This window comes from Scleropages formosus, chromosome 11, assembly GCF_900964775.1.
Source record: "Scleropages formosus chromosome 11, fSclFor1.1, whole genome shotgun sequence".
In the NCBI taxonomy this organism is placed as follows: Eukaryota; Metazoa; Chordata; class Actinopteri; order Osteoglossiformes; family Osteoglossidae; genus Scleropages; species Scleropages formosus.
In genome coordinates, this window is record NC_041816.1 from 19,591,370 (window position 1) to 19,879,727 (window position 288,358).

At 42.1% G+C, this 288,358-nt stretch overlaps 5 protein-coding genes across 11 annotated transcripts; 1 reads left to right on the forward strand and 4 right to left on the reverse strand.

The window, feature by feature from the left end:
* Positions 1–106,374: 106,374 nt before the first annotated feature.
* tpcn2 (two pore segment channel 2) lies at positions 106,375–127,504 on the reverse strand. 2 transcript variants are annotated; one of them, XM_018763964.2, is made up of 25 exons: positions 127,071–127,504; positions 123,343–123,407; positions 123,166–123,242; positions 122,820–122,997; positions 121,797–121,913; positions 121,071–121,177; positions 120,445–120,517; positions 120,094–120,193; positions 119,227–119,292; positions 118,941–119,005; positions 118,326–118,429; positions 117,712–117,793; positions 117,435–117,521; positions 116,674–116,793; positions 116,001–116,060; positions 115,190–115,318; positions 114,906–114,952; positions 114,492–114,591; positions 113,676–113,747; positions 113,460–113,533; positions 112,808–112,898; positions 110,793–110,875; positions 110,113–110,194; positions 109,934–110,025; positions 106,375–109,777 (listed from the first exon to the last, which is right to left on the reverse strand). In XM_018763964.2, the coding sequence occupies exons 1-25, from the start codon at positions 127,198–127,200 to the stop codon at positions 109,699–109,701; spliced, it is 2,280 nt and encodes a 759-aa protein (XP_018619480.1). In that variant the 5' UTR covers positions 127,201–127,504; the 3' UTR covers positions 106,375–109,698. The 2 variants fall into 2 exon arrangements, with proteins under 2 accessions (XP_018619480.1, XP_018619481.1); XM_018763965.2 differs by lacking the exons at positions 106,375–109,777; positions 109,934–110,025; positions 110,793–110,875 and having other exon boundaries at positions 110,116–110,194.
* A 2,573-nt stretch (positions 127,505–130,077) lies between these two features.
* On the reverse strand, positions 130,078–144,142 carry nadsyn1 (NAD synthetase 1). The gene is made up of 21 exons (XM_018763931.2): positions 144,022–144,142; positions 143,750–143,810; positions 142,698–142,814; positions 142,550–142,603; positions 142,165–142,254; positions 141,514–141,565; positions 141,251–141,339; positions 141,036–141,153; positions 140,805–140,936; positions 140,442–140,513; positions 139,906–140,030; positions 139,401–139,449; positions 138,313–138,415; positions 137,552–137,720; positions 136,957–137,092; positions 135,558–135,664; positions 134,715–134,846; positions 134,384–134,453; positions 133,799–133,927; positions 133,011–133,187; positions 130,078–130,860 (listed from the first exon to the last, which is right to left on the reverse strand). Exons 1-21 carry the CDS (start codon positions 144,104–144,106, stop codon positions 130,810–130,812), a joined length of 2,118 nt encoding a protein of 705 aa, XP_018619447.1. The 5' UTR covers positions 144,107–144,142; the 3' UTR covers positions 130,078–130,809.
* A 1,616-nt stretch (positions 144,143–145,758) lies between these two features.
* Positions 145,759–155,499, forward strand: dhcr7 (7-dehydrocholesterol reductase). The gene is made up of 8 exons (XM_018763932.2): positions 145,759–145,822; positions 147,247–147,359; positions 149,880–150,102; positions 150,436–150,526; positions 151,504–151,717; positions 151,799–152,003; positions 153,564–153,695; positions 154,520–155,499. Exons 1-8 carry the CDS (start codon positions 145,775–145,777, stop codon positions 154,982–154,984), a joined length of 1,491 nt encoding a protein of 496 aa, XP_018619448.1. The 5' UTR covers positions 145,759–145,774; the 3' UTR covers positions 154,985–155,499.
* Positions 155,500–155,912: 413 nt separating this feature from the next.
* On the reverse strand, positions 155,913–157,260 carry LOC108941132 (serum amyloid P-component-like). Its single transcript, XM_018763707.2, has 2 exons — positions 157,153–157,260; positions 155,913–156,759 (listed from the first exon to the last, which is right to left on the reverse strand). Exons 1-2 carry the CDS (start codon positions 157,205–157,207, stop codon positions 156,131–156,133), a joined length of 684 nt encoding a protein of 227 aa, XP_018619223.2. The 5' UTR covers positions 157,208–157,260; the 3' UTR covers positions 155,913–156,130.
* A 2,519-nt stretch (positions 157,261–159,779) lies between these two features.
* On the reverse strand, positions 159,780–236,006 carry LOC108941134 (LARGE xylosyl- and glucuronyltransferase 2-like). 6 transcript variants are annotated; one of them, XM_029256224.1, is made up of 17 exons: positions 213,627–214,063; positions 205,511–205,555; positions 199,826–199,896; positions 173,858–174,039; positions 171,544–171,833; positions 169,092–169,174; positions 168,865–168,988; positions 166,611–166,782; positions 166,409–166,513; positions 166,106–166,218; positions 165,030–165,155; positions 163,743–163,898; positions 162,887–163,050; positions 162,291–162,569; positions 161,382–161,528; positions 160,971–161,166; positions 159,780–160,704 (listed from the first exon to the last, which is right to left on the reverse strand). In XM_029256224.1, the coding sequence occupies exons 4-17, from the start codon at positions 173,955–173,957 to the stop codon at positions 160,507–160,509; spliced, it is 2,253 nt and encodes a 750-aa protein (XP_029112057.1). In that variant the 5' UTR covers positions 173,958–174,039; positions 199,826–199,896; positions 205,511–205,555; positions 213,627–214,063; the 3' UTR covers positions 159,780–160,506. The 6 variants fall into 6 exon arrangements, with proteins under 6 accessions (XP_029112057.1, XP_029112056.1, XP_029112060.1 ...); XM_029256223.1 differs by lacking the exon at positions 205,511–205,555; XM_029256227.1 differs by lacking the exons at positions 199,826–199,896; positions 205,511–205,555; positions 213,627–214,063 and adding an exon at positions 235,853–236,006.
* Positions 236,007–288,358: the final 52,352 nt, after the last annotated feature.

The window sequence follows — 288,358 nt, forward strand, 5'->3', positions numbered from 1 at the left end:
ATGACTCCTGCCCCTTTCACAATATAAACCACCCATAAATTCCTCCGTCAAAGGTTTTAAATTATCGAGAGGAAGTTTCCCATTTCAGCATCACATGTGGGAAATATGTCCACTACTGAGAGGGCCTTTTGTTTGGGGCTTTAATGACAGCAATTTGAGTGCAAAGGTCCTATCCTGCAGCGTGTCACCAACACTAAACAGGCATGTGTGGTGCTGTTTGAAGTTCCTCCATGGCCATTGGCTGTGCTGCCATTGCAGAATGCTGTAAATCATGGCCACACAGGGTCACTTTTTTGAGCGATCACACCTGAAATACAGAGACTGCTAAAAATCCATGGTGATGCTGATCTTTACCTGAATGCAGGTGTTTTAACCTCAATGTTTGGTTGGACCAATAATGGAAAGAGGTTGCCATTGCCAGAACTCAGAAAGTCTTAAGTCTGCTTAAGTCACCTAGAAATGCAGAAACAGAGGAAATGTGGGCAGAAACGTCTGTTTTCTGTTGGGTTCCCCTCAGTCCTCTGTGACAAAGCAAAGAATAGAGAAACAACTTGCAAATTCCTTCTCTCCAAAAAAATGTGTGGTAACTGTTTCCACTTTTTCTAATCTCACAGCCAGATGTTGCAGGAATAGTGAACTTAGTAAGAGGGAGAAACTGTCACCGTGCAGACATTCATTCATTCCTTGAGTGTTTCGGATCTGGGGCAATTAGAATTTATTTTATACACAGAATATATACAGTAAGTCCTCAACATATGAGCACAGTTTGGACTGGAATTCTGCTTGTAGATTTATGAATTCAACCATTATGTCACAATCAACAAAAGCTTAAAAATACAGATCCCCTTGATTAATTCATTGGTTAGGTCACGTTAAGACTTACAAAGTTGAAATGAATTACGCATTTGCTCTGAGACTACATATTTATTCCATTTTCATCAACTACTCATCTTATATAAGGTCAGTGTGCTCACTTTCTCACTCATTCAATAACTGTATCAGTCACTCAGGCAATTGGTAACTGCTTATCCAACTAAGGTTGGTCCAGAACCTATGGTAACGTGTAATTTAGAATACACACTATGAGCATTGGTAACACACTATGGTAACGTGAAAACATCTTTGGACTGTGGTAGGAAACGGGATCACCTGATTGAAACACACATAAATGTGGGGAGAACGTGAAAACTCCATACAGATTCAGCTGGAATCAAATCTACAGAGAAACATCCCAGGTGTTGTGAGGCAGCAATGCTACCCTCTGCATCACCATTCTGACCTCTATTCCAAAGCAGCAAACATAGGATATGAGGCATGACTCATTGAAGGCAGGATTCCAGTTCATCACAGAACTTTTATTTTGTTATCGTTTGTTAACTTGCAACAACATGTGCAACACTGGTCAATCTAAATCAAAAAAAATAAAAAAAAGCTAAATCAAAAAAATATATAATATCACAGACATGCCACAGTGTATTCACTGGACAGGTTCTGTAAAAGTCTTGGTAATAGCTAAGATAAAAAAATAAAAACAAAAATTTTCTTAAAACGTTTTTACTAACTACTAGCTAAATAAAAACGAATACTAAATTAAAATGCCTGAGCATAAAAATACATATCTCCACAAATTCTTATTTAATACCAGCTGTTGACTGATTCATCCCATAATCACATGCAATGTTCCACATGAGGATTCATTTCTTTACTGATTTGTCTGACAGTTAGGAGAGGAATGTCCCTCCCACAGAGGTGCTGTAGGTCCACAACTCCCTCCCTCAATACAGAATCATACCAACATGTCACCTGATGGTCCATTAAGAGAAATTTGCATGCTCCCCAAATTCATTTCTCAAACTTCAGATCCCTGCTTTTATTTGCACATCTACATCCTTCCGCTTCTGCCTGTTTTGGCCTGCGTTTGGTGAACTCATTACACAAATTACCCACAAATATGAAATTCCCACAGTCCCACAGTGGCTTCCAATTTGTAATGACTGCTGAACTTTTACTTCTCATTCAGAAATAAACCCGTTTGTTGTCATAATATCTAACACCCATTTCAAATCCTTCTTTTGGAAGAGTAATCTTAATTAATGAGTAAGTAATTCTGGGTTTTTGAAATTGGAGCATTAAGTGAAATGGTTAGGCATTTAGATTTCAATAAATAGTCCTCTACCCCAGCCTGTTTCTTTTTCACGTGGGGGTCTGTGCTATTGATCACTGCTGGCTCATCAGTGAGAGAACAATGACCTGCTGATTCTCTTGAATGGCTGCATTCTCATGCATCCTGGGCAGTCATTCCTGCTCCCCTCATGCCCAATTCTGCCTCGTTTCAGCACAGGCGGCTTGATTAGTATCACTTTGGCACAGGCTTTGTGATGCAGACAAGGTGCTGTAGCCCCCGGCTGCCTCACCTACAGATGCTGCAGCACAGGGTGTCTCTGAGGTGTCCTTCAAAGCTCTCACTCAGGAGGAAAAGTGAGGTCGGGACCCAAGGTAGAGCACACAAAGTTCCCACAGAACTCCCTCCCTACCCTCTGAGCCTTCCACACAAGACTCCTAGGATGCCTGTAGATCCTGAAGGTCTCCTCATGCCTGCACTGTGGCTAAATGAAACATTTCCAATTAGAACAGTTTCAAAATTTCTTTTGTGTTATGCCTCATACATTTATTGCCCTTTAATGATCTTTTTGTCCCATGCTGAGGCATGCAGATTTATTTTCTATCCTGGATAGTTTATGAATTTGACCAATGGTGCTTAAACTGTCTTAGTTACACCTGAAACTTTTAGATCTTTTTTTGGGTGGTTTCATTAGCTTGGGGTTACCACCCCCCAACCCCCTCCTCAGTAGCATGTCACAGCACAGGCTCTCCAGGGCTCTATTATAATGGGAGGGGGAACCCAGTGGGAGGTATGTGGTGAATTTCCACAGCATGTGGTTGGAGCTGGACCCTTGGTGTTTCAGGTCTGAGAATGCCCCTCACCTCTCTCAGTCCCTGTGTTAGCACCCTCAGACCCGACCCTTGCCCTCCTCACACACCCTACCCCCAGAGGCAGGTTACTGCATGAGGACTGCGGTGTGCTCTCTGCCCTTTGGGTTGACACTTCCTCTCTAGTGGTGCCCTTCCGACTGCCTGAAAAAAGATAAATGTAACCAGAAATGCTATCCGGACAAGGAAAATTCATTTTTCATTGAGCATCTGCAGAGGTGCCCATATGAGTTCTCTAACTGGCTCAGCATGATTGCTGGGAGGCGTGCGTTTCCTCTGAGAGAATCCCCTAGGAGCTAGACTTGAGCAGACCTCTAACAAATGGCAAGATTCCAGGGATAAAACAGCCTCACATGTCCTGTTTCCATTGTTGTGAATCACTCAGTGACAGAGCCAAATCATACCGCTTGCGGGTTCACAAGGCAGTGGGAGCAGGTGGAGCAACTTACCAGCAGCAGCTCGCTCCATCCTAGGAGTGAGAGGAATGCGGTTCCTAAACATGCTCCACCAGGCAGTTTCCAGGGAAATACATGTCCCTCTCAGCATCATTCTCCAGACGGGCCACGTAGGTCGTTGCCCAAGTCAGTTGAGTCTTCAAATGCTTTATAGCTGATCACTGAAAGGAAACAAGCTCTGCTATGGTGTGTCCCGTGTCAAATTTGCCCCCAGTACTCACATCTAAGGAGCCATGGTTGCATGGCAACTGCAACCAAGGTTAGTCCTCCAGGAATTTCTAAGAGATCACAAGTAACACTTTCTGATCTTGCCTAGACATTCAGTGAAATAATGACTCTTCCACATAAACAGCTTTGACAAAAATGGGAACTGTACTTGTTTGTAATGTATAAAAACTTCCCAGTGACACCATAACCCTGTGACATTAAAAAAGAATGTCATGCCCTACTTTAGAGGGACTCCAGGTTGTCCTGGTGCTTGAAGGAAGGACTGAAACATTACATTCCAGCAACAGAGAGAGCGACACTGACTGACCACAGAATGTAATTGAACCAGATCCAAGGCAGCCTGCTCTCAAACTCCCAGAAGGGACTGTTGTTTATGTGCACATTTGTTTATTATGTTTCCTGCATAGTGATGGTGACCTGACTCTTCATGAAAAAAAGGCTGTGGGGGCGAGGCAAAGGGGAGCGTAACAATAGTTTGGCGTGCAGCTGAAGGAACACAATGCTTCCTCTTCCATGCTTGCAGGGACCTCAGCACCACCTAACTCTCTGACCCCCAGCTCATCCTCACTAAACAGGAGCAGCTTTGGCTTGAGTCCTACTAACCAGGTCAAGAGGAGAATCTGGGACAAAGGTGCAACCCAAAGAGGTCAATGTGTCAATTTCTGTTTAACTTACCAAGGTGGCTAGAAGCCTTACAAAGACATGATTAGACAATGGCAATGTTTTCTGCAGGGTTAAAAATAATGGCATTTCTGATTTTTGTTCCTCGCATGACCTCAGAGAACTAATTACAAATCACCACTTCCTTCTTGCATGCGCTTGGCGGAAGGTAAAGAAATATTTGCAATTAGTTTTGGGAAATGACTGCAATTATTCAGCAACATGTAAAGTTCATCTTAAGAGGTCTTCCATACCTAGAAAGAGATGAAAAATTCATTAACATTCCAATTCAGACTGCTCAATATCACTCTGAATGCAGTGTTTTGATTCTATATTATCCAGCTTTAATGTTTGAGAGGCTGGTGAAGAGTAATATTTCACGACATCCGCCATCGCCTTCATCCAGTATCACACCACCCCTGTTGGGTCTGCAATAGGGTAAAGCGGTTTTGATTCCTCAGTTATGCCCCACTCAGTCTCCCTTTGTGATCAAAAGTGCTCCTCTTCCTTGCAGCTGTTCTTTATAAATCAAGGGCCTCTCCTTCCTACTGTCAAGGGGATAGTCTAGGTAAAGAGAAGGGACAGCACAGAGGGCAGGGAATGGCAGTAAAGACTCTATTCCCAGGGAGAAGAGGAAGATGCACTGCTAGATGCCCTCAGAGGACAGATGAGTGAGGTGTGATGACCGTGAAAGGGGACAGCCAAATAGGAAGGTGCTTGCCAAAGTATGGTCAATTTTACTCAACGACAGCTGGGGAAAATTGCCGAGAGAGCGTGCATTCCAGAGTGCTGCGATCATAGAGGGTCACGGGCTGCCTCTGAGGGGCTTGGAGAGGCCCGGAGGGGCCTAGAGACTGGTTCATTCATCCCATATCGAGCCGAGCCAATTAAGCCGGTGGCCGTAGGATGGGGGGGGGGGGGGGGGGGTTGTGGAATGGGGGACTCCTGCTGTTAGACTGCTGGAGTATTCAGCAGTAATAAACTACAGCTTCTGCATTGATTGTATAGAACATTGACATTAGATGATCAGGAAAGCAATTGAAACCAAGGAGCAGAGGGACTGGATAAGGCTGCGATAGAGAAGGCAGGGATGGCATTGGTTCAGCGACCTTACATCTGACAGCTTCTAGGCCTCCCCCCAGCTCAGTCACCCTCCTACCCCAGATTTGGACGTGTTGACCACAGCGTTTTGTGAATTAACATACTTGCCAGCGACGTGGGGGGGAGAAGGGGTCTAAGGCCTCAGACGGCGCTTGCAGCGTCTCCTCTTCCTCGCTCACTCTGCGGAGCAAGGCCTCATCTTCACAACAATGCCCCCTAAAAAGTCTCAGTGGCACTCCACGGCCTCCTGTGCATGAAAAGGGGCCTTGGCTTGGGGAGGCTCTCCAAAGGAGAAACGGGGGCACACGGGCAGGGGGCCTGCTGGCCGCTATTCATGGAGAAACGGGCGACGGAGGAAAATAGACAGAGAGAGAGACAGAGTGGCAGGGAGAGAGGGCGAGAGGGAGCCAAAGAACGGTAAAGGGAGGAGAAAAAAAACCTGCCTGAAGCAAGTCACTTTGAGGGGTGGCGATGCCCCTGGAAGAAAGGGCCCATAACGCAGATGACTGCTGCTAGGCGACTCCATTGAGAGGCATGCCGCTGGCGGGCCCCCAGGCCCAGAAACATCAATGGGCTCATGCAATCCCCATTAGGGGTCTGAAATGATAAAGATATACATGAGAAAAAGCCTAGATGAGAGACGGAGAGGCCCACCACACACGCAAGAGCTGTTGCAGAACTAAGGGGCCATTAAACCTATACCAAGTTGGTCCTATTTGTACGAGGAGTAACTACAGCAATTAGATAAATCTTGAGGTGATTTCCTCTCTGCTGTGGTCATTCAGAATGTATGCACCCTGTAATTCCTTCAATGTACCTACTTGTTTAGACTTTCTAATCTTATTTACCTCATGTAAATCCAATGTCCTCTTATGACCTGTGGTTTATTTTTGCTCAGACATTATCCACTGACTTGATTTTGAATTGAACTGTTTTTCGTTTTACCATACTTGCATTAAAATAGTTTTCCTGGAAAGTTTTTCAGATGCTGACTTTTTAAAGACATATTTATTTTTCACATTTTTTCTTGCTAAGTATGTGATTTGTGCTTTTGCTTTGGTTATTGGTTCATGATGACTCTCCATGACAATATTGACTAACCATGATACTCTTTTTGGCGCTGTTGTAATAGGAATGAGAACAGGTTTATTTTTTATTCATTTTAGTATTCGTTTCTGAAATGTCTTGCCAATTCATTGTTGGCATTTTTGGTCTTATAAAACACTTGCAGAATAAAATAACGATGACTTATTTCTATAAATACTTAAAGGCCAGTGGGCCTGGGCCAGTAGAATTTCTCATGAGTGAATTTAAAGCAACAGGTCCCATCTAAGGCCTACAGGCCCAAAAGGAAAGGAATGTTGGCTATGCTTTTGGCCACATTCGTTCATCCCTTCAAAGCACTGCCTTCCTCTATTTCTGACCCCTGGTCTCACCCTCCCCCCCTTGGTCTCAGCCCCATTCTTGCGGGATTACTTACAGTTCTGCGGACGAGGGCGATGTGGGGGCAGATACCGGGAGGTCGTCTTTCGGGGTGTGGTGTGGGAGGCTCAGAGAGACCTCTCACGCCATTGTCCCACAGTCAGAAAGCTGCCGTCTCCTTACGGTGAAGGGGTCAACCCTCTGACCTCCTTCAACACAGGTTTGTTAAAAAGCTAAAGCAGCTTGACCAGGCTGCACACTAGATTTTTGCAACCACACGCTACGCAGTGGAAGCACGCCATGCTGCTTTCATAGCCTTTTGGTGTTTTCCATATGGCTGTGACTTCGTTCTTTTGGTTTATTTCTTAGCGCATTCTTCGCTCCTCTATGAATCTTGCGCGTTGACTGCAGCAATGCCGCCCAAAAACAAGAAGCACTTAGACAACTTATTTAAAGATATTGCCTTGGCAGTTATTGCCTTATCATAAAACCTTATTACAAAGGCAGACGAAAACACAAATTTTAGAACCCACAGAGTAGAAAACTAACGTTAGACAAAAGCTGTTTAAGTATGGGAAAGTGGACTCAAAGTACAACAAAGTGGTGGATGTTTTTCATTGAGAATGAGATGTATTTCCTCTGAGCCATGCTGGAAAAGAGGATGTGGTTCCTGGGGTGGGTCTGAGAGGGGTAAGAGTGTGTAATGTGCATTTGAATATATTTTCTATCAGGAGCCAGATCCTTGGCTGGAAACCCACAACCCACTGATGCGGTGGCAACATGGTTTATGTCAAATGTCTCTTTTCTTAAGCCAGATTGTTTAGAATACTAATGAAACAAAAAGTAAGAAAAAAAACAATTTAGAACAGAAATGAAAGCTAAGAAATGTGCTGCTGAAAGTAAGGAAAACAATTTTACCATTAAAGCAACCAAACTATGTTTCCAATCAACAGGCAGTCCACATATGGTTCACAAGCATGATAGCGAATAATGAAAATGATTCATTATCGTTTATCCTGACTGCTGGATAAAGACTGATCATTAAAGGCAATATCAAATTCCTTTCAAGTTCATCTGCACCAGTTTTAAAATCCGGAATGTAGTCAAATAACAGAGGAATTTGCATATTTTAAGAAACTGACTTAACACACTGACACCAGCAAAAAAGAAAAAAAAAAACCTCACTGGTTATAAAAGTCAAGCTTGTATGATTTCATACAGGGTTACTGTTCTTTTGTCACTTGCTTGCTTTAACAGCTTTCTCCTACAGAGGCCATTTTTGAACACGTTCAAGTCCTAATAGCAGCACAACAGCATGAGGGCGAGGCCCCGGCGGGCCCCTGCATCTGCGTGTTCTGCCTCCCCCTTGTCCCCCAGTCCCGGCCTGCATGCCTCCCCGCTCCTGGGCCCATTCTCTTGGGTTCTTTTTGCACAATCGCGCCTCTTCGAAGGGACTGCTCCTCCACTGAGCTCTGCGGCAAAACTTGCCACAGTCGCTTCAATAGAGATAATCCCCTAACACTGGGAGCACATTGTGCCCAGCACGGTGGCTCTGAGAGGGACGCGCCCGAGGAATGCTGAGGCCTAGGGCAACTGCAAGAAGGAGCAGGAGACAGGCAGAGATGGAGAAGAACTCAGAGAATAAGGAGGAGGTGGGTGGGGTGGTGGGAGGCAGCAGAAAGGGAAGGGAAAGGGAACTGGGGAGAGAAAGAAGTCAAACCCACCAATGGGGACGACTGAAAAAAGGGATTAGGCGACAATATCCGACTGCATTGAGGGGTCAGGGGAATTAAGACTTGGAGCAGCTTGCTCAGTGTGTGGACGGATAAAAGGGGCGCTCTGCTGAATGGGTGCAGTTCAAGTGCAGATGCTTTGGGCCGTCCGCTTTAAAAAGCCAGGCATCACTTTCATGTGTGGACGCACATTGTCCAAGCGCTTCATAGAAACGTGCATGGGCAATAGGCCACAGGCAGAATGGCCTTGTTCCATTGAGATGATTGTGGATGGAGGTAGGGGGTGGAGGGGGCTCTCTGTTCTCCAGCCGATTCCGCAGAGCACCCCCCACCCCCAACAAGGCTGCAGCATCGGGAGGTCATCGCCGGCCCACAGCTGCCGGCTCCCGTCAGAAAAAAGCATGAGTACATTAGGCCCTCATTGTCTTTATGCAGTGCGCCTCTAATGAAGGAAAGCGGATGGAGGACATGGGTGGCAGGCTAGAGCCTGCAACAGGTTGTCACAATGGTCCTCTATCTCGTCTGGTAATTAAAGCATTACTCATTAAATTACTCCCATTACTTGACTAATGGGATGTAGGACTAGACCAAATTTATCATATATCAGAATTTTCTGTGAAACTCAGTTTCATTTGGTAGTAATATGTAAGGAACGTGTTTTAATTTCACAAAACGTAGCACAGCGGGACAGTGGCTAACGTAATGGTTCGAGCTGCTGCTTTTGAACCCAAAGGTCGCAGGTTTGATCCTTGCCTACAATTGTAGTAGCCATGAGCAAGATGGCTACCCTATGTTGTTCCAGTAAAAATTACTCAGCTGTATAAATAATTCACACACACTGTCTGAAAATGCTTGTCTCAAGCAGGGTTGCGGCAAACCAGAGCCTAACCCGACAACACAGGGCATAAGGCTGGAAGGGGAGGGGACACACCCCGGACGGGACACCAGTCCATCACAAGGCGCCCCGAGAAAGATTTGACCCGGCGAAACCCGCTGTGCCACCACGCCCCCTGGGTAAGCAATTGCAAGTACCTTAACATTGTACATTATTTTGGAGAAAGGCATCAGGTAAATGAATAAACATAAAATAATACAGCAACACAAGAAAATAAAGACAGTAATGAGTGAGTAATGGAGTAATAAAATCAATATACTTGCATTTATAATGGAATAATTTGTATGTTTTTCCAGCTGAATTTAAACAAAGTGACTTTTTCTATTTCGTTTCTACTTTGCAGGTTTTGTCCCTTTTTTCAAATTCTGGAAAACATATTATAAAATAACATTGTGATGCATCTGAGAGTCCAGTCATTCTAATATCTGGTTCCCTGAACACTGTTAATGAGTTCATGAACAGTATATGCAAACCTCTGCTATACTTACATCTATGCTTGGCATTGATCTAAATGAGTAAATTCTTTACTAATACAGTATTGCTCATTTGAATTTGTGAATTTCCTGTTTTAAATAGCAAGAAGCAATCTCAAATTTAAATTCCTAGAGGGGGATGTGTCAAATATGACCAAAAGTTTGTGTTTGGGAGAGACAAGAATGCGCAAGGAAATGCCTTAAATTCTGATACCACATCCACTTTTTAACATCGTTACAATAACATAAACAGAGAATAACAGCCGTTGACATAAAAGGCAGGCCAGTAAGCATGTTTCCTTCTGTATCTTGGTTTCTGGTGTACCGGAAAGCGCTGATAAACTGCAGCCCACAGGCAGATGTGTTCGGAAGCAGTGTTCCTGTTCAAAGCGCTGTAGGCCTGCACTCTGTGCTCACTGAATGTCCTCTCTGACAGTGACAGCCCTTTATCGATGCGTGTAAGACTTGTTTAGTACTCAAGCAAAGGTCATGGATACGGGTTCTCGAGACCACCCAGCCACATGGTCATTTGCACCAGTTTTTTTTTTCAGGAAATATTTTGTTGCGAACCAGTTGTTCAGCTGAACGAGTGTTGGATTGAATCAAACTCCTCAATGTTTTTTGTCTGTGCTCCATGTATTCAACGTTGCTTCGAGGAGCCCAACCCATACCAAACAAAACAATTAAAAAAAGCGGGCAGGAAACAGGCGCATGCTTTCTCAGTGCTGCTGTCCCTGAAACACCGGGACCAGGGACAGGTGGGGCGTTTGGGAGTGTGTATCCTTTGACAGGGACTGGGAGGTGCTCTCTTGACCCCTGGATGTGCAGCTAAACACCAAGCGGACCTGTCAGCTGGGTGGGTGGAGTAGGGAGGGAATGAGAGGAGCCTCTTCCTTAGTCAAGGCAAAGTTCAGAGGCAGTGAGGGTCAGCTAAATATATCCCCCTTCCTGGCGCGCGCCGGTCCATCCTCAGAGACGCTCGCAGGAGGGAAACCCGCCATATCAGTTGCCATGGCTCCATTTCCTGATGCGACAATGTGCATCAGCCCTGGAGGCGAACGAGAACCAAACCTGCATGCACTCACCTCCATTTACTGTAATGGCTTTGAGGTGTCAAAGCTGCAGTGTGCCTCAAACCTCCAGTGTGACTTCTATTTACTCAGAAGCACCACAAAATAGAGGAAATGTAAATGCCCATTTGTAAGATGTCTGCAGTTTGTGAATGTATGTGTATGTGATGGTGTGTGTGTCTACCCTGCAGTGGACTTGCTCCCCATCCAGGGGGTGCTGTGAATAGCCTAGCATCCCACGATTCCGAGATAGGCTCTGAACCACCACAATCCAGCTTTAAGGTAAGCAGTTATTGATAGCGTGCGAGTAAATATTTTCTTTCCGACTTACTTATGAAACATTTTTCCATTTCATGTACTGATGTCCCTAGACTCAAATGCAATATGATATTATGGAGTCATCTTGCGATCTTTTTAAGGAGTTAATGCTCCTTGTCACCTTGACTGAAGATAATCTTTTCCTAAAAATGGATTTATAATTACTAATCATTTCAATGACTCAGAATGTGAACCATGCATTGAAATATAAAATCTGATTTGTAAATTCTGTTGTGAAACCTGAAGAAGACAATTTTATTTTTCAATGAAAAGAAACCGTTTCCTACAATTAACTAGGCCTGTCATCATTAAGGGGCACAAAGTCTTGGCAGAATCATTATTTCTGTTATCACATTACACACATTTTGTTTAGCGTTTTCTGGACAAGGAATGGTCATATTCATACCTCAATGCAATGAGAATGTGATTTCTTGAAACCGATAAAGTCTAATGGGCTTTTCCAGGAATGTGTGGAGACATTTGCTGCAGCATGGATATTGGCTAACATGCAACCCCCAGCACATATGTTAGAAGCTCATCACATGGGGGTCAGAGGTTAGAATTCTTTTTCCTGTTCACACAGGAAAAAAAGAACTCATCTGTTTTGAAGTATCAGCTATGCCAGTTCCAACAAAGGGATCTTTTCTTTTTGGCATCCAGTGGTTTCATATGATGACTCCAGCTCACCATTACTTCCACCCATGATTTCACAGCCATTAGCTTGTCTGTTAGTTCCACAAATTGCCTGTTTCCTTTCTTGCTATATTTAAACTGGCTGTTCAAATGGACAATAAATTTCTTTTTGATATATTTCACACCCTGACACACTGAACTATTTAACAGTAAGGGTGACGACTGAAAATTTTCAACTTCTGACTGACTCATCTCTTGAGAGTGTTAGATCTTGCGAGTTTACAAAGTATGCTCTTCTGTTACCTTACATGGGGCTGGTCTTTTCCATGCTCCTACAAAGATGTATTGTCCAGGCTGAGTTAGGTTGGGGAGATCTTCTACAAGAGAAAGTTGCCTCACAGAGCAACATGGTCTCATTCTGCAAACCCATGAATGAAACAGTTTCTACAGGGCCTGTCAGATGAGAGTAGATATAATACATCGTGCAGAAAAATCTTTCACCAATCCTCAGCACATGCGCATACTGTATATAAATGTGAAGATCTCTCTGTGCACAAACTCTCTTCTGAACTTTCTTTTAGGCTCCAGAACAATCAGGAAGCACACCTCATACATAAGTAACGTTCCTACAACTGTAAGAAGTGATCAAAACTTGGCATTTCTATTAATAGTAAGCATCCTAATTGTGTCCCACAGCAATTTTCCTCATTGGATTTGTGCAAGTCAAGATTTAATCTGAATTGTGCCGAATGTCCAAATCACTGTCTCTTCCCTTATATGTTCCCAGTTGCTTTTATTGTCACATGGGCCCAGTCACCACAGCCTGTGAGTAATGCTTAGCCAGATGGTTTCAGCATCTACTCACCCAGCATCTAACTGTACAGATCAGCCCTTTGGCAACCTCTGAAGAAGCTGAAACAGCCCATATACCACTATCTTGCTCCTAGTTTCCTGTGATGGCCTGAAAGTGCTGTTTTTCATTCATATTCTGGCAGAAAGGTCTTCATTGTAATGTGTGAGGAGACATTCATAATAGAAACTTTGGGAGAAACAAACATTTTAGAGGTTGGGTTAGGGTGGGATCTGTAAAAAGTACATTTCCATTAGGTCGTGCAATGTGATGAGGCAAGCATGCGGTTGGTAGGCAAACTATTTAACTGTATTAGTCATGTGCCATTGACCTCCTTTCTCACAATGATCATGGGAGGGGAAAATGAATGAAATGCATGTGATATCCTGCTCTGGGGACATAGCTTTACTGGAGAGATGTCAGCTGCTTCCACCCATCCTGTGAAGTAAAGCTTGCTCAAAAGCCAAAGGCTGCCGAAGTGAAAGGCTGTAGTGCCATCATTTGGAAAGTACAATGGGGCCCATTCTCAGGGCACCAGGAGAGTTTGAGTTTTGAACATGCATTTGAAAAGCCATTACATCATTCACTTGGGGGTCTTTTGGAATTAGGATGCCCTTTTAAAAATCCGTTTACTGGCACTTGAGTAAAATACCCCATCAACCACAAAACCACAAGCAGTGAACATGCATATATATACTCATTGGATTTACTTAAATTATGCCCACCTACTCTTTGATTAAGAAGCGATAGAGCAACAAGAGGGAAAAGTGAGAAAATGTCATGTTCCCCATGTAGTGTGGGAAGTGTGGACAAGGTCAAACAAGATGAAGCCCTAACTCTGGTATTGTAGATGGAACAATTAAGGACTTGTAACCAAACCCAGTTCTCGTTCCCAGTCTATATTCTGCAAATGAAATCCCATCTTGGTTTGTGACAGTCATTCAAAATCCACAAAGTAATATTTCTGGAAACAAACACAACTAGAGAAGGAAAATCTGAAAATTCTGACAAATCCTACTTGACTCAACTATTTGCTGGTGATAAGCCCCAGTGAAATGGTCTTGGCCCCAAAGTTGGTACTGAGATGGGAAGCCATTATGAGACTCAGTGCCAAACATGCAGGGACAATTACACTAACTGTCCTTTTTAAAACTTTCTTAAACAAGAGTACTCAATGGAGTAACTGATCATTAAAGCAGCGGGACAGCTGGTAGAGTGGTAGTTATGACTGGGTTCCTAGGTTGTTAGGACCTAAAGGTTACAAGTTTGAATCCCATCTCCAGCTGTCATACACTTGAGCAAGGTTTTTACCCTAAATTACTCCAGGAAAAATTAGCCAGGTAAATAAATGGGTAAATAACTGTCAATAGAGCAACACTGTAAGCAACTCTGGAGAAAGGCATCACCGAAATTAACAAATACATAGCCCGCTAAGACCATGCAGTGACAGAGGGACAATGTCGTCTTTTCCCAAAGTCTGTTTCCATGCTGGTTTCCGACTTGCGCACACCTCTGTGCCATCAGATGCCCGACATGGTCTAGTGAGGGCATTCGCTCAAGGCCAGTTCACGTGTCACATGGAAATCCCTCCGATCTGCGTTTCATTGTTCTGCTTTTCAAAGGACTCTGGCTGTGCTGCCTGTGGTTGCATGCGCGTGTTATGGGGGCTGGGGGGATGTGGGTGTGACCATGGCTACTGTGGAAATGTGGGGGGGGCTCCACAATGTGTTCCATGCTGCTCTGTGGTCTCAGCACGTGGCCCCCACCCAGGCGCACAGCTGGGAGCATCTGCCGAAACAGCTGCTCCATCTGAATTGACCCTCTTCCTTCACAGCCTTCATGTTCATTTACTCATTTATTTGTCTCTTTATATCTTATGAGACGGAATGCGTTCCTACACTAAAAGCAAAGGCTCTTTCCTGGTGGTTAAGGAACTTAGAACAAACTTCAGAACTTAAAAGTGCAGTGAAACCAACTATTGTGCCCTTGAGTAAAATACTGAACCAGGATTGTTGAAGTTGACATTGAGCTGTACTAGTATCCAGCACTAACTTTTTTATTATTAAATAACAGTAATAATAACAAATCCAAAATACTAAAAACTGTGAAACTTGTCTATAACTGTGAAAATGCATATAATACATTTCTTAAAATATGGTGAGATTACTACAATACATTGTGAAGTTATGTACACCTGGGGGTGGCCTGTTGGTGTCTCACAGCTCCTTAGCTATGGGTTTAGACATGGATTTAAGTCTTGCTCGGTTGTACTCCTCATATGTGGTAAGTTTTCGCTGGGTGCTCCAGTTTTCTGCCGGAGTCCCAAGATATGTCTCAGATGAATTGGTGACTTTAAATCGGCCATAATGTGTGTTGTGAGCGTGAATACGTATTACATTGTTCTGCTGTGAGGATGGGTAAATAATTGCAGTATCATGATAAAGCATCTAGTACCATTGTAAGCTGCCTTGGGAAAAGGCATCAGCTAAGTAAAGGTTAATAATAATAATACGGTGTTACCTGCAGAACAATGGAAATTAAGACAAAGGTGTGATTCAATTTGCTCTAAAAGGCAGTATCTAAAAGATAAGAAGGAAAGCTGTGAACCTTCTCCTCCCATGTGCTGTCATCCAGCAGCAGTGATTTGGGTTGAGCCACTTTCACAGAACTGCAGGTATATGGAACAAGTACTATTTGCAGAATTTGTTGCTTTTGACATTTAGACTGATCCATGGTCCTTGAGACTGACACATTGGTCCTAGCGCACTATAATGCAGTTCTTTCCTTTTGGAAGAAAAAAGGTTTTGCATACATCCTGCATTACCTGTTAAACTAAATCAGGGGCATGAAAACAACTGGAAGTAACCAAGAATGGCAGGGATTAGGTTAGCATTTGATATTGACTTATTGAAGGTCTGCTGGTTTAGCTTTTTCTGCCTGTATTTTTGGCATCTCAATTATCTGAAGACATGGCACCATTTCATGGGACTAACGGGACATCCCCTATACCTTGGATGGTTCACCCTTTAATTGCTAAACATTCCAGGAATCATTAAATGCATTTATGGAGTTTTAAAATGTCTTCATGCAGTGTTATGAGGGTATATAATTTAATTCCATCCATCCATTGTCACGTATTGCTTGTGCAGTGACGGGTCCTTGTAGAGCACATCCCAGAAGAATCAGGTGTGAGGCAAAGTACACCCTCGGCAGGACACCAGTCTATCACAGGGCACACAGAGACACAGGGCACACAGAGACACTAGACACATTCCAAAGGGCCATTTACAGTCACCAGTTCATCTGAAATACATCTTTGGATCTCAAGGGGAAACCAAAGCTCTTGGGAGAAAGAAGATATAGTCTCAGCACCAACTCATCCAGATTCCAGTCAGTGTCTAAAACAACAATCCAGGAGGTGTGAGGCACTAGCACTGCTTCTGGCACTAAGACTGAAAATCTAGGTTGTGTAAATTCACTGATTAGCTTCTCAGTCCTTTTAACTCAGGCTATTTGTAGTCTTTTAACAGTATGCTGTATTTTTATGGATTTAATGAGAGTTCGAGATTGCTTGATGTGATGATGATTTATTTGAGATCGCATGATGTGATCGTGATTATGCGCCCAGCCTTGTTTCTTTTAATGTTGCTTGGTGTCTGCTGTTTTAATTTTTAACAATGATTCAATGAAGGATTTGCTTTGAATAGGGAAAAACTGAAGGAAATGTAAGGTGAATATTTTAATTATAATAAATGGTGTATTTTTGCAATACATGTTTAAACCTATGAAAGCATCCCATGTATGACAACGACCTTGTTCTCATATGTTGATGTAACCCATCTCATTAGCCCTATTGACACAGGGCTTGTGATTTATGGCCCCGCAGCCCAGCATGGGCAGCCTCGGCAGGTGGTCCTGCACAACTGCGCCTGTGTGTTCCTGCACTGATCGGTGGTGCTGATCCCATGCTGCCAGTTCCGCCACATTCCTGACACAACGCAGGGCCTTTACCACACGGGCCAGAACAGCACATCCTTCCGCTGGGGGGGGTACACATGAAACCCAAACAAATGGTGCAGGTTTGGAGCCTGTCACTCAAGCTGGCTGCTGGCTTCATTCAGTTGAGTCAAAAAAGAGGAACTGGGATTTACCAGCCTCTGATTCGCTTGTTTGAATGTTTGGAGGTGAGGTCTGAGACATATCACAACTGAACTTGACTGGCCTGGACTGGTATTTCTGTAATCCCAAGATGCAGAGAACTGCCAAGTGAAGAGGATATATACAGAACGTGTCAAACAGACAATCAGAGATGTATGATTTGACTTCTGACACTTGGGGAGGAAAATATTACACTGCATTTTAACTTAAAACAAAAAAAATGCCTATTAATAATTACAAAAAAAGAAAAAAGAATAATTTATCAGTGGATTAAGACTTCTTTCTTTCCTCACAGTTTGTCTGTGTCTCCACATTTTGATGACTATATAATGCATAAATTGTACTTTTGCTGAGATGTTCGTCGCTTTGGACAAAAGCGTCTGCTAAATGAATAAATGTAAATGTAAATGATTAACTGGTGTTTCGCTGACAACACTGTCCAAGGCAACTTACAATGTCAGATTTACTACACTCAACTCCCTACAATCGTTCACATATTTGTACACCAGGGAAACATGGCACACTCCTTCACAAATGGGCAATTTATAGTCATCGATTCTCCCGAAAACACAGTTTTGGACTGTGAGAGGAAATCATGTTTCCTGGGGGAAACCCATGCAAATGGGGGGGAACATGCAAACGCCACACAAACAGAGTTGATTTCAAGCCCACATCCAGACGTTCGGTTCAGCCCAGGTGCTGTGAGGCACCAGCAATTCCTGCCAAGCCAGCATGCCACCCACACAGTATAGGAAACTTCAAAACAAACAATAAAGGGGTCTATGCACACACACGCACACACATACATTCGCACAAAGGAAAAATGGAAGTTGGCTCATGGGGCTTGTTTGGATTAGTTGTACCATTAAAACATTTACAAGGTAAAAACACTACATTAAGGAGTAAGTGGCAAACAAAGAGTGGAGGAGCCATCATGTTGCTAATAATGTAGAGAGAGCCTTCTGTTCCTTTTTCAGTTATTTCAGTCAAGTTTGTATGATGTCCTGGCGTGTACTTGCAAATTATATTAACCCTTGGGCAACAGCTTGAGCTTTTCAAAGTGTCAGGGTATTTCACCTGTGAGTGCCAGAGAGAGAGTGTTCCACTGATGTATGGATGAGTGACCCAGTGTAAGTAGTGTATCTAGCAGTGTAAGTCACCACGGTGAATAAGGTGTGTGATCTGATAACACAACATAAGAGTTCATTGGAAGTTGCTTTGGAGAAAAGCATCTACAAAGTAAATAAATGTAAATGTCAATAACTCCATCTGATGTGACAATGAAATCCTTGCAATCTCTCTGGTGTTCTGCTAAAAATCTAAGGAATGCTTATTTAAGAGGCACAATGACCGTTTTGTTCACCACGGAGCGGGAATGAAGCCGTGTTTAAATGTGCCACATTAAAGTTTACTTGCGTCACACTTGATAAAAATAACTGGGATGTAAATAGTCATCAGTGTTTACTGACTCACTGCAATTCTTCCATAGTAATGAATGAAATAGAAGCACATAGAAATGATGAAGGCTAAATATTGGCTGATGATTAAATGGTGTATATCTCAGTCGTATTGGCAGCTGAAGGGTTTCTTGTCAAGACGGTATTTTCCAAGAAATCATGTGATCCAGAGGTTTCACTTTAAGCGCGTGTTGAAAGTTAACATCAGTTTCAACTGCCGCTTTATTATATGGAAAGATTATGGCTGTTAAAGGTGAACACCCCTTGTTAACACTTGCAGGAAGGAAGGGTATTACAAAGGAAATCATAATAATGTTGCTTAACAAACATGGAATAAAAATTTTACCTGTTAACACAGCAGGATATGATATAAATTATTTTTTTTTAACTGAGGTTTATTAGCACGGTGCTTCACCTAGGAATCTGTCTTCTGAACCACCACTCTTCTTATTGTCCAATAATGGCGGTTTTGGGATTTAAGAGTGTTTTAAAGAAATTAAATCTTACTTTTTGTTTTTACCTGCCTGCACGCTAGCAGCTGAAGGGGAGCAACTCTCATGACTTTGCACGTTTACTTCTTACGTTTATAAATAAAGTTTGTTCCTCTTTCTAAAGACTGGCCTCTTTATACTCGGAATGAAGTACTGAAAGACCAGCCACAGAGCTGCACTAAATCAGCTGATCCTCCTGACCATGTACTCCACAATCCAGCCATCATGAGAGAAGTACATTTTATAATTTTCAAAGTGTGTTTATTACAAGAGCAGGTCACACTCATTGCTGTGCTAATAACGTTTTTCTGCCTGTAGTGAAGTCTCTGTACTCTACATTTATTACTGTTACTTCTAAGGGATGGCTGCAGTTCTAGTTAGCCATCAGACCGAACCTGTCCAGGGTGCAAGAGACCAGCCAAGTGTAGTCTTTCGGTGTGTTCTGGTCTGGAGACCTGTGTATGCTATGTCTGCTACCTACAAATCCTGAACACTCCCTACACCCCAGCAAGATCACTGCTCTCCTCATCCTCTGGCTGCTTGGGGGTAGCATGTGCAAGAGATCCAAAATCAAAAGTCCGTACAAATTGATTTTGAAAGCTCCCTCTCTCTTTCATAACTGCTGAATCCCTTTCAACATTCAAGAAGGGTCCTAGAATGTCTTTCTTTTGGATCCACTTCTCTCCCGATCTCCTAACTTTGTACCACCTATCATGATCAAGGTTATATTTCCTCTCAGACTCTATAGGCAGCTAGTTGTGCAATGTCTGCCAGCAAAAAAAATTGATACTGGACAAACTTTTTTCAGTCATGTGTTTGCATCTAAAATTCTTTGTCTGTTGTGAAAAACCACTTTTGTTTATTCTGTGTGGTATGTCATTTTGGAGAAAAGTGTCTGCTAAAGGACCAAATGTAAATATAAATGCACTGCAGTGATGTAATGTTAGAAAACAGATCTTTGAGTTTCTTCTCTTGAGTACAGTCTGCTGCCCGTTCAGGACAATATCCTAAACAGATCCAGCAGAGTGTGTGCTGTATTTTACTTTCACCATACTGTTATATCATTCGTCCCATTAAAGCATTCATTATTTATTTTTTGAGCAATTTGCCTGGAACTTCTTTGCGCTACCTTCTGCAGTTTTTGGCAAGATGTGGCTTTTAGTTGGAATGAGACTGGAATGGAAGTGCTGATGCTTTCTCAAAATGTGCCATTCACATTTTAGTGTGAATGTACAATGAATGGCTCAATAAGTCAAGATCTTCTAGTCTAATGTCATTCTACCCTGTTGATGCTTTCGAGGGGTAAGGGGTTCTTTCAGAAATTTCACAGCAGCAGAGATGGAAACTAACAAGTTTACAGTCTCCATAGTGCACACACACATTAGTTGAAGCTGCTTGTCCCAAGAGAGGTTGTGGTGAGCCAAAGCCTAACCCAGCAACACAGGGCATAGGGCTGGAGGGGGCGGGGACAAACGCAGGACAGAATGCCAGTATGTCATAAGGCACCCCAAGCAGGACTCGAACCCCAGACCAACCAGAGAGCAGGACCCAGCCAAACCCGCTGCGCCACCACACTCCCCCATCTTTGTAGTGTTTCTTATAAATATATTGTCACAGAATCCCCCAGTGGCAAACGGAACATCAGTAACGAGACAACCAATCAGAACGGAGCACAGGACTATGTACAGTATACGAACGAACACTTAACACCAACTATTTTAATTACTTTACATCAGCCCCCTCAGTGCCGTTACATTATGAAAACAGAACACACTTTCTCTAATGCAATGCAGTTTTCACTGTTCATCACTTTACGTTTAAGAAACCCGGTATAGTACTATGTCAAGTCAGGTACTTTGGTGGGATCAGGCTTTTACTGCTGAATCTGAATAATAAAATTCTTGGTTTGTTTCAAATTCTGAGATAACATTTAAAACAGTTTCTCATATCTTTTTCTGCCTGGTTTCCTTTGACACACTTTGCCTTGTACACCTCTATCCAACACGAAAGTGGTTTCTCTTCTTTTTGTTGCTTTTTTTTTTTTTTTTTTAAATGTTCAAAATCTGAAAATGCACAATGATTTCACATCTCTGCTTAAAAGCACGAGCCTTAGGAGTTGCACTGGGGGGCAGCTAACCCTGACCAAGTCAGATGGAAAAACTGCTATGGGACATGTGGTTTCCTTTAACCTCCTGTCACATGTCCATCCCTGAAATGAAGTCAAGATCAGGGAGCTGTTTTGCCTCCCCGGGACCAAATGCAAATAGCCGAGGGGTTGCAGGGAGATATTACATTTCCATGGGTCCGGTCGGAAGCTTTGAGTGCTTTGATGCTTTTCAGATAGTGGACTGAAACAAGCAACGTGGCCTTGACAGGGTAACCTTCAGTTCAAAATAATGTGTCAAATTTGTTTCCTGACCATTCCAGATTGAGAGTGTTGTGTTCTCCTCTATAGCCAGAAAAATTAGCCACTGTTATTTTTACTAGCTTCATTTTTAGGATTTGGTTTTTGTTTACATTTCTTTATTTAGTTAAAACTTATGCAGCACAATGGGAATGTATATTTAACCTGCAGTAGTTGACAAAGCAATATCCTCTATTTATTTATAAAAAACATTTGTAAAATAATTCCATCGCACAAATGTGTAACTATTATGGTAACAGATTTTAACATTTAAAAAAAGATCATTATGCCAGGGCTATCATCGATACTTATACAAAATGGCTAAAGATTTAACTCCGTTTCACAGAGAGCCAATAATATCTCAGTAAGAGAAGAATACTGCAATGTTCCTTCTGCAGTGAAAGAAGGAGCACTCCCTAGCAGACACAGGCAGGACCAGAGACTTAAATACTAAAATAGGACAAGAATGTGTGTAGGTGTCTTGAATGAGGGTGGCGGCTGCACGGAAAAGCACACTTGAGCTCCATTGAATAGACGCAGTTGTGCCTGTAGTGAACAGAAACAATGAGAAGACAAAATCTGCGCATTATGGGTACTAACTACACATCACTTAGACTCCTGGATCCCCAAACCTCTACATGATGACCCTCAGTATTCTCTATGTTTGTCTTTTTTTTAATCACTTAGGTAGCTAAATCAGGTGTACTGATCAGGTAGCGGAACTTAAAAAAGGCTTGGGGTCTTCAAAGAGACTTCTTGGGAGTGCTGAATTGGGTGTACGCAGCCACACAATGTCTTCCTGAGAAACAACTTCATTAAGCATTGACTTCTGACAAGATCAGTTTCAAAGAATGAGTGGGTATATTGAGAGAATGGGCACACCAAGGCAACAAATAAAGCAGAGGCAGCCTCATTTAAAATGTGTGAAACCGCATCTCCGCACCTCCAACCATAGAGAAGGAGCAGTATGCGGATCACGCAAGATTACATGTTTTCCATAGTGGATGTACGTGTTGTCTCCCCTCACCCCCTCCTTTTGCTGTTCCAGCAGCGGAACACTGACTCTTTTCTCCGGCACCTTGGCTCAGCTCATCCACACGAGTCTTGGCACAGCTGCCTCCCCCTGTGCCCCCACCCCACCTCTTCAGGCCATGCTCGTGGGAGATTTGGCAGCAGTAGCTCAATGGGAGCTCCAGGAATTTCTGTCACTTCCTCCAGGGGTACACCGGTGATAGTGGGCTATCAAGGGTTCGTAGTGGTGGTTTTGGTGACGGGGAATTGAACTTTGCTTTGAAGCTAAAGCAGGTTTTTTTATTTTGTTTTTCTCTAGTGGAACATCTCACACTGGTATTTCATAATTTTTCTTTATGTAATTCTTGAGAGATGCTGAATCAGAATTCTTGTGTAGGGCACAACATACACTTCCTTGGTCTCTGCAGATCTAAAGGGGTTCATTATCCTTACCCTCCTTGAGGTAGTTAGCTCACCACTTATGTGTTCATTAGCTGAATATGTATTAATATTATCAATTACAGTAGAACCTAAATATGAAAAAAAAAACAGCTCTCCTCCATTGTCATTCTGGGGCACTGGTCCTGTCTGATGGAGTGGACGGAGGCCCCCAGCGTCAAATGGGGTACGGTAGGGGGTGGGGGGACATGGGTGAGCACAAGTGTTCCAGGACCCACCGCTCAGCCTCTGAAAGAGCCCCCTTTTACAAGTCAGCTTGTGTTATTTGTGTTTGCGCATTGTACGGATCTGAATGCATTACGTAAGGCCGTGCTGCTCTGGCATGCGGGCGCTGAATTACAGCGGCAGATGGCAGGGCCCCATTCGGTGTCGCGCCGTGCCAACATTCCAGGTCAGATGCCCCCCGCTCTGCACAGAGGCCCCAGGAAGTGGGGATGAATGCCGCACACCCCCACCCCCTGTAGCACGATGAGCCCCCCGGCCCACAATCAGAGCTATCAATCACACGTACTTGCCGATGCTCGGCCATGCTGCCTTTGCCTGCTGCTGCCTGTTGGCTTGCCCCCTTTTTTTTCTCTGGAGCACAAATGCGTCGGCAGCCTTGTTTTTTTGTTTTGGGATTGCAGCAGAGCACAGGCCCACATCTCCTAATGAGGGAAAGGGACTTGTGAAAGCTGGTACTTTTGTTAGACGCTCCGAGCCATCCACGCATACTCTTTGGATGTACATCCTTTTTTGCAGTTAGACAGGGATTATTTTTCACAGTGAAATCTATGCGCCTAATTGTTACTGAAATCAGATCTCTCAATCTGAACACCTGTGCCTTTTAGACACAAAACAAACAGGAGCATTATTTATTTATTGTTTGTTTTGTAAACACCAGATCCCTAGTATGGACCAGCCTTCTTAGTTAGGCATGTTTATGCATGTCAGATGATTCTCCTTCATCCAGGATACAGGGCATAATTATTTGAGGATGACCGCAAGTGATGTTGAAACGATTCTGTCAAGTTTCTCAACAATTATGTGGTCTCTGTATCCAGGTTTTGATCTCTCTTAGTTTCCCCAAATCTAGTGGGTGGCTGGGATTTACCTTTGCTTTGAATTTTATCATACCGGACATACATGTACGCATGCCTGAACAGGTGAGGTATTCACCATAACTTGTGCAAACAATGCTGTCGCAAAAGGGCTTTTACTGGTAATGTTTTTAAAATGAAGTTTAAATGAAGTTCCATCTCAAAGAAGAGCACTAAGAGGAAATAAAGTTGATACTCTTTGATCTGTGATCCATTTATATTCTGTTGACACGCATCCAAGTTCCATTAAAGTAGAACAATATGCATCCTCCAACAATCAGCCCCCTTCTGTCTGATAAGAGACCACATGCCTGCTGCCCCGTGATGGAGAACCTTTCTCTGTTCTTTGTGGGACACTCCTTTTACTTTGCTGGTAAACCCTTTGGAAGAAAAGACGGCTTGATATTCAGGTTATATGACTGGTAAATAAAAACCACAGACTAAAACTGAATAAAAACTTCAGTCGTCTTGTGCCAGGGCCACAGAGAGGAGGAAAACGGGAAACAGTCTGGACACAATTAGAATTTGTATAGTGCCTTTCACTTGAAAGGACCTTCTTGAATGTGACATAATGCAATTTGCTAGAAATACTGCCTTACAAAAATTGTATTTTGTGTTATGGCTTTAATTTACATAGCCTGTGGAATGTAGTCAGCAAGAGATGCCAAATGAAGGGGGTTTAAAAGGGTTTTGATTAAAGGCCGTCAAACCTGCAACCTTGCTGATCGCTGGCCCCAATCATCTCCTCATGCTTGGGTGAGTGTCAAGGGCTAAAGGTCGCATTGCAAAGCGAACACAGGAAAGGTCCAGGTTAGCGAGTTGTAATTATTCAGCATTTTTAATGCAGCAAGATCGGTTAAATACAGGGAATGTATGACCACATGCTTACTGAGACGTGAGTAGATGTTATGGGTTTTTCTTTTGTATTGTCTTGTATTAGAAGTGATTCGGAAAGAACCAGACATTTTTATGTAACATAGCAGGGGATATGTGTAAATATGTTATGGAGAGAGAAGAGTATGGTGAGTAGTGCTGGTGTTTCACAGCTTCTTCTATGTAGATTTGGACCTTACTTTGAATCCAGCTGTATGTGTGGAGGGTGGTTCTTCACGTGAAGTGCTGCATGTGTGTGACTGTGTGTCATTGTCATGTGATGGTCTTCTAACCTCTCCAGACTGTATCCACATTATCTCTGTTGGAATGTATTTACGTCTTACTATCTTACTATTCAGTCATTTTCATATTACTGTTCATTTTTAATTATTATGATTTACTTGCAATAATTTTTTGATTATTCTTTATTATTCTTGATTATTCGCCCCAAAGTAACTTCCAAGCAACTGTTATTAGCCCACACTGTACTCATCCAAGGTGACTTACACTGTTATATACACTACTTGCAATAAGTCATTCATCCTTGCATCAGTGAAACACACTCTCTCTCCCGCACACGCTATGGATGACTTAGAGTCACCAATCCACCTGAACAGCATGTCTTTGGATTATGGGAGGAAACCAAAACACCCAGAGGAAAGCCACACAGGCACAGGGAGAACATGCAAACTCCACACAGACTGAGCAGGGACCCAACTCACGTCCTCTCGCACCACCCAGGTGCTGTGAGACAGCAGTGATACTTGCTGTGCCACTGTGCCGCCCTTTTTGTTTGAAGAACATGCTGATAAGTAATTTTCAGGCTGTATTGAAAGATCGGACAAGAGACTTGCTGGGGGCAAGGATGAGAGCAGGCACACAGGAGCATAGGTATATTAACATCAATGTCCCCATACATCCTTTACATGTGCAAGCACATCTGTAATGGGTAAGATCTGGTAATAATCTAAAGAAGCATGTTTTCAAACTCCAAAGAACCTCAATTTGAGAAAAGATCAGTTACAAGATTTTTTATTTTTACTGGGATATGCTCTGAACCACCATGGCCTTGAATTGGAAAAAATGTTCCTGCAATGGTGGGATGAATAGATGGATTTTCAGGGAAAACTCCTGACGAATCTTTCTCTATCTTCATAGCTATGCCCACTTTAAGCAAAGGGTTGTGATTTTCTCAAAAATTTTTTCCTTGTGTGAATTACAAAAAAAGAGTGTTAAATCTATTATAAACCTTGTGGTCTTCGCAGCTTCTAGCTCAACAATTCTACTGTGATGCATGTGGCTGAGATTACAGAAAAACAGGTCTTGGCAGCATGTCGTTCTTTTCAAACACTGTAAAAAAAGCTGATTGAAGGCCACGTCCAACTCAAGTTTGAAAATCAGCTCTTACATTATGCTTTACCTTCTGTTGAGAAGTGGATCATTTAAAGGCTTGAATAACAGCAGGTATCTTCAGTTATTGATCAATCAAAATGTATTTTTATTGTATTAAGGCACTGAATAGGTACAAACATCTATATTTCAACTAACAGGTATTAATATATATGAAACTTACTTGTTATATAGTTGCCGACTGATGTATAAATTAGAAAAAAAAGAACAGAGGAAGATCTCAGAATACATTTGATATCATATGTTGATAGATATCAGTTTCTTAGGCTGCACAATCCTATTGCAGCACTGCACCTGAATAAATTGATTTCATTTATGACAATGCAAGACAACTTCCAAACAAAAACATTGTAATTGAAAGATGAAGGGCAAGAGACGTGATGCATAACTATTATAACATTACGAGCATTACGAAAGAACTAACAAAGAATTACAGAACTGTAGACACACTGTTTTACAAGAAGAGCACATTACTACTACTATAATTAGTAGTATGAGAAAAACAATATAATAACACAATAAGTCATTGTAACATCAAATGGTTTCAGCTTAATGTAAAATGTCATATAGTGGATAAATTCCAAGGCACTGGCTCTGACCAGTTAGACAGCCAGAAAAACACAATGGATATACAGTTAGCTCTAAGTTTTCCACTCTCACTGTACAGCTGCATCAATCTGCACAGATTTTATTGTCATTGATCGTTATTGTCCTGTCTGAGCAAAATTAGCAATGCCAATTTGAATAAGTCACTGACACGTTAGATCAAGCAGGGCAAAGAAGTGGGACCAGGATGCAGGGAAGAAAGCAGATGGTGATAGAGGTGGTGGGAACACTCTCAGTGATGGTTGTGTAAAAGTTCATCAGGGTGAGTTGTAAGATATTGAGTTTCTTGACCTGGTGTAAGAAGCACAGTTTCAGCTGACAATTCCTGGTGATGGTGGTGATGTGGTTGTCCCAGTTCTTGTTGATAATGGTGATCACACACACACACACACACACACACACACACACACACCTCTGAACCGCTTGTCCCATACAGGGTCGCAAGGAGCCGAAGCCTAACCCGACAACACAGGGCGTAAGGCTGGAAGGGGGGGGACACACCCAGGACGGGACACCAGTCTGTTGCAAGGCACCCTAAGCAGGACTTGAACCCCAGACCCACCGGAGAGCAGGACCCAGTCCAACCCACTGTGCCACCATGCCCCCTGTAATGATGATCCCCAGGAATTTAAATGAATCAACCACAGATACAGCCTGGCCACTGATTTCCAAAATGGTGCAACAAGGGGTTTGTCTGTGGAAGGTGACCAGCATTTCTACCGTCTTCATGGTGTTGAGCTCAAGGTTAGGGAGAGCATATTACAATGCAAGACAGTTCATCTCATTACGATCCCTAGTCTCATCGTTGGAGATGATACCTATTATTGCTGTAACATCTGCAAACTTTAAAAACTTGCTAGATTTATCAGTGGAAATAGTTATTTGTTTAAAGTGAGAACAGGAGAAGTGAGAGAGGCACAGCCCTCGGGGGTGCCTTTTCCGATGGACATCGGATCAGACAGATGGGGCCCCTGTATCCCATAATGCCTTCTTCTTGTCAGGCTGGTAATCCAGGGGGTACAGTTAGCTGTAGAAGGTGGAACTGAAATCCACAAACAAGATCTTGACATAGGTGCTGGGGGAGTCCAGAAGTTGAATGATATGAAGGATCCACAAGCTAATCAATCAGCTGAGCGGTTTATCCTGTTAGCATAATGTAGAGGGTCGAGGAGAGGATCAATGATGGAAATAAGGTTTTCACATCCATCAGTGTCAGAGCGATTAAGTCCGGTGATCTTGTCCTTGGGAACTAGGATGCTGGTGGTAACTTTAAAGCAGTTCAGAACCCTGCATAATTTCAGGGAGGTATTGAATGTCCTGGTGAATACAGCTGATCCACACAACATCCGTGAGTTCCAGGTGAGACATTGTCAGGGTAAGCCACCTTCCTAATTCTACTTCCTAAACAGCCTGTGGACATCCTCTTCTTTAACAGAAAGAAGGTGAGACAAAGGTGTGGGCCTTGGGGGGAGGGTGCTAGAGTAAGTGGATGGGACAGGGGTGAAGGAGAGGTAGTCTTTTGACCACAGAAGAAAATTGGTTGGTTACTCTGGCTGTAACACAGAATGGTCCTCTGATGGCCCTCTGCTGGGGTTAGACTGTAAAGTGTCATTTAGCCCTCAAGGAGCAGCACTGTATTCACAAACTGCTTGTAAAAAATAGTTAAATCGTTTAATTTTTGTAATCAGATGGTGTAATGTCCTTAGTCTCAGTTGAATTTAGAGCAATGACTTAATCACATGAGGAGTTTGAATGGAAGTCTTTAAACTGAGGTTGCTGGAACTTAAAAAATTGCATATCAAAGTTTTTTTTAGAAACATCCTTAATTAAAGGATTGTAGATGGGCGAAATTTTTTCCCTACAAGAATTCCAAAACAGCCACTATCTTGTGGAACTTGTTTGGTTGACCTGATAATCCACACCTTTGGCATGTTCGCAACCACAGGACTTTTTCCATGATATGAGAGAGCTGGGACCTGGGGTGAGGTCAAAACGGGGTCATGGCGGTTGCGTTGGGTGAGGCGGACGTAGTGATATCTTTAAGACTCCCAGAGAGCCACGTGGCGGAACGCAGCCATCCGAGAACCATGCCAGGCTGCCGATTCTATCGCTGTGTCCATCGGACTCCAGCAGCAGCGGGTGTGCAGTTGGCCTTTCATCTCACCACTCTCTCCCCATCACTAATACGGAAAGGAAATCCCACAACAGGGGGCTCGCAGGGCCGCTGCTGACCTGACAAATCTTCCATATATACAGTCAGCCAGCTTCTCCCAGTGCAGCTGTCTGCTTGTACAAAGCTCAGCCTGTTAGTTAAGAAAGTGCCAGCTGGACCCATTGCCCACAGCCAATACCCCTCCCACCCAACCACCAACCTCTCTCTCTACACTGGAGAAGAAAACAGACCCCCCTCTGCTGTGTCCCTCGCGACCTGCTCATTACCGCATGCCAAGCTCATTACATGCCAGGCTGGCAGCTGTCAGTGTTGGTGGCAGAGAACGACCACGGAGGACTGGAGGGGAAGTGGGTGCAGAGTTTGGAGAGAGCCAAAGGGCCTGCCCTTTTGTCCTGTGTCTCTCAGTCTCTAACCCTTTTGTTTTACTAACATGCCCCCCCAGGCACCATGACTTCTAGGGAGGGTGCCCAACTTAATGGGCACATCATGATCATAATTGCAGGCTGTCGGATCACGTAGGACCCGCCACCCACCAAGGCCTCGACTCTTCCTGTTAGACCTCAGCGAGGCCCAACCTCTCAGGGCTATTATTCCACATTACGACTAATTGAGTAACATGACCAGCTTCATCAAAGGCTGCTGCAGTTTACGTTAGGAGGAGACGTCCTCCCATCTCAGTGGGCTTTGCCGCACCTTTGACAAGTTCATTATTCCTACTGAAGGCGGGCTGAGTTCTTACTACTCAGTGTGTGACTTCACAGAATACTGTCAAGACCTGCACAACTCTTTTTGATTTTTCTTTTGAATTTATGTCCTACATGAACTTATGTTAGAGGGAGCCACTAGAAATAAATCTGAACAGGGTTTCTACAGTCACAAAGTACTTCATGGTTCTCAAACACAGGGTCACTGACCATTGTTGCTTTGCCTAGAGGACAATGGTTAGAGGATATTAAACCCAAATAGACTCATGGGCCGGGGGGTCTTATCATGAAATCTGGATGTGGTACTGTCCTGGATGACTCCTGTCCACGGTGGACAGCATGTAGGCAGATCAGTGCAAGCAGACTCACTGTGTGGTCGAGCCAGGGGGAACCACGCAGATGTGGGAGAAGATAAAAGTGGTCATTCCTCTCAGGCCAGTAGTCTGCCAGACTCTCTCATTAGACAAATGTCTCTGAGACCCTCAACACATGCAATGTTGTCTGTCCGGCAGCTGAAAAAATGCTCTGTTTGTTTATCTCTTCTAAAGGCCTGTATTTTCTGTTGGAAAACCCTTTGGCAAGGTATGGTGGTGATCTCAAACCAGACAAAGTTGAAATAGACCAAAAACAGCAGTCCGTTTAAGATCGAACAGAACGTTTTTTTTTTTTTTTTTTTTAAAGGTTTCTGCAGTGTGCTTTTCAAGGGTTACTGCTTTAGTGAAACATAAAATACAAAGAATTGTAGTTTCACACTATGTTCTCCTCCAAGAGATGAACCTGCTATGAACTCTTGTCCCACCTAAACCACAGACCTATATTCCTCCATAATTATGATTTGCAGCATCAAAATCATTCAGTTGCCTTGCATTAGTTAGGAATACATAAAATAAGTCATGGGCTTATTAGAGATTACCTGCAAAATTAATGGAATGGGGCTCTAGATGCCTAAAGCCTGCTTTTGTTGCAACAAGTTTCACTCAGAAGCATTTATCCATTGTGCTCCTAGCAGTGCGAAGGCGAGACATAGTTGTACAAATCCACGACTGCAGAGATTTCATGGTCCCCAAGCATACTTCAGAATCAGAGAAACACGTGATGATGACAGGCACTGCAAACCACTGGAACCTTTAGAAAAATTTCAATAACAGCTTCTTTAAGTGGCAGCAGCAGAGCAGAGGTTGGAGGGAGTCCCACAATGACGAGCCAGCAAGCACAACCTACCCTTTAAACAGGACCGAAATGGGGGGGTTCTGGGTGGGTGAGAACAGTGCATGGGGTTTGCGTGTTGGGCTGGGCGGGGGAGTGCAAAGCAGTCACTGGCAGTGGTTGTGGGCCATGGTTGCCCCAATTAGGCTTCCATTACTTGGAAATAACATGGCCCTTTGGCCCAAGAGCTTCACCCTTTTCCACCCGCATTCCTTCACCTTTTTAGCAACTTTCTATCGCAGACGAGGCAAAGGCACAATTACAAGCCCGACTGCTGTGCTTTATTCGCAGCATGCCATAAAAACTAATTGCTTCGAGATGGCCATAATTTAAAAGTGCTCATCCATTTTAAATTCCTTGTGCATCCTGTAAACAATGATTAATAAAAATTAAAATAACATGGGAAGAAAAGGCATACATTTTGCTGAGGTTCAGCAGCTCTATTTTGCAACAGTTTTGTATTTTCGTGGACAAAAACTGCAGGGAAGCTTTCCGGTATGAAAATCTAATCTATTAATACAGAAAATACAGTATCCAGCAAACAGCACTGAAGTTCAGCTGTACCAACATCATAAAAAATAGTTTTTGAAAGATAGACATGTCGGTGTAAGATTATATTTTTATACTGTAACACATGGGCAGTCCCTTGGTGTAGTGTAGGGCGTCTCACAGGGCCTGGACTGTGAAATCGGACATAGGTTCCATCCTCCTTCGGTCTGTGTAGGGATACATGTTTTTTCTTCTGGCGTTCATGGGTATAATGCAGGTGCTCTGGTTTCCTCCCACAGTGCAAAGATATGTTTCAGGTGGACTGATGCCTAAATTTCTCATAGACTATAAATGGGTGAGTGGCTACCTGAGGTGGACTGGTGTCCTGTCTAGGGTGTACCCTGCTTAGCCAAGCACACTATAATTCCGTGATAGTCCCTGGGCCTCCATGAGCCTGCACTGGACAAGTGGTTATCCACAGTATGTTAGTGTGAACTGTAACACAACACATTTTTTCCTCACCTTTTAATAACACCACTCACTGTTTTAATGTCAGCAAAACTAAAAAAGTTTACAGCTAAAACATCATTTCCTGGTCTCAGGTTTGTTTTCACTGACAACAAACGTGCTGGAATCAGACAAGGCAATAAGACGCAATAACATGATGTCATGGGACCTGCGCATGCATTCTAACACAGAACCTCAGAACGAACCTTTTCCATGAACTATTACATAATGTAAACATTTAGGGTTATAAATGGGTGCACAAAAGGTGCTTTATAAATAAAGTTACTAAGGTAGTTTTAATACTAATGTAATTGCAATCGGGGGCTACAAAACATCTGTGCTTCTCTACCCGGAAAGTGCTAAAAACTAATGCAGTTTTTTTTCCCCCCTCCAAGAAGTACTTCGAAGACAAGCGTACAGAAGAATTTCTCAGAGCTAAAGCTCGATTTAAATACAGCCCCAGACTAGTACTACCTGCAAGAGGTCTGTAATGGAAAGTCACTGGCTGTAAACTGTGCATTGTTTAATAAGAGCAAAAACATCCCTTGCATGTTCAGATTTGTCTAACCAACAGCTTGTGTGAGAACAACGTAAACAGTTACAATTCTTGCTGCTGGCCTTGTCATGTGCAAAAAGTGATTAAACAGCTTCAGAGAATGACTCACATGCGTTTCTTTTTCTCTGCTGATACTGTACTTCAGCAAGCCAGATTTTGCATATTTTTGCATACCGTTTTAAAGATGACCCTCCTAGACAGAACTATTTGAGCAAGAGTTAAGATATTTCACACCATGAAGTTATTTTAATAAAATGTACTGTATATAGAAGAGCCTATTATGATGAAAAAGCAAACTTCTCATATTATATTTACATTTACATTTACATTTATTCATTTAGCAGGTGCTTTTCTCTTTTTAACTAGTGATCTTAACTTACTTCGAGGGAGATTTATCTGTTGGGCAAAAGTACTCAGGAAGACACTGTTCTCTTTCATTTTGCCATAACAGAAGAAAAGTTCTTGTTTTTTATTTGCTTAGCTGATGATTTTCGCCATGGACCTCAAATAATTTGGGATGGGTTTCTTTCTCATGGGAAACAGAGTATGGGATGAACCCAGGTTTGTAATGTACTGGCTTCAACTACTTCATTATTTGCTGTCCTTTTAATACACTCAGACTGTGCACATATACTGTAATGTAGCAGTCTAGGCCAGTGGGTAGCATAGTGGTAAAAGCTGTCATAGTCTGCTTAAGGCACTCCTGTCTTGCCCCTGCTATAGAACCAATGAGCAGGGTACTTATCCTGAATTGCCGCAGTGCAAATTACTCAGCTATATGAATGGAAAAATAACTGTAGATAGCTTAGTATACAAGCCTTTTATTTTAACTCACCTTGGACAAACATGCCAGGAAATAAGTATTCTGCTGGTGATTGATGGAGGAAGGGTGCTTACAGACTTCTTGAAATTTCAATGACTTGTTTTTCTAAGTTTCTGGAACAAAGCAGGTGTTTACTAAAATTGTCTAAGTAATGATTTCATGCTGGTGAGGGTTTGACATCTTTTCATAAATTTGATTTAATTGCAGAAACAATAACAAATTAAATTAGACATTATTATTTATACACTTGGCTGAACTACATGCTTTAAAATCCCCTGACTGGTCTTGGACTGCAATACAAATTTCTTGAAATCATCTCATGTTGGTACTGGTCTTTGTGATTAGAAAGCAAAAAATTCAACAGACTCTGAGATCCCTTTATTTATTTAATTACCTGATACCTTTATTCTAAAGTGACTTAAAATGTAAGGGTTCTATGTTAAGCTACTCACAATTATTTATTCTTTTTGTTTAATTGGATAATTCTGGTTAATATCTTGCTCAAGGGTATTTAGTAGAAGCAGGCATTCTAAAGCAGGCCCTTTTATTCCAGAGCGACTGCTCTAATACGAACAATATTTAAGATATAAAAAGAAAGTTACACTGAACATTTAGTCAATAATGATTTCTGTAGGGTTATCTCCAGCAAGGCTGCCTCAAAGCACTTAAGATTTAGTTTAAAAATGCCAGGTAATAATAGCATTTGACCATTAAGTGCATGTGCAGCTCAGTGGTTTGGTTGTGAACATTTTGACAGCACACAAGGTGTAATTTTCAGCGTTGTGAACATGGCACCTCATGTGGCGTTGAAACGTTTGTGACCAAACCCTTCAGCCCTATGTGCAGTTAACAAACTAATCCTCTGGGTTTACCTATGGCCCCACTATTTCTAATAAGAGAATTTGCTCTAACATTTAGAAACAAAAATCCATAACTCACAAAAAAGTATGTAGCATAGTGTTGAGTCATCTTGGCGACTATTTGCATTGGGTGTGCACGTTGCTCTCTTGTTCTTGCCTACAAGACCAATGTACTGCAGACCGCTTTGAAAGTATAGAAGCCAGATATTTAGGTCAAGAAAATGTGTGTAAACACACTGACAGAGCATTGGGTTTTGTCTTTGTCACCACTACAGCACTTGTCACCCCAAATGTAAACATGGCCTTTCGTAAGCAAATTACTTGAAAAGTGGCTTTCACATTTTGCACATTAACAAATTGCTTTTAAATGTCGGAGGGGTTCCACTGTGAGAGACCACCTGGGAAGGCAAAACATTTTTCCTTCAGGGATGTCGCTCACTGATGTAGAACAGCTCCCTGTAAAACCAAGACACAGGGTTTGGATAAACAGAGGCCTTTTACTGTCTTCGAAGTTTCCAGAGGCTGACACATTAAAGACGGGAATGTTTTGAAAATGGATGTTGCCTATCATGGACATCCTTGGTGTATCTGTCTTTGAAAATATTTAATGTCTGTGAGAGTTAAGGAACCCTAAGGAGACAATGATCATGATCAAAAATATTAAAACGTTATCAAATGTCACAAAATGCTAAATGTCCTCTTTATAGTATTAAAAAAGGATACACGGAGACTCCTCTAGAGTGTTTGTTATATGAGGTTCCTCAACAAACTCTGGTGCCAGTGGAGAGATTGAAGGGTGTCATGGAGTACCTGGTAGTGTAGCAGTTAGATCTGCTGTCTTTAGACCCCAAGACTGCACATCTGAATCCTACCTTTAGCTAAAGGACCCTTGAGTGATGTACTTACCCTGAATCACTCCAGCAAAATTTCCCAGTAGAGTGAATAGTTATAAGCAGCTGAACAGTATAAGCTGCTTTAGAGAAAAGAGTCAGGTAAATGAATAAATATAAAGGTAAAAGATCATTACTGGGTGAAAAAAAAAACAAAAAACAGATTGATCTTCAATCAAATGAGGTCCAAACTTTCATTAGAAGTGTAAATTATATAAGACTAAGATTGTCTTACTATGGACACATTATGAGAGGACTGGATTCCTTAGAAAAAGTGCAGTGCTTCAGAAAACTGAAGGAAAAAGAAGACGACCGCCAACAACCAAATGGTTGTGCTCAACCAAACTGATAATGGACACACCCTTTTATAACAAAAAAGACACAAGTGGAGGACAGAGATTTGTGGAGACACTACATGGTCACCAAGAGATGACACTGATCCAATGGCACTAAAAAACAAAAAGAGGAGAATCTCTTATCTCAAGTAATCGCTGTAGCAGTAAAGTACTTATAATGGAATGTTCACCAAGAAACCCTTGGCTTGAAATACCTTTACAGGAATACAGGAACAAAAACAACAACAACAGCACCACCAACCCTCACTCAGGCTTTTACACCTGTGCTTACCCATCACATTTCACAGAATGCATTGTAAGAAAAAAAGTAGGCAATGGGCATTTTACCAAACAAAGCTGCAAGACTCAAATTTTGGGACAAAATAAGATTTAAATATAACTGTCATGCTTTTCTGTAGAAAGAAAAGAGTGAAAACTGAGAATCACATGAGATTTCTGGCTGTGGCCCTACTGCTTGGCTGGGCATGCAGTGGAGACTCACATGGGCAGTGGCGGGGGCATTGCAGTCACTCCTCAGATTACTGTGGGGCTAATTCAGAAAGAATCTTTGAAGTGGAGGAATTTCTCCAAACAAATTTTACTTGATCTAATGAAATCTAACAGCTGCTATGACCGATTTAGCATCTCAAAACTATTGCTGGAATGTCACATTTTTGCAGCACTTGTATAACCCGCTTTAAAGCATGCCTTCTTTGCATGCAGAAGAACAAGCTGACTCCAAGAGTCACGCCATGTAGGTCAGTCTGGTGGTATTTCAGTGCCTACAGAACATAGACCACCAAGTTACGCTGACCAAAAATTCTAGGCAGATAACAACGCATAGTCTGAAGACCCAATCCCAGTCCCATCCAAATCTAAATGAAAGCATAACTTTAGAGTAACCATGAAGATGATGGTCGCCCACACCCATTTCACAGAGATGGTGGCGAAAGTTTCCTTTGAGGAAGCAGGCTGCTAAATGGGTGGAACTTGTGTAAAGAGCAGCATAACCACCAGTTTAGTGTTCGGTTTGAGATTGTTCATTTAAGAAAACCAAAATAATTAGGTCATCGGGTCTATATCTATTTATAGATGCACATTTATAGATGTCCTGAATAATGTCAGCACCCATACACTGTCTATACATTTAGTTATAATCCTTTGTGGGAAGTGTTTACCTTGCTTTAATCTGCTTTTAGGAAGAGACTGATAAAGGAGATGTCTCAGCCACAGTGTAAATAATAGTCTGCGTTCATTCAGGGTTACTTTTACCTCTGGACCCTTCCTCTTTCATCAATAAATGTAATAAATGGCTTGGTAAAGTCTGTTCTCCAGCACTGCCTGCAGTAATAATCTTTTCAACGCCATTTTTTTCAGAGTAAGCCACTTCAGTGTTCATTCATCACCCACTAGTTACTTTTGAGGAAGTGTTTAGAACACATGCCACCTACCCAGCACCACGTTCCCCCTCATCCCACCCCCGGCAGACAGAAACAAGACTTCCATGGGCTCCACTGCCTAATGCCTTTGTAGAGGTTTCTTGTGAATTGTTTTACATTTGGAACAATGATGTGTTTCATTGCACGGCACAAAAAGGGATGGATATTTTGAAACGGACTAACCACTAAATATCATAAAGCGTTCATGCTTGTGGACCGTTCAGCTTCTTCCATATGAAAAACGGCAAGGCACCCATGATTACAAACATGGTGTGTAGCCATGCTTCAGAAGTCAGCACATGGTTACTTGAAATTACAGGGTTTTGCAGGGGTTGGATTTCACTGTCATCTTCAGAAGAAAGAAAGATTTACCATCAGAAAGTTGTACTCAAGGCCTTTTGTTTCAAATTATTGTAGTTATCCGGTCTGTGACACTTTTTTACCCTTGACAGAACTGCTCAAAACATGAAAGTTCAAACTCCAACAGATAGGCAGTCCATTTCATATACATTTATATATGTTTTAAGCCGTTAATTTTCTTAAAATTACTTTTTAATATTACAGAATACCGTCTCACAATTACTATATCAAAAAATACTATCTTTTATTTGTAATGGCTTAAACGGTCATATTTCTTTCTGAAATCACTTCAGGTGAAACGTAACTTGTGTTTCTAAAACTTATGTGTTCAAAAGTAAAACTAAGTATAGAAATACTCTTTTAACAATGGGAGAAAAGGCAAACCTGTGTGCACATGTCCATCAGAGCATCAAAAATACATGCATAAATGAAATGAGAGAGTGCAACCAGCCATTCTGAAAATTTCCCTGCGCATAGGAGTGAGTACGAAGTAAAATGATCCTGCAGAGCATGAATGGGAAATGCTTTCATTCAGAAAGTTGCACTGCTCAGGCCATGTGGCAGCAGGTTTCACTTGTAGACACTCTCATCCTCCCCCCCTCATTGCACATAATCTTGCTGATGTGTCTGTCGATGGTTCCCATTAAGGGCTCCCCGCAGTTTCCTACTGGGGTGCAATGGCACAGGGTTATTTTTGTCAGCGGCAGAGCCGCCGTCTGAAAGTCTCCTAACCAACTGTCGTGGTTTGCAAGTTTCGAGAAACAGTGGAGCTGAAGGGTGCAGGTGGTCACCAGTTCATTCACAAAACTCATTTTACAGGCTGCCATTTGTGGAGCCTCTATCAGATACAGCAATGCACAGATTAACACACCTCTTTATTTTATATGTATAGCTTTACTTTACTTTATATGCACTTACATACGTATGCCTAAGTATACTAAAGTTAACTTTTGTATATATTGTACAGGTTTCTACATATGATCGGGGGAACATTCCGCTCCTGGTTCACTTGAATGATTAATGTTGAAAAACGAAGTTCACCATGAAACGATTTCTTTCAAATTTAGCATGGTTTTTCTTTATTTTTATTTTTGGGTCTTCTTTCAACACTCTGTAGAAATCACCTTGGGATGATATAGACTTTATGGTATTCTGTTGTGCTTGGCAGCTGGGAGCAGTGATGGCACATACCACTAGTTCTGCTTGTCTTTAATAAAGTATGGCTTTAAAAATCACAAAACCAAGTAAAGTTTAAATAGAATTTCCATGCAGGCTTTATGAAAGCCTTGACTCAAATTTTGAATCAGCCTTAAAACATACACAGTGACCCTTCATACTACTGTGTGCAGCATACGAACCTAAAGTAACTGCAAAATCTTGAAGCTCTTCATTTTTTTAAATAGATTTAGGGAAGAGACCAGATCACACATCCTGATGCAGCTTTCATTTCACTCTGTTAAAGTGGGTGCTCTTGCCGAAGTGTTGACTTCTGCTTTTAGGTAGTAAAGTAATAGTAATAACAAGTAATAACATAAGGTGACCAACGGTGTTTGCCTAATGTAACAATGAAATGAATGATTGAATAATCTTATCTGATCTCCTGCTCATTAGAAAATTCAGGATTCCCCATTTGACGGTGTCTTCACAAAGTCCCCTTCTACATTTATTTAGCAGATGCTTTTCTCCAAAGCAACTTACAATGAGCTCTATGTAGTGTTACTAGCCCACACACCTTATTCACCATGGTGGCTTACACTGCTAGATACACTACTTACAATGGGTCACTCATCCATACATCAGTGAAACACACTCTCTCTGTTACTCACACACTATGGGGGAACCTGAACAGCATGTCTTTGGACTGTGGGAGGAAACCCACACAGACACAGGGAGAACATAGAAACTCCACTCAGACTGAGCCAGGATTGAACCCATGTTCTCTCACACCACCCAGGTGCTATGAGACAGCAGCGGTACTCACTGTGCCATTGTACCACCCTTTATATTGTAAAATCAAGGTTACCTAGGATTTTCTTGGTTTAGCATAGTAGAAACAATAAAACAGCTATTGGAAAGTAACAGAGGCATCAGCTCCAGTTTTATGGAATTAACTGGGGTATGTGTTGTCCCAAACTTACTGCTGTTGTGAGAGAGCAATCAAAGGTCTTGAAAAATAGCCTTGGTGGTCTTGGAAAACACTCTATCTGGCTTAATAGACAAAGACACTTATTAAAGAACTACCTTTCATTCTCCTGGATGCCAGTGTGAATGAATTTCTTAATTTTCCTCTTATAAAATATGATCATGGTGAACAAGTGTAAAACAGTGCTGTAACAAGACGTTTATAAAAACAGACCGTTTGCGTAAGCAAGGCCAATAATTTTAAGATACAAAGCTGTGTCTAGGTCCCTGAAGATGGAACGGACTGCCAGAAGTATGGGATATGTCAGCCACTGGGCTCAGGCTGGCTGAAATTCACATGCTAAAAGCCACTGGGTGGCCAACCGATAGCTAAACCACTGCCAGATGTTTCCTTTGACAATTAGACTTATGACGGAGTTTTGGTTAACAACCTTCTTGTTTTTGTCCTGACGCCTGTACGGCAAGTAAATCCACGAGGAAATCTTTCAGCTTGTCTTCAGGGAACCCAGGTTAACCTAATGTTCCTTCTCATTCTTAGACTGGACCACCAAGAAAAGTACATTGGATATAGGTATTGGTGCAGCTGTACCCAAGATTAAAATCAAAAGTGCTCAATATGCACATCCCTGCTCTTGCGCTGGATGCAGTGTATCGGTGCACTCTTCCCCTCTGTCACCACAAAGCAATAAATTAATGAAATGAAAATCAAGCTCAAGTTTAGAGTATTTTTGATCCCCTTGACAAAAAATGACTCCAGCAAACAAAATCGGTTACAATAAGAGCAAGACAAATTTCAACACAGCTGCTTATGTTGAGTCTTTGGAATACTTTCAGCTGCAATAAAACACACACACACACACACACACACACACACACACACACACATTTTCAGAACCACTTGTCCCATACAGGGTCATGGGGGAACCAGAGCCTACCCGGCAACACAGGGCATAAGGCCAGAAGGGGAGGGGACACACCCAGGACGGGACGCCAATCCATCACAAGGTACCCCAAGCGGGACTCGAACCCCAGACCCACCGGAGAGCAGGACTGTGGTCCAACCCACTACGCCACCACGCCCCCTGCAATGAAACATGTAAGATAAATTTAGAAAGACAAAATAATGCACAGAACAAGGCAAATAAGTATCCAAGCTTGATGTGTCAGTCAAGCAGTGTGGCAGAGCTCATTTTACATTGACATTTATGTTTACATTCATTCACTTAGCAGACGCTTTTCTCCAAAACGACTTACAATGGATGCTATGTAGCGTTACTAGCCCACACCCCTTATTCACCAAGGTGACCAACACTGCTAGATACACTACTTACAATGGGTCACTCTTTTACCCTATAATTGTGATTATAACTAATCTGCAACTGAAAAATGTGCAACTTATGATCGTGTTTTTGAAGGGCACTTTTTTAGCCTGGAGTCTCTACAACTTTCATAGCTGGCTGCTCAGATGACATTTCCAGTGCCTTTTCGAAAAAGGGAAAGGACATCCTGTCACCAACAGGGTTTACCAAAAACGTTTGCTTGCTGTTGTTTTCAATGAGTCAGAGTACATCCGGGCGCTTGCTGTCTTAACAACAACTATCTCTGTACTCTGCTTTTCACAAGGTCTGTAAAACCCCTTCACATACTAGCATTTGTGTCAGTTTTGCATTTTCAGTACTGCTATAAAATATATTCATTTTACATCTGTACATCAGTGAGATTCTGAGTATTTAATGCCTACAGCCTGCCTACGGAAGGACTTAATGACATCACACAGATACACGATAAGGTAATACTGTTGCTACAAGCTTCCGTGATGACAATAAGAAAAAAATAGACTGGATGAAAGCTAAAAACTGTGCCACGATGGTTTCTAAAGCCAAGACAGGAGTAACATTATACCAGCCTTTTTAGTCTGGTAACTGTGTTCTTGAACTGCATTCTTGACAATCAGTGTCACAGAGCTTCTGTGGAAATCAAAACTAGTGAAACCAATGTCTTGAGAATGCAGCAGACGGGTGTTTAGATGGGTGTATGATATTCAATCAGATTTGTCACACAGAGATGAAACCCAACATTCCTCCCTTTAATGGAATGGTGAGGATCAGGAAGGCTTTTGGGCGTTGGCTTGCTCTTTCATGGATGTGTGTAAGCCATCTGGACCTCGGTAGCCCTCTTGGCCAGCAGCGCTCTGAAGGGCTGTCATCTTGTTTGCTGCTTGACTTTTGCGGCCGCAGACTAGCCCTGAATGCCACTGCTGTGACTCCCCGTGTGACTGGGAGAAACTGCATGCCGGCAGGGTTACTCACAAGGTCCTGAATGACTAGACTGTTCCTGCCATTTCCTCTCGTTCTGTCCACAGTACACATGCGACTTCACCCCAACCCCTCACCTCCACCACCACCAAAGCTCCTGCATGCTGCAGGCCTCCTGCAATTGCTGTAACTCAGATGTCCTTCCAAAGCTTTAAAACTCAATTGTGTCAAAATGGCTTTCTATTATCCTCCACAATATAACTATGAAAGCATGTGTTTTTTTGGTCTTTACCAGCTTAACATAACATGACACAATTCTGCATTAGTCAATATCACCTTTACTGTCACAGTTTACCATATGATAATATTATCATTAGTTTGCATTTCTATGGATTTAAAAACAAATTCAACATTTTGTACTCTTAATTTGACTCATTGTAGTTAACCTATAGGTATATCACCCCCTAAAAACTTTTTTCCAATGTGAAATAAAGGCAAAATCAAACTCTGTGATGCCCGTGCTGTCAATATTCAGCAAGCTGACCATGGAGGAAAAGACCCTAACCATCTCATTCACCAAAAGCAACACTGGCTAGCATTATGGGCCTCATCAACACAAGCAATTCGAGTGATTCAAACCTGGATCCCACCTTAGTGTGCAAAAAATTTTACAGATACTCCAGATGGGAGGAGAAAAATAATAGTGATTTTTTTTTTTGTGGGTTCAGTATGAGGCGTGCTCTCGGCCCAGTGAAAACATGCAACCCAGATTAAAACATGCTTCAGAACGTATGCTCCTCAGCAAGGCACTGTGGGCTTCTGGGAATGATCATACTTCCATTTTTTACAACCGGCTTTCATTTGAAATTTGTGCCACAATGACAGATAAAGCTGCTGGGTGGGCAGTGCTCTGCAGGACAGAGGACCACACATGTGTCACAACTCTGGCGGTGTTGGATTTCAGCATCAGAATGCATTACTGTATGAAATTCTCCATATAATAAGGTATGGCAGTAAATATCTCAGGATATGGTCAGGCTTGTTTCCAGTCCATATGTTGAGGATTACAAATGGCTCTGGCTGACTCAGCATGAGAACGTATGAAGAGAAATCTTCTTCAATCTGTTCTCCAAGGCCTCCTCATGATACGCACAGTGACAAAACATACAGACATAAATGTTTATGTAAAGAGTTTTACTTGATTTATTTAATTCAGTTATACAGATTTATGCTGTGGTGTGGTAAACCTTTTCCAAAAAATGAACTCTTTAGAACAGATAGGGAACATAAATGTAAACTTTCAGTATGGCAGCATCCTGTTTTTTATTACTTTCAATTAGCTCTGTTTATCTTGAGATTTTTTAAATGTTTTGTTCATAATGGTGGTTCTGATTTTAGATTGCAAAGACCCCACTGGTTGGATTCAGTGGCAATGTGAAAGAGACCACCCTGAGCAATAAGCAGGGGAGAACCAACCTTGTAGTTCCTTCCAGAGAAGAAGCAATTGTTTTCAACCCCCAAAAGAGCTGCTTCCTCCATGGACATAACTATCCATTTAAGGATGAAGCAAGTCTTTTCAATTGCTGTGCGGTGGATGCATTTTGAGGAAAGGTGCCTGAAGGTGTAGCGCTTACAGCAACTCCTGTCCTCTGTTCACTGTGACCCCAAGGTCAAAGGTGAGAAGGTCACTTCTCCGAGATGTGCTTTCTGTTATCAGAAGCCTGCTTGTACTGTTCTAGAAGTGAGTACTTATGAAATAGCAATATGGTTACAGAAAGGCTTGTGTTTAAGGTTTATCGACATAAGTAAGTAAATTGTTAGTACTCAGACTAGGTGTGATAATGATCAATTATCATGGCTACAGCCACTGACACCCCCAGTCTATAATGATCATGCTTTTAAAATCTCCACCATGATGAATACAGTTCATTATAAAAGTCTCTGTTGAGGTCTAGAGGTATGAGACCTAGCATGATGTGTCATGGTTGGTTCTGGAAGGAAGCGGCGGATCCAAATGCAGAGCTGGAATCGGGGTTTATTCAGGGAAATCCAAGAGAGGCGGTCAAAGGACAGGAAATCGGTCTTCGAGGCGCAAACGTCATTACAGGGAGAATTCAAAAGGCAAGGTCGGTACACAGGCAAGAGGTTGATGATCATAAGAAGGTACAGGAACGTAGAAGCAGGGGACGGAATTGGGGAAGGCGTAAGGGAACAGGAAGGAGTAGAGCAAGAGGCTAGGAGGTCGCTAACAACAAGGCCGAACAAGGTTCCGCATCAGCTCCTGGTCTGACGCAGCCTTTTATGCCCCAGTCTGCGCCACGTCCCAGGTGTTCAGCGTTGGCTCGAGGGTGTGGGCACGGCATGATGAACATATTCATACAGAATTCAAGTACACTTAACCCGTTATCCATTCCTAATTTAGCCCCTGAAAACTGACCAAATATCAAAAAAACTTACAATAAAACTACATAGTCCATTACTTTTTATGGTGAAAAATTCCAATTCATTCCAACTCCTTCCCAAGTTCCCCCGAAATCAACCAAAATGAACCCTAATATCATAAGGAAAATTCTTATATATACATATACACACACACACACACACACTTTCTGAACCGCTTGTCCCATACGGGGTTGCGGGGAACCGGAGCCTACCCGGTAACTCAGGGCGTAAGGCTGGAGGGGGAGGGGACACACCCAGGACGGGACGCCAGTCCGTCACAAGGCACCCCAAATGGGACTCGAACCCCAGACCCACCGGAGAGCAGGACCCGGTCCAACTGTCACATCCCACGGGGTCACTGCCCCTCCTGGTCAGAGGCGGCGCCACTCAGTGCCGCTAGCTAACGCTTACCTATCACCTCACAGTCTCGTAGGACGTGGAGGTATAAAAGGAGCCAGCGGAGCAGAACTAGTCGCGGATTCTTAATCAGCAGTTCTCTTGTGCTTCGTTGGCGATTGGTAGTCTCTTGTTCCCTCAGTTTGTTTCCTAGGTGTGCATGTTCCAGTCCCGAGTGCCCGTCCCGTCAGTTCCTGCCTCTTGTTCTTCAGTCCTGGTCCATCGTTCCTGTCCGGTATTTCGTCACGTCTCAGGGTTGCGGTCAGACTCACAGATTAGCGTTTCACTGTTCACCGTAGTTCCAACACCGTGTGTGTTTCCTGGTCTCGTGTTTCTTGTTTCACTTCCACCGAGTGTCTTACAATACTCACCGTACACGTCTAACCTCACACTGCACGTGAAGTCATTATATATTTCGTCTGTGTTTGGACGTAATAGCAACGCGCGTCCGTGTCGGACTCCCGTCCGGACGCTACAGAAGAATCCGCCACTAGTATGACTTCAGCGGAATGGCGTGAGCTGGCGGATCTGACAGAGGCGAACCAAGAACAACTCCTGGTTTGCACAAACGCCGCTAGCCGCCTCACAGATCAGTTGGAGCGGTTGACACGACTCCTCAGTCACGGTGGGCGGGGCGCCGATCCGACCAGTTCGCAAACGCATGATGATTGGCGGACATGTCTTTTTGATCGTCTTTATGCTTCCTCGGGTCCTCGCGCGGAGCCCACGAGCCCTGTGCAGACCAATGGGATCAGCGCTACTGAGCAGCTGTCCGTTCCCTTCCAGGAGGCTTTGCAAGATAGCAGAGGTGAGAACCAGAATTACACAGAATACTCAATCTCCAGTCCAGCCTCTCTGTTCCCAGGGCCCTACTCTCCTGAGTCACCCCCTAGCCCAGACAGAAAGACAGAGAGACAGTTCTTCCCCAGCACCAAGAGTTTTCAGGTGCGTTCCTGGTCTCCAGTGGAGAAGACATCCAGCCCCCGATTGTCAAGACCACTCTCTCAGGAGTTCTCGCCGGATTACCGGAGCAACTCCGGTTCCAGCCGGACCCCGACGCCGCCAGGGCAGCAGGTGCCCTACAGCCCTGTGGACAGTGAGCCGGCTCAAGCACGCAACCTTGTCAGCTGTGCAGGGCTCGAAGAACAGTGCGTCAGACAGGGAATAATACGACTCAGTAACGGGCGTGTGACAGAGGAGGAAAGGAGGCGCCGTTTTCTGCAACGCTTGTGCTTTTACTGTGGAGCTGCGGATCACGTTCAGGTTTCCTGCCCAGTGCGGCCACCCCGTGGATCCCAACGGACTGACTTACTGGTGAGTGATGTATCTCTCCATACCTCCCTGTTGACATTACCAGTTACAGTATCCTGGGGTTTCCAGCAGCAGCAGACGAAAGCTATGGTAGACAGTGGCGCTGCAGGGAATTTCATGGATCATGATATGGCCGCGTCCTGGGGCTTGCCCTGTGCCCGATGCCCAAAACCCCTGGCTGTTAAAGCTATTGATGGCGCTCCAATCGGGTCGGGGCGTGTAGAGCAGCGCACAGAGCCCGTTACTATGCAGGTAGGGCCACTCCATAAGGAACAGATATGGTTCTATCTGATTAAGTCCCCTGATAACCCCATTATTTTGGGATACCCATGGTTATGCACCCATGACCCTATTATCTCTTGGAGTGAGGGGAAACTGCTGTCTTGGGGACAGCAGTGTCCCAAACACCTGGAGACGTCTTGTAACTCCACATCCATAGAGAGCCCTAATGCAGATCTGCCCCTGCAGCTTCCAAGGGAGTATGCAGATCTAGTGGCGGTGTTTAGCAAACACAAGGCTGCAGAACTGCCTCCTCATAGACCTTGGGATTGTGCTATAGATCTTTTTTCGGGCACTACACCCCCTAGGGGGCGGGTATACCCTCTTTCTCAACCTGAACATCAGGCAATGGAGGCTTATATAACGGAGGCACTAGAAGCCGGATTCATCCGGCCGTCTACCTCTCCAGCTTCCGCTGGCTTTTTCTTTGTTGAGAAAAAGGACGGGGGTTTGCGCCCGTGTATTGATTATCGGGGGCTAAATGCCATTACTGTGAAGTACCCGCACCCCTTGCCTCTTATCACGTCGGCCCTCGAACAGGTTTCCGGTGCTACCATCTTTACGAAACTGGACCTTAGGAGCGCATATAACCTGATTCGCGTTAGGGAAGGGGATGAGTGGAAGACCGCTTTTAGCACCGCCCTCGGCCATTATGAGTACCTGGTCATGCCTTTTGGCCTGGCGAATGCACCTTCCGTATTCCAGGCTTTTGTTAATGAAGTACTCAGAGAGCTAATTAATCGCTCAGTATTAGTGTATCTGGATGATATCCTGATCTTTTCTCGGTCCCGTGAGGAGCATATTGGACATGTCAGGGAGGTGTTGCAAAAGCTGGCAGCACATAAGCTGTACGTGAAAGGGGAGAAGTGCCAGTTCCATGTGCACTCTGTGGATTTCCTGGGGTACATCCTAACACCCAACGGGGTCACGATGGATCCACAGAAGGTCTCGGCAGTTCTGTCATGGCCCCAGCCAAAGACAGTAAAGGACCTGCAACGGTTCCTAGGTTTTGCGAATTTCTATAGGCGCTTCATAAGGAACTTCAGTTCCGTTGCAGCCCCGTTGACTGCTCTGTTAAAAGGAGCCCCTAGGCGCCTGACCTGGACTCCTGAGGCGAGTCAGGCCTTTGAAGACCTAAAGAAGCGTTTTACTTCTGCCCCAATCCTGAAGCACCCTGATCCCAAACTGCCCTTTATTGTGGAAGTTGATGCTTCTGAGGCCGGGGTAGGGGCAGTGCTCTCACAGCGCCAGGGAAGTCCCCTGAAGCTCTATCCATGTGCGTATTTCTCACACAAGATGTCGCCTACTGAACAGAATTACGATGTAGGAAACAGGGAGCTCTTAGCCATAAAGATGGCCTTAGAAGAGTGGAGACATTGGTTAGAGGGGGCTACGCACCCATTCTTAGTGTTAACTGATCACCGGAACCTGGAGTATCTGCAGAAGGCAAAGAGGCTCAATTCCAGACAGGCGCGGTGGGCCATGTTCTTCACCAGGTTCCGTTTCACGGTGACCTATCGTCCTGGCTCCAAGAACGGCAAGGCCGATGCCCTGTCCCGTTTGTTCGAGGTATCGCCTCAGCTCTCCCCACCAGACACCATCTTGTCCCCGACGCAGTTTGTGGCTCCTATCCGTTGGGCTTTATTGGACGATATCCAAGCAGCCCAACGTCAAGAACCCGGTCCCAACGAGCAGCCCCAAGACAAAGAATACGTCCCGTCCACTGTTCGGTCCGAGCTCCTACACTGGGCCCATGATGGTCCAAGTACAGGACACCCAGGGGTCAACCGCACCTTGAAGCTTCTCGCTGAACGCTTCTGGTGGCCATCCATGAGACAGGACGTACGAGACTTCGTCCTTGCCTGCACCACATGTGCCCAGGCCAAGGTCCCACGGCAGCTGCCAGCAGGGCTTTTAGAGCCACTCCCGATTCCCAACCGTCCATGGTCCCATATAGCGGTGGACTTCCTTACTGATCTTCCGTGTTCTGATGGAAACACCACCATATTGGTCGTCATAGATCGCTTTTCCAAGGCCTGTCGACTGATTCCTCTGAAAGGTCTACCTACAGCCCTGGAGACCGCGGAACTGCTGTTCCAACATGTCTTCCGGCTGTATGGCCTGCCAGAGGATGTCGTCTCGGACAGGGGACCCCAGTTCACCTCAAGGGTCTGGAAGGCCTTCTTTGCCCGCTTAGGAGTCTCAGTCAGCCTCTCCTCTGGTTATCATCCACAGTCTAATGGGCAAGTGGAACGCCTCAACCAGGAGGTTGGACGTTACCTGCGGAGTTACTGTGCTCAGAATCAAGCGGATTGGAGCAGATACCTCCCCTGGGCAGAGTACGCCCAGAACTCCCTGGTCCATTCGTCCACAAACTTAACTCCTTTCCAGTGTGTGCTCGGTTACCAGCCTCCGCTGTTCCCGTGGACGATGGAGACCAGTGGGTTGCCAGCTGTGGACGACTGGTACAAGAGGAGTGAGTCGGTGTGGGAATCCGCACATGTCTGTCTCCAGGAGGTGGTATCCAACCAAAAGGAGAAGGCCGACAAAAGGCGTAGGACTGTATTGTACCAGCCAGGGCAGAGAGTATGGTTGTCCACCCAGGATCTCAAACTGCATTTGCCCTCGAGGAAGCTTGCCCCCCGTTTCATCGGCCCCTTCAAGATCCTGAAGAGGATCAACCCGGTTTCTTACCGTCTTCAGTTGCCCTCGCACTATCGTATCTGTCCCACGTTTCATGTTTCGCGCCTCAAGCCCCATTGTGTTTCCGCCCTGCAGAGCCCAGCAGTCTCTCCACCTCCACCGTTGGATGTGGATGGTTCTCCTGCCTACTCCGTCAGGGCCCTCCTGGACTCCAAACGGAGACGGGGTACGTTGTACTATCTGGTCGACTGGGAGGGCTATGGGCCGGAGGAGCAGTCTTGGGTACCAGCACGGGACATCTTGGACCCAGCTCTTATTGAGGACTTCCATGAGTGTCATCCAGATCGGCCTGCTCCGCGACGGCGGGGGCGACCGCCTACCCGCCGGCGTTCTGCGGCTGGAGCCGCCCCTGGAGGGGGGGGTACTGTCACATCCCACGGGGTCACTGCCCCTCCTGGTCAGAGGCGGCGCCACTCAGTGCCGCTAGCTAACGCTTACCTATCACCTCACAGTCTCGTAGGACGTGGAGGTATAAAAGGAGCCAGCGGAGCAGAACTAGTCGCGGATTCTTAATCAGCAGTTCTCTTGTGCTTCGTTGGCGATTGGTAGTCTCTTGTTCCCTCAGTTTGTTTCCTAGGTGTGCATGTTCCAGTCCCGAGTGCCCGTCCCGTCAGTTCCTGCCTCTTGTTCTTCAGTCCTGGTCCATCGTTCCTGTCCGGTATTTCGTCACGTCTCAGGGTTGCGGTCAGACTCACAGATTAGCGTTTCACTGTTCACCGTAGTTCCAACACCGTGTGTGTTTCCTGGTCTCGTGTTTCTTGTTTCACTTCCACCGAGTGTCTTACAATACTCACCGTACACGTCTAACCTCACACTGCACGTGAAGTCATTATATATTTCGTCTGTGTTTGGACGTAATAGCAACGCGCGTCCGTGTCGGACTCCCGTCCGGACGCTACACCAACCCACTGCGCCACTGCGCCACCGCGCCCCCCTAATTCTTATACAGTTTTACTTTTTGTAAGATCAGAAACAGCAAGCTACATAAATGACATATTAATAATTTGGGACTAGATACACAAAAAATTGGATACTGGAAGAATGAAAAATGGGATGAGTAAATTCAGATGGCTAAATTCTACAAATAAAGAGCAATGCAGGAAGGAAAACAAATCCTTAGACAAAAAAGCATGGCCAAACCTATCGTAGGAGAAGTTGTTCTGTGAATCAATAATAACTTAAGTATAAAGGAAGGTAAAATATATAACATGTCACAACTCAAAAAAATCTAGAAGACCATAAAAACGTGGCACTGATAATCCACTCGATGAACAAATCAATTTAACAGCTATAACAGTGCATGTGATGTGAGCATCAGCTTGAACTTTTTCCCCTTTGCTCTCTATCATTGCTGCTTTACAGGAGCTTTGGCAGGAAGTAGTGGACAGCAGATGTACATTTCGACATAGCCTGCGGATGTTCGTTTCTCAACCAGACCTCACTGCCTGGTGCTTGAAAAGTCCCCTCTAATGTTCCTGATCTTGCACTGTGACCGCACCCCAACACCAACCCCCCCCCCAAATGAGAACGTGTGCTTAATTCACTGAATTAGGAAGAAAGGCCGTATTTTCACTCTGAGGCACACCAGCCACAATAGTCTTAGAAGAAGTGAAAAGGTGTATGTGTTTTTAAAATATCCAAACAAGGTCAAACAGAGAGAAAGCAGTTTAACGCCAGTAAACATTAACCCATAAATCTTCAGTGCCAAACCATGACTCATTTATTTTACCTTTCTAACAAACTTCCGATGAGATATTTAGCATAGTCTTATACCACATTGGCCTTTAAACCTTAATTAATCTATCTTTGTTGTAAAATTTTATCATGAAAGAAAGTAGTTAATGTGTTTTTATGTGGAAGACCATTGATTTTCCACAACCTAAAAACACCACCAGCTCTTGTTTGACATGTTGGATGTTTAATGTTCCTCGGAAATTCATCAAGGTTGCCCAGACCTGGATGTATTGTACTTCATTACTGCAGCTGCAAGATGAAAGGTTTTGGAACCAAAAATGTGTAAACCCATCACACAAAGTAGTCATCTGTGGTTTAAGAAATAGAGGAAATCATTTGTACCCTACATTAAATTCTCTTTGGTTCATTTTAAGAAGAACTGCACCACATTTGCATCTGAATGCCCTCATACTAGTGCACCTTTAGCAAGGAACAATATATGACAAAATAATCATTAGTAATAAAAATGACTTGTTCTGCTGTACCTTTTCAGTCAGTGGGGTGCGGAAATGGACAGTGACTTGAGATATGAAAAGACATATGCTTTATATAGGACTGAAACATCTTAAATGTTGTTTAACTGTATTGTATTTTCATTAATTGCATTTATCCACCTAGCGTAACTTGCTAAAACAGAACATTTACTTGAACCCCGTGGCCAGATTTCTGAGAGCTCAACATTTTCCTGAAGAAAAAATGAATCCAGCCTCTTCTTAATGAGACTACACTACACAGCTGAGTAAAAACTGATGGCAGCTGATGACTTTTTAAAGCTTCCTTTTTAGACCCCATCCTCTCCTCTCAAGCTCAGGAGAGAGGCAAAGAACTGAAGACAGTGTGAATTTTGCATGAAACTAATATGTTACAAAAAAGTAATATTAACATTACACTTATCAGACTCCAGGGCAACTGAAGTGCCTTATATTATGTATACATACAGTTCTTTACCCTTTTTCCCAGCTGGGTAATTTTTATTGTGGCAATTCAGGGTAAGCTTCTTGCTCAAGGGTACAATGACAGCAGTAAGGATGACAGACACAAGAAAGGCATAGAGAGTGAGTGAAGCTGATGCTTTGACAAAGATGAGATACCAGCCCTCCGTGACAGTCCTTGAGCATCTCGGGGCTGTCGGGGCAGTTCGAATTGTAACAGGCAACTGGACTGGCCTGAGGAACAAGAATGTCACACCATATCCATCAGCCTCTGTCACCAGGAAGAAAGTAGAATCATAACCAGTAGGGTTCTTCTATTTGGCGTTCAACACCTTTAAAGGACTGAAGTGAAACTCTCAACATGAGACCGAATTGTGCCGATAAGAAAGTGAACCTCACTACTGTAAGTACAAAGGTGACCACTCTACAAACCCAAACTGCAAAGTTTCGCCTTGGACGATGATGCCATATGGTGCAAACTATTCTTATGTGGAAAGAATGTCCCCCCATTTTAGCCAATCAAAAGAGAGTGATCTTGCAGCCTGGACCAATCATAATTCCCCACCTCTCTCTTTCAAACATTTACAAAAAGCAACCAACCATCAAGCTCCAGATCTGCACCATTGTGGCAATTGTGCAACAGAGACATGTGAATAAGGAAATGATAGAGCAAGGCTCTGGAATTAATCTTTTTGGTTTCTACATCCCTCTTGATAAAGTTCCCTTCAGAAAACAGGCTGCCCTTCTGTAGCTCTTTACTCTTACAATTGATTGTTCTCTCAACCCACAAGAGAGTCACACATCTGCCAAAAATTCAGCATTATTTTACCATTTTTATGCTCATTCAGAAAAGACATATTAACATTTACATTTATTTAGTACATGCTTTTCTCCAAAGCAATGTCCAATGAACTCTATGTAGTGTTACCAGCCCACACACCTTATTCACCAAGGTGACTTACACTGCTAGATACACTACTTACAATGGGTCACTCATCCATACATCACCGAAACACGCTCTCTCTCTCACTCACACAATATAACTTGTCATGGGTGAATATTGATATGGCATATTCTGATTTTCAAGTATTTTCTGTTAAAAACCTTGTGTAGCAAAGGAATCCCACACACTTAAAACTCAGATGACCAGCAACAGAAATCATCAATGGATTTTGACCCTACTGATAAGCTAAGGCAATCTTGAGTTAAGTGTTTTGTCATCTACAGTTACATTTAAACTTGCCCTTCTTACCAGTAGCCAGAAAGATTAGCTGCAAAGCATTTCAAGTATTAGTACAATGTCACTGTCTAAAGTATTACAACAATACACACGTTTAGAAAAGGCGTTAGCAATGTGGCAATACGTCGGTAGAATTTTACGACAAATGTTATATATATTGCAGTGCAATTCATTGTAACACAGTACAATACAGTGCACGGAAGGCCTTTATACTATTGGGCGGCTGTTGTCACTGGCATACAGAGGGTTTATCTGGGTGGGAAAAAAGACAAAATAAAAAGCCAAGCTTTGTAGGGGAGACATGACTTGCACAAGAAGAACTCCTTTAGCAGGCTAATGCTTGACAAAATACAGATGTACAGATTACAGCTATGCTGTGTTTGGGCAAAGAAAGGAAAGGTCTGATGGCTTTAGGACAAACAGTGACTGTACCATCAAGGAGGAACTGTTTTTGCAGTGAATCATGCATAATAGGTGATAATAGAGTAGAAATCGTAGATTCACTCTGAAGAGTTTGAAAAGGGGGCCTTTGAGAGCCAGGAAAAGTAATTGTTCTGTTCCCTGTAAAGGATGACAGTCCCTGTAATATATCATGTGTTACATTATATTTCCTAGTTCAGGTAAAAATCACTCGGTTTAACCAGTCAATCATCACCATTCTGCTTGAGAGGAACAAAATAGGGTATGAGGCCTTCCAGGTTAGACTGAGAGCAGACATGACAGCTGCAGACAAACTGCACAGAAAGGCGCTGAGCAAACTTCTCATAGGGCAATGTCAAAAACATGGCAATGTGTCCAGTCACGTTTACATTAACTCGCGCTTCGGTCATGTAGCGCTGTCTCAGATGTTACAAACAGGTGTCGAAGCATTCCAGAATTCTTTGCAATTATAATACAGTTTAGATGCTTACTTTTCTGTTAGAAGAAACTGAGACACTTGAATTAACCACATATCGTAGAAAGAGCTTCCAGAGCGGACCGTAACAACAAAATACATTTCCCAGCCAGATATGTTGGAATAGTCAACTTATGTTCCATAACTTTATAAAAAAAACTAAATATGGGTTGGGGTGTAATAGGAATGCACAACAGGACAAATTAAACTTTTTGTTAAAGATTTTTTTAATGGTTGAGCGAGCACCATTCCAGTAATATAACATCCCATCACATTACCGGAATAAATGTACTGAAGTCCCGGGAATGGGCTTTATTTTAGACACTTATTTGAAAAGCATATTAAAGGTTCAAATAGAAAACAATAACAGCTGGCATTTGAAACTGTGATGGCTGGCACAGGCAAAGGCCCTGCCAATGAAGTTGACTTATTGCAGCTTTGCCATCATATCAAACATCTTAGGTGGGCACAAAAAGTTGATGTATTGCAAGAGTTCAGATTTGAGCTACATAGCTAAAGCCTGAAGTCTTCTGTGCTAAAGTGTACTGTGAAGGGGTGCTCAGTGAGCAGAATCTCCATAGCAAGACAAGCCATACACTTACGTTTACTGTGGACGTAGGTGTGGGTTTGTGGGCTGATGGGCCATGCACTCCTCCATGGTGCCGTGCCCATGGCGTGGTGCTGAAGATTAATGCACTGACTGTGAGACCGGCAGGATGGCGGCGGGAAGAACCCAGGGCGTACAGCTATGTGGGGTCGTTTGTGTGTGAATGCCGCTCTGCCTAGTGTGTGGGCCCTGGGAGCCTTTGTTGTGGATTACCATCCCATGAGAACCCACAACCAACAGTGGCTGGGGGGACACAAGGGCAAACAGAGCTGGGGGAGGCCTGCTGACCAACTGACAGCAGCTAGGCCTAACGTAAGGGCTGCATCTAAACATGGGGCACATAAATTATGTTGATGAGCTGAGGGCCTCCCTTCAGATGAAAGTGACTGGGGAAAAAGGATGAACCAGGACATTACTCAGTGCATCAAAGGTAATAGTGTACAATGTTCTCATGCAGATATTATTGCCTGCTGAATGAACAGCAGTTCAAATTTTGCCCAGCTTTGGCATGCTCAGGGACAATTGAGGAAATGTCTGCTCACATGAGGAAAGGTACTATGGGTACAGAAACATAACAAAAGCAACCATCTTAATGAATGTAATTGTAATTTGAAAAAGAATTATCATTTGTGTATAGTAATTGACCCAGTCATATTAAATTTCTTTATATTCTTAGTATATCGCTGTTACAATGTTGCAGTTGCAATTAATGTTTATTATTTTGATCTAGGCTCAAAAATGAATTTTCAATTCTCCGAACAAAAAAAAAAAAATCAGCGGCTAAAGATTCCAAGAGATGGCTGTATGTCCGGCTCATGTTTATATTTGTCTTCTGCTTGAATCCCAACAGCCCTCTGCATGTGCATCCAGAGATGACAGCCCTGTACCTTTGCAGGTGCCTCTGGAGGTCTATGCCTCTGCAGTTCAGGGAGGTCCATCCTTATCAGACAGTGAAAAGCAATCTAAAGAGGTGCTCAGTCTCTTCCCCACCCCTCACCCATCCATCCCACATACTTCTAGCAAACCTCTCTCTCTCTGGGGCTGTCCTAGTGGCATTCCTACAAAAGAAACCCTGGGGTTATTTACCACTGTTGGGAATGATGAGGTTACGTCCATTCCTCAGAAAGCCTCCCCCAGCCTTACCGGATGACCTGCCTCTCCCTTGACCCTAGAGGGCCGAGCTGGACCACGTGCGCCACCTAGAGATGCAGCCTGCAGTATGCAGGCCGCTGAGCTATGGGAAGCATGTAGGAGACCAGCCTCCTCTGGGTCTCCTCAGTCCAGTTCCTCTCGCTCCTGGAGCGTTCCTGTTTACAGAACAGCTGCTTTCACGCTTTGATTTTCGGACACCGTTGCCTGTTGGCACTGTTCGGGAACCCCTGTCTTGCTTGCTTATTCAGACATGTTCTGTCATTTCCTGTCCACTCACTGGCAGCTTGCTATTCAGATTATTTACAGCTGCAATGAGTGGATTTTATTTGCTGTAAACACCAAAACAATGGGGGGCATTAAGGGGCATACTGGTTTCTTGGTGACTCCTTGGGTGGTATGTATTGCCATGAGTGCAACTATGAATTTATGCATTTGTCTGTGTATGTTGTGTCTTTTCATATGACTGAATGATGAAGATGCCTGAGGATGGGGGTAATAAACACAGACAGTAAGTAAAAATCACAAAAATGATATAAAAGCAAAAAGGGCAACTACTAACTCCATACACATAAATATTTCAATATGCATGTACATATGACTTTTTCTGTGTCATTTATTTGAGTTTTCAGTCACAATGTTCAATTCATCTTTTATGATTTCTGAATCACATGCTGTGTGAGTCATAACTAGAGCTAAATGCTTTAGGTTTGCCATCTTCTGAGAACCTAGATAGATTATACTAGTGTATGGAAAAAAGTTAATTCGGAAATATTCACAAATAATTACATTAAGCGTTCACTCAGTCATTCACTTTTGACGTATTTTAAAAAAACGTACAAAACATTCAGTGACGATGTAGTGAAGTGTGTCTGTGCAGATTTTAGAATTTAATAAATTTAAAATTAGTCTACGAATTTTAAAGATTTTTTTTTCCAGTGTTAGGTTTAAATATCCTACAGTATTTAAATGATGGATTTTTTTAGATGCTACTTTTTACTTATCTTGCCTTGATTTAAAAAGCAGTACTAACGTTAGTTCAGTTAAGCCATCGTAGAAGACTTGAGTAGTTAAGATTCTGCCTGGTGCCCTGGGATTTTGTTTGTGTACCTATGGACGCAGCTCTTCAGGCCTGACACGTTTAGGCGTCTTTGGTTACCAGGAGTCAACTTCCTGTTGCTAACAGGAAGGCCGCTGCACTTGCAAATTTCACATCTTCTTTGTGGAACAACACATCACTGTGTCAGCGCTGAAAGAAGCCACTGTTGTGTCAGACTGTGCAAATACAGCAGGATTACTTTCAAACCTGCTGCTGAATGACGAGAGGAGGTGGACGGTCACTGCCTCACCTGGATAGTTAAAACGACACACCTAGAAGTGAAACGTCAAGCGTAAATGGTCTATTGTTCTGAGAATAGAAAGGGACCTCCCTCCAAATTTCAACTCAGATTGAAGTTGAATATTCATGACACTATTCCTGGCTATACATGGCTAATAATGGACTGCCTTAAAATAAACATATTGCTTTATAGTTTGTGCATAGACATTTAATGAAAAAATCCAGAAGTTCCACAGTGTTTCTTTTCATCACAAAATGCACCGTTTACAACAAAGGGCAGCCAATGAAGTAGTGGTTGGATCTGCTGCTTTGCAATCAAATGATCTGGGTTCGAATCATTGCTTTTCCAGCAAGGAGTAAGGATCACTGTTATCTTGAGCCAGGTAATTACCCTGAATTGCTCTAGTAAAAATCACTCAGCTGTAAAAATGGGTAAATAAGTAGCTTAGTATGGTATATTTAATACTGCGAGTTCCCTTGATTAAATATGTCTCTGAAATGAATAAATATAAAGATTGTCAGCACTATTACCACTAGTTTTACATTTATTTATGTGGCTGATGCTTTTCTCTACAGAAAATGTTGCTACTTGCTCTGATTTACTCATTTATACAGCTGGGTGATTTTTAGTGGAGCAATTTAGGATAAGTACCTTGCTCAAGGGTACTACAGGGATTCGAACCCAGGTCCTTTGAAAAGAAGGCAGCAGCTCTAACAGGCATCAAATACTGCTAATAACTGGTGTTTTCTTATATTATTATTATTATTATTATTATTATTATTATTATTAAGAAATGGTGACTTTCTACAGTAATGTTAGATTTCAAAGGTCAATATATATGTGTACCTTAATAATATAAACGCCTTCATGCAGATTTTTTTTCATTGTCAGCTTTTCAAATGAACTTTGAGTAATTTTTAGTGAAAAAACAAACTTTTAAAAATTTAACATTCAGTCTGTAGTAAACCTGTTATGCTCTGTATTGGTTATCTGCAATGAAATAGTTAAGTTTTTTATGCAGGAGGTGTAATGTTGCTAACAGGTTTAAGTGTTTATTCAGGAAAATTCAACAGAACAGGAGCCATGTGCAAATACTGATATTATTGCAGCTTTTGGGTTTGGTTTGTGTTTGTCTGCCTTGGCACCCACCTATATAGCAATGGTGGAGACCCAGCTGTGCCCTGGCCAGGTCAGGTGATGCTGGCATAAATATCTGTGAATAATGGAGGGAGATACGGAGAAGGTAGGTGCTCCGCCATTCATACATTCCAGAGTGACAGGATAAGTTGAGCACCAGGAAGGTCAAGACTTTGGATGGCCTGGTCCAATGGAGCCAACCTCAGAAAGAATCATTCTATAAAGTATTTTTAGATGACTTCTGGTACAGAACAAATATTTCTAAAAGTCTGATCTCAGGTTTTCCCATGATGGCGGGAGGTATGATATTAGGCCGAAATCTTCTGGGAGATTCACACCGCTGTCCTGTTGCCTAAAGACGCAGTAGTCCCTACATTGTACGTGTAGACCAGCCCATTCTAGGATTCCTCTCTGACCTCTCCACATTTAACCTTTGACCCGGAAGGCCAATATTAACTCTCCACCAATTGTCTGGGTCTCCAGACTTCCCCTGTGCGTTCCGTGAGAACATTCCTTGGAGGTTGCCATGTAGGACGGGGTGCTTTAGCATTGACCTCTAATATGTCCTGGGCCCCCTTGATCTCTGCTCCCCTCTCCCGCTTTGCTCCCCTAAAGCATCGGGGGGCTACTGCTTTGTCTCAGGCAACAGCCCACCCAGCCTGTCAGCTTTGTCAGCTCTGCCCCTGTCTCTGTTGCTGCTCGGTTTAACAGAAAACACCTGTGAGCATTTTCAGTTTACCGCAGATGCACACGCCGACATACATACATACATATCCTTTGCATGTCTTCAGGTTTCTACCCCAAAAATAGTAGTAACAAAACTCCACAAAAGACAATGCTGCATTTTAGGTGTTTTGCACAAGGATGCCCATTTCAGCCAACAAGCACTCAACATTTTTTCAAATGATAATTTTTTAAGAGCTTCTCAAATGTATGTTAAAGGCTTGCATGAATGTAATAAAATCATTAATAAACTTTTATTATTTCATAGATGTGTGTATACCTTTAAATGTATTTGTCTTTGTTTTATTTGGTTACAAAATCTCAGTAAATAGGCTATTGTTCCACCATTGATAGTTTTTCCCATAGCAACACACTGAATACTTTGAATAAACACCATAGCCGCAAAATCCGTCATACAAAGTTAGATAAGAAATCTGGCAGAAAAGACGAGTTATTTAATCTTTGTTCTTGGTCAGATGGTATGCAGTTTAATTGATTCACTCAAGTGTGATTTGCTTCCAGCAGATGGATGTAATTTAAAGCAGATTATGTTGGTTATATTTCTCCTAATTCAGATGTTTGGCATTGACTTTGTGTTTTCACCTCTGTCAAAATAGCCTCAAAGTACAAAGGGTGGGACCTCTCTATTGCTGTGTGGGTGGATTAAAAACCGTTGCTATAAAGTATGGGAACTTGGAGGACAATACACAGTAGGCAACAATGCCACAAGTACAGGTGAGCTTTTAATGCATTACTCATTAACAGTAGCAGGTTTCATTTCTAAGCACATGATACTACATTTACATAACAGCACTGTGATCTCTCAAGTCTCATCAAAAGGGTTTGTGAACTAAATAAAAAAAAAATGGATTTAAAAAATATTGCAAATGATACAATATACATGGCACCAAATATGATGTCTTGGAACTGAAAACTCTAGATTACTGTCTTTAAATATTATTTAACTTGCACTTTTCCCCAGTGCAATTGACTGTCAGGGATTATACTTTGCATTTATTTATATTTAGGCTTATACTTTACATTTAAATATAGAGTGATTTACCCATTTCCTCAGATGGGTATTCTTACTCTTTCAGTTCAGGTTAATTATCTTGCTCAAGGGTCCTGCAGCAGGAGATGGGTTTCAAGCCTGATTCTCGTGTTGCAGTGTGGCTCCTCTAACCACTATTCAACCAGCTGCTACCAAACGCTATTAATATACTAATTTTAATTAATAACTTAAATAACATTACCACTGAAGAAAGGCCAGAACAAATTTGGTGGACCAGATAATATATTCAAACACTCTGAACTCTGTGCGGGCATGGAACATTTTTAGACATGTGCAGCTAATAGGCACAAGAGATTATATAAATGTGATATGTCAAGTTTATAGTCTGTCTTATCAATCGACCACATTTGTAACTTAACAGTATTGTTTGTTGTATCAATGCAACCTCTAAACACATTAACATTCTTCAAAGGCTATGATAAGTTAATCTTCACAGGCGAAAGATATCAGACACAGCCTGCAGATTACCTTTCAAAATTCACCTCCTACAATCGTTGTGATTGAGTATTTGTTAGAGGAGTAATGCTGAAACTAATAGTGAGATATCATATCGCTGAGATAGCTGTCCAAATTGCTTAGAACTGGTTCATCAGTTCTATAAGGGCAAAGCACGGTCAGTTGTATGTTTGAAATAATAAAAATCATAACACAAACGGGAGGTGTGGTGACCCATGGGCTGATAAGGTCGCTCTGCACTTCCTGTTTTACTGTATTATTGTGGCTCTACTGGCAGCTTGACGTGTCAATTACTGGTCTAGGTTCTTTCACGATACCCAGCGAAGGCAGTAACAATTGTTTATGGATGCTGCCAAGTAGTGTAGTGTTCATATGGTTATGTTCTTCGGACGTGGTAGGAGGAATCACACTTGGCTGTCTGGATACTGACCCATCACACTGGGGTATGGTATACAGAGGATAGCGGTGAAGATGGGGTGGCAGTGAAATACCGTGAATAGCTACAAAGGGTACATAGAAATGAATGAACGATTAATATTTTGATTCTGCTGCGTGAGTTGGGCAGAAAAGGTCTAAAGATTTAACCACCAAATCTTCATAGAAGACTTCAAATGGTGGACAAGGTGTAATTTCATGTCTCTTAAGTGTCCCACAGCTTTAGTGTGTCAGTTCAACTCACAGCTATGAAATAACTTCTGGTTCCTCACAACTTCAATGAATTAGAAGAAGATTAACACAACTGGGAAAGGAACTTTTCAAGATGCTGGATCATGTGTTTGGGAAACACATAATTAATTCTCACATTCCAAAGAAAATTAAGCCTTACCTTGGATGTAAGTAGTTTTTTTTTTTTTGGAAAATTGTCATGATTTTTTTGAAGAAACCACTGTTAAATCTATATCTCACTGAGTGATCCATGATTCTGTAATGGCAAGAGAAAAAATAACGGATAAACGAAGGTCCATAACAACCTTGTCCAGATCCAGTCTTAACCTTCATTATCATATCCAGGACCACCTTTTCCATCTCTAACTCTAAACCTTTACTGATAAAAATTGACATACTTACTGTCTTAAATTTCACGCTTCTGTCAAGTACAGTCAGAAAAATTGATTTCTCCATCAAAACCACAATTATTTGCACAATGAGTAACATTCAGACACTTACTGGTGAGTTCAGGTTGGAAAAACATTCCATCTCCACAAATGACAATTTCATGGTGTTGGAGACCGAATGGCTGACCAACACAATATGCAAACTATTCCACTTCTTTTGCTACACCAAAATACAATACTTTGCCTTACTAACAAAGTTATGATTCAGCGTGTGCTCAAATTTGGAAAAAAAAACGAACAGGCCTAAATAAGTTTGCACAGTATCTTGGATGAATACTTTAGCTAATATTAAATTGGTTCACAAAAATGTGACATTTCAGCCGTATCACTGAGATGACAAATTCGGGGGTCAAGTCATGGCGGAGTGACTCAGTCGAAGCAATTGAAAACATATTAAATTCTGGATCATCTGGGCTCTTGAAAAACTGCATGCATCACATTCCATATTTAGTTGTGTGCCTCACTTCGTGGAAAGTTTTACTCTTAAATACCCTCGACATCGTTTGTGCACAAACTAAAAAAGGTCCGGTGCTAACACCTAACCTTGAGGGTCTATTTAGAAAGAATAAAAGGCGTGATTCATTTCTGCTATCATTAACACATTAACACTTTTCTTTTGTGTAGAAACAATGGAACACAAGGCGCTTGCTGAATAGAGGACATGTCATTTTAGCTCAAATGTCAACACAGGACATTTAAATAGCTCCTGTTTGTTCTCAGCCTGAGAAAGGCCCTCCCATTCCCAAGATGCAATGCACTGGTTCACTTGTGCTACTTTTTCAGGCAAAATGGATTTCTAGGAAAAAAAAGAAGAAATCTGCACATTCAGGGCTTTGTGTGTCACTTCCTGAGGTCAGATGTTTGCCCAGGAACGCCCGAAGCACAGGGTAGGAAAATTTTGGTGTCTCCACACACAGATATCACTCCTGATTACACCATGCAGTCAAAATGCAATGGTTGCATTTTCAGACTCGTGTGCCAGTAACCTGGTTTTTAACTCAGAAGGCAGTTCGAAATGACCCGGTGAATCAGTGGGACTGTCAGTGGCCTTGGGCTGATCTCCCTTTAGTTGTCTTGGTGGTAGTCTTCTATAAAAAGACAAGCTCAGTGACAGGGTCACGTTGGCGCGGCTCCCGGATGCAGCACGGGGTCGAAAAGAGTCGAAAGCCTTGCGCACACCAATCTATCTTCGTGGCTCCGATGCATTCACACTGTGCATAGCCGGACTGTTTACATTACTAATGTGGAACTTCAGGATGAATTAAGTAATGAGACAATGTTTACTGATGAATCAGGGAATGTGAGCATGTCCGCAAGGTTCGAACCCTGATTTTCACACATTTACAGTAAAATTTTGAGCTGCTTTTGGATCCATTCAAATTCAACTTGGGGTCTGTATTTCCCAGGCACAGTCTGCAATGAACCATGATACTTGTGCTTTGTTATGTCACAGGTATATTGCAATATCTCCCCTTTAGAATTTGACCTTAAAAGAAAGAACATTTAGCTGTATCATGGGTCACCTGATGCATTAAGCTGACACATGGCTGTGTTTCCCACAGCACTGGATAAACAGAGGGCGTATGAGTCGGTGTGCGGCGGGATGAAAAGCCTCTCCAGGCGCCAAACAGTGTTAAAAAAACACATTGTGATAAACTGAAGGTGCCACGTGGAACGTTAAAGGACTCCTCCCACAACTCAAAGTGAAAGCTCTACCCTTGTTTGTTTAGCCCGGAATGCACCGCGTAGGTGAGACAATGTGGGTGAAGCAGTGGGTGAGGAGGAGGCCCGTCTGCTGTGCCAAGGCGGCGGCCTGGGAACGACAGAAAGCATCAGCCTCCCCATGCTGCTGTGTATGTACGGACAAAGAAATAGGGGTCAAAGTAGCCTTTAAGTCCAAAATTTCCTGCTACTTTGAGTTAGAGTCTCAGTTCATTAGCCTCATTTATAAAGACAAAGCAAATAAAATCTCCCATGACTTGCTTGCATGTAATCAGTTCCCCATCATTAGGTTTAAAGTTAACATCTAGATAATATAGAGAGTGAAAAAGACTGGTGGGAAAATTCAAGTTTGTATTTATTGAGACTCGTGCCTTCAAGCAAGGACAGAAAAAACAATGAAACAAAATAAAAAAATCATTCTCACATTCAGCAGGTTTGCTCTGGGATGTGGATGTATAATCAGACTATAGGAATGGCAATTTTTTACCGTAAATCACTCCCCCTTTTCATGAATTCTAAATCTTAAACCGTCAGTTCAAAAGAACAGCAAAACAACCAACTGATTTGCCAGCAACGTGAATTGCATGTAGGCATGTAGAGAACATTCCCCACAGTACAGATACAGTGCAAGCACTAAAAAGCCACAAGAATGTGAGCAGTTCAGCATCAACGATGTGCAATAAGCCACCTCTCAGGAGCAGGTATGTGGGCCTTCTTATTTGATGATTGTCTTAAGTGACCTACGGTCACCTGCGGTAGATGTGAAAGGCCTAGCAGTGTGATTTACCCTTGGCTTGTGGTTTAAAGATAATGACCTTACCGTATCCATACTCCTAAACTGACCTTTTACAGCTAATACACATGTTAAAAAAGTAACCCAGTAAACTTGCCTTATGTCAATGGGAGAACCGCGTCATATCGGTTTTTATTCGTAAGGATGATGAAAACTACCTGTAAAATTTTTTATAAGCATTAAAACATAAAAACCAGAGTCTCAAGCTCATATTTTAACAAATGAAGGTTTCCAAGGCAGTTCAAGCACACAGTGCAGTCAAAAGTGTGTTGATTATGTTCCCCACAACAGAGGTCCAAGCCATTGTTATACCTCAGATTACGGCCCTTAGTCCTGCTTTGTCAGTGTATCTCATCACTGAGTGTCATGTCCTCATCCAACAACGCAGCAGGAACACCTGCATCCAATCAACGGGGCGCGAAATAAAAATACGACCCAGAAGCTCCAGAAGTGCGGATCCTCACCTAGAGGCACCACAGTGCTCCCTTCCCGTGTTTGTTCCCTTGCCCCTCGTCATCGCTTTCTTGGGTTTCTGATCCCCCTGCTCCATTTCACCAACCTTGGCTTTGTGTTCTCCCTTGTACAACGTTCGCCCTTCGCCTGGATCCTGACCATTCTCTTGCATGCCGTTTTCTTAAATAAAAGGACAAGCCCGCCCGCACCTGAGTCTGTTGCTCATTCCCCGTCCTTCATCATGGCACTGAGAAAATAGATGCAATTTTTGAAGAATTCTAGCTGTATCAGTCTAAGCAAAATGCTAAGTAAAGATGTCCTTCACAGTGTGAAATCCAAGTTTTATTGGCACCATGAACAAATCCTAGACAGCTAGAGAGTCAGGTGCCCAGCTCCATGTTGGTGGCTGAGGGCCAGCAGAGGCTTCTCCAGACCATTGATCCTACTGTATACTACATTATGAGGACCCCAGTCAATTTCAGCCACTGGCTTTCCCTGAAATAGCTTAGCTTCTTTTAAACTTGCAGAAAAACCCCTGGAAAGCTATTTGTGCTGAACTACTTCACCTCTAAGCTGGAGCACATTCCAGTGTGGGGCTATGCCGCATTAGCAAATGAACTTATCTCAGAGCTGGCCAAGGTGGTGAGTTGAAAGGTGCTTCAGCTGTTATCACTTGATCTTCTTTGGCAAATACTGATTATTAGTTCATTCAAAGATTAATCAACTGGCACTACTGTCCAAATCTCATGTGAAAATGATGGTGATCAGTGCTCACTATCTGAATTGTTCAACTACTTTATCTGCTTACATAGCTTAACATCCAACATAGCCACTTGATTGCAGTTCACATTCTACATAACCATGGAACATCGGATTGCTTTAATTTTATAGGAAAGATTAATATGAATGAACTCATCTTTCAAAAGGCAGGTTCAGTCGCACCCTATACATTTACATTTGTTCAGAACTATTACAGATGTGTGGAAAAGTGATTTATTTCCCAGCATGCATTACTAATGAGGTTAAGGAAATTTGCTTTGTTTAATACCTTTCTACTAGCTTCGTGTGCAGTTGTGAAACTTTAATCTACCCAGTATGGTTAATGGTTCCATGTCACCTGTTGTCTTCAGTCTGTTGGGCAGGTGGTGGGAGGTGGCAGTTTCTCCAGGGGAAGTGGTGAAAGATAAGAACAGGGAAAGATTGGGAATGAATTTTGTGTCAATATCCTGCTTTATCAGCAGCCAGTGAGCCACTCCCCTCCTCTTTCGTTATTTGTACAATAAGGTGTTCATTGACAAAGCCCAAAACTGATTGCTGAATAGTTATAAACTTCAGGCCTTGCAAAGTCCATTAAGAAAAATGGCTGGTAAACATGTGCAGTTATAAAAATTAAACTGACTATTTGCTCATGGGGGGCATGGTGGCGCAGTGGGTTGGACCGGGTCCTGCCCTCTAGTGGGTCTGGGGTTCGAGTCCCGCTTGGGGTACCTTGCGGCGGACTGGCATCCTGTCCTGGGTGTGTCCCCTCCCCCTCCGGCCTTACGCCCTGTGTTACCGGGTAGGCTCCGGTTCTTAGCAACCCCGTATGGGACTAGTGGTTCTGAAGGTGTGTGTGTGTGTGTGTGTGTGTGTGTGTGTGTGTGTGTGTGTGTGTGTGTGTGTATTTGCTCATGGCAACCAGAGATGTGGGATTCACATGCCAAACAGATGATCCGCACATAATGCACAGCTTCGCTGCACCAGTTGAAATGCTCCTCAGAGCTGGATTAAAGAAGTTCAGTAACCTGCATTACTTCCTCAACATCTATTTACATTGATTCAGTTAGCTGACGCTTTGCTTCCAAGCGACTTACAATGTTAAGCTAATTACAATTATTTACTTATTTATATAGCTGGGCGATTTTACTGGAGCTATTTAGGGAAAGTACGTTGTTCAAGGGTACTACAGTTAAAGGTGGGAACTGGACCTTTGGCCCTTAGATCAAAAGGCAGAAGCTCTAACCACTAAGCTGCCAGTTGTCCCTCAACACCCTTTTAAAAATGCTCATGACTTGGATTGCATGTAACCATGGATATTTCAGGAGTGCTTTAATTATATCACTAAAATGAGGGCAATTTGGGATAAAAATCCTTGGCAAAGAAAGGAATGTGAAATGAACAGATCCCGTACTAGACTCCAGAGGAGATGCAATGTAGCCGGAAAGGCTTTAATGTTGTGGCTTTTTCTGCTGTGTGCCAGGGAAGGGCTTCCTGTGCAATGCTTGGGTTAATGCATTTCCTGTGAATTCCACTAGGCAGTTGATGTCTTATGCCGTCACCATCTAGAGCATGACTTCTCTCTGCTCACCTGAATGCAGTGATACACGTGGAGTAAGGCTTTCTGGACGTCCACAGGTGCCGCTTTTAGGACACCGCAGTATGTCCATTAAAGGAAGTCTGAGGCTTGCCATCCTTCTGCAAGATAATATCTTTGTTGAAAACCTTCAGTATACACATTAATTCATGTATACTCACACACACATTGTCTGAAACCACTGGTCCCATGCAGGGTTGCAGGGAGCTGGAGCCTAACCCAGCAACACAGGGTGTAAGGCTGGAGGAGGAGGGGACACACCCAGGACGGGACACCAGTCCATCACAAGGCACCCCAAGGGGAACTTGAACCCCAGACCCACCAGGGAGCAGCACCCAGTCAAACCCACTGCACCACCACCCCCCCAATGTATACTCTTACTATGCAATACCAGTCAAAGGTACACTAGGGAAACCACGGTATTACTTTGATGGGATAAACTGGACAGAAGCGTGAAAGCAAAGCAACTCACAAACCCCCTAAGGGGTGGAACGGTGCCTAGGTGGTGTCAGGGGATGTGGGTTCAGTCCCTGCTCAGTTTGTGTGGAGTTTGCATGTTCTCCCCGTGTCCGTGTGGGTTTCCTTCTACAGTTCAATGAAATACTGTTCAGGTAGGTTGGTGACTCTTAGTCACCCATAGTGTGTGAGTGACAGAAAGTGTTTCCCCTGATGTATGGATGAGTAACCCATTGTAAGCAGTGTATATAGCAGTGTAAATCATCTTAGGTGAATAAGGTGTGAGCTGATAACACTACATAGTGTTCAATGGAAGCCACTTTGGAGAAGAGCATCTGCTAAATGAAATAATGCACAATGCCTTGCAATGGCAACTACTGCAGAAGAAGTGGGTTCACATGTTAGGGAATTTGCTGCTGCTCAAACTTGTATATATAAATTCCCAAATAGCATCACTAAATCATTGAGTAATTACTAAATACATTTTGAAATTGAATGGAGAATATTTATAAAGTATATGAGGTGATAACATATCTGTTGTACTGCTGGAATGTCAGTTTGTTACAGTAAATCACTCCCACCTTTTAATGAATTCTAAATCTTGAACTGTAATCTTTAACTATTCTGATTTATTCCAACATCGGATAAAAAAGAAAATGTCACAATTCATCAGAAGATATACTTTTTAACTTTCATCAATACATTTTACATTTGCTGTTCTTCTAACTGGGGAGCGCAGTGGCGCGGTGGGTTGGACCGGGTCCTGCTCTCCAGTGGGTCTGGGGTTCGAGTCCTGCTTGGAGTGCCTTGCGACGGACTGGTGTCCTGTCCTGGGTGTGTCCCCTCCCCCTCTGGCCCTACCCCCTGTGTTGCCGGGTCGGCTCCAGTTCCCTGCAACCCTGTATGGGACAAGCGGTTCTGAAAGTGTGTGTGTGTGTGTGTTCTTCTAACTGACTGATTTTAGGATGAGCTGGAGGACCATTAGGAGTGGTAAGCCGAATCTTTTCTCTGAAGTTTTTACTGTGTTCTACAGCTAACCAGTGTGGTTTTCAGCTTTCTACCAGACTCTTACCTCCCTATGACGATGCAGGGCTCATTGTTGGCTTCTGCTTGGACGTACCACTTGCTGGAAGAAGACTGCAGACCATCTCCATTAGACTGCAGGGCCAGGCCAGGGTGTAGGAGACCCACGGACAAGCATGGTTCTTAAACCTACATGGCAATCTGTGTCTTCCTCAGGGATACAGCCCAGTGTGACATCTATGGTGTTGAAGATGCTTAACAATATTTTTTAGCTTCTTCTTTGGGGTACAGGGACAGAAGGGTTCATTGCTCGGACCAGAACCATACCAGAACAGCACTGGGAAAAAACAAAAAGGCATCTGCTGAGACTCGTCAGCAGTGTGAAAGCTAAACCTTGTCTCTAGTGTCTAATGTCCTCTCCAGATGCAGGTGGACCTTGTTCTTGCTCTGGTTGAAAAGGCATGAGAAAAGAGGGCAGACTTTGACAGCGTACAGGAAATATTCGGTTTCCAGTGTTTACTCAAGGTCATGCACAAGAGGTATTCTCCTTTCAAAGCTGACCTCCCAGTTTCATACCTGTCCAACTTCAAAAGGGAGGCAACTGAGTTACACTGCACTATGTTCTTGATGCAAACCTGTGCACTTTTATCAAATACCGGAAAGGCTGCAGTTTATCAACCCTTTGCCTAAATCCTCCAGCTTCCCACACCATCCTGCAACTAATTTGTTCAAAACCTTTAACTTCCTTTCTTCACCTGCACCCAAAAGTCCCTCAAAATGTCTCAGTATGAGCAAATTCCTTTTATACACCCTGTTTGCATTGCAGTTTGGAAGATTTTTTTTTTGGATCACTTAATTAAACGTAACATCCTTACTCTCGTGTATAATCGGTGTGTAGCGATGTTTGCTAAGAGGACACCTTCAGTCGACAATGGAACCTGTCCATATTCAAAATGTTTGAGACTTGGGTATTTTCCCACTTCTATCTGTGTTTGCTTATCATCCAACCGACACCTCGCCTGTTTGAAATGAAATAAAACTACAGGTGGTTGGTGTGTCAGAGAAGGAAGTCATTAAATCATTTACCGGACCGGCTGGTTTGGCATCATGCAGAATACATATTATGGGCTCAATGAGAGGAAGTTTGTCTTGGTATCCATCAACAGAGTCATTCACAAAATGAGAACACTCTAAGGGTATATTTGCACTTGCCGTTTGTGGAAGTTATCTTTGCATAAGGAGTGGATATCCTTACATAACAGACAAGCCACAAAGTAAGAGATCCTGTCCAATTAAATGTAAAAAATAAATATATTATTTATAACTACCATGTACAAGGAGCTACAAGAAATTCTGAAGAAGGTGCAACTGAATGAAAGTTCCCATCCCAGAACAATCCAATGCAGTAATGAACACGAAGAATTGCACTTTAATGTGGAGTTCCGATCATTTTCAGGGGGAAAAAAAAAAAATCTGGCTTTTGGAGTCTGAAGAAAAATGTCCCTGTAAGTCAAATGCAATAAAATATCCTAATGGCATTAAAAACATGAAAGTGCATAAGGACCTTGGGTTTTCAGCGTGCTAGCTGTAAATCACGACACTGAAAACAGGTCGCTAGTTAATAGTGCTTCTACTATTTTACTGCAAGCGCACAAGCACACTAACTCGTGTGATTTTAAGAATGCACGTCTGAAGACTATCAAAATTAACAGCGCTGTGTTCATGGGTGGCATTTCTGGAGTAAAAGACAGTCATTTTTTAAAAAAAAAAATCATATTAAAGGCGTGCAGCCTTCCTCATGAGCATTCATTCCCACCAAACTATTGAGAAGCCCACCCTATTCTGTTCGTAGACCTATCACATCGACTGAGCCACAAGAAACTCAGATGTTTCTAACAATGCCAAACCAACAGATACTGGTGAACAATGAGCACCCATTGATGGCTGTCAAAATAATTAGAACTCCACCATTATAGTTGGGCAATTCTTTGTGTTCATTAATGCATCCGAGTGTTTTGAGGAGGGAGCTTTTATCCTGCTGCAAGTTGGTGTCTGACTATCCCGTTTTTTACCTAAGCATTACACACATTTGAAGGTCCAATTTGGAAAGACCTCCAGCTGTCAGTGATGCATTTTGTAATTTGACAAATGTACTGGTTCATGGGACAAGAGGATGCTGGCTCAGGGCTTCAGGATTCAGTCCTCTTTATTCAGAAGCTCCTAAGCTGAGCGACGTGTTAGGAAGACGCGGATGGAGACAGTTGCAGTCTTTCCATGTCTTTTGCTCCTGGTCAAGTCATTTCTTACAGTCAAGCAGGGGTTTGAATAGGGGTGTCATGGCAACTAAGTATTTGTTAGTGGTACCTAGGTCTATGTTTTAGGGTGGCATGGCTGCTAAATGGTAACCAGGTGTAGGGCTTGATGTATGTCACTATTCTCCATAAATGGATAATAGTAGTGCGTTAAAATACATTTTCTATATGTCAGAATGTTCTCCAGATTATCGTTTTTTTGTGAGGTGTCCCTTTAAAAGGGGCGACTGCTAGCGTAGTGGTTCGAGCTGCTGCCTTTGGACCCAAAAAAATCTTCTGTAGAATGGCAGTAGAAATTACCCAGCTGTGTAAATGGGTAAATAATTGTAAGTAGCGTAAAACTGTTAGTCGCCTTGGTGACAAACATCAGCTAAATGAGGTAAAGTAATGCAGTAATGTAAAAGGGATCCAAGTCTATGAGAAATTGAAGCTGGCTGTGAACTTACAATTAAGCAACGTTTTAAATAATATGAGGAGTGTTGTGATTGTTACTTATTCAAGATCTGTAAATTCTGAATTGTACATACCTGTAGAATGTGTACGTCGCGTGTATTTGGTACAGAAAATGAATGAATAGCAATGTTGTCCTCACTGCAGGTTCACCCTGGGCTGTGTCAAAGAAGAAGTTGATTTAGACTGCTGAGATCCAGTGGGGAGATCAGTCTTCGCCTGCTAACATGATCCTATGGAATGTTCCCCTGACCGGATACCTTGTAACTCTGGATCCTGGGAGAAAGCCCTGAAGACACATAGCTGAATTAGTCCATATTTAAAACTGCCATTGTTCTACAGTTACTTCCTCAAGCACTGTGGTGTACAAGTAACAATAAGGTACCTTTCATTCATCTCTTAGATCTCATGCGACGCCTGAATGTCATAGGTACTGGGGAACCTTAAACCTAAGACATAATTTAATATTCTGTATATTCAGTTCCAACGGTAATCAAATGGGCAACTGAAAGTCTGTAGTATCATGAACTTTTAGGTTCATTTCACTGGGTGCACTTGATGTGACATGCACAGACTTGACGTTGGTTTCTCAGACAGAAGGAACTCCCTTCCAACTAATTGAATGTCTTGGCAGAACTTGGTTTCTGAAGTTCTTTCAAAGCAGCACGCGTGACCCTTGTCAGTTTAACAGATGGTCATCCGAAGCACGCCTCACTTCGGTCGATATCGTTGGTCTGTCCGCTGGTCTGAATCACCCATGCCTTCTCTAAACAGGAGCACTGGGCACGTTCTTCCTCTCCCATCTGTCACCCTAAACCATCTCTCCCCACTTGCCTGACACACTTTCCCTCCCACCAACATTGCAGGAGCCCCAACGCCAATAATGAATACCACCCCTTCTGTCACTGCTAACTGTACAGTGGGCCCACATTTGTTTTTGCATAAAGAGGTCCTTGTGGCTTCACCATCAGTACAACCGAATGCTGCATACTTGCCACCACTTGACTGCAGCAGAAACCTCTTGCTCTTGACATTTAGGGGCTGTGTCTTTGTTTCACTATTGTCATGGGCTTCCACCAAAGCCACTTGCCTATAATAGGCTCATTAGAACACAGTTCAAAGGCTGCCTCTGGTGTAAACAAAGCTGTCACAGCACTTGACGGATAACTTGTAATTCTTATGTTTCTCTTTGACAATAATGGCCATTAGTGGACAAAAGGTGGAGTGAGGGGGTGGGTGGGTGCAGAGGTGGGTTAGGGTAAGCCATCTTGTTTATTTTCCACATGGCAGACTAGAGTAGCTCACGCAGCAAAACAAATAAAACCCAATTCCAAGGGCTGGGGAATCCATTTGGAGGGGGAACAAACAGGTGGTTTTCACAGATTGGAAACCCATTGTTGGTCAACGATACCATTCCCTGGTGCTTGAAGTGAAATGTCCTTAGCACATATAAATCAATAAAAATTACCGATAAATCTGAGTTAAAGCAGGTCAGTTTTAGTGGAGCAGTCCTTACCTTCATTGTGTTTCAGTCTTGATACTGAGTCTTAACAGGATTAACATATAAAAAGAGTTGACAGCTATTATATGATAAGGACTTTTTAGGTGTGGTTTGGAATAAAAGAATCAGATCTTGAGAGTATGTGCTGAAATCAACAGAATCAGTGCTTTGAGTTTTCTTCTTTTGGCTCCCATTGACACCTGACAAAACTAAACCTGAAGGTACTATTGGTGTAAAATCAAAAGTGTTCCTGCTATCCAATGCAGCAGATAAAAGTACTTTTAACCTTAATATAAAAAAAAAAAAAAAAAAGAAAAACTTGTGTGCTGTTTGCTGAAGTGCATTGACACCTTCAGCATCGGTGCATTGAGGTTCAACAGTGTAAGACCTCCCTGAAGAATCTGACTGCTTTATAGACTCAACTAGCAAGATGACCAGTTATAAGAGGAGATGTATGGATGAGTGACCCAGTGTAAGTAGTGTATCTAGCAGTGTAAGGTACCTCGGTGAATAAGGTGTGTGGGCTGGTGACACTGCATGGAGTTCATTGGAAGTCACTTTGGAGAAAAGTGTCTGCTAAATAAATGAATGTAAATGTAATGTAATGTAATAAGAGCTGCTAAAGGAGTTGAAAGCTTTAACTACTAACCTTTGAGAACATTGGGAATTTGGCCCTAAAGAGCTATTTCTGAAAGCCATCCCCAAAGCGACATTTGGCACTAAATTCAGGTGAAAATGTGCAGAGGTCAGTCAAATGTCATGATCATTGGAAATGCTGATTTCGAAATAGTGGTCACAGGGACTCTTCTTTCTTCATATTTCTGTTTAGACATTAACTCAAAAATAGCTTAAATAACAGAAGTTTACAGAGATGTTTGTTCTGTTTTTCCTGTTTTTCCAAATATATTGCGAATATCCACCTTTTTTTTTTTTTTTTTTGGCAGTTGATGTAGTAGTGATGGACAGGGAAGAAGGTGAATGACCATTCTAAGCTCTTCTGTATGTGTTTGTATGTGTTTTAAGCCATTATGGATACTTACGGCAGGTTTCAAAAATTGGAAATAAAGTTCTTAATCTCTCCACAAGCACTGTCAATACGTACCAGATACAGTTTGAAAATATAAATAAAAACAAATGAATTTTGTTGACTGATTCAGGTCACCACTGTCATCACCTTGTCAGGTTTCTGGGACATGGGTGTATCACCACCTGGTCTTTATGTAAACATTACAGAGGAGATTCTACTTGCGGCAAACCTCGCTCACCCAACCAGCCTCTGAAAAGAAATCCTCCTGGCTGCTTTCTAAATTTTCATGCTTATGCAAATAAAATAAAGGATAACGGAAATACTGAACTGGATGGGTATGACGTGCAGGGGGAAATCCTTTGTTAGCAGCTTTAACAAAGTGTTGCTGCCAAACTGTCGTAAAGTCTACTTTTGTGATTGCTGTCACGTTTTTAAAAGCTAACTTTAATCAAGAGGTTTTTTTTCTTGTCCTCAAAGAAATCATGACTTTACAGTATAGTATTAATGGAACAACTTAGTTCAATTCAATTCTCACACACACACACACACACACACACACACACACACACACACACTGTCTGAAACTGTCTTGAGTGGGGTTTTAGCGAACCAGAGCCTAACCCGGCAACACAGGGCGTAAGGCTGGAGTGCGAGGCACCGCAAGCAAGGCACCGCAAGCAGGACTCAAACCCCAGACCTGCCCAGTTCAGTTCACACACACACACACACACACGCACACACACACACACACACACATTGTCTGAAACTGCTTGTCCCATGTGGGGTCGCGGGGAGCCACAGCCTAACCCGGCAACACAGGGCGTAAGACTGGAGGGGGAGGGGACACACCCAGGATGGGAAGCCAATCCGTCACAAGGCACCCCAAGCGGGACTCGAACCCCAGACCTGCCCAGTTCAGTTAAATTCAATATAATTTTACATAACACTCTTTTCACCAGAGTGACGGAGAGCACTGAGAAAGGCTGTAATATTAAAAACACACACACACACACACACACACACACACACACACACACACACACACACACACACACACACACACACACACACACACACACACACACACATTTTCAGAACCGCTTGTCCCATACGGGGTCACGGGGAACCGGAGCCTACCTGGCAACACAGGGCGTAAGGCTGGAGAGAGAGGGAACACACCCAGGACAGGACGCCAGTCCGTCGCAAGGCACCCCAAGCGGGACTTGAACCCCAAACCCACTAGAGAGCAGGACTGTGGTCCAACCCACTGCGCCACCGCGCCCCTGCTAATATTAAACAAATTTAGCAAAAATAATAAGACAGAGGATAGGTGGGGGACATCTACAACAGACTCCACTGAGTTATTTTTCAGGTCCTGGACGAAGAGGCTAGAGATTCATGTTCCAGCAGGTTTTATGCTGTTTGACAATGTGTTAAACCTGAGCTGCTTCAGCAAATTTCCCTCAATTTCCATCTCTCTCCACGTGTCCATCTGTATTAAGTTGCATCATATAGAGTTAGCATCACAATCCTCCAGAATGTCACCCCTGAGATGACTCCCATACGCTGAGAACACACCTTCGGCAGGACTTCTGTTAAATGGCCATGTAAAAGTCCTCCAGCTGCACTTTTCAGCTAAATGTTTAACTGGAACTGCTTGTCTGGTAGGGGGGTACGGTGGTGCAGTGGGTTGGACCACAGTCCTGTTCTCCGGTGGGTCTGGGGTTCGAGTCCTGCTTGGGGTGCCTTGCAACGGACTGGCGTCCCGTCCTGGGTGTGTCCCCTCCCCTTACGCCCTGTGTTACTGGGTAGGCTCTGTGACCCTGTATGGGACAAGTGGTTCTGAAAGTGTGTGTGTGTGCTTGTCTGGTAAATCATGCCATGTGCTTTTAATATAAGTACATCACATAATCCACTGAACGTCACCTACACTTTCTGATCCACAGACCTATGGAATTAATGGGAGGTCTGTATCAAACAGTGCTTATTTCTTCTCTGGGGCTTTCAGGACTACTACAAGACAAAGCAAAATAACTACCATGGATGGTTTGTTTACCACATCACCCTAATACTCTTTTTCTAGCTCCTGTCTTACCTCCAAACCCAAGCATACTATGAGACACCACTGTGGGGGCAGGTGAGGTAAAAGCAAAATGGGCATTGATTGTATAATTTGGGAAAAGGAAAGAAGGAATAGGGGACATAGTGGCACAGTGGTGCAGTGGGGCAGTGGCACAGCAGGCTTGGCCTGGTCCCACTCTCCGGTGGGTCTGGGGTTTGAGTCCTGTTTGGGGTGCCTTGTGATGGACTGGCGTCCTGTCCTGGGTGTGCCTCCTCCCCTTCCAGCCTTGTGCCTTGTATTGCCGGGTTAGGCTCCGGTTCGCTGTGACCCGCTTAGGACAAGCGGCTTCAGTCAGTGTATGTGTGTGTGTGAAAGAGGGAATAATAGGCATTATTTGGTTCTGCAAGCTCAGATTGACCACACTCCAGTATCTGGGGGAACAGAGACAGTGAACCCTGCAGCTGTCTGTCATGTCCAGTGGTGTGCAAACGTGTCAAATATGCCCACTGGGTCAAGGAAGGGATGGTGCTTGAGGGGGCTGCAAGTGAATGCCCTCATTAGGAAAGACAGATTCTCATAATCTTGCTTTTTTCCAAACCCCAATTGTCTGAGTTGTTGTATAGAAAACTCAAGGGCCTTCTCGAGGAGAATAGAAGGAAATTATGAAGTCCTCATCTTATTTTTTCTGTCTCATTTGTCTGAATCAGACAGGTGCTCTGGAGATGGACAGCTCTGTCCTGGCTGAGCACGGGCTCCCCCATGGGAAATGACAGCCTGTCACCACAATTAATAATCCAGTTTTCCCCAAAACTGAATTACAGGACTAAGCTACATACAGTGTGCTCAAATACATAGCTGTGGGTAATAAGTTTGCCAACCCTTTGGAATCATCTGCATTTCTGTATGAATGGCTCCTAAAATTTTCTTTACTGAAGTCATAATAAGTGAAGACAGAATAAAGGCTGCCTTGTCTATCAAACAACACATGCAACATTTCACATTGCCATGTCTTTTTGGGACAAATGTTTTAAACATTTACGTGTATTCATCTAGCAGACGCTTTTCTCCAAAGCAACGTACATCTCACAGAGAATACAATTTGTGCATTGCATTAGCAGGAAGAGAACCTTAGATGCAGACGTGTGATTCTAAAGTACAGTTTGTTTCTTCCCACCATATGAACCAATGTTCATCACACGAGTTGCTACATGAAGCTTTATCAGAATATCGACGATTCCTGATCATCTTCCTAGTAATTTTTCTTTTTTTTTTGAGATACAAACAATGAAGGTCATTGACAGAAGAAAAAATATGTCAATACTGAGGGTCCTGACATCTTGAAAAGAGGGTCATCCCATTCTAATCAATGAGTCTGATGAGCCAGGAAATTCAGTTGTGGGTTTGACCTGCCTTGCTTTCTAAAACTACACAGTTTTGGTTGTATAAGTACAATTGCGTAGAATGAAGTGGAAATTGTAGTGTGTGAAATGACTAAAAACCTTCCGGTCTGACAGCTTGATCAAGTGCCCCTGCTGGACAAGTCAGCTGCTGCTCAGTTGCTGTATCTCCAGCAGAACAATGTTCATTTTAATGCCTAACAAAACCAGCAGTTTGAGAAACGGGCTGCGTGGATGAGACGTCCATAACGCCCATGACTTTTGGTCCCCTAAGGAACCACACATAGCGATTACAAAGAACAGTATGGTCAAAGTGAAGCATGGTAAAACTACATTTTGAGTCACGTCACTGTCACAGCAAATGTCTGCGCACTTCCTGTTAAAGACATTCTTAAAAGACCTCCTTATATAGAATTTCTGACAGGACCAAAAACAAAAAAAAAGAAACAACACTTCCCCAAGGGCACTGAGACAAGATGCATAATCAGCAAACTTTTTGAAAAATGAAGCAGGAAACACACACACACATTTTCTGAACCGCTTGTCCCATTCGGGGTCACGGGAGCCGGAGCCTAACCCGACAACGCAGGGCAAAAGGCTGGAGAGGGAGGGGACGCACCCAGGACGGGATGCGAGGCACGGCAAGCGGGACTCGAACCCCAGGCCCACCGGAGAGCAGGACCCGGTCCAACCCACTGCACCGCTGCGCCTCCCTCAAGCAGGAAACAAAAAGACAGAATGATTTTCTCCCGCTCAGAACACATTGTGCGACACAGGAATATTTAAAGTTTTGCACATTTGCTTAACTGCATCCTGGTTTGTGCTGTGAGGAGAGACAGTGAATAACTGTCTACCGCAAGTGCAGATAAAAAAAGGGAGAAGGAATATTCATATTCCGGGGAAAAGCACGGAGAGGCACTCGGCGAGCGCCGTCCTGTTACCCGGAGAGGTCCTAGACCCCGAAAGGAGTCTTTCTCGTGTTGTTTTTGGGCCAGCTGTTCTGTCTTTGACACGTTTGGTGGGCTCTCACCAGCCACTTTTATTAATGCTCCTGGAAGTTCTATGTGGCCCTCGGGCTCTTTCCTGACGCCTTGAAAGGATATGGAAATGAAAGAGGACTGGAGGCATGCAATGCTCAGGAAAGGACCGCCGTAGTCAAGGGAGTGTTTTTATGGTGCAAATCAGGAGGATTTTAGAAAGTGTCGTCCTAGAATTTAAAGGCCCACTGTTTTAATGTGTGTAAAAAAAAGCAATAACAGCACAAAGTAAAAACCAGTATGCTGTTAACACTACCGAAAACAAAAGGTAAATTATGGCAGCGGTCATTAGAAGTCTGAGCCGGCGTGTCTGCTGCCCAAACTGGGCCCCACTTTTCTCTGGGTCTTTGTGTGCTGCTGGAGGAAGTGGTCCTCTAGAGCAGTTTCTCCACCGAAATCTGTCCCCTGTGGATGCTGCTCCGAGGACTTCCTGGGTGATTCTCGCCATCTGAGCGTCGTGCTGACCCGCTGGGGGCTGGACGAAAGAGCCACAAGGGGTTAACCACCCCCCTCCACCACCGCCTAGCCCTGAATCTCACTGGGCCCTGTCCTGACGGCCTGGGGGTCGAGGAGGGTCAGCCCCCCTCCGACGGCTGCCAGCGAGGCCGCACTGTAACGGGGCCCTCGCAGGCATTGTCTGAGTGCGCCAGTCTCGGGACAAAAGCAACACCTGCCAGATCGCTAGCCCCCGCACTGCCCTGCCACGCGCCGGGCACAAGGCGCCCGTTGTTAGTGCCACCTCCCCATGGAGAGCGAGTCCCCCGGGGCCCTCGGCACACCCTGGTGCATGCTGGCCAGACACAGAGACGCGTGGTTTCGCATCTGTTTTCCCTCCAGTGCACAGAGACAGAGCCCACAGCCTCATGTCCCATTACTGCATCCCACAGCCGCCCCCCCCCCACCACTGACCAGTCCTTGGAAAAAAGGGGACAAAAACAAAACTGGCCCCATTGTCTTTCAATGTCACATTAGGATAGTATGCATCTGTGATGCAGTGCTTTAACCACTTTTGTGAGCACCATCTTTTGTCTGGGATATAATTGTCATTTTCAAGTTCCAGGCGACTGTGGTGACATCGCCTCGGTGGGTTGGGGGGTTGGCTACAGGTGTCATCTTCAGAAGCCAAAGCCAAGTCTGGCTACATGGAAAGAAAGCCACACGGAAGCGTCGCCCTTTAAATGATCTTATGTAAAATGCACTGAATATACAGTCACTAGACTACATATGACCTCAGTTTATTAATCTTTTACAGTGCTTCAATGTTGTGTTACTTTATTTAGCAGACACTTCTCTCCAAAGCAGCTTCCAATGAACACTATGTAGCATTATCAGCCCACACACCTTATTCACCAAGGTGACTTACACCACTTACTATGAGTCACTCATCCATACTCTAGTGAAACACACTCTCTCTGTCACTCACACACTATGGATGAATTAGTCACCAATCCACCTGAAGAGCATGTCTTTGAGACTGTGGGAGGAAACCAGAGCACCATGAGGAAACCCACGCAGACACAGGGAGAATGTGCAAACTCCACACAGACTGAGCAGGGATCGAACCCACGTCCCGTCGTACCTCCTAGGCGCTTTTAAACAGCAGCGCTGCTTGCTGTGCCACTCTGTTTCCGAATGATATTGCAAAGTCACCAAAATAGTTTTAAAGCAAGGACTTCATCCGCAGAGGCTTGCAATGTCACTTTTCACCAAGCTGCATGTCTCACACACACACATACACACATCTTCAGAGCCGCTTGTCCCATATGGGGTCACGGGGAACCGGAGCCTACCCGGCAACACAGGGCGTAAGGCTCATTTCTGCATATTTTTAATAGTGACTCTTGCAGGCCGCCTTGCAGATTTACTTCGATCATGAATGGGTGCACATCTTCGTCCACCACACCCTCTTCGCTGAACTGTAGAGCTGCCGCACAAGGTGAGAAGCTTCTAGGTTTATGACCTGCTCTTTTTATTCTCCACATCCATATTCTTAATACCTGGAATTCCGCAGCTGTTCAGTAAAGAAATGTCCCATTCCTGTTGACCACTTCATACTCATACATGTAGGACTTTCAGTCGTGATGGACTTATGACCGACATGTCTGACAGAGAAGTCAAATGGACCAAATTCTCAGCATTCATTCATTCATTCATTCATTCATTCATTCATTTTTCTTTGTTTGTTTAACTGAAGCTTTTTTCCCCAAAATGAGTTGTGGTGTTAAGGTTCTGTCAATGATTTACCCATTACATGCCTGGCTAATTTTTACTGTTTCAGTTCAGGGTAAGTACCTTGCTCAAGGGTGCAACAACAGGCAGTGGGATTTTCGCATGGACTCTGATTGCAAGGCAGAAGCTCTAGTCACTGCACCACCTGCTTCCCCAAACTATCCTTTGAACAGAACAAATCAGCATTCAGTCTGTGTGCACTTATTGTCTTATTGCTCTTAGTAATACCTCTTAATACCAAAAAAAAATCTTTCTTCATCAGAACATCCTTGGTTATGCACTCTGCCTTGAGCTGTCATGGGGATGGCCACATCAGTGGTGGAATGATGCTGGCCACATCAGGTAACACATGCAAAAGTGCTTTGTGTGAGAGCTGAGGCCTCAAGGTCTCCAAAACCATGAATTGCAATGGATGGACACGCTGCGCTGTCTTGCCCCTCTGCACAAACACGCCACGCAGAAGGAGACCGCTGTCGTGCAGAAACGCCCCGTAGAGGCAGTGTACCGCACCGGAGGACACGCTGAAGGCAATTACACCGCGGTAACTTTTATTCACTCCTCAGGTTGTGTTACAGGTTATAAAGCGCAATGATAAACTCGGGTTAGAATATCATAAAAAACACGAACACCCACCAGTCGGCAGTTTCAAAGCTGCTTGTTGCATTTTAGTGTATATCGTAAATGATAAGTGCCCTTTGGTTCAGGCTGTTCCGGTCGGGTTCAGCCGTTTCGATTTAAAGGGATATTTTGGGCTTTTGTTCAGTCCTCTTTGGCTTTTGGTTCAGCCCCGCATATATATAGGAACCCATGCTTAATCTTTGATTTCAGCAGGGTTAGTTTAACTCTGGGGGGGGGCATGGTGGGTTTGACCGATGCCTGCTGTGTGGTGGGGCTGCGGTTCGAGCCCTGCATGGGGTGCCTTGTGACGAAGCAGTATCCCATCCTGGGTGTGTTCCCTCCCCCTTTGGCCTTATTTATTTATTTAGCAGACACTTTTCTCCAAAGCAACTTCCAATGAACTCTATGTAGTGTTATCAGCCCACACACCTTATTCACCATGGTGACTTACACTGCTAGATACACTACTTACAACAGATCACTCATCCATACATCAGTGGAACACACTCTTGCTGTCACTCACGCTATGGGTGAACCTGAACAGCACGTCTTTGGACTGTGGTAGGAAACCAGAGCACCTGGAGGAAACCCATGCAGACACGAGGAGAACATGCAAACTCCACACAGACTGAGCGGGAATTAAACCCATGTCCTCTCGCACCACCCAGGTGCTGTGAGACAGCAGCGCTACTTGCTGTGCCACCGTGCCACCCGAGCGCAAAACAGCAATTCCAACCACCACCCCGCCTATACTTTTTTACTAATTCATAAAAGGTCTCTAGAGCAAATTTATACACTGTTTATTGTGGCACCTGAAGTTATTGTACAAAAAGTGTAAAAATACATTCATCAGCTGCAGACATTTTTGTCATGGTAGAAGTGAGACACACTGGGAGGCTACAAATACTGGGGCAGTTTTCATCTGTAAACGAGCACCACCAACTGGTCAAGTTGAGTATTACTTCTCTGTGCTGCAACCTGTAGCGCAGAAATGCTTAGACATGAGTGCAGTTTCGCATGAATGAAGTACACACGGAAAATAAATAAACACACAGGAAAGCAAAAGGACATTGCATTGAGATAGAATGAGATAATGGGCAAAACATACTTTTCTTTTTCTTGCTGGAAAAGGGGATAAATGTGTAGCGTTTCCATTACAAAGTTGGACTCCATGGTTAATTAAGTTTTGTTTTTATGTGTCGCTCTGTTTGGTGCCCATCTAACACCGCTTTTCAATGGCTTCACCTCAAAGGTTACACGACGTTTTAGAAATGCTATTCCAGGCATAGAGGTCAATGGATTCCGTAGCAATGTGGACAAACTTGCTTTTTTCAGAGGGAGTCTCTGAATTTGTAAACCGACCGAGTTTTCTTTGATACAGCCTGAATTCAGGATGATCCTGTAACGCCACAAAAGCATCGGAGACCCCTCCAGCAAACACAAGGCCTCACTGCACCGTCCAAAAAAAAAAAAAAAAAAAAAAAAAAAAAAAACTCAGCAAAAAGAATGTAGACTTAAGATACCCAGACAATCAAGTTACCCTAATCCAAGTGGACAGGCAATCAGAACGCTATAGCCAGCGGACACAAAGCACCGCGATTACTTATTCACAAAATGCAAGCATCTAAATGTATGTGAAAAAAGAAAACAGGCTTTAAAAACACTAAATAGGCTGTGATAGACTCAGACAGGTCTATTTGCACAAGTATGCCATTGCATCAAGCCTCCCCTGCTGGCTTCCGCAGCCATCATGAGTTCGCTCTGCTGGCGGAGATTTCGATGCAGGAGAAATGGAGTGGACGCCTCGGGGAGGGATGCTTGCGACTGGGGACCTGCAAAGGTCAGCGGCACAAAGCAAGAAGTGCTGCCAGGGTGGTCAACACACAGCGATCTGCTTTCTTGGGTGATTTTCAGGCAAAATGTGATTTGCTAGTGGAATCAGGGTGAAAGAGCTGATAGTGGAGCGTTGCTACGCTATAGGGCGGTTGGTGGCGTGGAGGTTAGAACTACTGCTTTCAGACCCATGGGTTGTAGGCTCTAGTCTCATCTCCAGCTATACCCCCCTTGAGCAAGGTACTTACCCTAAATTACTCCAGAAAAATTACTCAGGATGAATAATTGTAAGTAGATTGATGTTGTAAAGAGAGAAGCAGCCACTCTGAAGCATCACCTCCAAAGACATCCATCTCACCAGTATTTTCCTTAAATTAAGGACTGCATGTCCCCGCTGGTGCCATTTCAAGAGGCGTCATGCACTAAAATGTAGCACGTTTCCATATTTTCGTTGAAAGAACCTCCACCAGGTTACCTGGCTCTTTCTTCATCCACATACTCCTGCCCAGTTTGGCTTGCTGCACGTCTCGCTCTCAGCGGTTCAGCTTGTTTTGTCTCTGTTATGTAACCGGGTACAAGTGGTAGTTGGAGACTTGAACTCAACACTTTATTTGCACTTTACTCTCCTGAACGCCATTCACCCCATCCCCTACCTCCCACTGCCGAGCCAGCCATGTGCAATGACAATGTGCTCATTTGTCCAAAGTTCTTCTTCAGAGAGACTTTAAAGAGCATCAAGCCGGTATGTAGTACTTTAGCTGTGACGGTACTACAGGGCTGAAGTATTAAAAAAGGAGCCACACCAGTATAGAAGTATTGGAAAAAGTGAAAAGGCAATGCAATGAAGTCTGTAGTCAGATTACAAATGTCCACATGATATGAAGCTGCCGGAAAAAGAGCAAAGGACGTATATCTTACTGGTCAGAAATCTCAAACACAATCTCTTTATTCCACTCATTGCTGCAGCTTGGAACAAATGTGGAACAAATCTGAGCATCTCTGCTGTTGGTAACATTTCATAAATTTGATCAGAATGTGAAATAAACCAACTTTTAAGTTTTACACACCTACGTGTCCATATTCCATGCCATCTACCATGCGGTGCAGGTGAGTTTGAGACAAGGACATTAGGCGGTGAAGGGGTTAGAGCAGTTTCTTTCAGTGAAAGATGCAGGTTTGAATCCCACTTCCTGCTGTAGTGCCCTTAATCAAGACACTTACCTTAAACCGATATAGAAAAAAACGACTCAGTTCTACGAGTGGGTGAGTCACTATAAGTAGAGAAATATATGAACATTGTAATTCACTTTAGAAAAAACATGAGCTAAATGTTATGTGGAAAAACCTTTGTTTTAAATGGTGTCGAAAGCAAAGTCTTTGAGCTGCATCTTCCATACAGTGTGTTCCTGGAGTTTCGGAAACAGACACCATGGTCAAAATAATGCTCACAAAATTGTTCATATCAAGTGTCCATCTAGCACAACGTGGGGGGTGGGAAGAGAGTAGCAGATGTGCCCAAGATGCATTATATGTTCTATGTGAGTGTGAGTGTGTGTGCTGTTGCAAGCTGAAGAGGTAGGGCTGGAGGTTGGCTGTGATTTGGTCTTCTCCAGAAGATCCAGTTTTTTTTTCTACCCAGCTGCTGGGTAGTCCAAACCTGGTAGCCCTACCGCTGATGAGTGGTTTAAGGAGAGGAGTGAGGTTTGGGTTAAAGGTTTCCTTTACTAGTCCATGGCTCATAAAAATTATGAAATTGCTTATTATACAGTGTGTAGAGGGGGGTGCGATGGGTTCGGCCAAGTTTGGCCTGTGCCTGCTTTCTGGCGGGTCTGGGGTTCGAGCCCTGCTTGGAGTGCCTTGCGATGGACTGGCGTCCCGTCCTGGGTGTGTCCCCTCCCCCTCTGGCCTTATGCCCTGTGTTGCCAGGTTAGGCTCCGGCTCGCCGGGACCCAGCTCGGGACAAGCGGTTTCAGTCAGTGTGTGTGTGTGTGTGTGTGTGTTGGTACAGTGTGTATGTATTACAACACACAGTATAACAAGCACTGAGTGGTTGCACTAATAAAGAAAAGACAGCACCATTTCAGTGGGAAAACAGTTATGTAAACAAACAATATACATACACATACATTTTCAGAACCGCTTGTCCCATACGGGGTCGCGGGGAACTGGAGCCTACCGGTAACGCAGGGCGTAAGGCCAGAGGGGGAGAGGACACACCCAGGACGGGACGCCAGTCCGCCGCAAGGCACCCCAAGCGGGACTCGAACCCCAGACCCACCGGAGAGCAGGACCGTGGTCCAACCCACTGCGCCACCGTGCCCCCCCACAAACAATATATTATATCATTATTTGATCTCAAGCATTTTGAATGTTGATGCTTATTTAAATACATTCCATCAGAGTTCCAAAGTTACATTCCAAATTTGACAGTTTGACAGCTGGATTCCCCCCGGCCTACACCTGCACAGTAGAACTGGCTCTTACGCAGTCGTGAGACTCGCCAAAGAATATCCGGCTCTTGGTGGATCTTTTCTTTATCTATCCCGTACAAGAATGATAAAAACCAGTAGAGGCCCTTAAATTACATTACACAGGCCAACTTAATTGACAGCGATGGAAAATTGCTCCACAGCGAACATTCATCACGAGCAGGAAGTGGTGGAGATGAACTGCGCCAACACCTCCCCCAACCTGACATCAGAATGGCCTTTTGAAAGACACTTCCAATGACCGGTAGGCATCTCCTTACAGAATAAGTGCATTTCAACAGTCAAATGTGCTCAGTATCCAAAAAATAGTGACTTTTATCATTTACATTTATTTATTATTGATATAGTAGGGGGTGCGGTGGCGCAGTGGGTTGGACCGCAGTCCTGCTCTCCGGTGGGTCTGGGGTTCGAGTCCCGCTTGGGGTGCCTTGCGACGGACTGGCGTCCCGTCCTGGGTGTGTCCCCTGCCCCTCCGGCCTTACGCCCTGTGTTACCGGGTAGGCTCCGGTTCCCCCGTGACCCTGTATGGGACAAGCGGTTCTGAAAATGTGTGTGTGTGTGTGTGTGTGTGTGTATTATTGATATAAGTACATGTAAGTCATACTCACATGACCACAATAATGAGGAGGGTGGTCTGGTTAGGCAATTTCACCAGTTATTCCAATGTTTCTTATGCTGTTTTTGTCTTTTTTTTTAATTACAGGTGGTCCCCGATGTCACGCAGAGGTGTGTTTTAGGTGTATTAAATGCATTTTCGACTTATGATGGGTTTCATGGAACGTAACCCCATCGTAAGTCTGGGACCACCTTTATTCTGAAATGAGATGACATGATTGTTACGTGATGTGTTTTTTTTTAATAAAGCACTGCAAAATGTGAGAATTATTGAAATAATGTGATGTTTTAGCAATTTGTGTACTGCTTCTTTTTTCCTCGTTTTCTTCTTTCGATAGTTCTGAAAAAATATGTTCAATAAAATATTACGACGCGCCGAACTGGTCATCCCAATATCCGGTCACACGAGGTCCAGTCATGCGTGAAAGAGCTTCATATATTTTTCCACAGTACACAACTTACCAGTATGCTCTCTCTGTCCTCTCTCTCTCGTTCTCTCTGTGTCTCCCTCTCACTCACACACACACACACACACACACACACACACGCACACAAATGCCAAGCTCCCAGTTCAACCCTTCCCTGGTTCCGGCTCCTGAGCAAGAATGCTAAACTCTCCCTGCTCTGTGTCACTGATACCTGTAGGCCCAGAGGCTCATTACTGGGCTCCCAGCCCCCAACTGTGTCCCGGCAGGGTTAAAGGTTCCTTCCTCTTCCCTCATACTTCATTAGCCTTTAACACACAGGCCTGGAAGCACTTAGCCATGGTGCAGAGTTGTCCATTATCAGTGGGAGGATTGGTGTGTGTGTATTGTGTGCTGAAGCACTGAAACTGAAGCCCGAGCCATCTGATGCAAATCCGCATAACAAGCTCGATGTTAGTATACGGGTGAATAAAAGTATCCCCTACAGGTGAGACATCCTGCCACGTCAGCCACCGCAATTTAGGGTCTGGTTTTAATTTGGGGCCTTCTCTGAAACAAACGCTGAGACGAGAGCCATTTTTTACACTCTTAGTGTGATGAAGCGTATTCATTTTTAAGGTGCAGGAAGAGTGGAAAGAGCGTTATGAATGTAATACAGATGTACCAATATCATGCAGACAAGCGGTACTGCCCTTGCAAAGCTCATTCAGTACTGCTGACCGCTTATCCCAAGTCAGGGTCACGGTGGTACAGAGCCTATTCTGGGTTAGGCAAAGTACAACTAGGACAGAATGCCAGTCCATCACAGCACAGCCCCACACATACACTCGCATACACACAGTACTGGCAATTTTGGAGTCATTACTCCACCTGAAGCACATGTCCTTGGATGGTGGGAGGAAATGCACACAAATATTAGGTATTGATTCGTGATCCATTTCCCATGTTGCGAAGCATTTCTCGTCCTGCAGTTGACTGCTGGAGTGTTAAAGCAACCCGCCCCCCTGCACCCACCCCTCCCCCGGGCAAATCATGCGGAGCACGCAGACACCTTCCCCACCCTAGAGCCTCCTCATGAAAGTCATCTGCTGATAGCAAGCTCCTTGATGGATGTCGGGCCACTTGCAGGCATCGGAGTGCCTCTTTGAAGGCCCGATAGCCCAAATATTCAGTCACTCCGCAGCCTGTCGAATCATGGACCAGTCAGGTGGTCCTCTCCCGATATCTTGGCAGCGCTTAGGCTTTTTTGGTGCGTGCAGCCTGTTGCTGGGAACAGACTCTGGAGGTGTGAAATTATTTGGAGGCTTAGATGGAGCCTGATGGTCTCCTGAATACTTAGAGCATCTAATTCTTAATTCCTTTAATAGCCCTGCCGGATGTTAATGTTCATGGAGCTCGGAAAGGAAAACCCTTTTGGTCAAGGTATGTTCAAAGACACCTAACACCACACACATTTTTGCACTGATCATAAGAGTGAAATGAGATGTAACCAACTTCATTTTAAGGCTACATCACTTGTTGCCAGTTAAGAGCCCAGAACAAGCCTTAGAAGAAGTAAACAGCCCAATAATTTCAATATCAAGCAACTTGCACTTGTGTTCCTCCGTAAAACTGAGCGGCGTGCATTGAGATCCAAGCACCACTGAATATGAGACGAAGTGCTTGGATAAATCGGAATGTATGTACCTCCTTCAGTGGTGCACACTGTTATTGCAGGCTGACCAATAAAAAGGACCCAGCGGTGTTCTCTGCTCAGCCTATTTTGACAGGCGAAAGTTTAAACGTTTCAAAGGTTCCTCTCACTGGGAGGAAAAGGGAAGTGGGGCCCAGTTTATAGGTGGCTATGGCTGCAGGAGTCCCACCGCCACTGGTGGTCCCATTAGGGGTCATTAGTTTTATGGGTGTTTTTAAAGGCCTTGGCATTCTGGTTGACCCAGGGCTTAACCCATGACTGGTGACACTCATTCCTTCACAGAGAATTCCTTCAAACTGGAAGACAGACAGTCGGTCCTTCACAGAGAACTCCTTCAAATGTGGCTGAAGACACTTTGGCCACCCTGGACCACCTCCGCTCTCATGGGTGCCGACAGGCATGCCGATGGCTGCGGTGGGGCTCCCGGTGACCCGATGAAGTGGCCAATTGAGACACAAAGCTGAGGTTCAGAGGAACTGAGCGGGATGCCCTGGGGTCAACAGTCACGTCTGTCACCCCACCGAGAACTTTATTCTATTGAAACGTTTGCCAGATGACGAAAAATGAGGTGATTTACAGTGGGATTCCATCATTAACAATAATGGTTCACCGAATTTTGACTTCCCTGCAACATGTGCGTAATGAACACCTGATGCCCTGGGATTTTTTGCACATAAAAATAGCCTTTACAGTGAGTTTTGAATTTCCCCATTATTTTCTCAAAAAATAAAGCTTTAATACTGGTTAAATAGTATTAATAATAACTTTAATAGTGGTCTGCAGTGCAACCGATGAAGTATTGAACATTGTATCGTCATCACAGCGCCTTCCCTCTGCCTCAGTCTCTGTGTGACCCTGAAATTCTTCATGAAGACTGGATTACAGTTAAAGCAGCCTAGCAGGTTCTCCTGCCTGGGTCATCATCCTTATCTACATCCATTTGTAGTGGCCATTAGCATCGAAAGGCCGTGTAATATTGGCCTGTAGTGGGACTGTCTGTGAAAGAAACATGACATTCATTATGGCCCAAGAGATTCCTGCATCTCGCCACCCTGCCTGCCGGCCTGTCATAGCCACATGGAATGTGCAGATTTAGACAGGATAATCATAGACTTGTCCACAGAATATATATGTATTGGCACCACTTTATGAAGTGGGAAGGTGTATGTTTGCAGTGCTTGTCTTGGGACTTCAGTTATGCACTCAAATTAGGGATAAGTGTATTTTATTTTAAAGTAACATATTTAACTTTCAGCTTGATCCGTATATTTTGTAAGTGTTCAGAAGTAGGAGTGCTTATGAAATTTTCTTTTGTTCACAGTATGAGAATATTATGTCTCTGAGTATGTGTCATTTAAATGGCTTTCTTTAGAATATTCTTTGTTAGACATGAATGAGGTCATCTCTTTTCTATGTTATTATTGAATGAGCTTCTGACAGTGATGACAGAGCCGCGTGAAGATCTCAGACATCTCCATTCCAGAAAGGCCGTGAACCTTGCAGATGGTCCAACACCCACCTTTTGCCCTTCTACTTGTTCAAGTCCCAATGTAGAGAAGAGGTCAGCCAACCTATGCGTAAGGCTCAGACCCGACACATCTCCCTAGGCTGACCCAACAAGATTGTATGTTTTTGCCAGATCATTAGTAAATAATGAAGCATTAGTCAGTCATTTGTTAAAAATTACTCTCATATCCATGTGTTGAGTAATTTTGAATATTAACCTACCTGAATATTCAGGATCTTAGCTCAAAACTAGATCAGCAGTTCTCTTTCTGATATTTAGTTATGCTGCATCTATTATTATTATTATTATTACTATTATATTGATGTTAATATTAACATGAATTAATTATTATTAATACAACAACAACAACAGCAACAATAAGAAGAAGAAGAAGAAGAAGAAGAAGCATATTCTGCCCATGTTCATGAGGGTTCCCCCAGGCACTCCAGTCTCATACCAGTCTAAAGACATATGTTTCGGATGAATCTGCAGACCCTAAAAAGCCTTTTTTTGTGTGTGTATGTCTGACTGTGTGTTTTTGAGCATGCTGTGTTGGACTGATGTCCTGTCTAGTTTATACTGTTCTTTGTGTCCTATGCTTCTGAGATAGATGACTGTGTTATAGAAGTCTTATGTCTTATATATTATATATTATATAATACTTCACCTGTAAGTCATACCAAGCACACAGTCCAGTCTGCTGAGTGCCTGAGTAATTTTTAAAACACCCTGCTTCCTGTCCCATTCAGTGGCAAAGAATAGCTAAGAAACGAAGGGTTACGTTTCTCTCTGGGGCCGCAGACAATGATTAGGACCTTGTCTGAGCACGCATCTGTTACTTCTATCATCTGAACAGAGCAAGTCCTGCCGTGGGTAGCAGGGTTCAAGGGAGTTCTTCTGCCCTATGTTACAGAGCAAGGGAAGCAAGCTGACCCCTGTGGAGGGGAGGAGAAGGGGTAAACTCATGATCCTTCCCACTTGAACTCCTCTGTGTTTATGGAGAAAATGGAACTAGAAGTCTCCTGTTTGCTTTTGGCGCCCTCGGTTTAAATACCTCTCTTGCATTCCTGTTTATGGCACTGAAACATTCTACCCCCCGAGGGGGTGTGTTCCTGCCTTGACTTTGATGGCCATAAAACCACAATGAGGACGACGACCAAAACAATCCCAACGATCCCCGGAAGGTGAGGAGTCGCCGAGCGACAACAAATGGGAGTGAAGATATCCGAATTGGAAGGTTTGTGCCAGTTGCTCACTTTGTCCAGGGCAAATGGACAATTGAAGAGTGCCCTTGAGAACCCCTGACACAATTTCAGATTAAAATAAAACAAGTCGTAAGCAGCTAATTTAAGACATTGTTGGGTTCACAATAAAGCATTCCCATGCCTGCATCACAGATTCATAAATGTGTCAGGTTTTATTTTGAAAAGTAGTGGGAAAGCTATGCCTAACAGTTATAAGACCTAATCGTTTTGTCCGTTCATGTATTATTTAAGTACTGGTTGCGCACTGTAGGAACAACTATGTTTGCGTCCAGAAAAAAGTTGCTGCCTTCATGTAATTGATAAAAGTAGTGACTACTGCCTTTTGCATCTGTTGAACTTTAAAATAAGCTGTGAGATTTATAGTCATAATTACCTTGGTACACTGATATAAAAAGGTCCATGTTTGCATTTTACTGCAAATTGCTGGTTGTTCAAGTGTAGCACTTGAAGCAGGAATACCTCATATGAAAAAATTCCAGTTTACTGAAAGACGTTTGCTCCAAATATCGATTTCCTCATCACAGATACAAACTCTGCTGTGTAGCGTAACAAGTCTTTGACATTTCATGAATCTCCATGTTGTCCAGGACAAGCGAAAGGCAGGCAGGTCTCAGCCCGTGAAGACCATCAGTTCCTGCTCCCTGGAATACACAACATCTCCCCATTCTCACGTCTGCATGAGCTTGTGCTGCTTCAGCATTCCAGACCCGCTTTCCCTCGTAACATTTCATGTCGAAGATGACTGGCAGGGTGTGCTGCAATGAGAAAAGACCTCTGCAAGCTCTCACTGGCATTGACGCTTATAGAGGGTGATAAGGTTTTGGGCAATCAGTGTAGTCCTAATATGGCTGACAAGGAGAACAGAAAATCTGAGTCGAACGGGGGTCCCAGGTCTATGAATACAAAGCACAGTTTGGGAAGTTTGTAATACACCTGTTCACGTGTTGAGAATTTTCATTGCTGCCCTACACGTATTGCTGGTATGAGTCAAAGTGATTTCAAGCTCAACTATGCTCAGTAGATGAGCTTCATTATGCTCAATATTTATAGGCTATTTTCAGGTCAAAATCACTCATCCTTCCATGGTTGTTACAGTGGTAACATGGGACATGCTCAGCCATACTGGATTTTTTTCCGCCAAAGACTCTCACCTGTATTGTGCAGAAGACAACAGAAAAGGTAGTGAGAAGTGAAGCACTCAGCAATGTTCTTTTGGCAAGAGCACATTCAGTACAGTAGTTCTTAGGGATGTTTCTGAGTTTTCAATGAAGGGCATAAAATCAGCCCTGGTCACACTCAACCGCACCACAACTAATGATGTTATAAGTGCCCAAGGTTGCGGGTATCAATGATCGCACAGGAGCATTGGACCAAAAGTGGTCATCTGGGATATCTGTCAGGTGTTCCACTAAGACAGCGCAAGCTATGTATAGTGCCACAGTAAAAGCAGTGTTGTAAAGCAGTTAAAACTGTCCCCAAGTTGTCTGCCACTTGCTGAGTTTAGACCCCCAGCCCCTGAGGACCCCTGTGGCCAAACAACCGCATGTGATCTCAGCTGCATGCGATCTGCAAGACCCCGTTGATGAATCTGGGCCGTGTACTGTACTTCGGGTGGGTGGGGGGCATCTATTCAGCCCCAGCTCACCAACTCGAGTCCATTAACAATGACAGCTTTGTCAAAGGGACTTGAGATGCAAAAAAAGGTCCATAAACCACAGACTGATTGGAAGAGCGTGCCTTGCTCCTGCTCCCGCGCTCCCTCTCTGTAATTCCCCCTCTTCTCTTTCTTCTCTGGCATTGACGTAATCCAAAAACAGCCAGAGGAGCAGCTGCTCAGCGGACAGCCTTGCTTTCTCTCTACAGCTCCCTCTTCCTTTCTCCACTTTCTTTTTTTTTTTTTTTTTTTTTTGGAGGCACACAAGCCCATCGTGGGGTGAGCGGGAGGAGGAATAGACAATCGAGGGCTTTCTTTTGGGCCAGTGGCCTATCGGTTCAAATCTCTTTCACTGTCCACCCCCACATCCCGTGCAAAGAAGCCATAACGTCTGGATCATGTAAATATGTAGTTGTGTGTTACATAAGTTCACACATTTCATACAAGGATGTCTGAAAGCAGCATCTGTCAGTTAAAACTGGATAAGCCTACTTACAATCATTGACAAAAACGGTACAATACAACTATTGTACACCTAATATTTTGTTTTGCCATAAAGTTATGGCCTGTCCCATAGATCAGATCATGATTAGAGAAATGTTAATAAAATGTGATTCATCGTGATCCAAATACACCCAGAAACCTTAGATGGTTTACGTGAGCATAGTCAATGAGTCAGATACTTTCAGACACGTACAGGTTTCAAGCGATCATGATCACCAGGCTATTGGGACTGATAGGGCAGATTGAAACTCTTGTAACACAACTCCTCTGAAGATTCCAACCTCCAACTCAACACAAAAGACCAAGCAGCAAGGACACGTGCCTCTTCTTTTCAGCCAGGTTCCCAGCGGTCCTGCTAAGCACATTATCTTCCGTGATGGGCATGTGCCTTCATAGCCAACCTAAACTTGTTGAACTGCATCTTTTTGCCTTGCCAGCACTGCCTGTGGGCGCGGAGCAACAGAGCCGTGCATTGAGATGCCATTAAGACGGCACTGAGACATCTGAACGCCGTCAGAAAAAAGCAAGACTATTTCAACAAACAATCAAAACAGAATCATGCCAAGAAAACCCAAAACCTGAAATTACTTGTATTTCCCCAGCAAGGGATGGCCATGCTTCTTGGCTGACTTCTTTCTTCAGTAGTGCCCCACGCTACAAGGCGACTCTTTCCCCAACGCAGGCTGGCTGCTCTTTCGCACACGAGCAGTGGGACCGTGACGGAGAGCAAATGAAGCTCCTCGCTGCAGGACAGGAAGTGCTTTCTGCTCAGGCCTGAGCGGGAGTCTACGGTAGATAAATAGTGCGGCTTTCCCCTTTCAGTGACGGTTCCCTGGGAACCCACAGTTGGCTTTTCTCATGCAGAACCACAGGTTCTAGTGCTGCATCCCATTTCTGTAGCAGCAGAGGGTTTATCTAAAGGTCACAGTTCAAACTGGCGTTTCCCCTTCGGCCTTCATGTGATATGATTAGTGGTGAAAGCTCCATGATACACGTATGGGCGTGTAAATGATGAGGTGGAAGGAAGAGAATCATCATGTAATCCTTTTAGGATAGGTCCCAGGATCATGTAATCCTTTGGCCTTTTCAATACTTTGGAATCTGAGAGGTAGATCTTGAGGCAGATAGACACTTTTATAGAGTATATAGTACAGGTTTTATATGCCATCTAAAACCCCACACACACACACACACACACACACACACACACACACACACACACACTTTCAGAACCGCTTGTCCCACACGGGGAACCGGAGCCGACCCGGCAACACAGGGCATAAGGCCGGAGGGGGAGGGGACACACCCAGGACAGGACGCCACTCTGTCACAAGGCACCCCAAGCAGGACTCAAACCCCAGACCCACCGGACAGCAGGACTGCAGTCCAACCCACTGCGCCACCGCACCCCCATTCATCTAAAACCATGATGCACTAAATAGTCAAAGGATTTCCATTTTTTTCCCGCCAAATTATGAAGAATCCATACCTGTAAAGTGCTACATCTTTAAATGAAACACCGTTCATTGCAGTTCTGATTAGTAATGTCACTGACTTGTTGCTTAGCTGACATGTTGAAAGCAATTTATAGCATCTGACCCATTTAAATACCTTGGAATTTTACTGTGGCATTTCAGGGTAAATAGCTTAACTCATGGGTATAGCAATAATAATGGAGCTTGAACCAGAAACCTGCCTTTTATAAGCCCATGTCCTGTTACGCTACCACTATGAGACTAGCGACAGAGCTGGCTCTCCATAAAGATAACCTAAAAATGACTTAATCCTAGCAGCTGATACGCTTGCACGAGAACAATAGCAAACATCATATTTTTATCATGGGAAGTGAAAGAACAGAGTCTGGGAAACGTTTGCTTGTTTCTCATCTTTGTATTATGTAATGGCTCTACCTTTCCCTCGCTGAGTCAGCATTCTCTCACACTTTTTCCTCGCAATCATCAGAATGAGAGTAATGGTGAAAGGGAAGAACAAATGAGAGGTAAAAATGGGTAACGGAAGGAGTAAAACGACCATGTTGTGAGAGTAAATAACCTTTTGCGAGATGCTCCACATTTCAGCCCCTCTGCAGTTTCAAACCCTATGATGGTAATGACAGCCACACATGACAGAGGTGTCTCCCTAATGCCGCTGGTAAAAGATGGGATTCTTCCTGTGCCGACTTGTACTGTTATCATCAGGCCATCTTTCCCACAAGCGCTGCCTTCTAGCAGTGGCGGTTGTCATCACTAGGGATGGGAACGCAGCGCGGGGCCCTGGGCAGTGGCAGCACATCACACGGTGCGTGGTGACAGCCTCATAGGGGCACACACCGCAGACACTGGGAGATACCGAAGAAAGTGAATGAAGGTCACTTTGTAGCGAAGTTCATAGGTAGGCAAAGCGGTGTCTTCAAAACTTCTAGCAATCTTCTAGCAAAAGACCTCTTTCAGAGGGGATGTGATTCAAGCTGCCAAATAACTAATCAGAAAATGAAATTATATTATTATTTCATTTTATTTATCTATTTTTTTATTTTATTTTCAAAACTATTATTAGTATTTATTTATTTATTTTTTATTCCCCCAATTTAATCATCGCCAGTTTTCGATTATTACGGTTAATCTGGCCGCACTGAAGCAGGACAATCCTAACTCACACCTACGCCAATATTTATGAGCAGGCTTCATCAGGTGATGTAATGCACGTGTTTTCCTCCCGCATCCCTCGGCAAACTGCACGTGTCGCCGTGAGCAATGAGGGGGAGCCCAGGTACAGAACCCAGAGGACCCTGGTGTGATTCCTAGTTTGATGTGGCATGAATTGGAATCAAATCCCCTCCGCAAGACACTTTGCATTTCATCGGTAGACCGCTGGACTGCCAACTGCTTTGTTGGACTTGCAGTTGAATAGAGAAAAACAAAAAGTGCAACTGGTAAATATTGTGTCATCGATAAATACTGTCCCAAAGCCCAGACATCAGTCATCAGTTAGGACAAAAACACCAGTCAGAAGTTAAGCTCTAAACCACAACTCCACTGTACTCTTCAGGTGTCAGCAACTCCATAAATCCATAACTACATTGATTTAGCCTCCGTATCTGTGGAAGCACCTAGATGGTGACTAACTGGAGCCTCCTTTTTGGAGGAAATGGACCTCGCGCTGCAAGCTTCCTCTGGTACCTGTCAAACCCACATGTCTGGCCAGTTTCAAACCTGTACACTATTTTAGTTACTTCTGACTGGAGAAGTAACCATGGAAGGAAGGTCCATGTAGTCTTCGAGGTCTGTGAGTTGCACCAGGATAACGTAATTTATCTAGGTGAACATATCCAAAATCAAAATATATTTTGTTTGCATGATCATTGCAAAACTACAGAGAGGAACAACCAAAAAGCATTGACTGTACTGGATAGGTTTCCCAATGGTCAGTAAACCATCTTGTGGTCATCTGATGTGCGCTTGTGTCACCGAAGCCGACTGGAATCGCAATGTTTCTGAAACACTTAAGAATTGCATCCCATTCTGATGTCTCTGCGGTGACCCTGTCGCTCCTGTCCGAATGGTGGGCGGACGAGGTTCCGCGAAGCCCAGTTAACGGCGCTACCTAGGAACCGGGCAAGCATCCCCCGCGAGCCTCCTTTCCCACCGCCACCGTCAATATGCCGCTTCAGCGTGTCATAACTATTCAGATGGAGGCGGGCATACACATCAGTTCCCATAATTCTGAAAGGCCAGAGACCACACACAGGAGACGGTATATACATCATTGTCTGGGTCAGACCTGTCCTCCCAAATAATGCAGTGGGACCACAACTGACATGGCAGCACAAAAGAAGGGTGCGAAGTCATTATGCGCCCTTTATAATTAAGTCTCGGCCATTATCGAAGATACACTTCACCCTCATTAGAAAGCGTTCCATCATAACGACATGGCTCCGTCTTTTCTCCCAAGAACAATAACTCATATCACGGGGCAGGGGCAGTCACTTTGATGGAAGTGCTCATCCCTGCCCGCCCTAAACAATAGGTATTTAAAGCAGGGTCAGTAAACTGTGCCTCGCTGACTACACGGCTACGCTCACCCTGAACTTGGAGCTGTCAGTGCGCGCGCAAACGTACGCACGTCATTTAATACTCACACTGAGCGCACAGTCGCTTCCAGTTTGATCGGACAATTATGATAGGTGACGTTTAAGTTATTATCATTATTGCCCTTTTTGTTATGTAATAATACGGCATAAATTAGAGAACAAACCAACGCCTATGTTTTTTTTTCTTTTTCCTTTTGAATTTAAGCAATACTGTCAAGAGATTTAAAGAGCAGCGCCTCCCCACCGGTTTCTGGAAGGCTCAGGGCTCATCAGGACATGGTGACAGCACTGCTGGATCACAGCTTCTCCTTGTAGGAACAGCAAGTCCGCCTTCAGCTGTATTCCAGGGTCAACGTGATACAGTCAATAAGTCTTAAAGACTGGCCGCCGTGTGACGCCGTTGAGCTCCCGTTGCTGACGGTTTACAGCCACAGCAGCGTCACACTGCGGTGATTCTTATTATTTTTCGACCTCACCGGTTCTTTCGTTGACTGCACGTTATTGACACGCCAGGTCTGACTTTCTGCTTTTATACAGTGGCAAATTTCTCAAATGTAACAGGACAAAGTGCGATGTCAAAGCTTAAGTGCAGCGGTGTTGGTTTGACGGTGAAGAATGAGAAGATCTGTGAGGCCGAATCCTTTCGCTTCACTTTCAAATGCTCAGTATTGAAATAAGTGCTCTGAATTCATTTGGGGAGATTCCTTTGGAAAAAAAAATGCTGATATCGAGGCTATTTCGCAGAGCCAATTGAGGCAAATGTGTGAACTATTTTTTAGATACAGATCAGCTTTTGACTGGAAGCTGGAAAGGGGTACTTTGGGGGGGCATATCGATGGGAAGGGGGAAACAAATCGCTGGCGCCAATGGCTGCCGAGGCCCACATGCCTGGGGGAGATTTAGTGCCAGCGAGGGGGGCGGCCGTGCGAGCGCCCGTTCGGGCCGTGAATATGGAGCTGTTCAGGGCAGATTTCATGCCTGGCTGATCACAGGCCGCCTGGCCAGCCCTCGCGACAGCTGCGGGGCCCGCTGGCTGCCCGGCACAAAGGCCGCACAGCACAGCACACAAGAATAGCTGACAGGTTGTTGTTAACGATGGCAACTGTGTGAGGTATGTGTGTCGGGGCGCTAAATGCTGCCAGTGTTGCTCCGGCCCTTCGAAGAAGAAAAGGGCTCTTTCTGAGTAAGATTGTACAGCGCTTCTATTTCCCTGGCATAATTTGCTTCGTTTTTTTTTTTTTTTTTATTAGAACCCCCAACCAGCACTTCCCGCCACAAAACCTCCACCAAACAGCTCAGTGGGAAAACAATCACTGCTGCGGCCTGGAAGCTTTGAGCTGTAAGTCGGCTGCGGGTGTTTCGGCAGTCGCAAAGGAGTAACATGTACAAACAAAGAGACGTCATTTGACATTTTCAGCTGGTATCGGATCTTGATCCTTTAAGTATCATCAGAAACCAAACCGGGGACACCTTTTTGGCATCTTGCTTAATTTGTCATTAAATATTTACTTAGCTGATGCTTTCCAGAGAACTTTCCAATGATTTACCCCTTTATACACCTTAGTCTTTATTAGAGCATCACTCAAAGGTACTGCAGCAGGAGGATGGATTCGAACTTGCGTCCACCCTGTAGTGGTGATGGCTGGTGCTGCAGTGATTAGAGCTGCTGCCTTCGGACCCGAAGGGCACAGGTTTAATTCCCAGCTGCAGTGCACTTGAGCAAGGTACTCACTGTCATTTCCTTCACTAAAAGTACCCAGCTGTACGGATGGGTAAGCAACTGTAAGCACCTTAACAATGCGAGTTGCTTTGGAGAAAAGTGTCAGTTTAACAAGTAAGCATAAGTATTAAGCAGCAGCTCTAGCCATCACACTGCCCCTAGTTAACAGGAAGCCCTCTTGGCAAAGTGGTTGTAGTTTTACTGACAAATATGCACCCCATTCAAAAGAGTTAAGAAGAACTGATGACAAAAACTTCATTTCAGCTTTATGGGAATGATTTCCACTAAAGCTCCTCCGAGAAGCTCACGTTACTGTTTTGGGTTCTGCTTCCCAAAACCATTCTGGCATTGAGAGGACTGTGTATAGTTAAGGAATTCAGCGATCACTGTAATACCGCAGTGTTCTTGGGAAACATTGCCTGGGTGTACACGATACCAACAAGTCTGCTGTTGTTTACACTAAATGCCTAGGAATATGCCCCGAGGGTTTTCTCACAGATGTGAATCCAAAAGCTGGTTCTGGCTCCGCTAAGAAAGTTTCTCAAGAGCGGGTGGAACATCTTGAAAGACCTGTTCAGCCTCTTCTAAATGAACATAGGAGATGCACAGGGGTCCAGGTGGATCACCACCACATAAGCGGTGAATTAACACTACGCAGGTGTCATGTCATATTTCCACTGAATATCAAACTGTAAACTGTAAACTTTACCGTGACTCTAAGGTCTAAACCAGCTCATCCAGTCCAACAGTTGGCCCATATGTTACACCGCCAGCGCATGTACTCCAACCATGTCATTCGGGACTAAAGGAATGATCTGAAATAACTGAAAATAATGCATGGCTATCATTTCAAAAAGACAGAATTTGAAAATACTTTCTCTGTAACCGAAACAAGTTCATCAGCTGTGTCATTTTTATGTGAGGTTCACGGTTACAAGTAGAAACACGTTTAATAAATTGAGAATTTGACCTTATCCATAATCACCTTCATTGTAATTTCACGTTCCTCCTCCGCATGTTTGAATTCCGCCCTTTTGCTGATTGAAGTTATCTGATCACAGTACATTTCCTTTTAGCAATTGACCTCATGGAAGAGTGACATTTAATGGCATGTTGTGGTCACATCAGCACTGATTGTAATCAATTCTCACAGTCTCCTCGCTCTCTGATGTCATCACACATGTGACCAGCAGACATCCAGTTAGGCTGCATACTGGGAACAGACAGGAGAAGCACAGTGCCAATAAGAATAAGCGTTATCGGGATTCGATACAACAATTTTACACAAATGACCCACGTACTGGACAGGGTCTTAGTAAGGCTCGGATCAACTGATGGCTGTACTCGCTGTCACTGAGTATTTCTTTATTTCTCTTCTGTATTATTGTAAAATCTCAAGCTATTTCCGCACACACACATTGGCTGAAGCCACTTGTCCCAGGCGGGGTTGCGGGGAGCCGGAGCCTAACCTGGCAACATAGGGCATAAGGCTGGAGGGGGAGGGGACACACCCAGGATGGGGCGCCAGTCCGTCACAAGGCACCCCAAGTGGGACTCGACCCCCCAACCCACCAAAGAGCAGGCAGAGGCCAAACCCACTGCACCACAGTACCTCCCCTCAAGCTCTTTTTTGAAGGGAGGAATTGATTATTATTACATTTGTCTCTTTACCTGATACATTTCTCTTAAAGGACTTATAATGTGAAGTTACTTATAATGATTTACTCATTTACAGAGCTGGGCCATTGGGTGCTGAAGCAATTCATTATTATTATTCTTATTATTATTATTATTGGAAGAGTTTACTTCCTTACTTACTCTCTTACATCCTTACTTACGTACCACTCTGAAGTGTAGAAGAGTGCTTTTTTGGTTTTGACCTGAAGACCTCTGGACTGTATGTCCATCTGTTCACCACAGACTAATTTGCGTGCAGCTGGAATCTTGGTTGTTCTTACAAATAATTCTTTAAATAAATGAATGCTTTACTGACACAAAAACTGGCTGAGACATTCAAGTTTTATGCTGGAGTTGGTATCTTATAAACTTGGGTGAGCGCCCACATCGTGCCCACATCGTGCCCACATCGCGTCCACATACCTACCTAAAGTGCCCTAAGAATCCATACCATCATTCAGCAGTGGGCCCACACATACAGAGCAGGTGGCAACTTAATGTCAGAATTTGATGTTTACCTCTCAGTTGACTGTGGAGTTGTGTCCTGGTCAGAGTCCAGCCCTCCTCCACTGACCAAACGATGACCTTATTCCAGTGCAGAGGAACCTGGGTTTTGGTGGTGGCTTTGAATAGACAAGGAAGCTGTTTCCAATCACAGCTTCTGAGTTTCATTCTAGCATTTATGTGAATCTGCAGTAGGACTATTCTTTTGTTTCACCTTCAAAATCTATTTCAAAAAGTGCAACTGCTTTGGAATGAGTAAAGTTCTATCTATCTATCTTTGGCAAGCTGCTGCGCTGAGTCTTTTACTACCCAGCGGCAACATGTCATTTTAGATTGCATACATTATACATTTCCATACACAGGATGCCTGCTGACTGGCTGACAGGGAAGAACCATGAACGTTAGTCTAGGCAATGTGAGAAACTGTTGTCAGAGGTAAAACTGATGAAACGCTCGCTTTGCATGTGGCCAAACTAGGGACGTTGTCCTACCATTCTGTGAAACGTACCAATGAGGAAACCCATTCCAATGTTCTCGCAGCGTGCTTGGAGGGACCCCCTTCCTCTGAGCCACTGCATTCCTCCGTAAGGTAAAGAGGCATTACACAGTGAGGAAGAGCCTGTTTCCAATCACCGGCGGGGTCTGCCACACTGCATTTTACTGCTGACATGCATCTCTTTTTGAATTTTTGACACTGCCTGTATCAACAAATGTGTGTCACTGTGAGAGCTGAGTGGTACCTGGGAGAAATGCAGGGGAACAAGGTAAGCATTGTCTTCTGATGGAGAGATTGGCATGGAGGTGGACTTTTACTGCCAGATGAACTGATATACATTTCCTATTATCTTTGCCTCACAGGACAAGAAAGTTTAGGTTTTGTCCCGCTCGCTCTTTGAGAAAATCCATATAAAGTTGAGATGGAAAGGTATACGTCCTGCAGAAAACCTCACAAAAAATTAAAAAATTATTAATAATTTAACGATTAAAATTGTAACTTTAGGTATTTCATCCCATCAGCAATCACTGTACAAAATCATTTATGAGGGACACAACTGCAACCAACCTAACACCGTCTGTGTGCAGTAATTTTAGGGTTAGGGTAACCCTAACCTTAACCCTAAGGGAAAGGGAACAATGTTGCACTGTGGTCTAAATACATTTTTTCTTCTTTTTTTTTTTTTTTTTTTTTTTTTTTTATTTTAGCTGCCATTCTTTTGCAGCAAAAATAAAATATCAGAAACCTGCAACCCTGCCATGAAAATCAGAGCGACCTCCCTTGCAACCTGTTGCTTCGACAAGGACACGCTACTGCCATCTACTGGGAATGTGGGCCTCGTCTTCCGAGGGACACCGGGACGAGGACTAATCCGTCCCTTTCAGCTAATTACAGAGCATTGCAGACAGCTGCCAGGGGATCTGGAAATGCCAATATTGACCTGACCCCTGTGAAAAGCTCACTTCACCTCCACTCGTCTCTCTCGCTCTCCCTCCTAGCCCAGCGCTTTATGTCCCCTTCCCTCACCTGTATGCAAATCGCACGCTCTCACATTCATTAATGCAGGAGGTTTACCGCGATTGCACAAAACTGCTCATACAGCTTCCTTCTCCAGAAAAAGAAGAAAAGAAAAAATCTTTCAACTTTTGCCACAAGTTAATATCGGGAGGAGTGCAGGCTGCTTTGTAAAAGTGCCCTTTCATTTCTCCGGCTGAAGGGCGATGCTCTGAGCCGTAGCTCAGCCGGTTTTGTTGAGGCCCGGTCTCTGGTCTATGCGGAGGATTTTGTTTATGGACATGGACCAAAGAACCAAATAAAGAGAAATGCACAGGAACCACACTAAAAACGGCACACCGCCTTAAACGACACATGAAATGTATTTGGCAAAGAATGATCGCAAAATTCGGAATTTCTGAGAGCCTCCTCCTCGCACACGCACACGTACACACGAACAATACCTTGATCTAACAAAAGGAAATTAAGAAGGGAAGGCAGGCTGTTCGACAGCTAGAGTGTCCGGAACTTTCCTAAGACCGCCCTGTCCATAGAGCTCTGAACAAAACGGACAGAGCGGGTCCCGGCCGCGCCATAAAGCCCCACCTGGCCGACAGGTGTTGCAGGGAACGGCAGCGGGATCACGGCTGACTGATTAGCTGCCTGCTGAAGATACCCTCGCACCTCGGACCGCAACAGGTAAAAGGACGGGGGCTGGCAGACAGGTGTGCCAACCTCTCACCGCAATTCAATTGCTCCACAAGAATGAAAAGCCGAGATGCGTGGGCAGGAAACCCAATTAAGTCTAGCGCTGCCCGTCGGCTCGGGGTTTGGGGGCTGGATCGGAGGAGCGGACGCTCTTTTCTCCATTGGCCTTCTGTCAGCCCGTCTTGATCTGAAAGGGGCATTGTGGGGCCGCAACACCTCTCCCCTCTCTCGCCCTCCCGCAGCACAGCCACTCCTCGAGCTCTCGAAAAGGAGGTCTCTCGGCTTTTCGGTCGGGTTTTATTTCCAGCACAGCCCTTTAATTATCCAAAGATCAAATCTCGAATGTGGGAGAATGAAACTTAAGATCCATGTAAGGTATGCAGTGGGGTGGAGGGGATTCAAATGAAGAAGAATAGGGGGAACACTAGCTAACGTTCCCCTGTCAGGGCCATGTCACACGGGCTCCATCATCACACATGACACTTGTGTGTCCGGCTGAGTGTGCGTTTGAGCCAGGAGAAAGGCGCTGAGCTCCACCGTGTGTTTTGTCTGCTGTGCCAGTGTGAGGAGGCCAACAGGAGGTCCCCAGGTGTGAAACTCACCTGTGACATTAGAGCCTCGTACCACCTGTTAATGCGGCTTGTCCTCAAATACACCTTTGCGTCGTAAAAATATGCTGTATTTTAAATGTATATAGCATGACAAAACTTTTAAACGTACGGCTGCTCCTGGCAACTTTGACACAAAAACTGACGTTAGACCCAAATGTTGTTTTGGGTGAAGATATAGAACTTGAGGGTACTCTTGTACAGCTTACTGCTATGGTCTACACCATCAGCTCCATCTACAAATATGCGGTTGACCCAAGTGACTAACTTAACTCCACCTGAAAACTTAACACTTGACTTGAATCATGATTTTTATGACTTTTGGAATTATTTGGGATTTTGGATTATTTGGTCAAGCTTCTGAAAGATTCCAGGCTGTATTTATTAGTATGGATTTGCATTCTCTTGGTTTTCTGTATCTCTTCTGTTGTCGGTGACTTTCTACATAATAAACGGATGCCCACAAAACCTTATTACGAGCGCCAGTAAATTTTGTCAAAATAAAAATTTTAAAAAGCACAACAAAGCTGTGCAAAAACTGTTAGAACAACAACCGAATCACTGCAAATCACTGCAGATCACTACTGTGCTGTGAGGAAAATTGCCTCCTTCCTGAACTAGGAAGGAGGATCGCTGTGCTGTGGAAAAGCACGGTTCAGTGATGTACGAGTCTACGTGCAGGTACATGTAAGAGGCAAAACCAAACATCACCCATTATGCGGAACCATTAATTTACCCTTTTTAAACAATAAAACAGTATACCTGAACTACAAGCCTCTTTTGAGCTTTGAGAGGATGACCTTTGAGCAAAGTGTTCTTTGCTGTGTCAGGGTGTGCTCTGGGACACTGTCAAGGAAGACAGGAGTGTGACCGCCCATTCCACACCACTATCTATGAATGCCAGACTTCTGTGAATGCCAGAAATGTGCCTTTCGTGACTCGCGAGGAATTAGGTGGGCGGCTGTTCCTCCAATGCAACGGTTTTGAAATTCCACAGTTTCCTATGCTTCTCAAAGCAATTTGGCCATTTGAAGTGCTGAAAGAACAGCACGTTACAGAAGTTGGCAAACAAATGCTTCCCGTTGGCTCTTCATTCAAACCGCCGTTACATGCTATCATACAGTCAGTGACACAACCATGGCCCCGCTCATTTCAGCCTGTTGGAAAAAGTCAGTCTGCTGGACCGCATCGGAAAGTGGGGCAAAGTGCGAGCCTTCACTCCGTTTTCAGTGCCTCCCCTCTTTTTCTCTACACCTTTCTCCCAATTTCTTAGCTGCATACATCTGTACGACACCATCCGTCAGGATCACGCATCACTTTCTTAACCGAAGCTCAATTCTGTAGACAACTCCTTGGGTAGTACACGTCGGGATATATGGCACGGCGGTTAGAGCTGCTGCCTTCGACTTTAAGGAGCCAGGTTTGAACCCAACTCCAGCTGATGTACCCCTGAGCAAGGTACTCTTGTTCTTATAATAAACTGACACAATAAAAATGATCCTGCTGTAGAAATGGGCAAATGATTGTAAATAACGTAGTTGATGCATTTCTGCACACTTCAGTGTACATTGCTTTGAAGAAAAGTGATTGGCGCATGAAGCTGCTGAAAAAACGGAATAAATGTAAACGCAAATATGCAGTGCCTTAAAAAAAAGTATTTAGACCCTTGATCGGTTCTCTCATTTTACCGAATCACGAACAGTGCAATGATATTTTATTCTCCGCAATATTTTATTTGAAAACAATGAAAATTAATGATTAACGTAAAACTGTTAAATAACATAACCTAAAAAAAACTGTTGGAACCGTTTCCCGTTTTCCAACGATGCTGTTGGAAAAGCCAGCTAAACACAGAGACACGCAACCAAGATTGCTTCAACTGGCTACGCAGCACGAAGGACAAATACGTTGAGAACAGTCACCTCGGGGGTCGCTGCGGATTACAGCGAAGAGCGATGGAAGGACTGGTATCCCCGCCAGCGAAGTCGGTGTTGTTTACTGCAACTGAGGTGGTGCTTTTATTGACATTTGATACAGAGAAATAATAAAGCCAACTGTTTAATTACAGGCATTGTCACCTTTCTGCAGATTTATTACAGACTTGTTTACAGAGTCTGCCATCATCAAACTGGCAAATACAACTGCTTGAATTGCAGGAGTCATTAGAGTTCCGGTTCATTTTGGAACTGGTTTGAATAGCATTGCCTTACGGGTGGTGCAATAGGAACACAACAAGTCTACTGGCTCTTGGCAGGATATTTGAGCAAACTACACACACACACACACACACACATTTTCATAACCGCCTGTCCCTTACGGGGTCACGGGGAACCGGAGCCTACCCGGCAACACAGGGCGTAAGGCCGGAGGGGGAGAGGACACACCCAGGACGGGACGCCAGTCCGCCGCAAGGCACCCCAAGTGGGACTCAAACCCCAGACTCACCGGAGAGCAGGACTGCGGTCCAACCCACTGTGCCACCGCACCCCCTGCTTGAGCAAACTATTTGAGAGAAATTAGTTCTTGAGCACAGTACTTAACCTGAATCACCCCAGTAAAATTTCATCCTTGACGCATAGTCTCAGCATCCAAATAAACAAAAGTGATACCTAAAAGTGCTTTTATTGAGCACTAACGATCAATAACGACTTATTCCAAGGCAGGGTCATGGTGTGGACCGCAAGTATAGGGTACTAGGTTAAGCAGGAAAGGACAACAGTCCATTGTAGAGTAGCCACACACTGATGCAAATGCAGAAGTATCAATCCATATGAAAGACGTCTTTTTGGAGTGTGGGAGGAAACCAGAGCACCTAGAGGAAACCCATGCAAATCTGGGGGAAACACGCAAACTCCACGTACACTTATGAACGGCGACTGAACCTATACCTGGATCTATTCCAAGCACTGCGCAGCACCTACAGCGCCATTATTTTCTAAAGAGATAAATGAAAAACGAAGCGTAGTCGCTGTATTTAAGCAGACTCTTGACTGCATGCATTATGGGAAGTGTTAGTTTCAGGTATGCTGGAGTTGTTTCAGCAGCACAATTACACAGTCTCAGTCGTGTCAAGAGAAAGGCAAACAAAATGCAGCCGCTGGGATCCCGTTTCAAGTGTGACCCCTGCCGTCAGCTCGTCAGCCCGTCCCAGCACTTTGACTGTGTGTATGAACATGTCCGACGGGACGAGGCCATTCTTGCGTCAGGTTGCAACACCTTGTGGGGGGTTCACGTGAAGTTCTCCCAGGCGTAAATGTAACGTCTAGCTGTAACAGGACGGGAGGAGTAGGAAACACGTCCGATCAATTCCATAGGCAGCTCCTCACGTAAAGGGTAGTGGCAAAAAAGACTGGACAGGTACTGGACAACTGCGTCTGCATCTAAAGCTCTTTGCCGGTTGTGAAATGCACCCTCGTTTACTCTGAATCGTATGTCGCTTTGGAGAAAGGTGTCTGCTATGTGAGTAAACATGATTGTAAATGTCTACCCCCAGCGTTCTAACAGGTTTGTGTATATAACCCTGTTGGGTACAGCTGGGCCCCTTTACTGTAGTTATTACTCGGACTGCGGTATTGATAATGCCGTGACACTCGGGATGAAATTACCTTCGAATCCATATGCGGATCCAAACAACAGTTTATTTTCAGATTTACATTTTCACTAAAACACAAAAAAAAAAAGCAAAAAGCAAGGTTTTTTTCATGAGTTTGTGCACAAATGCCCCGTGCGAAACCCATCCAGCTACAGCGCTGTTTACAACTGTAAGGGAGATCTTATTGTTAAATCAAATAATGACCGAACGAGCAGGTGCTGTCATCAACGTGTGAGAACAGTTTTATCCTAAAACTTAAACTACCAGTTAAAATCTTTTTTTAGGATGTGAAATATTGAGGTCCTGTGGTGAGGACAGTGTAAACTGTAAAGTGCAGCACCTCGCTGGAAAGACCCACCTTATTCAAATTTGTCATTATCAGTAGATCTCACTAAATGTAAAATTAAATACGCAGTTCCCCGTCTGAACAGAAAAAGCCAGTTTTAAGGTTTAAGGCTTGATATGGTTTTGCGGTCCAAATCACTGCACTGACTGGCCAAACAAAGAAAATCATAACCCCACTTCTTGATCATATTGCTAGTTTTTTTTTTTTTTTCCCCTTTAACAATAAAATACATTGTAACACACAAAAAAAAATGGGACTTTGTAAAAATGACATTTCAGGAGAGAAGTATTAGACCAAGCAGCTGGCCACCTCCAGCTGTCAGTCACACACCGTACACAAACGCCTTCTAACCTCTGCACTCCACCTGTGCTGTTTTCCACAAACTGGTGTGGTGTGTGTGTGGGGGGGGGAGGGGGCTTTGCCTACCTTCCATTCTCCCCAGCCCATGCTCACCATGTCTCCACACCACCCTCTCAGCAATCACTACTGGGAGATCCCCCTAACCTGCTTTTCTTTCTGTGCCATTTCCCCTGCCCTCGCCGACCCTGCTGTTGCCATCGTGCCCAGCGTCTCGCCTGAAATTCCGCTCTTTCCCCATGTTTTTCTCTCATTTACTGCTGGTCGCCTGCTCCAATTTGTTAGTGCTGTACTGCGTTCCTCAGCCGTATTGTTTTAGGTACGCCCCAGTGGCGTGGGAAGTCGCTGGCACCTCGACCCGTTTGGTTATTTCTCCTAATTTCCTGCACTGGTGGGTTTAGTTTTTTTCTCCGCTGGACAGCGTTGCTCTACGTTATACTCACGCCGCCTCCAGTGCTTTCCAGCATCTCCTGGTCCCCTTTCCCCCGTTCTGCCTTTGGGGCAGCACCTCAGACCGACGCCTCTTTGTGTCAGATCTGCCCCCAACTGGTTCTGGACCAGAACATTTTCCTCTCTCTCTAGGGCAGACCCACTGTCTATTGCTCAGGCATCCAGTGACTAAGCTGCCCCCTTCTGGTTCCAGAACATGCCCAGAGTCTCTCATGGCACCCTCTTTTGGGGGGATTCACACTATCATGTGCATGAAACCGGCATCCACTAGTTCCATCATTCCATAGGGTCTTTTCTTTTTTGCTAAAACTGGAACAAATAATCCACTGCCCTTTACTGCACTCATGCTGCCTCCAACCGCCATCGCTCACCTCCAACCCCGTCATCGTTTGCGTCCAAGCGTCCTCATCGTTTGCCTCCAACTACCCTCATCACTCACCTCCAACCTCCATCATCATTCGCATCCAGCTGCCCACATTGCTCACCTCCGAGTGCCCTCAAAATTCGCCTCCAACCTCCATCATCATTCGCCTCCAAGTGCCCTCATCTCTTGCCAACAACCGCCCTCATCATTCACCTCCAACCACCCTCATCATTCACGTCCAACTTCCATCATCGTTCACCTCCAACCGCCCTCATCGTTGACCTCCGACCGCCATCATCACTCGCCTCTAACTGCCCTCATCACTCACCTCCAACCGCCCTCATCTCTTGCCTCCAACGGCCCTCACCACACCCATGGCCTCTATCCACAAAACACTCTCTTCTGTTTCAGCCACTTAGAGAGCGCTGAGCTTTGGAACACTCAACAACCTCGCTTTCCTCCAGCAGACTCTAAACCCATATTGGAAAGGACACCAAGTATCCTCCGTAACACCCAGCAAGTCTGATACTTCTCACTCCCGAATTCACACTTTCATGGTGGAAATGCATAGTCATAAAAATGCACGCTTGCATTATTACTCCTTCAAAAGACATTAAAAAATTGCTTCCAACAGTTTTTTTGGAAAATACAATTTCAAACAGCAATCACACACAGTGCTGATTAAAAGCTGCACACATTGTCCTGACAATGAACATACTGAAATTCCAATATAAAATATGGTGGTACAGTAACACAGAATGTTCCCTTTACGTAACCCCAAAATCTTGTCAAAAATCCCTTTTCATAAAAAAGATTTACTGACGAAGACAGCAGCGTATCCTGACCTGCCCGAAAATTTTGTCCCATTTTAGCGTTTGAGCCCTTGTGCAATATTGCAGTTCCAGCTGACAAGCTAAGGATGATTAAAATAAATTATATTGATTTAGCTGACAGAATATAAAGTGCGCCGTCCACCAAATATGAATGAGCGGCACCGCTTCAAATTCTCTACGTAAAATGTCTATCACACGAAAAATTAAGCAAACAGGAGTAATAGGGTATAATACTAAAAATGATATAATACTGTAAATGCGTGTTACTTTAACACGGTCTTCACTGCACATGTGTAATTTGGTGGATTCCACTGCAGGTCACTCTATGTTTTCATGATTTATTCCCTTTAACCATTTCAGTGCTGCAGAGCTGGTGCTCAGTAGTGGTGTGTGATCAGACTGGATGGTTTATCGATATCCTGTTGGACAGAGCAGCAAAAGGCAGCCTGAGTGGGGAGACCCCAGCAGGAGCCGTGATGTGGACGCACCCGGGGGTCACCTGGCCAGGTGCAGGTGGGGGTGCTGGTACAGATGGGTGACCAGCTCCTCCTCGGTGGGCTCCTGTAAGTCTTTCCTGAAAGGTGACACGAAAAAAAATATACGCAACAACATTAAGTCATTAGAATTCACTTGAAGGGACAACTGATTGCGTAGTGGTTAAAGCTGCTGCCTTTGGACCCAAAGGTTGCGTGTTTGAATCCCATTTTTAACCCATGGCTTACTAGCCTACCTGAATAAGAGCTGCATGGTGGTCTCATACTTAATCCTCTCGACATCCGAAACAGTGCAGCTGCAGCTACGGTCCCATCTGTAGATGAAATTCTGCAAGACAGGAGACGTTCTGGGCTCGACGTCCTCGAGAACCCCGCAAAAACACCGTGACGACTGATACAGAGACTCCGAACCTACCTCCAGTATCAAGGCCACAAACAGGTTGACCCACATCACTGAAGATGTAAGCCACCAGGACACAAAGTAGATCTTAGACCACCTTGAGGGAGCAGAAATAACCCACAGTCACCGCATATTATCGGGATATTAAATATTCAGTGTCTTGCGATGTCTGATCTCAGCTTGTTAAAGTACTGCTTCTCCTGCGGAGAACGTCAACTGTTGACCTGCAAGCTAGCAATTATCGATAGGAGGGATCTGAAAAAATAAACAGGACTTGTAGGCTGTTGATGCTTCAACGAGCCAAGGAATGCATCTCCTTAAACAGGAAATCCAAGTCCCGAGAACCACAGCTCCAGGAGCCCGTTCCACCCGAACGCTTCCAACCGACGCCGATGACTGTCTCGGAGTGAACCGACAGCTCGGTCCTGCTCTTATAGCCCATTTGCAGAGGAGATGCCGAAAACCTGACTGTTCTCAGACGGAAACGATCGCGTTTCTACGCCGTATCCGTCATCGCTTTGAAATTAAAGCGCTAAACGTACTGCCGCCGTTGCGCCTACGTCTCACGAACACATGCGCGATGTGTGTAACTACGTGTTTTTTTTTTTTTTTTTCCTTTCTGGTTCCTCATCTTCGCTCCACGAGATTATGGCCCGCTTGTACGAACGGGGTTCCGTCGCGGCCCGTCAGCTTACTCAGAGGTGTATTCGGTGAAGGCCTCCATGAAGACCTGCCAGTTGTTCACCACCATGATGTTGTGGAGAAGCACCAGCGCAGCCTGGGAAGGGCAGAGAGGAGACAGGACGTGTTTTAACTCACAGAGGACAAGAGCGCAAGGTTTTTAGGAAGACTAACAGCAATCCGGCCACATCCCACATCAGAGCAGGTCGCTTTAAAGCGTATTTCTTTGCAGGATGTTCCAATCCTGAAGATGCTTAAAGTGCACTATAAAAGCACTGGGTCCTCATGCAGAAAATGTTTCGCTCGCTAATTTCTGACTATACAAAAATTGTTTATTAACTTATTTGGTTCACATTTTTATTAAAGAAAAAAAATTCCCTCCCTGATGAGCTAACATCATCTGCGTGTCCGTGTGAGTTGGCAGCAAAATGTACATAAAGTGAATGGAAGTGTGCGACCGGGTTAATTCAGCAAGGTGACAAACACCGCACGTGGTTATGGGATTAATCAGTCAAGAGTCAGTATTAAATAGGAATTTGCGGACGCAAGTTCTCTCTTCGTTCTCAATCGGTTTAAATTTGTTTTAATTTTAATATCCCTGGAAGTCAGTGGCTGTTATGGAAGACAGGGACAAGAATCTTTTATCCTTATAATAATGTCTCCGTTCTACCTGTGACACTTATGAACACTTTTGAAAAGGAGGTTATAGAAGATCATATTTTTTTTCTATATATTTTTAGTCATTTTAAAGTAAAGTTAGTTTTAACATTGTTTCAAGTTAATAAAGGATAACACGATGCCCATTAAGCGCCCTGCCTTATGCCCTGCGGTTCCGGAACACTGACATGGTGCGCTGATCACAACTGAATGACGTCTTACAGCAAATTTTTTATTTATCACAGTTGGTATCATATCATAGCATCGCACGGAACAGCTGGCACCATAGTGGTTAGAGCTGCTGCCTGGGGACCCAAAGATTAGAGGTTTGAATCCTACCTCCAACTAGAGCACCACTCAAGCAATATAACTACCCTAAATTTCTCCAGTAAAATTACCCAGCTGTATAAATGAAAATATATAAGTAAAAACTTGGAAAATAGTGTCAGCTAAATGAACGAATCTTGCTTTCTCTGAGGTTTTTCCCAGAACTTAGTTTATGAATAATATGAAGAAACTGTATTATAAAGCTTTTCGTGGCACCGAGAGAGGAAGGAAGCGACGGGACTGCAGATCAACACTGGACTCAGTGTTACAGGAAAGTTTACGCTCTAGTGTTATGTCTTATCACGTCTATGTCGCTGCACCGTGTTTTAATAAAAATTCCCAAATCCACCGTACCGCCTCACGTCCGGTCACTTCCTGTACCCGGGATGTCCAGGCGCGCCACACCTTTTATCGACTACGAAATAGGCCTTGACTTTACTAACCAAATCAAGTTACGGAAGGTTTGAAGTCCCGGTCGTGTTTGTACCTTTGAGGATCCGGCGTACAGCCCCGCCAAAACTGAACGCCGAGAGCTGATATAAACATACCACATCTAGCAAACTCGTCACTTAACTACGAACACTCATAACGCCCAAGCGGTTTTGTCCGTAAGCTCGCCTCCGTTCCCACGACTATCTGGGAGTCGGCTTCTCCCCTTCAACGGCAGCAAAAATACTGGACACGCATCATTAAAGCACCAGATGAAAGTAAAACACAACTTCTGCCCGTGAGCAAATTCCTTCGGCGTATTTCCGAGGCATTTTAGAGAGCGGGGTAAACGCATTTTCGGGGGCAGCCGGTACCGTAGGGGTTACCCTCGTTGCCCGCGGATCCGCACGTCGCAGGTTAAACGCCCACCTCTGGCTGTAGTACCCCTGAGCAAGGTACTTACCCTAAAATTGCTCCAGTCAAATTACCCAGTTGTATAAATGGGTAAATATTCGCAAGCTTGTAACCGTAGTAACTGTAACCTTAACATTGTAAATTGCTTTGGAGAAAAAGCACGCAGTTAAATATGTAATGTAATCACAGCTCTGCTACTCACAGCAAAGTCATCAAAGTTGTTTGGCCAGTAGCCGAGCTGCTCGTATGTTCCGCACCGAGTCGTGCTGTTGGAGGTGCCGTTGACGATTGCGCTACAGGGGGAAACAAACACACACCGCAAAGCTCTGTGATCTTACCTATGGTTTCCACGCAACTAACACTTGGTTCACAGAACTGATCGGCTGCTCATTTTTTTTTTAAATTTAATTTCCAAATATCTGCATGTATCTGCTTTCAGACTGAAAGAATGAACGAAAAGTCGGTTCGCTTTCAACTTAACCGCCCTTAAGTAGCTTTGCAGGATTCCGCATTCGCTCAGAACAAGGTAAAACGTGTCGATCTCCAGAGTGCGTTGTGGAGTTTGCATGTTCTCCCCGTGTCTGCGTGAGTTTCCTTCGGGTGCTCTGGTTTCCTCCCACACTCCAAAGACATGCTGTTCAGCTTGACTCAGCGTTTGTGTGTTCCACTGATGTATGGATGAGTGATCGGTTGTAAGTAGTGTATCTAGCAGTGTAAATCACCTTGGTGAATAAGCTGTGTGGGCTGATAACACTACATAGAGTTCATCGGAAGTTGCTTTGGAGAAAAGCATCTGCTAAATAAATAAATGTAAATGTATGGTCAAAAACAGAACAGCTGGAGCCCTTCCTTACCTCACATTGGAAGGTGCAGGGATTGATCCCTGAAAGAGCCAAATACCGAGTATCGCAAACACGTAGTACACCACCTTCGGGAAGACAGGAGGACCCATTAGTTAAGCGTCGGCTGAAATACCAGGAAAAAAGGGGAGAACAACGTGCAAAGGCGACTGTGGACATGAAGAGGAACGCGGGTCGTCACCACTACTCAGAGATGGGGAAACTGCTCACCACTAAGATCCCGGCAAATGCCCTGAGGTTCTTCACTAGGTCCACCAAAGTGCTGGCCACCAGAGCCATCAGCTGCAACCGGACATAAGAAAAAGATGAGGAGCAAACTTATACAGACACACAAACTTACCCCATGTGTTCATTTCAGCTGGAATAAAACTGTACATCCAGCGCACAGAGCGACTGTTGCAGCTCTGCGTGTGTTAACAAAACATCCTATCCATTTTTAAACTTAAACATTATAAATTAGTCTCAAGGGACACAGCGGCACAGTGGGTTTGGCCTGTGCCTGCTCTGTGGTGGGTCTGGGGTTCGAGTCCAGCTTGGGGTGTCTTGCTATGGACTGGTGTCCCATCCTGGGTGTGTCCCCTGTGCTGCCGGGTTAGGCTTCAACTCGCCGTGACCCCGCTCGGGACAAGCGGTTTCAGACAGCGTGTGCTTATGTGTATTGTGCTTAATTTAGAATAAGTGGCATTTCTCTTAAGGAATTATTCAGATGGAAGATGAAATTAGAGTACAGTGTAATCACTAATGAACTGAAATCAAAAGCATTATTTTTGCAACCATCATTAGGCACAAAATTAAATGTTAATTTTTTTTTTTTCTTTCCATAATGACAGAAATATTACTTGAACGGTGCCGTTACTTTGAGAGGCAGACTAAGGGAAGAGAACTGCTGATAGCGGTAAAAACATTTGGGCACCAGCTGGCATCACTAAAACATTTGGGCACCAACTGGCATCCTGTGGGGACGGTCAAAAGTGCAGTATATTAACTAAACGTACAGAGCAGCACAACAGCAGCGGTCCTCATCACCTTGATCTCGGGGATGATCCTGAGGAAGCGGAACACGATGAGCAGGTTGAGCAGACGCACCATCTCGAACAGGGACATCATTCCCGGCCCGGGGGAGGAACTGTCGAACACAATATCTGAGAGGACGCCCTGCCCACCCGCTCTTGTGCCGCAGCGAGACGGCGAAGACCGTGCGGCCAAGCACGGAGGTGGTCCGAAGGCCGCAAAGCACAACAGCTTGCTGGTCTTGCAGATTGAGCAGCGGTTAAAACAGCAACGTGACTAATATAATGTGTCTTTTTTACACCACCTTCACACATGCTCCGGCAAATCGGTTCCAGTCAGCTTTACAGGAGGGCCGATATATAAATAGCATCTATTCAATACTTATTAGCACCGAAAATACTAAGAACAAGGTAGACGGAAAAGACCTACTTGTCAGATGGAACTCGGTGCATGGCAAATATGGAAATCTGGAGAAACTTTTGTTAGAAAGGGAAAGAAATAAAACAGCATCAACATTTGAAGGGAGGATTTTTTTTTTTCCCCACCAGTCCCTGTGTTTTGCATTTATTTACCTTTTTTTTTCGTTTCATATTTTTTTTAAGTTGTAAATTTTTTTATGTAATTTATTTGTTTATTTATTCTGTATAATTACATTATTAAAATTTATTATTATAACGGTAATTCAACGCATCATCTACTTTGTCATCACTTACCAGGAGAGTAATTGTCAGCAACCCGTCAAAAATATTATTTCTATAAGAGAGGTATCCTTTCAATCCAAAGGAAAATATTTTCAGCACCATTTCAAGGAGATAATATGTAATGAAGATACAGTTGATTGTCTGAAAAAGAGAAAACATACAGACCTTTTTATGGAACAACTTCCAATATGAATGCAAACCATTTCAGAAGCGCCATCATCTTTGTCAATGTTTTCATATCCAGACTGGTGATTTGCTCCCCGTGTTATGGGCAGTCAAATTATAAGTTTTGAAAGACACGCGTTTCCCAGATTTTTTATTTTTAAGTTGCATTTCCTTCACATATTTTGTGAAAAAATGCCTGCAGTGGAATGAATGTGAGCGCTATTTACTCAATTAGCCACTAGATGGCAGCAAAACACAACCCGAGGTGACAAACAGCGCAAATGTGTATGTGATCAGTCAATCAGCCATGGAAATTGAGCAGGAGTTTGTGAAAAGAGGGTATTTTCATTGTCATTACTTTAAAGTTGGCTTTACTCTTAATGTAGCTCAAAGCTAATGTTAAGTTAAAATAAAAAATGTTGCAGAGCATTTTTATTTATTGTTGCTTCATCCAATATTTTTGCAGGTCCTCACCCACAATTAAATCAAGGAATGTCTAGTATTTATATTGTATTTACTGTAACTTAGAGACTACAAGTGACATAGATGTCAGAGACAAAAGAGACTTCCAGTCCCAACTGTGTCAGTAAGTTGAGGAGCCAGTATTATAAAACCAGAGATACGGAAAGCTCTACTTTATGAATCGGCCAACAATTACCCCAATGTAGTAGCTGTCTCTCTTTGAGATGGATATCTTGGAGTCAAGCACTAGTATTGTCTAAAAAAAATAAAAAATCACATATAAGTTAGATTACAGTTTTTCCCTTTGCAGCTGCTGAAGAGGAGTCAATGCAAAGACTGCAGCCTATACAACATGTGTCCACTAGATGGTGCTGCTTCCTTCTCTGCACTAAATCTGTTCTGAAATTAGCAATGCAAAAGAATTTCATCCTAGAAAAATATTCATTTGGCTGACATTTTTCTACAAAGCAATTTACAACTATTTACCCAACCGGGTAATTTTACTAAAACAAGTCAAGGTAAATACATTGTTTAGGGTGGGACTTGAACCTGCAACCTTTCAGGCACAAATATGGAAGCTCTAACCACCATACCACTAGATATACTAGCTTTCTACCTAAAACAATTTCTGTTCACTATATGATCTTGCTCCCTTGGCTCTACTAAACCTGGTTTGGAAATTAGCAAAGAAATTATTTTTATCAAAACCATTTCTGTTCCATATATGGTTCTTCTTGGATAAACTAAAGCCGGTTTGAAAATTACTACTGCCGACCTAATGGCACTGCTACTTTGGCTATTCTAAAGCTGTTTCTCACTAATCTTGTGGGTTCTAAGTGAGGTTAGGTGGAATCTCACTCTTAACTTACGCAGATGCAGAATATGTTGAGCAGAGCCACCAGATTCCCAATCACAGTGACAGAATAGTGGGTAAACACAGACTGGACCCTCTGAAGGAAGCAAGAGTTGTACACTGGCATTGGAGGATGCTGCAGAAACATTAGAACAAACATGAAGCAAAGCTATAGAGTTATTTAACCTTGCTGGAACAGAACACAAGTAACGTAATGTATTCTTCTGCACCGCCTGAGAAAAAGGCACTTGTGATATGTCAATTTATAAACACACACACACACATTTTCAGAACCGCTTGTCCCATACGGGGTCACGGAGCCTACCCGGTAACACAGGGCGTAAGGCCGGAGGGGGAGGGGACACACCCAGGACGGGACGCCAGTCCGTCGCAAGGCACCCCAAGCGGGACTCGAACCCCAGACCCACCGGACAGCAGGACCGTGGTCCAACCCACTGTGCCACATATTACACTTTTTACGCTGTTTTTTTTTTCCATTTCAAAACTGACTTAAGAGTTATTTACTTCTAGCATGACTGCAGCGTCTATCTATGGATATCGTGTGAAAACAAACGATGTCGGCCCACGTTACTACAGCACAGCTCCCGGTTGGAGTCAAACACACATCCTTGTGGATGCCAGACCAACTCCTCCACCGCCGCCTGCTGCTTACCAAATGCTTCCTCTCGACAACTAGTAATTCCAACACGTAGATGAGCACGAGACCGAGAGCTACGAGTGTGTCCCTGAGGGAGGGCAACTGAAGAAGACACGAACCTCTTTGATTCTGTCCTTATCCAGCTCATCAAACAGCTTCTGGAAGTCGTCCCTTTGGATGTCGCTGTTGGAGAACTGCTGAACTTTCTGATGGGAAAAGAGGGGCAAAGGAGAGCCGTCACGAGACGGAGAAAGGCTGGTAATGACCGGACCCCATCAGCGCTCCAAGAAGCAGGGGTGGCGGCAAAGGGCTCTGACCATCAGGTGATACGACGACCCTGAGAATCAGTCCATCCAACTGCCTGGCCATCTAACCGAGCTAAAGAGCCACACCAACCTCCACGATGGCCCGTCTGTAGTAGGACTTCATCTGCACCTCCCTCATGACCCTCAGCACTTGTTCCACCTTCACACTCCCGCTGGGGGAAGAGGAGAGAGCAGAACATCTCGATCAAAAATCAAACACGCAGCCAGTGAGCCGATTTGAAAAACACATACGGGTGACATGCAGTCGCAGCACTCTTTTGGTTTAACACCTCCTGCAATGAAACACGCAGCGCGGTGGCCTTGCTGCTCGGTGGGCGTGGGGTTCGAGTTCCCCTCGGGCCGTGCAGATCTCGCACGTTCCTCCCCGTGTTTGCACCCCTCGGACGCGAGAGGAAGAAGACAACGGCAAACCGTTTCTGTCGCTCCCTCGCCACGAAAACCACGCGGGTGGTCGCTATGAGTCAGGAGTGACTCGATGGAACATGCATAGAGCGCGCACAATTATTACTACAGCCAGGTAATTTCGCTGCAGTAACTCGGAGTCACTACCTTGCACAAGTGGCACTCGAATGTGCTTTTTTCAACTCCGAGGAGGCAGCTCTAGCCACCGCGCCGCCCGCTGCCCCCTCTAATTAAAGGCTTTGCAGCTCCTTGCATGGTAATGTAAGACGGTAAAGGGCTTACACGTGCTCGTCCGTGTGCGTCCTTCCCATGGCGCGACAGCACATAACCTCGAAAGCTGCCCTGATACCAAGCTGCCTCCTCAGGATGGAAGCCTGGATGGACATCTGCATGGAGAAGCACGGGGGGGGGGGGGTGCGCACTCAAACACCGAGCTGCTGATCACCCGCACTCGGCACATTTGCACGTATTCGTTTAGCAGACGCTTGTTTCCGAAAGCCACGTACAATTCCGAGCAAACAAGCAAGCGTTCATAAACGGAGCGAGAGCTTCAGAGGCAGACGCGTGATTCTCGAAGCACGGTTTACTTCTCCAAAAGCACCGCGTTTGCCAGACGCTGCGATGCAAATGCATGGAGCCATCCGGCGATCAGGAGAGAAGCGGGTTTTGCATGAGATGTGTTACGAGAAACTTCTGGAACACTAAACACACCTGCAATAACTGCATTTAATAAGGGTTTAACTAAAAGATGATGGAGGACGAGGACCTGTCCATACACGGCAGTTACTTTGTAAACTGCAGTAAAGATACACAAAATAAAATATACATCATTCAAGTGCAACATTTACTTATTGATTGCCAAGTAATAAACATGATTAATATAATTTCCCAACTCACCAGTAAGTATCCTCTGAACTGATTGTATATTATGGCAGTGAGGAGATTCATTAATAAGTAGGTTCCTGAAAAGAGTGAAAAAATAAGGAAATAAAACTAGGAATGAAAACAGATGTATCTGCAGACCGTGCTTTAAAAGAAACGAGGAACTGCAGCCACGCTCATAAAATCCGACGCGGCGCGAAGTGCAGAAAAATCCGCCCGCGCTCACTTCCCGTAAAGTTCTCAGGAAGATGCCCGTAACGCGTGTGCACCGTGCCGCTGCTGCACGGCGAGCGGCACTTACCGAACACAGTGAAGAGGATGAAGAAGATGGAATATCCCCTGTTCAAGGAGTACGCCGGTATCATCACTGGTTTACAGGAGGAGAAAAACAACATTTGTTTTGTGTTCTTTCAAACAGTGAGTGACTACAATACTGTGCACACGCCAAAGTCACGCAACCTGCCCCCGGGTTGACCGAGGTAACGGACTGTGGTAGGACCCCTGCTTTATGGTTGAGGAACAGCTGGTACCGTAGTGGTTTGCATTACTGCCTTTAGACCTAAAGGTGGCAGGTTCGATTCCCCCCCCAGGGGTAGTACCCTTATTAAGGTACTTACCCTAAACTATTCCAATAAATTACCCAGATATGTAAATAATTGTAAGTTTGCCTGTTCTTATAATTCTAACCTTAACATTGTAAGTTTCTTTGGAGAAAAGTGTAAACTAAACAAATTAATGTAAATTCTGTCTTAGAACAAAAAAAAAAAAATCACATCACATCGTCTGAACCACTTGTCCCATAGGGGGTCGCGGTGAGCCAGAGCCGAACTCGGCAACACAGGGCGTAAGGCCAGAGGGGGAGGGGACACACCCAGGACGGGACGCCAGTCCATCGCAAGGCACCCCAAGTGGAACTCGAACCCCAGGCCCACTAGAGAGTAGGACCCGGTCCAACCCACTGCGCCCCCTCATACGAAAAAAATGAAGTTTCAAAATATACACGAAGACTCATGTAATAATATAATTTAACGATAAATATGTCAAGAAGTTGTTTACATGCTCATTATGGAGACATCAAAGAGCGATGAAGACATGACAGCTTTCTCGTACGGCAACCGATTCTCCGTTTTCTACCGCGACAACAACGCAGCGTTCGCAGTTCACATACCATCTGGGTTATTTGCAGTGGTAAGCAGCACCAGTAAGGACGTTATGGACTGCCGCAGGTTTCGGAAATACGATGCCCATTCTCCATTCTCCCTTGCATCCTGGAAAAGGATGGATCCAACGTCACCACCAGGTGTCTTTTTTACCCTGGTTAACTTACTAGGACTTTCTACTTTCTGGTTGATGCCAACTACTGTACTGTGGAGCAAACTGACCTTCTAAGGTGCCTACAGGTAAATGCTGCGATCATGTAGCGCAAAAGACAAGAAGAACAGTTCTTAGGACTGATGTACGACTTGATGGATGCAAGCAAGGAGAACGGAGGCCCCCTCAAGCCAACAAAACGGTGTACCTCTCCTCTGGCAAAGATCAGCATCCCAAACATGGAAAACAGGAACAAGTGGAGGGTGATGAGCAGGATCACACTGGAGATACACACAGAAAGGTCACTGGGTCATTGAGCAGGACCACAATGATGGAATCGTTTACACCTGAGTGCTCAATATAACGTGCGAGTGAATCTGGTCATCAGATAGCTAAGACGTAAAGCTACAACACAACTCTTCACTCTGGAACATCACTGGCTGCTGTGACCAGGAGTTCAAAGAGTGGCAAAACCTCATTTGTAACTATTACAAGAGTAGGACAGGCTTGTCAGATACCCCTCTTTACTGGCATCTACAGGAACAAGGTTTAGAAAACATTTTGGCAGTGATGCATTTTTTTAAACTAAAATGTTCTTTTCATTATGGGAATGTACCCTATTATACCAATGACAATTCAATCACCGCGCATGGCAATTGAGGTAAAGCTCTACTTAAAGGGAGGGAAGCTTTACAGCCCGTGCCGTATAACTGTTTCCCAAAATATTTGCCGTTATTAAAAATGTGTTATCAATATTAGAGTATTTCTTTAAGAATACATGGATCCTCTGTATGCAAGTTCACATTTTGTGTTCTGCCAGCTCAGAGCAAATACCTTGCGATTTCTGGTAGTGTTCTTTTGATGCATTTCAGGGTTTTCTTCATTAGCGAAGAGTTCTGCAGGAGGAAGAATGGCCGGAATATTCTTCTGATCCTTAAAGTCTGCAACATAAAATTAGATAGATAGATAGATAGATACCAATAAAATACATGGTTGTCACGTGTTATGATTTAACACATTCGGGATATTCATATTTATAAATATTTAGAAACATATGCTACTCCTGTAATGTACATAAATGTTTGTCTATGCAAAAAAAAAAAACTAGGAAGGTGATCAGGAATCATTGATATTCAGATTTTTATGCAGAAACTCGTCTGATGAACATCGGTGCATAAAGTGGAAAGAAACAAACTAACTGTACTTAAGAATCACACGTCTGCAACTACGTCTCTTTCGCCCAATGCACAAATTGTATTTTCTGTGAGATGTACGTCGCTTTGGAGAAAAGCGTCTGCGAAATGAATAAATGTAAATGTAAAATGTAAATATGAAAAAATGCATAGTACAGCAAGAGCTGAAATGTGTGCTGTAACAGGGTCTACTGTCGTTACCTTGAGTTAACTGTATTTGCAGTTAGTTACCTGTAGTTCCTTTGAGTTGACCGTATTCCATTCCCACAAATATTACGACTGAGGATGACTAAGTGCAGGACATGTTGTGGCACTGTGTGTTCCCATGGAGACCGAAAGGAAATAAGCGGTGAAACACCCTACTCACCTCAGTACATAACATGCTCACTGAAAGAGTCCAATCGATGACCGACGCTCCAGTGACCACAACGTATCCGATCAGCCACTTATTCTTCCGGAACTCCTCCCAGCCAATCAGATAGCTCTATCATTTCAAAGATGATCATGCTTTAAACACAACAAATAGTTCAAGTTGTATAAGATTTAACGATTGCAAACACTGTGACAGCAGCAGGATGCCGCTCCTCCCTGATGTGATGGTTGTGAGGTTCAACCGCAGGGCCATGGCAGCGGAAATGTTCAGGACAGGTCATTAAAAATAACTGCTTTTATAAAAATATATAAAAAAACATATACATGGACAATTTTTCAAGTCATGCTACTCTGGAAAAGGGTTCTGGATCATTTGTTTTGGATTCCATGAAACAAATGCAGCTTACAGGTTATTATTTTTTAGTATGTTTAGTTTTAGCTGAAAAGTTCATCCATTCATACTCAAAAATCACTTCTCCTGTGCAGGGTTGTACTGGCACTGACCCTATCTTGGTGCAACCGAGTGGGATACACCCAGGATGACACACACACACACACACACACACACGTTTGCACACTACAGGCAACTGAGTTGCCAGTTCACCTGAAACAAATGTCTTTGGACTGTGGGAGGAAACCAGAGCACCCAGAAAAAAATCCCATGTAAACAAGGAGAGAGAATTCAAACTCTACACAAACTGAGCCAGATTAAAACCCTTGCGCAGGTCTACAGCCCAGGATTGTAAGGCACCAGCACTGTGTCACCAGGTTGTCTAGAAATGTTTACAGAAATGCAATTTACACTGCTTTGTTTTTTTTTTGTCAGTTTTGTGGCAAAGCGTTAAATGGGGGGAAAAGTGGGAACGCAATTTTTTCTGACAATAGTGAGAACCTAGTCCATAGAGATATCAAAAATATTCCTCACAAACAGAATTTCCACATAGGCACCACACAGTCCTAGCACTCCTGCGTGACCAAATCGAGTTGGCCGTTACGATGTTGCCATCTCAGCGGGTACCTTCACGGTAAGGTCGACGGCAAAGATAAGGAGGCACATGATCTCGATGCTCTCGGTCAGCCCACAGGGGGGCTCCATCGGGGGTTTCTTATAACGCAAGTCGGAGGTGATGGTCAGGGAGGAGGGTTTTTCTACGAAGGCCAGGCTGAGAATAATAGCGATGACCAAACCAAGACCCCTGAGCACAGAGAGAAAAATTACATATTAGAGATTACTTACAAAATAACACCGGAAAGGATTTCTGTTATATAATTTATTCACTTAATTGAACTTCGTGGTTGTTTCTAAATACTCCAGGCTAGCGCAGACCCATCAGTAAAACAGAGTGATCAGCAGAAAAGCTTACCACTGACAGATCCTGGAATAGTACCACCGGTACAAACGCAGCGATCTGGAATCCACACGGTGGTTGATGGACCGATACTACAAGAAACTTTCATTTTAATGAATGGATAAAATCATATATATTTTTCCAGAATTAAAAAAAAGAAAGAAACCAACATTTTAAAGAGGATAGCCTTACGTGAATTGCATCTTCAATAAACACAACCGCTTGCTGGATGTGGAGGTCATCATCATCATCATCACCTTAAGAGGGAAATGGAAAGTTTTTTTCCACATAGTCAGGGAAGTGGCATCAAAATGTGCTGTCACTGCTGAGCACCAGTTTTGAAAATATTGAACATTGTATAACATGACAAATGATAACTTTTAGTGTTTGTATCAAATAAATTATGCAATGGCACATTTTACAGAACTGAATTCGGGTGGATCTGTCCGATCCCTGATGCTCTGTGTTTGACAGTGACTAGTGATGTGACTTGTTCGCTCCTTGATGCAACTAGAAAAAGTCACAGTTGACAACACCTGTCATGTACAGTGCTGTTCAAAAGTACGTGAACATATCGAATTGGTCATTACATACAAATTTTGTCACATGGGAAAGTCTGATTCTGATTAAATAGCCATTTTGTGGTAAAACCGAGGTGCACAAGTGAAGGCCTAATAATTTCAATCACCTCTACTTAGCCGAATTTTGTCCAACTTTTCTTAAAATTTTAAACAAACAACTTGCACGATTATTCTGTCCGTTCTCACGGCGTATTGGTCAGGACGCAAGTGTGGTTTTATTAAAAACGGTGGTTTCGTTGTGCGGGGCGAATCTTTCGAAGAGCCAAGCAAGGGGCGAAGCCGATCGTGCGAATGTCGCCCGTGATGCCAATCTGAAAGCGAGACTGAAGGTTCAAGCAGAGGTTGAAACCGGAAGAGCGAGGACAGTGAGGACAGTGAGGACAGTGAGGACAGTGAGGACAGTATGTCTTAGCGAGATTCCTTGAGCAGAGCAGGTAAGTTTGCTTCTTTTAAAGGCTGCTGAGGCTACCTCAACAGACCTGCCCCTGTGGTCCACCGATGTAATCTCCACGAGCTCATGACACGTTCACTCAATTGTACAGTAGGCTACTATCATTTTATCAGTTCAGGGTGAGTACCTTGATCAAGGGTACTACAGCAGGAGTGGGATCTGAAACGAGAACTTTCACAGCACAAGGTGAGAGCTCTAATGACCACAATACCTACTTCCCCATCTGAACCCTGCCCATAAAAATCAATTAACCACACTGCAGTGTGTCTTCTGAACTCTTCGCAAAGGCCCTGTCCCTACTACCCCTAGTGCCTGATGTTTCTGCAGCCCATTGTCTTTGCTCTATTGCTTGACATCCCTACCTACTACTCAGCAGCAAAGGCAAGATTGCAGCCTTTGATTTTTTTCTAGTGTTGGGATCCTGTCTTAGTGTGGCTCCTGTCCCGCAGTTTTTCTCGCTCTCATACCTTCTCAAACAAGTGTCCCACAGTCAATTCTTTTAAAGAACAGAAGGTCTTCACAGAGTAAAAATGAATGTACACTGCATCGCATTTACTGCAACTATGTTTCATGTGAACCAGATCTTCAAAACACGGATCTGCAATTTCAGTAGCTTTCATTATCAGTTTGAGAAGGGTGAGACTGGACATAGCTAAAATGTGCAGTTTGACATTTATTAATTATAATAATAATAATAATAATAATAATAATAATAACACAGAATGAAAGAAATACAATATGATTAATCTAAAATGAAACATTGTTATTATTAGACATCTGCTGTATATATAAGGAGCCGACAGGTACCTTTCTTTATAAAATATATTTTGTTTTCAATAATGGCTACAATATTAGTAACTGTAATCACAAGCTTTTTATTACTGAAAAATTGCCTTAATGTTAAGTTTAAAAAAAACATTTATGCTCTCACTCACTATCCATTACTGCTTATCCTAACACAGGGTCACAGTGGTCTGGACCTTATCTGTGCCCTCAGGTCAGAGGCCAGTCTATCACAAGCTAGTACACACACATTTTCAGAACCGCTTGTCCCGTACGGGGTCACGGGGAACCGGAGCCTACCCGGCAACACAGGGCGTAAGGCCGGAGGGGGAGGGGACACACCCAGGACGGGACGCCAGTCCGCTGCAAGGCACCCCAAGCGGGACTTGAACCCCAGACGCACCGGAGAACAGGACTGCGGTCCAACCCACTGCGCCACCGCACCCCCCTCCACAAGCTAGTATTAAAGCTGTAAAGGCTACATGTAAACAAGAAAATCTTTGAACTTTTTGCAGGCTCTGCTACTGCTGCTGATTATGGGCCAAGGAGCGAAACCCTGCGGAGCCCCATCCGGTCGGAGCCGACAGAAGAAGACACGTCGATGTTTCGGCAGGGCTGATAAGGCGGACTCCCATGGAGCACATGGTAACATAATGTTCACTCCCTCTGCCTGGACAAAATAAAGCAGTTAAGCAGAAAACTGCTGCCATTCTAGAAATATGAGTTGACAGGACAGTGCAGCAACTTCACATCTTTTTTTCCACTGATGCAATTTTTCCACCACCCACAAATATGAAGGAAAAAAAAAAAAAAAAAAGACTCTGAACAAACACACTGAAGAAGCAGTGTTGCAAAAGAAACTTGACCACAAGGAAACACAATAGCACACGAGACCAGCCATTCCAATTTAGTTATATTTGTCACTTTTGAAAATAATTAATTCCCAGACAGTAACCTATCATGTATTAAGGCTGAACACTTTTTTCCTGCTGTTTCATGTGTTACGTGGCTGTTGCTGGAAAAACAAAATCCACACCTGCTTAAGGAAAGGAAAATTGAGTAATGTGCATTGTACAGTAAAGGCTTATTATAGGATGGGTTTTCCCTGTGTTGACCACACCTATATTAAAACTGTTTTCATTGGAGAAAATCTTAGTAAAACACTAGACCTAATGTTCATCTGAAAAATCAACCCATAATTTCAAATATCTGCTAATACCAACTTTAAAGACAAATGTGAACTGAATCCAGTTCATTTTTATAGACTGCTCTTCTCACCGGAGTGACACAGAGCACTGTAAAAGATTGCAATGTAATTCAATGATAATACACTTGGACAAGAATGCGCAGCATCAGAGCTATCTGGTCAGGTGGAGGGGAGATTTAAAAAATAATAAAAAAAAAAAACTCCCACACTACAAGAAAAGGGACAAAAGAGGGGGTCCAAACACCAGTAGCTGCCCACCCCTCCAGGGCATTCCACTGTGGTGACAGAAGAATGCTGTGCTGCTTAAAATCTAGACCTATCTAATAATTATTACAATTCAAAAAATGGAACACATATTACATCTATACTTACATCACGATGTAAATATAGGTACAATCTGTAAATATATATCTGTAAATATAGGCACAATCTGTAATTACATAATTACGTACTGGACAAAAGAGTTTTTATATCATTAGGAGAGAACACACGAACTCCACACAGACTCAGCTGGGGTGAAATCCATCCTCACACACTCTGTCGGGCGGCAGCGCCACTCGCTACCCGCTGCGCCACCTTGCCACCCCGCGCCGCTCCACTTGGTAGTTTGTTCACCACTTTTTTTCTTGGTTAATCTTTATTAACAAGTACCGAGTATGCAGCGTACAACCAATACAGTGTACACAGCAGGCTTTTTTTTGGTCATCGTGGCTATCGAAACACAAACACGCCGGGTGTACTGTGTAAGGTCTTTAAGACCCGCGACTTGAACGTCACGGCAAATGTAGAATTGCCGCAGATTACGCGCCGTCTCACTCCACGCGAAACGCTTTGAGGGACGTCGCGTGTTAACAGTTGGCGCTGTGTGTGTGCCCGTGTGTGTGTCTGTGCCTCTTACCGTGCTCGATGTAGCAGCTCTGTCCGTTCACGCTGTAAGAGAGGCGCCTGGCAGCGCCGTCCTGGGGCCGGGAACGGAACGATGAGGAACCCCTCTTCACACCTCCACCAAGCAGGGGCTCGGTTTCCATGAAACTGCCTGGGACCAAGTGCGGAGCACCGAACCGCTTCCGAAGACCGTTTAAAAAAAGTGCATCGAACCGAAAGTGCTGCGGTAAATGCCCGCTCCTCCTCCCCCCCCCCCCAGCACCTTGTTTTTGACAGCTACGAATAACCAGCAAGTCACTTCCGTGGTTGGTTTTAAAAAGTATGCGAGCTGCGGTAATCTCAGCTCGCACTCATAACGAAGTCAAAAAGAAAAGAAAACACTTAACAACGAGAGGAGGAAACGGAAAGTGCGCGTGGAGAGCAGGCTCGTCATGTCTCCGCCTTTATCACCTCTCACGCGCTTCTTCTTGTAACTAGTGGCGCAAGAGCGAGTGTGGGGAGCACCCCCCCCCCCCCGGGATGTGGGGTGCCATGCGGGCTGCTATGCGGGCTGCTATGCGGGCTGCTGTCAAAAGTGCTCCCTGATGCTGCTCTTGCTGGTCACTGCAGGCCACGGAAATGTGACACGACAGCGAGAGCCGCGCGTGTCTTGTGACCGGGGGGACCATCCACGTGTTCATCAGATCCGCGCTCGGACATACGTGTACGTGTACTTGTACAGTACGTATAGAACGGAGCCTCTTCTCAGACTGAATATCACTGCTTTTTCATGGCCGTTGCAATGAATGGTAACAAAACACAGGTAGTGCCCTGATTAGGGCTGCTGTTGTGTAGTCCAAAGGTTCTAGTCCCACTTCGCGGCACTTGTACCCTTCGAAAGTAAAAATGCTCAACTGGTAGTAAAAAATGCCTGTTGTATAACTTATATCGTCGTAAAGTTGCTTACCTAGGCTACTGTAAATTGTCTTGGACGACGGTGTCAGGTTTACATTTATTCATTTACTAGCAGATACTTCGACGTACTTCTCACGGAAAATAGTGTGCATTAGCATAAACTGAGAATTCTAGATGCAGATGCGTGATTCTAAAAAGTACAGTTTTACTTTCCCCCTATTTGAACAAATCATGTACCGCGTACGTACATCACACGAGTAGCTGCATAAGGTTTTTTTTTTTTTTAACATTTACATGACACGAGTAGTAGACTGAAAGTTTATCCCTTATTCAACAGATCTCATAGTTATAGACTAGCATCAACAGGTAAATGAAAGTTAATAATAAAATTATCCACCACAAAAGTCCTCCCCCGTCTTGCGAAGGCAATCCGCCTCCTTAACGCGAACGCTCGTAACTCGAAGATGCGATGACCGTTACTCTGATGCGCAACGTTTGAATGCGTCCACGCGCTCTCCACGCGCCCCTGGCCAGTGCGAAGAGATGCCCCGTAAGACAAAGTCGGGATCTATTAAAAAAAAAAGTCATATCCAGTGTAAATGCAATTTGTCAAGTTTGAAAACCAAGCCTAGGATTTAGGTGAATCATGGACTATATTCTTGCACCGTGGCTTCATGATTCATTGCTTATTGTGTTTGACTGCTCAATATCTGTTTCAGTACATCAGTTAAGAACTGTGTGATGACTTAAAAGCTGTATTTTGATTTTTCTCTAGCTCAGAGGGTCTCGGCCTGCGATCTGAGGTAGTCACAGGGTTGCTTCAAATAAATTAAAATATTTTACATAAAATATAAAAATGACTCTGCAATTTCTATACATGTAAAGGTGCTCAGTTTTCAGTGTAATAAACAATGCAATATTTTCTACTAATTTATCTGTGGGCATTTTTCTAGCAGGGGGGTCCATGGCCTGCAGAAACTTTCACTTACCTATGACTTCCACTTCAACGTGTTCCACTTTCGCAAGGACAGTTACATGAACTCACGTTTTTCGTAACTCTGAATGGTAACTCGTAACTGTAGTTAGTGCAGCAATTCATGTTACTTCACATTACTCCATTTAATAGATGCTTTTCTCCAAAGCGACTTCCGATGAAGTCTATGCAGTGTTATAAGCCCATACGCCTTATTCACCGCGGTGACTTACGCTGCTAGATACACTACTTACAATGGGTCACTCATCCATACATCACTGGAACACACTCTCTCTGTAGTTCACACACTATGGGTACTTAGTCATCAGTCTACCTGAACAGCATGTCTTTGGGAGGAAATCAGAGCATCCAGAGGAAACCCACACAGACTCAGGGAAAACATGCATACATGGATTGAATTTACTGTGAGACAGTAGCACTTCTCACTGCGCCACCACTTCACCATATTTTCACACGTGGAAGCAATTTCACATGTGGAAACACAAGTGCCATTTGAAGTCTCACAGTTGTGTCCAGGACCATAGCTATTTCACACAAGTCACTGAGAACGTGGTCCTGCCTGTGCTGCCTTGCACAAATTCATATGTTGCATTAGTCTGCTTATAGATTACCAAGAGGAAGTTGAGGGTGAGATTTTTATTTTTTTTTTTCTTTTTAAATTAACCAAGAACAGAACTCATGAATACAAAGTTAAACTTAGATGAGCTGATGCAGGAGAAGAATTTTTTGCACCAGGAAACTTTAATAGCACTACATTTATACAACTCAGTAATGTCTCTGCAACACACCAGCTGGGTATTAACACAGTCATTGCTACAGTAGTTTAAGATATGAAAAAAGCATTGGTCATCCTTCCTCAACAAAACTAATTTTGGCCTGTTTACTTAGATGATACAGTAATACAGTGAGATGATGCAGTTTAAAAACCCATGACCATAGACGCTACTTGTATTGTTACTTTTCCCACATAGAGCTGGTAGTATTCTGGTTAGACTTGATCACTTTGGACCCAAAGGTCCAACGTTCAAATCCTACCTCCACGTATAGTACCCTTGAGCAAGGTACTTACCCTAAATTGGTCCAGTAAGAAGTTACCCAGCTGTACAAATGGGTAAATAACTAAGTAGCTTAACATTAAGTTGCTTTGAAGAAAAGCGTCAAGTAAATGTAAAAAACCAATGCCATTTATACAGTAGCGAAAAATGCATCATCCAACAGACTGTGGGGAAGTCTTGTGTTCTGGTTCTGTTAGAAGCACCTGAGTTTTGTCTAATTCAAAAGAGGACAGCGAGAAGAGAGGATAAGGATTTACTAGTTAAGTCCTTTTCAGAATTAATCTTAACCTGGAATTGTAGCCCTGTGGGAAATTTAGATGTTATAATCAGGTAAAAGCTGTAAAAACTGGAATTTCATTCCTGATGTCTCCAATGTTTCAAAGAATGAAAAAACCATCTGTATGCTATGCAGATAGCTTATTATTATTCTGAGTGCTTTAGGGTGTAAGCAAGGCTTCTCAATGAGCAACACCTTAACCCTGATGTAACCTGGCCCTGGGGCAACTTACTTCCTTTGATATGTGCATGTGTTACACACCCAAGGCTAATGCTTTCACCACAGCAATATGAACACTTATCTTAAGGATTTTATGTGGCTAGTCACTGGAATGGTAAGCATAGTTCAGAGCAGGGCCAGGTGAAACCTGGGCTACAACTGAAGCTTGAACATGCAGTGATGGAGTATTGGTTTATAAAAGCAATCATGGAAAAGGATACAATTTCAAAATGAACAAACCAAAATGTATTTTGAGTAGGAATCTGTACATGTGGCTCTTTGGTTTGACACAAGTAGTATTCGGTAGCATCATTCAGTTGTTCAGGTTTTGAAAGTGATTCTTCTTGGGCTCCATCTGGGAAACCTGTATAAACACAGAAAAGTACAAGTCACTCAATTTATGGATTTTTTTTTTTTTTTTTTTTTTTTTAAAACAGGTTATTTTTTCCATACAAGTTACAGTAGGTAAAAGTGCTCAGAACAATTCAAGTAAGCAATGATTCCTGTAAGTGGGGAATTAAATTCTAAATGCCAATAAAAATAAAAAGGAGTATATGCTTTGTTTTATAAGCCTTGTATGTTTCACAATGGTTTCAAAAAAGATGTAAAAGTTGGTAAAGTGTGATTTAGGAAAGAATGGGGGAAGTGCCGTTAAGTCAAAGCGGACTTTTGAAAATTACTTGTGCGGTTTTCACAGTAGGGGAGGGTACGGAAATGTTTAATTGCATCCTCATTTTGATTGTGTCTTTGGATTATCGAAGGGAACCCATACAAATACACAATGTGCAACATGCAAACTCCGCAGACTGATCCGGGTTCAAATCCACATGGGAAAACACCAGCCTAGGAGCTCTAAGGCATGTGTTACTCACCGAGTCACCCTGCCTCTAGGCTTGTTTAGCAATTCAGACATAGAAACATTCTCAAAAGTGTTTACAAAGCACTTCTTGTTGGATCCATATAATGACTAGTTTAAAAAGATTTTTTTCTTTTGTTTTACTATCTCATTTGCATTATGAACTAAAATTGTTTGAGCTATGCCAGCCCACTGGCAGATGTTCTCACCGGCAACATCTCCCTGACCAGCGCTGTCGTTCCAACGTGCTTCAAGGACACCACTATTGTCCCCCTGCTGAAGAAGTCTTCAGTGTCCTGCCTCAACGACTACTGTCCCATCGCACTCACACCCATTGTCATGAAGTGCTTTGAGAAGCTCGTCATGAGGCACATTAAGACCCTGCTGCCCCCCTTACTGGACCCCTTGCAAACTGCATATTGTCCCAAGCAATCAACAGACGACACCATTGCCACCACCCTCTATCTGGCCTTCACCCACCTGGACACTTACGTTCAAATGCTGTTCATAGACTTCGGTTCAGAATTCAATACAATCATTCCTCAGCACCCTATCGAAAAGCTGAGCCTACTAGGCCTGAATACCTCCCTCTACAACCGGATCCTAGACTTCCTGACTGACAGACCTCAATTAGTCTGGATCGGGAGCAGCATCTCCAACAAAACCACAATGAGCACTGGGGCCCCCGAGGGCTGTGGGCTCAGTCCACTGCTGTTCACTCTGCTGACTCACGACTGTGTACCAATCCACACTATCAAGTTTGCCGATGACATGACCGTGGTCAGCATACAGAGAGGAGGTGCAGCGGCTAACGGACTGGTGTAGAGCCAACAACCTGTCCCTGAACATGGATAAAACAGAAGAGATGGCTGTTGACTTCAGGAGAGCACGGAGCGAACACTCTCTGCTGAACATCGACGGCTCCTGTGTGAAGATCGTCAAGAGAACCAAATTCCTGGGTGTTCACCTGGTGGAGAACCTCACCTGGTCCCTCAATATCAGCTCCATAGCAAAGAAAACCCATCAGCATCTCTACTTCCTGCAAAGGTTGAGGAAAGCCCATCTCCCACCCCCCCCATCCTCAACACATTCTACAGGGGGGTACTATCGAGAGCATCCTGTGCAACTGCATCACTGCCTGGTAACTGCACTGTTCGGACCCCAAGACCCTGCAACAGATAGTGAGGACAGCTGAGAAGATCATCAGGGTCTCTCTCCCCTCCATTTATACCGCACGCTGCATCCGCAAAGCCACCAGCATTGTGGATGACCCCGCGTGCCCCTCACACAAACTCTTCACCCTCCTGCCGTCTGGTAAAAGGTACCGAAGTATTTGGGCCCTCACGGCCAGACTGCGTAACAGTGTCTTCCCCGAAGCCATCAGACTCCTCAATGCTCACAGGCTGGACCGACACTAGAACTTGAGCGCTGGTCCATTATTGTGCCTATTGTCCTGTTTTAATAATTGTTAAAATGTCTAGCACTGTTTGCACAAGTCTTGCATGCATACACTTTATGCAGTCTGGTGTAGGTAACTGTGTTTTATGTAGTACTATGGTCCTGGAGGAACATGGTTTTGTTTCACTGTGTACTGTACCAGCTGTATATGGTTGAAATGACAATAAAGCCTCTTGTCTCAGTGTGCTCAAGGTAGTGACCTGCTCATCAATGCATCTGAACTGTCTGTTCCACAGTGTGTTGTAGAGGAAGGGTCTCAGGTCAAAGCGGTTGTCATCAGGGCTGTAGTTCTCAGCATGGTACGCCGGCGTGACCGTCGTCATCTTGTGCCTGTTCGCCGAGTACATCCTGAAAAAGTGCTTCACCTTCACAGCAACCTGGAAGAATCCAGAGAACGATCATTGTCTCAAATTGAAAACACACAGCTGAAATAATGGGGTAATAATTACATTCACTACAACACAATAATTACATTACATACAGATGGGTTTGCGTGCACTTTATTGTATGTGGACCATGCAATATTTTTCGTTTTAAACTGAAAAATTACTTACCAGTATATAAGCATGATGTGATTTTATATCTGCTTTAATTCACATTTTAATTTCAAAGTTTGATTCTTACAGTGTTAGCTGTAAAAAGTATACTTGCTATGTAAATAAGGAACATTTGACTGAGTATGCTGGGTATCATTTTATTCAATAAAACCCCTTTTCTGGGTAACAGAACCTACTTTGACGAGTTGTAAAATGGAAAACGGAACAATCCTTCAGTGGCAATCAAATAATGTTATCAACTGATTCATGAGCCAACCATCAGTAAGCTTACAAATCATCCTCTAGGGTCTCAACAGAAGAGCCAGACAGAAGCACATATCAAAGAGAAACAATGGCTGAAGATAAATGGCAATCTTGTTTAAATTTCAAAGACATCTGGCAGAGTGCATGCTTAGACTTCGCCTACGAGAAGGGGCAGAGGGTACACTGACCTGAGAGGGGGAGCATGTTTCCCTCCACATGTGGATCAGTTTACAGAACATACTGTAGGGGCCACACTTGGAGATCTTTCTCAGTCGACCGATCAAAGACAGCTCGGTGTAGGTCATCCCCATGTCCGACTGACCCAGGGAAAACAAAGGGCATGTTACTGAGACTGTGGTAAAATGGACCCTCCAGTACTACTGAGTTTTCTGGCTCATGCTTTTCTTTAAAGTGACTTACAGGGTTGAGTTTGTACCCTAAGCTACTTATAACTGTTAATCCATTTTTACAGCAAAGTGAATTTTACTGTGTCATTTCAGGGCAAGTACTTTGACCAAAGATATTACAGTAGGAGTTGGGATTCAAACCCTGTGGGCCTTTGAGTGAAAGGCAGCCACTCTAACCACTATGCTACCCACTAAGTTGAGTTATTTTAGAGTTTTTTTTTTTTTGCTTTGTTTACAATAAGAATTGTAAAAATGCCCTTGACAACAAGAGATCATAGTACATGCAACAGTATGAGCTCCCAGATTTTTTAAAAATAAATGACTCAGTATGTGTTGCATTACCTATGTTTATTTATATGTTTTTACCTCATCTGTCTGTGAGACATGGCCGTGACGCAGCGGTTCTAGCTCTGCGGAGGGAGGTGCAGCAAGTATGCTGTGACGCACACAGACGAAGGCATCAGTGTGGCACAGATCATGTTACTTAAAACACAAAATGAAGTCTGCCAAATCCTCCTTTTTATGGGAGGAGCTATGGGAAAAGGAGTCTCACTTTTAATGAGACAGGAACTACGCCCAGCAATGTTACATACTGGTGCAGCAGTACTGAACTGAAGCTGCTTCGGGGATTAATCAAATATCATAATAATCAATGAAATCAGTGATAAATGAAATATAATAATGTAAATGTTTCCACCTGTGTAGTGCTGAGAGTTTGAACTTGTCAGCACAGTACTGCAGGAAGCGCTTGAGGTCCGTCTTGCTGATGCCACCGATGGGGTTGATGTCGGCACTGGAGCAGTCGTATTTGGTGAAGTACCCCGTCAGGCTGAGGACAGCAAGGGGAAACACAGTGTGCGTCGGTCCACAGGTCAACATTTATCAGAGAGCTCAGCACTGTGGTAAGAGCAAATACAGGTCATATAGTGATAATCACAAATCCCAGGTTTGAGATTAATTTCCTAATGATGCTTTTTTTTTTTTTTTTTTTCCCCCCACTGTAGGAGACAAATCTCTATAGCCGTCCACTGAATGTGCTAGGTAAAAGGGATGCGCGTAGATAAAAAGGCCAAAACTATCAATGATAATGGTAACGACTATGTATAAGTACAATTTCAAAATAGAACAATCACACAGCGAGAAATAAAACAACTATGCATGTAGCAGTAATTTTCATTTTCATTCTATTTTTTAAACCTTAAAAAAAACTCAAAAAGGTAAACTGAGTTAACAGGAACATTTCTTTGCGTTTCCCTGTAAGGGATTTATTAACCATTATAAGAGAATTTTACTCCATTTTCATCAATTGCTTGCATTATGCAGGGTCACTGTGTTCCAGAACCTATCCTGGGAACACTGAGTACAAGGTAGGTAGATGAAGAAAATATAGTATTGTTTTTTTTTTCCCCTCAAATAAAAGGATTACATTTAGCTTTGAAAAATCATAAATGGAATGTATTCAACACAAGGACCTAGTGTATAAGAACTGGCTCACTTGTGCAGATTCATTCCTTCTGCTGTGCAGCAAAATGTCTCTCACCTTTCGTCAACGTTGGCTGAACCCAGAACCAGCAGTCCACCCGGTCTTCCTTGTGCCCACAGACTGAGTTGGGCAAAAAGGTAAGCCAAGATCATCCTGACACGAGCCTGCGGGTGAGAACCGTGTGCAGGTTAGACAAGCCTAACAAGGCTACTATCAGTCACATAGACACACTGCACAGCACAGAGCGGGAAGCAAATGCTGCTCAGTGTCATGTAACAAATAGAGTGCTACATAGTGTCAGCAAGGGTATGGAATTGCTCATCAGAAATCTCAAACCATTCTAAGACCTCCTGTTCATAGTGGCTTCAAGGAGGAGCAAGATGACAGGAGGCACCCTACTGACAATTCCGGTGGACACCTACCTGTGATAGGTCCCTCAGGAGTGTTAGAAGCAAAAGTTACAAGTTCATACCTGGTATGGGACAGCTGGTAGTGTAGTAGTTAGAGCTGCTGCCTTTGGACCCAACAGTTGCAAGTTTCAGTCTCACCTCCAACCAGTTGCGAGTTTGAGTCTCACCTCCAATTATAGTTCCCTTGAGCAAGGTAAACTCTAAATTGCTCCAGTAAAACTACCCAGCTGTGTAAATGGGTAAATAATTGTAAGTAGCTTAATGCTGTAAGTTGCTTTGGAGAATGTGTCTGCTAAATTAATGAATGTACATCTCAAATGCTACTGTAGTACCCTTGAGCAAGGTACTTACCCTAAATGGCTCCAGTAAAACTACCCAGTTGTGTAGACAGATTAATCATTGGAAGGAACATAATTTTGTAAATTGCTTTGCAGAAAAGTATGAGCTCAATGAATAAATACATGTATTTTCAGAGTATGTGTTTCTGGCACCATCAGATCTTCCTGTTCACGTGGGCTTGACAAACACAAAGGTATTTTCTGTAGGACTCTGTTTAGTGCCTGCCTGCTGAACAAGTGACTCAGGTGTCTTCTTACAGCCACACCCAACATAAAAGACCTGAGCTCTAGAAACCTGTATTAAAATGTGTCCAAGTGGCTATATTTGACAAAACATGTAATTTTGTACACTATTTAAACAATCAACAATGCCTTTTTGAAGATCCCGCAAGACTACCCTGCTCACATATCGGACACTGAAGTCATCACGGAGAACAAGTATCACTGACACATGTGGGTAGACTGGCAACAAAAGTTTTAGTGCGTCTTCGGAACAAAAAAGGCAATTTCTACAGTAAGGGAAATACTAAAAGTATTGCTGCAACATTTTGTTAGCAGAAAATCAGAGCATAATGTGAAAGACAATTCAGTGTCCAAGCATCTTTAAAAACAAGTCAAATCCTGTTGGGACATCGAATTCCAGGGATTAAGCAACATGGGCTAAAATATGTGTGCAGAACAAGAGAGAAGGCGTATCAGATGCAATACCTGTACATTCTGTAGGGCTATGTTCTCCCTGGTACTCCCACCATTGGCACGGAACTGTGGCAGCTTCCCTGTGACTAGGGAGAAGATTCCCAGGATGGCCTTCACTGCCATGTCAATGTTCAAGTTGATGTGTGTACTAAATAAGTAGAAAAATTTATAATACTCAACATCTACGTAAACCTGGGCACAAGGACAAAAAGAAAAGAGGAAAAAAATCCTCCCTGTTCACATTCCTGCCACTATGGATCTGAGAGCATATAAAATATGGCAGGCAAAAGGCATTAAATAACCAACACAAAGAATGACTAGATTGTTTACTCCATTGCATAGATAAGTTCACAGTAGCCACATTTCAATTAAAATCATTATCTTATAATACTACTGCATTCTTACCAGTGTTTTTATATTTATTTCTTAATCTGATGCTTTTCTCTACACCGTCTGACAAAGTTAAACTCCTTATAATGAATTAACCATTTACACAGATGGTAAATTTTTACCCACGTAATTCAGAGAAAGTACTTTAATCAACAGCACCACAGCAGGAGATGTGAACCTCAAGCAAAGTCACTCTCTTCCCTCTGCTCCGGCTCACCTGCCAATCTGGGCTGCCAGATCCTTCGCCCGATTGCATGTGTCCTGGGAGGAGTTTTCACTGGCCATGTAGCAGGTGGTGAAGAGGCGCCCGCACAGCTCCCGGGGCTCCTTTGGGGTATAGGCAGCGTTGCCCACCACATGGCGCACATCCTCCAGCACCTGAGCACCTAAACACATACTTAGTGAGGCGCAAACTCAGCAGCCAGAACCTTCTACGCTCTATATATCCTCTTACATAAAAAGGTAACAAATTAGGGCAAGTATGTAAATACAATGACCACTTACCACAGGTCAAAGTTCCAATTTAAATTTTACATTTACTGAACCAAGAGCAAAAGATGAGTATTTATAAATGTAATTTCTAAAGAATATACAAATATCACAATACTGCAACTCTCTAAGACTCTTAAAAATGAGAACAAGAACAGTCTGCTTAGCTTGAAACTTATCACACATTAAATGCTATTTATGATGAAAACACACATTACACAGCTGGTAGCCAATTACAGATGGTAAACAATAGTAATTCAGGTTAAGGGTTAAGACAGCTTGACACAGAGCAGTTTCGGGCCAGTAAAAGCTACGAGAAATGAGGAAATATTTGACACAATCACGTGATGCAATTGAATCCAGCATATGATTATGAAGTGTATACTTGCTAAATTGGGGGAAATTCTTCATGCTGCCACAGGAGAGGAAGGTAAAACTTAACACTATTTCCAGTGACCTGTGTGTGTTGTAGCTCTGTGAGATACTCACTCCCATTTTTCACAGCTTGGCAGATTTGGTGACACATGGAGTAGACAATGCAGGCTGTGGAAGAGCTATCTACACCGCCGCTAAGTGGTAGCAGGAAGCCAGCCTGTAACACACACACACACACACACACACACACACACACACACACACACACACACACACACACACAGATCAGTTTCAAAGACAGACAAAACAATAGTTATAACCAAGCAGCTACACTAACCCTTTATACTAGACAAACTTTAAACTGGCTTTTTTAGACATGGATGGGTTAAATAAACACAGACAGATGAATGGTCAGACAGATAATGTTACACAGAGAGAAAAACCAGACAGAACAATTCTTTATTGATCTCAACGGAAATAGCCTGATAGACTTATACGTAAAGCTATCATATAAGGCTATGCTGGCATACAGTACATACGAAAAGCAGTGCCAGAAGACACTTTTTATAAATAAATAAATAAATAAATAAATAAAACAAAAAATGAGGGCAAAAGTATGCAAATGAAGAAAAACAGTACAAACAACTCCATACCACCTGGACAGTGAGAGGACTTTATATTACAGTCTAATGGTGGTTAAAACCTCAGGTGGCTTCTTGGAACAGCACAACTGGGCCAGTCTGTTGCTGCATGTGCTCCTCTGTTTGCCCAGGGCGCCTTGCAGAAGGTGGGTCATTGCCCATGATGGACAGAAGTTTGTTTAGAGACCTTCTCTGTTCTACTTCCTCCAGAGTCAAGCTTAACTCCCAGGACAGAGCCAGTCCTCCTCACTAGTTTATTTAAACTGCTAGACTTACCTGTAGAAATGCCATTTGTGACCCAGAAACTGAGTGACAGGGTCTATAATCAGTAATCAACATTTGAGAAAACTGTTTTTAAACTGATTATGCACTCTACGTAAAGGTCTGTCATTTTAACCTGCTCCCTCTCTGAGAACTGAAACCACTGTGCATTTTTTAACTGAAGCTGATCCGGCATCAAGCAGAATTCTACAAATTACAACACTCCTTAATGGAGAACTTCTCCAAGAAAAGCGGAGGAAAAACATTTAATACAGACAAGAAAATTTTGGAAATACATACCTGACCACTTCTTCTAAGATAGTCCCACAGCCAGCAAGCAGGACCAAGACTTGAAATGAAAAAAAGCTTATATGAGCTAAGAATGATATTTTTCTCAGCAATTAAATCAAATAAGGAACACTGATGTTTCCATAAAGAAGACATGCTGAAGACTTATACAACATGTGCATTAGAGAGAGGGTAATGTGACCACCTCAGTACCTCTGCCAGTTTCCCAGTTTCAATATTTTCTGCCTTAAACCAGTTCACTAGAACATGAACTGCAGTGCATCGAACAGGACTTGAATGTTTCAGATGTTACAATGAGGACAGTAAGGCTGAGTGAGCTGTGTTGCATAGCATTCCATGTCACTGCGATGCAAGTAACAAAGACTCCCTCTTCTCTCTCTCTCCATTTTTGCAAGGCAGCAGATCGTGCCGTTTATGTTTTGCCCTGAATCAACCCTAACAGTATCTCCCACTATTTCTACGTAGCCAAGACGAAACACAGCGAACAGCACTTTACCTGATCTCCTCTTCAGCTAAGTGAAAGCGCCACTCAATGGGCTCGTGGGAAGGGAAGTAGACATCCTGGCTCTCAGACAGGGAAAAATCCACCTTCACTCTGTGACAGGGTCTGTATTCAGGCTGCTGTTTGTGGAATGAAAACAACACGTTCTCTACGTCGTACACTATAACGTCACATCATTTGTGCATATGATAATTACAACTGCAGGTAAATTGTGAAATAAAAACAATTATGAGAATAAAGAAAACATGCTGCAATTAAAACTGGCGCAGCGGGTCTGGCCGGGGTTTGCTATGTGGCAGGTCTAGGGTTCGAGTCCTGCTTGGGGTGTCTTGTGGAGTCTTGCGGCAGACTGGCGTTCCCTCCCCCTTCAGCCTTGTGCCGTCTTGCCAGGTTAGGCTCCAGATAAGCGGTTGTTGACATTGCATGTGTGCGTAGCTCTACGCAAACAAGCTGAAGCACATGCAAAAACTGAAAATACCACATGACCGTATATTAATACTGTGTAAAGTTGGGAGAATCCTGTTTGTTACCAAGTATGGATGACACTTTTCTCCTCTGTAGCTGCGAACATCCTCTAGGTCCAGGGACGCTGTCAGCACTTCCTATGGGACAAAGTCAATAAGGTTTAAGACACACAGAGAGACAGAGAGGAACTTTATTGATCCCAAATAAAACTGCATGAGGCTACAGCAGTATGTATAAAACAAAGCAGTAAAAGACACTGGAACAACAGGGTTATAGCTGATCGCCACACCTAAACAAGCATAAGACTATGCAAATAAGCTGTGAGTAAACTAAAAGAAAAAAGGAGCGATGACAGCTCAGTTGGACCAGGCCATTGCTGAAAAGAGGCTGCTAAGAAGCATACGAGAGGATACGTGAATACGCCTTACCACATCCTCCAGAGAGAATTGTGCTCCCTGGGCAACAATGTCCCCATTGACTGCAATCATGGCACAGCCATCATAGTACAGGCGGTCGCCGTCACAACCCCTCTGATTAGCAAACATGTAGATACCTCCACTCTAAAGCACAAGGACATTACATCACACATACCATTTATGAATATTGGACTTTGTATAAGGAGAAACTGGTTGACCATAGGGAATACAGCGGCAACTTACCTTGCTGGTAGCTGATCTGATCAGGCTGACTCTTCGGGAAGCTTTGGATAGCTCGTGGTAGCTAGCAGAGGAATTGGTGATGATCTCCACACCATCCAAGCCCATATCAACATGAGGACTGTAATTCATATAGAACAAATTAGCCCGCAATGTGACAGTAAAACAAAAGCTAAAACAATGACTGAAGTGCTGAAATTTTAACCTCAAGACAATACCTTCGGGGATTCCACAACTCCGCACAGATTTCACTGCCAATACATGTATCGTTAGTAGAAAGGACTCCATCACCAAACGGCACTGTTTCCTTTCAAGATTGGGGAGAGGGGAAAAAAACAAAATCAGGAATCAGAAACAGCACAATACCCAACCTTGCTTGCACCATCATTCAGATTTTTTGTTGAAAATTATTTGTTGGGAGGCTTACACATACTTATCCTTGCATTCCATGACTCTCCCAAAACAGGTGTAATTAACTTACCTGTCTGGTCACGTCTTGTATCATTCTGGGCAGAAAATATTCCTCCACATACCTGGGAAGACAGGCTTTACATAATATCATACCTGACACCTTAAAAATTTCAACCTTTACATGCTGTATTTTGGGAAAATCATACTGGCCTTAACATTGGCTGAATATGTATGATGAAAGATTTTTCCTCAATATTTTTGTTATTTTTAAGAACACCAAATATTTTACATTACACTCATTTATTTAGCTGATGCTTTTCTCCAAAGTGACTTACAATGTTAAGGTATTTACAATTATTTACCCATTTATACAGCTGGGTAATTTTACTGGAACAATTTAGGGTAAGTACTTTGCTCAAGGGTATTACAGATGGAGGTGGAAACTTGCAACCTTTGGGTCCAAAGGTAGTAGCTCTAACCACTACGCTACCAGCTATCCCAAACTAATTGAAGAACCATAGTCAAACAGTCAAGCAAATCCAATTTATTTATTTAAAAACTCCATTAATTGGACTAAAGACTCAAAGTCCATGATTATTTTCTTTGGACTTATTAATCTTTGTATTCTTCAAAAGAAGAATATTCCTAAATTTAAACAGTCATGAAAGATTTTTTAAATGTATTTTTCTTTTAGCAATAACCTGCTGAGACAGTTACTCACCTGGGCTTATTCCACGGTGAAAACCAGCGAAGTTCTCTGTTATTCCCATGATTTGCCAGTAACATTTTAGGACGAATAAGTAATATTTTCCTGAAATAAAAATTGCACATCCTGAAGACAGACCTACCCCCAAACACACTTACCAAGATGTTAAAAATTCTACAGTCATTCATTTACTAAATTACAAAAATTTCAACATTTTCAGTATTCCTTGAAAATCTTGCAAATGTTGGTTCAGAAATCACAAACGGGGGGGGGAACTCCATTCAAATGCTACTGTCAGGTACGCATTTTTATTCTGTGGATGCATATAAGGTGATATTTTGGCTTTACATAATGACACCATTTGTTCTGTTGTGTTAAAGACATGTGCTCGGTTACTCACTTGTTCAGGAATATAACCCTGCAGTTGTAACGGACATTGTGGTGCATGACAGGCCTAAAGCAAGAGCGAAAAGAGAGCATGAATGAGGAGACATCTGCACTGGCACGCTGATGTAGGGAAGGGTGGTAAGGGAGGCCCCGTCACATACATTCCCACATCGCAGATGATGTCCTGGGTAACAGGTGACTCCAGGAGCTCCTTCAGCACCTGGAAACAGTGGAGCAGCGTGTCGGACTCGTAGAAGTGATCCGCACACCCGTACCCGCTGTTGGAAATCGAGAGAATCCGCGTTAGCCCTGGTCACAGCCACAAACACTCAGCACACAGAGTGTGCATCTCAAGCCGTGTCCATTGGATAAGCATCGTCAATAACTTCAGTCAAAATAATCAAGAGCTTTGGAAGGCACAGGTCATGGGGGGGGGGGGGGGGGGGGGGGGGGGGCAAGAAAGGAACACCGGAGGCAACAAGAAGTGCACTTTTCAGAGCTGTCACCTTGCAGCATGAAGGTCGCGGGTTCGAACTGCACTCCTGTTACAGCACGAGGCGCTTACCCTGAACTGATACACTCTGCTGAATGAACAGCTAAATCATGTGCTTATTGAACACAATCATTCACACAGGACAAAGGAGAGAGGTCAATAAAAGCTAATCAACGGCAACCATCGCGACACACTTACTCTTTCTCCCACATTATATTCTGTGCACGTCAGATCCGTTTCTACATGTGTCCATGCATGTGAAAGTTCAAGCGCTGTGTGTACATGTGTATGTATAGAGACACACACACACAGAGAGCTGTTACTTTTCCCTTTAGATCAGAGCCCTTTCCCACAAACCACTGATTATGTTGTCTGTACTCTGCAGTTGATAAAGGAGTAGGGCAGGGGTTCTACCCTTTGCTGAAGAAGGTTATGAAAGATAAAGGAGCTCCATGTAGAGACAAAGTTGCACTCAACTTTATTGAGCTCACAACTGTAGGCGGTAATATAATATTATTGGTTTATTCACACTGACATCATAACAGCAGAAGTAGGCCCCAAAACAGAGAAACAAGAGAAGAATTGCATTTAAAAAAAAACACACCCACGTGCTCAGAAGGAGCGCAAACGATTAGCTGGGGTTTTTCCACACGAGTGACCAGGTCACACTAAGAACAACTGGCGGAGGCAGCGGCAGGCCAGGGGTCTCACCATACATACCATACGTCCAGCTCCGGGCCCAGGCGGTACCTGGCTCCTCTGGACCGGGCCACCTCCACACCTGGGCAACGACACGGGCCGGCGGGTGAGGGACACGTGTGAGCACCGCGCCTGAGGCGCCGCAGCCCCGTCACCTTCTTTGCCCGCCCCCCGTAAACCAGTGTTTACACTCCCTCAGTACTAAACGCTGCCGACTGAACGGAAGAAGTGAACAAGTTTAGTTACACGAACAGCAGCAAAACGCTCGCTTCATTTTGCTCTCCGCACCGTACTTTTCAGAATCCTGCGCAGGTTCCCGTCGAAGTCCAGAGCCCACTGGTTTAGGGCGCAGGTGGCCAGTATCACCTTCCTCCCCATGGTGCTGCCAGAGCTGCGGGAACGGTCCGAGGTGCTCGGCGAGGTGCTCGGCGACGTGCTCCTGCTCCTGCTCCTGCTCCTGCTCCACTCCACACTACTGTACTGAACCGCACTCACACAGAGGCGTGGAACTCCGCCACCGCCGTCGGCCTCAATCTGGGATCCGCGCGCTCACTTCCCTCTCGCTCTTAAAGGCACAGAAGCACGTTACGGCGTCACCACTGTGGTGGCCAAGATTTAACTGCGGTGCCTTTGATTACAGTTACATTTGATACAGTATACAGTTAATCAAAAACAGCATAGATTCAGAGTCCATAGAAATAACCCTCCATTAAATGAACTTCAACAGTGTGAAATATTCAAACTGAAAAATAGTGCTTCTGACTTAGCCAAATATGAAATTATTTCTAAACACTGAAAAATTCTTAAGCCACAAAACACTGCTGGTGTTACTCAAGCTGATAAGTGGGAAAACAAAAGTAACAATAGCAATAATAATAGTAACAATCCTCTGCTCCTTTCAAGGCGATTTACAATGTTACATAATGACGATTATGACAATTTATGATTTACTCATTTATATAGCAGATTATTTCTATTGTACCAGTCTTGTTGTAATGCTTCCTTAACCGTCCATTAGATTTCACGTGAACTGGTGACTCTAAATTGCGGAATGCATTAAGTGTTTAATGATTATGGATAATGGTAAAGAATTTCTTGATATAACCTATACATATGAGAAATTACATAACACAAGTAAATGAACAAAGTCTGGAAAACGAACACCAGCACAAAGCTTTCCTTCATACGTTTTTAATTATTCTGGACTTTTTATGCTATGGTACCTCCTAGTGGTTCAGACCTCCCCTTGACTGGGGATGTGATTTCTGCCGGGGGGGGCTATTGAAGTGAAAGGTGAACAGGTGCATTTCTTACTTTTTGTTGAATAAATGATTGCAAAGAATAGTGTTCATTGTTACTAGATCATCTTCATCTATCAATATTATAAAGCTTACTCATTAAGATCAAGTATCTACAGATGCAAATATGTTGAAAAACACACACCTTTTCAAGCCTACAATATTTCCCATCACTGTAAATTGTAACCTTTACCAGCTTTGAACGTGTGTAAAGTCCGACCACAGACAGTAAGATTATCAATATACTTATTATTTTCCGAACAACAGAGCACAGAAAGTCACCAGGATATGTTTAAGAAAAAACTCAATTATTTATCATGATTTACAATCCTAATTCAACGGAGCGGGGGTATTTCACATTTAGCTGTCACTTTTCTCCAAGTGACTTATTTATCTATTTTATACGGGTGGGTAATCTTATTGGAAAAAATGAGGTAAGTCTTTTACTTGAGGCTGTGATCTTTAAGCATGAGGGTAGCGACTGTACAACCAGCTCACTGCCACCGTACCATCAAGCGGGTCGCGTTAAAAATGACCAGTCTGCCGGTTCTGTCCAAGCACTGGGTGCAGCCCTGTCAGACGCTTGTGGTTTGACGTTCCGGTGTCCAATCCGAGTACAGTCCAGCCGCATGACGGTTTTCTAACCAAGATATAATTGGTCAGATGGACTATTCCTATTAAAATATTCATCAAGAGGGCGGAGCAATCCTTAGCGTTTCCGGTACCTCTTTGTTTCATAAGCTCTCGAATGAGATCGGTTCTGAGGAAATTAAAGGAACTTCCTGAGAGAGGCAGAGTAAGTGGCGCGTATTCCTCACCTAGAGTTTCTCTCTTTTCTATCATAGATTCGTACGGTGACGGCTGGCAGAACACCCCTAATACTTGTATTTGTTTGCAGACGTGTAGCATCAGTTTATTCCGTAGGCCTAATAATACTGCATGGGGTGAATAATAATTCTCTGAATGTAAAACTGGAAGCAGCTGTGTGAGCTAACAAAATTATTTGCCCCAGTTATCTTCGGAAACTGAAGATTTCAGTGAAATGCAGCGGTTCATTTGACATGACTCTGTTTTGAAACATGTTTAATTAGTTGATCAACGATGTTGTATAACTTATCATGCTGTTGCTGCTATCATGTGTGTATGTTTTGAGATTTTGTGCAAGTTTGCCTGTTGAAAAAATACCACTTACAAGACTTTTTTTTTTTTTGCGCATTTCTCAGTCATCGTACACTTTTTTTTTTTTTTTCCCCCCCAGTGAAGTTAAATCCACACAAAACTGGAAACAAATCATGTTGAGAACAGGGATTGCTGACTGTGTAAGCTCCTTTTAGGACAAGGAGTGTGTGTTTTCCCCACATTAAACAAAGAGCGATGACACACCCTGTGCCTTCAGGCAGCCTGTCTTTGATCTGAACACCTCATAATTTGTCTCAGTCACTTATCCTGAGAGGAGGGAACAAAAGGCAGCGTCGCGATCCTCTCGCCGGTGCTGCCCGCTCATCCCATCCGTTCCGATGACTTAGGTCTCCCAGGTGACCCTCCCCATTTTCTGCTCCTGACAGGGGCTGCTTTCGATCAGGAACGGAGAACACTACCACAACCACCAGCCTTATGGCCGCATAGTTTGGACCCTTTTTTTTTTTTTGGGCACACTTTTACTTTTGTTTTCCTACTCGTTCTACAAGTCCACGTCTGTGAGAATGCTTGCTGGTGCAACTGGCTAAAAAGTTGCTATAGCTTGCCAGTGAAGTCCATGCTTGGACTATTAGCTAGGTGTCATCCAAGTTAAACTTTTGTTTCATTGCCCTAGACCCAGGGGCTGTGGTGCCTATACCCACTGACTGACTTATCTTCTAGGGCAATATTGGCATAAGACTACTCTAAACCCTGGTCCAAGTTCAGTGTGCACTGGCCCTAGTTGAACCTGTACTTTATTATGTACAGTATTTACTTTGCAAACTGCAGCGAGGCAGATACAGCCCTTTGTGGTGTCACATTTCTCCCCCTAAGTGAATGCAGACCTAGTTATTTGGATATCATATTATGATAAAAAATTAGGGTAAGTGGAAAGAAGTTGCAAAGTCTCTTAAATCAGTGAATGTTTTCCAGAACAGAAGTGATTAACCACTCATTTCACCTTGAGCTGTGCATTAAGCATAAAGCCAAGTTAAGTCCTGTCTGGAAGTTTCTTCTAAGGTCCTTTTCACCGTTTCTTAGGGAATGAAGGCCGCCACAAAGTCATCGGGACTTAACAAGAGGCCCGGAAAGGCCCATTCCAATGGAGCCCGATCTGGAGGCAAAGAGGAACTGGGGCAGTGGGGAAGGGCCTGGTAAGTCCACACTAAGGTTTAGGATCCACAAAGAAATACAGTGAACTGGATCATAGGAAAAGCCTGCCATGGAGGGCATGCCTTCTGGGGTGTAACCCTTTCACCCTTACCCACTGAGTCCTGGATGAGCTCCAGACCTCTCCCCTCATGTCCAGGACAAGCAGTTAATGAAAATGGATGGAGCCAAGTAGACTTGACATGGCAATGCATTATAATAAATGTCATGTGCTTCCCCAGTCATTTGACTTGGGTCATCTACAACTATTGGGAAGTTTTTATTGAAACCCCCCCCACCACAAACAAGAATATAGGCCAGTATGTTTTTTTTCCCCCCCCTTTCTGTGACTTCTAGTTTTATCATCTCTTTAGTCAAATGCCTGGATTGAGTTTCCTTTTCACAGAGCTTTGTGGCAGAAGTGACAACCTACATTGTTTAATGATGGGTTTCAGTAAACTGTGTGAACACTAGTTGTAAAATCCAGACAGAACAGTCACGCATGTTATTTACCATACTGTCCAGAAACAGGCAGAAAGTGGAATGGTCTCAGCAGCAGAGTTGAAATACAAGTGCATAGGTGACACTATACATAGAGCAAAAAGATATGGGGCATCATACAATAGCTGAACCAGTGATGCATAAACAGAGCTAACAAGGAGGTGTGGCAAATACAGAATAATACAAAGGACCTGGATAGGATCATGAAGGAACACACACATTGTGTGAAACCACTTACCCTAAGGGGGGGGGCGGCTAACCCAGCAGCATAGGGTACAGGGCTGGAGGAGAAGAGGATGCACCCAGGGTGGGACACCAGTCCTGCAAAAGGCACCTCAAGCAGAACTCAAACCCCAGACCTACTGCACCAGAACAATAGTGTGGGAACCCCAGGTCAGGGACCAAGCCCCACTAGTTAATCCCACAAAAATCACTTATCAGACATCCTCGAACTAGTCCTGTGACTTCAACCCCTTTATAGGGCTAGGAACTGATCAGGTTCGTTGACAGCAGGTGTGTTGGCTTAATTACACTGATCCCAGGTGGTGCCTCTGGTGGACCTTGGGGTTTCACCTCCTGGGGTTGTAACACTAATCCTAACTGTAAGGAGTTAGAATTACACAGCTCACCCCGGTGTGATGACAGAGGTTAAATTCTCCACGACTGAAATTCTTTATGATTTGCAGCCGTTGCATGAATGTTGAACTTCAGCTTTTCATGTAAGGACTGCAGTATGTAACTGTAGTTTGTTTGTAAATTGAATTATGCATTGAAGTCTTTAAGCTGTGATGATCGGCTTAAAACATCAATTAAAGTATTTTAAGTTCCACCAGCAAGCGGCACATATGAATACGAAATACTGAATTAATTTTATTAGATTGACCAACAGCAAGCCAAAGGATCTTTATTCCCAGACCATAAAGCAAATATGGAATAGCACATTTAAAGTAAATAAACTTTATGTTCAAAGCCATATGGTCTGCTCAACCTTTGAGACAAGATACTAAAGAGAAAATATTTAATATACCAAATTAGATAACAGTTAATCTCTAGATGGTAATTTCTGTATTTAAAGGTCAGAAATGTGCAGTTAGGACATGGGGGTGAAAGGTATGGACAAATGTGCAGCATTTTATTTTATTACTTTATTACTTTATTACTGGTGTTCTTAGTTGTCTTTATGTACCATGACATCGCTAGCAAGGTAAAGTCAAAGAAAAATCACTCCTTTTCAGACTCGAGGTTGAGTTACTCTTCTATCTTACGCTAAATCCCCCTGGACCATTGATCTCAGAGATTGGTTTATTGATTGTTGACCCTGTCGTTCTTGTCCACAGCCTGCACGTGGTGTGGATTATTCAAACAATGTTTTGCAGCACTTATGTTGAGACGTACACATCAGCAGTGAGATGCAGCTCAGGGTGACCAATCGTGGTTTCCGCAGTAAGGGAGGATACAGAAGTGATTTAATACCACTCACTTTTTGCACACATCCACAAACAGCAGTGTGGGTGGAAAGTCACGAGAGCACGGGGAGATCATGCAAACTTTACAGAGACTGAGCAGTTGTGGAAGCCCAGCTACAAATCCACAATCCAGGACCCGGGATTCGGGCCTGGGGCTCGAGTCCTGCCTGGCATGCCTGTCGACAGACTGGTGCCCCAATCTGGGTGTGTCACACCGCCCCCCCAGCCCTGCACCCTGTGCCACCAGGCTTGGCTCCGGCTTGGGACGAGTGGCTTCTGACTGTGTGTGTGTGTGTGTGCGTGCTCATTGAAGTGTGCTGTCAGTGGACTCAGTCTCTGCAGAAAAATACCACAATTTTATGATATATAATATAGTAGGAATTTAGCACTTTAAGATTTAAAGTGCACATGCAAGAGGATCAGAAGTATGGTAAATGTCAGCCCATTTCTCTGAGTTATTTTGGTGTTAGTGCCAGGATTTGACTATTTCCCCACCATATGCAATGGAACAGTCCCCCCACCCTTACGCAACACTCAGACCATTGTCTGTTCTGCCAGGGAAGTGGACTGGTTCTCCCTCACTGGTGTGATCCTTCTCCTCTGTCTGGCACCCTTCATTGTCTTCTTCTTCATCATGGCTTGTGACCAGTACCAGTGCTCTGTCACCCAACCACTGCTGGACCTCTACAGTGGCAAGGCCACCTTCTTATCCATCTGGAACCAGGCTTCCTCTTTCAGCTGGACTTCGGCCAAGATCTATGCCATCTGGGTCTCTTTCCAGGTAAATTCAGGTATAGTCGTCCTGTGAAAGCCTCGGTTCTGAGTTTTAGAACTGCTCAATTTGATTATATGGGCCATCTGAATTTGAGGACTCTCATGGAATGATTATATATGTAATGTGAAAAAGATTTGGCCATTTTAGTGTTTTAATGGCCACACAGTCACACAGTCATTCACCAACCTATGCCATTGCACTTTGACAAGGTCACATGAAGATCTCTTAACCCGTAGCACACTGTGGCATATTTTTTCGCTGGTCTTGGAGAATCAGGTGGCCTAATGTTCTGATTCCAGGTAATCAGTTTTAAAGAAAGTGACGGTATTTCTTCTGCAGGTGTTTCTCTACATGTGTGTGCCAGACATTACCCACAAAGTCCTGCCTGGCTATGTGGGTGGGGTTCAGGAAGGAGCACGTACCCCTGCAGGTAAGGGGTGAAAGAAGTCTGCTGGGATGCATTTAGATGAGTTATTTGTTGAATAATAAGCTTATATAATAAATGAGGAGGTGGTCCCAGTCCAGTCCACTATAACACATTTTTGCAGAATGAACGTCTGCTAACCAAGAGACAAATGCATTTCATCAATGTTTTTTATAGCTTGCTTAACTAGTAGTAAGTGAGATTTTATTTAAACATAATTAAAGGAACACACATTTTATCACCACCATTCACTGTTATCCACTGTGACCTGTTATGTTGTTGCAATTTGAAAATGAATTAGTGCTGGTAAATGCACATTTTTGCATAAAATAATTAAAAAAAAAACACTCCTGGACAACAAAGGCATTGCACACAGTCTGCTTCTTCATGAACCTCAAAGCATAAAAACTGAATCTAAAAATCATTATAGTGTAATGTAATAGTGTAGTGGTTGGAGCTGTTGCTGTACTACCATAGAGGAAGGTACTTACCCAGAATTGCTCCAGTAAAATTACCCAGCTGATTAAATTTGTGAATCCTTGCAGTTAACTTTGGAAAAAAGCTAAATGAATGAATTTATTTTGACCTCCCCTTTACCATCAGAAGTTGGTAATGCAGCATGAGAAAGAAATTTGATTTAGTGTTTTTGCATTATATAAAGAGTACTAACAAGTTTTGGAAACCTCCATAGAACATAATTTTGAGAAATGGTAGTGAATGAATAAGGGGGTGCGGTGGTGCAGTGGGTTGGACCGGGTCCTGCTCTCCAGTGGGTCTGGGGTTCGAGTCCCGCTTGGGGTGCCTTGCGACGGATTGGCGTCCCATCCTGGGTGTGTCCCCTCCCCCCCCGGCCTTATGCCCTGTGTTACCAGGTTGGCTCCGGTTCCCCGTGACCCTGCATGGGACAAGTGGTTCTGAAAATGTGTGTGTGGGGTGAATGATAATAATGAAAGCCTGTTGTTGTTTTTTTTTTATCCCTACAGGTCTCATAAACAAGTATGAGATCAATGGCCTACAGTCTTGGATCATCACCCATATTCTGTGGTTTGCAAACGCTTATTACTTCCATTGGTTTTCCCCCACCATCATCATTGATAACTGGATTCCCCTGCTCTGGTGTACCAACATCCTGGGCTATGCTGTGTCTACATTTGCCTTTATAAAGGCCTACCTCTTTCCAACCAATCCAGAAGACTGGTAGGCACACATTTACTGTACTTTTACAGTGAATTACAGAACGGTATTGCCTGTTGTGACTGTCGTGATTGTCCTTTGCAGTAAATTCACAGGAAATTTTTTCTACAACTACATGATGGGAATTGAGTTCAACCCCCGCATTGGGAAATGGTTTGACTTCAAGCTCTTTTTCAACGGGAGACCTGGAATCGTGGCCTGGACACTCATTAACCTGTCGTATGCTGCGAAACAGCAGGAGCTCTATGGCGAGGTGACAAACTCCATGGTATTGGTTAACGTGCTCCAGGTGAGCTCTTATCAACTCCTCCCCGGCCTGGCTTTTCTTCTGTAACAGCTCTACATACTGAGATAAGCGCATTGATGGAGTTAACACACTAATTCTGCTCTAGGTTGAACCTCTGTCTCTTTGTGTTTTCAAGGCCCCATGTCATGTATTTTATTGAAGAGACAGTATGCTCAAGATATGCATATTAGTGAAGGAAGGTAGTAGAGGAGGACTATATATCATTTTCTCATAATTTTTATCAATAAAACTCCCTGTCAATTCTTTATACAGTTACTCATATAATGTGTGCAGGTAAAAAACAGTGGTGTCAGACTAATGGGCTGTACTTTGAGAATGGTGTGTCTGTATTTGAAACTTTCCGTCTCTTGTGAAATGCAGTTCTGTTTACCCTGAGCTGTGCATTGAATTGGAGGAAAGTTTCTGCCAAATTGATAAATGTAAATTTAACATTTTTGGCTAAATCACAATGTGAAATTCAACATTTTATAAAAGCATACCAGCAAAAACTAGGGTATAAGTGTCAAATCACCGATTTAACCTGTGGGATTTGAGTTCAAACTGTCCATCCTGCAGCACATACTTGTAGCTGCAGTTTTAGCTGAGCTCTAGATGGCAGTGTGTATTAGTTTTAGGAAGGGACACAAGTCTCTTCACATCTATTCATTTCGCTGCCGCTTTTCTGCAAAGTAATTTACAGCCTGGTCTTTTTACTGGGGCAATTTAGGGTAAGTACCTTGATCAGAGGTACTACAGCTGGAGGTGGGATTTAAACCTCTGACCCTCCAGTCTAAAGAGAGCAGCTCTAACCACTACACTACCAGCTGCCCCGTTATTTCTTTGAACACCTATCTCAAAAGCACCATAAACTTATTCACTAGTATTTCGGTGCTTTTTGTCCTAGATGACATAATTATAGATACTGTACACCGCACTCCCAGGAATAATACATTAATTTATATGTTGTACACTCTTTCACATGGGACATAATCTAGAGTCACCATCCATTTGAAACACATGTCTCTGGATGGAAACCAGAGCACTAAGAGAGCATGAACATGAACACTGGGAAAAACATGCCAACTCTGCTCAGACTGAGCCACATTGGATCCACAGTCATTGTGAGGCACCGGTGCTTCACACTGTCACTGCTCCACCACTTTTAAAAGTAATGAACAGTATTGGGGGGCACGGTGGTGCAGTGGCGCAGTGGGTCGGACTGGGTCCTGCTCCCTGGTGGGTCTGGGATTCAAGTCCTGCTTGGGATGCCTTGCAATGGACTGGCATCCCGTCCTGGGCGTGTCCCCTCCCTCTCCAGCCTTTTGCCCTGTGTTGCTGGGTTAGGCTCCGGCTCCCTGCAGCCCTGTATGGGACAAGTGGTTTCAGATGGTGTGTGTGTGTGTGTGTGTGTTTGTGTGTGTAAATAGTATTGGATCTAACTTGTTTCTGTTTGTATATCTTTCACTCTGTAGTTGCCCTGTGACAGATCCATTTCCTTTCCTTCTACCAAATTATGAGTGCTAAAGCTGCCATGAAAATAATGTTTGTGATGATCTCTGGTAGGCAATCTACGTTCTGGACTTCTTCTGGAATGAGGCCTGGTATCTGAAGACCATCGACGTTTGCCATGACCACTTCGGCTGGTATCTGGGCTGGGGAGACTGTGTGTGGCTGCCATTCTTGTACACCTTGCAGGTGTGTTGGACCGTCCAAGCAGGATTAGCTGTACAGACAATGTTGCAAAACATACTTGTTCTCACAGTAAAACTTCATGTGCTAGAACATTCATAGGGTGAACGGGGTAGGTAAGTGATGTTGACTGAATTACAGGTGCGTTTCAGTTATTCAGTGGTTTGCAGAGACGACACTTGGTAGACGTGAAGGGAGCTGAAAAATTAAGTATGTCTGAAAACAGTTTTTTTTTCTGAATTTCTGTTTTATCATTGGGGGGCGCGGTGGCACAGTGGGTTGGACCGGGTCCTGCTCTCTAGTGGGTCTGGGGTTCGAGTCCCGCTTGGGGTGCCTTGCGGCGGACTGGCATCCCGTCCTGGGTGTGTCCTCTCCCCCTCTGGCCTTACGCCCTGTGTTGCCGGGTAGGCTCCGGTTCTCTGCGACCCTGTATGGGACAAGCGGTTCAGAAAATGTGTGTGTGTGTGTGTGTGTGTGTGTGTGTGTGTGTGTGTGTGTTTTATTATTAGCCTAAGATGAAATTTTCATCCAATGTGGCTTGAAATATTGGCCCCATTTGGATTTTCACCTGAGCAATTCAGAGTATGCGTCATATTCCAGAAGGTGGGATTCAAAAGCAGGTTTTTCGAGGCTAAATGCAATGGCTGTAACCACAGCACTACCATCTGCCTCTGATCACACACGCTGATAGTGAATTTTCACTAGTAATGTGAAGTAACACTACGACATGTTGGAAAGACAGTTGAATACGCCTATGTTAAAGCCGACTGAGAGCACAGCGGAGTGAGGAGCATCTTCACGATGTTCACACTTGTTGGTCCGTTTCCCAGGGCCTGTACCTGGTGTACAACCCGGTTCAGCTTTCCACAGCCCATGCTGCGGTGGTCCTCATCCTGGGCCTGGTGGGATACTACTTGTTCCGCTCGGCTAACCACCAGAAGGACCTGTTCCGCCGCACCGATGGCAACTGCACCATCTGGGGCCGCAAGCCAGCCTACATCGAGTGCACCTACAGCTCAGCGGACGGGAAGAGGCACCGCAGCAAGCTGCTCATCTCGGGGTTCTGGGGTGTGGCACGCCACCTCAACTATACGGGCGACCTGATGGGCTCGCTGGCCTATTGTCTGGCCTGCGGAAGCGGCCACCTGCTGCCGTACTTCTACATAGTCTACATGACCATCCTGCTGGTGCACAGGTGCATCCGGGATGAGCACCGCTGCCACACCAAGTACGGCAAAGACTGGACACGCTACACCGCTGCCGTGCCCCACAGGCTGCTGCCTGGAATCTTCTAGAGAGAATGGAAGAGTCTGAAGTATTACGGGACATTGGTAACCGAGTCACAGAAACGTGTGGTGAAGGTCTGTCCTTTGTGTGTAACTTCACTGCGGGGTTTGTATGTGTGGGTGCTCGAGTGTTTCTGGATGCTTGACTGTGTGTGTTCGGAAAAGGGTACGTGTTTACAAGAGTTTCATACTCATTTGAAGAAGTGTGTGCACTTTTGTGGATTTGCTCGGCGGTGTGCGTGTTTCCGTAATTAGTATCTTGTACAGCTTCTTTGAGTTAACTCCACACGTCAATTCCACATGTTTTGTAGAAAGTTTGTTAACTCTCTAGATTCTCGTAACTGACAATCTTATGATTTATTTTAGTGCAGTTATCTCGCTCACTGCCGGAGGGTTAAATGGACTTTCTTTGTGAAGAATGGCACATAGTAACCATTTTAGATGTTCCTTTACATACCCAAAAAAGTCATTCCTTTTATCAGGATCCATTTTTACAGCATAGTATGTAGGGGTTCATGCACAATTCCAACATATTTTCCTTTTGAAAATTATTTTTAAGTGCTAAGGAATGAATTGTCCTGTTTAAAATAAATCACAATATTTAGTAATGATTTCTGCTGTTTTTGTTATTTATTGTGTTTAAGACCCCAGACTTTTTCGTAACGTGATCTCCCCTAAATTAGGTTGAGTTGTACTTGTAATAACAGCAGAATGCTGGGCAGAAGAGTTAACAGGAAGCAGATGTCAGGTAATACATTTAAATAACTATTATTAATTTTTGCCCGCGACCAACACAATTTAAACTTAATTTTGTATTTTCACAAATGAAAGCTAAGTATCTTGTGGTGTGAGCATGAACAATGTGTCCTACACGGAAAAAAATAAGTAAGCCACTGGGATTGCTAAAAAAAAACAAGGACAACATTTAATATGCGCCAAGGAAATTTAATTGAACAGACTTGAGAAGAAAAGTGATAAGTAAATTACAATTTTAAAGGGACATGCACACCCGTTGGAGAAACAATCATTTATAGAAAGCAGTGGAGCTGTCAAACTCCAAATTTTTTTAAAGAAATTTTATTTTTTTATTATAAGCAAGGCCTATGGAAGCAAGCCACTTCTCTGCTTTCATATTGCAAATTTTATCCAGTGTTTTTAAGAAGCATTGCATTCTTCCTGATTCTTTTGCAGGACCACTTTACCCCCCAAAATGAAGTCCATTTTACCCCAGTCAACAATATTCCCTGACTTGAAAGCTTTGCCTTGCATGAATCTCTGGATTTCACATGTAGGCAGGATGTGGTCCCACATGTGCACGTCAGTGAGCTGCCCATAAAGCGCTTCACTGGTAGAGAAATCGCCACCATATGAGTCCTGGTCCTGGCCGAGAATGATGCTGAAAGGTCCCTGCAGATTGCCACCTTTGAAGAGGAGCTTTGGGGACCCCCTCCGCCCATTCACCCAGAACTGGCCCAGACCCGTGTTGGAATCCCAGAGTCCACAGACTGAGTTCCACCGATTCATCTCATCCGGCAGATTCTGGAATGCAACCTTATCGTTTCCGACATATAGCTCATAGTTGCCTCTTGCTACTTTGTACAGCAGGAAGGCATTGTCGTGGGATTTAGTGGCCAGGGAAAAGAAGGAGTGTTCTCGGTCAGCATCTGTGTAGTACCTCAAGCAGACCGTCCCGCTTGTCAGGCCAGAGCTGCTCATAGGAGTGACCTTCACATGGTCTGTAAGTGTCGGGAAGGTGAAAACCTTTCCATGGAGATCTTCGAGCGCTTTAGAAACCAAAAAAATCCAACATGATTTACATTCCATTGTGGAAACATACACAAAGTGCTTTTTTGGAGTAATTAATGATAAGGCGCTTAATCAGTGGGATTGTGCAATTTGAATCAAAAAATGAACTAGGACTCTTAACCTGCTACCAGTTTTATAACTTAAGTGTAGTAATGTATAACACAGAATGTTGCATCATGAGCAAAATGCTAAGAAAAGTTTGTGCGTATGCTAGGGGGACTGATCAACACAATAAAAAAAATGTATTATCGTATTAAAATATACACCTGACATACAGAAGAACACAATATTTGTAAATTTTTCCAAACTCTGACTACTACAGCATCACAAGTGGTCATGAAATATTCCTTAGGTTTCAATGAATCTCTTACCTTGTGCAGATAAATAGAAGCCAAGACTCAGCGGTATAAGGATGTTTTTCAGCATGGTTCAGTGTCGTGGAAACCTTTACATTAAGAGAAGTAACTGCAGTGACTGAACTGCTGTTAGAATGATTTCGGAGCAATGTAACAGTTCTATATATAGAAGAGGGTTGCAAGGCAGATCACCTAATTATCAGTTACACAATGTGGTACAAGACAGTACATGCTATTTGCTCAAATTTTTCAAATATTTAGTTTAAAACTTTAACCGATATTACTGGAATGCTGTGGTCTTGAGAAAACATGTTCATTAAGATGCCTGAAACAACAATACCATGCCCCACAGGGGGCTGCATGGAAATTTCTAGAACAAATTGAAGGAACAGGCACAGCACAGCTGTTTCAGAGCAGTCATGGAAACTGCACAAAGCCTGTGCTTTGTCTATAACTTCTTGAACAGGGTGGCACAGCGAGTAGCACTGCTGTGTCACAGTGTCGGGGTGGTCCAAGAGGATGGGAGTTTGACCCCCGCTCAGTCTTTGTGGTGTTTTCATGTTTTCCCCATGGGGGTGCTCTGATTTCCTCCCACAGTTCAAAGATATGCTGTTCAGGTGGATTTGTAATTCTAAGACACTCATAGTGTGAGAGAGTGTGTTTTACTCCATTGTAAGTAGTGTATCTACATTTACATTTACGTTTATTCGTTCAGCAGATGCTTTTCTCCAAAGTGATGTACATCTCATAGAAAATACAATCTGTGCATTACATTAGCAGGAAGAGAGCCTTCGATGCAGACGTGTGTGATTCTTAAGTGCAGTTAGTTTCCTTCCACCGTATGAACCAATGCTCATCACACAAGCAGCTGCATAAAACTTTAGCAAAATATACATGATTTCTGATCACCTTCCTAATGATTTTTGATTTTTTTTGGAGATGTGTATAAACATTTGCATTCCATTACAGGAGTAGCTGTGTAACGGTTTTTCTGGCCATGATCTTTATAGCAGTGTAAGTCATCTTGGATGAATAAGGAGCGGGCTGGTAACACGACATAGTGTTCATTGGAAGTTGCTTTGGAGGAAAAGTGTCAGTTAAATGAAGTAACGTAGTGTTTTTGTGTGCCATCTGCGGAAACTTTTATAAAATGGCTTCTCTTCTTATTTATCCTTTTAATTCAGTCAATTCTGCCATCAGTATAAGCTTTTACTGAATACGACGGACTTGCAAAAATTACAAGAAGATTCAGAAATGTGCCCGAAGGATATCTGAAAAACAGAAACTTTCAACTTCTTCAAGATTGTACGTGCCAGCCCGACTCTTTGTTTTAACAGAAATCATTTGAATAAGATATAATTCGCACATTAAAGAACAGGGGTACAGAAATATGCTTTTGGAGGAGGAAGATTTTTCTCTGAAGTGTACTCCGTGCATACAACTAATGATGTTCCGATACTATTAACTGTACTCTGTATACCATTTTAACTTACCATTTTTTTTAAAAATTAACAGCTATTTTTCAGTGTTTTTAGAAAAACCTATATTTAAAGGCTTTAAGAGAACAGACTTGACTGTGATTTGCATGACTTTTTAACTTTTATTTTTTGTTTTTTAGATTTATTTCATAATAGACTGCTAGGTAACTTCATTAATTCCAAAATGAAACTGCACATTTTCATTACCTCAATATTCGTCACAGTTGTTCTATGATTCACCTCATACGGGTCTTGCCCATTCTAAGAATAGCAGGAAAGTGAGCCTGAAAATTCATTCTGCTCATGGGAAGATAGTGAAGAAAGTAGGCGTTGTGAACAGCTGCTTTTTCTCCACCTATGGGGTGGAATAGGGCATCTCAAAGTGTGGTCATGTCATGTGACCAGATGTTTTAACATGGTTTGGGTCAAGCTATCTCCCCCAGTAAATTTCATATTATAGCCATTTATAGAATTTTGTCAGTTTAATGTTTATCCTTGCACAAAGATCATTATTGTACACGCAATGCTATATACAGTATACAGTACATGCAAAAAGATGACCCACAGCCAGACACATATGAAAAAAAATTTATTCAAAGCTATTTCTCCATACTTAGAAAAATATTATTCATTTGATAATAATAACTATTATTTGGTAATAATATGTATCAAACCCAACATTTCACCAGGCTCCATATGTAGGCAAGTAACACAATCAATAACCAGCCTCACAACGTAGCAAAGGCACTGTTTCCTACACTCACCATAGGTCAGATGTGTAAGTGGATTACTTGGGTTACTTCATCCACTGCAGGCAATACGCTACACAGACCATGGTAGTCTGCGACTCCTATGTCCCCTGTTTGCTTGTCTTTCCTGCTTCCCCTCTCAATGAAATACAGCAAGGTTGTGGCATTTACCTAGCACGGCCCACCATATCTGCTGTTTTGTCCTGCCACACTATAAACGGAAGGAGGGATCCACTGAAAGCGATATAACCATAAAGGTGGGAAACAAATGGCACCCTGTATTTGCTTAAACAGAAGCAAAAAGCCTTTCGCACAGTTTGGCTTACTTTTATCATTACCATAACAGGAATTTGAAAAACTGATTTTTCTGTCTGTTTATATATATATATATATATATATATATATAAACAGATATACATATATATGTATATGTGATCCCAATCACAATCATAAAAGACAGTATGATACGATGTTACATTGTGAAATTTGAAACATTCACATCTAACAAAATATCTTAAATATTTAAATATGAAGGGTTATATCAAAGCTAATTTTCATCTCCAGTTTCACCAAACATCTTCTATGATTGCACCTTCAATACAGTCTACAAAATATGTATATTGTTGTTTACCAGTATTCCTCAGAGGTCTCATTTCAGCTTGTGAGGATTTCTTATAACAGATGACCATGAGCTGTGATTCAATGTGTTTTCTGTGTAGCAGGACAACTCCATGTGGCACAATGGCATTCTGTATTTTACCTCCCAGATGCTGGGTATTACCCAGTCATACAGTATATATACTTTTGGCCCATGTATAAAAAAAATCTGATTGTCCCACAAAGATATTGATCAATAAATCTGTTGGATCATCAAAAAATGTTTTCTCTCATTTACATCCATAAGCACATTATCAGTTTGTTAGACAGAGGGGCAAGGAAGAGGCAAATTTGGCTTTCAATGAGTGAGAGTGAACAAGGTAAATAGGGATGAGGAATTATTCTCCTTTCTCACAGGAGTTTTTACCACATACTAGCTTTTCCCACAGATTTGACCTCAGCAGTGACATAAAGCAGTTCTTGACCCCACTTGATTATTTGTACCCTGGAGATTACTCCTGGATGTTTGACCCTCACATCATGTCTTAGATGTTCCTCTCAGCAGTAAGGTACTTAAGAGCCGCTGCACCATACTTCCTGGACAGGTCCTGGTGGAACTCCTCCTTAAGCGTTGTCAAGCAGTGCCTGTAGCTGGAGCTGGAGCGGAACTTGGAGATGTCAAAGCTGGGTGCATGGGGCATGTGGATCATGAAGGCATTGGGCAGGACCACAAAGTCATATTCCTGAGAAGGAAGGAAGAGATTTTTTGCTTTTTTGACTCATTGAATAAATGAGCAAACTGAAAGCACACTTGTTTGCATAAGAGGTTAAAAAAGCCCTCCAATTTCATTGTAGTGCGGTACATTCTACAGCCCAGGCCAGTTTGAATTTGAGCTTTGTCATGTAGACATTCTCAGATTTATACAGTCAAATGTTATCATTCCAGTGCCAGATGGCAAACCAGTCAAGGGCAAACTAAGCACAGAGAAGATTCTACAGTCTGGTTCACCTGCGCATCAAGTTCCATGATGTGGGAGACTTTGTTCCAGCCAAACCCCACAAACCTCTGGTCATACTCGGGGCAGTCCCTTCTCACCACCACGTAGGGCTCAAAATCAGCCTCCCACTCCACTTTGTAGGCTGTGGTGGCTGTCCTCCATTTGGCGTAGTTGGTGGGAGCGTGGCCCTTGGTCCACACATGGTACCTTCACGCAAGTAACAAGTCAACAAAAACAGTCAAAGTAAGTGGTTCTTTAATATTTGTGAAAAAATAAGATGTTTGGCATATCCTTAAAAATATACCTATTAAGCTTTCAAGATGATTGAAGATGATATTAAACAGTCATTTCACCTGTGCAGCATAACAACAAGCACACACATAGCAGCCATCAGGCGGCAAAGACGCACTGAAGACTCCTACCTGAAGGTATAAAGGGTCCCCATGTCCAGCATGGAGAGCAGTTCAGCTTTGGATTTGGGGAAGGAGAGGCGGTAGCGTAAGGTCTCAAAGGCTGGCACCACCAGCGCATTCTTGGTGTGGGCCAAGTCCAGCTGAACGATAGATTTTCTGTAGGGGTGTAATAATCAACATAGGATGGAAGATCCTTCAAGTTATAAAACTTAAACTTATAACAACTGCTTGTGTGGTTGTACAGGTAAAGGATAGAATCAACGCAGTTTGCCATTGCCTTCTGTGCATGTTTGCAGGGTTCAAACACAGAAAGAACATGCAAACTCCACATTCTATGAGCTGGATTCAAACCCACACCCACCAAGCAACTAAGGAGCTTCAACGCCATAAGGCTTCACCAGCCGTATCCCAATAACTAACGTAACGATGACAAAAATGAATAAAATAACTGATGCAATTAATATCAAATTTACTCTGTATTCACTCTACTATTCAGCCTCTGGGAAATCAATGTCAGTTTATTTTTCTTATAATGAAGCACTTTCTTTCTTGCCTCTGAAAATTCAAATTCTTCTTGAAAAATGTGTGGCTATTCAGTCTCGTCTTCTATACCATATATTGGAAATAACTCTGCAAGTTTTTTAACAATACACAGAAGGCCAGACATATACAAACGCCATCAAAATGAAAGACTCTTTCCTTGCATGTAGATTAGTAGATGTAAATCCAGAGCTGCAAACAATGTTGCACAAAAAATCTCATAGTAACATTTAAAAGCTTTTAAGCAGAATTATGGCAAAGAAGAAAAATGCAGCTCTGCGCAATGTACTTCAGCCATCTCCAGGGTAACTAGAACGCCTACATATGATAAAATCTTCATAGCATAACATTTAGCATGCAGGGAGGTAACTGGCTCACCTGAGGTAACTGTAGAGGCCATACATGGGCAAGAAATCCACGTCTGTCAAAAAGACATACGGCGTGTTCGCCTGGCGGAGAGCAATGTTCCTCAGCAGGTTGACAGGGTAGAACTGGCCCTCCTTGTAGACAATGTGGTAGCCGATATTCTTGCGGTGTTTCAGCACGTCCGAGGCCTGGGCGTAACGCAGGAACTGCTGGGCCTCAGCATCAGACATGTAGAGGGCCAGGCTGATAGGACCCTCCCAGTGGTTACAGATCGCCTCCAGCATCTGAAGTCTGCATGCAGAATGGAACGTGGGTTTTGGGATGGCATGCATTGTATCATCGTTCTAGCATATAGCTACCATTGAGAGTGAACTCTACTAGCAATCTTTCAGAATCTACAATTAAGAGATGCACTTTTGAAACCATTCCATAAAAATCAGAGCAGTACACAGTAAATGGCAACTGTAACTTGTCGAAACATGCTAGGAAATTCTGTTGGAACTTTAGCTACTGTAGTCACGTAAAAAAATTTACCCAGTATTTCTATGTCTCAGAATGGCACATCTTTTTAGCGAGAAAGCTAATGCAGCCGTGTTCCAGGACCGCACCTATCAATGGAGAGTTGGGCGACCAGCGTCACATCCGTGTCGTCCTCTGCGGGGATGTACTGGTACTGCAGGAAGTAGAGGTGCAGCCGGTGCAGTGCAATCCGCTCCCGGCGGAAGTCGTAGCACTGGTCGTCCTCGTCAAGCTCTTCCAGCGCGTTCTGCAACTGAGGATGAGTCAAAACAGATTGCTTATTCCAGGAGGGGAAATGTCCCACTCACCACAAGGTGTTGCACAACCGTACACCACCTACTTAGGCAGTTAAGAATAGATGATTTTCTCAGTGGACAAGAAGGCACACAACAGCAGTTTAGCGCGCAACCTTCGTCACATGTCCGTTGACATTTACATTACATTTACATTTATTCATTTAGCAGACACTTTTACATCTCATAGAAAATACAATGTGTTCATTGCATTAGACATAGCTGCGGATGCGTGATTCTTAAGTACAGTTAGTTTGTTTCCTTCACCATGTGCACCGACGTTCATCACGCAAGTAGGCGCATGAAACTTTACCAGAATATCGCCGATTCCTAATCACCTTCCTAGTAGCTTTTTTTTTTTTTTTTAATGAGAGATACATATACATTTACGTTAAATCGCGGGAGTGGCTGTGCAAAGGATTGATCTGAGCCTGATCACGAACATTTACGAATAAAGAGCTGATCTTTTTCTATCCACAGAGTATCCTCAGGTGTAGTTATTGCCCATGCTGCCAGCTCATAGCTGACTGAATTGGGTGCAGATGAATAAGGGCAATTACACAGTTAGCTACAATGGACCTTGGCCTTCTGCGAACAGAAGATGGCTGGAATCCCCATGGAGTTTCATTCTGAGGACAACCTGCCCACTCACTCGAAGGCTGTCGGCGCTGGGCTGGCTGGGGCAGCCGAAGAGCTCCCTGCGCAGGAGGTTGCCGTCGTACTCCAAGAAGGTCAGGTAGAGGTTGCGGAAGAACTCCACGTGTTTGTTTTTCACCCGCAGCTTCTTGGGGGAGTTCCAGTGGATGACCTGTTGGCCACATAACAATCGGTCACCCAAAAGCTCTGACCATGTCGATGGCTGAAAGGAGAAAATACGGATGAAAAATGAATGGTTGTTCCTCTACTTGTTATTTTTGCGTAAGTGCGTACGGAAAGAGGTATGACATTTCCCTTCAGGGCGTGACTTTGCAGCGAGCTGTCAAACGTCAGGCAGGCAAAGTTAAATGACAACCTCACATTTTCCAAATTGGAAAACATTTCCTATGGGGAGGACATTAAACATTCAACAAATTTCAACAAGGACCCTGGGTGAACAGTGAGATTACTAAACAAGCCCTGCAACCAAGCAAACTCTTGATTAATTAAAGCTGGATGTAATGCATTAAAAGTAGGCAGCCTGGCAGTGGAGAGTGGCTCTTCAAAAACAGCCGGCGAGGAACAACTGTTCTCAAATGACTGAAAGTCACGTACGGTTAAAATGCACTAATTTACATCTGGGGCCAAATTAAGATAGAACTGCTTAATGTCTTGCCCCCCCCCGCCCCGAGCATTTCCTTCAGCATCTTCTCATTCGACATGTGGAGCGAAATGAACAAGAAGGTAATTTACAAGAAGTCATTCAATTTCGGCGAAAAACTGCGTTGGGAAATGTCATAGAACAACTTAAGTGAATGAATGTTAAGAAAACTGCAACCTTGTACAAATCAATAATGATGACAACTGAAGGAACAACAACCGTCAAAGCATGTTTTAGATTAACAGAAATGACGTAAAACGTAAAAAATCGCTTAATCCAATTAATTCAGAGATGTACAATCCATTCATAGAAATTAAAATAAAAAGGCGGTAGCTGCATGTCACATTGATCATCATTTATAATCTGTGCTATTAAATAGTGTTAACCGTAATTAATCAGTGTGGCTGTTTATTTATTATGGCACTCTAAAGGCTCTCTGAAACTCTTGATGATGTGCATTATCTAACGTGCTGCTTAGCGTCATCTCAGACTGCAGGAGTGTTCGGAAAGCGACTGTCGGTGTTATCAGCGTACAAGTAGCATTATGTGATACAATGAACATAACAGATATAACAGTTCAGATTCAGTTTTTCTTGTTGTACAAAGATTTAAGTCCTTTGCTTTTTCGGAGAGTGACGCTACCTTGAGGTCGGACACCTCCGTGTAGCACTGCTCTGAACGGGTGTGGTCAGACAGCTGGACGTTCCAGAAACAAGGCAGCTGGTGCACCAGGACTGGGTTCTGCTTTATGAAAGCGTTGAAGATATCCTGCAGAAAATCAGCCATAGGAAATCTGCTTTGTAAAAGACATCAACCCTTAAAATTTCCCATTTCTTCTACATTTGATGGACAGGCAACATCTCCATCCATCATCAACAGTAGCCTCTTGTCCCGAGTGGGGTAGTGGTGAGCCGGAGTCTAACCCGGCTATGCAAGGCTCAAGGCCGAAGGGACACACTCAGGGCAGGACGCCAGTCCATTGCAAGGCACCCCAAGCAGGGCTCAAACCCCAAACCTGCCACCCAGGGGGCACTGGCTGAACCCCCCATACCACCACACCCCCCATGGACAGCATTTCTTCTCAGCAAATAAAAGTGTCAGTGTTTTGATATGGTTTACTTTCTTTTCATATGAATGTAGATAACTGCTTGCCTTTTTTTAACCAGTCCAGATGCTGCTTTGACACACTTTCTCTACATTTCTGTTGACCTTCTTCCACTAATTCTTCAGCAATATACCCTGTACTAAAAATATTCCTGAAAAATTGGCTCTTTATCTAGGTTTTTCACCCCTGACAAGAAGTTCCTTTGATATAACTGGCACAGCTATAGACATGGTAGTGAATATCCACATGAGCACTTTACACATGGTACACTACATATGGAAAGTGTCACTATAAATTCATTAATCTGTGACTTTGTTATGGTGTAAATCTTGTTATGAGTACGAATAATATGTTTTTTCTTCTTTTTAAATCTGAAAGGCAATGTGACAAACAAAGAAGGTGTTTCATTTCAATTTTTGGATGGTAATGTTCCTTACCTTGTACGTTTTTATAAGGTTCATTTACATAATATCAAGAAGAAAAAAAATATTTGTTAACAGAAAATATTTAGCTTTATATAGTAAGGTGCCATATTTGTGTAGGTCGCATGTATGTTGTTCGCGACCCCCAGGTGTGTTCATATGAGGCCTCCAGTTTTGAACCTATTAAATACCTGGTCTGCGAGCGAGGTGGACAACATGCTCATGAGCTCCCTCTCCGCAGTCAGCCTCCACATCTGCTCCCAGCCAATCCTGCGCAGCCGCTCCAGGAGCAGCAGGATGACCCCTGTGTCAGGACAGCGACCAACAGGAAGTCATCAAACAGAATGCATCAGAAGCCCACCACTGATCACCGTCAGCAACATCATCAATATCAATGAGTCTTTCGCCAGCCGCTCCTGCCACTGTTCCACAACGTCTACAAACGCGACACTGTATAACAATATCTGCTTGAATAAGTGGATCCGAGTCTCCACCTGTGTTGAACCCGCGCCCCAAGGCTGGCCAAGGCTTATGGTTCTTCCACAGGTTCCCGAGGTACCAGTCGCTCTGGTTCTCCACCAACCCAATCGCTTGCTTGTCTTTGGAAACAAGAAGATTGTAACACTGAGTCACTGAGTCACAGAGAATCGTTGTAAAAACACCCACAGAAACCTGGCAAAAGTGAACTTGCGATACCTGTAAACTTTCTGAAGATGGCCCACAGCTCTGCAATGTCAGTAGCAAAGGTAATGTCCGTGTCCAGAACGATGACTTTGGTGAGATTGCTGGGGAGGGCTTTGGTCAATGTCAGCTTCATCAGACCGTAAATCCCAGAGTAGTGCTTGTTGGGGATCCAAGCTACGTTTGACTATAAAAAGCAATGATTTGGAAGAGAGACGGCCGATCGGTCTTACTCGCACAACCAACAGAACATGCTGCCATCCAAAGGTCAGATTCTTTAGGGAATTATTTGCAAAGTACAGGTCACAAGGAAGAACAATCATGAATGAGACAGTCCCAAACGTCAATTAGTCAGAGAGTCAATGGTCACAAATGGAAGGAAAGACTGACCTGAGACTCAACACCTTTGTCATTTTCTCATTTAGCTACAAATAAGGTTTCCGCTGTTCTTTTAGGTGTACTTCACTAACCACAGCTCTGGTTAAAGGAGATATCAAACACCACTGAATTAAATGACAAACGCACTTTTGAAATATTACAAATTTTTTGTTTAATGTGTAGAGGGGTGTAGGGATGTGGTGTGACGGGTTCAGCCGGTGTCCACTGTGTGGCGGGTCTGGGGTTTGAATCCTACTCGGGGTGCCTTGCGTTGGACTGGCGCCCTGTCCTGGGTGTAACCCGTCCCCTTTTGGCCTTGCGGCCTGCGTTGCTGGGTTAGGTTCCAGTTTGCCGCGACCCTGCTTGGGACAAGTGGTTATTGACCATGGATGGATGTTTAATGTGTCTGCTACACTGTTAGGGGCATCCGTTGGCTCCAGCCATATCATAGCTTATTTTTAGCATTTAGTGTCTTGTACACACACACACACACACATTTTCAGAACCGCTTGTCCCATACGGGGTCACGGGGAACCGGAGTCTACCCGGCAACACAGGGCGTAAGGCCGGAGGGGGAGGGGACACACCCACGACGGGACGCCAGTCCGTCGCAAGGCACCCCAAGCGGGACTTGAACCCCAGACCCACTAGAGAGCAGGACCCGGTCCAACCCACTGTGCCACCGCACCCCATCTAGTGTCTTGTATTTATTCTCTATTTTAAGTCCTTTTCTGGTACACTGTAGAAGCACATATCTAGAGTAGGGCTCAGACTGTGTAGATTTGTACTCGCCCTTTGCTTTGGGACACAAGAAGTTTCCATGTATGCAGCTGCCAGCTGGAATTTTCCTGTCTATTTCAGCATTTTGTTCATACATGCCTGACACACACCAGTCCTGCCTTGGCAGCTTGCAACACTTATTAAACACACATACACACACACACAATGTCTACAACTGCTTGTCCCAAGCAGGGTCGTATTAAACCAAAGCCTAACCCGGCAACACAGGGCACAAGGATGGAGGGGGAGGGGGCACACCCAGGGCGGGACGTCAGTCCACCACATGGCACCTCAAGCAGGACTCAAACCCCAGACCCACCAGAGAGCAGAACCCGGCCGAACCCTCTGCACCACCGCGCAGCCACTCCCCCCACTTATTAAACAGGACCAACTAATATTAGGTTTGTGTAAGAAAGGAGAATTATGGTCATGAAGCCTTTTTGCAATGGATTTTTAAGTATTTACATTTACTCATTTAGCTGACACTTTCTTCTAAATCAAGTTACGACGCTCTGCTTTGTACAATTATTTACCCATTTATATAGCTGGTAATTTTAGTGGAGTTATTTAAGGTAAGGATTGTGCTCAAGGGTACTGCAGCTGGAGGTGGGACTTGAAACTGTGGGTCCAAAAGCAACGCCTCTAACCGCTCAGTGACTGGGTGCTCCTCCAGTGCCAGTTTTTGTGTAATCTTCTTACAGCTCATCTTTCCGTGCACCGAGGTGTATAATGAGGGAATCCGGGTGGTGTTGGGAAAGCTATGGCAGTGACAGCCCCGTAAATTCGTTTGATAAATCCAGTTTCATAACCACCGCTTCAAACTGTTCTTAGATGGGGTCCTTGGCTAATGCAGACAGACGTGCTTATTCGTATCAGCATGATTATATAGTGAGGACTAAGGTTTTCAAACTGCAAAGCTTTTTCGCCATCAATTTTGCCATAGCCAGTCCAGGATTATTGGCTCCTGGCAAGTGTTAACACTTATTAAAAACCTCTTGGAATTAGGGAGTGTTAAGATGGAGAGATGAGTGGTGATTGAAACTACATTTTACTGCAGTTCCTTCACCATTCCTATAAAAAGTATGGTGACTGATGGAGGAGGTCTCTTTACCTTCAGCTCCTCCGCGTCGTAGAAGCTGACCTGCACGGAGGGCACCATCCATGACTGGAAGAGGGAGCTGAGGATCTGGTGGGCCACGGCATCCGTGATGAAGTGGAAGTGAAGGGGGTTCCTCCTGGGAGACACACAGAGACAGCGTGTTACCAAACTTGATGGAGCGCGCTGGGTCCTCGTCACGTTACCGAGCCTCATGTAGAGCACTGCTCTCTCTCTCTCACCTGTGGAAAAGGATGGACTTGACCAGAGTGACCACGTCCCGACTGGCGTTGTGGCCGGCACACACACATGCCACATGGATGAGCTATGTAGAGAGATGACACAGATGAAAGGTTCTGCCTGTCTGTTCTAATCATTGTTTGATGTCATCATTAGAAACTAGCTTTGGAGGGGGGGGTCCGTCAGTGTAGAACAGACATTTGCATTCATTCTAGCTAGAACATGTGACATAGCCCTGAAGGGAAATAAAGAAACATGACAGAGGCACTGATATCAGTAAAACCACTAAACATAATATTGAAATGGAACAAGGGAATGAAAAGCATGATTTGGTGCACAATAATCTTATTATTATGTTTATCAAATATTTTAGGCTGTTACTTTCCTTATTGGCTATTCACACACACACACAATGTCTGAAACCGCTTGTCCCAAGCAGGGTTGCGGCGGACCGGAGCCTAACCAGGCAACACAGGTGGGTCTGGGGTTCGAATCCTGCTTGGGGTGTCTTGCGATAGACTCGCGTCCCAGCCTGGGTGCGTGCCCTCCCCCTCCAGCCTTACGCCCTGTGTTGCCGGGTTTGGCTCTGGTTTGCTGCAACCCTGCTTGGGACAAGCGGCTTCAGCCAGTGTGTGTGTGAATAGCTGGTCATGTTGTACAGTTTAATTAAAGCAGATGTATTTGTTGAAAAGGTATGATTTCCTAACTTTTTTTTGCTGAAATTTTTCATTTACCATACCATACCATACCATACCCTTTCAGATTGGCTCACGTTCAGTTGCAATTTCAGTCTCTACCACTAGGTGGCAAACCTTTCCTGGGTTTTTGCTGGAGATCCGACCCACATTTTTTTTTTTTATTACCATGATAAAAGTTTTCTTTGAACACAAGACATTCACTTTTATAGAAATATTAATGTCATGCACAAAAGTTAAGATGGAGAAATAAATCTGTCGCACTTGGATGAATAATTTATTGGAAAATAAACTACTAAATGTGCGGCCACGATCGTTGTTCATTTAACTCTAGCAACTTGGAAAAAGGCAGAAGATATTGTCTCTTGTAACAAACGGCAGTAAGTTATTCTAGTTTGTAAAAGGTTCCTCTAAAAGGAGCAGAATAATTTAGTGTGTAATAAATGACATGTCGTTATAATGCAGGGAAAACAGGAGGAGAGAGATGTGGCACCAGGTTCCTGAACATCAGTCTTGACCTTCAACCTCTGCTTTCTCTTCCTAGTGGGTCCAATGTAACAGCTTCCCCGTAACTTGAACCAGCTTTGATGGGGCTACTGAAAGGTGTCTGAAAACCATGCTGATGAACTGCTGCATTCAGCTGACAGCTGACAGGTGACCCCAGGACCAAAATGGAATGAAAGTGAACGTGTCCTGCTGTCCTACTGGATTTCTTCTGCTGTGTAAAGTGATGCAGAAGTGATTTCGCAGTCATACCTCACATACAACATGGAACCACAACAGCTTCTGCATGGGCGGCATGGTGGCCCAGTGAGTAGTACTGCTGTCTCACAGCGCCTGGCCTGTGCAAAAGGACATGGGTTTGATTCCTGCACAGTGTGTGGGGAATTTGCATGTTCTCCCCGTGTCTGTATGGGTTTTCTCTGGGTGCTCTGGTTTCCTCCCACAGTCCAAAGACATGCTGTTCAGATTCACCCATAAGGTGTGAGTGACAGAGAAAGTGTGTTCCACTGATGTATGGATGCCTGACCCATTGTAAGTAGTGTATCTAGCAGTGTAAGTCACCATGGTGAATAAGGTGTGTGTGCTAATAACACTACATAGAGTTCGTTGGAAGTCACTTTGGAGAAAAGCACGGACAAAAAATATATACTTATCTTTCTTCATACTGAAGGCTCATTACAAGGACATTATGTGGTCATTTTACTTTCCCAGTGGGTGTCATACACTGTATAACATCTTGCAAAGACACACACTTGGCACCTCAAATCCAAAAAGGTTTTTGCTCCCCAGTGCCTTCAGCCTGGCTCTTTTCTGACTAAAGCAAGTGTATTAACCTCCAGATACCCTGAAAACAATGACTGATCGTGTACAAGTAGGGTTCGAATAGTGGCAGATAGGATCCTTTCTTTTAATACAGGTACTGGATGGAGACAGATATTCTGTCAAGCACTTTATTACAACCCTTCTTCAAATGAACAAAGCCAGCTATATACCTCCTACTTCTTATCACATTGACAGTCTCAGCCAATCACAGCCATCAATTTAGGTAATCTGGAATAATAATAATAATAATAATAATAATAATAATAATAATAATAATAATAAAAATAATATCATCACCATCTTTTGAACTCATTCTTTTATATATTCTTTGAATAAATCCCAACAATCCACATCCACCAGCAGGTTCAGAACATTTGCTTTATAACTGCAGTGATGAGTGTAGTGAAGAGGACAGATGACTTTGAGTTCATACCTCACACCTCTCCACCATGGGCCGCTGCGGACAGTCCGTGCGGTTAGCTCTCTCCTCCGCCGTGTTCTCCCCATCCTCGGGTCCTGGGTCGGCCGACGCCGCCCACTGCGCATTCCCGTAGCTTCCGTACTGGACCTGCGCGGCTGCTGCTTGGGACTGGCTGAGCTGAAGTCGCAGCTGCCGGTTTTCCTCCTCCACCTCCTGCACCCGCAACTCAGTTGCATCTCGCTCAGTGAGCCGCAGCTCTTGTTGGTCACTGAGACATGGGGAAACCAGCAAGGATCGCCCGTCTGCGAATGTTAGGAGATGGGAAGGAAAAAGAAAAAAACAGCCTATGTCCATTGTATCTTAATGGAGCGATTAGCAGATATGACTGTCTTTAGTTAAACAGTTTGCAAGTGAAAATATATAGTTGTTTAGTATAAATTATGGGGAACACACTGTACATTAAAAATTAACACCATAGTTACAAAATGAATAAAAAAACTAAAATATTTTAAAATAAGAGGGGGTGCGGTGACGCAGTGGGTTGGACCAGGTCCTGCTCTCCGGTGGGTCTGGGGTTCGAGTCCCACTAGGGGTGCCTTGCGACGGACTGGCGTCCCGTCCTGGGTGTGTCCCCTCCCCCCTCCGGCCTTACGCCCTGAGTTGCCGGGTTAGGCTCCGGTTCCCCGCGACCCCGTATGGGACAAGCGGTTCAGATGATGATGATGATATTTTAAAATAATATGTAGGTCTGCTTGAATAGGTAGGCGCCCAGTAAAGAACACGTACTTAAGAGCCTGGTCCCGAAAGTGAGCACTGATGAACATGGTCCAAAAATGGCGCAGTTAAAGTGCTCCGGTGTTGATCGCATATGGGAGAGACTGTACAATGATACATCAGCGCGTGTGACGTACTCGCAATGATTTTTATAATAGAAATGTGGATATTTTTGAGAAAAGGCCCTTATCATGTATAAAAAAGTGCTGTTAACATGATTTTGCAGCATCAGGAATGTGAATATTACTGTGTTTGTGATTAAAAACAAAACGTTTTGAGTGCCAAGGAGGGCGCAATGGGTTGGACCGGGTCCTGCTCTCCACTGGGTCTGGGCTTCGAGTCCTGCTTGGGGTGCCTTGCGGCGGACTGGCTTCCCGTCCTGGGTGTGTCTCGTCCTGGGTGTGTCCCCTTCCCCTCCTGCCTTTCGCCCTGTATTGCCCAGTTAGGCTCCGGTTCCCCGCGACCCCGTATGGGACAAGCAGGTCAGATGGTGTGTGCGTTTTGAGTGCCTTCCGTCTTACTCCCTGTTTACCTCTGCTTGATGGAAATCTGCAAAGCTCACTGGCAGTTGGTGGGAAACATTACCCCTTTGCTCACTATGCTGAGTGGAATCCCTGGGGAATTTACACCCCTGTCCAGCTGGCACCACAGCCTATGGGTTGGACAAGGGCAGCTGGGGGTTGGGAGGAGGGGGCTGGGGACTGGCACTTGATGTTTGCTCCTCTATTTGAAATGAAATGACGACCCCTGGTAAGTGGCCGGGGGTTAGTCTGCTTTACTAATTTCAGAGTCTTGGCCATCTGATCTAAATACAACACCAGCCTGGACACAGGGAATAAATAAAGAGGCAGTTTGTCATCCCTGGAAGCCGTGCGGGTCAGCGGCTAAGTGAGTGCAAAGCTATAGTTGTTACTGTTTTTCTTAGCGTTATAGGCGGAGCTTTGGCTTCATCTCCCTCATCATTATCACTCATCATTATTATCAGTTCCCTCTTTTCACTTCCGCAGTATTAAATAGGAGGAAGAAAAAAAGCAAAAACAAACAAACCACTAGCAGTCAAGGGCTTTTTGGAAGTTTATAATAAAATTATAAACGCTTGATATTTTTCTTCAGATTACAGAGGATGGAAAATTTACCAAAAAAAAAAAAGAAAACCCAAGTAAAATTGGCTGGGATGATGGTAATGAAAACAGTGCTAGAAAAAAGGATAAGAATAAGGGTAGTGCCCTTACAAATGAAAAAAGACATGAAGGTGAATAAATTTCAAAGAGGAACGCTGGATTTTAATAAGGCAGAAACATACGTAGGGCTCGTTTTAGAGAGCAGGCAGCTTTGATTTGGGCTGCTGTCGCTGTCCGAATGATACGGAATTTGACTTTGAAATTCTGAAATGAGGGAAAATGAACGTAGCTGGAAATGATGTCTGATGTTCCGGAGCATTCTGTCCTGCTCGGAGACATTAAAGGACGTATTGACTGGCAGTTCTTTATCCTTTATCGCAAACGCAAACATATTTTACCCACAACGATAAGCGGTCGATACAGTCACTCACGGTCCAAGTTCCCCACCAGGAGGTAGAGCCATGTGAGAAGGAGTACAAATGTCACGGAGACAAGCAGCAGCCTTCGCTTCCCGTGACCAGGGCAGGACATGGTGGGCGGGTGAGGGGGCGCGGCCGCGGCCGCGTTCACCAGGCGTTGAGATCAACCCCTACCGCTGATGGCATCCTCTCATCTGTGCGGAGGAAAGCAGGATGTCAGAGCCGCAGTTCCGGTTCGGAACCATCTCAGCCTTCGTCTTCATTCCCCCCCCAAGTCTCAAAGTTTATGATTTAATTACATCTGGGTACGTATTGAGATATTTCAATTTACTGGAAGAAAACTATTTGATTTACCAGATATGATTATCTCCGACAAATGGCTGAGGTCACTCACACAGATCTACTCGTCTTTATCAGCTCCATCAGTTCATACAGAATATTTGTGCGGGAAGAAACCGAGTTAGTCTATTCCTGAGCAATATAAAACGGATGCGATAATTCCCTGCAAAACTGATCGTGAAACCAAGATATGGACTCGCTGGTGACATTTCCGTCTGCGAGTTGCGTAGCGCATTTTTCAGCTCTTTTGAGAGCATGGCTCTCAATTTTTCAGACTTATAGAGCTGGGTATATTACTATAGCCTTCTTAATGGTACAGCTGGGATTTGAACCTGCAACCCAGTCCAATTCTTGAGTGCTCTGATCTCATCTGGAGCAACCCAAGCACTTAGAACACTGACACTTCGCCTTACCTCCCCCCTCCCTACCCACCCATCACCACACACCTTACTGCAGTAAATTAAAGTTGAAGGAAAGAAAATGTTACTTCTTCTCTCAAGAATACACACAGGACCATGAAACTGCTCCTATAAATGGAAACCCAGAGAAAGGAACTTGACTTTATGTTGCCGCGCTGGTTTCAAACCCGCAACCGGGGGACCGGGCCAGCAATAAAGGAAGAGCGAGGACACAAAGTGTGACTAATACATCCACCCATGGAAGAGAAGCACTGGGGGAGTGTATGTGGGGGTGTGTGGGGGGGGGGGGGTTCGAGCCATACACCGCAAAGAGCCTCCCCTGATGAATACAAAGTTCCTCCACTCTGGTGCAATAACCCTCCTGTCTCATCTCATTTCTCCTGTTTTCTCAAACAATTAGAGAAGTCGATTCCGGGCAGCCGCTGCTAAATTGGCAGAAAAAATGTGCAGTGATTGTGATTTCTCACTCCTCCTGAGCCCCCCCCCCCCCACACCTAATGGAGGGACTCATGCTCCCCTGCTCCGCTACAGCGAACCGCGCGTGTCTCTCAGTGGAGACGTGCCTCGAGACAGGGCCATTAGCAGAAGTCAGTTACTATCATGTTGCGGTCCTGCCTCTTCTTCTCACTCACACTTTGCACGCAGGTTGGCAATGATTGCAGCCCTGTCGTAGCGTCTTGTACGCCAAACCCGAGCGGTATATATGATGGTTTATCCCGCTCTGCCCTGTCATTGAACTGCGGCAGGTGCAGCAGCTGGCATAAAGTTAAAAAAAAAAAAAAAAAAAGAAAAACTTCCCAGCTTAATAAATGAATAAATATTTGAATACAGTTTAACGCTGTAAATCACTCTGGGGAAAAATGTTTGCAAGGTAAATAAAATGATAATAACTTAGTACTTATTGTTGCTTGCAGTGCGACTTAATATCATATGAGGTGGGGTCGCATAGTCGCATAGGAATTTCAAACACCCTGCAGGGATGCTTCGTCAGGTGAGGTTAAGAGGTTCCTGAGATTACCATGGTTTCGCTGTAAATGCAAGAGTGCTTCGGGTAACAAAGACAGGAGGAGGATTTCAAGATATTGCAATGTTGCTGGAGGACACTGACATCACGTCTACTTAACTGATACTTTTCTCCAAAGCAGCTTACACTCGTAAATTACCTGGAATTATTTACCGATTTATACATCTGGGGCTTTTTTTGCCGCAGCAGTTTAAGGTAAGTCCCTCGACCAAGGCCACTAGAGCAGAAGGGCGGATTTAAACCTACAATCTCAAAGTCCAACGCTAAGGGCTCTTAACACTGTGCTTCCTGTTATTCCAGGTAACTTTAATTTTTTTTTTAAAAAACAGAACATGTGATCAAAAGACTTAAGTCCACTTGTCCTGCTGTTCTACCTTTGAGTTGTTTCAAGGGTTTTGCTGACTTGTAGCGTAATTGTTAAAACTGCTGCCTTTGGACCCAAAGGTCGTAGGCTCAAATCCCACATCCCGCCGCAGTACCCTCGAACAAGGTACTTACCCAAAATTACTCCAGTAAAATGACTCAAGTGTATAAATGGGTAAATAAGACACTTATCATTGTAAGCTAAATTAATAAATATTAATGTGAAACTACTTGGGAGATAGGGGGTGCGGTGGCGCAGTGGGTTGGACCGCAGTCCTGCTCTCCGGTGGGTCTGGGGTTCAAGTCCCGCTTGGGGTGCCTTGTGGCGGACTGGCGTCCCGTCCTGGGTGTGTCCCCTTCCCCCTCCGGCCTTACGCCCTGTGTTGCCGGGTAGGCTCCGGTTCCCCGTGACCCTGTAGGGGACAAGCGGTTCTGAAAATGTGTGTGTGTGTGTGTACTTGGGAGATAAGCAGGGATCCGTTTATGAATTCAAATGTACTGCAAAAATTCGTATAACCCTAGATGTGAGGAAGTTAACTCGTGCAGCATCTTGTCCTCTGCAGATGACACCTCTTCTCCCCCTCTCTTAGAGAAGATGTGCTGTGTCATCACAGCCCCACCGCAGTTGGGGAGGATAAGCGTTTCAGCGCTCGCTCTGCGAATTAAACCATGTGGTGTTAAACGACAGCCTTGGGGGAGAACGCTGGTGTTCCAAGTTCTCCGGTTTGCTTTGCAGAGAGCAGCAGTAGGTTTTACAGCATCCGAACTTTGCAAATCTGCAGAGCTGACTTTGCCATTATGTGCCATCCGTGTTGAGCGTGCAGTTTTACAGAGGCACGATTTCAAAGGGAAGCGGCGCCATGAAACACCTGCCGGAATTATTTGACTAAACTCCACTGTCTTCGGACGGTAATACCTGCCGCGTGAACCTTGCTGAACGCGGCAGGTCGGCGTTTCCTACTCAAACCAGGATTGCTGGCTGCTGCGGCGAAACGAATAATGTGTCCTTTTCCATGGGTCCGGCAGCAGTTCCTCGACTACGAACAGACCCTTCGATTTTGTCGTCACACATCCATCATCCGAATTAACCTGCGAAATGGATCGACAGAGAGCTTGTTCACCTGTTCGTCCCAATGCCTTCATTCTCCAGTACAGGTGAATTGTACTACAGCATATCATATGCAGTCATTTCAGTCATCTGAGATTTCATCATTGAGTAACTGGCAAAAATGCATTACTCGAGTATTAACTTATTAATTTCTGTTTGCTCCCTTTGCTGTAGGAGGATTGGGAAACACCGTGCACTTTGCCACAACAGTATTTACCTGGGCTCCAGGTTTACCAGTGTGCTTAATGAGTGTACGGCGCATTTACGGAGGATTTACTCGTGTTGCTCCAGATTTACCGAACCAAGTATCGCGAGTGACAATCGAGCAGCAGAAAGTCACCTTGACTGGAAATGAAGGCTAAAGAAAGAAAACCAGACATGGAAACACACACTGAGACTGTTTTACCTTTGACTAACAGGCTGCGCTTCTAACACACAAAGCCTGATTGCCTTAGATGAACGTTTCATTGAGCCTGACCCACAACTAATTGTTTCTGAAGGCTTTTCGCATCGATTGGCACTTATTTTGCGAGAGGTGGGGGGGCATCTTGGGCACATCCATAACGTCACTGTTACTTTCTTCAGCCTCCTTTAAGGCAAGAACAAAGGACATAATTGCATATTGAACCAAGGGTTTTATCGCACCATGGCACTGTATGGAGTTCCTCGCCCCTGAGCGCCGCTGGAATGACTGAGTCAATTCTATTAAATAGCTGCTCCGCAGATAAATAGGTTTTCTTCCATTTCTTAATTAACAAATATGCCTGACTTGCCTCTGTAATAAAGCACATATTAAGTGGCGATGGTGGCAAATCATTAACATTTTTTTTTTCTTTCTGCAACAGCCCGTGTTGCTCGGTGAGGCCACAGCCCGTTTCATGAATGAAGCCCACAAAATCAAATCTCACTCAGATTTGGTTTGGATATATTGGTTCTCGAACAGCAGACTTTCATTTTCAGTCGTGCTGTGGAAATAAAAATACACTTTTTGACTGATAGCACTAAATTTTTGGTTGTACGTTGCACTCCATAAACATTACCTCAACATAACTAATTAAACTGTATTTATTCACTTAGCTGACACTTTTTTTCCCAAAGTGACTTACACTGTTAAAGTATTTACAGTAATTTTACCATTTATACAGCTGGGTAATTTTACTAGAGCAATTTAGGGTAAGTACCTTGCTCAAGGGTATTACAGCCAGAGGCAGGAAATGAACTTGTGACCTTTGGCGCTAAAGGCAGTAACTCTAACCACCACCCAACTCGCTGTTAATGTATGAAGCCAATGTGCAGTTTATTTGACCTGTAGCAGCTCAGCTCCTTTCACACACAGACTTGACACTATTTATTTCTACAAATATTGTGAGAAACTCTAAATAAAACAATGACTCCTTTGCTGTTCAAAATGATCTATTTGTTTAGAGTAAAGTTGTCTCCGAAGCAACTCCCGTGAGCTTATCCACTGTGACAGCTGGGTAGTCTGAATGGAGCAATTTAGTGTACATTCCTTGCTCAAGGGTTTCTACAGCTGGAGGTGAGATTCAAACAAGCAACATTCAGAGCCAAAGGTGCAGCTCGGACAACCGTGCTACCTGCTGTGCCTAAGGTGTGCTGTAGAAAAACATTTGATAAATAAATACATGTAAACTGAACTGTTGTACAAGGCAGGTCAAATTACCAGTATTTGTGGAAAAAATTATTTATTGAAAGAAAAAAAATTACTATTTACTGGATGAAAAAGATTAGGTAGATATAGATAGATAGATAGATAGATACCAAAAGCTTACAAGAGTAACACCTTGCAAGTTGCTTGGATATGACACTGTGAAGTAAAGTTTCTAATTAATGTTTTAACTCTATCACTTCCAGGAAATACATTGAAAAAAAAGATAATGGAGCAATTCTTCATTTTGCTCACAGAAGCTTGGGTATTTTTCTCTTTCAAACCAGTAAAACGTCGAGCCACCCTCCCAGCTGTTGAAAAAGTTGGTGCTGTATTTTTCCTTCAGCACTAACGTCTCCAGGACTTTACCTCCGTAAGGTAGTGCATAGGACTATTTTGGTACGTTAATGAGGACTTGAATCCAAGAATGTAAAAATGTACACATATGTATATGTGAGATATAGCAGTATCCTCATGGTGAGAAGGTGTATTATGAAAATTATCTGAGTGACCCAGTTGGATCTTCTAAAACATAAACATACAAGTCATTAATAAACCTCCAATAAAAAGAATGAGCAACTTCATTAGAGTCTTCAACCCTGTGTTGAGACTCTTTGTAAAACAGAGGAATTAACCATACACATGTATTTAATAATAGTTTTAAGAAATATTTTGCACCTAAAGACACTTGTCCATCTGCACAGGTGAATCCAGGTGTCCCAGTGGAAACCACACAGCCAAAGCAAAGCCATTGAAGGGGTTTTTGTATCCACGTCTCTCCCAAATCCTACTTTTCTTCAACGAGACCTCTCCCAAAATTTACCCTCCTCCCTTACCTCCATGACCCTGCGGAATCCCATCAACTTTTCCACGTCCTTATCCTACCCCAATCCATTCATCATCTAAATGGACCCACACCCCTCTCACATCCCTTATTGTTCTGCAGAGCTGCTTTGCTACCCCCTGCCCATCACCATGAGCAGCAGTGCCCCTGCACGTGAGCAGCATGTCTTCCGGTATTTCAGCCTCACTCTACTGTCAGGCAGAGTTTGACATACTTTCTCAAGCATGACAGCAGGCTGGAATCTGAACTCCTTCTCGGGCGAAACAGAGCTGCAATCTGGACCTGTGCCTATGGGAACGCCTAGATACCTGCACTACGGCCATTAAAACAGCACATGTGAAAATATGCTGTGGCCGTTAGTGCCTCTTGCTATTTGGTTAGAGACAGTAAAACTGCATCAGCTGACATCACAGTCCCGTAAGAATGCTTTATGTGGTTCACTGTCTTTGGAGGACCATTATTGTTATTACTATTACATTGCTTAGCCAGCATGGGAAAATCAACTAGAGCGAACTTTCTTTCTCATTGTGCGATAAAAAACATGGCTGATGAAAGCAGAGGAAACCTTCATAGCATCACCAATACATAAAAAATGTTATTACACACACAAAAGTCAAGGTCCGTAATTAATTTGTACAACATGACGCTACTGCAACATTAAGAAAATTATTTGCTTTCGTCATTGTCACTTCCAGCACCGTTAATTTCTAATGACTGAGCCTAATTTCCTCCACTCACTTAAAATCAACAGCATGACACAGCAACGGGGAAAAGTATTTATGACAGTTTGTTTTATTGAGTTTTTTTCATGTCATGATCGCCACATTAATTATTATGAAAATTATTACCACGGTAATTTTCACCATCAGCACCATTAATTTTGACATTTTTTGACGAGTACACTGATGATAATTGTGGCAATTTTAAGAGCTTATCAATTGATACCTCTTTTCTTCGAGTATACTGAATACCTTAACTCGATTAATATCTATACATATATGTATTTGAGCAGCAATAGAAATAGATGTGTGTTCTGCATTGCTCATTTTCTCTCATTTCATCTTTTGAGTTTTCCCAAGAAATCTTTCAAAGAGGAGTTTTCATTCTTCTTCCATTGTCAAAGATTTATATTTGGTTTTCTCAATGAAAACAGAAAGCATAGTTTGTGTCCATATGGACTCGTGGGTGTTGTTTGGTCAGTACACATTAAAAAAAGGTTCCCGTGGGCTAATCTTAGAGTCTGCAACTGCAGCGTGACAAATGTGACGGTGTTTAAAGCGGCCTGGACTCCCCACGCACACTCCCACACTCCCACACAGCACAGCTGCTCTTCCAGTAATTGCTTCTCCCTCCTACTGTTTTACGGGAGCGGTGCTGCTGTGTCAGATGGAGTCAGAGACGCATGCTGCTTCGACACATGAAGCAGCACTTTAATGCCTTCTGCATTATTTATATGCTTAGCAGACACTTCTAACTTACCGTGTGATTCAGCTGAATATTTAGGAAAGCAATTTAAGTTCACCGCTTATTGTACAACTTCAGCTGCCCCAACTGGATTTGTGCCTGCGAGCTGTGAGACACAAGCCCAGTTAATTTATATTTGGGAAACGTGACCATTTCCAGCATCAGTTAGTCAGCTATTATTAGGAGGAAAAAAAAAAAATTATATTCTTTGTAAAGGTTGCTCTGTAAAATACACTGTCTGTGGGGTTTGGAAAATCTCACCTGAGTTAGAAACAAACTTTTGAGTGAACTCTGGAAGATTAGATCACCTTTTGGATCTTAGATCTGTACAACTACCCTTGTAAAATACTGTAACTCTTTGCCTTAAAATTGTTTCGTGCATCTGTGTCTATTTGCATTTTCCCAGTACAATATCTTTATTATGTCTCTAATCCTTTTCTGTTATTAAAAAAAGAAAAAACAATTTTACGCTTGCTCTGGAGGTTTTGTGTCAGATGTATGAACTCAAATGTAGGCACTAAACCTCATCTCTGTGGCCATTTTCCTGTATAACACAGGAATACAGAGCATCCCTAGTAAAATGAGCATTTTCAGCTTCACCATGCTGCAGATTTCCTCACTGGAGATTCTGATTTCAATTCTGTGTGTGTGTCTCTTCCTGTAACTTACCAAGACATCGCCCAAGTGTTTCTGGGGACTGCGTTCCTTCGCACTCGTCTTCCTCACTCGACCTTTCCCTACACGCACCGCACCTCAAGCCCCCGGTCAGAATTACATCCTACGCAATGTCTCATAGCGTTTTAGAGTGAAACAGCACTCCTCAACGGCATCACTAGCTGTCAGCCCTGCTGCTTTTTCAAGGAAATTCCACAAGCTCGGATTCTCCAGATCCTTGAGGCTCGATGTATAAGATCGTGCTGCAGGTCCAAGGGTCACTGACCCCGCAACCAATAATCTATCACCATGTCAATCCCCTTTAACTCTGCCGCCATAAGCACAGCTATGACCGCCAATATGATAACGTGTGAAAAAGTTCATTCAAGCAGAGGCTTGATGTCCAAGTATAATTTTCAGCTTTGATGACATGAGACACTGATTAAGTAAAACATACAATTGACATATGATATACAGACAGAAACGTACAAGGACAGAATATTTTAAAACATGATCTGCATGAAGAGACCACAGGTGCCAGGTGCTGAGCATGTGCTTAAGCAGCAGGTGGTGGGATTCAAACCTGAGTCCTTAAGGTGACAACACAAACCACCACACCACCTGTTGCTTTGTTTTTCCTTAACACATTAATATAACCTGACAAATAGATCCATGAGCTTTCCCACCTGTCTGATGTTCAGGTTATGTACTCATTCACACTGCAACAGCACTACAAGTTTTCTTTCCTGTATTCATACATGATTTGCGTCCTTCACTTGATGAAGCCTGTTGTTCAAGGTGCGGATCTCTAGACTTTATCACCAAACATAAGGACTATCACACTCTGTGATATTAGAGCCTGCATCTCATGGGAGAGAGAGTGACTGTATATTAAAGATGAGGACCTGTCAAGATCTGAAAATCAGAAAAAGTTTGAGAATCAAAGTTGCATATTATTATGGACATAGTACAAAAAGAATCACATCCAAATCTCTCCAGCTGCTGGCTTTCTGAGCTTTTGCATTGCTCTCGGAGACGTACGTCACTTTGGAGAAAAACATCTTCTCCGTTGTGAGATTCCTCTCACACAATGTGAAATTTGATTTATTCATTCATTGGTGTATTGATGTTTTCTTTCCTGTGGCTGGAGCCTGGCTTACTGTTTGCCCCTTTGGACAAAGCAACGTATGAAAATGACGGCAAAGAGAAACTCCAGAAAGAATGCGAATGCTGAAATCGTACCAGCTGCTGGATATCACTGGATAAAGCTTTATAGAACTAAAACTCACTTCTTAGAGTTTACAATTTATCACAGTTCACTTTTCCTGCTTCTGTAAAAATGTCAGGCCCACAGTGTGCTTGCGGGCCTTGTAATATGAGAGTTCAGCTTTTACGAGTGACGCCATTGCACTTGGCAACAGGAAAGGTTGGAAGGCCAACTTTTCGAATACTGGTTCTACAAGGAGGACACAGGTTTCATTCATGCCAGCCTGTGCGATTTCTTCTGCTATGAAGCAAAGAATCCCGTTGTATTAGAGGTATCCAGACGTGAGATACAAACAACACAGAGCTGCTACCATACAGCGATTCAAATCGTTTTCCTTTACAGCTGATAGGTGCCTCATGGATTAATATTAATAAGATCAAGGTGAGGCAAAATTCTGTTTGTTCACTCAGTGCTTTTTCACTCTAGTGGCTTTGTCATCAATGCAGTAATTGGCATGGAAGATTTCAATGATTAAAAATCCATCAAGCTAACATCATTTTGATGGAGTTCCTCAAAGCTAGACTGAAGACATGGAATGCTTTTCTTCTCCCGATTTCTTGTGCTGCAAAGAAACATATTAATGTTCAAAATACACAAAGTGTAGAAAGCATAGGGCAGCTGGTAGCACAGTGATTACGGTTGCTGCCTTTGGTCCCAAAGGTGTGTGACTCAAATTCCTCCCAACGTTGTTTGAGCCTTGAGAAAGGGACTTACTCTAAAATTGCTCCAGGTGACTTCCTTAGTAAGGGACTTACTAAAAGTGCTTGAGTAAAACTGTCCAGCTGGATAAATGACTAAATACTGTAAGTAGCTTAACATTGTAAGTTACTACACTAAAAATGAATAATACCTGGAATGGCAGCATTGGGGTGCGGTGGCGCAGCTGGTGCCAGCTCTGTGGTGGGTCTAGGGTTCGAGCCCTGCTTGGGGCGCCTAGCGATGGACTGGCATCCCGTCCTGGGTGTGTCCCCCCTCCTTGGCCCTGCTTCCTGCCTTGCCGGGTTAGGCTCCGGCTTGCTGCGACCCCACTTGGCACAAGCGGTTGTTGGTTGGTTGGTTGGAATAGTAGTGGCATGTGTTTTAATCTTCAAGTCACATACGCGTCCAAAACTTTTCTTATTCCTTGCCCCAAACGGAATGCATTCTCACGTCCCATACTGGAAGCATCAGTGCACTACCAACCTTGAAAATAACAAGGCCGCTGCACTCTCCATAACCGTCTCACATGAGGCGTTCGTCTTTTCCAATACACGGTCCGAGCGAAGCCGCCTGACAAACCCTCCCAAGGGACCCGCAAGTCAACTGCTATCGCTCATAATTCCGACAGACCAAAAACCCTCCCGTATGTGCCGCGAACAGAGACTAAATCCTGTTTTCCACAGCACACATTTTTCATATGTATTTCTGGATGTGTGGAACATCAAAGGGACTATTTCTCCGAACAAAATGCGTCATTCACGCCGCATAAAGATTTCTATGGAATTCTGACAGAATGCACATTTTTCTTTATCACCACAATAGCTGCACATCATAGGTTTCTGATATTCCCCCATGAGAAAAATAAAGCAGTCCAAGCCTAATCTCTATAATCTAGTCCAAGCCTCTCTATAAACACCAGAACTGGGCTTCTAAACATGTTCCCTGCTAATGTTTCAGTGAAAACTTCATACAATGGCTCACAACTTACATAGATAAAAAGTTCATTAAATGATAATGTATTGCAGAAAGGTGCTGACACAGGAGAATTTGAAAGATAATACTCAACGCACAAAGCAGATAGCAACTGAGCAATTAAATTTTGCCATGACTGTAGATTTAAACTAAATATTTAAAATGCAGTTTTATAGTCACCAATATTACACATCGACTTTGTACACAAAAGCAGCTTAACATAAAGTTTGCTTGAGTTCAACATAAATCCGATAAATGCGTCATTCACTAAATTCACAGTATTAAGATGAGAGAAAGGCTCAGAAAAGAGTCTATTCGGGAGTGTAGGACCGTTCCTACGCTCGTACCCAAAGCCAAGAAATAGTCAGAATTTGGTAAGAACCCAGTCTAAATAAATAAGTGCTGTACATAGACACCTGCTGTATGCAGAAAATCCATTTTTCCATTTCCAGTTGATGTGTGTGGATGCATTCGAAATTTGTTTTCTGTGTGAATCATGTGACTTTCACCTGGCCTCCCGCAGTGCTGTAGCCAGACCCAAGATCCAAGTCTAACCCCACGCTTTAACGCTGTTTTAACAAGGAAGAACACCGGTAATCTTTCCCTGCGTATTCTCTTCACGGACCCCGAGCAGGGTAATAGTGGGAAATGAGCGTCTCGTTGCGGCTTGGAGCAGATGGCATTGCTCATGTGAAAACAAGCTGGACACAGCTAATGTCCCCCCTCTGCTCCTGCTGTTTGCTCTCCTTGTTTAATCCATGTCCGTCCCCAGCGGCCATTCGCTCAGGATGCCTCGGCAACTGATTCGTGTTACGCTGCCTGCAATATCTCCCCCTGCATCATTTATTGGCTTGGCATGGCTTAAGTTTACTACCCATTTACACAGCCAGGTTTTTTCCTGAGGTCATTCGTATCAACAGTATCTCTGACATTTACCCCGGCAAGGTTATATCCCTTGAACAAAAGCAAACAGCTTTGTAATAAACACAGAGTTAATGGTTAATAGGCCAGGCAATTCTTAATGTACTTTATGTTTTGGCTCTTAGTCCATACCAAGAACATGCCCATATGTTGATGATTTAGTCATGCCATATTGTAGTGTTTTCTTATTTTTTAATTTCACATGCAATATTTTATAGGGGAATTGCATTTTTATGTTTCCTCAGCATATGTTTTTCAGTTTCGTTCTGATATTTAAGCATCTTTTTTCTTTTACCTCTTTCCGTTTCTTCATTTTCTGCCTCACTGGGTCACATATTCTAGTTGTTTGATGGTACGACAGATCATTTTTACACAGAAAAGCAGTTTTAAAACTGAGTTTCATGATTACTTGGAGTGCTAGCAAAATTACAGGTTGCCACATTTTAAAATATTGCTGAAATATTGTATTCAAGGGAAAACCAGTCTGTTCAAAATCCCGTTGAAATTTTTCAAAGCACCGTTTTCTTGTCTTTTTCATTTTTTGGGTTAAATTTCTGTATTCGTTCCTATCCTTAACTTAATTGCGGCCTATACTTTTATTTTTCGTTATATACAGAGGATCCTAGTGATTGATTTTATCAGATAAAATTGTACTTGTTAGATTCGAATGTCAGGTTACAGCTTCTTGTCATTTCTAATAATGGACTTGGACAATAGTGACAATTTCTGAGAGACACTGTAATCTGCTATCCTTCATTTACACCTGCAGCTCTCAATATTACTTTGTTTTGTACCTTCGTATATCACAGAGATGCAGCGTTGCTGTTCTTGCAGTAATAAAAAAAAATGCAAAAGAAATACACAAGGGATGCTTCAGCTTTTTCAGAGGACGAGCCACGTCACAGTGTGAATAATTTGGTAATAATTTGCTACTCTGATAAATAGGTGCACACGAAACTTGGAGAGCATAAAATGTGACCCATTTGGAAGGAGAGAGCGAAGGGAGCGAATGAACAATAAGGCTCGACAGCTTGAGCAATTGTCCTACAGCTACAGTGCTGAGGAACTTCCCTTCCAAGTCCAAAAACATTAAACTTCAGATGTTTCTTTCCTAATGGAGTTAATGAGAACTGCACAGCGGGGTTCTTGCTGCTGGGAGTACTTCCAAAATTAGAGATTTTTTAGGATAAACAATTAGCACAAAAGCAAACAGATTCATCATGATGTAGAGAACAACTGGCGAAAAAATAGAATATATTCATTTGAAGCAATGGATCAGATGTTTGATTGTTAGGGAGGTAAGAACGTGATAAAAATACACATTCTTAGAATATGAGAAACATGCTTTTTCAGCTTGTGAAATAAACAAGGCAGATGCGTCAGCATCATTGCTTTCTTATTCATCGGTTTTTTTACATCCAGGGTTACAAGTTCATTTATGCCCAGTGCAGCGCCTTGTTCCACAGAGATTGCTAAGATGTACCTTTTTCTACCCAACATTTCTTTAGTTATCCATTCATTTTGTTGTTCCTTTAGCTGGCACTTTTATTGACAGTGACTTATAATGTCATGTTACAAGCGGCTGTTTGCCAGTTTATAAAACGGTATAATTTTTGCAGGGTCAAGTCAGGGTCAATACTCTGGTTACAAAGGTACTTCAGCAAGAGGTGGGTAGTTTGAGAGCCAGAAAGCTGCTCTAACCATTGTGCCACCTGCTGCCCCTGGCAGACACACTATTGCACTGTCCCAGTGATTCATGTTACTGCACGCATTGTTGATGCATCCTGGCGTATTACTATTGTGTATTGTTGCATTGCATATTATGTTCTTTTAAAAACTTGTATTAAAACCTGAAGTCCCAGTATTCCATGAATGTGTGCTCATTTTTTTAGAATCTTTTTTTTATCGTTACTGTTCTTACTTTGGGGGCGCGGTGGTGCAGCGGGTGCTGCTCTCCAGTGGGTCTGAGGTTCAAGTCCCGCTTGGGGTGCCTTGCGATGGACTGGCGTCCCGTCCTGGGTGTGTCCCCTCCCCCTCTAGCCTTACGCCCTGTGCTGCCGGGTTAGGCTCTGGCTCCTTTCGACCCCATATGGGACAAGTGGTTCAGATTGTGTGTGAGTGTGTGTGTGTGTTCTTACTTTTTTTGTTTTTGTAGTCAATTATTTGAAGTATATTGACACAGTGAGCACTTTATTTTGGCATATCCCAGGGAGCACAGGGTAAATAAATATATTGCACAGGATGTAGTGTGTTTCAGGTAGCACGGTGAGTAGTGCTGCTGTCTCACAGTGCAAGAGGAGGTGGGTTTGATCCCAGCTCAGTTGGTGTGGAGTTTGCATGTCCTCCCCCTGTCTGTGTGGGTTTCCTCTGGGTGCTCTAGTTTCCTCCCACAGTCCAAAGACATGCTGTTCAGCTTCCCTCATTGTGTGTGTGTGTGTGTGTGTGTGTGTGTGTGTTCCACTGATGTATGGATGAGTGACCCATGGTAAGTAGTGTATCTAGCAGTGTAAGTCACCTTGGTGAATAAGGTGTGTGGGCTCATAACACTACATAAAGTTCAAGGGAAGTTGCTTTGGAGAAAAGTATCTGCTAAATAAATGCAAATGTTTCAGTAAAACCACATTGTATGATTTAAAGTACAGAAGACATTTTTAACGTTAGGAAGTGCAGCTTCCCAGCATGCACTACTTTCCTGTGCAAGGAGGGTCAGAGCTGCTACATGTTGGGGTTTGACAAGAGCAGTGCCTGAGCCCTCCAACCATCATTCCTCTAAACTACCATAATGGAGAAGGTATCCGTCATACTTTGTAAATGACTTAGCTTTATGCTCCATTGTCTCTTTTGCAGACACATTTCATAAGCATTTAATGAAAAGCAATCAAATTCATTTTACTGAATGAAAAGCAATCAAAAACATTTTACTGAAAAATCACACCACGATCTGAAAATTTACCTCTGATCATGGGTTCACACATTTCTGCGCTATATCAAGAGTCCAAACCTATGTCAGGACAGAAAAAGTCAACCATATAGCAAATAAATCAGTAGGTAACAAGTTATTTAATAACAATCACTGAGACCAATTTTATTTCAACTATATTAAATAGCCAAGTTATACGGAATCATTTCGACAGGTCTGATATAACACCGCATTAAGCAGCTAAGGGGTTAAAGATTTGGTTTTATGATCATAATGACTTTGATTTAACTTCCTGGAGAGAATCTTGAACATTTTAAAAAGGAAAAGGGTACTTAACCAAACGCACTTGATTAAATGTATATATATATATATATAATTAAAAATAACAATTAGAAAATAAATATAAATTATTTAAATATTTAATGCATACACACAGACACACACACGCATTAAATAAAACTACGGAGGAGCAAAATGCAGAGATGTAAATCACCCCAGATAAAAGCAGCTTCGAGCCAAATTAATAATTTAAATGTACAGATTTTTTTTTTCCTCTTGGCATGAGAATATTGCCATAACATAAAATCTACTTTTGTGCATGTACGTTGTGTATGTGACTGCAAGCGTGTTTGGCATAAATTCTAAAAGCTTAATTAAGTGGGCAGTCCTCCAGCCTAAGGCGATGCCAGATGTTGGGGCTCTGGGTTAACCGTGTTGAACACCTTACACAACAGAGACACAAATATAGCCATGTCTTTGCCTTTGTTTTGAGACCACATGGCATTCAGGGGATTTTACATGTCAGTATGTACTCTGTTGCAGTGACTGGATTTAAAAAAAATACAAAGGTCAGCTTGATCCCACTGGTTGGGACACCAGAGGGTTGAGTACATCCACATCTGTAGCTAGGACCCGTTTGCCCATCTTCCCACACCAACTGCCCAGTCTTAAGCCAATTGCACATCAACACCTCACTGTACACACATTTTTCCAGGAAACATCATTCTGAGACTGCTGATGTCCTTAACTGCATTCCACTGTACCATAGAGGTATTTTATTTCCTCCGTCACTGTGCTTTCCGCTTACCTGTGTATCTGCTTTTTAATGGCATTAATAATAAATGAAAGAAGGATTATTCATAAAACCAGCAAGTAACTGCTGACTGTCGCATTACAAGTCATTTGTAAACATTTAATGCACTGAAACAGATAGCAATTAATAGTGCTCCTCCAAACACTGGTCCTCTTACCAAAGAATTCCTTATACTCGTCAAGTAAACAAAAGGGAATCTAATCTTGTTCATCTGAATAAATTTTATTTTTCAGTCCTGGGGAATGGAACACAATAGAAACATCCTTTACAAACTTGGTAAACACAAGACTAATCATTTCTAATTATAAAAATTCAGTGTTTGCTCTACATCTACATTTACGTTTATTAATTTCCCAATCATGTTTTTCCACAGCAACGTACAACTCAGAGGGAACAAAAAATACATAAATAAATAACATTTTCCTCCAATTAAGTTGTGCTTCTGGATACTAAAACAAAGACATGAGTGCTTTATTAACTACAGTAAATATTCCCAAATTGAAATGACAGACTAAAGTCTATTATACTAATGAGTACTACACAATTTCCTAGTTCTAAAATATTAAGAAAACTAAAGTTCCATAAATTAAACTGCCAAGTTCAGAAAAAAAAGGTGATTTGAATCTGCACTGCCCACCTGATGCATCTGAACATACAGTTTGAGTCATGTGTACTGCAAACAACCAGCAATACTTTTTCTGCAGTCTTGTCCTGTTCTTTACAATTTGTATGATCATGTCCTTTTTAGAAAAAGTAATGCCGGGTAGGCTCCGGTTCCCCGCGACCCCGTATGGGAAGCGGTTCAGAAAATGTGTGTGTGTGTGTGTGTGTGTGTGTGTGTGTGTGTGTGTGTGTGTGTGTGTGTGTGTGTGTGTGTGTAATTAAGCACATTTATACATGAAATATAGAGGGTAAAATAAATACAATATGCTCAGAAGACTCTGTTGTCTTTTGAAGGTTCAAGAGCTATGAAAGTTTAATGTTATGCCTCATTGTCTGACAATGCTACTGCATGCACAGGACCAGAGCAGATAACATTTATTCATAAATACTGGAAGAAGTTATGTTTTCATAGATGTCAGTTCTATATATTCTTTGTACCACTGGGAAGTAAAGTGCTTTTGCAAGAGGAAAATCCTGCAGAAGTAATTCCCAACCTTTAACAGCAATAAAAGCAATGCAACAATAACGCATTTTGTGATATAAACCTGGGCCAAACACCAGGAGTCCATAAGGACCCACTCTTGTGTTTCTGGCAAAAAACATGGCTATGTGTGGAGTCCCAATCGATGGCAGGGATCTCACTGTTAATGTAAATTTGCTGTATTGAGAGCTCCCCTCTATGCAGCACTTACTGAACCGCAGAAATCAATACTCACATGAACACTGTCTCCCTCCAGCTCCGTCTATCAGTCAGCAAGCCTTTCCAGTATGGGCCTGGTTTACATGGAAAACTGCCTACTCTTTATGTTCTGTCCAATAATCCACTTTAGGTATTTACCAACAAGAGCAGACGGTTCAGCCTGGGAGATTGCGTAGAAATATATAATCCTGCAGAGGTTCACCGATAACTTGGAGTTCACACAAGTTTTACGGGTGTTCAGTTTAGTCATGGATAGAACTAGTCAAAAGACACCAACCAACCAACTAACCAATGTCAACAACCGTTTGTCCCGAGCGAGGCTGCGGCGAGCCGGAGCATAACCCAGCAACCTAGGGCGCAAGGCCGAAGGGGGAGGGGACACACCCAGGACGGGACGCCAGTCTATTACAAGGCACTCGAAGCAGGGCTCGAAACCCGGACCCGCCGCACAGCAGGCAATGACCAAACCCGCCGCGGGTCAAAAGAAACACAAATGGCAATTCAAGGGCAAGCTCAAATAGTGAAGCACGAAGAAAGGAAAGACTGGATAGGCATCCTGTGCTGTGGCCTTATCGATGAAGTGCTATAGCTGTGATTTTGATTGCTCGTCATGCTTCAGTAAGTTTCATAACCCATCCTTGTGCCTTTTGTATCTGCTGCTTACTTACTGAACGATATGGCATTTCTCTTGGGGACAAGGTACTCTCGCAGGTGTGCTCTACGTCAAGCCGAGCCGTAAATGGGCCCTTATGAAAACACTTCCTTGATGTGATTATATGGTGTAACAGTTACTTAGATGTGTTCAGCCAGCTTCAGCTTCATGCTTTAGCTGGCTAAGCTAATTTGATCTCCTGTCTCCTTCATATCAGACGTCCTTGCCAGCACAGTTTTAGTACCAGTCTGAAAGACTCTTTGATGTAGGATTACAAATTACCACCACCAAAAAAGTTCTAGCGATTCGGTCATGTGCCTTGCTTCTCGGTCGGAAACAACAGCTGGGCTCTGTGTTGGAGCTCAAAAAAGATCTGCGCAAACAACAGTCACAAAAGCTTAATTACACAACTTTTTTTCAAAAGAATTTTCTTTCCGAACAATGGCAAAAAGTGAAGCAAAACAAGGCTGGGTTCAAATCTTCGGCACCGAGAAAAGCGGCAGCGGATTTCAAAGTGCAGCTCCAGCCTCGGTCAACACAGGAAAACTGATACTGAATTATTCACTCTTTACTTCCTGCACTTATGGACAGGGTTGTTCATCTATACTGGACACCATCATTGCATGACAAAGGCGCCATGTCAAGGAAAAAGCAAAAGATTCAAAGCCCTGCGCGCAAGTTCGTAATTAGAAAGCGGATCACGACCCAGAAGAAAAGCTACACAAATCAAACATATTAATTAGTGTTCACTTAATTCAAATATGCTCATATGTATATGCAACATCTATCTTTTGGACTGTCTAACACGTGCATTAAAGACTGGATTGAACACCCAGATTCCATGCAGAGAAGAAACAAATGTTCACCTCCATGTCCACAAGCATGCTCCTACCTGTCTGCTTCCTGATATTCTCCTCCTCCCTTCCTCACGCGCGGCAGCGAGCTGACTTCAGATAAGTCCGCCTCCGCGAGTCCACCAATTAGCCATGCTCCATTTCTTAGATCCTTCTTTTCACGTCCCCAGAATTTATTTTCCTCTCTGCTGGACAGGTGCTAACCTTTACCGTCACAGGTGCCAGCTTCTACTCCTGGAACAACCTTGCCCCGACTGGCTAGAAACCTCCCGCTCCCCAGCCAAAGACACAATAGTCGAGTACGTATACGCTCTCCACCCCCGCTCCCCGCCTCCTGCGCCGGCTCTCCTATTTCTCCCCTTCCCTCCCGCTGCGATCCTCAACCTCTCGTCTTCCAGAGGTACGACGGTAGATAGGGGGCTGGGGGAGGGACCGCTCTAATCTTTCAAATGACCTGTGCATGACAAAAGGCAGGAGTTCGGTTCTTGGCACGGGACTCAGAGGATGGCAGCTCTCGTGGAGGAAAACAAAACTCACTGCTGAAGTCAAGCTGGAAACGATTGCTTGTGAGGGACGGGGCCTGATTCCGAGTGCCTTATGCACACACACATACACACAGACACAAAGAAATGATCAGAATGTTAACAAGTTATCACTTAGTAATCCTTCAGCACATCAGAAATTGGCAATGACTGTGTTTCAGGAGATATAATCACCTTTTAATGTGTAAACAGCAGTGTAAACAGCAGATAGTGCATGTTACTTTCGATTAAAAGGATGCATATTTTTCTGGAGGCTACCATGTTATCCATTGCTGTAGGCAAGTGAATTTACAATAGTACTCAACGATATCACTAGTGTATGGAGAAACACTGGAAATTCAATGAACAACCCACTCCAAACAGGTTCTCTATTTTAGCTCTGCCAGAAAATTTCTTTTTAAAATTATGCATCTAGCTGATGTTTTTACTCTTCTCTAAAGCAACATACATTGTGTTTTTTTAAAGATATTTAAGTGATGCAGATATTAGGACTGTAACTGCACTCTGATTCTTAAAAATTTTCTGAGGATTTACCCTTTCATGGAATTTTTACTGTAATTTACTGTAATTAGCATTCACTGTAACTTCAGATATAGCATAGATGTAACATGTCTCCAAGGAACTTGGTATCCTTCACAAGAGAGCCAAGGTTGTGGACACTCCAATCCAAAGCAGCTTACGCTTGTTCCAGTTCATAAAGTTTGGTACTTTACTGCTATTTAGATGGGGGCTTGGTGGTGCAGTGGCGCAGTGGGTTTGACTGGGTCCTGCTCTCTGGTGGGTCTGAGGTTCAAGTCCTGTTTGGGGTGTCCTGTGATGGACTGGCATCTCATCCTGGGTGTGCCTCCTCCCCCTTCTGCCCTGTGCTGCAGGGTTAGGCTCTGGCTCATTGTGACCCTACATGGGACAAGCAGTTTCAGTCAGTGTGTGTGTGTGTGTTATTTAGATTGAGTAACTTGGCTGTCACTACTGCTGGAGGGCCCTTCCATTCTCAGGTAAGTCCACCCCCTTATACACTATACTTCCCTGGTTTGTGCTTAGCTAGTTTATCAAATATCCATTGATTGATTATCAGTAACTCCTGGTCCAGTGCATAGTTGGATTGGTCCAGAGTCTATCCTAGAACCATAGGGAGTAAGGAAGGTACACAGTGGAGAAGATTCCTGTCCATCACAGGGCACTGACACATATTCACCTGGAGATACACATACAAATGGCAGTTTAGAGTCACTGATCCACCTAAGAGTATGTTTTTGAACTGTGGGAGAAAACCCATACCAACATGGGAAGGACATCCAAACTCCACACAGTCTGAGCTGGATTCAAACCCAGGATCTGTGAGGCACCAGCGCTACCCACTATAGAACCATGCCACTCCAGCAAGTACCACTGATTGAATATTTTGATATTGTGTTACCCTGTTCTAATCTATCCCTGTTGATAAATTCATGTGAAAGATTCTAAGATATATTTATGGACCCTGTAAAATACGTTTGGGTCTGGAAGCCAGTTCCGTACAGAGACTCCTCTGCCCTTACAAACCCTTGAAGAAGAGTAGATTGTGTATCAGTAATAGGGGTCAACGTCCTGCAGCAGCTGCAGAGCAGACCGCGGCTCGCCAGTTCTCAACAGCACAGGATGATTGATACCAACATATGGCCCCTGGTGGCTCCAGCGATCAGGCTGTGAGCTGCAACATCCAAGCCTCAAGTTGGTGGAAGAAAACACAGCAGTATGGGGAGTGCAGGAACAATTCTAATTCAAAGGGGTCTTTGGTCACCCTCTTTGATTTTTGGGCACTGTGCTCAAAGCATCTGCAAAGCTTTTGGAGATACTAATTTTTTTAGTGTGAAGGCTTCTTAAATGTGCAAAGCATCTTTTTACAGGTATCACCTGATCTTGTAACTGGATGTTGGTACAGGTTGGAAGTGGGAATGTTTCTGAGGGAGGGAGGGAGGGAGGGGTTACACAGTAGGGATGCTTGTTAGGCAATCTGGCTGTCTGCCCAGAGAGTTTCCATTTATACACCTTGGATGAACGCACATAATTCTCAATGTAGCGTCGAGATGTGCACTGGGACAGAGCTAACCGAAGCAGCTAATACGTCTACATATTGATTTACCGTCCCTAGGAACCGGTACCGCTCATGACTGCAGAAAAGAGGTGCCATCTCTCCATCAAAAAATTACCGCACTAACACTTCTCATTACCAAGGAGCTAGATATAATAGTGATATTCAGAAGAGCTGAGACTCTGTTGGGGAACAGAAAACTTAAAAAGAGTCTATTTTGATTAATCAAAGTGATGGAGTCTCATAGAGTTGAGTGGGACTGATAATGCAGGATAAATAACTGCGGGAATTCTGAACCTAACTGAACTGAAGAGTGTTTTATATCTTATGAACACTCGCTATCAGTTATAAAATAGCAGGCAAATTCAGCTTTGTTTGTCTACTTTGTTTACTGAAACTGCTCAAACAATCATTCAAAAGGAAAATATTCATTTGGTAAGATTCACAAACACATGAAAATAGCCATTCTTCTTATTGTGATATATTTCCCTGCCTATGCACATTGCGTTATTCTGTGATGGGAAGAGACACCAGATAAGTACTCCACTCAGTGGTCCAATACGAAGATTGCTACAGTAAAGTGCTTTGAACCTGTAACCCTAGGACACATGTAAAGCAATGTTTAATGAATATTATAATGAGTACGATAGCATGTATGATAAGGTTGAATGTATACAGCCCTCGTCATCCATTTGCGAGCCACTGTTTCTACATTTCAGCCATATAGGTCAGAAAGGGTTAAGGTGAATGCTACCTGGGACTGCATAGCTGAATACCTGCCACGACAGGTATAAAGCAGTCCCCAGGCCACTGCAGTTCTGTGGTAGATTACCATATTATAATTATTATATACATTAGTTCATGCTTCTCTTCAGAGTGGCTTAAAGTTTCACCCATTTATACAGCTGGATTTTTTAGTGGCTCAATGAAGGGCGAGCACATTTTTACTGCACCAAGGCATCCGGGAAGTGAACTGGCAACGTTGAGGTTGAAGTTTTTGTCCTTAACACTTTTCTTATTCTTTCCTTACTTCTCAGACTTCCAAAAGGAATAATAAAAAGTTTTCTAACTCTTAGCAGGCAAAAAGTAAATAATTTCTGCATTCAATATTTAAAACCCAAGGCATAGATGCATTAGGGTATACAGAAATATTTGTTTAAACTGCCACTCCAGTGGTCTTTTGTTTTCATTTTACCTCCGATACTTGTCGCAGAGAATTCATTAAACACCATAGAAAATAAATTTATATTCCCTTATGTGATGTATGAACCATAATTATTGAAGCAAAATAGAACGAAACAGTAAATTAAGGATTGATTTTCTGGCCAGGCTTTGGGATCCAACATTTATAATTTCAACAACGTACAAATCAATTTCAGTAATTATCAGTGCTGTCCTAAGAGAATTCATATTATGTAGCTTAAAGCTCCCTTGTGCTATAAGGAAAATCTTTCTTAGCTGTCAAGTTCTTTCAGTCTTATCAAAAAGTTCGAGCATGATAAGTGAGAACTGTCAAAACAAGGTCAAATTTGTCACTTTTAGAGAAATATACAGACATGCATCACTTAACGCTGGGGATAGGTTCTGAGAAATGTGTCGTTAGGCGATTTTGTCGTTGTGTGAACATCATACAGTATATTTATACAACCCTAGATGCTATAGCCTCAATGCAGTCAAGTGACATGGTAAACATGAGATTTATGACGCTGCTGCCAACTTAACACAGCACGTTGTTTTACAATAACCTTTCTTCTATAAGTAGAAAAAGTATACTAAAATAATGATAAAAAGTACCGTTTCGAAAATACATAAACCAGTAACATAGGTGTTTATTATCATTACCTAGTATTATGTACTGGACATAACTGTGTATGCTATACTTTTATTTGACTGGCAGTGCAGTAGGTTTGTTTACACCGGCACCACCACGAACACGTGAGTAACACGTTGCGCTACGACATTATGACAGCTACAACGTTGCTAGTCGATAAGAATTTTTCAGCTCCATTATATGGGACCACCGTTGTATATGCGGTCAGACATTAAGCGAAACGTAGTTTAGCGGTGCATGACTGTATATCATCTGAACAGAACCAATACCCTTCTGATATCCTGCAGTTAACTCAATAGGCCAGCTGAAAGTTGGGCAGTTAAACTGAATATGATATGACAAATATAAACTGAGCCTGTACATTATTAATGTAAAGACAAGACAAAAAAGCAATATCCCAAACAATTAACCCCTCCATGCTTTATGAATAGCTGCTAGTTCTCAGGGTCATAGTGATCTAGGGCCTAACCTGGAATAACAGGGTGTAAACTGAGGTATACCCTGGAAGGGACATCATTCAAAGGATAATCTCAGATGCTCATTCACTCACACATACATATATTTAGGGCCATTTCTAGCTGGAACATTAGCTGAAGCATTTCAAACTGAAACACAATTTTGGACTGTGGGAGGAATCTAACGCTCCCAGAGGAAACCCATGCAAACATGGGGACGACATGCTGGAAACATCTTACAGACTGAGCTAGATTCAAGCCCTTGCCACACCCACAGGGCCAGGCGCTGGGAGGCACCAGAGCTACCTGTTGCCCTGTTGTGTTGCCCTCCATACAATTAATAACTAAAATAATGAAATAGTAAGTCAGAAAGTAGTAATACTACCCTTTTGTTTCTTTGTTTAAAATGTAAAGGAGTTTGATTTTGATAGAGTAAATCTATGGTCTGTTTTGGTCGCAGTTTTGGATAACACTGGTAAAAGAAGGCATATTCACAAGCTGCTATCAGTTCTGCTTCACGTCACATCGGTTTCTGGGCCTCCTTCGGAGGGCGATTATATACTTTTCTAAGTGCACTCAGGGTATGCCCAGGTGGTGTGTGAAGGCCAATGGAAATCGAAAGCTGTTGAAGAGGAGACCCTCTGCAGTCTCTGTGACACTGATAGAAGTTGACAAGCTGGCCTGGAAAAAGGAGAGTTTTCTTGAAACTTTAACTGAAAGGAAGGAAACAGTGAGTTGAGAGCAGAAGTCTCCACAGGAAGATAGTTCTCAGGGAGCTGTATTTGGCTGCCCTGTCTGCCGACTCTTTGATATAATGTCTGAGAAGGGTTCCATTCTTTGACAGCTGAGGAAGTCAATAATGCACTCCCACTCAATTCTGCACCTTCCGCTTCAAAGTGAAAAGGATTTTGATTGGCCTGTTACGAGCATGGAGCCTGCAAATTGTCTTAACCTTGTTAAACCCATTTACAACACTGCCCATCTAGGATCGATGACTCACTGCAATGTCGCATTAGCTTCCATTTACTCACAGTGCACCACGGTAAACTGATGTTCCGTCTTCTTTTGACTGCTTTATTGCCTTAATCTAAATAAATCTTTGTTTAGTTAATAATTCCCTATTTCATAACCTTAACTTAAAAAAAGTAGTCATTCTGAAAATGACTCAACTACTAAAGACAATGAAAAAAGATTCTGTAGTTAAGAAACCCTTCTATGAAGTTACTGCAACTATTATGCAGTGTCTGTTCTTTCTTTCTTTATTACAACAGCCCCAGATAATCATATATCTTCAATAATTCCAGCATTAATGGGCCCAAGGCTGAGGCGGGGTACACCTTTGACAGGATGCCAGACCATCACAAGTTGCCACACGCTTGCTCACTCTGAGCAATTTCACCAGTCCACCTGTACTGCATGTCTTTGGATTGTGTGAGGAAATCAGAGAACCTGGAGGAAACCCATATTGACAGGAGGAGAACATACAAACTCCACAAAGGCTGAGCGAAATTTGAACCTACCCCTGAACAGTTCAGGTGCCATGAGGAGGCAATGCTTCTTGCTGTGCCACCTAAAATGTCCATTATGTCACTTGTAAAATAACACGCATGAACACATATTTTCCTTCTAATTTCCACTGATGATAGCAATTTTCAAAATTATTCAAAATATATACTGTATATATATAGTGTCAATGACGTTTTGGATGGCAGTGATTTGTCTGCATAAATAGAACGATATTTAGTATGTTTCACTGCTTCCACTCCATTCCATATCTTTTGTGGAAAGAACTCACAGCTTTACACAGGTAAGGCATCCTCTTGATGGAACATTTCTAAAAGTATTTTTCACATTGAGAGATTGGTCTTCATTCAGAATTCCAGTAGCCAAAATGTTTGTTCCTAACTTCAACCAGTCTACTGAAGGGTCGTAACAGTACAGGGTAAAGGGGTACATATGTAATAAACCGAAACCTAGTTTTCATTAAAAAAGGATTTCTTCAATTATTCTGATTAATGTATTAGAAATATATTTCTAATTACTTTATTGGCTCAGTAGAAGAAAAAAATTATCTCTTTTTTGTTTTGCAAATTCATGTCACTGGGCATAGTTATACAGTTATCACAGTGTCTTTGCTCAAAAGTTTAACAGAAATGGTATGACCTGAGTTGGTACTCCGAGCTGAGCAGTAACCCTTGCCACCAAAGGTTGAACACTGAGAATGACTAATGAAGCCAGACCAGTTTTGTACCAAGAAGATGCTAATTAAATTTCTTGAATTTATTAGACTCTGTGTGTATATAAATTAATCAGAGTTTAACTTCTAAATGTGTTTATATGCAGAAATAATTATTTAATACAGGAAACAAACTCAAGGTTATTTGGTGGCCAAATGTCAGTAATAATGATTAAATACTTTTTGGTCATAATCTGCTGTAAAATTGTTCTTTTCTACTTACCAGGCTTCTTCCTGAACTTTGTCAATATATATTGCAAAAGATGAAATTACAAATCCTGCAGTCTTCTCGGTCTGCAGAGGGCAAAGAAAACAACTGAATGCTTAATGGTTTTATAGAAAAAAACAGTTCTCAATGTATAAAACATGGGACTCTTTCTGCTGGTTAAACTGAAAACAAATCTGTATCTTAAAGCTGTTCTATGCAAATTCATGGATTTTGATATTAAGTTTTTTTTTTTTTAAAGGAATGAACTTTTGTTAAACGCCAGATGGTGGAAGGTCTTTTGTCATACAAACTATTTTATTCCTGCATTAAAACAAACATATATAAGCTCAACTTTAAACATGAAAATTTAGAACAGTTATGCTCTTTGAGATTGTCTTCTTTAACAGTACTGCATTACCCACAGTGTGTGACAGATTTGGGTAGCCTAAGGGTAGGGTTTCAAATCTCCTGTTATTCCAACAACAAAGCATGCATTGTACAGCAAAGTTAGACTTTCCAGGAATGTCCTCTGGGTGCCATGAAAAAGGCACTACCTGAGCAAAGACACATTTTTTGGCCCAAAAATAGAAAAATAAATAAATAAATAAATTACTCCCCTGTTTTATAAAGGTATGCTAACATCCAAGCTGAACTTAAAGTACAGGTGTATTGTTTTATGCCTATCTGCTTGACAGTGATTTGAAAAATGAACACAGTGGTATGTAATATTTAATATTATTCTTGTATATTAATATCCAAAATGTGAACCTCAGGTCTCATGTGCTCCCCAGGAAAAGAGATTAATTAAATGTATATGATTCCTAAATTAGACAAACAAAAGCTCAAAGAGTATTTATATGTTGCAACTACATAAGTACTTAATATAAACCATATTTATGGGTTACTTGATTAAATATAAAAAAAATAATGGACACTATCACACATACTAGACAAATATTTGCAGTTTCAACATGTGTAAGATGTTTGTCTTAATTTCTCTTTCCTTGGTAACCTCATGTAAAGAACACTTTTTAATGGACACCACAAATAATGAAATGTTAAAAGCTGTACAAAACAAGGTTTTGCTCTTTGGCAGGACATGTACATTTGGCCTTGAGGATGGGCTACCCTTGTATGTGTTCTTCTACACCCTTACTCCTTTAACCTGCCAAAGTGGCACTTTCCTTAAAGACAATGATCTTAGCCAAAGGGTCTCACATTGTCTTAAAAAATCTCATCAGAATTCCTTTGGGATGACATATGAGAACATGCTAGTGGCAAATGCATCATGTTTCATCAAACGAGTCCATTTTCATTCTTTCTGTTTAAGTCACAGGAACAGAGGAATGCCTCAGTCGATGTGGAAAAATAACACCAATGTGTGAATTTTGATGACAAGCGTGAGTTTTACATTGTACGAGCTTTCAAGAAAGCTTAAAGTTCCAAATAGTAGTGCTGAAGCACAAAACAATAGTTTGAGATTGCAATTTTACTCTCTTAAAGAACCGGTAATAAGAGACTAGGACAAGTAATCTGACTGAGAAAAAATCCTTTTTTTTTTAATTGCACATCAGTGTAATCGCAGGGGGTGCGGTGGTGCAGTGGGTTGGACCACAGTCCTGCTCTCCAGTGGGTCTGGGGTTCGAGTCCCGCTTGGGGTGCCTTGCGATGGCCTGGCGTCCCGTCCTGGGTGTGTCCCCTCCCCCTCCGGCCTTACGCCCTGTGTTGCCGGGTAGGCTCCGGTTCCCCGTGACCCTGTATGGGACGAGCGGTTCTGAAAATGCGTGTGTGTGTGTGTGTGTGTAATTGCTGCCCCCTCACTGAAAACTGGCCCTTAAGTCATTTGCTCCACAAAATAAAAGAAAAAGCATAAAACCAAAGCACTAGAGGAACAAGACACTTTGAAGTGGGGGACCTGTGTTACAGAAGCCATATCTGTAAACATTTCTGTTCCATGAAAGGACCATCAGCTACTGGGACTTTTGGTTCCTAGAGAAACACTTTAAAGGTTACCCATTTATTACCCAACAGCATTCACTTGCTTTCATTTGTATTGTCATTGCAAATTTTGAATTTCTTGTTGAAGTGCCCAAATATTTTTTGCAGGCGTAAAATTAGTGTTGCTTCACTACCTGTTGTTACAATAAAACAGTTTTGTTTTGATAACAGAACTCTTAAAGTGTGAAATGAAGGCAAATTTCTCTTGCTTCATGAAGATCACAATGGTGGTTTTCACTTCCTTCATCCTACATGCTGAAGTTGGTGTGTGCAGAAGAATTTCTAATCGGATGTAATTACATGGCTGAAGAAACTGATAATTGATGATGGGAGTAAAGGATTGTTTGACTAAACCCTGGTGCTTGGCATATACCTCCCACCACCCCCACATCTCCCATTCTGCACTGTTAGTTCAGTGGTTTTCAGTTGGGCATTAAGGTAATGTGTCCTTTTTCCAACCAGTTTCTGAATTAATCACTTAATATATGGCATCCCCATGCCCCAAGGAAGTGTCTTTGTCTTAACTGCAAAAAAAAGGGCTCAAACAGGCTTGTTAAGTTTGTGCTTGTCTTGGCTGGTTGTCCTGGCTACGGTAGTTATCATGTTAAATAGGAATTTATTAATACTAATAACACTGAATAGGAACCCTTCATTAATATTCAAAGTCCCAGTCATGCATTACTGGATGGAGGAGCTCCGAAGTGAAAACAAGGCACTGAATATTCATTGAAGCAGTTAGTTGATTGGTTCTGTTTCTTCAGCCTTGTAATATGCAATCATGGTAATCAGCCTCTATTAAGCACTGGAAATGTGAAATATTTTAAAAATTCATGGCTACTGCAGCTCATTCTAACAGTGATTCCCTTCTCTCACAGACACACTGGAATGGTAAGCAAGTGCCTTGCTAGTATACAGCAGTGTGGGCTCTTTAGAGACCTGAGTAAGTAGCTGCAAATTACTTACAGAGCAACCTGGAATTTCTTTGCCTTCAAGTGTAATAATGACATTTTGAGATGAGAAGGGGTGATCCCTCCTTTTCTTTAACAACTAGTAGGAGTTTTCGGTAACAACAAGCATGCCCTTCGACATCAGCCGCGCTCTAGACTGACTTCTACTCTGCAAACTGGCTTCACATCAGCTCATCAAGGAGGACTTGAAAGGGAAGCCAAAGGAGAGGGTCACCATGGAGTCTTGCCCAATGTTGTCTTATTTACCTGGCTTTAGGAGTTCTATTGTGTCCTCTGGCAATTCATGACTTCCTTGTTTTACATTTGTTCATTTAGCTAACGCTTTTCTCCGAAGCAACTTACGATGTTACCTACATCTACCTACAAATATTTACCCATTTATTACAGCTGGGCAATTTCACTAGAGCAATTGAAGGTTAAGTAGAGTATGTACAGCCAGAGGTGAGATTTAAACCTGCAACCTTTTGTCCAAAAGTAGCGGCTTTAACCCCCGTGCTAACAGCTGTTCCTGTTTTCATGTTTTGCTTAATATTTGACAACTTACTTTAATTCAGCCCTTTTGTCCACTACAACGTCTGCTTCTGTGGCTTTGAGAATAATTTCTATCGGTCATATGTGAGAACTCATTGTCCACAGTATTCCTTCAGTTTATAGATGTTTTTATGAAGAAATAAGGAACTGAATGACCCCATTATGAGGAAACCCAGGGCTGGGAATAAGCAAATTTAAATTCCAATATATTTCCTAAATATTCTTGGAATAAGCTAAAGAAGATAAGTCTATGGCACAGTAGCAGTGGTGGGCTGAAGGCTCACCCTGTTTGCACTTGGCTCAGAATCTTTGTCATGGTGAGGCAAGACTGGAAGCACAAGCGCTGCTTTATGACAGTCTCCTTGTCATGGTAGGGCAAGGTTGGAAGCTAACTTGCAATTCTTCCTTTTGTCTGCCTGACATTCTACCATATTGCTGCAGGAAAGTTCAGCTCTGATGCGAAAACTGAACTGCATGTTCTTTAGACTACTGCTGTAAAGTTTACCAGATGTGTCATTGTGATAGAATAGTGCAGTGATTCAAAATATTTGCCATCTAGTGGAAAAATCTTTAAAACATCATTTTATCCATTCCCGCATAGATTAGTCATTTAGGCAAACTTTTGATTTTAGGCTTTTATTTCACAGCTGATTAGTTCTATGAAAATGTTGCTTGGTTTATATAATGATGTCATGTCTGTATGGTATAGTTAAGAAAGTGAATAGAATCTTAATGTGTAAAATTAGTGCAAGAATAGATTGTCGGTTTAATTTATTCTTCAAATAAAAATCCCATTATAGTGAAGAGATGGAACATAATCATTGTACAGAAATGAAAACAAACATCTTACTCAGAAAAAGACAAAAAATGCGGTTCTATTTAGTCTTCATATATCAATTAGGTTTAGTGAATCATCAGATGGCTAGCATAAAAACACAAATACAGACATAGTGAAGAACTGTTTGTACTCAGAAAGTCATCCTGGGTTTAGCAGACTTACTATTCATTAATACGTCAGTGTGGCATTTGGGTGAAGTATTTCTAATGACGCTCTACCAATCTGCTGCAGTTAGCATAATGAGTACAATGGGAATAAGCACGTCTTCATCCAGAACATTTGACCAGCTTCTGAATATCAGTATGATGAAAAAATATTAGAGAAGCTGAGTGTTTTAAAGTGCATGACTTTGAGTGCTTAGTGCATCATCCAGGGATGGAGGTTCCATCACCTGTTTGCAGATTAGGTTCTAGCATCATGTCTTTGGATTGTCTGCATTCTCTAACTGGTGTTCAAGGTGAATGCATCCTCGGATTATCATAGTCACTAAATTATACTTTGTTGTGACATGTATTTGTTCTCAGAATCCATAGACATATCTATTAGGCTACAGGTAGTGCCACTGTAAGGGATTTGAATGGTTAACAGGAGAGGTAAAGGACGTGGGATGTGTCAGGATCTGGGGTGTATAATTATTAGACTGAATTCAGTTCTGACTCTGTCCTTGTTGAATGGGTTAAAACTCATCACTGATTTTCCCTTGGAGACATCTGGAGAAAACCAAACTCAAAATACAAATGAAAGAAAGCTAGATAACCAAATATATTGAAAACCACTTCTCTGTGTATATTTTTCATACTCTCAAAGTACTGGGAGCAGATTATATTTCTTATTCACACTGTGGCCTGTTATCGGCAACATATTATAAAAACTTCTCAACCCAAAAAGCAAAGTTTATTGTTCTTTTCCATTTAGCAGTATGTGCTTTCAATTTGTTGCCCCTGACATTAAATTTATGGGCCAGAAAGGTAATGTAGAGTAGGATTCAGTAGCAAATTTTAATTAGTGAATTTATTTAGTTGTCCTTTCAATTACAAAAATTATACAGCATACTGCTTCACTGTTCACATTCTTTTTCTCTGTGGTGGAAAATACTGATTAAGGAACATGATGAACTCATCATGTTTTGTTAGAAATTACTGAATGTATTTAAAGAGTTAGTATTACTAGCTCCTCAAATAAACTTTTAAGGGCACAACTTCAGTGCCACCAAAACAAAATACCATGGAAATAGGAAACAGCCATTGCATTAATTTATACCCTGATGTCCCAACATTTCCCCTAGAGTACCTTTTTTTTTTTTTCTTCTCACGAATGTGGGAGATAAGAAATAGAAAGATAAGTGCAAAAGGTTACTGTGCTCACCTATGCTTGATAACAATTCAAGATTTGCAAAGCAGTCCTCCATGGCTGTCAAAGGTAAAACAAAGAAGAACCTTAAGATTTTATTGAGGTAAAAACTGTTTTTTTTTTCTACATCAGATACCAGACACAAACACTATTATTATTTTCATTGTTTTGCCAGTACTCCGCCTTCCCACCTTTGAGGCAATAACCTACAAATTACAAGGTCAGATACTTGACCAACCATAACAATCAGTGATAATGAAGGTGACCTCTCTTGGTCTGGTGACAGTTTGACCAACACCAAGTGTGAGAGGAATGCAGAAGTGTACCAAGTAAACCCCTTTATGAAAAATAAGAAAACAGAAGGAACAATACCACCTTAACACAATCTGTAAAAATGCCCAGATGCAGTCTAGCTGGTAAAATTTTGTAGATTTACTTAGTACTGCAAGGTCAAAAAACAAGAAACAAAGAAAAATGTGCATAAGACATTTCGTTAGTTCATGTTATGATCCTCTCCCCAAGCAACCTATTATACCACTGAATGATTCAATGATCATTTATTAATTCATTACCGATACCTGATTCTCCAGTGCTGGATTTGTGGTGTCCAGAACCAATCCCAAAAACATAGTGCACAAAGTAGGGTACACACCGGACTGGATGCTAGTCCATTACAGGTCAATCACTCAGACTCATTCACGCTCAAATATACACACTAAGGACAATTTAGAGTGACCAATTAAAATGAACCATGTCTTTGGACTGTGAGAGGAAAAGAGGACTCGGAATACTTGATCACAAACATGTGGAGAACTTGGAAAATTAAACGTAAGCTGAGCTGGATTCAAATCCATGTCTGAACCAACAGCCCAGCTGATGTGTGGCACCATCATACCACCCTACTAAAATTTTTCATTTTACTTATCTGAATACTGGACTGGTGGTGGTGCAGTGGGTTTGACCAGGGCCTGCTCTCTGGTGGGTCTGGGGTTCAAGTCCTGGATGCATCCCCTCCAGCCTTGTGCCCTCTGTTGCTGGGTTAGGCTCTGGTTTACTGCAACCCTGCTTGGGATAAGTGGCTTGAGACAATGTGTGTCTGTGAGAGTATTGTATCATATAGTTGAAGGTCAAGTGCTTCCAAGTTACTTGGATAGCAACCATCCTTGAAGTGGAAGCCTCTTAGTTACAGATCCTTATCCTTCAACATTGCACTACCAACTGCCTTTCTTTTACAGTGCTTGATCCCCAGGGCTCTCACATCATATATTCAAACCTATTTCAGACAGGTTACTTCTCTGTACCTTTACCCTTCAGCAGTCCGCCTCCTGCCTTTGGTGTAACCGAACCTTCTCTCAAAAATCCAGGTGAAAACAGGTGCTGTTAAGCTCTGCTGGTTCAATTTGCTTTCTTTGTTTGTGTGATTTACTCCTTCACAAGGCAGTCAGTTATAAATCAGGAGTTCTTGTTTTCTTTTCCTTTTCTCCTGTTCACATACTCTATAGAACATATTAAGATACTGCTTTCTCCTGTGAATTTGATTTGATTCTTGCATATCCTTCCATAGAATAAACTGTCCTGGCATTCATATGATTTGAGGAACCATTTCTCTCTGTTCTTAAGAAAGGTATTCTCAAGCTTATTTCTACACCACAAGAATGAATTTAAAAGGCAAAATTACAACGGAATCCATTAAAGCACCTTCCAATCTAAAACATAATTGTTTTAATTTCATATTGTGGAAAAAATTACTTTTTTTCATACCCCCTTCTGCACTATTCAAGAGACCTCCTACTGTTGCAGAAATACCATGTACATATTAACTGTTGATGAACTATGAAAAACATATTAGATTGGCTGGCTGAGAAACAACGTGCTTGAAATTTTGAATTCTTTTCTTTTACTTCCACCTGCAATACCATATATAAGTCTACATGAATCAAACACGTGTGAAATATTCTGTCTTTGTACACTGTACTCCACAAAGCGCTTTGAAAGTATCTTTCCTCAGATAATGCCTCAACCGTCAGATCAAGAAAATTTCCAAGCATAAAAACTAAGATGCACTGCAAAGTCAAACTAGGGAAAAACATGTCATCAAAATATTATGTTCTCGGAATATAAAATTTCCATGCAGAGCATATTTACCGCATTTTCTTTGACATAATGACTACAGAGTACACGACTTCCGATACGTTTAAGTTCAGATCTTAGTCAAAGCGTGATGACATAGAACGACCTGTGAAAGATATTACGTTTGAACTTAACGTGTCTTACAAAATTCATTCAGATTATATAGAATGTATTTTTTACAAGGCCTGTTCCAAGTTAGACACTTTAAACCCCTGTTAATTAATTCAGCTACAAAATATACACAGAAGCTAATAAAGAACATTAATTATAATTGAAGGGAACCAGTTAATGATATAAAACTAGAAATCTGAATTAAGAAGGCCGAAAGGTAGCAGACAAAGGAGAGGAAAAAACCCTTAGGCTACTACAGGAGAGGAGAACCTCAGGGGTTATAAAACCCATCTGCTGGTCACCTTCCCAGGCATGTTAACCTTGCCCAAGGTGGAAAAGTTTTACTTTTGTGTTAGCAGACATTCTTAAACTACCTTTAAAACACAATACTTTAGCATTGTTACTCTTAGCTGATACATTTGTCCAAAACACCTTACAACATTAGGCTTGCAAAATAAATGCAAGTGGAAGAAATATTTAATAATTTAATAATGAAATAATTATTTAAAATCTGTACAAATTAAGTAAGAATAATTAAAAATCTGCTTTAGCTGATGCCTAGCGGATGACATGAAAAATTCTGTGAAAATGATGATTCCCTTAAGGGGGTGCAGTAGCGCAGTGGGTTGGACTGGCGTCTTCCTCTCGGGTGGGTCTGGGGTTCGAGTCCTGCTTGGGGTGCCTTGTGGTAGACTAGCATCCTGTCCTGGGTGTGTCCCCTGAGTTGCCGGGTAGGCTCTGGTTCCCCGTGACCCCATTTGGGACAAGCGGTTCAGAAAGTGCGCGTGCTTTAAATACACTGAAAAATGATAAAGTCTCTCATGCCTTTGTCAGCACTTTAACTTCAAGAGGAAGAACTTACTTTGAAGAGAAAGCAGAATTACAAAGATTAACAGAGGGAATAAATAAAATTAAGAAGAAAATGTGTGAATTTGTTCGTGAGCTGTTGTTCACCAACTCAGTGTCCATATGAAAGGGAGGCTTTAGGTCCTGCTGATGCCATTGTTACACTGCTTACAGCTTCGAGCTGCATTGCTGTGACCTGAGAAAGGGTGACAACAGATTAACTGGACAGAATGTGATGAAAACATGTCAGCTGGCAGAGGCCTTCCAGCCCTTCGGAGGTAAAGCTTTTACTGTGGTTATGCCACATATTTTGTGTCTTCTTAAAAATACCTGGGAGCTGTTTATTGCAACATACAATAGACTTGGTGATGTGTATAACATAAATGCTCGGGCAGCTGGTGGTGTAGTGGTTTGAGTCTCTGCCTTAGGATCCTGAGGTTGCATGTTTGATCCTTACCTCTAGCTGTAGTACTCTTGAGCAATGTATTTACCCTAAACTGCTCCAGTAAAATTACCCAGCTGTGTAAATGGGTAAGTAATTGTTAGATGCTTTGGAGAAAAGCACTGGCTAAATGATAAAATGTAAGAATTAAAAAGATGTGAGACATCTTCAACAGATTGTTATGGGTGGTCTTTTATGTGAATAGTATAAACCTTTATTTTCACTGAGCCAGCAATACAGCAGAGCCGTAGCCTATGAATCTACCAATTCAGTATCTCTGAAGAAGGCGCACAGACACACTAAGAGACAACAACACAATTTCAATTAACACGAAGAGATATGTGCAAAACAATCTAATTCCCCTCGCCAAAGAACAACTTTAATTCAGCCGATAATATAAGAAGAGGATAAACAATCCTCAACGGAGAAAGATTACTCTTTGTGGAGAAAGACTGCCTATGCATCTTTTTCAGGTGGACTTCTGTTGTTCTAGCAGGATTTATGTATTGTGACTGAATTCCCTTTTAAACTAATGGACAAATAAGGATCTTATGCAGAGGAAGAATTTAAAGAAAGGACTAAGGACAATAGTTAACTACTGAAGGACACCTCTGTCACGGAAACCATCTGCATTCAGTAAGTGTCCAACGGGAAAGTAATATTTGTAAAATGTTTGGTAAAATACAGTACAGAGAGCACTCGGTGACTTGCACATTAGTCAGCCTTTACATTCTGGTCTTTTTTCTTCATGGTTCCTTAAAAGCTTTGGGTCTTGGATGAGAAAAGGGATCAGAGCTGCCAGTGGACAGGACTTCCCGAAGAGAGAAAGCCATTAACCTTCAACAAATAAATATTTATCGAGCTGTTTGTATGACAGCACACAATTTCAGAAAACATCCAGAAAGGCCCGGTGTTCTCATGAGACACGGAACTTCCAGTACAGCTTTTGTTTTTAAAAGACTATTCCTCCCACTCAAAAGGAGTGTCTTTAAAAGTATGGCTGTCAGTCGAGCCTGAAAAAAAAAATAAAAAACACTCAATTGACAAGCAGAGGTTGGAAGAGGCAAGAGTCTTTTACTGCACTATTTGAGCTTAAATACATTTCTGGAGAAACTTTTCAGAGTACTTCTTTCATCTACACTTTTTATCTTTAGTCAGATATATTAACATGTTGAATTCGGTATCCTCAATATCTTTTACTTACTAGTGCCCTAGAATGAATTACTAACTTTTGTGTCATATGCGATGAGGTCTTTCCTTTATTCGCTTTGTGTTGCAGTTATAGCATTTTTCAACCCTTCCACCCATATTATACAAGTATGCTGACCAGTCATGCCTCCTACAATACACCTTCTGTCATTGCAGTTCTGCTCAAGACAAATGGTTATTGAAATTAGATGGATGGATGGACGAATGTTTGCTCAAACCCTGCAACACATTGTGAAGAAGGCTTTGGAACAAAATGTGCCAATTTTTTCTCATATTGTAATAAACACATATTCAACTGTGCGTGCTGTGCTACCTACATACTGTACCATTCCACTCATTTTGGAAGGATCCAGCACTCAGAGTAATATTTTTCCAAATCTCAACAACCATGTATTTCTGAAGTTTTGACTACTCTACCCACCTCTGCTCAAAGAAGAAAAACACATAATGGGCAAATAAAATGACCTGTATTCTATGTTCTCTGACATGAAGAAAAGAAGTCCTCAAACAACCATTTCAGTGTTAAAAAAAGATATATATATATAAGATCCTGTGGGACTTCCAGATCCAGACTGACAAACTGGTAATGGCTAACCAACCGGACATAGTAGTGGTGGACAAACAGAGGAAGAAAGCCGTAGTGATAGATGTCGCCATCCCAAGCGATGGCAACGTCAGAAAGAAAGAACATGAGAAGCTTGAGAAATACAAAGGACTGATAGAGGAGCTAGAAAAGATGTGGAAGGTGAAGGCAACAGTGGCCCCCGTGGTAATCGGAACACTTGGGGCTGTGACCCCTAAGCTAGGAGAGTGGCTCCAGCAGATCCCGGGAACAACATCCGAGATCTCTGTCCAGAAGAGCGCGGTCCTAGGAACAGCTAAAATACTCTGCAGAACCCTCAAGCTCCCAAGCCTCTGGTAGAGGACCCGAGCTTGAAGGAGTGGGGAAATTTTTTTTTTTAGCTGTCTGTTGGCTTTTGTTCATGCATACCAGTGTGAGGCATACATAAAGTCGATTTTATCTTACTGCTTGTCAGAGCCTTGAAATATAACAAGTTCATCTACATTTAAGAATTTTTTTGTTTTATCTTTAAAAAAAAAATTGCATATGATTTTTGGCACACATATTCTTTAACCATAATTCTCAGATCATTTAAGAGAAATTCAAAGAAACTGACAAAGAATTGCGATGTCCCATTATTTCAGGATAAATGTAAAGATCTGTGCATTGAGGACCAAGGTTTACTAAAGTGTTTAGTTAAATGTTACTGTGATGTTTAATTAAATATAGTAGGGCAAATGTTTTACCACTTTTCCACATATGTAATAATTGAAAGCAAACATATTTTATTATCATTTTTATTTTAAATGTCCTACCTTAACTGATTTCTGGGAGCCCATCCTGTTTTAGGAGGGAATGTTATTTTTGAACTATCCACACTGTGAGGAAAACTTATTTAATAGAAAATAATAGTTACGTTACTACTTACCTCTACTGCTGGCAACCCAAATTCATCATTGATCAGAAACATATATATATTATGACGTCACCAAATGTTCTTCGCTCGTGTCTTTGGAACAATTTTAAGCACAGACATTTTCCAGATGTTTATAATTTTATTTTTTTATGTTCAATTATGTGCATTTTGTTTGTTTAATATTAATATTTAATTTGAAACAAATATGAAATGTTTAGTTGGCCTTAAACTATATAATCCTGAAAGCCTAACTGAGAAAAACTTGCTTTTTCTGGGCCTTCACAAACAGAGACTGTAGGCTCTGCTAATGCTGCTGAGCAATACCGACCATGGACGCCCGTTTCACTTGATTAACATTCTACATCATGAGCACAGCTCATTGTGTTGATCAGTCAGGTGTAAATATACACATTTTATAGCTGCTCTTATTAATGCTGACAAAACATGATTAAAAAGATGATTGTACCTATTCCAAGAACACTTGAAGAGGCAAGTACTCTAAACAATGACTACTGGTTACTCAGTTAGGGGGGCACGGTGGTGCAGTGGGCTGGGCCTGGTCCTGCTTTCTGGTGGGTCTTGGGTTCGAGCCCCGCTTGGGGTGCCTTGTAAGTGACTGTCGCCCTGTCCTGGGTGTGTCCCTGTCCCCTCCCCCTCCTGCCTTGCGCCCTGGTTTGCCGAATTAGGCTCCGGCTCGCTGCGACCCCACTTGGGACAAGCTGTTTCAGACTGTGTGTGTGATGTTTGCTTGCTTTCTGTTTTTTCTCTTTCTCTTCTCCAAAACAACGTACAGTGTCAAGCTACCTCAAATTATTCACCTATTTACACAGCTGGGTAATTTTTATTGGAGTAATTTATGGTAAGCGTCTTGCTCAAGGCTACTAGAGTAGGAGATTCAAATCTGCGACCTCTGAGGCCAAAGGTGGCAGTGTCACACCACTACGCTACCAGCTGAACCATGTTAGACTCATAACATGGGGACAAATTCTATTAAAGACACAGGCTGGTCAATTAAACGGTTTCCTAATCATCGCAACACCGGGAAAATGTGTAATGACATCATTTTGATTAAATGTTCATTACTGCTCAATGGTACAAATTTATAAAAATGGGCATTACATGTTTCTAGAGATGCACACATAGAAAATCAAGAACCTGTCCTTACTCTCCAGTTCCTATGGCTTACTGATTTAGAACCTATGTAAAGCATTCTTCTCCCTGTCCACGTGTTCCCCATTTTGCGGCGTGACTGCAAGCACATCTGCCTTTTACAGAAGCAAAATGTATATGGACATAAATGAAGGATCTATTTGGATGGGTAGCTGGGTCGGCTCTTAAGTCCCTAAATTTTTTATCAACCCTCGTGAAAAAGAGGGAGGAAATATTTACAGTGGCTGAGAATTCCTTTTATCTGTTTTACAAGTGTCGAAAAGCAGATCTTGTGGAGTAGGAAGAACGATGGCAAGGGAAACAAGATGATGCACTTTTGCCATGCATCAAATTCATGCTACGCAAAATCCCTCTACAGATGGGTTTTTTCCTAAATTCTAATAAGTGTATGCAGAAAGGAGACTAAGCAATGGATGGGCGTTCTTTGGCCACATGGAAGCAGATGGGTAGATGTGCTGCAAAGGAAAATACTCTAGGTAACAGGGTATCTTGATGGAATCAAATGCCAGGAGTTATAGTGTAATTCAAATTAACAAATTTGTTTTCACAGCCTCAAATATACTTTGCTACTTTGAGCCGCACGATATTTATAACGTCTAACATGGAAATGAGCTCATCCTTGATTCAGGATCGGCACTTGTAAACCAAAGGCAACTTAAAACGTTCTTCAGGGCAAAACCAAAAGCACCCTTTACCTGCAGCCAACAACAGCAACACAAGTCATGTACGAGATTGGGAGCCTCACCTGTCCGCACAAGGTGCTTCCGGGGAAGGGAGGGCGGGGGTTCGCTGGTGTTCCCTCCAATAGCTGTCGAGTTTCCTTTCACTGCTGTTTCCAGCCAAATTAAATGTAAGTCCCAGGACTGGTGACCCAGGCGCAAGATGATATGTGGCTGAGATGTAGCTACCGGAATGAAACAATCTCACTGGAGCAGTGGATGAGGAAGAAGGAGAAACAGCACGGTGCCTCCATAGTGCGTCAAAAGAAGTGCGGAATTACAAAACCAAGCAAACAAAACAGAAGCAGAAGGGGGAAAAAGAGAAATCAAGGCAGGATTTCCCTGGGTGTGTGTGCCAGAGGCTCTGGGAGCCGGCTCAGCAAATAAGGTAGGCAGAGATCGAGCGAGGAAGGAGGTGACAGACAGCAAAGCCTGTGATGCAGGTGAAAGAAAGAGCTGAAGACCTCTCTCTCCTTCTCTCTCTCTCTCTCTCTCTCTCTCTCTCTCTCTCTCTCTCTCTCTCTATCTTTCTCACTCTCTCACACACACACACACACACACACACACACACACACACACACACTGTCTCCACTGAAAGGTCCTGGTGGGCTTTACCAACACCGACTAGCTTCCAGGGAGAAGTAACAATTTGAAAGGGTGGACCCCCACCCCCGTAATCCCAGGCATCCCTTCTAAGGCCCCCAAACCCCCACCCTGATGTACACAATGAATAGAAGACCCCTCCCCCGCGCTGACCCCTCCCCCAGTGTGACCTCTACACGGTGTCCCTTCTGGTCAGCGTGGTGGTGGTGTTGCCAAAGACTCATATTTAAAACAGTAACATGAGGGAGGGCAAACATGGTCTATTGGCAACCAGAGGGTTAATGAGGTTGGGCTTAAGATCAGTTTATCTCACACTACTGAAACATCGGGGCTTCGCCAATTTGAGTTGCAGAAATTAATTGTGATTAACTTCACCTCTTACTGTTTAAAAAATCACTTGTCACGTAGTTGTGAATGAATCTCCCTTTTGTCTGATAACTGAGACACATTTTACAGTTTCAATCAGCAGAGCAAAGAAGCCAAATTAACAGAAAACACACACACTTTCTGAATCACTTGTCCCATACGGGGTAGCGGAGCCTACCTGGCAACACAGGGTGTAAGGCCGGAGGGGGAAGGGACACACCCAGGACAGGACATCAGTCTGTCACAAGGTACCCCAAGCGGGACTCAAACCCCAGACCCACGGGAGAGCAGGACCCGGTCCAACCCACTGCGCCACCACACCCGTTAACACAAAGTGATGTTGCAAATTATAATAAAACAAATGAAAAATTATGAGGTAAGATAAGCTGACAAGAATGATTTTGACAGAAGCATTGCCATGAAAGTACTTGTCATAAATTCAAAGCAATTTTAACAAACAAAATTTCATTACAGAAGGGGAGTTGTAGATTGGGAGCAACTTCTATTCACAATTTCCCAAAAACTAATCATTTTCATAAATCAAAGACAAAGGGTGGAAAAATTATATGTCAGATGACATGGAAACCTTGACAATATCACGTTTCTCATTGACAATGAATAATTTATTTAAAATATGCTTGCTTCAATACCCTGATGTTTCAGGTGCAGAGTGAGTGCACAGAATTGGAACATGAAAATACACACACACACACACACACACACACACACACACATTTTCAGAACCGCTTGTCCCTTACGGGGTCACGGGGAACCGGAGCCTACCCGGCAACACAGGGGCGTAAGGCCGGAGGGGGAAGGGGACACACCCAGGACGGGACGCCAGTCCGCCGCAAGGCACCCCAAGCGGGACTTGAACCCCAGCCCCACCGGAGGACAGGACTGCGGTCCAACCCACTGCGCCACCGCACCCCCTAACACACACACACACACACACACACACACACACACACACACACACATTTTCAGAACCGCTTGTCCCATACGGGGTCACGGGGAACCGGAGCCTACCCGGGAACACAGGGGCGTAAGGCCGGAGGGGGAGGGAACACACCCAGGACGGGACGCCAGTCCGTCGCAAGGCACCCCAAGCGGGACTTGAACCCCAGACCCACCGGACAGCAGGACAGTGGTCCAACCCACTGCGCCACCGCACCCCCTCACCCCCTAACATAAAAATATATATTTGTAATTTTATATATATATATATACACACACACACATTTATATTTATATATAAATAAATACATATGTATTTATTTATTGATTTTTATGTCATCTGACATAAAATACATATATACATATATACAAATTGCATAGCACCCACATTTACAAGGACAAATATTAAAGAAGTCCTCAGAACACTGCGGTCATTTATGCCCATACTACACAAGGCGTGCACTGCTTCATTTGACACCGGCACTGTAGATGTGAAGAGAGCAATGAGCAGAGTGTGGGCATCCTTGCGGGCTGTCACTGATGGGAAGCCTTCTGCAACGAGGACGCAAGCCAGACAGGTCGGGGGGTCCCGGGGGTGTCGGCACTTTAAATAATAAGGCAGTCGCATATGCCATTTTGGCCCGGGGACAGGCGGAACTGTCTGTTCTAGTCCGTGCCTGAATCAGTCCTCGGCTCACTCGGAGCCCTGCAAGTTTTTTTCTTTAGGACCAGTCAGAACACATTAGCCTCAAGCTCAAGCAAACGTGAATCCTTGGAGGAGGCCGGGTAACTTCTGGCGCTTAAGTACCGCGATGCACCCGGCACCCGGCCTCCGTGACCCCCCCAGGCCCCCCAAACACATACGCGGCAGAGGCTTCAAAGAGTCCCACAGCAGAAAGCTGTGAAAACGCACAAAACAGTATCAGTTGTTTAACACGGAAGCTGAGCATTGATCAGCACCGCAGGGAAAGCAGTAGGCTGGTAAAGGCTGCTGTGGGAGAAAGGGCTGAAGGGCAGTGTGGCCAGTGAGGCAGCTGGAACCCAAATGGAGATGATCAATGATGTAACGAGTAGAAGAGATGTGTCCTTCGAAATTCACTACCTGATACGTCAGAATAAGAGATATGTCGCGTCTTCATGATGTCATGGGCATCTATTTTTAATATATTCCGTACGACGTAATTATCTGCCAAGTCATTTTTCATGTACTAAAAGATGATATATTCATGTTATGTAATGAAAGCTGTTCATCCTTTAAAAAATGAGGGTCATTTACTTATACGCTCAATGTTGTACTTGAAGTTTTAAAGAGTTAATTATGAGTTACTGAGCGCTGCATTTGGCTTAGAATGTTTAGCTTAATCTAAAATTCCAGTTGAAATGTTACCTTCTTTGCTCTAATTCAACAATTTAGTCCCCATTTTGTCTTTCTGTGAGATCTGAAGATTAATCTTGAGGTTAGAACACAAAGTTCTTTTGAATGACATTATAAAAGCGAAGGAAAGTGGCCTCTGTTTATTTGTGAACTGAAAGCCCCATTAGTGCACTTTAACGTGGAGTCACAGGCAAGTCAGAGTTCATTCCTGGAAATTTTTCAGTGAAAATACAAAGGTTAAAGCCACAAATTCTTCATGCCATGCAGTCTTGCCCTCAGAATATTTGCCTCGATCACTGGAAGCAACAAGGGGATCGCTGACCCGTGAAAGAGTTTAGAAATGAAACAGCTTGCGGTCAGCATGACCGAGGCAAACAGTGAGGTGCTGTGGGGTGACCACTGCCACTCAGAGGAGGTATGCGTCACCAATCCTGCCCCCAGCCTCTGATGCTGCCGGATTGGATGGAACTGCGTCATGGAAAGAGCAATCCAGGAGACCCTGCTGTCATGAAGAGTCAGGAGTCTCCTTCCATGCTCGTCCACCTCCGTCTTCATGGTTACTCAGTCATGCCCCTAAACCGCACTGAAAGCAACCTTCTGTTATTTCAAACACAGGGCATCACAGGTTAAAATAATTTTAGAGATCACTTTAGAAATCATCTGAGGTATCCATGCAAAGCAAAATTCAGAGTTAATGTTAAAAAAACTGCTGCCTTGATACTGTGAAACGAGGATGCCTAATGTGGAGTACTTGTTCTAATGAGCATGGAATGCGCTATACAGAGCAACATTGCAGATATGGTCCTCAGTCTGCACAGTGTTTTAGCAAGGAATAGAAACCTTTGTTTAGATAGAAGGTACTTAATATCTGTTAATAAAGGGCTAGTACATAATAATTGTGAACATGAACATAACAATAACTATGAGTTCATTAATGACCAGCTACTCTTAAACAGCTCGTCATCGGGTCTAATGATATCCATACAGTGATAGAAAATTGGGTAAGGGCATGATATTAGTTGGGCTTTGTTGTACACCCCGAAGCATACTGAACCCCACACACGGGGGCACACTGGAGTGCTTGAGCAGATGGTGGCAGAGAGGGAGGCAGATGGCGCTTCACTGACGGGCAAAGCGGTGCTGTATTACTGGCTCCCCCCATTTAATCCCATCTCATCCTAATCAGGTCCAGGTAAGGAGGACGTTTTCAGTAGCAAAGAAAGAGCACGTTGGCTTTTTTTGCTATGCTCATATTTCAGTCACACCCTTCAACCCCATCTGAGAAACTGAAGAATCTAAACAGCAACTTTGTGAAATTTGTGATTTTCTCAGAAAAGTTTTACAAACTGAACTGCACAAATGATGTAATACTTTGGTACAACGCTTTAAATGTGGTAAGAGCATTACTTTCACCAGAGTTACGAGTGAGACAGACGTGTACACATAGTGTCTGCTATGAAAAAGTTAGCTCCACTGAGAGGGGAAAAATCCTCGGCTCCTTGAAAAGTTGAGCGTTCACTGACAGTGACTATTCATCCAAATGTTCACACAGTTCCAAAGGCACTGGCAAAATTCATTGTGCCGTCAACATCATAACGCAGAGAAAAAATTTACGATGGTGCCACTTCCAAATAAAATTCTTAAAAAAAACTTCATGCTTTCTTTGTGTAAAGTCAGGGGGTTTCAGAATTAATTACTCGCTATAGTTAAAATAAATGTATGGGTTTATAAACCAGTGTGCAGAACATAAAAGCAACATGGTCATACCAAACATGGAGAAAGTATGAATGTACTTTTATAAAAAAAAAAAAAAAAAATTGATGTAAATTACAGGCCGTGCAAGCTTTGGTGGGGTCATCATGCTTGGGGATTACAGAAATTTGTTCAAAGGTAGCATAGTATGCATGTTCTCCTTAGGCATACATTGTACCTATGTGCCTATGCAGCATTTCACCATGCAGCAAGGAAGGGGCATGGCTATGCTGTCATAGTTCACAGAATAGCCTATAACTCACCTACCTGTAAAGTGGAAAATAAAGTAAAACTATTAAAAACGAGACAGGCTAGTAGAGAGAAGTTGTTGACAAAACATGTGTACCATTTTAAATCGTTATGCAGATTATATGTTACATTTCCAAAGATTAACTGCACTGTGTGAACTGACTGCCTTTCCTGACTTAAAGATATTAGGTTTGATAGTTGAACCCATCAGGGGGGTTGAAGTTTGTACTACAGGAGATTCCTTGCTATCTCTCCAAAACAGGTGGAACAAAACAAAGGCGTTCATTTCAATTAGGAAAAAAGAACAGTACCTCTCCATCAACCGTACATGGAGGCGACAGAACACTAGAGGGGCCGTGATGAAAGGAAACAAATAATCTTTTTTTCGATAGCTACCTCCTTGACTCAATCCTCTTTCGGCATAATCCCTAGAACAACCTTCGCTTCACTTCCTGCCTGTCTCCCAGGTTACCAGAGTAGGTGCACTTCCTCTCCGGTTAAATAAAATGCCGGGTGGACTGGGTTCATTTGGGGAACTGAAGTGGGATTAAAACAAGATTTCAGAAAGAATCAGCTTCTTCACTAAACTGTATGACGTTATATTACAAAGGTCTCCATCTACTCCATGGCTGCTTTTTTGCCTTTGCATTTGTTTCTTTCAAACAGGAAACACTTGTCATATTGAAATTAAACTGTACAAATAATAAAATCAGTCACTGGCCACTATTTAGGATATGAATAAATACTTTTGCGATTGAAAGTGTTACTTTACCATGCAAGAGACTTAGACATATCGGTTTTTTAAAGAAAGGGCTTGTAGGGCAAGGAATAGCATTTATCCGATGAAGGTTGTGCTGAATGAAATTAGCATGGTAATTAGTTTCTTTAGGTATGAAGGCTCTAGGTCATTGTAACATCAGTTGAGAAACTAAGGGAGAACTCCAGGGAAGCAAAAACAAGTGTATGTCAGAACAGCACTTCAAAGTTCAGCTAATCCTGCAGTTTTGCCTATTAACCTACTGCGGTGAAATCCCAGCTGTTATAAAACATCTTTGAAACCCCAACTGTGGAGAAACTCTGCACTGAGATCTAACTGTTGTCATGACAAGGGAAAATACTGTTCGCTGGAACAAAAAAATGCATGGCTGTGTTTCTCTTTAATACAGTCAAAAATGTGATAATGAGCCCAGATATTCAAAACAGATAATCTAGAAAAACATGCATACCTTCATCAAATTTCAATAGCTGCTTGTCCTGAAAAAGGTTGAAGTGAAGTGGAGCCTATTGCACAGGCACCGGGCAGAAGGCTTGTAGGGATACACTCTGGATGGGATGCCAGGGGTAGGGTAGCGTAGCCTACTGTAGGCTAGCCCCATATACACACACATACACTAAAAGGTATTTAGAATGTTATTTCACCTGAAGTGCATGTCTCTGGACTGTGGGAGGAAACCCACACAGACATGGGGAAAACATGCACACTCCATCTAGACTGAGCATATTCTCTCACACCACCAGGTACTGTGAAGCAACAGGACTTATCACTGCACCACAGTGTTGAGAAATGTGATTTGTGTATTCTGGAACTCACACACACACACACACACACACACTGCCTGAAACCACCTGTCCTGAGTAGGGGGTCACAGGAAACCAGAGCCTAACCCAGCAAGACAGGGCACAAGGCTGGAGGGGACACACCCCAGACAGGACACCAGTCCATCACAAGGCACCCCAAGCAGGGCTTGAACCCCAGACCTGCCATAGAGCAGGACCTGGCCAAACCCACTGTGCCACTACACCCCCATTCTGGAATTTCAAAGATATACATAATTAATGGAAATGTGAAGGTTAGGTCCACATAGGAGCTGTGCTAAGACCTTGCTTTACCTCTTATTCATCTCAACACAAAAGCTCCTTTCTAATTTACAGGCCATAATAGCTTTTGGAAAACATGCAGCAATTGCACATAACAAAAGACCTTGGGAACAGCAGCTTGGTGAGATATTTACACAGGTGAGGTAAGAACACAAATGTAAGAAAAACTGGTTAGTGACATTGTTAAAACAGTGTTTCTCAGACAAAGTGTTGATCTTCCAACCATCAAGCAAGCGCCACAATGCATATTTGTTTCCCCTGGATACAGACAATAATGCTTTTACTTAGAAACACTTTGCTGTTGTTTCATGTTCAAAAGCTGCCCTTTAATTACAAAAAAATGATTAAAAAATCTGAATAGTTCAGGATTCCAATAGAGAAATGTTAAAAATTTTTTTTTTCAGATTTGAAAGACACCCAACAAACTTAACACATATGAAAAAAGGCATGCTCTGCATGACCTTGCATATTCATTTCTTCACATAGTCACACTAAATTTTTAATGGAAATGCTGCCACTTCTAAGAAGGAAAAATGTTTATGAACTCAGATTTTTTTCTTCTCCACATTCTGTCCTGATTCTCAAAACTGAACTGACAAGCGTTCATTGGACCAACTTAGGAATTCATGAAATGCTCAGAATTGTGTTACCTTAAAATAAACCAAGTTAAATGGGATTTTACATGGCAGAGTGAGCAACAAAATGATACCCCGAAGGCTGACATAATCACTGTTTCTAAACTCTGTTCCACATTTCCAATATGGAGAACAAATACAAATAACACTATGACCTTTCCTTAAACTGGAAAATTAAAAATACTGCATAAGCAGTGTAAAAAAGAACCCCACTCTCCCCGACTGTCTTTTTGCTCTTTCTCTATGTCAGAAGAATTTCGGTTTCTTCAATGTCCATTTACAACTAACGATTCTGTTATAACATAATGCGTGTATCAAGAGTGATTCAAGACAGAGATTCAGTTGATTCAAGATTAGTTTACTCAGGTGTCCCGAGTGCAAGTGTATTTTGTGATTTATTTTTCACATTTTAACATTTTCTTTAACATTTAAATCTTTAATCTTAGAGTTAAGGAAGAAAAACTGGTTTTATCGAATTAAGCTAAAGCTACACTTATTAAAGGCTACAGTTCATATTTTTATACTCTGAAAAGAGCATACAAATCTGGGGTTGGTATTATTTTTAGCAATTCATGTTAAAAGGCCAAACTGACAGAGAGGACAAAAAATAAATCTGAGATCTTCTGGAGCATGCATGACATTAAAATGTAAAGTTGTATTTGTTTAAAAAAAAAAAAAAAAATCAAAACTTTGTTCTGAGAAATAAAAACAATAAACTTGAAGCAAAACTTAGAATAAATACATATTTCTGGTAATTACGTTCAATACTTTGTGACTGCATGTAAAATTCCATTCCAATATATGCTGGGCAAAATTTTCAGCATCTTTGTGATTCTAGGTTTTTAAGATGATGCAACACAAAGTTGGTAGGATGCAAATAAATATAGCTTAAATGTTACTTTAGGCAGAATGACTGGAAAAACCTTGATACTGAAAGTATTTCCCTGATCCCCAAAGTCCTGTGCTGTATCAAAAATTATTGCTGTAGAAGGTTTTTTCCCCCTCTTACATGTGTCAGCCTGTCAGTTATTGATTAATTAACTTACAGATTTTCAGGCTCCACCAGTAATAAAAACCAGTGAACTACTGCTTCAATCTTGATGTGTCTTTTCAGTGTTGAGATGGTCGATTCATATTGCAGTGGACTTTCAATGGATTTTTTGTTTGTGCTTTATATGGCATAGCCCCCTTTTAATGACACTGTCCAAAAAATTACCGATGTGTTGAAAATTTATGGATACCAAAACGGCAGGTGAAATCTGATATTAGATGGGAATATAACATTCACTTCCACCCTATGTGCCAGTTTTTTTGAGTGTCTGCTAGAAATCCAGCGGGCTTCACCCTTGTGGTTAGAATGGGAAAAGAACTGGGAAAAACAAATTGCTTAAGTTCTGACTCTACCGGTGATGCTAAATAAATAAAGACTAAGCTGTCGATTTCACGGAGCATACCTCCCACCTACACCATAAAATGTGTGAGCAGACAACTGGTGGTAAGAGTTGCTTTTGAGGAAAACAAACACTGCCTTATGGACTGCTTTCCTTCTCTGAGCTGCATTGCTTGGCCTGAAATGATTCATGGGCTATGAGCAGGAGCAATTTTGAAGAATCTCCTAGAAATCATCCAGGATGAAGGGCTCACTTGACACTTTCACAGCTGATGTTCACAGACATTCAGTACTGGATTTTTCATCTGTTGGACTTTACAGTAAACAGTACAGATTAGTTTGTGGAGCTGTTTCAGCAAACATACCCTGGCTGTGTGTAACATCGCTCTAATAGGAACTAGGTGAGAGGGTCAGGTATGGAAAAGGGAACTAAGGAAAAAAAGTATAAGATGCGTACAGTAAATAAATAAACTATGCATTCAATACGCAAATTGAGACTGTGGCTTAATATACTAATCAATACAACTAAGTTTAATACAGTCATAATATTTATAGTGTTATCAGGTTAATACAGAATCCAAAGTTTATGCAACATCACATGTCTTTTCAGATTAACATTAGCCACCAGGGGTTATCTATAAAATGATTTGCCTTATATAACAAATATTGATAATATAATTAATACAATTAATGAAGATTCCTTCAAAGAAAATTTTAAATTCATACATTTGGTTACAGTTTAACATTTTTAAAGGATAGTCTGTCAAGAAAAAAGTATGTATACAAAGTAAGAAGGATGTTTATGGTCATTCATTTATTTGTAGCACTCTTTAGCTGAGTCTTCTTTTGGAAACTCCAGTCTTTGTACAGTCCTGTCTACTCCATGCCTGTGACACCTCCCACAAAATGGATTTTAGGGCCATAGTCTAGAGCTAGTGTGTCCCATCCTGGAGTCAGAGGGAATACACATTTTTGGACTGTGGGAAGGACCTAGAATGCTCAGAGGAAACCCAAGCAAACACAGGCAGTAAAATACAGGTTGCATACAGTGCAGGAGCTGTACGATCCCAGTTTTATATACTGTGCCACTGTACAGTATATAAAGTTTGTCTTTCAATGGGTTTAAATTTGCTAAAACCAATAAAAAAATGGTCAACACATTCCATGGTGTCCCTGATCATCACACACACACTGTCTAATACCATTTGTCCCAAGCAGGGTCGTGGCAAACCGGAGCCTAACCTGGCAACACAGGGCGTAAGGCTGGAGGGGGAGGGGAGACACCCAGGACGGGACACCAGTCCATCTCAAGGCAGCCCAAGTGGAACTCAAACCCCTGACCCACCAGAGAGCGGGACCCAGCCAAGCCCACTGCGCTACCACGCCCCCTGTTCCTGATCATGGAATGTAAAAATTGCAGAAGCATTTATGCAGTGTTCTGGTGCAGGAGTCAAGAACACTTTTCCTTCTCCACCTTTAAGGATCTGAAGTCTTTCTTGAAGAATACCCAGTATCCCATTTGATCAGTTTTTGTCGTAGCATTCCAAGGACTGGTGCTGTTTTGAAATCTCTCTTTAATCTCTTTACTTTCTTTAATTTCCTTCTCTCTGTAATCTCTTCACTTTCATATATCATGTTGAACTATATGTTGAACTAAGCACTCTGTACAATGTAATAAGACAACAAGGAATTACTGTCTAATAGAAATCACTGTACATACAGAGTTGACCACAAAGTAGGCTGCAGGCTGTTGTGGACTGGCCTAGATAGTGGTTCAGGCAGCTATTTAAGGCCTGGGTTCGAACTCCCATTACATCAGGCCAGAGCAGCATCACCAGTCAGTAGGTGTCCTCTCATCACGCAGACTTAACATTTCTCACCTCCACCTGTCAACGGCTCTAGATTTTTTTGCTTTCAGAATATCAACCCATTGAATGGTAAACACACCGAGATACACCAAGAAGCACAATGTAGCACCAGTTTTTCTCCACTGTTCCTTTGCTACCAAGAACAATGTTAATTTGGACAATCATCTTCAGTTATCCAACTTGCTGAATGAGCACTAATGTACCGTTAGAGTGCATAAAATCATGTGCAATGACAGTGAGTCAACATGTCATAGGAAGGTTAAAGCAGAAACATCCTATGAAATGTAACATCCAGCACTATATTCTGCAAATCATCTTTCTGTATAACAATGAACACTTTCACCCCATGCATATATCCATTGCATATACAGAGATGAACATCTCCGTCCTTTCAGGTGAACCGAGAGCAAGGATTATACAGTAAAATAAAGAGAGGAAAACAGTGGGGAACTCTTCACATATCAGATGAGTTTGGAGGACAGGTTTCACACGCTGTCTCACTCAAGCAGATCAAATCAGTGGCAGGGTGCAGGGTCTTTTAGAAAAAAGCAGCATAATGGTCCTTTTCTCCTTTTAGACTCAAAGCAATGTTTTATTTATTAATCCCCAGAGGTGTGGCTGGCAGGAGGTTTTTAAAGCCAAAACCAGACATAACCTTTTCTGTTCCTCATGGGCCAAAGATGTAAATCTTGCACTCAGCTGACAAGGGACTTGTTTGTTGACATTGAAAGGTACCGTCAGATGTACAACAAATTGATTTGTGGACAAGGTGCAAGTCTACCAGGCATTTTTATCATCTGAGACTCGATAAATTTAAAAATATGAAACATCTGTAGAACAAAAACAAAAACAAAATGTTGCATTCCTTTTTCATCACTCCTGTATGTACAACAGCTCTGCAAATATACACAGGAGAGGAGAAAGGCAGGCTGCTAAAACAAAGCACTCAGACAAGGCTGGAGCACTTAGTGATGGACAAGACACTAAAAGTCACAAAGGGTATGGACCAAGGTATCCAAGAGTGCTTCATGAGGACCACAGTGCATGGTAAGTTTGCTTTATGTGATCTGTCATTGAGTATTTTGACAATAAGCCACATGGTATTATACGTTCTAGGCTGCGAGCTTTCGGGATCAGGGATGGTCCTTTCTGAATCTTAAAACTGATGTAACGCACTCATTGTATTTTTCTTTGAGATGTACGTCACTTTGGAGAAAAGCATCCGCTAGATGTATGAATGTAATGTAACGTAATGTAAATGTAAATGAGTTCAGACTGATTGCCCACATCTTCTGCTTTAGCAAGACTATGGAGAAGCATTTCCACGGCCTTCAGCTACCTAGAGTGCCAGAGAGTGCCTTCACTCCCTTCTTGATGGACAGGGCCATGGATACAGTGCATGAATTTCAAGCAGGACCAGAGCCAGGGAGCCGTGCCTGCACTGTACCTGTACAATTTCAGGGTAGCTCCTTTCACCTCCACTGTCAGGCTTACAATATGCCACACTCACATTCACCTTGACACCTCCTATTCACACATTCCTTGCTAAAGTAATTTGCATTCACAAATACATAAATTAACTGGTGGTTGCAAGAATACCAAGGATAATTTATACAGATTAAGGATAACTCTTTAGCTCTGGATTGCCAGCAGTAAACCTTAGAAGAAAAGTTTACTGCTCACAATTTCAGACCAAATTTTACACACACTCTTTTTAAATAATTTCCTTTAACTGAAAGTACTAGCAGGAGGAGGGGGTGCGGTGGCGCAGTGGGTTGGACCGCAGTCCTACTCTCCGGTGGGTCTGGGGTTCGAGTCCCGCTTGGGGTGCCTTGTGACGGACTGGCGTCCCGTCCTGGGTGTGTCCCCTTCCCCCTCCGGCCTTACGCCCTGTGTTACCGGGTTGGCTCCGGTTCCCCGTGACCCCGTAAGGGACAAGCGGTTCTGAAAATGTGTGTGTGTGTGTGTACTAGCAGGAGTTGTAATTCTAACTATTATATTGTTAAATGTGAGAATGTCTGACAATTCATTTTTTTTTCTTGGCACAAAAGTAATTTTATAATCCATTTTAAGATCCTTCACTTCTGATTTCTCAAAAATTTCTCCAGAACAATATCTAGTCTTAATTTGTTGTGCTGCTATACAAAACAGAACTATTCCATGGAGTCACATCAGTAGGTACTGGATTAACACAATCCATTGCCTTCAGAAAGAAAAGATAAACATTATTCTTGTATTAAATTTGTTCTCTAAAACCAGCTGGTAATGTTGTGGTTAGAGCTGGTGCTTTTTAGACTGAAAGGTTGTAGGTTCAAAACTTCCATCTAGCTGCTAAGCAATGTACTTCTTCAAAATTTGCAGCTGTGCAAATGGGTGAATACTTGTAAGTAGCTCAACATCATAATTGCTTTAGAGAAAACCATCAGCTCAATGAATAAATTTAAAGAATACATTCACTGAAAAGTTTTTCACCCTTTGCACCCATCTGTGTTTCAGAATCTTCATTCTATTAGTCTGAAAATTCCCGAAATTTACATCCCCCACACCATTTGTGGCTCTATGGACTGAAACTAATAGAATTCCTTTTCAGAGTTTCCCAAATCATTTATAATATTAGAATTCTATAGAGACGTAATCCCTCTGAGGATGAGAATGGAGCATCAGCAATAGGGGCAGGGAAGGGAAGGTAATCAATCAAATGGTTTAAGTCAAAAGTAATGAGTTGGCTGAGCGCTCTTAATAATGACCGAAATTTCCCTCCCGAATGTCTCTTATGCACTGTCTTTAAATCCTCAGTTTTGTATTGATATGCAAATGAAACACCGAAACTATACTAATAAATGTGTTCAGAAATGACGACCACATCATTTTGATAAGTGTATTCATGTTAGTTTTATACTGAAGGATAGTGGAACTATTAACATTATTTTTAGCCATTTGTGATTTTTAGCCATTCTTTCATCTTCAAAGAGAAAACTGATTAATTCATTTATCACTTTTTTATTTGTAACTCATTTACAACAGACATATTAGCAGTAGGATTTAAAGATTTAATAATGGTAAATTTTTTTGCATCCCATTAAGGATTATACCTTTGTTCTTCATGATTTGAGGCTCGGACTGCAGTATGTGGTCTTGCAATATGCACTTGTCAAATCTGATGTCAGAATCTGGGTTTTCTAAAGGTTGGAAGCCTTTTGCCTTTGGGGTTAAACCTTCTTAGGCGTTAAGAGTTTTGACTTTTTCTTACAATATTCTCAAAACAGCCTGGGGGGTTATGACTAAGCAGTCGTATACACCTATACTGCAGGAGTGGCGCTGCACAGTTGCTGAGCAGAATAACCGAGCAGCTGGCACAGGCATAAAGGGCAGCCTCCTTAACGGAGCAGGCCTCCCCCACCCTATGTGCCAAATGGGATCTCAGTGATCTGTGTATCTTTGGAGAGTTCTGGATACTGCTTTGGCAGCACACACACTCTGCATCCTATTTCTGTCACAATTTATAACTGAAAACCACAGTCACCATTATAATCATATGAGCTGCCAAAGCTGCCACGCTGCAGTTTTATGTATCTTGTCTACATATCAAGTATATATGATCACTGAGGCACTCTGCAAGGATTCCAAAATTTGTCAAATTTGCTTTATGCCATTTGATGACTTGATATGGTTTGTAAGTGTTTATTAATTACATATAAAAAGCATTACTTCCATTAATTAATCATTCTAGGGAAAAAAGTCGTGAAAGCATTCAATGGAAACACGCAATAGAAGCAAAGCCAAAGAGAAAATTAGTTGTCCAAATGGCTAAAATAATTTGAAATATTAGCCCAAAGTTAAATCATAACACAAAAGTCATAATGTAACTTTGGGTTATTAATAGCATATTATTTTAATTATTTTTAAAGCAAATTAAGTGGATAATCAGATACAAGTTTCACATTTAGTGCCCTAACTTTTATGGTGCAGTTTTGCTTGTCTGGCTGTGTACTATGTAAACAGTGAATATATATGATTTATTTATGTGTTCTGGTTATTCTTAGAACTCTTTTTAAAAAGTCACGTTGTCTGAGTGAAAAGTAATGGGAATAGCATATCAAAACACAGAGTGTGCATCTTGAAAGGGTCAGATGCATTTCACAATTTAAAAAAAAAAGAATCCACAGTGGTGCCGCAGATTAAATGTAAAAAGACATTACTGGGTACAAATCTGAGGTGGACTGGTACTTTCTGCCAGAAATCAGCATCACTTTCTGTTTCATTTGTAACTAGATTCATTCATCTCTCTAGTCCTTATATTTTAGACTGCTTGATTTTCTAAAATGCTGTATTTCTTGATTTACTGCTTTAAATGTGCTAAATTGACATATTTAATTCAGTATTTAATTCAAACAGTAGTATTGTGTCATCCTTTGAGCCCTTTGCTCTTCCCCTCTTCCCTCTTTGCTTCTCTCCCACACATTATCTGTACCGACAGTCATGACAGATGTCATAAATTCCTCAATTTATAGTACAGTCCTTGACCTAGATGGAAATGTGCCTTTGAATTACCTGTCCCCATATTTGTAATTCATTGCTTTGATATTGGACCCTTGAACACATGGTGTCCTCTCTGTGGAACTCGTGCTGGACTCTGAAGCGAGTGTCCTTTTTCAGGCACAGGAAACATTGAGCGTTCATTAAAAATCTCTCCAAACAAGAGGACTCATCTTAAATAAAAATTTCCAAGTTTAGAGACCAAAAAAAACTGAAAACGGTCCTTGAACTGTAAATTAAGGGAAAAAAAAAAAACTGCTTCCTTGGTGGACTTTGGTATTATCCACCCAAAGCTATCGAAGCTACAGGATGGCAGGGCTGATGTGTAAATCAAAGACTGAAAGCAACATGTTTCTGTGAGAGCTCATAACTCTTACTTTAAGTCTGAATCTTGAGTTCCTGTAGCATGTATAAAACTTTCATTATCCCAGGACTTTCTCTGGGACAAAAAAGGCAAAGGAAGAGACAGAATGAGCACTGTTGTGTAACCCAACACATTCTACCAGTATCTACACAGATGTGCTGTAGGCTAAGTTTGGGTGTCATCTTCAAGCACCAGGGACATGGAAACAGAATGAACCCTGAGGTGGTCATCAATAAGACATCCCTCTCACACACACACACACTTTCTGAACTGCTTGTCCCATACAGTGTCATAGGGAACCAGAGCCTAACCCAGCAGCTCAGGGTGCAAGGCTGGAGGGGGAGGGGACACACCCAGGATGGGACGTCAGTCCATTGCAAGGCACCCCAAGTTGGACTTGAACCCCCGACTCCCTGGAAAGCAGGACCTGGTCCAACCCACTGCACCACCACACCTCCCTTAAGACATCACTTTCAGTATAATATGTATAATTCAGAAAACTAATAAACTGTTGTGTTAGAAAGGTGCGGTGGCGCAGCCTGTCTGTGGTTCGAGCCCCGCTTGGGGTGCCTTGAGGTGGACTGGCATCCCGTCCTGGGTGTGTCCCTTCTGCCTTGCGCCTTGTGTTGCCGGGTTAGGCTCTGGCTTGCCGCGACCCTGCTTGAGACAAGCAGTTGTAGATGTTGGTTGATTGTTTTGTGATATTTTATAAGGAGAAAGGCAGCAAAGAAGATATGGCTGCTCATATTAACCACACTGTGGAAGGGGTCAAAAAAGTTTCAGTTTGTGGTCTTGCAAACAAAACTTCCAAAATTTTTTTCTAGTCTCGAAATCTGTAAAATGTAATGTGTTTGTTGATGTAATGCACTCGCAGAATTTTTCTGAGATGTATGCCGCTTTGGAGAAAGGCGTGTGCTAAATGAATAAATGCAAATGTTGTGTAATGGGTTTGACATTGAATTGTGACCTGACGGTTGCTGGTTCAACACTCACTTGGTTTTACCGCTGTGGTAGGCTAAGTGGGGAGGTTCTTCAGTAAAAATACCCAGCTGAATACATGGGTCAAAGGATGATAATTTGCTTTGGATCAAAGAAACACTTTGTCAGAAATGATATTGACAGTCCCTTTTATTCATTCACATCTACCCTCTACATAAATGGACTGGATTGTGGAAACAATGAATTTTGAACAAGTGAAAATTTGACTGACCTTTCCCAGACTGTGATTCATTTCAAAATCATACTACAATCCATTTCGCAACCGACTTCTTGTAGTTTAAGGTGAAACTGCAGCCAGGTAAGACAAGCTCTAATATTATGGCACAAAGAAAGAATTCTTCCTTCCCTCTGCCAGTGTAAATATCGTTACTGGAGAGTATGTTTGTATTTTTAAATGTCGGAGAGTCGATGGTCAATTGGCTTTGAAGGCGAATGCAGAACAAATCTACAGCAGCCTGAAAGCCAAGCCGAGCCGATCCGACACTCAATGGAGCATGATTACAACAGACATTTCAACATCCATGATTTGATTAAAATATGGCATACACAACAGTGTAATTGGCTGTACAACTTTATTGAATGAGATGGAAGTGCAGCCTTTTAGGAGGGATACAAGATGACTTTATAATGGCGATTGAGAAAGAGACACAAACACATTTCTTGTTCACTGCTGACCTTGTACAAGCTGTGCCTGACGGAAAGTGAAATCCAAGACTTTAGGGGCAGAAAGTAGAATTTATTCTTGACTTGTCCATCTATTGCATTCATATTCTATATGAAACAGACACCTAATTTACTAAGGCTATAGTTTATAACAGACAGCCAATGGCACCACTTATCACATTTTTAACATGAAGCGCAAAAGGCTGCAGTCAAGTCAGAATGGGAATCTACTGACTGCTGAAAAATTGAAAAAATGACTGCTCAATAAAAGTAAAAAATAAATAAATAATGCTGAAAAAGTCTGACTCATGAAAACATTTTACAAGGTTCTGATATATTCCCTACGGATGAGAGCCAAACTTCGTCTCACCCTGAAAATGGTCCGGCTGTCACTAAAAGAGCAAATAGAGAGATAAAGAAGAGGTGGCACAGTATCAAGAAGCACATTTAGGGAAAAGCTGTCCCATGATGTTGAATAAAATTGAAAGGACAGTCTCTGGCTGACCACAGGTAAGGCAGGTGTCACACCAAAAGCCACTGAGCTGGCTCCCCAGACTGGGGGAGAGGGGCTGAGAAAGAGAAACCTGCCAAGTGGCCAGACAGCCGGGGAATGAAATGGATTTTGTAGCTCAGGAAGTGTATTGTTTATGTGATTTAAATTCAATCACATTATAAAATGCTTTTACACTTATTAGTTTGTAATGAAAATACTTTTAAAGCCTATTCTTTTTAAAAATTTTCCAAAATGTATTCCATCATATTTATTTAAGGATGACTGTTGTAGTTTGGTTTAAAACAGAATACATAAAACATGAATACATAAAATTCAGAATACTTTGAACCAAGTACATTAAACAGAATACATAAGATATATAGTATGTTTATATAACTTTGCCCATTTATTCAGCCTTTCTCCTTTCAATGCATATGCATCTCAGGACTTTTATACTAAGGCAAGTCTTGGTATGATGACTGTTAGTCACCTCGGAAATTCGCTGCCTAGTAATAATCCCAATTCAGACACAACCCTTTACATTTTCTGGGTAAAAATGGAAACATTCAAGCATGAATAAACAGCCATACTTGACTACAGGAATGCAGCCTAAGGGCAATAATAAATCTGGGAGGGATGGGGTTTGGAGCCTGCCCTCATTGTCACTTCATGTAAAAGAATACGAGCACTCAGATACAATCCTGCAGAGATTACAGCCATTATTGTATCTCAGAACTGCAGATTTCGACTGTGTTGATCAGATTTTTTTCAGTGTGAAAATGAGCTCTTGGATACAATGAATATTGATCCCAAACTGGGAGCTGGCATATCACAGAGAATTATATTTATCCCAAGGCAAAGAAGAAGAAGGAGGTGATGATGAAGAAGACAATGAAGAAGATGAAGAACAGCATGGTTCAACGCCAGGACTTAGAGCACTGTTTGAAACTTTATTCTTTGAGAAGAAATACACAAGAATAATAAAATTTTTCAAAACAAAAAGTAGCCAACCTTCCACCCAAAACAACTTCCTTGAATATACAGCATGGAGTTTTATATTTTATTCTAATGGAAGAAATAGCAGTACATGAGCTGTACAAGTCCAGAATTATTAGTAGTATTACAGTACAGTATTAGTCTTAGTATTGTAGTATAATATTAGTGCTATTTATGAGCCTATGGCACCTGTCATTTCTGGCAGCACAGGGAGAGCAGAACATGTCCATCAGTGACCAAGGTGACATCTCTAATTGTATTTAATAAATAATTTTTATTTAATCTTCACTTAATGGGAATGTGGATATAAGTCCATGAGTGCTGGATGATTTTGTTGTTATTTTGATGTCCTCCTTGAACTTTAATCTTTAGATTACTTTAATTTAAATTGTGACACTTCGACTTTCCTGCTGTTTTTATTTACGTGTATGCGTCACCCTGTCCAAGTTCTCATAAGGAAGCATATACAGTATTTTTATTAGTTAAATGCCATCCTGTGGCTTCTGTATTCTGTGACCCCTATACTAGAGCTACAATATTTTAATGGTTTTATGTATACCCTCATTGCTCTTGTTTTGTTCTCCTGCTATCTGGTTTTGATATTTATTAAAACAGTTTATTGTTAACCAGTGTAGATTGTCATTTCTGTGGTCTTCCACATCCGATCCAGGCCTACAACATTCAGTCAGGTGTGATAAACCGGGTATGCACATGATACAATAAAATTTCCTGGATTGCTGCACAATTCCAGAAAGTTTCATGGAAAGAGAAGGAGGAAAAAAGAAATCTGGAAAGAAACCCACAAAGAAGTTATACTACATAGAACTTTAAATTGTTACACAATTTTTTTCTTATGACTTGATGTTTATTGTGATTTTGGAACGAACTTTGGATGGAATGAGATGCATTATTTTATTTACATGTATCCATTGAGCTGATTCTTTTCTCCAAAACAACTCACAGTTTTAACCTGCCTTCAGCAATCTACCCCATTTACATAGCTGGGCAATTTCAGTGGAGCAGTTAGGGGGTTAGCACCTTACTCAAGGGTACTGAAGCAGTAGGTGAGATATGAACTGACAGCGTTTGTATTCAGCAGCAGTTCTAGCCATTACTTTACCTGCTGCTTTATCGGTGGTTGCTTGGTTTACAGGAACACATAAGGACTGTTTAACCAGGGATAAGTGTAGATCATGCAGCATTCACTGTCACACATTTCAACTCAGAAAGGCTTGTAGAGATTTCTCAAATGGTTAAGCCCTCGACAAAGGAATGCTGTGGAAGTGGAAGGATTTAATATCCTTGTGCTGGGTCACTGACAATATTTACATGTGTTAACAGAATGAAACATACAAAAAAACAAAAACACTATATGCTTTGACTGAGAAGGCATGAGTTCAATTACCAATTTACAACCTATTAATGTCACGTGTTGTAAACAGCCTCATCTCGCATCTCCCCATTTCACTTTCTATGTACTTTTCATGCACCATTGAAGTTACCTTAATTGGTAAATAAAGATTTGTAGAAAAAAGCCAAGCTTGCCATAATCTAATGATAACTGTACTCAACCTTTTAAACTACCAGAATTCTCTTTGATCTGTAATATATGATAAAATGTTCTAATAATATTATTATAACAATGAAATAAGCACTCTGCAGTTGACTTGTATCCGGTCTAGGGTGTACAAGTGAATGACCTGGTTCCCAGTGATTTGTGACAGGCTCTGCATCACTATGTCCATGATTAGGATAAGAAGTTAACAAAATTGAGCAAGTAAGTGAATGAGGGAAACACCGAAGGTCATAGGACTTAAAGGACTTGACATCCATGTTATATTAGAACTAAACAGTTTAATTTCCATGATTTATTTTTTTTCAGAGACAATTCAGCTGATCATCTTATACAGTAACGTACTGGAATACTCTTTTTGATTTAATAATTCGACTCAAGTTTTAGTGCAAAACATATGCGTTACCATTAGTGTCCAGCCCTGTTCAACCATTTAGAGTTGACCATTTATGCCTCCAACCTCTCATTTAACTTAAATTTCCTATCATTTCAAAGGAAACAAAGGACCAGACTGACTCCTGCTTGGCATATCTTCTCTTTTTGCAAGGACATACAACTCAGATTGCATGGATATTTTACTCACTGACATTATTACTATTAATGTAACTGTTAATGGTCAGATGTCGGTCTGCTGAAGCTTGGCGCCAGGTTTAACTTACATATCGGAAATGAATAGCGCAGACAATCAAAGCCAAGTCGTAATTTAACACAATTTGCTCAGATTTGAAAGAGCCAAGGCCAGAGGAGTAGAGCCCTAATGCTGTATTGTCAAGTTACATCCTTTCCCCTGTTCTAGCCCCTATGTGAACCTTGTCACAAGGTCAGTCGCCCATCATTCTCTTGAAAAAGAACATAATCAGCAGCATTAATTTAAAGACCTTGGAATATACCCTCAGACATCCACTGAAGAAAAGGGAAAGCCTATTTAACAACAGGTGGACAGTGTAAATCTCAGCAGTTAACTGAAAACGTCACTGTTCTTAACACTGGTGTCAGACAGTGAGAAGATAATTACAAGGTCTGTATAATTGCCACATTGATAACTTATTTTTTTATATTCTCTCAACCTTTTGACTCCTTCTACCTTTTACCCCCTGCAGAAAACTGAAGTGGAAATAGCTGAAAATTCATCACAATTTCAAATGTGTTGCTCTCACTGTTACACATCTACAGTTTATCTGAAATCACTTTTTGACTAAAATTTTGCATACGTTTATGCAGCACACATTAAATCCAACTTGTTTTTATTCATGAGGTGGTTAAGGAATTCAAATTCTAGAAGTAGGTCTGCTAAGGAGCCGCATAAAATTTACAATTGATTGCGGAATGGTGTGATTACTGATTTCAGCTGCACAACAAAAATATGTGTATGTGTTACACAACACAATTATGTCTATAAATTTCATTTTAAACTTCTGGTAGGACTGCCTTTTTATATTTAGTTTTTTTTTACACTTCCACTCAAATATGATTGCTTTGGCTTGAAATGGCCAATCTCTAAATTTAAACCAAAGGTTAACAGAAGTTATTTGTGCTCATTGTAAATATGACTTACAGTTAGCACCTGGATGTCAAGACTTCAGCTGGAATCCAGAAAAAATGATTAAAAAAGAAATTTCTCCATCAGGTATATACACTGCATTCTGCCATCTTTGACTTTCAGAATATTTTTTTTTCTTTGCTTTTCTCCTTTACAGACTCAAGGTAACGATCAACAGCGCTGGAACTGAAATCTGAATACTGCAGACTAAGTTAAAGAACATTCTCGGATTTAACAAGCAGAATTTGCAGGAAGCCCAACCATAGGCTGTGCTAATCTCATCTAAGCCCTAATTTTAGGAGAAGGTAAGGTTACACAGTAAATGGTGTAAAGGCTATTTTTACAAGGTCTAATATAAGCTTACTGTCATAGACTTGGATGGTTTCAGTATGACAAATATATAAGAGGCAGAAGAAGCAATGAACTTCAAAAAAAAAAAAGAAAAAAGCAAAGACCGAGGTTAAAAAGCAACGCTTCTTCCATTGGAAGACCTGAGAATATATATTCCATGTTTATATATCCCTAAAATCCATCACCATCCGCTACATCAATCCATACTTTTTCCAGAATGATCTCTCTAAATGTATCACTCATTCCAGAAGGGGAGCAGTGGTGAATTCAAAAGCACAGAAAAGTTGTCCCTGACACTCTATGAATACGATATATAAGAGCTTCAGTCAGTCACAAGCATCACTCAGATCTTGAAGGTAACATTGTACTAAAGGACACAAGTCTGCAGTTTTAAAGTTGCTGCTTCAGTTATTCCTAGTAATTACTCCAACAAAACATATTGCTGCATAGATTAGCAGAAGTGCAAGTGAATGTAACTAAGAAGCAACAACTGAAGTAACTTCATTCCACCAAAGGCAGGCCAATCATCTGTTGCTTACCAAATCCCTACATGAATACCAGAATTTATTTATATGTAAAAAGAATGCACACCCACACATAATCAGACTGGATTAAAATTCAGTTTTATGCAACACAAATAATTACAGCCTCATGCATAGGCAAAACAAAATGAGAGGAAATGTAATCCGTCATGATTTTCTGTTTGCATTTATTTGTTAAGCAGATTTTAAAGATGGGTTGGTTAAGATGGGTGAATTTCTTTTCATGTATCTGAACACGCTAAACAAAATAAATAAATAAATAACATGTAGCACAACACGGTCAGGGACAGGTGGTAATGTAATGATTAGAGCTTCTGCCTTTGGACCAAAAAAATTGCAGGTTTGATACCCACCTCTGGCTATAGTACCCTTGAGTAAGATTCTTACCCTAAACTCTGCCAGCAAAAGTTACCCAGCTCTATGAATGGGTAACTGTATGCACCTTACACTTGTAAGTTGCTTTGGAGAAAGGTGTCAGCTGAATGAAGTACTGTAGGATAAACACTTAGTTCCTTAATACTTGACATTTGTGGAGGACCTACCTCCACTCTCTCTATCCTTGGAGAGCTTTAAACAAAAGGGGGAGGGGGACAGTATAAAATCTTTCTTGCAGTGTGTGAAGCAGGATAAATTTCATCTGAACATAAGGCTTCCAGATGATTAAGTTTGTGACCTGCTGCATGATTGAGGAAACAGCACTGCGAGATGAACACCAACCAAATGAATAAGAGAAGTGTATGTACTACAATAGAGGCAGAGAAACACAAACCATCCGGCCGTTTCCCACTGATATGATTGTCCATGTCTCTGTTCCTCAGATACACCCAGCAGGACCTGTATATCAGGAGATAAAATATCATTGTCTCTTTCGGAGATACGGAAGAGATGGAACAACCCACACTGAGCACAGCTGCAATTACACTGTTCAAAGCAGGAAACTATTGAGATCATAAACTTGTCATGTGTCCTGTGGCTGAAAACAAACTCCTCTTCCGATGGAATAAGTCCTGTTCATAGGTATCCTTGTGACAACAAGAGATCACGGTGAAGAGCCTGGATCAGTTCCACCAGCCCTGGGCACAAAAATATGCTGTGAGCAACATTTCGCAGGTAACACAGGCATCGGTGGGATTGTTCTCATCGAGGCTTCTTATAAACTGAAAAGGAATTGTCTGCTTTCTACTCCAATGATGTGGGGTGGGGGGGTGGGGGGGAATTACATTGAAAATTGAATACCTTTAGTATTTTTCAACTGTTTAAGGACTTTAAGATAGTCTTACATTGATAATGAAATAAATTCCAGTGTGCAGTATTTTGCTTCATAACTTCTCTCGGTACAATCATCCTCTGTTTTCTTCCCCACTTATCTGGGATTATTATTATTATTACTGTATTATTCTTAAAGCTGTATGGATTTTTATTTATCCAGTTTGGGCCCAAGACATTTTATACAATACACTGGGAGAGCATTTCAAAATTGTGACCAGGGCCTAGGAAAGACTGAAATGCAATGCATTATAGGGACTATAGTCATGTGGTCAGTTTAAACCTGATACTTTGTGACCTTGCTCACATACTCACATTTATGTTTGCACCACTCTGCTTCAACTTCCTTCATTAATTTAAATATGACATATCAATTACCTTCCTCAAATGAATCTACATACTCTCATGGTAAGTTTACTTAATGAAATACATGTTAGGGAAACACAACTTACATCTAATAATATGGATTGCTTTTCATTCTACTTTGACGTGCAGCTTTTTCCCTTATGATTTTAGGCATTATTTAATGTGATTTAAGGGTCCACTCAGAATGGCAGTAAACTGGAACTTTTCACCATAAGAATAATAAATGAACCAGTTTAATTATTAGGTTTTTGATATTTGTTCATCCATCTACTGCTCCAGACCCTATAAAACAATCACTGGTAGTAAAGCTTGGAGGCGATTTACACCCTAGACAGGATGTCAGTCCATTTTAAGGTTGCCACACACCAGACAATTCTGCATCAACCATATTACATGGTGTTTGTTTGTGGGAGGAAACCCACACAGACACAGGGAGAACACATGAATTCCACACAGACTGGACTGGATTCATACTCACAGCCAAACACTGACAAATGAAATCAGCAGCTCTACCTGTGTCACCAAGCATTCTGCAGTGAGGGTACTGTTGCCTAAAAGGACACACTGAGTCCACTGAATTCTCAGAAGATATACAATGCATGATAAAGGTTTCAAGGGTATTGTGCAAAGTCTACACTACACTACACTACACTACACTACATTACACTACACATATTAAAGCCTTACCTCTCTTTCTTTTTCTCTCCCTACCTTGTACTCAGGGCCTTATATGACACAAGCCCACCCCCTTTTAGTCCATACCATATTTAAATGAGGACTACATATCACTACCATACAAAACACATAATAACATAAAATACACATAAAAAAACAAAAAAAACCACCACCTTACATGCCAACATTTATTTGACACATATACACAACTATACGCTTCACACTTCTAATTGCTCTGAATGATTAACATACTTGAACACCCTTGCCAATGATGGTATTGTCATGACTCATGCTGAATTAGTAGTGTTTTATGGCAGAGCCATTTCTGAATCTTTACTGTGCTGCCACCTCACTAAACTTACACACTTGTTCCCTGTTATCCAGTCCTTATCCATTCCTGAAAAATCATCAAGCGTCAGGTGTGTGACAGATTAAACAGTCCCACTATGACCACTATAGACCTCTGTAAAAAATACACAACCGTTCTCACAACATTGTGCTTGTGGGTGCACACAGATAGTGTTAGACCAAGTTTCTACTGTTAACAGACTGAATTATTCCATGACATTTACATTTTTTTTATTTAGCAAACACTTTTCTCCAAAGCAATGTACATCTCAGAGAAATACAATTTGTACATTACATTAGGAGAAAGAGACATAGTTGCAGACATGTGATTCTTCAGTAAACCTAGTTTGTTTCTTTCCACTTTATGCACTGATGTTCATCACACAAGTAGGTGCACAAAACTCAGGATAGACTAATCTTGATCACCTCCCTACAATTTTTTTGTTTTTTTTTTTTTAAAAAAGTACACAAATGTTTACGTACAATACAGGAGTAGCAGCTGTGTAAAGGCTTACCTGGGCATGATCATAAAGTAATGGTGCATGAACATTTACACCTTACATGATCTTGAGAGATCATGAACGAAGTGAGTCTGGAAAAGTGAGTTTTCAGACCCTTCTTGAATGTAGACAGTTTCAGCAGTTCTGAGTGAGAAAAGGAGGGGGGCACAGTGGCGCAGTGGGTTGGACCGGGTCCTGCTCTCCAGTGGGTCTGGGGTTTGAGTCCCGCTTGGGGTGCCTTGCGACGGACTGGTGTCCCATCCTGGGTGTGTCCCCTCCCTCTCTGGCCTTATGTCCTGTGTGCCCGGTTAGGCTCTGGTTCCCCGTGACCCCGTAGGGGACAATCGGTTCAGAAAAGGTGTGTGTGTGTGTGTGTGTGTGTGTGTGTGTGTGTGAGAAAGTGAGGTCATTCCACCACAATGAAGCCAGAGCTGAGAACCTCCACGCTTTACCTTTCGTGCGCGGGACCACCAGGCGAACAGAACGAGACAAGCAAAGGGGTCTGGTTGGGGTGTAGTGGTTGATCAATTATTGAACAGTATTCAGTGTTACCCATAAAGGTTCAACTGTTTCAATAACCATGCATGTTTGTTGCTTACCTTTGTTCGATTGTTTCTGCAGTTTTGCCAAACTATTGCTTTGGCCTATTAGGTGCTGTTTCCTCACTGGCAAACAGAAGCATGACATTTGTACTAGCTTTATAGATCATCATGGGAAGTATCCAACCGTCTTGAGGAATATACGTGCCATAAAACATTACTAATTCAGCATGAATCATGACATCTTTCTGGTCTCTGTACCTTAATTTAACATTGTGCTAGAGCCATGTAGTTCCTCTACAATCTCAAAGAAATGTCAGTCCTTCCACCCCTTTTTGCAGATATGCCAACAAATGCTATTCCAGGGAGCCCTCAGGAAAGCACGTCTTAAGTACAGCAAAGTGCATCCAGGTAATATCTAAGACAAATTCCAAGCAAAGTTTCTGGCTCGCAGGATGATGATCTCAGGGTGAACTCTTGATCCAGACCCGAAAGTCTTGGGGAGCACAGGTATTATTGAGAGCTTCACAGTGGGAAATATATTAATATGCAGTAATCAGTGTACATATAAGGCTCCCGAGATGTGATCAGCTTCCATCTTCCAAAAAAAAGTCAAGATAGTTTTTGACTTGGCCATAACTGAAAACTAACGGATCTCCATGACGACACTTGCAAAAATTGCAAAACCCATGAACATCTTGGGGTTCTTGAACAGGTTCCAGCACATGCTTGCGTCCACTAACTCTTGCACCAATTGATAACTGAAACAATTTACATTTTTTTTCTCTTAAGTTATGGAGCAGCAAAAATGACAGGTTAAACTAATTTAACCCAGCAATACTTTGATTAAAAGGCAGAAAGAAATTACTAGTTTTCTTCAAAAAAAAAAAAAAAAATTATTGCTGTAAAATGAATGGCTTAAAAAGATTTGCTACTGAATTTGACTATATACCTCAGTGTTGACAACACACACACACACACACACACACATATTTTCAGAACCGCTTGTCCCATAGGGGGTCGCGGGGAACTGGAGCCTAACCCGGCAACGCAGGGCATAAGGCCGGAGAGGGAGGGGACACACCCAGGACGGGACGCCAGTCCGCCGCAAGGTACCCCAAGTGGGCTCGAACCCCAGACCCACTGGAAAGCAGAACCGTGGTCCAACCCACTGCGCTGCCACACCCCCGTGTTGACAACACCTCATCCAAATATCACTGTTTTTGATTATTCTGTTATTGAGCGAGCAAAACTGAGTGCTTCATTTGACCCCAGATGATTGTTTATTCAGATCATTTAAAAGGAGTCTATCACTAGGAAGCATTTTCTTTAGTACAAATGATTTCTTTGTGGGTAAAGTGTACTACTAGTTAACAACTTCTTGTTTAATTCAAGACATACCTACACAGACAAACATGTTAAACTGCATTTTTGCATCTTCTTGGAGTCAAGCCTGAATCAAATTACGTTTCTCTCTCCTAGATCATCCCTCACCCATGAAATGTGCTTTGGATTTTGACAAATGGTATCCAGCCCATTAAACACACTGGTGGCACTAAGTTAGTTTCACAGTTTGCTTGCTGTGTAAACCGATCCGTTATTCTAAGCAAACATCTTTCTGATGCTCTGCATGCTAAGGACCAAAATCATTGTTTTGTTCCATTTGGAATGGAGAACATGCAAGCAACTACGTGCAGAAGGCCCTCATGTTTCCTTGAAGGCAACACAATAAATACAGGATTAAACAAAAAGGCCCTGGGCTTGGAAGAACCTCAGTTATATTTTCCTCTGATGCATATATTTCCTAGTCAGTTTGTTTTTTATGGAAGAATGCAAAGCTGTGCTCAAGATTTCATTACACAGACCTCTACAGACAGGCATGTATATCGTGAGGCCATTAGAGAGCATAAGGTAATTACATGGATAGAGAAAATGAACAGCAATGGCTGACAGTTTAAAAGAAGTAAAGAAAACCCTTTAAGGGGGAAACAAAGAAAATGTAAATCAACCCAAATTACTCCCAACATCAAACCCTTCTCTGCTACCTCTTCAAACTAGCTGACTCCATATTCATTTATGAAAGCTAATTTTCATGTACCTTGTGGGCAGAGGCATGAGACTGGAGGAAAGTTGCCAAAAACGATTGTGCATAAATATATGGAATGGAAATATATGCACGTGAGAAAACATTAGTGTTTCATTGCTTAAGGTAAATGTTTTACATGTCAGTTTCTTGAACATGCAAATTTTCATGAAGATGTATCAGATGGGAGATGGGGATGAAAGCAGACAATTGGAATAAATGTGCATTAAAAGCTGAACTTTTAGCCATACTAAACCAAGCCCATATTTAAATCTGAATCAAAATTTGTCTTAATGTTGCACATTTTTCTCCTGTGCAATTTTTCAGAGATAAATTTATCTATCATAAATGAGCTGAAACCCCTTGGATTATTTTTTTCAATTTAATTTTATTGAATAAAATTAAGAAAATATTGGCAATGTATTTTTTTCCGAAGACATTCAACTATACCGAAATAAACACTGCAACAAAATAAAATTGTAAATTTACTGAGTTTATATACTTGCTTTTGTCTTATGACAAACTAAAATTTGAGGGAAAATCTAATAATGTAATAAAATAAAACAGAGAAATTTAGTATTTGTGTTGGTATGCCTTAGTACTGTAGTGCTCTTGAGGAAGGTACTTCCCCTAAAATTGCTCCAGTAAAAATTACCTAGCTGTATTAATGGGTACAAAATTGTAAGTATCTTAATATTCTAAGTTGCTTTGGAGAAGAGTGTCAACTAAACGAGTAAAGTTAAATGTAAATGTAAATTAAAGTGATTAACCATATTTATGGGATCATTTCATCCCTGTTTCAGGTAAGGTTCTCTCTGGGGCAACATGTATTAATTTAAACCATTTTATCTTCTCCTAACTAGTATTACATCCAAGGAAAAAAGAAATTACTTCTAACATCTGCTTGGCTTCAGCTGTCTTTATCATAAGACATCTCTAAAGTGTGCATACTTGGGTACTACGTCTGTGTAATATTTGAAGCCCTCGAGCACAGAAAAGTGTAAAACTAACTTTAGAGACCCACGGAAGGCCATGTCCTTATTTTCCACACTCTTCAGCAGCCCATGCTTGCTCCCAGAGCAGATGATTTATAGAGCATCATTGCTGGCTGCTTTTCCTGGGAGCTGGGGCATTGATCACCTGCTCACCCAGTGGAGGACTGCGCCCCCACATTCCCTACATCAGAACCTCTCATTAGGGCCCATCAGCCTGAGCCCGCCAGGGCACAGAGTACTCAACTCCCTCACTGCCTGCACCGTGTTTCCAGGCTCCTCACTCACATCCCAGAGCTTAGCCTCACAGTACATGCTCACGTTCCCTGAGGGCCAAGAGAGGGGCACTTGAGTCGGGCCTGAGTGCTGTTCCCTTCCTGCTCATTGTTCAGGCTCCTCTCGTGATCCGCCCATGTGCTGAATGAGTTTTTGCTTTGAGCTCCAGTGATGTTTAATCACAGGCCTGGCCTTCCGTTTTGTTTGCTGCCTTTACCATGGAGCTTTCTTGTCGTTGCTTTCAAAAACTGAGGCCAGTGAAAACCTTGGAATACTTCCTCTTCTTCTTTCAGAACCGCTTGTCCCATACGGGGTCACGGGGAACCGGAGCCTACCGGGTAACACAGGGCGTAAGGCCAGAGGGGGAGGGGATACACCCAGGACGGGACACCAGTCCATTGCAAGGCACCCCAAGCAGGACTCGAACCCCAGACCCACCGGAGAGCAGGACTGTGGTCCAACCCACTGCACCACCGCACCCGTCATCCCCTTGGAATACTACACATCTCATATCTTATCTTTTTTCACATCTGGGGCAACTCAGATTCTTTTCCTTTATTATAAAGAAAAATGACTGTGGTGCATTTATTAATTCAACTGATGCCTTTCTCAAAAGCAACTTGCAGTGTTAAGCTACTTATTATTTTTTCCATTTGTACAGTTGGTTAATTTTCACTGCAGCAATTTAGAGTAAGTACTTTGCTTAGGTGTATTACATCAATATGTGAGATTTGAACCAGCAGCCTTCAGATGTAAAGGGCTCTAACCATGATGCTGCCAGTTGCTGCTAAAAGAAAAAAGGAAAAAAAAATCCCTGAACTTTATGAATATTTTATTCTATGAAATGCATGTGAAACAACACAGCGCACCACTGGAATTTTTATACTTTTTTAACTATATTTGTGCATTTGTATTAGATTTATTCACTTAGTTGACAGGTCTCTCCAGAACAACTTAAAATGTTAAACTACCTACAGGTATTTATCCATTTATACAGCAGGAAAAATTTTACTGGAACAGACTAGGATAAGTACCTTGCTTGAAAGTGCTACAGCAGTCTGTGAGATTTAAACCTACAATCTTTAGAGCTCTGTCCACTATTAACTGACCCCCTGGCAGATGTGACTTTAAGATATCTACATGAAGCTAAAGCAATGTTAGTCACATAGTAACTCTAGATATGTAAATGCTGCAGGACAACCAAAACAATTTCAAATAGAATGAGGTTCAGTTCATATCTTGGTCTGTGAAAGTGGGAAATAAGACTGAATGCCCTGGCCAACATCATGTTTGGTAGGCTAATTCAAACATATTACTAAAATGTGTATGTCCTTATATACCATTTTTATCTGAACTCTCATCAGTGCATGGATTTTTGTTAAACCACAAATTTGTTTCCAGTGCAATGCCACAGCCTACTTATTTCACCACTGTAAGGTTTGAGGTCTTCCCCCACCCCGTTTTAAGTTGCTGCTTACTGATCTTGGTTCTCAAGCGGCTCTGGTGTCCAGATGACGCTTGTACAGTTTTTCCAAAGCCACCTTAGCCTTTAAGTGTGGCAGCCTTTGGGCTTGACTCCTACGCTCTGCTGTACTAAACACATGCAAGGTACTAACCCTTGGTCACTCCTGTAGAAATTACTCAGCTGTGCAGTAGATAGCACTGTTGCCTCACAGTGCCTGGACGGTGCGAGTGGATGTGTTCGACCCCCACTTAGTCTGTATGGAGTTTCTTATATTTGTGTGTGTTTTCCATTCCAAAGATGTGACTTTAGTGGAATGTATCTAGCAGTACACTGGAAGTGGTGTAGGGGTTTGTGTTGCTGTCTTGTGTTTCAAAGACCCAGACTCAAATCTCTCCTCCAGTAGTATCCATGTAGAGGCACTGAAAAACACCCAGCTGTACAAGTAGGTAAATCATGGTGAGTACATTAACACAGTAAGCTCCTTTGGAGAAAGCATACACTGAATGTACAAATAGTTTTTGTTAGTTTTTTGCTTGTTGTTCCTATTTTCACTGTGTTTGTAGTGGTTTGAGTTTATTTTTAAAGGAGCTACTTCTCCGGTTTTGCTTAGTGTAATATTGAGTATTTTTGGGTTGGGAGAACCTCCTATTCAGAGCTGCTGCTCCCCCAGCATGACCACCTCAACCCCAAAAATTTGCCACAGGGAGTAACTGTTGTACAGATGCATCACTAATCTTTAGGAATAGAGGCACTGAGAAAGTTATTTTGCAACCACGGTGTTTCTGATTCAAGTACCTATGGAGTCAGTCTGCTATAGTGAGTGTCAACAGCATCAGTAAGTGTACAGTTAAGCTAAAAACATATAAAATAGCATTGCTTGTCAGGATCGATAGCATTGGTGTGGTGTTCCAACCCATCACCGGGTAATCATACATACACACTCATTCACTCACAACTAAGGGTAATTCAGAGTCAGAAATTTGCATGAAACACATTTTTGGACTGCGAGAAGTAACCCGCACAGAGGGAGAACAAGTAAAATCTGAACAGACTGAGCTGGGACCCATGCCTGAATGGGGGGCCCACATGCTGTGAGGCACCAGCGCTATCTGCTGTGCCAACATGCGGCCGCTATCTGAGAACATATTACATCTTAATTTAAGGGAAGTGAATGGACAGCTAGTGGGTTAAAGACAGATGTTGCCTTCATTATAGTGAATTCAAGCTATCTGGACTATGTGAGCACTGCAGTTACAGGAGAACCAGTAAGACATAACTGTTCAATTTTGCACACGAGAGTGATGACATTGGCATTTTAGGCACTGTTTCTGGAGGCACTTTTCTTCCATAAATGGAGCATTGTGCCACTGTTTCACCCAGCTAAATGTACAGAAATGCTGTTATTTTTCTGCTCGGTGAAATGTGATTGTATAATGACTCAGATCTCGACTTTCAAGTGCAAAAAAATAGCTGCTCTGCAGTTTTCAAAACACTTTGGATATGTTCAGAGCAAATAGCTCATCTTTGGTTGTTTTAAAACGTTGACAGTAACTTTAGTAAATAAACAACTTTGCAGTTGTCCAAGCAAGCATGAGAAAATGCTTATTACAGGGGAACTGGTAATGCTCGGTCATAGTTGGGGTACGGACAGTTGAGTGGAGCGGCTGCTACTCATCAGCCTCCTGCAGGTTACTGATTGGGTCGCTGTTCCTCCACAACCCCTGCTCTGCTCCTGATAACCCTGCTATGGACTAAGAATAGATCTCGTCCTTGTCTCAGTGACCTAACCTGTCCGTGGTCCAGCCCAGCAAAACCTTGCTATAGTATAATTATGTAATTACTTTGCAAACAATTTTGTTAAAAGCAATTTACAGTTGTACTCATTTTCACAGCAAGGTACTCTATGCCACTGCAGCACGGAAGTACAAGAGGTACTTCATTCAGGGTTACTACAGTACAGATGGTCTTGTGAACCACAAACTTTCAGATATTTCCGTTTACATTAATTCATTTAGGAAACACTTTTCTCCAAAGCGACGTACATCTCACAGAAAATATAATTTGTGCATTACATTAGCAGAAAGATGGACTTAGATGTAGATGCGTGATACTTAAGTGCAGTTGATTTATTTCCACCGTATGAACCAACGTACATCACACGAGTAGCTGCAAAAAACTTTATCAGAATATCCACAATATTATCAAGATTATCAGATTCCTCTTGAACCTCATCACATTACATTTGCATTTCTTCAGAGCAATATGTGGCATTTAGACATTCTACGATTCCTACTGCAGAGCAATGTAAAACATAGGATTGTTCTAGCTTCCCTAACTCATCTGAAACACATCTTTGGACTAGAGGAGGAAACCCACAGGAAAGCTAGAACACTCAAACTCCACACAGACTCAGTTGGATGTGAACTCATATCCAAAGACAGAGCCCAGGCACTGTGAGGTACCAGCACTACCCTCTGAGCTGCTCATAGACAAAAGGCCAGAAAATCAACAGTGGTCTGAAATATAGCACATTAGATTCAAAACATTCAACCAACCAGATATGCAAGGAACAAAATCTTATTTCGGTATGTTGCTTTAGGAGGTCCAACGTAAATTTGAACGGCCTGCAACAAGCCAGAAATGTCAGTCTAATGATGCCTACCTCCCATATCCAGAGTCCAGCAGCTGAGCACAATGACCTATGACTTACTGGTCAGCAATTCAAGACCTTATTTTTTCCTTCCACTGAAACCCAAGGGGCTTTTTATTGCATGGCCTAGTATAGCACTGAATAAGCAATGCATGACTGATGAGTAAACACAAGTACAGGTCACATTTATGACTTAATATGGCCCTGAGGATCATGCTTGCACATACTTTCTATTGTGACTTTTGTGAGAGTGGAGAACTAGACTACATCCAACATTAAATATGGTTTTAAACTATTGTCAAACCACTCACTTCAATTAGGCCAAAGAATCTGTAGTTCAGACAGAATTATTGTATGCAGCCTCTGTGCTGAAATTCATTCATTCATTCGCTCACTCCACACAAAGCAAAATTGTGATAAAAGCTCACAGTATAAAGTCTAGTTTAGGTTTTGTTACTGTACATATAACTCACAAGTTAGAGTGGCTTTTGAAAATTTTTAACTGTTCCTGGAAGAAAGAGCTGCAAAGCAGCATGAAGTGATCATGACTCTATGTAATAAACAAAAATGTGAATGATGAGTTTTATGCATGCAAGAGTGATAAAGCAATGTACTGAAAGACACTTATAAAAGCTCACTTTTGCTGTTTCTTGAAAAACAATATTTTCACATAGGACCAGAGAGAAGAAAAGTGAAATAGCGTAATTTTTTTTTTTTTTTTTGTCCAAAAATAACATCTGATTCTTTTTGCCTTGACAAGAGAAAATTCTATATTATTTCATTTCATTCACCGAAGACTATACAGCAATTTTACACTATTTCTTTCTCTTCAAGTGTGTATTTACAGAATACTTTCAGGACAAATCACCCTTCAGTCTCATTTTACAACCATACCACCAAGTCTACACCACCGATATGATATGATATGATCAGATTGATTGCTGGTATACAATACATTTCCCACATAGAACACCTGTGTTCTTTGTTATTACAGGTATGATTGAAACCAGTGCAGAAACTTTAATCTATCTTCTCATTTGTTCCCATTAAATATTTTGAAAAGCACTAAATCATTTGATGGCAGATCCCCACTGACTATGTTCAAATAGATTTCTACCAGAGGGCTTTGGCAATGACTGCATCGACTTCATGATCAAATAAAGTCACTAGCCAGCCAACTAAATGTATTTATAATTAAAGAGACAAGAATGTACCCTGTGTTATTGAATCAAAGCATATTAAAAATTACATCTTGTTAAAAGCAGTGGTGCCTAGAAATCATCTCATAGCCAGAACTGCTCTGTAAACCAGACTCAGGATTAACTAGGAGCTCCCGTCTCGCATCTTGGGCATCTGTTTTTGAAGGCTGTGCATCTGGAATTCAACTTTGATCTAGTATGTTAGTGTTCACATTCCATTTGAATTTTCGCTCCATTTAAGTACTAAATGTTAAGATGCACTCCAAAGTCAGCAGCGTACACAGAGAAAAGTAGCAGGAAAAAAAAATCAGGTATTTCAACTTAAGATGTCAGACTGATATATCAGAAAATAAATGTCTTTTTTCTTTCTGAAACAGATGTAATCTGTGAGAAGGGAAATATTCCACTAAAGCCCATCTTTTGCTGATTCAGTTGTGTGTAATGTTCTGTAAAGTGTGTTTTTCTTGTAAGACAACCCGACAACCCACCTGTACCTGGCAACTCATTTACCTCTTTGCGCTATGCTTGCTTACAGTGCTTTTACTCACTAGTAAGTCATTACTCAATTTATTCAGCAGTGGCTGTTTATTTCCCTTAGGAATTTATTTAAACACCTAATGATGGCTGTAATTATTTTTCAAGAATTGCAGAAAGAAGGGGGTAGCCACAATGGCTTCAGTTTTAATGATTTAGTTGTTTTTATAAATTGTTACAAGTAGTGTGAGCAGGTGGGAAGCAGAGCAGGGTGGGAGTGATTTTGCAGGACAGTTGACCATTGCTGCCCTGTGCCAATTAATAATAAATACAAGCTCAACTCCAGCTCTGTAGACAATTAAGACTTATATTAAGCTCCTGGTCTGAACACAGTGAGAACTAAGAAATAAAACAAAACAATGTCATTAACAATTTGTTAGTTGTTTTCAACACCTTTATATTTTTGCTCTCGTTTTTGCTTTAAAGGGACCTCATGCCTCTTATTCTTTGTATTATTTTAATAAAACCCTAGATTTGGGTGAAGCCCTGACTACACTGCACATCAGTCCTATCAACGATATCAGCTCCAGCCCAAAAACAACAGTACTATTATGAGAGTTAACATGACCCTTTTCACATTTAAAAATTTGCCTTTGTTACATCATGTCAACCAGGTAACCAGTAGAGAAGACAGCACTTGTCATTAAGAATTGCTGTTATAAAGCAAACCTTATTTTCAATTCATTGACTTGTGGGGTAATGAGTTTTTCATGATCACTCTTTAAAACTGATCATATCTTGACCTTCAAATTATAGACTTTCCTGCCCCAAGCAATATTTCTACCCACCCTGCATGTTCCATTACTTACCAGAGAGATATAGCGGTCCTCTGTTGTCAGGAACAATTTATATGTACATTTGCTAGGAAATGAGACATTAATAAGGATCAGTGAATAGTACCTAGATGTGTGAAAACTCATACTGTGGTCTTATTATGATAGTTTAGTTTTGACAATGCAGGAGAATTAAACAGGAAACACAATGCTAAGGCCAATTTCTGAACATAGTCTTTATAAATTTGTTCCATTTTAGGAACTTCATCAATTCAGCAATCACCAGTTTTAGTCAAACAAGAGTGAAAAATATTAAACATGCAAAAGGAGGAAAAAAATTACATTTAAATAATTCCAGCTATGAAATGATAAATGTGAAACTAGAACTGGAAGCTTATAGTAGGTGGGAGTGCAGTGTGCTGACAGAGGCTTTTCTCCACTCTTCTGGAGGAATCCGTCCAGGTGGCCGTGCTTGTGAAAAACGGCTGACTGGCAGAAAGGTCGTCCTCATGCTTTCTGGCAGTTTGCATCTCCCAAACAAGCTCCAAAAGTCAGCCATCATTGCTTTTCTTCAGTCCTCTGCCAATCAATGGCATGCTGTTTCCTTTTTTTTTTTTTTGGTTTATGGATTATGAGTATCTTGTGTTTTTCCATTCTTTTCTCCTCCAGATTTATCCAGATGTTTAACATACTATGGTTAATTTGATCAAAGATAGTTCAAGTAATCTTGATAATTTCAAATGAAACAAAAGTTTTCATTCTTCAGACAAAATAATGCCTGCCACCTTTGTGTGAATGATAAAGGAATCCATGCCCAGAGCATTAATGAAATCATAACAGCAGATAGAGCAGATCAAGAATACCCAGTAGTTTAATTTTATTTCACTTTACCTGATAAAATCAAGTATAATTCAACTGTATCGATCCAAATCTCAGTAGTATTGTTGCACAGGAAGGAGCAACACATTTAAGGGGCGACTTAGTGATTAAATTCAAGCAGGTGAAACACAATCTTGTCCACTCTAATCCGAAGTCAATACATGCCGACATCCTTAAATAACAATGAGTAACTGTGAGAACGTTGGAACTGATCGACTTTTATTTGGCAAATAAATACTAGGCTAATTTCTTTTGATGGTTCGTAATAATTGAAAACAATTTCCATTGATTGCCCTGCAAACCACTGAATGAACCGGTGGGCTTTTAAATTTCCTTTTCTGTCAAAGTGAAGCTTCGCATATGCTTTACACTCCAGCTCGTTTCATTTTTTTGAGACAGAAATAAAAAGCATTAATATATATTAAATGCATTCAAGTTCCAGTGAGGTAGGAGCTACAATTAAGAGAAATTCATTTTTTTCCATCTATTGCAAGGGCATGTGAGGATGCAGGTAATCATAATTCAAGAATAACATTTGTTTTCCAACTCATTATATTCTATGATTCACATGGCCATAAACATCATTTTTATTTTTGTCTCCAATAACCCATACAACAAGATAGGAAAAATAATAATTCAACTTGGGGTGTCCAGCCACTCTGGACAATTTCTTTATAAAAATGCATAAAAAGTATCAGAATTAATTTTAACAGATGAATACATACATTTATACAGGTTGAGGAATTAAAAAAAAAGGGGGGTGGGTAGCAGCCCTCAGAAAATCCCTCAGATAACAGCAGAATAATTTAATTTGCTTTTTTCCACCAGCCTTGAGAGTGCTGCCCTCCCTTTTTTATCTGTTTAAAGACAATGTGGAGTCCAGCATCCACACTCACTCTTTAATATCGTCTATTATATAATATCATCTACATCATTTTGATACTTTTTACTTTTATGTAGTAAAAAAAAATGAATGCAAATAAAATTTCAGCAGGAATTGAACCAATGTCTCCCCAGGTCTTCTGCAGCAATTCCAAGAGACAGAAGAAAAAGTTCAGTCAGCTCTTTTGCACTGCAAGATCATACAGATACCCTTCAAATATTAGAAAAAATGTCACCTTGTTAGGCTGTGATACAGATTCCTTGTTATGGCTTTTCCAGTGGTGTTTGCATCAGTTGTCACAAATATATAAACAACAAATTGGAGGAAAGCTAAAATTTCAAAATTAATACAAGTTGAATGTATTACTACAGATTCCGCAGGCCACCTTGTAATATGGCTGCAATGTACCGCTGTAAAATGGGTTTCAGAATAATGGGTTTCAAAAATTTTTTATCTCAACCCTTCTGTCAAGACCCTTAGCCACTGGGAAGCAGAACAAATTTCATCTTAACTCCACAGTCCATTATGAATGTGTTCTTTATGTATGTTTTCATTATGGTTTTGTGACACACACATCATAACTTCCTAGTTAGCGTCTAGTTTTGACCACGACAGCTTTTCCTGTTTTTAATACAGTAGTTGTGTTGGTTGGATGGCTTAATTTCATTATGGCCTTTTTTTTGGTCACCTCTCGGCTGGCTATGCTTAGATTTTGCAGTTCTGAACATTTCGGTCCTCTTCGCAATCCTGCTTCCCCAACCATGTCAATGGTTTTGCTTCATATGGCTGCTTTGACACGTCCTTGAAGCTCTTTGCACTTTGCTGCATTCCTGGAGATCTTTTGAGTTTTCTCCAGCAACTTTCTGTAAAAGTCCTATTGGATGAGAACAACTCATAGCCCAGCTGAGGGCAAACCTCCTGCATGATAAGAGGAAAAGAAAGCCACTGTTGACAATTGTATTTTTGTGGTTTTTATATTTGACTTTATATATAACATTATTGTTATGACTGAATTGGAAATTATACATTAAACATTTTATAAAGAACAGCAATGCTAAAGACTGAGGTCGCCAACCACAGATAGAGAAATTTGTATAATGCTGAGATCAAACCGAGGACACGGTAAACATATAAGTAGAATCAATGATGATCCATACTTATTTTGCTTTTTTACTAAACAGCAAATGCAGTGGGCATTCCTTTTCAGAGGCAGGGAAGGAAAGGTTTTTCTGTTTACAAAGCATATTTGAAGTTGTGGGATATTTCTAATTTCCTTGCAGTTATACATTACATAATGTTATTAAGATCACTAAAATTTTAAATATTACTGCTTTTGTCCTCCCAGCTGCTCATGCAAATAATTAGCTGAGTAAATTATTTATTGTGCGTAAATGTTTGCTTTGTATTTTGGGTACTTACCACCCAAACGTTTTTAGTGTTGCACACTCCCGTTGCTGGCCTTTCTCACATGGGCCCCGCAAGACTAACTGGTTCGCACTTTTAGCCCTAATACAGCGGAACAAACTCCCTTAGAACAGCTAAATCACTCCATCCATTGGAGAAGGGTCCCAAAACATATCTTTCACATTCATTCCCCCCCCCCCCCCCCCAGTCTTCTGACAGCCACATAACATTTGTTCAGTGTTGTCTGCTTTGACTATGAATTTACTATTTGATTATCAATTCCGCAAGTAGTTACTGGCCTTGAGCAACGCACTGTATACCAGCAAATTTATGATACCGCACAAACCAATTACACAATTAATTTTTCCACTTTTGTGCCTGAATTTCATCCTTTTCTGCATTGTTGTATAATATGAGCTCTAAATTGCTTTTTTAATAAATCATGCAACTTGTAACCTTTTGAGAGGTGGAGCCCCTGATATTGGCAAAACAGCCATCTCCACAGTCTGCCGCAAGCTAATTCGACCTAACAAGGACCAGCTGCTAACACTTAGAGACGTAAGTTGACAAAAAGTGGGGGAAGTGAAGAGTTTTGGTTTGCCTGGAAATTGTGCAGAAAAGCATCTGCCAAATACTTTATTTATAGGCATCTGTATTGTTTTCATTTTCCTTTGAGTTTGAGGCGTTCTTGTAAAGGGTACTCGTCTCCAGGCGGAGTTAGTCATCTCCCCACAGCCGTCCACAGACTTCACAAGCAATGTTAAATTATACCTATAGAGACAATTACAAAGAGAATTCAAGGTGCTGTAGTTCTTTTTTTCGTTGTAAGGCTGCGATGCCACATACAAGGACATGCGACCTTGACAGCTGGTATAGAGCCAACGGCAACCCTGTGAGGCTCTATGAGCACTGCCTCCATAATACAATTGTTTGCTTTCAGCAAGTGTGTGCTAGTTGTCCTTGTACTTGTGATTTTTTTTTTTTGTTGTCATCTCTCTAACAATCTTCACATCCAAGTTTATGTATCCCTTTGCCTCCCTTCTCCACCATCCACAACATCAAGTCATCTACAGCAACTCAAGGCAGCGACCTACTGAACAGTGATAATAAATTGAAAGTGGTAAATGTAATTGTTAATTGCATTTTTCATCTTGCACGGTAGTAACTATGAAATAATACATAAAATAGTTAACAATTTAAAATGTCATGAAGCTTTTAACATTGTTTTTATTTTATTTTTTTATTTTTTTTCTGATTAAGTTTGTGTTCCAGATAATGAAGCCTTTATTTTAATAAATCCTAAAATTGAATTCACTCTACTGTCTCACACCTAGTCATTTTCCAGGCTCAAAATGGATTGGTGTGCAACATGTTTCTACAACATGTTTCAGTTGCAATTCAGTTGTGGTTCAGCTTTTCATGTTACCAGCTTCTGAGAATGCAGTTCTTGTAGCTATTAATCATTTACAGTAATAAGAGTGGCTGACCATGGTGTTCATGCTCTGGCTATGTGGTTTTATAGCAAAGAATACATAACCATATTCATTGCAAACATCACAACAGTCTGGGATAATGCAAGATGGAAAGTAATACACTAAACATTTGCAAAAAGGCAACTGTAATGATATAACTGGAACATATTAATATTTTGTATGTACAGTATGTATGTGTGACATACAGTGTATATGTATATATGTGTATGTATATGGATATATATATAATATTCAAAGTGATGCTCAATTCAGAGTGAACAAAAATGTGTTCTACTAGAGATAACCTTGAAGAAAGATGTCAGCAAATAATGAATATATATTCCTCCATGATTGCCCATGTACCTTTCTGTTGCAATGCATCTCAAAAAATGCTCTGTTTTATGACACCATTGTACCAAAAAGTTAATGAAATAGTTATTTCATAATTATGAAAACCTTCATAACCTTCAAACCTGTGGACTTCACGGAAAAGCTAATAATTACATTTAAAGAAATAAAATTTCCAAGTGCAGAATGGTTGAGCTATAATGTCACTTGCAGCCACACACACACACACACACACTGTCTGAACCGCTTGTTCCATACAGGGTCGCAGGAGCCTAACCCGGCAACACAGGGTGCAAGGCTGGAGGGGACGCACCCAGGACTGGACACCAGTCCGTCACAAGGTACCCCAAGCGGGACCTGAACCCCAGACCCACTGGAAAGCAGGACCAGGTCCAACCCACTGCGCCACTGCACCCCCCTTGTTTGCAGCTATGCTGTGAAAAAGTGCTCCATTTTATTCTGCAAAAGTTCCCCTTGTCCTTTTTCTTGGCAGGTATTCACAGAAAACATCTATAGCTGTCGTGACTGCCCTGAGACCCAAGTCTTAATGCATCCAAGAAGGTTTTATCTTTATTTATCCATCTATTTCTATTCAAAAGTCAAAGAACATTGTTTGCCTTATTTTACATAGTTTTTTCAAATCAAACCAGAGTCTCCAATTTACTATTACACATGATACAAATTGTATGTACAGTTCTTTATTTGAAAGAATTCACTTGAATTACCAAGCAGGATGACTGACAAGTGAAATTTAGGTGGGCGTTTAATACTGCCACATAGTTTGAAACTCTTTACTTCAGTAATGCCTTTTCTAATGTTTCATACAGAAATGAAGCAATTATGAGCATTCAGAGTATTCAAATAAAGAACCCAAGGGGAAGATATTCTGTACAGTCTACATAAAAAAAAAAAAAAAAAAGTCTTGTATTTCATACAGTAGCACAGGTCCTCTATTCAAGCAGAAGCTCTGAATTCTTGTAGAACAATGTATGGGTGAATGTCTTGGCAGAGCCCTCGCAGAGGTGAATGATGTCTGAGGGGAGATGACATCAAAACAAAGAAGGTTCCTCATGAAGAGCGATCCGAAGACCACAGTCAATTTAAAGCGGAGTCGATTTGGCGCAGCAGATACAGGGGGAGAGGATAGGAAAGCGCTCTGTAGTATTCAGTGAATCACTAAATACATAAGAATGTAACGTGCTGAAGAATAAAAAATAGAAATCATTTCATGTACTTGACAGCAACTACAATGAGAAAGGAAACCAAGAGAGTGGAAGCCATTAACGTTCTTGCTAATTACACAAAACAGAATGGATTATTTTGAAAGCCCTTTTAGCTGAAACTCTGGACCCTGTTTATCAAATTAACATCATAACCATTCTGTCTACGAATATGCGTTCAAATATCCAGACAAGGACAAAGTTTAATGGTTTTGGACATAACACTACAACTGAAAAACCGATCCAAAGTCCTAGGTTCGAATGCCACCTCATGTTGCAGTACCTCTGAATAAGGTACTTACCCTGAATTTCTTCAGTAAAAACAAAAACAAGTATAAATGAGAAAAGAATTGCAAGTTTATTAGTACAAAAAAAAGAACAGCACGTTTCTTGAAGAAATGTGTCCTCGTGAATAGATGTAGCAGATTACTGTGTCAGCTGAAATGCCATGCAAATGAAATATCAATATATTTTGACTGAAAAGCCTGTGCATCGTGCTGTATGTGCTAAATATATTCAGCAACTGAGACAGAGGGGCTGGTAAACAAAGAAAGGGAGACGGAGACGAGCGTCATGAGAAGGCAACAGCACATTTAAACATAGCTTAGATAATGAATACAGTCAAAACAGCTTCAATCAAACTTCAACATTCATGCCAGTTTATACTAGCTATTATAAAAAAAAACACTTGATATAAATGCTATTAAATAAAAAAATTCCTGATCATTTCACAAATGAGCTATAGTTAATAAATATGTCACAGTTGATATTTCTGTTTTCATTTTACGCTGCATATTTAAACGCCTTGTCAAAATGCACGTATGACAATGATCTACAGTGGAAATAACAATGCAATAATACAATAAACTGAAAAGTACAACAAAGTTTCAGGTTCAGTATTACCTGCGGTAAACCTTATTCAGCTTAACAATTTTTTAAAAAAATTTCTTTACTATTTTGAGGGAAAAAAAAAAAAACAAAATTTAGGTATCACCGTTTTAATATTTACTAGTAATTTCTTTCATTCCATTTTTGGCATTCTAAAATTTGCTATTCTGTGAATGCAGTCATATTTTCCACTGTATTTGCTGATGTTCTCATCACTTTCAGTCTCCCATATAGAGTAGTAAACATAATGCAAATTAGGTTATAGGTCATGTGATGGGAAATATGAGTGTGAATCCAGATAATGGCTCTCCTCTCTGCTCCCCTGCTGAAGAGACCCTGACAGCTGCAAGTGGCTACAGCTGAGGAGATGTGATGCTATTGTGCCCAAAGGCACTTTTCTCTGCTAATCTCTCCCAGTGTGCAGAACGTGTACAGTTGTTGTCAATGTTCCTATATACACAACAAAAAAGACCAAAGCTAAAATAATGAGATCACATCTCTAACAAATAATCTCCTTGACTGATAACATTAATTATTTTATCTAAACAAGTTCTACTTTTTGGTATACAACTATAGGAAAGCTATAGCAGAAAAATTATTTAAAAATTAAGAGAAACAAAAAAAAAAATGCTTTTGTAACTAATATAAATTTAGACCTGGAAGAAAGGGTTGTATAATGGTTAGAACTGTCATCTTGAAATTGAAGGACCTTGGTCTGAATCCCTGCTCCTGTTGTAGAACCCTTAAGCATGATATTTACTTTGAATTACTTTAGCAAAACTTATCCAGCAGAAGAAAAATGTAAATAATTCCAAGTGGGTTGGCACAGTGGTGCAGCGGGTAGTGCAGCTGCCTCACAGTAAAATGGGTGGAGATTTGAATCCAGCTTGGGTTTTTTTTTTTTTTTTTGAACAAATCACACACAATACCAGAACATTAATTCAGAACAGTCAACCTAGCCAGGGGGCATTAAAAAAAAAAACCCTTACACTACAAAACACTCCAATAACCAGACGTTACATCATGACCTTAAAAATATCACAATAATAAACAGTCTTAATTGTCTTCTTATTATCACACAGAAAATATAGGTTTTTTTATTAACACATTTTGACCTGTGTATATTGAATCCACCTTGGTCTGTGTGGAGTTTGCATGGTCTCCTTTTGTTTGCATAAGTTTCCTTCAGATGCTCAGGTTTCCTACCACAGTCCAGAGACACATCTTTCATGTGAATTGGTGATGATAGTGAATGAGAGAATGTGTGTATGTGTGGCTACTATGACGATTTTGAGAAAGATTCCTGACTGATGGGGCCCTGACAAAAACAAGTAGTTAATGGAAGTGATACTTGTAAATTCTTTACTATATTATAACCTGATGTTAACATACCTGATGTTAAAATTGCCTTGGACAAAAGTGCTATCTAAATGGGTAATATTAAAAATCAAACACCTGCAGTTATATTCTCCACCATTTTTCCTTTGGAGGCATTCGTTTTTATTGGTATTTAACGAAAAATGGGTCTATAGTAACAGGTAACTCAACTTGCCTCCAATATAGAGGATTGACCATCACTTTAAAGATCCTGAACTTACACTCCACCCCTTCTTGCTCCATCCGCGGTCTGCATTTGTTTGGTATGTAAATTTACATCAGTTTATTTGGCAGACAGAAAGACTGTGCAAAAAGCAGTAAAAGCAGACGTTTGCTGGTTCAGTACAGGTAAGCCATCCCTAGTATGACTATTTGAAGCCAGGGATCAATTTAAACATATAAGGAACAACAAAGTCATTCACGAGCCCTAAAGACCTCACTTCTCAGATTCATTCAGTTCCTTCAGAGTACTGAACTTACATTCCTGTGTCTGCATAAATACACCAAAAGTTCATTTCTCAAAACAGCAAAATAAAGGCTGATACAAATAATAATATACAGTTCATTGGAAGTCGCTTTGGAGAAAAGCTTCTGCTAAATGAATAAATGTAAATGTAACTGTGGTAAATTACATAGAATCAGATTTAGGATTTAGAAACAATATTCTTGTTTTAGTGATTCATTCATTTCTGAAAAAATATGTACGGTAATGGTATATGCTATGGCTCTTAATATAATTATTTCTGAATCTTAAAAAAGAACACTAATGGAAAATGCTATGGATCTCATTATAATCATAATTATTTCTAAATCCCAAAAAAAAATGTACACTAATGGCACATGCTATGGCTTCCATTATCATGATAATGTAACACATGCCATTCTTGTATGTGCTTTTTTTGAAACTCAAGTGTGTAGGGTTTCATAAAAGAGGATGAGAAAAAGGAAACCAAAGCTGCTGGCGGTGGTGGGGGTAAGATATTACAGCAGCATGGAGGAGTGAGTGGTTACTGAGTGGTGAGTTAATGAGTGGTTTTTCAGTTACCATCAAGGGTACAGACGTGGAAGCGCCTGAGTGAACTGCATACTGGACTGGTCCTAGGCTCTACTTTATAAGAAGGCTTATGTACTTTCAGATATGTAACAAAACTCTTCCAATGTTCTCTTACACTATGGTCACAAGTGTAATCTTTTATGCTGTGTTAGGAGGGAGCATCTCTTCTGGTGAGACCTGCAGACTGAGCAAGCTGTTAAAGAAAATGGGTTCTATACCTGACCCCCAGTACAGTGGACCCAATGACAGAGGGCAGGACGTGCAGGAAGGCAGCGGTTACGGACAATGGCTCCGATCCCTTCCGTAAGGCGACTGAAATGAGCGTCTTTATCCAAAAAATAATTCAGATCCGGTGCGCAAGGACACACTTTTGGGGGTCCGTCTTACCAACAGCCATCCACCTCCATAATGCCTCTAAAGGACCTGTCAGTTTCTTAACAGAGTGGAGGAAGGAACTGCCTTGAGTACCTTTGAGTCATTGCACTTTGCTAATTACTTCATTGTAGAGTCTAACAGTAATTTGCAAAAGCCATTTTAATTGTTTTTGTTATAATATTTCATTTGTTTTTCTTTCTTTTTAAAAAAAAACGAATTATGCACATTCGTGATTTGTGTCTTGTGCTGAGCTTCTCTGTGTATGAATTTCCCGGTAGGGATTAATAAAATACTATCTTATCCTGTCCTTATAAAGGCTGAAACAAGGTTATGACTTAAGATCCCGTTTTTGTTTTGCATTGCAATGCTTGTTGAAAGCAGTCTGAATTTCATTAGTTGCAAACTATTTATTTTCTTAAAAAAAAAAAAAAAAAAAACATTAAATTGCTACTGAAATACTATTTCTCTGTTTTTACTTTTCCCCATGTGTACAGTATTTTGGCCTCCTCCTACTGGCCTTATAGCTGTAGTGTTTGTGACTAATTGTTTGTGAACCTACTGCAAGCACAGTGTTTATCTTATTAAATCTGTGCGTATGTGTTTTGTATTAAAAATCTCTAAACATATTACTAAGTTATTAATTTCAAGGTTTTTGCTAAACGTCGCAACAGTAGATGAACATCTCAGAGATCTGCTATTACATAGTAATAGCGCACAGAACACAGGCCATGCTGAATCATTTTAATCTTGGAAAATGAAAACAGGATTGAAAGCTTTATGTACACATGACAAGCTTTTTCAGATGAGTTCAAATTTTCAAAAGGTCAGAATGAGAATTAAATCCTGATTGCAAAAATGATTATCATCTATTTTCCCTCTCTCTGGCCCATCTATCTGCAAGCTTTGAAGTCAACGTTTTTCCAAGAAAGACCTGCATTTTTTTTCAAGCATCTAAATGCTCTAAATTACTTAGCTCGGTAAACATAATTTTCTCATTTTGAATTGTCCTGGTGAATACCGGCTTTGAAATAATTAGAGAATTTTTTCTTCAGTTACCTTAGATTCTCCTAGCTCCATTTAATGTGTATTTTCTCTGATGTGACACAGACTTGCAAAACAGGACAATGTCCCAAATGACTTAGAACTAGAATTGCAGTAAACATCAGAGAATGCACAAGAATCATGACGTTTCAAGAAAATCTGAGTATGCTCTCGCGCTCAAAATAAAGAAATAAATAAATAAAAAAATAAAATTTACTATGCTTCAGAAGCACAGTATTGATAACAAAGCAAAATCATAATAATAAAAAAGTATCATCCTCCCTGAAGGACTCTATTATTTGATCTTTTCTAAAATGGTCAAAATTTTGACAGTATTAAAAAGAAATACTTTCCCAGACATTCCCTCCCAGGATGCGAGAGCTCAGGGAATACAGCCTAATTACGCATGTAAATGCCCACTTTCATCTCTTCCGAACCCCCCCGGGGCAGCTCTCCTTTGGCAGCTGGCCTGCTAATTAAGCAGCTGAATCTTCAAACCAAGGGTCTTGTTTTTGTTTCCGGGCCGGGCGGGCCGATGAAAACACAAAACATTTGAGACTTTTCCGTCTGGGTCCCGCGGCAAGTCTGGCTTGTAGAAAAAGACAAGTGATGTTTCTGTTAGAAGCTGTTGTGTAGAGCCTTGCGGGGTCATGAAGATCCAAATAGTGGCACTCAAGGCTATCATAGCCACGGTGGTTTAACATTTTTTTGTTATTAAAGGCAAAAATCTATGAGCATACTTGAGAATTACAGAGGACTGGTAATTTGAATCACTCGCAATAGGACAGATTTCCGATAGAACCACATGTACTGTACGACACAAAAAATTATGCATATAGTGGTCCATCAGAAATTACATTTGTACAAAGACATATAAAGCCACGTACAGCCAGCTGAACAGAAGGACATGTCATGTATTACAGCGAGACAAATCTGCCTGAAAACAGCATTGAAAATATTGTCCATGTAAAATAAACTTAGCCTTTAGTCAAATTAACATTTGAAAATTTATGCTTTCAGTTTTTAAATACTGATTTGCCTTTTTCAGATCATTATAACAGTTAATTAATACACACACACACACACACATTTTCAGAACCGCTTGTCCCATACGGGGTCGCCGGAGCCTACCCGGTAACACAGGGCGTAAGGCCGGAGGGGGAGGGGACACACCCAGGACGGGACGCCAGTCCATCGCAAGGCACCCCAAGCAGGACTCAAACCCCAGACCCGCCGGAGAGCAGCACTGTGGGCCAACCCACTGCGCCACCGCAGCCCCAGGTAATTAATATTACTGCTCATATGTTAATCTAAGAATAAATTAAATCTTAAGTGAGATTGAGATGTTAGGTTCACTCTTTTTTTGATCTTTCAAAATTCTCTGGATTAGTTATCTTTAGGGGGGTGCAGCAGGTTCAGCCAGGACCCACTCTTTGGTGGGTCTGCAACAGAAACAACCACTTGTCCCAAGCAGGGTTGTAGCAAGACAGAACCTTCACTGGAAGCACAGAGTGCAATGCTAAGGGGGGAGGGGACACATCCAGGATGGGACACCACTCTGCTGCAAGGTACCCTAGGGAGGGCTTGAACCCCAGACCTGCTCCAAAGAAGGCACCAGCCAAACCTGCCCAGCCACAGCAACTTCTTGCAGCATGCACCATTAAATAATTTTTCACACTTTGAAAAATCATTTCCTTGTTTATATCATTGTCTTTACCATTACTGTTATTTTGGAAAAAAAAAAAAAAGCATTTTCATTTTAATCCTATTCTGAACAAATTAATTTTTTTTTTTTACAGTACTTAAAATGATAAAGAACTAAAATGACTTTCTTACCATTTATTTATTCCAATAATATAGATGTATTTTATTATTTTCTAAAATGGAAATAATGCAGCATGCTGGCACAATATAGACAATATATAACACCATATTATGCATGTCCTTAGAAGGTGAAGGCATGATTTTTTTCAGTTGAGGCTGTTCTTATGTTTGGGGAGCCATTCGGCTGCTCAGAATACACAGGATTTCAAGTAATTTGCACATGGTTTCAAATGAGTCTCAAGGTATTATGGGTTTTTGTGGCATGTCTGTCTCACTGGATGTTTTCAGTGAAGCCTGTGGAAAGGAATAATTCAAATTCGTGAAATATATCATGGCTGCTGTTGCAGAAGATGGATTCAATAAAGTGCTTTCTTCCATCTTTTCTGTTTCTATGCTACACACTGAATTCAATAATTTTAGAAATTTCAAATCACAGCCTGGCTGTCAATCCACTTTGCAATTCTAAAGAAGAAGATAAATTTAGAGACCTCTGGCTAACTTATTAATTGCTAAATAAAATATTTTAAACAGTATATTATAACAAGTTACAGAGCAGTTGAATTTATGCTTTAAGCAACAAATTCACCTTTTTTCGGACTGCTTGTGCATCATTTGCATATAATAAAATATTACATCCATTTTGGCTATAAAAAAGCGCTCAAATTCCTCAGTATTTAAATATTTTAAAATTTCTTAAACCAAGACATCATAATATTTAGGTTGTTTTCACAAGATTTTTTAACATTTGGGCCATTAAAAAGTTTTTAATCATTCTGAAAATCTGGAGAGATTCGAATATGCTAATCATGCGAATGAGCAGACTACATCCATTTTAATGTTCCTCCTCATTCTCCTCTGATTATGACAAATGGGAGCAGAGAAAGCCATCCTAAGTGTGAATAATAATCTCTATGTGTTTTTGTGTTCCTGCCACCTCGTTTTGAGTCCCCTTCAGTCTCCTTCTTAGTCAATGGGCCCATGTTCATCCCACTAATGTGTGCTTTTCTCTTAAAAAAGTCAAAATCAGTGTTGTTCAGTTGTTTGGCTTCCTTGTGATAGATAGATAGATAGATAGATAGATAGATAGATAGATAGATAGATAGATAGATAGATAGATAGATAGATAATCTTTTATTTTGTGTGCATTTCACCAGCAATTAAACATATGCTTTAAAAAGATGCAGATGCTTTTCTCCAAAGTGATGTACCTCTCAGAGAAAAATACGATGAGTGCACTACATCAACAGAAGGATTTTCAACAGATCAACAGAATTTTAACTGCATAATACACCCGTGAGGCTACAGAAAGTTATTCATTTACAACTCCCTGAAAGGATCTTTATTTCATTGACTTTACCCTCCTAGAACCTGCCACTGAGCACCATCTTAATTTCATTCTGGCAACATCAAATTATTGTGATAAAAGATTATTCTGCTTTTTATGTCTTTAAACACTTTTCCCAGCTGTCATTAAAAGTAATAGTGTGGGTTAATTCAACTTAGTGGACTTCTTGACTGCTTTGCAATATGGACTCAAATTTAATGTTCTGGTTCTGATGCAAGGGGCAATCTCAGTGTCAGCAGAGAAGACTCAGTTAATTTCAGCATCCTATTTTGCTAAGCCTTTATTTATGGATGGAATAATGTTGATTCACAGCAGAACAATATCCCCTGAGAAAATTGCCCAATTATATTGTACTTTTTTTTATTGATTTTATTCCTAAAATAAAATGTAGCACATGCTCGGAAGTCAAAAATGTCACGCATAACATGGTGAGTCAGGACCGTCGGGATATTTCATAAAGATTGGGCCACAGTCAACAGCCATTGTACTCACTTCACAAATTCAGGCTTTAGATTGACAACCTGTTGACCCTGAATATGTGCAGTTTTCAACGATTGTGCTTTAGATTCATGGATGTTATGTCCTGGGTACTCATTGATATTCCCTGGTTCTGGGATACCTGTGGCTGCACCAACACAGTCCAGTCCTTTCTTGGAGTCACTGTAAAGTAATATCCATTTCCTCTTGCAGCTAATTCTGCTTGTCTCTGCCCTATCATGCTACTAAAATTGAAATCCCCTGTGCCACTGAAGGATCTCTATTATTTTTGCAGTACTGGGACCTCAAGTGGGTTATTCAGAACAACTAAATCGACTTGTCTCTCTTATCAGCATCGGGACTGCAGCAACAAGCCCCTGTCAGGAACAACTCCCTCAAGGGAATGTGTTGATTCTTTTGTCTATTCCAGAGACCAGAGCTGTGGAAGAATAAATTTAGGGGCCACTCAACCTGGGGATCATTAGACCCTCCACATTACTGACAGCAAGTTTTTTCTTCATAGAGAAAAACATGCCAAGCTTAGGACTGTGCCTTGACCACAAGATCTCTAAATTCCATCACGGTTTAGAATTCATATCTTTCATTCACTTTCTCTGCAACTCACAAATAGGTCTAAGCTGCCAACCTGTTTACTCAGATCTAACAAGTGACTCCCAACTAGTCGGACTTTCAGATGGAGACAGGTGGAACATTGTTCATTGGTCGCTGTAGTTGCTCAGTATAGTACACTACAAATACTTAGTTGCATGAAATTATCTGCCAAATGCATCATCTGTCTTTAAAGCCCCTTTTTTTAAAAAAAGGAAAAGAAAAAAGAAAAAGTATGAGACATGATTAATCATTGGGTTTTTGAATATTGTCAGTGATAATTTGATGTTTTCTCTGATGTCTGAAGAAAATGTGCGACATGAGTGTCAGGTTATATGACAACTGCCTCTGTGAAAGCAGAGAAATGCCTGTTTCATCAGTTCATTCTTTCTTTCCTTGGATATGTTCTTAGTTTGAATGTGGTTGAAATGGATGACAGAGGAATACAAGTAGCTCTACTTTTGACAAGACATCCGACTGTAAAAGACATGCAATATGTGGTGGGTTTGCCAAATTTTATTGGTGCTTTTTCCATTGATGTAGTTCAGTGACAGCCACAGTGTTGGCATTTCTTAAAGATATATCTAAATACCTTCTATTGTTTCAAGCACGTGACCCAGCAGGCTTGGCAGGGTCCTGCTCTGTGGCAGGTTTGGGTTTCAGTCCCGTCTTGTTATTGTTGTCAGCTTAGTCCATTGCTGCCTTACTGTGTTCAAGCGTCTATTGAGAAAAATTCTTATTCAGTTAAATGCTAATCACTGTCAACATCAGGGTGTTGCTTTCCACCCATATTTCCACTTGCAGTAAAATGATTGTTTGCATGGAGAGGTATATTGCTTCTTATAATTTTTACCACTCTGTGCGATGTGTTCATGCATTTAAAGGCATCTTACTTCAGAACAAACATCACTATAAGAGGATCAAGCAAGACTAGAACATCATACATGTCCCACACAAACTGTGACACTCAGGCATGGTCTCTGAGGGAATTCATACATTGCTTTTGGTGTAATAAAGTCCTCACTCTAAAATCTGCCAAATGAACATGATCCCTAAGAACAGAAAGTTCATATGCTGTGGTCCAGTCATTCTGCCTGACACAGCAAAGAAATCTATTTATTCACAAGGATGTTGAGAATACAAAGATATATACATACACACACACACACACATTTTCAGAACCGCTTGTCCCATACGGGGTCGCGGGGAACTGGAGCCTACCCGGCAACACAGGGCGTAAGGTCAGAGGGGGAGGGGACACACCCAGGACGGGATGCCAGTCCATTGCAAGGCACCCCAAGGGGGACTCAAACCCCAGACCCACCAGTGAGCAGGACCCGGTCCAACCCACTGCGCCACTGTGCCACCGCGCCCCCCCACTACAAAGATATATTGATACCCAAATGGACGGTAATGACCAAAACAGTCATAGATTCAAAAATGAAGTTAAGCAAGGAATTCAAGAAGTCACTGGCTTGTCAGGGAATTAGCAATGGGCTTTGCCTTATCTTTGATGCTGGCAAATGGCAAATTTTTGTGGCAGCTATTCAGCAAAACATTGCTTGGATAATTATGATAAATTCTGTCTTTGCCTTATTACTCATTGGTTTGGCATCCTACTATAATTCACCAACACATAATGTTGACTGTAAGAGTTCTTTGAGAGAAACAGGGGACAGACTGTTTCTTTGGGGGCATTGGTCCCAGTGAACTTACAATTAATAGAGGGACAAAACCTTTTAATTTAATGGATTAGAATTTCCAAGATTTACTTTCCTTAGATATAGGTCTTATCCTTTTAACTAATGCATTAATCTGTATAATGCAGTTTAATGACTAGAAATAATCAGACTCAGAACTTTCCATCAGCAACGTTGTTGATAAGCAAAGCTGAGATAATGAAGTATTGAATGTCCAAGGACTCACAATGATTGTTTGTGTTAACCTAAATCTATCTTGCATTTTTTTTTTTTTTTTTTTTTTTAATCCTAGGAATAAGTGTAATAGTGAACTTTGTTGATAAGGCAAAATAAGAAACTGATCTGTACAAAGTGACTCATGGAAACTTTTCACCTTTCACCAGTACAAAGGGACAGGTGAGTATGTAATTAAGGGTTGAAATGTGTTATGCTCATTTTACAAAATATTCTATTTACAGCTGCATAAAACATATACTCAGTGTAAACCAACAATATACATTCACTGGCCACTTTTTTAGGTACATCTGTTCAACTCCTCGTCAACGCAAATATCTAATCAGCCAATCACATGGCAGCATCTCAATGCATTTAGGCACGTAGACATGGTCAAGACGATATGCTGAAGTTCAAACTGAGCATCAGAATGGGGAAGAAAAGTCATTTAAGTGACTTTGAACGTGGCATGGTTGTTGTTGCCAGAAGGGCTGGTCCAAGTATTTCAGAAACTGCTGATCTGCTATGATTTTCACGCACAACCATCTCTAAGGTTTACAGAGAATGGTCAGAAAAAGAGAAAATATCTAGTGAGCGGCAGTTCTGTGGGCGAAAATGCCTTGTTGATGCCAGAGGTCAGAGGAGAATGGCCAGACTGGTTCGAGCTGATAGAAAGGCAACAGTAACTCAAATAACCACTCGTTACAACCGAGGTATGCAGAATAGCATCTCTGAACGCACAACATGTCGAACCTTGAGGCAGATGGGCTACAGCAGCAGAATACTACACCGGGTGCCACTCTTGTCAGCTAAGAACAGGAACCTGAGGCTACAATTCGCACAGGCTCACCAAAATTGGTGTATGGCGAGTCTGGGGTTTTTGCCCTGCTTGGGGTGCCTTGTGATGGACTGGCGTTCCGTCCTGGGCGTGTCCCATCCCCCTCCAGCCTTGTGTTGCCAGGCTAGGCTCCAGCTTGCCGCGACCCTGCTTGAGACAGTCTATCCTGAATTTTGTGCACCTACTTGTGTGATGAACATCGGTGCATAAAGCGAAAAGAAACAAACTAGGTTTACTGAAGAATCACGTTTGCAACTATGTCTCTCTCCTAATGTAATGTACAAATTGTATTTCTCTGAGATGTACGTCATTTTGAAGAAAAGCATCTGCTAAATTAATAAATGTAAATAAATGTAAATGTCCTAAGCTTTGCAGGAAGTTTATTAATTAAGAGCATTATTTTTGGAAGCATTCTCACTTCACGGCTTTTTTCCCAACCAAGTGCCTAAAACTTTTGCACAGTGCTGTATATTTATTATGCCTCTCTATGGTGACATTTACAGTTTTTACTATTTTTCATTTTTATCTCACTCTGGGGGATTAATCCCTACAGTAAAAGTGATATATTATATCTATTATGCTAAATTATTTTGCTCTTTAAGACATGTTTGCAATAGTTCTAATCAGGTTATTCAATTTTAGTTTCCCTTCAATACTTGAAACTTCAGGCAATTAATTTCCATGAGAGATTAAAATGGAAGGACCTCAACTGGCAAAACAAAACATCAGAATAGCTGTTTGGCTTCTTTTAGCTGCAGTCCATCCGTGATAAACAAGCTATTTAAATCCACAGTTCATTAATTAATTTATGCTTTATTTCTCCTTATGACAAGTTTTTTTTTCCTTATGATCCCTTGTAATCTGTGCATCCAGGTATCTTGTTAAACACTAAATGTGATTTCGGAATTTTGGGGATTTCACTTGTCGAGGAATGTTAGATAGGAGCTCAAAGTGATGTTTTATTCATTCACCTTCAAATACCATGATGTTGCCTGTGTACTGATTAAAAGTGAGTATGCTCAAGGTATTCCTCAGGTATATTTTCACTGCCCTGTACTTGTGAACTTTCCAGAGATTCCAGCTAATGTGTGACATATATAGGGAACATTGCACCAGACAGGAGGATTGTGTCTCTCGCTGCTAAAAGCAAGCAATGTACAGATGCCTGCAAGATCCGAATTAGGGACTAATGCAGCACTCAGCAGTGATCCCCTCACTAGCATAAATCCCATTTACCTACATCCAGAGTAAAACACTGCAAGTGTGCAAAATACTAAGTCAGATTTAAAGCCATCAGACAATGGAAGAAAAATCACTTTTGATTATTGAGTTGAGCGTCGCTTTGAAGAAAAGCATCTGCTAAATTAATAAATGTAAATGTAACTGTGAATATGCACAGCCTTAACTGTCTGTACCTGAAGGTTATACCTTTGCAAACTTGAGAAGCAAGACAGCAGTTATTTTTGTCACTGGATGTTACTGGACATGTAATCAGCAGCTGTCAAACCTTTTTTTCATAGACCCAAAAACACCTAAACTAGCAACAGATTATTAAAAGATGCCTGTTGAGAGTAATCAAAACAATTTAAAGAACACATTCAGCACTCCCTTATTATTTTTGGATGTATTCTGCATCTAGCATCACAGAAATACTAAGTGAAGGCAAGTGATATTTCAGTTTTGCATTCTGTGACATATCCAGGCACACTAAAAAGACTAAAACTACTTTCAAGCTTTGTTTGGAGTGCATACCATTTTTTTTCCACTATCAAGAATAGTTATTCATACCAGATACTGTGAAAATGGGAAGGAAAAAATCTAAGAAACTGCCAAAAATTGCACACTTAATTGGACTAAATTGAATTATGAGGCAAAAGCTGTCTGATGGGTAGTATCCAGCAGTCTTTCTCAATATACAAATGAAGTAAAGAAAAATAATTGTGGTGACTAAAAGATGCATTAACACAAAGCTGCAGTGTTAACCCAGTGTTTCTGCCTACAAATAACTTGAACTTTACATGAAAACGAGTACAAGATAACGGCAGACTTTCAACAAGAAGAGCAATGATTAAATCAAATGACGAAGCGCCAACACATGCCTTAATTTTTTATTTACATCTCAGATGCTCACTTAGATGAATTAAAAAAACAATGTGTACTATAGTAAAGCGACACAAGTCAAAACAGGACATATTTCAGAAAATAATTGGTATGCTACAATGCTTTTGTGGGTGAGGAGAGGCACTTTGTTTCTCTTCAAATGCATGTGGTTCCTTCATCATAAATTTTTATGCTCCAAAGCTGTGACAGAAGGACTGGGGCTATAAAAAGAATTAGATTCCTGCATATTGAAGCAGAGGAAAGGCTCATCTGGAAAACAGCCAACAGTCAATAGTTCACATTCAGTTTAAATTACTTTATTTATCTTCTACAGGTGCATTAGCAGTTAAGAGAAAAAGGAGTGGAAAGCGGGCAGGAAGAATTTATGGGTTTGTTGGGACATAGGTTGTGCCTTTAAAAAGTATTTATCCCATGAACTACACATATTTTGTCCAATTACCACCTCCCTAAGCATTCACAGATATCAGTTCTTCACCAAAGTAATACATTCAAAAAATTTCATGTAAGGAAGGTAGAACATTGATGGCCAATAATTGTCATGTTGATTTTCAAGGGGGCTTAAGCCTGAGATCTGGCTCATTTTAGAGTTTAAATGTTTGTTCTTTGTTTACATTTACTTATTTATCAAATGCTTTTTTCCAAAGTGACTTCCAATGAACTCTGTGTAGTGTTATCAGCCCACACACCTTATTCACCGTGGTGACTTACACTGCTAGATACACTACTTACAATGGGTCACTCATCCATACATCATTGGAACACACTCTCTCTGTCACTCACACTCTATGGAGGAACCTGAACATGTCTTTGGACTGTGGGAGGAAACCAGAGCAACCAAAGGAAAAGCATACAGACACGGGGAAAACATGCAAACTCCACACAGACTGAGCGGGGCTCGAACCCACATCCTCTCACACCTCCCAGGTGCTGTGAGACAGTAGTGTTACCCGCTGTGCCGCTGTGCATTGCTAATGCATACACTACAGGTATAACTTCACTTTGGCCTTTTCTCAGAAGTGGCTTCCATCTAACTCCACCTAAAAAGGAAAAATATCTGGGCTTGGAAGTGTAAGGATTTTGTCTTTTTTTTCACAATTTGTTACAGTGACTTAGCTATACTTTTCAGAAGGTTAAACTTCTTGCAGTCCTTTTCTAATAACCTTTCACTTTTTGCCTCCTGAGTGCATCTCAAAGTTTAATCGGCAGTTTCTTTGAGGGTTCTGAAAGTGTAGCTGATTTACTGCTTGTGAAATCTCCCAATTCTGTGATATTATTCTTCACTCTTGCAAGTAAACAGAAATGAATGCCATATCAGTATGGATAGACTTCATTTACATTCCATTGGGATCTGTCCAGTTAAATACAAAGGAAATAATTTAGTGACAATGTTGTGAAATATTGTGTTGTTTTTTTTTTTAAATAAAAATATATGTTCATTCATAGAGTTAGTTGCATGTAAGCAGACAGACATTTCTTACTGTACCAATATTATCACACCTTGCAAACCAGAAAAAATCAGTTTTTTTTTTGAAGATACTGTATATACAAAAGGTTTATTGTTAAATTATGGAAAATACAATATTTTTCTCTCCAGCAGGACTAACCAGCTGATTTATTGATGCTAATGATTATGTTCCTACATGCATAAAAAATGTACTCATGGTTCAAGCAGTTCCTTCATAATGTACATTGGTTAACCACTTCCATAAACCACCATGAGCTGGTCTCAGTATGAAAGCGTTTCCATCATATAAACTAGAAACTAATAAGAACTTGTGTTTTCCAAAACTTATTGATATTTTGTGAGATAGCTAGAAGAGCACAGCTGTATTGAAACAGTCTCTTTCTCTATATGTGTGTGTGTGTGTGCTTGTGTGTGTCAGAAAATTTTTCTATAAAACACATATTCCATAGATTATATATATATATATATATATATATATATATATATGCAGTATACAAAATGTATGTAAAATACAATATTTACTATATATAATAATTCATATATAAAATGAGGCAAACAAGTACAAATAAACAGAACAGACACCTGTATTTCCGACACCCTAGTGAGTCAGGTCCCACGTCCCCAACATAAATTATTGATGGGAAAGCTCTTCCTGCTCTTTCGCTATGAAATCGAATGGACAGAAGACCAGGCAATCAGTCACTGGCTGACTGTGCAATGCCCATGTGCCCTTTATAAAGCCCTCTCAGCACGTCTGCTTCTCTCCCCCCAGTCAGCTGAACCCCATGTCAGAGAGAGATTCGGCTGGAAAGTTATAGTGAAAGCAGGGTATTTGGCTTCCCATGTCAGCTCTGTATGAACTCCAATGCTTCCTGTTGTTTTACTTGTGTGAAATTTGTGGTCGGTGGAACCACAGGATCCCAGGCCACTAACCTGAACATGAATCTTTACCCTCCGGAGTCAATACTGTTGGGTACGCTCTGCCTCTTAGAAGAACAAGGTCAAAAGTGTACCACGGCCTGCATTCACACTTACTTTAATGGGCAAGTTTATAACTTAATTTCTGTGACAGACGCATACAGCTCATACATGGTGCAGGAATCCCAGACAAATGTTTTTAACTTTTTCCTCGTTCTGGAGGCAACGGGTAGCATAACAATTAAACACAAGACTTAGGAACCTTCCAGGTTGCAGGTCTGAGCCCCAACAACTGTACTATATTTGAATTTCATACAGTGTTCATCTCACCTGGTGTTATATGACTATGCCGTGAGTTCTGGGCTTAAGAGCAATATCATATTATACTCTGCAATTTATGGGGGAAATGTACAGCATAATCACCAAAGTCTGTCACTTGAAGGCTTGTAAGCACCTGAATATAACCGATCTTCTTTGAAACTTACAGAACCGTGAACTATGCCAGTATCTGTTGAAAATTACAGTGAATACTAAGAGAATTAAGGGCAATTACATGTCCAAAACGCAGGAACCAGAATGATCAAAGTGTGTAACTAAACACATTAAACTGATTATCTATGTCAATGTTGATTGGTATCAATGTCAATGAATATATTAACTTGGGTGAGCCTTTATTTCTGTCTGAGAATGAGACAGTGACCCAGAAATAGCATGCCAGCACATTGGGTCTAATGAGACATGAAGATGGAAGGAAATGCTTTGTGACATTTTCCATCTTCCCTCCTAACACCTCTTCCCTCCACATGTTCTCTCTGGGAATTGTGAGGCCTTGTAAACTTTTCGAATCATGAAAAACAAACTGCCAAGGTGTTTTGAGTTGGCACAGTTCCATCAGAGGTCTGGAAGTTTATCATGATGACCAGAAAATCAAACTGTAGAAGGAGAGGGGAAATGCGAAAATACAGTGCATGTCTGTAGAGAAATGAAGCCAATGGATTTGTCATATTATCAGATAATAATTCTATCATATATTATATATCATATTGTCATATATTGATCAGATTTCTCATAACCTTAACGCAGTAAGTCGGCTTGGAGAAAAGCGTCAGCTAAATGAATAAATGTAAATGTAAATATTAGTAAACCCACTGTTAAGTGTTTAAACTGCCATAACCTTGATTTGCTGAAGAAAAGCACATAGAAATGTAATTAATTTTCTTGTAAATATCATAATTGGGGGCATGGTGGCACAGTGGGTTGGACCAGATCCTGCTCTCTAGTAGGTCTGGGGTTCGAGTCCCACATGGGGTGCCTTGCGACGGACTGGCGTCCCGTCCTGGGTGTGTCCCCTCCCCTTCCAGCCTTATGCCCTGTGTTACCGGGTAGGCTCCGGTTCCCCGTGACCCCGTATGGGACAAGCGGTTCAGAAAGTGTGTGTGTGTGTAAATATCATTTCTGGTCAATTTTATGACTTTAGGTCACTTGCATTATACTGTTACTCCAAAAACAACTTATTTAACACGTCGAAATATTAAATTCAAACAAGGAAATCTAATGTTTTCCTTTTGGCTGCCAACTGAGAATTGAACACTTTACTGCTGTATACTTAAAATGTCTTGACTGAAAACCATATTCAAATAATTAATAATGTCCACTGATACTTGCAAGTTAGTTATATTTGAATTATAAAGCTTTATAAATATTAGCTATATAAAGCAATATCTATGTTTAATTATCAAGTTTATTTTAAAAAAGGCTGCTTTCATGTAATGGTCTTAATTTCAGATTATTTAGTAGAAAATGAAAGGAAAAAATATTGTGAACTGCGCAGTGAAAGAGACAGTAAAAGTCAGAATTAAAAAATTAGGTTTGTTATTTGGGAGAATTAAGATTTTTACTGGCTTACCGTGAGAAGTATGGGTGTACTTTTTAGTTATTTATAAAGGTTTTATTTGTGTTTTACTGCTTCTGGGACAAAAAACTAATAATGTTCCATCAACTTGTGTCTCACGCCTGGTCACTTCCCGGACCAGAAATGTTACGGCGTGTCGAGGATACGCTCAGCAATATCATGGTACCATTGCATACTTGAACTGCCTCCTCATGGGAAAATAGAGATGAACTAACGTGGAAAAAACATAATAAGGAAAATAATTAAAATTTCTGTCAAAAACACTTTCATGCCACCCGTGTGCTTCCCTGTTACTCTACATTTTTTTTGGTTACTGGAAAATGGTATCCAGGGTTAGTATTCCCAGTGTTTACAGCAGCCACAGACTCTTGCTGATGTGCCATGAAGGCAGAGGACACCTGTCTGATACAGTCATGTACCAGGCTGATCTGTTTAAAAGCCCCACATTTTGTGCTGAGGCAGAGGGCAGAATGCCTCCCACAACTGATAAATGGAAGCCCAAAATTACACAAAGCTCCAGGGTCCAGCCAAGAAGCCCTCAGGGGCCTGATTGCCCTCTCCCTCTGCCAATTATGTTTTAGCAGAAATGAACTGGCAGCAGCAGCCGGACCTGGACACAGATGTAGTCTTGCCTCCGAAAGGCCCAGCATTATGTTGGCACAACACTTGGGAGTGTAAAATGAGCCGTACCCCTTCCAGCTTAGTCTTTTTTTCCCCTTTTTCTCCCTCCTGGATCTTTGCAGCAGGCAATTTGACAGTAGGTGCCCCTTATCCTATTGAAGTTAGCCCTCCCAGCAAAGTCCTCAAACAGGCAGGTTCTCTGCTGTAGAAAGTAACTGTACTTTTTTCAGTGACAAAATAGTCAACATTTTTACATTTTTGAAGCCGGTCAGTCACCGCTACAAATGGCCTCTTCTTCCATGTGCACGGACACTTTAAATCATGACACTCAGGTATGTAAAGACAAAAAAAAATATTACAGGGCGGTTTTGATGAAAACATTCTGCATTTTGTACATCGTAAATTAATTTCAGAAATTATTAATTTTTAACAGCAGTGGGAGACATGGTGCCATATATTTCCGATTTTATAAATTCCTTCCAATAAATAAACAAACAATCAAACGAATTTGAAGTTTGGCAAGGCAGGGATGCCTGAGCCTATTAATTTGGTATATTAAATCAAGGACCTCAAGTACCAAAATTCTTCAGCAAGGGTGAGAAAATTGGTCTACATAATCAGACACTATCATGTTAATCTCACATTATTTACCGGTTTTTCAGGGTTACATTTACATTTACATTTATTCATTTAGCAGACGCTTTGTCCAACGCGACATACGTCTTAGCAAAAGTACAATTTATGCATTACATTATATTGCTAAAAATCATTTATTTCATCATGATCACTGAAGAGAATAGCATGATCACCTATATTGATTTTTGTCCATATACAGGTGTCCTTATTTTCTGATCCTTACCACCCAAGGTCTCTGTGTTCAGAAATATAGTGAAAAAACCTAAATACATTCACACCCTCATTTTTATTACACTTTTACTTCAAGAGGAAAAAAGGTTGCCACAAATAAACATCTATAAATCAAATCAGAAGTTATGTCAGCGCACTCTGAGGCGAATTGAACGGAATAAATGTTTAATTGATTGCAATCACAGTCTATGTCTGACTCACAGCAAATTCGCCAACATGATGAATGTAAATCCACACGCTGAATGGTAGTCCCGAATAAAAGTTTAACTTCACCTTGATTTAGGATGAGGAGACAATGGGGCTTCAAACACCGGATCTGGAGTGTCAAGTCACTAAGTCTGCCCTTTAAATTCCTTACTGTAGTGCTTTTTAGGAGTTGCTGAGATCCACAGAAAACAACTCTTTTGTTTGAGAGCTTTGTTCTTATTTCCATTTAAACTTTGATGAATTTTGCCAGTCTTAGCTGAATCTATGTACAATAAAGTCCACAGTTTACATGGATGAAATAAAAGTGATTTGACTTGAACTAGTATCAACTGCATTATGTTTTATGAATCTGCCTTGGGATTACCAACAAATGTTATATTTTTCCAGCTGTAATAACATGTTTATATTTGTAAGGATTTAAAGTTTCAACTAGAAGCATTTGCTTGTGTCTACATCTGCTCATCCCAAGCAGGGTCGCATTGAACCGGAGCATAACCTAGCAACACAGGGCGCAAGGCCAAAGGGGGAGGGGACACACTCTGGATGGGACGCCAGTCCACCACAAGGCACCCCCAGCAGGGATCAAACCCCAAACCTGCCACACAGCAGGCACTGGCCACACCTGTGATGCCACCACACCACCAATAAAATTGCTTATTCATAGCTTATTTTATTTATAACAATTTCAGTGTCTATTAAAGAAGAAGCTAGGACATTTTAGTGTCGTAAGGTTTAGGTTTATTTAATCAAAACATGTTTTCGGTGTTTCTTACAGTTGAAGCCAGTAGCCAAACCACACACCATTTACTAGACTGATGACTGCATCTGGAAGGCCTCATTAGGCAGTGAGGAGCACTAAGTGCGGTCATTTAAACCTTATGGAGAGACCTATTAAAAGAGACACTAGGATTCAGAATGTAACAGGTGCAACTGAGTAAATGTTGTTCTGTTTTTGATTCCACTTGTGCTATGTGTATTTAGGTATCTCATGTGTCTGTCCATTTCATTTTGTTAGTTATTCAGAGGGAGTTTATTTGGATATTTTGTTAAAAAGGGAGAAAAAACCAAGTCTACCCATTGTCACCTCATACTTGGTCCCATTTTTGAACAGCAAGTTACAATTATGTTACATAATAGTAATCACAGAAATCCACCACTATAAGTTCCTCTGGCGAAAACAAACATAGCAGTGTTATGAAAGAATAGAGCTAGGGACATTAGAGTTCAGTCAATGCCCAGCTGCTGTTGTCAAACCATAAGTTCATCCCTCATAAACAGCTACAAGAATTTTAATATTAGAACAGTGATCCAGCATTTCAAGCCTAACCTCCTCATCACACTTAACCCCCTTCAGTTTGCGTTCTGCTGAAATCACTCCTCTGAGGACGCAATGACATGAGCCCTCCACCCAACCCTGTCACACCTGGAGAAAGAAGGCATCTACGTGAGGATGTTATTCATTGATTTCAGCTCGACATTTAACACGATCATCTCACAGCACCTAATAACAAAGCTGAGCCATCAGGGCCTCAACACCTCCCTGTGTAACTGGGTGTTTCGCTTCCTGACCAGAAGGTCACAGTCAGTCCAGTCGACAGCCACACCTCCAGCACCGCCATACTGATCACAGGTGCCCCACAGGGCTGTGTTCTCATCCCACTTCTGTTCACACTTTTGACCTATGACTGCACCGCAATACATTCCTCCACCCGCATCATCAAGTTTGCTGATGACACGACAATGGTAGGTCTCATCTGCAACAATGACAAAACAGCAAGCAGAGAGTAAGTGAACCAACTGACTACCTGTTGGAAAACCAATAACCTTTCCCTAATCAAACGAAAAGTCCCCTTTCGTTGTCCCCCTGCCAACTGGCACAAGATACCATAGTACCATACCATAAAATATCCATAGCACTTCCTCCAGACTGTGCAACAGCTTCTTCCCGCAGGCTGTGAGAATCCTCAGTAGCATGAATCCCTATACCATCTGCACACCCATCTCCTGACACAGCTGGCTGTGTTTTTTCCCCCCCACATACAGAAGAAAAGTCTATACACTAGTTACTTGAATGAAATGCATGGCACTTTGTACAAGGCACATGCCACTTTAAGCAAATAACAAATCTACTCAGATGGTTATTTAATTTATTGGTGCTCCTATAGCTGCTGTCTTGTATCTTTAGTGTATCGTCTTGTCTCTAGAGCCTAACATTTAATTGTCTCTAGTTACAGCCTAAATTACATTTCCTTTGTAGCCTTCTTTTGCGTATTTATATTTATATTACAGGTGGTCCATGATTTACGATGGGATTACGTTCTGTGAAACCCATCAGAATTTGAAAATATTGTAAGTCGAAAATGCATTTAATACACACCTCTGCGTGACAGACTGGGAGATGAGGATCACTGCCGCTGGCGCTGCCCAGCATTGCAAGAGAGTATCGCTCTGCATATTGCTTGCCTGGGAAAAAATCAAAATACAAAATTCGAAGTACGGTTTCTACCGAATGTCTATTGCCAGCTGGCCATTGTAAAGTCGAAAAAAACGTAAGTTGAACCATTGTAAATTGAGGACCACCTGTATATGTAAATCTTTTTTAGCATTGTGTATATTGTCTGGGTATGTTATAAACTGTGTATATATTCTGGCCCGTGTACGGCACTGTCTGCTTGTAATACACTGCACCGTATGTTCAATGTGGCACAGAGAGCCAAAGAGAAATGGAATTTCATTCTGCTGTATGTGTAACTCACCTATAGGTGGAATGACAATAAAGTTGACTTACTGATTTTGAAATATTCCAAAGTTTATTAAAAAAAGAAAGAAATCTTCCCTTTTCAGGCTCCACTGAAGCCCAGACATTCCGTATTGGCCACACCTGATGCTCATGTCCTCATAATGAGATGTGATTGTTAATGTAGGCAAGGGGTGGGTATGCTGAAGCTCCTTTCTGCAACAGAGGTATGATTTAATGTCATGTGCAGTAATCAAATGCAAATGAGTTGAACTTGAGCAACAGTGCAGCATCCAGCTCTTTCAGTAAATAAGTAAGTTAATAAGTAAGTTAATAAATAAATAAATAAATTCCTTCTCAAGAGCTAAGTGAAAACCAGACATCTGCATCACCTATGCGAACAATGGGTGTCCCTGATGACAAGACCCTTTGTGCAGGTGCCTGACAGATCTATACTTGCTGAGCTGTTACAGCGCTTGTTCCCTGCAGGCACCTTGAATATTCCACAGTATAAGACAAGGCTAATGGATGATTGTTCCACCACCTGAGGAGCGAGCTTAGCTTCTGCTGCCTCCTGTACTCAGAGAGGCACCAAAAATAGCATTTTACATTCCTGCTGGTCATGTTCCAAAACATTCTCTGAAAAAAAACAGAAAACCAGAAACTCTTTTAATTCTGTTTTTATTACCAAATATTCAATCAGTATAGCAATTTCATGCATTCTCGTTTCAGACAGATAAGATATTGGATTATGTCTGCACTGTCCTAAAGTCTTATCCTAGGCTCCAGACCACTGTGACCCTACCTTAGGATAAGTGGTTCTTGATAGGGAGTAGTGATAGTGGATTGAGTCAGTAATGATTTCATTACATTCTTTCAGTCTTGGGTTTCCCTCACCACAGTCACCTACAACTGGATTGTCCAACTTCATCATAGCTCTGTTTAGGCTGAAAGATGCTCCAAATACTTCTAGACATATCCTGTACAGTGACTCATGCAGTGACTGTTAAATGGCTATGAACTTCTATGGCAGATTAGTTTGAAGAGTCAATGTGGCATAAAGGTACAGAGGCAGTTTTTATTGTCTACATTACTATCTGCAGTGACTAGCTGCCACACACCTAATTTATCACAGCAAACACGACTGTCCGCATAACCCAAGATTCAATTAATAGGCAGCACATTCACCGCATGCTTTCCTTGGCCTTAAAAAACAATCCAAATATGTAAATTTCTGCATAAATCACTGATAAATTCCGTAAATACCATCCCAATTGATGCATCAGCACTGTCTGAAACATTGCCTTCTATGAAATTAAATAATCACTAACAAAGCTCATCAACCATTCCCCTCACCTTAATCTGAGCTGACACCCTGCAGTGTCTGCCAAAACACAAAAATGTTTTAATCTATTATTCATAGCTGGTGAGAGTGAAACTAATAGAATTTGTCTTGAAAGTTATCACCTCCGAGAGCAATAGGAAGGGGATGAAACGTATAGAGGCCAGAATGAAGTGGGGTAGATGGTGTGGACTGCTAATCAATAGCAATCCGATACAATTTAAAATTGATGAGGTACCTGGTAGATACTTCTCTGAGACATTATTAAAACAACAGTGTTGTAATACAGACAGAATGGGTGTATTTCCAAGGCCTCGTTGCGAATGCGGGCCACTTTGCTACACAACTAATGCGGCACAGAATTACTAAGCAGTTTGAATAGGAAAAATGGTTCGGCAAAGGAGCTCTCTCCCTCATTGGCAAATGGGGCTTTGCTTAAGTGTCCATCAGTGTCTTTTGGAGGCTTAACAGTACAAATGCTATAGTACACTAGTTCCTGAACTTACAAACACAAACCTTAGATAAAGTTATAATGAGGTGGGGGAAAAAAAAAGAAAACAAATCACTCACTAACTCACTACTGTTAACCACTAGTACAAGTCAAGATTGAGGTGTGTGATGGTACCAAGCTTCTCCCAGAAATATAAGGTTTTAGGCTATTTAGGGCACACCTCGGATAAGAAGACAGTCTACTGTGATTTATAAAAGACATATTGACTTTAAGATTTATTTTTCATTATTTTTAAAATAACATTGTAATTAAATTGAATTTAAAACTACTGAAAAAAATTAAAATGTGTCATTTTGGTGGGGGGCGCGGTGGTGTAGTGGGTTGGACTGGGTCCTGCTCTCCAGTGGGTCTGGGGTTTGAGTCCTGCTTGGGATGCCTTGCGATGGACTGGCGTCCCGTCCTGGGTGTGTCCCCTCCCCCTCCGGCCTTACGCCCTGTGTTGCTGGGTAGGCTCTGGTTCCCCGCGACCCTGTATGGGACAAGCGGTTCAGAAAGTGTGTGTGTGTGTGTGTGTGTGTGTGTGTGTGTGTGTGTGTGTGTGTGTGTGTGTGTGTCAGTCATTTTGCCAACTCCCTAATCATCTTGTATGAGTGTTTGTGCACTTCTATCCTCTTTCAGCTTTCTTTATGTACACAGTCAAAAAGTAAATAATACAGACATTCCTTAATTCCATTAAAGCTTTAGGTTCTGTAAGTCTCAAATAAAGCCACAAGTTATAAAAATCCATACTTTGAGTTTTTATTCTAACAGTTTAGCTTCAAACTACATGAAAATTTAAACTATTTTAAAACAACTACAAAAGAAAGGTGTTGACACAAAGTCCCCTTTAGTGTAGACTGATTCATTTCTTTGGCATGCAGTGTTCACCTTATTTTGGATCATGGATCCTCACAAACTGCATACCAAGCAGAATTAAATGAAAGTGGTCCCAACCTCCTATACAGTCCTATACAGTCCTGGTGCAGTTACTGCTAAATGACAGCAAACTAAGACACAGATCACCTTTGCTTTTGATTTGACTTTGAAACCTTGGGCTTTGCTCTGCCCTCCCTCACCCCACACTATATTAAAATTTCCAAATTCCCTATTGCATGTTTCAGAACACTCTAAAAAATAAAGTATAATGTGTTTTCTTTCTTATGTGTGTATTTAGGCACAAACAGCCACTAGAAGTTATACATCACACATTTTACACACGTTTTGTTTAAATTAATTAAAAAACCAACTTCAAGGTCATGCTGCAGAATGAGAGGTCTGTACATTTCTCAGCAATAACTCACAAAATGTACTATTCCAATCAATTCAGTGAACAAAGTCTTATATAAAGACTGCTGATGACACAAGATATGATCTACAATGATTTTGTTTAATCTACGGTGTCCCTTATCATATAGGGTTATGCCATCCTTTCTCTTTTAACTTTGAAACACAATAACTTGCCATTCCTTGGAATACTCAGCTGCCTCCCTTTTGGTCTTTTGGTGGTCCAGTATTTTGAAACTGGGCAGCACTGTCTGTGCTCCCTGACTAAAGTAATCAATCAGACTTAAAGGTCATATTATAGTTCGAAATGGATTTGACATGATGAAAAAATTAGCTAGAAAAAAAATCTCAAAGGGTACTTCATTTCTTTTTTCTTCCCTAAGACAATTAACCTCTCAAGGGACTGTGATGGATACTGTTATTTTTCTGAGAAAATAGGTGTATTCTCTAGTTGAATCATTGCCTTATTACTGTGTGGGAGTTGTCATAAGTTTATTAGTAACTATCTAATAGTAAAAGTCTAATATACAATAACCCATCCATCCATCCATCCATCCATCCATCCATTCTTTTCGATTGCAGTCTACAAAATACCTTTCTGAGATCTAGGGAATGAAGAAAGACAAATTATTCCAAACTGTAGCTCCAGTGGCGGGTAGCGTGGTTAGAGTTGTTGTTTTATAATCTAAAGGTTCCCAGGTTTTAGTTCACTCCTGCTGCTAGAGTCCTTAAGCAAGGGGCTTAATTGGTTTGCTCCAGAATAGTATGCTGCATAAATGGATGAAAAAAAAAAAACAGGAATTTGTTAAAAGTACGCAATATTGTAAATCACCTTATTTATGCACAGCTAGTCACGTAGCGGTTAAAGCTGTTGCCTTTGGACTTTGCAGGTTTGTTTCCTACCCCCTGCTGTTGCATCTTTGATCAATGTACCATAAATTGCTCTTGTGAAAATGATCTAGCTTTAAAAAAGGCAAAATAATTGTAGGTAGCCTGAGCCTTTCAAACGCTTTGGAGAAAAGCATCAGCTAAATGAATGAGCTAGGGGGCAGGGTTAGCCTGATGGACAACTGCCCTGCTCTTACCAAGCCCTTATAGGATAATCACAACCAGTTTTTTCCAAAAGAGGGGAACCCTGAAGGACCAGCCAGCTAGTCTGAGGACTTCAAGTAGTCAAGTGTTTGGGACTGGTGGTGTAGACTAGAGGTCTGCTTATGCTTGTTTTCCAGGGTCATGCGTCTTTTGACTTTGTGGTCTTTCAGAAAAGGGGCCAAGTCTCTGTTTTTTTTCTTTTTTTTTTTTTTTTAATGTTTGATCCTGCAGCATTAACAGTGACTAACAGTAACAATAGCATTAATATCTTAAAATCTTGCCTCTCTGCATTTATATTCCTTTGTCTTATGCTTTTGTCTGCTCATACTTAGTCTAATCTAACATGAAGCCCATTTCACCGTGCAAAAAACAAGACTGCAAATTTCATACGTAATAAAAACCTTACCTTTCCTGCCTTCTAACACTTCCAGATTTAAACCTTCTTATTATTTAATCTAAGCCTCATTGACAGCTATGGATCAGACGAAATCCATCTCCACGGAAAACAGTTGTACATTATGGCTGTTTCTTTAATACAGCCCCAAACCTTGAGTCTTCCACTCACTAACCTCACCTTATTTACTACCATGAGCAACACCAGCACCTTTAATTTTGCTCATACTAAACAATTCAAATGATGTTTTGGTAATATTGAAGAACATTTCTTTTTCTTTTTTTTGAATGTGTTATGATGGGTAGAGATGAAACGGTGTTGCTTAGTGCTGCAGCTTTTTCTTTAGAAGCAATTTAGTTGATGTCTGATAATGGCATCTGTAAAGCATGGTGAAACCCAGCCTGGGAAGTACCATTTGAACTCTGAAAATCCTTGCAATATGTGGTCACATTTGTATGGTCTTGGCTAAACTCAACATACCTGTTTTCAACATACCTGATTTTCAGTTTTAAAATGTGACACCTCACTGCTTTGGGTTGCTTGCCTTCCTTGCTTTTTTGAAAACATTTTTCATCTAACGTTACCTACCCTCACTGGATTTGCTGTAAGATTGCATCAGAACCAAAATCCATGAAGGAGATTTAACCTGGGACTTTTCAATTAGCTTCATGTAGGACTTACTGTATGTACTTAAATGCCGTTGGTACTTTTGTGCAAGGGTTCAGCTGTCTCTAAAGGTTATACATTTTCATTAAAGTAGAAAGATTCCTGCCTGTTACTGACCAGAAGTTGTGTCGTCATAGCTTCCAAAGGTGCCTACTCAGTTTCCACCGCTAAGTGAAACAATCTTAAGATCTTTGCTAGAAAATGTGGAAGGATTAAAGTTTACAAGGTTCTTTTAAAACACTGCATACTTCAGTGCTTATTCACTGTTTTTAGTATTTGCTTGCAGATTTCATATCATCACTGGGCTTGACACATATATAAAAACAATATTTAGGTAAAGAGTAACTGGTAGTGTAGTGGTTAAATCTGCTGCTTTTCAACCCAAAGGTTGAGGGTTTGACTCTCACCTCTAGCTGTTATGCCCTTGGGCAAGGTACCTACCTTAAACTACTACAGTAAATTAAAAAAAAGTAAATAATTGTGAGTAACTTAACACTAAACCACTTTAGAAAAAAGTGTCAGCTATGAGTAAATGAAGACATGCAAACTGTTCACAGAATAAGTGGTGATTGAAGCTCAAATCTAAAATCAGAGCTCAAGTGCTGTGAGGTAAAAGTACAACCAGGTCCATCACACTGCCACTTGTGTTTTGCACATATTAGTAAGTGTGACTGATAGATAGAGGACAAGAGGTATCTGGATAGAGTCACCATCTTAAATTCTTGCTGTAGTACCCTTGAACATGGTACTTGCTCTGAATTGTTCTGGTAAAAATTACTCTACTGTAAAATGGCTAAATGTATGTGAAGGACAGTACACTTCCGAGTAACTCACACACTTTATACATTAAATTATTTGTGATGTTGCATTTCATTCTCGTATTCATAATTTATGTAAAATCTGTGTTTAGTTACATATTGGATAAAGTTTTTTCCTTCCATCTGCTGAAAAAAATCCCACTATACAGCAATCTTAACACGATTGCTCTTTTAGTTTGTTGCACACAATACATGCATTGTTTAGTTTTCCTTTTACAGGCAGTTATTGAAAGGGAAAGTACCCAATGAGCATATATGGCACATCTTGAATTGGCAACTGCTTCTCAGACTCAGTATAGATTCTACATATAGGTATACAGATCAGTATCGTTCCAAACATTTTTAGACATTTAATTTTTGCAAAAACAACTTGTCATTAAAGGAGCTCTTCTTAAAGAATAGAATAAATAAAATAATGAAATATTAAAAAAAAACAATGTACCATGTGAAATAATGCCTGGAAATACGACAATATTCCCTTAAACTCCAAGCGGTGTATTGTGAAAAATTCTGGTTTTCTCAGGCATTACTATCAAAGCCTACCTTTCAAATTTGCTTACGACCTGCTATATACTAATTTGTTGTTTCATGAAAGTTTTTTTTGCACATACTCGTTTCAAGGTTCTATTCCAGACCAGAATGTAGAATCTATTGACCCTGTGTTCTCACATGTATGGTGTTGCTCACATGTTGCTCACTCGTATGATGTGCGCACACTGGATATCACCTGTCCGGTTCCTAGAACTTCTGTTCTTGTAAGTTTGCATAATTCATGAGCTGTGCCTTTGAAACCTACAGTATGCGAAACAGGTGTGTGGCTCTTACATAGCACCTGGTAACCATCTGTTGCCTTTGATATTCAAAACTTAAATCGGAGCATTATCTGTGACAGTGCTGACCTTGTGCTGTTGAAAGACATAAGGTACTTCCGCAATGCTTGGACCAGAAACCTAGGTGTAAGAATGACTATCATTATTATTATAATAATATTTATCATTAAGGATAACAGGATAAATACTACAAACATATAAGCAAATAAACCATAGTAACACTTTGCACTCTATATTTTACTGTGTGCAGTAAACTTTGTGTTCTTACATACAGAATATAACATACCCAGATTTCCCTCTTGGATTCAAAATGACCTTTAACTTCACAAAAACTCTTTCACTTTTGGAATAGGATACTAACACTAACTGAGATTTTTAAAAAAATAACAATAATTTGAAACAAATAATTGCATGTTTATGCTTACATTGAACAATGTGCTGAAACATGGAAGAATAACATGGGATTTTTAATTCGGTCATGGAAACTGTGCAGTTTTCTGAGCCATAGCGTAAATTCCTCTGTTTCCTTTATTCACTTAAGATTAAAAAAATCAAGAGTTTTAAAATAAGTAAAACACACATTTTTCCATGCCTGCAATATTGCACTTAAATAATGAAATTTACTGACTTTAAAATATACCGTTCATTTAATACTTAAAACGAAGGAAGTTCATGGTAGACATGGTAGACTCAACTTCTCATCATCCACACTGAGTTACATTGAGCAGCTCTGTCATCTCCCTGGAAAAAAGGCCCAATAAGTGCTTTCAGAGTTCAGTGGCTCTGCTTAAACACCATGTTCTCTTCCATAGTTCTGGTATGACCTGCTGGTTGTAATATTGTTCCCAAGCAATGTCGGCTGAACCCCTTGTCCCCTACGGGATTGTGGGGAGCCAGAGCCTAACCCGGCAACACAGGACGCAAGGCTGGAGAGGGAGGTGACACACCCAGGACAGGACAGGACAGGACACCAGTCCGTCGCAGGGCACCCCAAGCAGGACTCGAACCCCAGACCCACCGGAGAACAGGACCCAGTCCAACCCACTGCACCACTGCACCCCCTTTACCAAGCACTGTAGATGAGCATTATACTGTTTTCGGTGTTTTTAATTTTGTTCTAACCAGCAGCGTTCAGTCACTGGAGCTCAAACAGTGGCCCAACTTATCTGAAGTTCCTAGCACATGTGGGATATGGAGAAAGGCTGTTTTTGGTGTCTAGCGGTAAACATACAGTCTCTTGAGACAAAACCAAAGAATAAAGAGCTGCCACTTTGTATTTGAAGGACTCAAGTTTGAATCCCACCTCCTGCTGCAGTACCCTTGTGAAAATCTTTTACTCTAAATTGCTCCAGTAAAAACTACCCAGCCATTGAATTTGATTTCATTTCTCCTGACGTGCATCTTGCAGTTCAACACCCAAAACAGTGATGTGAAGTACGGCACTTCCCTAAAATGTAAAAACAGTGAACTGTCACAGCTAAATATTATAAATCAGATATTTATTGGTGCAAATGTACATCTAAATATGAATTAGCTAAATTAATATTTCCTGTATTTGGACTACATACCGTTCATTGAAGAGTGCTCTCCATTGAAGAACTATTACTCACTCACGTTCACTAACTGCTTGTCCTGGTGAGGGTCCTGGCAGTCTGCAGCCTATCCCGGAATCATTCGCTGGGGTGGTTATACACACTCACTGATCCATTCACACATCAAGGGCAATTTAGTGTCACCAATTCACCTGTACTGCAATATCTTTGGACCAATCACACACACACACACACACACAGAGTGATGCATGAAAGTATGTGAACCATATAGGAATGGTCATTACTCTTGCGTAACATATTGAACATATGAAATCTAAATCTTGAATTAAACTGAAAAAATTAATGAACGATTATGATTTACACACTTGATTCTACATACCTACTTGGTTTAACCAATGCGACTGGGGGGGGGGGGATCGCTCATTTTTTCCCCTTCTATTTTTCTACTGCATGCATGATTTCCTCTAAACCAACATATGGAATCGGTAATTACACACATATTACATCAAATGAGAAAAACTGGTTCGGATTACATAGTGATTTTGTGGTTAAAAATAAGGGACACTAGGGGTTTTGTATATATATTCATTCACACAGATATCTGAGATTTTGTTGCAGTATCCATGTACAACTGATAATGCATATTGGAAATATATAAGGGACCTAGAAAATGTTTGTTTTTTAGTGATAATCCACCA

Coding starts and splice junctions, on each gene's coding strand:
- nadsyn1 (XM_018763931.2), bottom strand. CDS start 144,106: ATGGGGAGGAAGGTGATACTGGCCACCTGCGCCCTAAACCAGTGGGCT. Junction 137,721..138,312: donor CCAAGCTGTGAAAAATGGGA/GTGAGTATCTCA, acceptor GTATGTGTTTAG/GTGCTCAGGTGCTGGAGGAT. Junction 134,454..134,714: donor AAACTCTCAGCACTACACAG/GTGGAAACATTT, acceptor TGTGCGTCACAG/CATACTTGCTGCACCTCCCT.
- dhcr7 (XM_018763932.2), top strand. CDS start 145,775: ATGAGATCGGTTCTGAGGAAATTAAAGGAACTTCCTGAGAGAGGCAGA. Junction 151,718..151,798: donor CCAACCAATCCAGAAGACTG/GTAGGCACACAT, acceptor TGTCCTTTGCAG/TAAATTCACAGGAAATTTTT. Junction 153,696..154,519: donor CATTCTTGTACACCTTGCAG/GTGTGTTGGACC, acceptor TCCGTTTCCCAG/GGCCTGTACCTGGTGTACAA.
- tpcn2 (XM_018763964.2), bottom strand. CDS start 127,200: ATGGAAACCGAGCCCCTGCTTGGTGGAGGTGTGAAGAGGGGTTCCTCA. Junction 120,194..120,444: donor TGATCTTTGCCAGAGGAGAG/GTACACCGTTTT, acceptor ATCCTTTTCCAG/GATGCAAGGGAGAATGGAGA. Junction 112,899..113,459: donor CCTGCACCTTCCAATGTGAG/GTAAGGAAGGGC, acceptor TTCCCCCTGTAG/CGCAATCGTCAACGGCACCT.
- LOC108941134 (XM_029256227.1), bottom strand. CDS start 173,957: ATGTCCTGCCCTGGTCACGGGAAGCGAAGGCTGCTGCTTGTCTCCGTG. Junction 169,175..171,543: donor CCATGGTGGAGAGGTGTGAG/GTATGAACTCAA, acceptor CTCTCTACATAG/CTCATCCATGTGGCATGTGT. Junction 166,514..166,610: donor CATCTTCAGAAAGTTTACAG/GTATCGCAAGTT, acceptor TTGTTTCCAAAG/ACAAGCAAGCGATTGGGTTG.
- LOC108941132 (XM_018763707.2), bottom strand. CDS start 157,207: ATGCTGAAAAACATCCTTATACCGCTGAGTCTTGGCTTCTATTTATCT. Junction 156,760..157,152: donor CTTCTATTTATCTGCACAAG/GTAAGAGATTCA, acceptor TGGTTTCTAAAG/CGCTCGAAGATCTCCATGGA.